The following is a 288358-nucleotide window of genomic DNA, read 5'->3' as shown; positions in this document are numbered from 1 at the left end:
TTGCATTCCTTTGACCACCTATTTGTGTTTTGTGACTAGGAAACAACAAAACACGTGCAAAGATTTGAATGCAAACCACCTGGTGGTGAGGATCAACCCCTTGCTCCCACAAAAACTATTGTATGTACTTTCTTTGACAGGTAGTGTTTGTGGTAATGAAAATTAATAATAATAATAATAATAATAATAATAATAATAATAGATGCAGAGGTTAAAGGGTTTTGCTTTAAAAATTTGAAGAGCTGTTTTTCAACAAGAAGATGAAAGCATATTTTGTCAGCCCAGCAGATTAGGATGAAATACTATCATAAATGCAAACATCCCAGTACATTGTAGCTCAAGGAATGTAGCCAATACATTAATTTATTACCTCAGGTCAAACTGTAAATGATCTTTTCATCTTTTAAATACAGAAAAATGTGAACAACCCAGTATATGAAATGGGTGAAACATCAGTGATGTTGCAGCCTGCTTTACCATTTCAGAAATCAATATTTGCATTAATTTCCTAGTTTTAATATGCACCTAGTAATCTGATGAGATGAAGGAGGTTCTCAGAGATAAAAACATGTGAGACAAATGCTAATAGGCCATAGGTTTCTGAGAACCTTGAGGGAGAAATATCCTTAACAGTACGCATGATCTGCTTTGTTATTAGCAGTTTGTAACTGAGTTGGTTGGCATATTCTCTCTCCTCCCTCTACCTCATTTAAACCATCTGACATGCACAAATCCATTTTGAAGATAGATAGATAGATCTCAGAATTTCCTTATTGCCCCTTATTAACCTTTAAAAAACATGCATTCAACTTGTCCTATCTAATACATAAATCCTCATCTATATATAATGGACCATTTTAATATAGTAACTAGTGATAAGACTGGGAAGATTTCCTGGGCTTTGTTTGCCATTTGTGGCTAAACAATCTTTCATAATAAATCCTTTCATAACTGCATAGAAGAGTTTGAGTTGCTGTTCCTGGATTCTCAGTGTGGAGTGATGTAGAGGAGAATTCTGACAAAGATACCTAAACAGTGTTCTAAATATTATCATCATCTCATCACAAAAATGTACACATGGGTAGATAGTAAGAACAATTTTCTTCATAAGGCTTTATGGAAATTTCTGGAGCAGTTAGAACTGCGAGTCAAAAAGCAGAATTTATGAGTGGTTATCACTGAAATCTAAGCTGCTTGTGATCAGTTGTACTCAAAAACTCTTTTACATGTAGCATATAGTCTTTTGCTACTAAGATAGCAGTAAAGCACCCAGATCCCTTAACCAATGAAGAAAATATGCAACACTCACACAACAAGGAACAAAAGAGTTTCTTGATGTGCTTTTCTGGAGAGCTTTATTTCTCCATGAAAATGTCTCTGTAGTAAAACCAGCCCTTTAGGCATTTAATAATTTTTTGTGGATGTCTAGTAAATGTCTGTGCCTCACACTGGGAGCCAAGTAATCTTACAGTAAATATCATGGCAATAAGATGATGAATCTTTGTGTCTTGATAAACTGATGTCTTGGATTACTTGATTAACACTTTGGAAAAACGTCATGCAAAAAGTCAAGGTGATGGGAATATTGACAAAATAAAGAAGGGTAGGTAAAGTGCACATCAACTTGTCCTCATTTGAAAATAGAAACTCTAAAGGGCACATTTGACACAATTATCTAGGCCTTGTAAAAATTTGTATGTAAGTACATACTTAGTGGAAAATGTGATTACACCTATTAATGATCGTTCATCCCAGTGGATTACTACATTTTTCTAAAATTGCATTGGAATAAATATTTCAATTACATATTTGGAGTAAATTGGAATAAATAACATTTATTCAGTGAAAAACAATTATCTAATAAAATAGAAGTATAAACTACACCAACTTAAGAGGAGAAAAAAAAAATCCTTTTTTGTAGATTGTCAGACTACAACTACAGGAAATGGAGTATGAATATTTTAAAAAGTGAATATCAGAATTTTTGAATCTTAATGAAAGCTGAACTGAATCTCAACTTTTGAAGCTCAAATATTAGCTATTTTATATTTTTATATTTATATATCAATAAACTATTTAAACATGTCCATAGTTTGAGAGACAGAAAAAATGTGTTTTCAAAATTCTAGTACTATTGCTGAACATCAAATATTTAATACATACCAGACAGTCATTGCTAATCAAATATATTTTTGTGTGCCCTACTTTTGTGACAGTCATGAAGTTTTCAGGATTGATGCCTAGCCAATTGATGTCTTAACTGATGAACAGAGTTCCTAAAGAGTGATGTAGTCTCCTACCAGTCATAATGAATAAATGAGGAAACTTTATAAAGTATTAAGCTTGAGTTACAAATGAAGTACTTTGGGCTATTCTCTCTGGGTCACAGGGAACTCTTTCAGAATGGTAAAGCAGCTGCACCAAAGATGGTGATTCCCACCCATTCTGGGGAATCTCAGAGGAAAGATCATTGAGGTCAGATAACATTGGTGTTCTCTAGTTAGCTGAAAAAGCTACTCAGCACCAGGAACACTGCAGGGCATTTCTGTTATCCTGGTTTTTCTGAGTTTTTTAAAGCCTTTTGAATTTTCATAAAATGGAGTCAGACCTTTTAGCTACTGCACAATATTAGGAGCAGTTTCTACCTTTTTCTCACAGATGTAACATAAACAAATCCTTTGTTTTTCATTCTCTGTCCTTTGTTTGCATATTTCTGACCTGAAAACAATTGTAACTGACGGCTGGTCTGGCCAGTTAGCTTGAGAGGTGAAAACTCCAAAAGCCAATCTTCAGCCAGACCCACAAATGTATAAAAAGTAAGAAATAAACAAGGAGGCTCGCTCTCCACCCTGACTCAGCTTGAGCTGGATCAGAGAAAGTCTCTGCCCTGCGAAATTTCTCATCTCTCGTGTGACTGCTTTGCGTATCCCAGTCACACATTTCAAGATGTCACGTCTTGACAATTATAGAAGATCTGACAAGTACTTACTAGCTGATGTTGCATATTACTTGCCTATAACAAGTGCAATTCAGCATTTTGATGCAGTTGTGATTCTAGAAGTCCTAAAAGGAAATAAGGTAAGATCAGGGTGTGTATCCATAAAGTAAAAACTTGTTCTATCAGGAATTAGGAATTCTACAATTAAGCAGTTCTACCAAGTGAAAAGTTCATCTTACTGAATGGTTTCAAAGTGGGCAGTTGCTGAATATTAGGCATAGTTCAAGACAGTCACAGAGATGCCAGGAAAACTGATATTGTTGAAGTATTAGAGCTAGACAATCATATTTCAAAAAGATGACTAAGACACGATTATGGGATGCCAATGAATCAAAAGTTAGCATTTCCTTGACACTGTCCTTGTGAATGCCTTTTTATGGCTCAGTGTCAGTTGCTTGACTGCTGTGTGATGCAATTTGCTCATCTGATCAACAGTTAATACAAGGTTGGATGTCACCATCAGACACCAAATGCTTTCAATGTGTAGGGTAAAACTTTAAAGCAGCTGTTAGCGAGCTGCTGGAGGCTATTTCATATAACCATTTACATTTAGCAAGCGGCTGAGAGGTAGGCAAATGACTCATTGCAAAGATGTTCTCAAGAGAAGTGTGACAATCATCTTTCCAGAAGACAAAGGTCACCTTTTGGTGTCAACAAATATTCTGTGTGACATCAAAGATCAGCTGAACAGGAGTGGGGAACAACACAGTCTTTCTGAAGGACTGTGATAGGCTGTCATGTGTGAAGACTGGACTAATTTCTTCCTGATAGTTACACTGATATGCCGTAGTATTTGGGAAACCTGCAGCCTCATTTCAAGTATTTTGGAGATATTGTGTGTGTGTAAAGCAATATTGTGCTGAATTTACTGCAAACTCAAAAAATTTCTTAAGAGGATGATTTACTTGAGAATATTTTTGAAGTGTTTCTGTAGAATTTTTTCCCAATCCAAATTAAATTAGTGGATCTTACTCACAGAGGTAAGGGATAGCTTACTATTAAAAAAACTGAGGCACACTTTGGATAATTTTGTTTCACAAGTTTGAAATGTATCATGCATAAAGGAAGGTTGCTGTTCCTCCAGTTAAACAAGCAAACAAACAAATAAACAAGAAATGTTATCTTTGGATTTTAATATTCTGTAGTTGTGCGTAGAATGTAAGGTCCTTTCCATTTCACTGCTCTTCAGTATAAAATCAACAATTTCTAAATGCAATGACTAAGCTGCAACTGCGTTAGCAATTAAACTATAATTATCCTAGTATTTGTGCAGTACCCTTTGGAATCAAAAATGAAAATTTACCATTTGACTGGCTACCTATATTATTTCTGAAATGATTGTTTAGAAGCTAAGCCATTGCTAATCTTCAAAACACTGCATAGTTCTGAAGTATTAAAACCTTTCAAAAAAAGTAATCCTGCCAATATTTGATTTCATTCCAGGATCAGTCAGTATGCACAAGCTCATTAGAAATAACCCCTCAGTAGAAAAAATTTTCATGTCTCTTCTTTTTTTTCATTACTTAGTGTAAGTTCTTCAAATGATAGTGATCATATTTTACACATATAGAGGAAGTGATGAGAATAGGTTTCTTAGCTGGATAAATGCACATTTATGCTTATATTGCCAAGCTTATGGTGTATGTGCTAGGAGCTGATCACTGATTCAAGTTAAGTGAACCAAATACAGGACGGGAGGGAGGACAAGGAGGGAGTGCTTTGTCACCTAGGGAACTGGGAATCCCTGATTTCCAGTAAGTTATTGCTAAAGTGGATGTCTAGAAGGTGAAGTAAAACTTTATCATGCATTATAAATTATTTGATTTTAGAAGTTACTCAGACATTTGAGTCATGATTTGAATTTGTGTTTAGAGCTATGTTGGTATTAAATTCCTTGTTCCTGTGAATGCCAAAGGGTCTGGAAGCCAAAGAAGATGAGCAGGATCAAGCAGAATGTGCATTGAAGGCTTTTAAAGCTGGAACACCAGGGGAGCACATAGACAAAGACAGTTAATGCTTTGAAAATCTTTTTACATAATATGAAATGCGAATGCTGGATACATAAAATGATGTCATATATAGTGTATAATGTATATAATGAAAGGCAGAGGTCCTTGTAATGTTACAGGGGCTTTTTTGTGTGTTGTTTTTTTATTTTCTTCCTTTGTTAAGAATTGATTAGGAGGACACCTAGAGAATAGTGAAAAGACAGTATGTTGGAAAAGAGAGGGAACAACATCCAGAGGGAAAAAGTGAAGGAATAAAAGAAAGAGTGACTACAAAGCAGTATGGAGCCAGCATCAAAAGATTTAGAAGGGTATGGGGCATAACTAAAGCACACAGCCCATCAGTAGGCAGTGTACAAAAGCCAGTCAAAGCTGATGACATTATCACTCATTAGCAGCCTTTGCAGCTGTAATATGCATCTTAATTTCTTCTCCCCAGAGACTTTTTTCTAGATGGCTTACTGGGTGCAAATGCATCACATTCAATCTAACATCTCCTGAGGGAATCTTTCCAGTGGTTTCTTGGGACAATAAAAATTTAAAGTGAGGTGTTACAATGATTAGTTGCCATTTCATATCTCCTGTCTCATTGTACCTTGGTTTTGTTTCTTATGGTTTGTAGAAGGGCTATTTGCAGTGCATAATGTTTGCAAATTTTGCCGTGTCTCTCTTCATACATTATTAAACAAAAAAAATTCTAATTGTATGGACATGTTTGTTTTGGAACTTATTTATTGAACATTTCTATATAAACCTATTAAACTATGAGTTATTCATGAACTATTTGTTTTGATTTTGCTTTGAAGTCCTGTGCCTTTGTAGCACAATTGCAGTGGATTGCAGTGGTATTATTATTGCTTACTCTTCTGTTCAGTGCAGGTTAAACAAAATTTCCTGCTAGCCATGCTGAGAATTGTGAACTAGGTACACAACAATTCCAAGGCTATATTTCTCTGACAAGTGAAATAAAATAACATATTTAGATACTCTTAACAATAGAAAAGGTTCTCAACTGTGTCAAATTGAATTCATAGCTTTTATTCAAATGAATGCATATAAGTATTCTTAGTGTTTATTCACGTTGAATAGTATTGATAGGTGTACTCTAAGGAGAAAACTGTTATAACTTACCCATGGATATAAATGCTGTATCTTGAGTAAAAGTAATGACTGTGGTTTCACTGTCCTGAGATTGTTGTCTCTGTTTGGAAAACACAGGGACCTATTCTCCTTCCAAAGGCTGCCCACCTTGCAATAGAGCATGGCAGTGGGGCAGAGGCTTTTTACAGACTGAGAGAAGATGGTAGCAGCCCAGTAAAGGTACTGGTTTACTAGTCCATAAGTCACATAAGTGTTTTTTTACTCTAATTCTGAAATTTTGCTGAGGAACAGGCCTGTCATATGTGATAAACGGTGAGAATTTTGCTGTCTTCCATTAATCTGCTTGGCTTTTTTTCTTCTTCTTCTTTTTTTTTTTTTTTTTTTTTTTTTTTTTTTTTTTTTTTTTTTTTTTCATCAGGGCAAGACTTAGATTTCTGTTAAAATTAAAGGGTTGTTCTTTATAAATATTTTTGTCTTAAATTTGGGAGTGAATTTAACATCCATTATGTCTATCTATATAGAAATTTCTTGACTGATATGTTTTGCAGAGAACAAAATGAACAGAGACTGAACAAAGAAGTCTTGTAACAGAAAAGAGGGGAACAGGTTTTTGGCTGACTACAACTAGAAATGAAACTTTCAAAAAAATTAAATCAACCAGATAAGAGCATAGATTTTCTTTTTGAAACTTTCTACATTGCTGAAAAATAACATTAAATAGTGATTCACAAAGAAAGACATAACAAGTGTATTGGCTGAATATAGAGACAATTTAGAAATAGGCACAAATATCCCATGGGAAAGACAATAAAGCATTTTAAAAAACTATCAAGAGAAATGATTAATTGTATATATTTTCTTAGCCATAACTGGAAATTACTTTTTAGCTACAGCCATTGTTGGCTTCAGTACAGATGAATGTATATCTTTGTCTGCAGTGCCAGAAGAGGTAGGGTATGTGATTTAATGGTACTTTCTAGCTTCAAAATCAATTCTGCTGTTGTAGGTTTTCCAGCAGGATCAACAGAGGGGAAAGAGAACAACCATCATGTGCATCCATGACAGCTACAGTAACTTTTATTGCTTATTTGGCAGCAAAAAGATTGCTCTAAAACCACTTCTCTCTTTTTCCTGATCCAGGAAGTCTCTATCTCCCAAACCAAGGGAGAATTTTTATGTATCTGTGGTTGATTTTATTTACAGAATAGGTAACAGAGAGCAGGCTATTCCAGCAAGACTTTTTATGATCAGCAACCTCTGGGTCTCTGAGAATATTTTTAGTGACATTCTGTCTGTATGATGTATCTTAATCTTTTCTGTTAATGCTTCTCTTTCACACGTGAAGCAGTGGTAATCTTTACATGAATAAAATGTATAAGAGGTTTGCCATAATTAGAATATCTGAAAGCTAGCTGCCATATAATTTTATTTTATTTGACTGAATTCATACATTTTTTGCAATCCAATTTCAATTTGCAGCAAATATACCAAATGACTGGCAGTCTTGAAAGAGGTGAAGACAATTTTTTTCAACATGAATGCTAGTAATATGAGAAATTGTGATTTATTTAAGAAACACGAACCTGCAAAAATCTCTTCATGTTATTCTGCTTCCATTTTGCTGTGCTATGAATGTGACAGTAAGTATTAGTACCTGGTGAGATAACGGTGCTGCTCTAAGAATCAATATATGAAAACTATGAGAGTTGATGGCTGATGCTACTGTCCATAGCAACTTTACCACTCAAAATGGATGTTTTAGTTATGCAGATTAGCTAAACATGTTCCAAGCAGCTGCTAAGGTCATTGGTCAATGCTCTGAGTGAAATCCAGCCATTTGTTAAGCTTCACCACGGACATTTCCACAATCATCTTTAACTGGAAGAACAAAAGGAGATTTAAACAAAGAAATTGAGCCAAGTCTCTGCTTCTGGGTGAATTTAATTTAAAATAATTATAAACTTATGTCTTAGCATTACAAATAATACTCCACCCATTTTGTTCTCTATATTTTCTTATGCCTTTGAATTTTTATATCATCAAATGTGAATTTTATGTCTTAATGAAGCATACTTCTGAAAATTGAAGTAACACGTAACCTGTTAACAGATTACACATAGAATTCTTTGCACTCCTATTAAAAGAAGGAAAGAACAGTTTCTCTGTTTACTGAATATTTGTCTCCAGAGGAAATTTGCAAAGTATTAACCATGTAATTTTTTAATTTCATGAATGCACTTCTTTTATCCACAGGTGGAGATTATGACTTTATGTTAAGATAGACAAGGTGAAGGACAGCTATTATAAAATCAGTTATTCTTATGCACTGCTTTGTATATCTTTGACTATCAGATATCTAATAATAAATGTATCATTGAAAATTGAACATAATTCCAATGAGAATTAGATTATAATCCTGAAAAGTGATTCTTAGCCTCATTTTTTAAATTTATTTTTGGTTTAGTGGAATGCACATTTAGATTACAATGGACAAGGAACAGAAACAAAGCTGGGAACAGCAATCAGAATGCAGTAGCCCCTGGTATGATTTTTACTGGTGCCACTTGGAAACTCTTTGGGGTTTTTACCTGCTAGTCAGTTCAATGTTGAAAATTTCTGAAAAAGAAATTTTTGTAGTTGAAAAACTTCTAGCCCCCCCCAAAATGTAAGACACTGATAATCAAATAGCAGGATTCAAAGTACCTGAACAAAAACCGTGCAGTGACCTTTCCAAGTACAGTAGGGCATATAAATGATAAGGAATATCAAAGCCAAAAAAAGAGTCATGTTTTCTTGCAAGTTCTCTGTTCCTAACCTTTACAACTCTCCCTTAAAATAAGGAAAGAAAGAGAAAACATCAAGATTGATGTTTTTGTGATGCTATATCTTTATGGCAAATCCATACCCAACCTGTCTTTAAAACAGCAGGAGTTTATTAACTGCTTTTGAAGCATAATAGGCTAACATAAATCACTGACTTAATTCTTTCATAGAATGTCTTTTAAAGTCTACTTTATAACAATATAAATCACTTTGGGACCATCAACAAGGCAATCAAAGGTATACAGTCTGACTGCAGTCATGCTTCTGGGGTAGTTGAACGCACTATCTCTTAATATCCAGGCAGAATATCCCCTCACTCTATTTCATGTTCATGCTGCAGTCTTGAGGTTCAAAAGCTAAAACAACAATGAATTAACCTAACCTGCTCTGCCATGTACTACTAGCACACAGTCCAAAGAATGGCTTTTGCCAAGGTTTACTTTTCACTTGCAGGCTCTATAAAGAAATTGTAGGCTATGTTCCCTGATTGCCAGGAAAATGAAAATTAATTCAGTAATGTAGTAAAAAACTGCTGTTGATATTATGGTAGCCACATCATTATATCTGTGGAAGTAACTGTTGTTGTTGTAATAAGAAGAATATCTAATAAACTCTAATGATAGTTATCCTTTGTTACACAGAGCAAAAACAGACTGTGATACATGGTTTCAACATGTAATGCACAGCATGTTTGTCTTAAAATATTAAAAAGTGGAAAGCTGGGACTTACTTTGAGACATATTTTTTTACAGATAAAAGCATATGTTAAAATAGTCTGTCATAGGATCAAGACAGAGATTAAGTCTTTTAAAAGGAAACTCCCCTTTAGGCCCAAGTCCATATTTCATTTTTTTCAAGGCCTGCTTCAGCTGCACTTTGATGAATTTCAGGTAATTTTCTCACTCCTTTGCTGCTTATTCTATTGAACAGATATCTAATTTCACCCCACTTCACTTTCCTGCTAGTAGCATTTTCCCTACTGCTTTACTAGTATCTGATTTGCAGCAGCAGCAATGGGAAGCTCTCTTCTGTGTCCACCTATTTTCTGTCTACTAAACATACAACTGGGACTCAACCAGGTCTTATCCTTTAACATCACCTCTTTTCCGTCCTAGCAGATTAAAAGCACGGGAAAATATTCCTCATTTCCTTAAGATCAGCATTTACTGATTTGTTGCTCCTTGCAGAAGAGGCTGTAAATTAACACCTCTTTCTTTTGTTTGTTTTACCAGCAGAAAAGAGAGCTGAAAAGATTTGAGTAAAGGTTTCTACCCATCTATTATCTATTGTACTTCAATTAGCTTGATGCTTCTATATTTTCCTATATATTCTGTAGAACAATAAATTTGTGAGGTTAGATAAGCTTGGAACCTTGAAAGGTGGCTGGTAAATCTAAGATTTCCTTATGAAACAAAATTTTAGCTATTAAGTAATTCAAGTTTTTTGACCCTGAAATCTTCTAGTGGATGATCATGATTTTAGAGCATGAAAACCAGTGTCCTACTGTCAAAATCTGTCTTGTTTTAATCTTTATTCTCTGGAAATTTTTGACAAGTTTGGCACATCACTGCAGCAGTTTGCCCTTCTGTATTCAGGAAATCAGACAGTGTACCGTAGTGCTGAACCTTGCAAAACCTGATACAATATTTTTTCCTGCTCCAGTGAAAGCTTCAAAGATTTTGGTGCTTTTCATGGACTATCTGCAGCACTTTCTTCAACTTGTCGAATTATCACTGGTCCTTGGCAGCCTAGAACCTTTTCTGAAGTTCCAGAGATGAGGTCTGGGCTCTGGCAAATGGGAAAAGCAGACTTTGGAATGGTTTAATGTGTCAGTAAGAAAGTGAAGAACACCAGAATTGGAGCAAGTTGGTCCAGTTTATGGAATGCCAGTAATTTCCTGTGAAACCATAATAAATTGACCAGGGTCATGCATAATAAAAATAATATTTTCTAAAATTATTTAGTCCTTCAATTGGTTCCATGAAATATGCATGACTAGTTTACTGAGTAGGTCATTGCCAAAAGATACAGCAATGCCTCAGAGGCCCTTAATGTTGATCAGAAGAGCCTCTTCAATGATCCTAAAATTTTACCCTTACCAGAAATAATGATGTTTTCCACTTGAATACATTAAAAAATTAGGTGTTTTGGTTTGTTTGTTTGTTTGTTTTTTGTGGGTTTTTTTTTGTGAGTTTTTTGGGGGTTTTTTTGTTTGTTTGTTTGTTTTTGTGGGTTTTTCGGTGTGTTTGGGGTTTTTTGTTTGTTTGTTTGTTTGTTTTGGTTTTTTTTTTTTTTGTGGTTTCTTTTGTGTGTGTATGTGTGTGTGTGTATCATGTTTTTGAGAGAACCCATAAAAACAGATAAGAACTGGATTTGTAGCTAGGGTTATATATATACAGAATATGCTAATTTTGTAATCTATACCCCAAAGAGCACCTCTGCATTTTTTAAATTGATTGTACTGTTTTTGCCTTAATCAGAATGAAACTTTAGTCTGAAACAAAGCTGATATGCTGAAAGAAAAGGATAGTTTTGTTATATGTGTTATCTTTCTGAGGAAACTGTATATTCATTTGCTTTCTGATTAATCAAATTAATTAAAACCAGCTTTTTTAAGTAGATAAAAGTTTTCTCTTCAGAAATAAAAAGTTTTGCAGAGTTTCCTTTTAATATAGCAAGGATGCATCCTCTGGTTGCCACGGAATTAGATTTTTATGCCTGAAATTATGCAGAAACTGATTTAAGGTGTGATGAAGCCTCTTCAAGTTACAGTTGTCTGGTGTACACTGTAGTAAATTTTGACCTTGTCAGGTGAAGACAGGTGAATTATGATCCAGCCTCTGTGAGAAATGATATGTCTACCATATTAGATTAATTTCCTGTAAACTTCACCATTTTGCATTCCCAAACCTTGTAAATGTCATCTTTATCCATCATCATTCAATATTTTGATATTGCTTATGAAGCAATTCTCATTTCATTTTCAGCTTTTCTAAAGAGTTCTATTGCACTGTTAAAATATGCCTTTTAAGTTCTGTATTTTTTATTAATTTTAGTCTAAGTCTGCAGAGCAGCCCTTAAAACATTAATTAATGTGGCTTAGTTTCACAGTAAGTTATTTGACAGAACTTCTCTTTGAGAAAAACTGGGTGATTTTTTTTCCTTTTTCTCATGTTTTCTGTAAAGAATAAAGGAAGGTCTATATTATTTTTGTAATTAAACTAAGGAATGAAGTGAGGAAATTCTAAGATTTAATCTCATATTCAATATTATTTCTAACTAGCTGTCTGTTGGCCCTTGACCTAATATGTAGCACTACTTTCCAATAAGAACTTAGATCTATGAGAGGAAAATAGAGTAACTTATGGAAATCTGAAAATCTAAAGATATAAATTAAAAATAAAAACTAAGACCTTAAAGGCAGGCCTATAAGTCTATACTCAAAGCCCCTCTTTTTCCTCTGTGAAAACTCTATGGAAAGTACTGATGAACAGGATTTACTCACCTGAAAAACTACATTGGCTTAGCCAATCAAAATCACAAGAGGAATATCCCATTTCATAGGGCTTATATGAAGTGGAAATTCTTGTCCATCTGCTTTAATCCTTCAGCTATTCACACCCTTTAGAAATTACTTTCCTAATGAGAAAGCAATGTTGCAGTTCAAGCTAATTTATATTACTAATTTATATAATTAAGCTGAATTCAGAAGGTGAATTTTATCCACTTTGTTCTTATTCTACTGTTAAATTATTTTTATTTATCTGTCATGGAATATCCATATAATACTTCCTTTGAGTTAATTATCTAAATGTTAGGAGTTTCCTTAGTTCAGTTTTCCTCTTCAGCTCCTCATAATTAAAGGCAGATTATGTAAAGGTGTTGCCCTTAAGTGAGATTGCTCTAAGGCTTATCTTGTTGATTGTATTAATCTCCAAATATACTGTACACTGACAGCTGATTTTCTGCTTCAATTTTTCAACAAAAATGTCATTTGGAATATATTGATCAAACTGTTTAACCTTGAAAATAAAATCTTAGTTCAATAGAAACAGTTCTGTCACACTTGAAAAGAAATCCCTCCTTGTTAGCTTCTTGTAAAGGATTTTCATTCAATTTTGATTAAAAATATATTTTAAAATGCATTTTTTCTAGGAGATATATTTCTAAGTTAATTTCTTTTTCAAGTCATGATTTTATCTTACTTTTGTGTTTTAAAATGTATTTTTGTCTTCCCAAGCCTTATGAATATGGGTCATATTCACCTCTTCTGTATTGTGTTAGCAGTGGCAAACACCTCTACTTATTTGAGATCCTCTATTTGGTTTCTTTAATGTACTCAAAAGTTTTTCCATTGCACTGCCAATCTGTTCTGTCATTTTCTTTTTCAGTTTCTTACACAGTATTTGACACAAGTATTTTGACTAAAATGCATATGATGTCTTTGTTCTCAACATTTTTGTGGCTGAAATTCTACATTTAAAGTAAAATTGTCATGAAAACTAAAAGAAAAAACACAAGAAACACAAAAAACAAGCCAAAAACAAACAAAAAAAACCACCAAAACCCCCAAATGGAAAAAGACTGAGAAGGAAAATGATAGATATGATAAAGACAACATTACTTTAAAATGTCCTTTCCCCCCCTCATTTTGTTCCTTCTATCACCTTTTTGATCATGACCATTTTTCTTCATTTCTAAATGGGTAGTTCTTATTTTCTGTGTGGATTTTTCCAGAAGAGGGAGCCATGTGCATATTCACTTAAAATGTATACTGCAAAATCATAGTCATTAAAGAATAAACAATATTTTAATGAGATTTATGAAACAGTTTTTCTCCAAACTAATGGTTGCTAGGTAACCTGTGGCCAACATATTGAAACCTAGCAGGAAGCATTGGGACAGTGTTCAAACAACCTTGTCAGGACACTGTAAACATCTGACGTTCATGGAACTCTTAGACCTCATTAGGATGTTGATATGTTGGGGAATATAGGATATTCAAGGAGTACATTTAATGACATTTCCATCTCTTAGATGTTGAGCTAACTTCATTATTTATTACTATGGACAAGGCTGTGCTTTAAACCACAAACATTTTTTAAGGTGAATATGGGTGACAAGAAGTGCTTTTGAAATAAAAAACTTTTAGCTGTACTCTATAGGCAAGATGGTCATATTGTAGTACAATGGCCTATGATTTACTACATTTTAGAGATAAACAGTATATTCAGGAATATGTTCATTTTTAAAGACTTTAGAACATAGTTCACTTCTCAGATGAGCAATTTAAGTTCAGAGGAGAGGAAAGGAAAAGTAATATAGAGGGCTCAACATAGAGGCTGATTACCACAGAGCTACTTCCTGTTTAAGCCTCTTGAAATGCAGAAATCTGGAGTTCTGTGTTTGGGAAAATAGCCTTTTGATAATGTTGAAGACCACGGTGGAATTGCTGTCACAGTTCATCCAGGCATCCTGATGGTTTCCTTTCTTCTGCAATCCTGACAAAAAACCCAGTGAGTGGGCAGAATCCCTGAAACTCAAGGACAAAGTCACAGTGTCGTACCAGTGGTTTGATAGTCCATGACAGGTGTATAAAACTACAGTTAAAGTTTGTGGGTGCCTTTATATATAACTGTATGTGTACAGCTCGCCCAACCAATTCCTATTCAGATGTGCATTCATGTTAAGGTTTACATCTGCACCAGTCTTGACAAAACTCTTTGAAAAGCTTTTCAATACATTTCAAAGACTACAATACCCTGATTTAAAATCACTGCTTTGGCTGGTAGATACTGGATAGAAGCAGGTAATGGGACCTGTGTGCAGACTCTTTGCTTGCTGAAGCACAGCTGGCTATGGCCACTCCAGGCTGAGACCCATGGCTGGGTCTGTAATGATATGCCAATACACTGGGCAAGGAGATTCAGCTGACTGCACAAGTCCTTTACATACAGATCATATCTCACATCAGAGCACATTTCCTTTTGAAAAAAACCCCTTTTCAAGCTGGACAGTGAAGTGGACTGATGTGGTTAAAGACAGTGGGGCAGCAGTACGTCTGTCATCTCTGAGCCTTATTGAGCAGGCTTGTTTCTTTAAACTCCTATCTGCAGTGGCAACCATGGTTCCAAACAATGCCAATGTGTATCAAAAAAAAGGTAAGCATGCTCTAAGTTCCCCTGATTTTCAGATTCAGAAGGTCAAGCCAACCCCTTTTGTCAGAGATGTTTTCTAAAAGAGAATGCTACTAAAGAGCCTATTTTGCTCTGTGGCCAGCTCAGAACTAAAAGTCCAGATGACAGCAACACAGAACAAAAGCTTCAAAGAATACTTTTTATTTTTTATTATTTTATGCATAATGTGGAAATAATTGTTCATCTGGAGCTGAGTGAAGTATGAAGTCTTCAAATGTCTACATTTGAAAATGACAACAGATTTCAAAGTCTATAAAATCTCTAGATATTATAAAATTACTTTTGACTTGCTAGCTATATCCTTTACTTAGCAGTAAATATATATATATATATATTATTATGACTTATGAAGTTGCAAGGGGGAAATCCATTTCCTGCTTCTTCTAGTTACGTTCAATCCTTTAGAAAATCTAAGAGTCTCTATCTAAAATGATTAAAAAATCAATACCAGACTTCTTTTTTGAGAATTGTGTTTTGATAACCTTTCTAGAGGTACTATTCTAGAAATCCTTCATCACTTGCCTGGCTGCATTATCGGTAATTGTCTTTTAATAGACTGAGACTAAATTATTAGAAAAGAATTGCATCACCAGGGAGTAAGGGTTGTCAGATACCAGTGAGATGTAATACATCAAATACTGTTGTATACAGCCTTATCTAATATGGTGTTTGTTGTTGATTTTTTGCAAATAGAACTTTTGACCGTTGTAACCTATTCTAGTTCAGAGCAGGTGAAATAATGAATGCAAACCTGCATGCAGCACCATAGAATTAATGAATCAATGAGAACAACAACATATTAGATAAATAGTTCCTGACCTGAAACACAGATACTACAAAGCTTCTTCTTAGCAGGACTTTTTTGTTGTTGTTGTTGTTGTTGTTGTTGTTTTTGTTTTGTTTTGTATTGTTTTGTTTTGTCTGCAACTAAAGACAGAGTTCTGTAGGAAAGTTTAGAGAGGTTTGCTTTGCCACCACAAGTTATTTACTGTGCTCCACCAGAGTACTCTGCTACTTCATTGAGAAAGCACATTAACCACGGTTAAATAAGACCTGGAAAAGTTCTTGAATGCCTAAGTTTTAATTCTGGCTAAGAAATTTACTTTGTAATTTAAAGGAAATATTTAACAGCTTTATGTATTGAGTGTCTTATCACCAAAATAAAAATATTAGCTGTTAACAGCCAAATATAGGTTGACAACATCTAATTAGACAGGGTATTTGGGTAGTGTTTTGGTATCCGCCAGCAAGTCTTGGTTTATGTAATTTATTTAAATCATTTAAATGATGATTTTTAATAATTGTCTCAGCAAATTATCAAAAATAAGAGCTGGTTGAAAATGCACCCTAAGTTTTCTGTCAGGAGAAGGTAACTCTGCATTACTGTACTTTGAAGACAGAAGTGATGTCATAGGTCAGGTGATTTTATGGGCAATAGGAAAAGAGCCTTCCTCCAAAGGTTAGTGCTGGCTGAGGCAATGGTCACCTATGCTTGAAGGGTGCTGGCAGAAACCTGAGCATGAGGGAGAGGAATCCCAGCCTACAAGGGTGGAATATGATTTACGTGCAGAGCTAATGCACTGAAGGGCAGATAGTGGGTGGCAGTGCAGAGTGGTTGCTCACACTGTGACCAGGAGTCTTCCTTTTCTTTATGGGCAGTGAGACTGAGAGTAAGAAAACATATGTGGTGGAGGAGCAAAAGTGTATAAGATCAAAGCAATTTCTTTAGTGAAAAAAGGAGAGAATGTTTGCTTCACAGTGTAGGGAATATGCTAGAAGTGGGATATTTATGCTACCTGGTAAGTAGCATGATCATTTGCTTTGCTGACACAAGAAGCTAAGCTTTCTTCCTACCGGCGTGTCTGCCGGCTTCAGGACAAATAGGAAATTTGTTCTACTTTATATGGGTACAGTGGAGGGAAAAGCCTCTGTAAAAACATCACCACTCCCCAGAACATCTATGCACAGGATAGAGTTTAGTTACACAAGTATACATCGGACCTCCAGCTAATTTGTTGTTGTTGTTGTTGTTTTGTTGTTTGGTTTTTTTGTTTGTTTGTTTTTTTTTAAAAATTTATTTATTGTGGTGCTCACCACTCTGTGCTTTACTGATTATACACTCCATAAAAATTTGTCCTTGATACTTACGAAAGAGATTGCATGAAAAAAATTTCTTGAATGGTCAACTTCTCTGTGGCATACACAGTGAAAAATACAAATGGTTGATTCTCTGTGATTTTATCTCAGTTTTGGAAATAAAGATCTCAGAAGATTGTCTGAATCTGGGTGAGAATAAATATATCTATCTATTTATATATAGATATATTTTTATATATTCTGATATTTTAGAGGAGAAAAATATGGCTCAATATGCTCAGTAATTTTTGCCAAGCATTGCAAATAAATTTAATGTTACTTTGTCTATTTGGGGGCTAATTTGCTTGTACCACCAAGTTCATTATTTAGAGAACTGAAAGGGAAAAGACATATTTTTGAGAGCTTCTTGAATATTTTCTTCTGTTTTAAAATAAGCTATTCACCCAATCCAGAATGAAATAACAGTTCTAGATATAGTTTTATTATTTCATTAAATGTTACAATTTATCCCCAAGTGCAGGGGAGTTAATATGGATTCTGCCATTAAAGTCAGTAGTTTTAAGGTCCTGTCTTTTAGACTCTTTGAGAAAAAAAGCCAAAAGTTGTGATGCTCTGAAGATTTTTTGAAAAGTGCAATTAATTCGACCAGAAGTACCTTTTATTAATATATTTTATATCTGTTTTCTATCACATTATTGGAATAGTAGTTCTTGAAAGGTATTAATGATAACCTGGGACCTGCTGAAATCAGTGGGAGTTCTGTGTTCATCTTAGGGCCAAGATTTCATCAACTTTGAAATTTGATAGATGTTGCTTTTCAAATACTTTAAAGAGAAAGAAAGCAAAACTGCAAACTGAATGATATAATTACATACTGCTTTAGGCCAGGTGAAAGCCACTTTGCAAAGTTTTTATACCAAAATAAAATTTTTACTGTTGATTTTGAAACAAGTTAAAAGATGTATACAGCGCTTGTATTTTTCTGTTTTCATCACTTATGACCCTGGAAAATCATGATGCAAAATATATTTTAAAGAATTCAGTAATTTGCTTCAATAAGTTGCAAATATCTCACAGGAGGAGGGAAAGGTTTGTATCAGAAGAAATAAAGTTATCAATTATCCATATTATCCACTGCAACTGTACAACATAATTTAGCTTGGAAACTAAAAAACCTAGTTCAGAACTCACAAACAAGTTTTGAATAACCTTCAAAAATCTATACTTTGCCTTTTTTCTAGACACTAGGTCCAAGAAAAATGAGAGAGGTTTATAATACAAGTTTGATTTATGTTTCCATTTATTTTACCAATGGAAAGGTGAGACTAAAGCTTAAAACAGAATCAAATTTATAGAATTAGGTTTGAGGTTTGTTCTGAAGCCAGCTACAATGGAAATTCTCTCCTCTAGATGTGACCTGCTGATCTGGTTGCTGAAACTTTCGTGAATATTCCACTATCAGCCCAGTTAAAAACTTCACCCTGAAAGAACTGTTTCTGAAGAAAACCACATTGGTTTTATGCATTTGGAATAGATGTGGTTTTAATAGACATCTGATGTTATCCAAAGATAGAAATAAATTGGTTGTTTTATCCAGTTCAAAGATATCCTGTGTATCATATGCACGGTGAGCTGCAGTGAAATATATTTCTTTTAATCACAATTTTATTGTTTCCTTGAAACCTTCAGGACTATAACTATAAGATGTGGGCTGAAATATTTACATGTTGGGAGGAAATATACACCTGAAGTTTGTAAAGTAAAAGACAATCAATTTTACTAAGTAGTAGAATTGATCATCAAACTTGCAACAAACAAACTGAAGAGTGAATTGTTTCTAGAAGAGTACCAAAACAGCTCTGAGCTTTCTAGACATGAGAAATATATGGGAAGTTTTATTTTCCTGGGTATTTGTTTCATATACTAATCACTTGCATGAGGTACATGCATCATTTCTATCTGAATATGATTGGGTGAATTTTGCAAAGAGTATTCTTTTTTCAAAAGAACTTACATACATGTGATTATTGTTTAAAAGAACTGCAAAACTGAGTTTAGATTTGGTACAAGAAAAACAATAAAATGAATATTAAATGTGTGGAAAGAAATTAAGTACAATTATATGGTCATTGGATTATTTTTTCCTGTACACTTGTGAAGATTAAAAACCGTGCCTATATGTATACATTTATTATTAATTTCTTTTTTATAAGACTGTACATAGAAATTAGTACTGAGACTATTATAAGAAAGCAAGAATGACATCACATTCACCTGCCAAAGAGAGGTTATTTGGATTCTGTGAGATAATGGAAAAGAAAGAAAATATAGGTAAAGAAGACAAGAGTGGAAATGTAGGGAAATCTTAAATTATTCAAGAGCCTAAAAATGAGGCAACTGTATCAATTTTATAAGGCTGTAACCTACAGGAAAATTAAAGTAAAGGATGTTGTGACCAAAACAGCAAAATTAAAAGCATTTTTGAGTGATCTCAATGAGAACAAGATGCATGTCACTGAAGTGAAGTGATGAGTAGCAATCTGTCAAGGTATGGGCGTTTACTGCACTGTAATCTATGAGAAGGAAGTAGTGAAAAGGCAAAAGTCAGATTTTTGTAACAGCTTGTTTGCTGGATGAATCTATAATTCTGGTTGCAAGGTGAGTGACTGAATAGAACTAGATTGACAAAGGAGTTAAGTTAAAAATCAGAAAAAAATTAAATTATGGACTTTATTTACATTGAGGTAGAAGTTTACTTTTCAGGGAGCCCCTGCAGAGCCTCCTCAACAAATAGGAAGTCTGGACAACCACCAACCATGTAAAGTTCAGCAGGGTCAAGTGTTGTATTCTGCAGCTGGGACAGGGCAACCCTGGGTGAGTTTTCAGATCAGGGAACGAGGGGCTGGAAAGTAGCGCCACGGAAAGCATCCTGGAGGTCCTGGTCAATGACAAGTTGAACATGAGCCAGCAGTGCCCTGGCAGCCAGAAGGGCCAACCCTGTCCTGGGGGGCATCAAGCACAGCATCACCAGCCGGGCAAGGGGGGGGATTGTCCCACTCTGCTCTGCTCTGCTCCGCTCCGCTCTGGGACAGGCTCTCCTTAAATTTTGTGTTCAGTTTTGGGTGTCACGATATAAAAAGATATTAAACTATTAGGGAGGTTTAGGGTAGGTATCAAGAAAATATTTTTCACACAGAGTATGACTGAGCACTGGAACTGGCTCCCCAAGGGGAGTGGTCACAGCACAAAATTTGGCAGAGTTCAAGAATCATTGGGACAACGCTCTCAGGCACACAGTTCTTGGGGTTGTCCTGTGCAGGGCCAGGAGTTGGACTCGCTGATCCTGATGGGTCCCTTCCATCTCCATATGTTCTCTGATTCTATGCTATTCTATGATTATGATGCAAAGCTATTGACAGTATGTGGAAATCTCTTTTAACAGATTCCTTAATCCAGTCATTTTCAAACTACTCATGATAGCATCTTAATTAGGATCCACCAAGATTTTATATCATCCAGTGCTTTGTGTATGAATCATAGAATTTTAGAACAACAGCTGGAGATTGCTGATACTTTAAAAAAATTCACAGAAAGATGCAATGAACAGACTTAAATGATTAGTTAAAAACGCCATAGGAAAGATTTTAGAAATGGAAAATATCCCAGAATCTGAGAAGAGCTATGAACCTTTTCCTCCTCATTGACACCTAAATGTTTGACAAGATAGTCAATGTCTGTTGTTATTTTCATTCAGAATTAATTTTCAATACAGAAATAATTAAAGAATTATTTCAAATAAATAATAAATAATTATTTTCAAAAGAAAAGCTAGGTGCTAAATAAAATTTTAAACTTTTTGAATTGCTTTCAATCTTCCTGCTAGTAAATGAAAAATGTAATAGTGATGCAGATACAGGATGAAATTTTGTTTAGCTGCCTTTGGTGCCATGGCAGTAGGTGGTAATTATCCCTTCAGCTGAGCTGCCAGAACACCATGTGGAAAAAAAAAATCAGACCTCTTGGAGTGCTGCTATTTCTGTCTTTTTAGGTTTAACAGTGCTGGATGTTTGACAAGATTTGGGATCTGGTAGATAGTGTATTTAGAGCAAAATTTGAGCAGGCTATGAAGAGATTACTGCATATTTCACAGCCTTATATTTTCCCAGGGGTTGCATTTATTTTAGCTATTATAATGCAGAAATTTACTTTAGAAAACAGATGATTGGAGAACAGTTTATATAACCAAATCTACATGAGTCATAAGGACAACCGGAGACTTTCTTTCTAAAGAACAGGGACCTGAAAGGATGTGTTATAATCCTATATGTAAATCTTGTATTGGCAACTGTCTGCATAGTGAAATTCTACATACCTGTGGATAAGTATTGCATTTTTATTTTCCAGAATTTTCATGCACAGTCTAGAATCATAGTTCTCTGAGATTTTCTTTCTATGGCATCTTCTTTCTGCTGAACTGGATTCAGGCATTTAATGAGGTCTTTCCCTTGAAATCAGGTCGCTGACAGTAACCACACAACACTATTACTTTTCCATCACGGCTTTGATCATGTTATTGCATTCTGTCTTTCTCCCTCACATCATGTTAAGGTTTGCCACATTTGCCACAGAAGAGAAAAGCTGGAGACTGCTGTACTGTTTATAAGCACAAACCAATATTTTGAATCATGATGCATTTGTTTAAACAGATAATTAAATTATTTCCATTTAAAATGATGCAACAAAGATTAGAAATACTGGTTAAATTAAGAATTTTTTATCAAAATATATGATTTTTAGAAGAGAATTCAGACACTAGAAGTCCCCCTAAATAGTTAAGGATGGCACTACCATATTGAGGGTGAAGGATGGTTTGCAGCCAGCCTATGGCAATAAAATAATTTATGCCGAGTTGTGCAGATTTGGGTGAGCTGAAATGTTGCTGCTGTTTCTGTTTCTATTTCTATTTCTATCTTTTCCTTTTGAGTGTTTTCTGTACAATGGAAAGCTGTTGTTGCATTGAGAGCAGAGTAACAGGATGTTAACACAGAAAGAAATGAAATGCTGGTGAAAAATATTTTCTGTAAATGATTAATGATTAAAATTTTTTTCTTGTAAGCTGAGATTTCAAAGTTCAGAGAGGTAAGTAGGGCCCTGTAAAGAAGGTAAAATTACACATGCACAAAGAAAAAAAAAAAAAAAAGATGATTATTGTGCAACATGTATGCTTAGAGAGATTATATAGCGAAGTCAAAAGAATTAAGACTTGTGATGCTGTCTGTGATTCATCGGATGTCTGCATTACATGCATAGGAAGGTGCAACCTATGGTCCAAGGAGCTTTGCTGTCATGTTCATGATTAATGATTGTGGTATTCATGCAGAATTGAGCAGCTCTCAGTTTCAAAGAGCTGTATCAATAAAACAGATGTTTAGTGAGAAAAAAACCAATAAAAATAAAAGCATTGACAATGAGGCTTGTTAAATTCTACAGTTTACTGAGGTTTTTTTAATCCATGTAATCCTTGAGAGGAGTTTTCCTGGGACTGAATATTCTTGAATTCTCAATTGGGTATGGTAGACTGTGTGTTTGTATTTAATTTTTCAGTTGCTGCCCCTCCTGTTTTGTGTGCTGTCTTAATTATCAGGGTGCCAAGACAAACATAGTCCTGGGGAATGCCATTTTAGAGAACTTTTGGCTGAAAACCCTTCACCTGTGGGCAAAATCACGTTTCTTTCTCAAACTCTCAGGTTCAAGGTAAGCCTCCTCCTCCTCTCCTATGATCAGACAAGGTAATTGTGCAGATAGCTGCAATTGCACTGATAGGTTTAAATTAAACATTACATGAGTGTGAATAATGATTTTTTGTGTGTGTGTCTTCTTGGCACAGACCATACATTTATCAGTGAATATACTAAATAAAATTACAAAACTTACAGAGAAAAAAAACCACATAAATATGCTATAATGACAGAAAGGCTCAGTAGTGGCACAGAAGCTCCTGTACTCAGATCACAGAAATGAAATATGATCTACCCTGCTGTCTCAATCACGTTCATTAAATCCATTAACAACTCCCAGCAACAACTATTAACGGTGGTCAGTATTTGTGCACAAATTATAACTGTAGCATTTCTCATGTGTATTTCTATAACTTTTGGGTAAAAATAGCTATTTTTGACATAATCGGTTAAAATTAACCAGAAGAAAATGAGAACATACAAAGGCCTTGAATAAAATTCTAGTATTAGGGACAAGAATCTGGTATTGATTTTTCAGGAAGAGGTATTTCACAATGAACGGGTTATCCCAGGTTCTAAGCTCCTATATCCTACTAACCAGGGAAAATGGGACTGAACAAGATTCCTGTCTATTTTGACAGGAATGTTTTAAATTTCACACCATTCTCGAGGGGCACCTCATGGTTTTTTATTGGCAATTTTCTTTGTGGCAATGCCAGTGAGAGATTACTTATGCAAAGTTTCCTATTTCAGTAAAGAAACTTAGTGTTTTGGCTTAATTGCACCTGCATACTTAATACCAAGTGGATACAAATCAATGTAATTTAATCCAGAACATAGCTAAGGAAGTATCATAGAAATTAAATTCAGACTGATTGAAATTTAAATGAAGAAAGATATCAAGGCTCTCCATTCATGGAGCACTGTTCTGAAGGTAGCTCAAAGCTTGTTGGGCTGAAAGGGTGAAAAAGTGATCAATTTAATGAGAGACAGGTTTCGTTAAAAGAAATGTCAAAAATATCTGTCAACCCTACTTTCCTCTTAAACCATTTGACAGATATTTATGCAATTTTGTGAATAATCTTTAACCATCAAAGAAAGTGGTTGCCATCCCTTTTCCCTCCAAGTTCTTGTGCTCACAGTAGCACAGAAGGTGATGTTGGGTATGGTGCTTATTTGCCCTTTGATAAAGGTTGGCTTGGACAGCCCAGATAGGATTGTTTGCCTTGGATATTTTGGAGAGAAAAGAACAAGGCCAGAGGGTGTGGAATCTAAAAAGCTGGAATAGGAAACAAATTAGTTTGGTTGCTGGAAGGGGCCGATCACTTCCTGAGTAGAACTGATGAGCTGCCAAGGACTGTCATAATGAAACATGCCAATGCCTCCTGGGGGACTGTGCTGCAGACTTCCCTCTCAACGCGCCTTCGAAGGAATTTTGAACAGTCTGATGCCAGACAAATTGTTTTTGCTCTGCTGTTCCCCTTTCATTGTAAATGCCAGAGTTATTTATTAGAAAAGGCCTAGGACTTTGATATCTTTCTAATGTAAACTGTGGTGGCTTATTCTGTTTGAGTCAAATTTTATGTATGCCTTGAATTAGCAAGACAGAGTGTGAGGCTTTAATTTTGTGCCCATTAATTAGTCAGACATTAAAAGGAGTTTAGGTAGAAAAGGCTTGATAGATACCACAAACACAGGAAAGATTTTTTTAGTTGCTTAAATAAAAAGTATTTTTTATTTAAAGACAACTAAATAATAAATTTGCATCAGAATGTCACTTTGGAAGAAATATTTTGGTTACTTAGTATTTTTTTGATTCATCTGTAAAGAAAAAATATTTATTGTTTTGCATGATTTGCGGGTGTGCAAATGAAATTTATCTAGTAGATTATTTTAGGTATACTATTAGTGAAAAGTTCTATGTATTCTGAAGTGGGTTTTTTTGTTATTTTCACCCCCACTTTTAAAAATTCCTGTAGATATGATAATTTCTGCTCTGGTAGTAGTTCATTTCTAGACTTTTTGTTTGCCCCCAGATTTTTTGTCAGTTTGTAGTAAATTGTTTTCAAGTTTGAAATTTTGAAAGTTTAATGTAGTTATCTTGACAATGAGTCTATAGAGATGATGATTTAGGTAGAAGATTAGCTTTAATTTGCTTTTACTGGTATTTAGAATAGTATTTTAGATAATAATAATCTGAAGTAATATAAACTGTTTCGTAAAATGTGGGAAATAATTTAATTGTATTTTGTACTTATCAAAGACTAGAAGATTAGAGATACTGTTAATTTTGGATTGTAAAACATTCAAAGTAAAGTAAATAGTGAAGAAGCTTTATGTAAAATGAAATAAATCCCTGGCCTTTTATTTGTCTCTTTCTTGTAGCCTGACCAGAAGCTTTGTGTAGTCAATAGAGACAGCATTGTAAAAGAATCAGTCATTTAAATACAGCTAGAGATGTCTTAAAAACATTCTTCAGTTGCAAATTAATTACTAATTCCACTATTACTAATCCATTACTAATTCTACTAATCCTACAGTAGTGAATCTATCATCCCATTACAAGCACAAACAGTTTAGTGTCTTTGCTGTTAATGTCTAACCTTAGGCCTGGATGATCTCATGAAAAAGAGAGAGTTTAGAGATGAAGCTGAATATTCCATATTTTATTACTTTTTTTTTTTTTTTAATGTAAAATGCTGTACTTCTCAAAACAGAATTAACTATAGGAAAAATAGAATTTCTGCTCCACTATCTGTCCAAGAAAAGCATTTTATTTATTGTCTAAGTCTAACCTGATTTATCTGAGGTTTAGACTATTCTCAATCTTTTTGTGTCACATTTACAAAACCCAAATTAATTCTGTAAGTTACCATAAACAATATCACAAACATTTTAAATTTTCATTACAATTTTTTTTTTTGAGTCGTTTTTTAGGAGGTTTTATTTAGTTTCAGAAAAAAACCCCTACACATCTCTGTTTCTTCTGCCTCCTCTGATATCCTTAAGGCTTTGGTATGACTCTCATGTTTCATCCCAATCTGAGGGCATTGCTATAGTTCCCTGTTGGAAGAAAAATCTGTAGAGTTTTCCAGCACTGAAGGCTCTTGAGAATTTCTTCTATTGCATGAGCACATCTATCTAGTGCCTCTTAGGTGTTGGGGGGGTCTACTGCTGAGTCTCCAAATGGATATCCAGGAGGGAGTGAGTTTCCCAAAGGTTCTGTACTGGATAAATCTGCCAACTTCATGCTGATGTTTCAGCAGGTCCCATGTGGCACTTGGTGCTTATAAGTGAGCAGCTGAAGTCAGCTTTTGTTTTGATTTATGCACCAGGGATCCAAAGTTTGCAATCCGTGATGATAACTATATTGTGGGTTTGCGTAATTAAAAGGCTTCTCTGTCTCCTCAGTGATGACTTCAGACACTTCCTTTCTTTATTTTCTGTTGTCTATCACCATAACCACAATTTCTCCCACTAACTGTAAAAAGTAATTTCTTTCACTTACACAGCCAGAAAATTTTATCCAGGAAGAATCAACATCCAGGGATGATGAAACAAAGCATTATAGTTGCATGATAAGAGCATAGAGTAAATTGGAACTTTGTTGATGCAATCTATCAAATATAGTTTTTATTTTCTTCCCTTTTTTTCCTAGTACACTGACTTTAATTTTGTTTTGTTTTCCTTGAATGATGTTGAATTTTTGTATACTGGGTTAACCCCAGCCAGCAACCAAGTTGCACACAGCCACTCACCCACTCCCTCACCAGCTGGATCAGGGAGAGAATCAGAAGGGAAAAAGGTGGAAAACCCATGGATTGAAATAAAAACAGTTAAATAGGGAAAGCAAAAGCCACACAAAAGTAAAGGAAACAAGAAATTAATTCACTGCTTCCCAGGGTCAGGCAGGTGTTCAGCTGTCTCCAAGAGAGCCCCATCATGTGCAATGGTGACTTGGGAAGTCAAATATCCCTGCCTTCCTCATTCTTTCCCCCCAGTTTGTACACTGGCATGATGCCATATGGTCTGGAATAGTTCTTTGGTCAAGGAGATCAGACAAAACTGTCCCAGTTGTGTCTCCTTCCAGCCTCCCATGAACCTGAAACTTCCTTACCAGTGTGATGGTACCAAAAGCAGAAAAGGCCTTGGCTCTGTGTAGGCCCTGATCAACAGTAACAAAAATATCTCTATATTATTAACACATTGTTCAACACAACACCAGCCACTGTGAAAAAAATTAACTCTATCCCAGCCCAAACTAGCATGTTGGCAAAGATAATTTAATTTCTCTAAATATAAGGAATATGCAGGAAGCTACATGTCATTTTCAAATAATATCTGGAAGACTAATACTCTACCATCTTTCAGGAAAAATGGAATTCAAACAAAGTTAGCTGAATTCTGGGCAGAAAGCAAGCTATTGAAATTTTGGGAAGAACAATTCCTTATCTTCTGAGAAGAAATAACATTTTTGCTGTGGGAAAGCAGAATGAGATAAACATGGTCTCAAAAATATAACATAAAGGAGCAGGATATGTAAAGGAAAAAATTTTCTCCCTTAAAGCATTCAAAAGATGCTCACTGCAGTAGCCTGAATTTACTGCAAAAGAATGAATGGATTAAGGAAAGAAGTTTTTTCTGTTTTCTTCTTTGTCCTTTAGGGTAAGTGAAAGTGGAATAGAAACAGTACAATATACTATGATTTGGGGTCTATGCCTAAATAAGACCAAAGGGGGAGGGGGAAATGTATATTATATAACTTCTTATATGAGCCATTTTTTTCTGACATGAAGTGTAGATTATTTATGAAGTGACATGTTTCTTTGAACTACTTAGCCAACAAACCTGTGGTCATTCCCCACGAGACTAGACGACCGCCGATGGCAAAAGTAAAAGAGTCTGCTCTCTTTCACGGGGTGGGATATTACATCTTTTATTCTCAAGTCCTGCTCTGCTTGCACGAGACCTTTCCGGATGGCTCGCCGGTGCCAAAGAGACCTGGCCCCTCCCCTGCTGTGGCTTTTTCCCCCAGGGGGCAGGGCCCAGAGGCAGGGCCCAGGGGCACCACCCAATCAGGGAGAAGTGGGAGGGGAACAGGGTTAGGTTACATTTCAGTGTGGGGAATGGGCACTGCTGGGCAGGGACAGATCATAGGACAGATACATAGAAAAAACATTACAAATCCAATGAAATATAAACCCAATTAATGCATCACAACACAAACCCTCAGTTTACAGCAATAAGCCAAATCGTCCACAGGACAACTGGCCTCCTGAGCTGGTAGATGGGGACAGGGAACAGAATAGCCCCCCTTCAATCGAGGGGGAAGAAGATAGTGATCTGCTGAGCTGCTTAGGTGCTCACAATTCCATGGGACTAGATGGACAAAAACTAGGATCCATCCTAGGGTGATGGGGAAACTGGCAGAAGAGCCTGCCAAGACTCTCTCCATTATTTATAACCAGTTGTGGCTCGCTGGGGAGGTCCCAGATGACTGGAAGCTGGCCAGTGTGACACCCATCCATAAGAAAGGCCAGAAGGAGGACCCAGAGAAACACAGACCTGTCAGCCTGACCTCAGTGCCCAGCAGTATTATGGAACAGATCATCTTGAGCATGATGGCATGTCACCTACATGACAGCCAGGGAATCAGACTCACCCAGCATGGATTTAGGAGGGGCAGGTCCTGCCTGACCAACCTGATCTCCTTTTATTAACAGGTGACCCACCTATGGATGTTATCCACCTGGATGTCAGTAAAGCATTTGACATTATCTCCCACAACATACTCCTGGAGAAGCTGGCAGCCCATGGCTTGGACAGGTGCATCCCTTGCTGGATTAGGAACTGGCTGGGTGACCAGGCCCAGAGAGTTGTGGTGGAAGGTGCTGCATCCAGCTGGCGGCTGGTCGCCAGTGGTGTTCCCCAGGGATGAGTGTTAGGCCCAGTTACCCTCTAGATGGCCATAGTACCATGGTCTGGTTGACAAGGTAGTGTTAGGTCATAGGTTGGACTCAGTGATGTCAAAGGTCTTTTCCAACCTAGCTGATTCTGTGATACTATGTTTTTTTTGTTCTATCTGATACCTCTGAATGAATATCTGCCAGCTATTTACAAGCTTTTGAGAGTTTACTTATGCACTTGATGATGATCAAAGGATGGATTTTTTAATGGTACTTAGGCTCATGAAGATGCAGATAAGCACCAGTGAGAATTAGATACTTAGGTACCTTTGAAAATTTCTTTTGATGACTGTTAAGAGCTAGAATTTCCCTTGAAATTCTTGTCATGTATACTTAATGCCTATCCATATTACTGAAAGGGACTGTGAACCAGGATTTATGTAATGATTTTTTTCAGCTAATTTTAAGCCTTTGAGAATCAATCAAAATTCGCTTTGATTGACTTTCCAAATGGACACTGAATCATTCTTTCATTAGCCTCTTATTTTAAGCTGAATAGCTAGATAACAGGAAAGGTATTCCATTCTTTTATTATCTTGTACAGAAGAGGAAAGGAAGTACAGTGCTGAGAAAAAAATGGCATGGAGAGGGAATAAAATTGTAACAAGGACATTTCTAATCCTGCTGTTCATCCTCTGTTGTAGGCAGAAAGCTAAAAACAGACTAGGGGGTTGTTATACTATGGGAAGAATATTATGCAAACATACACAAGAGAATTGCAACGTAACCAAAACCCGGAGTATTCTTTTCTTCCCTATATTTCCGTTCCCTGGTGCCCTTAGAGGAAGTGCCTGAGGCAGAAGGCTGAGCTGAGCATGCGTCTTTTCCATGTACCACAACTTTAGTCAGTGACAGAGCATCCAGGGCTGTGTTTGTGCTAATAGTCCATAGCAACTGAAATGTTCAGATCCTGTGGTAAAGACCTGCACTATCCATCATCTCAGTTACAGATGCTCATAAAGTGAGAATTTCCATGTGCTCCATAACTATCCCACTCTCCAAATGGATGCGCGCTATCCAAATTGCAAAATCACAGCTTCCAGGTCTCTTTGAGCTTTAGAGTATTATGAAGAATTTAACTCCACAAATAGAGTTTTTTCCTAACAGCTTGGTTCTCTAGGAATCTTGTTTTTTCCTCAGAGCTGCATGTTTGGACACCATGTCTTCCTCAGACCCAGTGGCTCCAGGGCTCTGTGGGATTTCTGAAACAAGTTTAAAATTAAAGTGCCTTCTAGGGGTGGGTTAAATTTTGATTTAGTTTTTAATAGCTTCTGTGATAGCAAGCATTAAAAACCTGGAAAATCAGATTAGGGATAGTCTTCCATTCCATTTCCTAAAATGCACAGAATTTGTACCTGCATGTGAGGCTGTGGTATCTATGCATTTTTGAACTATATAAATTTAAAAACCTTTCATTTTATCTTCACAGCAACTGCAGAAAACAGAGATAAAATATCTCTGCACTAAAAAAACCCTACCTTATTTGTTTCTGATTTTAGAATATTTTCTGCTCCACTTCAGTGAGTTCTATTGGAAGTTTGTCAGTCTTTTTGTTTTCAATTTTCTTGTATTATTATTTTTAATTCTTGTATCACTGCTAAGCACTTTTTCAGTGTAATGCATTTAAAAGCTTCTAGATTCTTTGTCTTTTCTGCAAAATGTTGACAATAGGTGCATAAAATAATGAACCAAGAAAAGGCTCTGTTCCTAAAAACAGGAACTTTTTTCCCTTGTGTGGAGTATTCAAGAACCTACAAGCATGCCTGGACACCTAGGAACGTCAGAGAAAATGAAACACACTTATCAATTCATTAACTTTTCAAGAAATTTTTAATTTCAAGCCATTTAAAATATTTCTTAACTTTTTTGCTCTCAATTTGACACGAGTCACATCTGTGACCACCCCATCTCTGCAGTGTTGTGCAGCATTCCAAATCCTTTCATTTCAGTTTCTGTAACTCTTATTGTAGAATGTACTGTACAATAGAGGTGTAAAGCACTCAAAATAGTTATGTTAATAATTGATTTTACTCCAGATCAAGCAGACAACAGTATCAATTACATGGAACTACCACTGCTGGTACTAGTTAATGAAGTGGAAGAACAAAATATTATTATGAGGCAATAGAACAACTATGTTAGAAAACACATTTATATTTACTTCTGTTGCTGATTTTCAGACTGTAGATAACAGATATTTTAATTCAGTTCTAACTACCTTTCAGCCCTTCACATTACTTGAGGGTCATAAAATGACATATGTATCAGTAATTTTCACCATATAAAAATTGAAAAAAAAAAACAACAACCCAGCAGCTGAAATGAGACAGAAAGAGTAAAAAAGAATAAAATAACAAACATTACTTTCCTCTCTGATCCTCTTTGAACTTTGGCATTCTTTTAGAATACTAATTTTTTTTTTTTCCCTCTGGGGACAGTACATGCAAAAACCATTGTATTCAAAATGCTTCTTAGTATTCCTCTCATTTTATTGGTTGTGTAGCATTAGGGTTCTTTGAGCTCAAAGGTGACTTCTTTTTTGGACAATGAAAATTTTAACATTAAACATATAATATATCTAAATTTATGCTTTCTTTTACTAAAGGAAATTCACTAATGAACTTGCATATGTGCTTTAATTTATTCATTTTACTGTACCATTTTCAGTAAATTTAAGAAGGTTTGAGAAGGCTATGGTTTAAGAAGGCTATGAGCCATAATAACTTTTTACATGATGTCACTTTTCACTCTGACAAAATCTCACAGAGACCTTTCGTCTATAATTCATGCTGTAATACCACAGGAGTGCAACATTTCCTCTCTCTATTCTTTTTCTCCCTGCAAGTAACATATACTTTTTCATGTTGTGGTTTTTTTTCTGAATGCTTTAATAAAATAATTATTTTTATATGTAGGTTAAATAGGCAAGCTTTCTTAGAGCATTTTACTCATGCTTGAAAATAGCATCCCAGCACTATCATCCAGACAGATTATAACAATGCAGGTTTTAATTCATTATAAAAGGTTAAAAGCCAACAAAAAAAGATTTCGGCTGCACATAAGTTGATCTATATGATCTTTTTATGATTGATATATGAGTTATATCTTTAGATGATTGATCAAGAAAACACTGCATTTCAGAAGGATCTAGAAGGGAGTGTAGTGAAAGTACAAAGGGGACTGCTTTTAATCTGAAGGAGTGTAGATTTAGATTAACTGTTATGAAGAAATTATTTCAGAGGCGTGAGACAATGGAACAGAGTGCCCCGGGACTCCTGATCCCTGGAGTGATTCAAGGCCGGGCTGGATAGAACTTAGTGCAAGGTGTCCTGTCCATGGCAGGGAAAGCTGGAATTAGATGGTTTTTAAGGTTCCTTCAAAGCCAATCAGTCTATGATTCTATGACCTTTTACAAATCTTTGAAGCTGGGAAACTGGGATAACTGGGAAACATGTTTTTTCAAGAAACAGGAAGATATTTTCAAATTGAGCAGTCAGAGAATTAATTTATGATACAGATTGTGACTTTGTTTTCTTGTCTGTATTTGTTTGGCTAAGATTTCTTTTTAGCATTCAAGCGCGGTATATGTCATCCAATCAGAAATATGCCACAGAAAGAATCTCATTAAAAAGAAAAACAACAAAAAACCCAGGAGACATCTGGGAAAAGCTGCTGTGTTGGTGAGAAAATAAGCTGCCTTTTCTATTTGTTTTATATTTTGTTGTTTGCCTTTTGTCTGTAGAGACCATTATCTTCACTTTTTAAATATAAATCCCTCTCTATTTGTAGAATGAAAATTCATTTATCACAGCTATATTTCACTGTATCTGTGGTGGTTTAACCCTGGCTGGATACCAGATTTCCACCACAGTTGCTGTGTCACTTGCCTCCTCAGCTGGACAGGAAGAGAAAATAGAATGAAGGACTTGTCAGTTCAGATAAGGATCACTCACCAGTTACCATCGTGGGCAACACAGGATTGACTTGGGGAAATGAACTGAATTTATTACCAATTAAATCAGAGTAGGGTAATTAGAAATAAAACCTAAATCTTTGAACATCTTCCTCCCACTTTTCCCTTCTTCACAGGCTTACTTTCTCTCCTGAATTCTCTAGCTCTTCCCCATTTCAGGGGCACATAAGGGTGGGGCATGGGGTTTTGGTCAGTTTATGACGTTGATTCTGCTGCTTCCTCCTTCTGAGTGTGAGGACTCCTCGCACTTCTGCTCCAGCATGGGGTCCTCCCACAGAGACAGTCCTCCATGAACTTCTCCAATGTGAGTCCATCCCATGGGGGATGTTTTCAGAGTGGGTCCCTTCCATGGGGTGCAGTCCTTCAGAAACAGGCTGTTCCAGTGTGGGTCCCCTGCAGGGTCACTAATTCTGCATGAGCTCCTCTCTCCACAGGTCCTGCCAGAAGCATGCTGCAGCACTGGCTTCCCACATGATCATAGCTTCCTTTGGGCATCCACCTGCTCCAGCATGGGGCCTCCACGGATTGCAGGTGGGTCTCTGCATCCCCATGGTCCTCGATGGGCTGCAGAGGCACAGCTGCCTCACCATGGTCCGCACTGTAGGCTGCAGGGGGATTGCAGCTACGGCACTTGGAACACCTTCTTCCCTCCTTTCTTCACGGACTTGGGTACTGCAGAGCTGTGGCTACCACATATTCTCACTCCTCTCTATGGCTGCTGATGCTGTTGTAGAATAATTTCTTTTCCCTTAAATACATTATCTCAGAGGTGCTACCACCTTCACTGATGGTCTTGCCTTGGTCAGCAGTGGGTTTGTCTGGGGGATAGCTGGCACTGCCCTCACTGGACGTACGGGAAGCTTCTGGTGTCTTCTCACAGATACCAGCTGTATAGTCTCCCTGCTACCAGAACCTGCCCATACAAACCCATTACACTATCAAAGAAACTCTGGATAGATTTTAATACAAAAATGTCAGGTTATTTTATGGTATACTGTTAGTTATAACACTAAAGAAATACTTCAGTGAATCCAACATTTAAAAAAGGATCATTTATTTCTCTGCTTCAGTTTGGGAGTTGGATCCAAAAATCTTTGTGGCAAGAGCTCAGCAGCCAAACAAAACAACTCACTAGCTAGTACTGTAGGAAAGCATATTAAAAAAAAAAAAAAAATCACAGTGGGACTAATAAATCTGTGTTGCAGGTAGTTAGTGGACTCAATTCATCCCTGATGTAACTTCATATTGGAGAATGAGACAAATTTGGCCTTTCTGTATTTGTGCTTTATGTGATTCATAAAACACAAAAAAATTATTGGTATAAGATAGTTATTTTTTTTCTCTATGAGTTCTAAAAACCAGAAGAAATGTGCTTTGTAAGCTATGAAGCATGTACTCAGTATTATTGTCATTTTGGGATCTCTATGTAATAGTTTTTAAGAAATATGTGAGAAAAAAATATCAGTAGATGCAACTCTAATAATCATGTATCCATAGCTTATCAGCTGCAGACTGGGGATTTTAACTTCAGGATACAACATGTTCCTTGTATGGTATCTTCAGTAAGAATAAAATGTGTGGTAGAAAGGTACCAGTCCTCTGATTTCTTGCTCCTTCTTGACACTCCACTTTCTGCTTCAGGACTTACCTGATATTAAGGTATAAGCCAGCATTTGAAATTGCTTCTCCAAAGGTTTAAATATATTTTGAAAACAAATTTCTTGTTTGTAACAGATTTTATAACTTTCAGGCAGATGATTTTGTAAATACGAGTATGCAATTCTTTGCAAATGAATTAAATTCAACTAATTTAATTTTCTTGGAAGTTAATGAAGATGATCAAATTATTTCAATAAATGCCAAATGGAATCTAAAGGAGAAATTCTTCTGTGGGTAAGCCAGGTTCTTAAAACAAAAAGTAATAGGGAAAAGCAATTCATAAAATAAGAAAGGTAGCCTTCTCATGGAAAATCTAGGGGAGGTATTTACATCCTTATAAAATCTGAGAATGAATTTGCGTTCAGTTATCACAGGCACATATTGAAAGTTCAAGATGTCAGCCTTTGTTGACATTCATGTTTCCTAGAATAACAATTACAATAATGTTCAAACATCACCTTAGAATTCCACTTTACATTTTTTAGATGACATGAAGAATTTTCAAAACTTTGACTTTGAAAGTATTACAAGATAAAACATGAGAATGACTAAGTCTTAGAGTGTGTGGGAGACTGGAGTGTTGGCATGAAAATTTATGTCCTTATACAATTTTCTTCAAAAAGTTAATTGCTTTTATCCTTTTGTAACAGCAAGGGGTTTCTACTGTACCATTTTAAACTGTGTGAGCTCAGTCTCTGTTAAGATGCTTTACTGCATCAGACATTGATTTAATGAACCAAAAAAAAATGGAGATATATGTGATTTTCAAGTAGCAAAATAGTGTATGATGTAATGCCCTAGAAATGGTGATTCAATAATTTGCTCTGTCTGGAGTGTGTTTTGGGAACATTACCTCTTATATAGGTGCTGTGGCTGATTTGAATACACACTTTATGCCAGTTGGTAAATGTTTCTTGTGCATACTACTCTATGGGCCTCTTTTTTCCATGTTAGCTGCCTCCTTGTCTGCTTTTCAATCCATGTCCCAGGAAGAGGAGTACCATATAGGTATACCATAATAGAAATATTCCTCTGGAGGTTGCTAATCATGACATGGGTGAAATCTGAACCTAATTTTTCTTAAAATGTTATGGACTACATTAATGAAAATGCAAATGTTTGTGCTTCTGGTAGACATAGCACTGCAAAATGAAGAAAAATTCATCCATCCGCTTTAATTTTTACAAACCCATTATTTGCCTCTGGTAATGGCTCATGTGATTTCATTCTACATTATAAGAGGGAATGGGGACACAAATATATTTCTCACACCATACATGAGACCACAATGATTGTAGTGTTCTATTTCTCACGGATGTTATGTTCTATTGCTGTGTTAAAACCATGCAGACATGAAAAGCATTGTATTTGTGTAACTATACAATTACAAACGGCGACTGAATAGCAACTAACTTATTTTCAAAACCAGGAAAGGACTAGGAAATGGAGAGACAGAAACATTGAGATAATAAAGTATGAATTCACCTTATTGTCACCAATAGTAGGAGTTTGGGACCTGCTAATGAAACACAAGATGAAAGGACATAATTTCTCTGTTGACAGATTAGTTCTCTTTTATTTCTGAATTGCTTTAATTTATTTTTTATTCAGAAGAAAACATTGTGTGGTGTGACTGTTTTAAGTTGTCTATATTTTCTGCAAACACAAGATTAACGTGCAAAAAAAATTTTCCTGCTTTGCAGTCCTAGGATGAAGTCCTTCATTTTAATTCTCCCTGTTAGTAATGCATTAAGTTCTCACTTATTTATTTGGTGCTATAGACTTTTTCAAAAAGGTCCCTATAGTAAGACATTTTTATCCCAATAAATGCTTTGTATTTCCATTGAATCTTTGTAGCACTTACATTTATGTATAGTTTCTGCATATGTTTCAGCACACATCTAAATAGTGGATTCAATCCTGCATCCTCACACCTTTTTCAGTGAATTTCCATGAGAAATACTTAATTTTCTATAATGAAAAAAAAATGTGCAAAACTGACAGCAAAAAAAGAGTCCTTCCTTTCTGGGACACTACCAGTCTTCCTAAACTTGAAGGACCCCATCCACGTCCTAGGTCAGGTGTCTACCCTCTTTTATTTCCTGATGCTGATGCAGTGACCTGGCACCACCATGTCCTTCTCTGCAGCTGTTTCCTTTTACATGTGGAAGTGGGGAGCTGGTTGCAGGCTTTTGATGTCTCTGCAAGCTGTCACAACAATTGGCTTTTCTGGCGCTGAGTATCAGCATTCCATTCTTAGCAGCTCTGCTGATTAATTTCCATGAAATATTAGCTACTTTTTCAAGATGTAACTCCTGAATATAACTGGAATGTAATTTACAGTGTTTGTAAAGAAGGTGTTTTAAATGACAAAACTGTCATTTATGTAAAACCAAAACTTCTAACTATGTTGTCTTACCAGTTACTCCAGTTAGTGAGATGTGTATTCTGAGGGATAGGATATGCCTAATATCATATATAATAAGTTCCAAGAACCATTCTATTGATATTTAATTAGGGAGATTTTGAGCCACTTACTCCTATATACTTCAAATATTTCCTTGAGTGGATTGAGTGAGATTGACCACTTCTGATTGTGGCCTCACATTATTGAAATTAAGCCCATAGTTTTAATTTAATTTTTGAAATATTAAAATTCTAACTAGCCTTAAGATGTAGATGTCTAACATTTTTTCTTTATTCTTCTCTATTTAATCAGAAGAATTATTTTTTTCAGCGTTCATGGTAACCTGCTAAATTTTCTATTCTTATATGTAGTTTTGTTTCTTGATCAATCTTAGTTTCCAATGATTTGCTTATTTGTGGTAACCTTTACAGAGGTATTTTTATGCACTTTGTAACATGGGATCTTCCTCTTCTCTTAAACTCAATATTTGTGAAAAATTCCTAAATTCCTTAATGAATGCCTTCAAAACATTCATATTCACAGACTTTTAAATATCATTGAAACTCTTTTGTGAATTAATAAAATATCTCATCTTCTTCCTTTTTTGAACATATGGAACATGAGTTGATATTTTTTCTTAGGACTCAGACTTCAAACACTGTGATCAAAACAAAGATTTTGTTCATTTTTTCATTTTCAAACAGGAAATTCCCTGGGCCTTTCTCTTCCAGCAAAAAACAGCAATACCAGAATTACAGGCAGGTTTTTTATTTGTTTATTTATTTATCTATTTTTAGCCTGGGTTTGAAGACTTTTCTCTGCAGTCAACATATTTTTTTTGAACCGCTGGGCTGCCCTTTCCAATTTTTAGATATATTCACTTCAAAGCTTTGCTGCTTAGTGTGTGAAATTCATCTATCTTCTGGCAAAATCTAGGCTTTCAATTTTGACAGTTTATTCAGTGTGTTTATTATTTTCTGTATGAAATAATTCACTTTACCCTTATGCATCGTATTTACTTTCCTTTTTTTTTATTTTTTTTTTATTTTTTATTATTAAGTCATTATTTAGTCCCCTCTTACATTCTGCATTAAAATATGTCTCCAAACTCTCAGAATTGTCTTCAGTCATGAAGATGCAGTTTATATGCAATATCCAGGATTTCTAGTAGAATACATTATTCTCCAACATTTGTATAGATTGGCTCTGTGGAGGGTCTTACATAGATTCAGATGTATTTCACAGAATCACAGAATGGGGGAGGTTTGAAGGGACCAAAGTGGTAATCTGGTTCAACCCCCATGTTCAAGAAGGGTCATCCTGGAGCACAGGGCACAGGATTGTGTTCAGATGGTTCTTGAATATCTCCAGTGAGGGAGACTGCCTCCCTCGGCAATCAATTCCCACACAGTAAAGAAGCTCTTCATCATGTTCAGGTAGAACTTCTTGTGCATCAGCTTCTTCTCATTGCCTTTTGTCACCACTGAGACTAGCCTTGCTCCATTCTCTTGGTGAGGTCCCCTCCCACCTATCTCCAGGCTGTACAGACCCGGCTCTATCAGCCTTTCTCATAAGTGAAATACTCCCATCCCTTAAATGTCTTTGTTGCTCTCCACTGGACCTGCTCCAGGAGCTCCATGTCTCTCTTGTCCTGAGGAGCCCAGAGCTGGACACAGCACTCCTGATGTGGCCCCACCAGGGCTGAGTAGAGGGGCAGGATCATCTCCCTCAGCCTGCTGGCAATGCTCTTCCTAATGCACCCCAGGACACCATCGGCCTTCTCATCCACATGGGCACATTGCTGGCTCATGGACAGCTTGTTGTCCACCAGGACCACCGAGGTCCTTCTCTGCAGAGCTGCTTTCCTGCAGATCAATCCCCAGCCTGTGCTGGTACAGGGGGCTATTCCTCCCCAGGTGCAGGACTCTGCTTTTGCCTTTGTTGAATTTCGGTGTTCCCAACTCTCCAAGGTCCTTCATAATCATGGCTAGAAAACTTATTTACAGCAGCTACAATAAGACACATTCCTTGAAATGAGATTTTAGAAACCACTTCAGAGAGTGAAAACCCTGGGACCTTACCGGTGGATGGTTACTGTTTTATTCAGTTCCATTTTTTAGACTGCACTGAGTTGCAAGAAAACTTCAGAAAAAGCTTTCCATGAACTCTCATGAATTTTCACCCTTCTGGTTAGCTTTATAGAAACAAGAAAAGCTTTATATTACCTTTTGGATGTGAAGTAATGAATTACCCTGTTTTGGGTCTGGTTTAGTTGTTGTGTTTATTTTTGATTTTGTTGGGTTGGTTTGTTTGTTTTTTAAGGGATTGGTTTTCTTTGAATACAGATATATAGGAAATGAATATAGGTCATCTAGGGAGTCCATGAAACTATACCAACATTTTCATTAAAGGGTATCAAATAAAGAAGACAATAAAACAAAATTTTGTTAAGTGAGAACTAATTTTTTATATGAGTGAGATCAGGTTGTGACCAACCCATGGAAATTGATTTTTTGGGAAAATGAAACTGAATATTAGACACAGTCTCAAGCTTAATACTGTGAAAATGTTATATCATAGAAATATTGTATATGTTTGTTTGTAATTCTCCTTTGCTTTATCAATACATTTAGTTCTTAGACATTTATTCTTCAGAGATTTGTAACTCTGAGACTAAAAGACCTGTTCTGATTAAACTGCCCTGAAATTATGGTCCTTACTTTCTGAAAATCTTATGAACTCTTTTTGCTTTCATTTACTTCTGTTGTCTTTTTAACTAGAGCAATACTAGCAATTTACTGTCTTGTGTTGTCCAGTGCAGAGACTAAGGTTAACACTTGGACTACAAATAAAAAAATGGTTATTTCTTTTATTTTTCAGTATCTTGTTCTCTCTCTCTCTCTCTCTTTTTTTTTTTTTTATTTTTTTTTTTTTTTTTTTTTCCTTTTTTTTTTTCTTGGTGGGGTGCATTTTAGATGATGTATTTACTCTACTGAATGCTGCAGAAGTCTGTCAAATCTGTATTGGAACCTACGTCTTCATCATCTCTCTTCTAAGTATTCTTATAATCACAAATGTAGTGGGGTTTCTGTTGCTCCAAAGATGAATAAATTAATCTCAAGTAGTCCATTATCAAAGTTGAAAAAAAAGCTAATTTTTTTACAAGTGTAAAATAATAATCCATATTCTGATTACTAGAAAACATTGATTAATTGCTATTAAATAAGCACTGTCTGAAAATTTATGACTATTCAAAGGTTTTAGGTGTGTTTAAGGAAAGAAATCACCATCATGTCCACATGCATATCTACTTCATATAACTCCTCATAATACAAAACTAAACTAAAATTAAAAAAATCTGGTAGTCGTTTCAAGTTTAATACTATTTTTCAGATTCCTTCAATACTCAGCAGTTCCGTCATGGGCCCAGGGGAACATGACTGCTGTTTTTACAGAGACAGCTGCTTTAGTATTTTGAGATAATTCATCGGAAAGCTTTCACTACAGGACAGGGAGTTTGAATTACAGCTGTAGTCAGTACCATGGAGTTAATAGATGTGATGATTTTGGTCAATAGTGTCCTGCTCCTATTGCCTTGTAAACCAAAGAGTGCATTTCTTTGGGTAGCATGAATTGAGATGGACTTTGAGTCCTAGACTGAGTAAGGCTGTGTATAAGGAGTCTACATGAACAGAGAAAACAAGATTTGAGTTCTTTCCAGTCAGCAAAGCTCAGAACATGTTCCAGGAACAATTCACGCCTCTGTTTGCCATCGTTCTTGCCTCTGCTTTACATACAGAAATCTCTGCTGAAAAATGGTTTTCTGAAAAAGCTGAGGTAAATTGCTTACAAAAGAATTTCTTCTTCTGATATTCTGACATTTTAAACCATAGTAGCTGGTGCAAATATAGTTTGTGTTAAGCACTAATAGCAATATATAAAGTCTATCTACCTGTAATATATTCTTTTTTTCCATTTATAGTCTCCCACTCTTGTCATCAGAAAAATATTGGTGAAAATACTATTCACTTTGTTACAGAAATATATTCTTTTTGTTGTTTGGTAAAAACATGCTTTAGGGTACATTTATGCACTGATGGTTGGCAACTAAGAAACTATAAGAAATATGTGTTAGTCATATAGTTCTTCAGCATTTTTTATTTCAATTTTCAACATCCACTTTTATCTTTATGAAAATACTTACCCAGAAAACGTAGAGGCTGGTTCCTTTCTTGTTCAGTACCGTACATCAATCAGTGTTCTGGCAGTAAGGGGTGACATGGCAGTGTGTGGAATAGACAGCTTTTCTTAAGTGACAAATACACAACACAACTGGAAAAATACTTTTTGCTAGGTTCTCTCTCATCTTGATTTTTATCAGAATATGAGCTTCCTTAGATGTTAAAAACCTTCAAGCCTCTCTCCCTCTTCTCCCCTCAGCTATGGTCTGTGCCCTGTTTGCCATCAAGTCACATCATCTGAATATCATGGTGGAAAGGAGTATGTGCTCTGCTAGGTGCATCACTATCTTGAAATACTAGTGCCTCCAAGAGAGCCTACTACTCTGACAAAAGAGAATAATTAGTTCTGAACTAGAAAATCAAACAGATGTGAGTGTAAAATACTTTTTTTTAACCTCAATTCCAGAGGCGGTATCTTTCCTTTTATGATTAGGAAACAGATGCATTCATTGTAGTAAGCAATAACTCTGCCTCTAAGAGTTATTGCAAAACATAATATATTTTTGTATTATGTATACCTGCATAAGGGTCTAGTTACATAGAAGATAATTATTAATTTGGGGGGTTTATGTCAGCAGCATTCATACACCTTCTGTAAATGATTTTCACTTAGACACTTCCTTTTCACTTATAAAGAAATATTAGTTACTGAATCCATGGATTTATTGATTACTCCTGGAGTATGTCAATAATGATTATTTTATATTTAACATGTTTTAAATTCCAAAATAAATAATGCAATTGCATTTTTTTCTCTGACAGGAATAATTAACTACCACTGCACAATATTTCCATTGCACATATCTGCCAGTGATTTAGATTGTTTGTGTACTCATGCTACAACTGTCAAGGGTGAAGAAGACATCTGTCATCTAATTTATTTTTCACTACATTATGTATATAAAGTAAATGCTGGTTATGCATTAATGTACATGAGATAGAACATTTCTTTGCATACTTTTTTCTGCTTCTAAACTGCCAGTTTTATAGCCTTATGTTTAGAAAATAAATGAATGCCTTCTATGCCTTCTGTTGCCTGTAGTACAAATTTCAGAGCTCTGTTAGAGGGAAAGAGCTAATAGAAGCATGTTCATTGAATCTACCATCTGATGGATAAATTTGTCTTATTTTAGTGAGTGTAGAATGAAAAAGATTTTTTTTTATTCACGTTTCACAAGGAAGTAGCTAATATGTCATCTTGTATTCAAGTCTGTAAATATTAATCCTAGCATTTCTGTCTGAACAGGTGCCCACCTCCTCAGGCATTGACTGGTTAAACACCGGTCTTTGAAAAATGAGTTGGTTTCCATAAGAATTATTTCCCTCAATAAAATTAGCGCACTATACGAATAAAATTCCCCTTACCTTTATGTTCTGGAAAGTTTCACAATACTTCAAGACAATACTTCAGACTGATTTTAACATGTTCCTCTCAATTTCAGTTTAGGTCTGCTGTCTGTTTTTGTCCTTGGCTTCATGAAAGAGAACATGTATACAGAAAGTCTTTGCTCCTTTTTCTTTGAGCCTTGAAAGTTACCTGCCTTCAATTGCTCTGTAAAAAAATTAGCAGTGAACTTTTAATGCCACAAGGATAATAGGAACATTCAGTGGTATTTACAGGACCTTTTGTTTCTTTTTATCTTAGTACATTTCTCATTATGCTTTTTATTTATATTTCAGAAGAGATCAAGAATTCCAATTAAGAATGGGCCCCTTCTGTATTAATGTTCTATTGAAAAAGGATTGTGCCATGCCCTGAAGAATCTGCAGTTTGATTTAATTCAAAAAACTGAATTAATTTAATAATTTGAAAGAATAGCTATTATAAAGTAAGTCTATTATATCAACCTGTGTGATTTTAGCTGTGGTGTTTACTGATTTACTTTGATATCCAGCTTTTAAAATCAGATGGCCAAGCTGTGAACTTCACTTTGGTCATTTTACCCACCTAACCTCCTCCCACTGAAACATTTAGTCCTTGAAGTTAGAGAAAAAAGCTTTAAAAAGGGAGCTTTCTAGGCTGCAATGAAGAATGGAAATAACATTTTGAAAATTATTTAATGAGTTTAGGGCCTTTTAAGTTTTGAATGTTTATGGCTTTCAGTAAAGTGAAAAATTCATAGCTCAAGTTGGTTAAGCAGAGTTATACAATATGGAGTAGCATAAATACAAGGGGGTTTGCATTTATATATCCAGGACAGTTGGAAAAGTGAGTCAGTTTAAATATGTAGAAGACTGGTATGTGCACCAAGAAAATATCCAGACTGTCATTACTTTTAAACATTATTCGTTTGTCATCACTAGGTCATTCTCTTTAAAAAGACTTTTTACTCAAGTCCTGCTCTTGCTTGTAGTCCTACAACTACAGTGTGAATCAAGAAAACCTCATTAACAAAAGGAAACCTACATAGGAACAGATTCAGTATGCAGAAATCTTAGTTTTATGGCAAAATAATTTGATAATTTCCCTGAAATTACTGGAGTCTTGTGTCAGTTTTTTTTCCTGATGCCCTAGGACACACAGTGAGCAGTGGAGCCAGAGCCATGTCTCAAAAGCGATACAGATGCCAAAACATCTTGTTGAAGCATCTGATGGTGAACTGTTCTGAATCTAAATATTCATAATTAATATTGTACTATTCACAGAAAATTAATATAAAATTCACAGTCACTGATAGTTTTTGGTGGGGTTTTTTCCCCTTTGGTCTGGATAGATGATGAATAGTACTATGGCCCTAACATAAACTGTGCTATTTCCGTTTAGCATACTGGTTTTTTGCAGATTGTATACTAAAAATTTCATACCACAATGTTATTATAATAGGACAGGTGATATTTTCAGGCTAATTGAATAAAAACAAATTATTTATTTGAATTTTTCTATTCACGTATTTATTTTCAAAACTCTGTTCATGACTAAAAACAGCATCACTGACATAATCACACAAGATAGTATTATTATTATTTGTATCTGTATTACCAAAACTTCAGTTATAGACCTCTGTGGGTCTAATTTTTCTGCAAGTTAGAAATTAAGTATATAACCAAGACAACACAAGTATAAAGATGGTCAGGAAAACACAAAGATTCAATTAAAGCCTGTAAATCAGCTTAAAGTGCAGTGCCTAAAGGACATTTTTGCCTTTCAACATTCTTTTTTATGTAACAACATTTAAATAAACCCTATTAACATTTTACAATACAAGTGACCTTCTTCCATAATAAGAAAAGAGACTTTCTGATAATGCTAAATATTTTCTTAATCTGAATATTAAGATGAATGTTGAACTGCCAAAAAACTATGGTAAGTCATGGAGATGTCTCCTACCAAGATGTTCCTAAACCAAATGGCAGAGTAGATATTACTCTGCAAATATCGGCCTCTCATTTTAAAGGATTTGACACTTCTACTTATCCAGTATAGACCATATGTGGCTTTTTTTTTTTTTTTTAAACCAATAATGTAGGCTACTATAATTTATAGATGGGTAATAAGGACAGACAAAACAGCATAATATTTTAGAAAGCGCAAAAGTGAATTTGCTGCATATATCATATACCTTAATTTATGTTTTGGGCTACTCAGCAACCTGGCTCTGTCTTTTTTGCTAAGAAATGAGATTCCAGTTCCCACCTGTTAGTCTTAAATGGGCTATTGAACACTTTTTGGTGGAATACAACCATAGAATTGCTATACAGTCAATATAGGTATTCAGTTATCCCCTACAATAGTATTTACTCCTCTTTTTCTCTTTGAGAGAGAAAAAAGTGGGGTACCAGTGAAAATTAAGAAGAAACAGATCAAGAAGTATTCACTAGAAAAAGAGGTTCAAAGTTGCAAAGTAGACTATAGAATTATTTTCTTTGGAACGACTTCTAAATTTTTGTTTGTTAAGCTCTTCTTTGTTTGTCTTAAGTCTTTGGAACTTAGTCATATAACCTGTTAGTCTGTGCTTAGCAACTTCACAAAATTTTACTGCATTTTTTTTTTTTTTTATTTTTAGGGATAGTTAATTTATATTTTGTTGAAAGTTGATAGCTTTTTCCTTTATCGCTAATTTTTGTCCTTTAGAACACACTCCAGTTCTATGTTTCTCCTTCCTCCTTTCTTAATCTAAGGTTTATATCTTCTAATTTATGGATCAAATACTGTTTTCCAGCCTACCGCTGTAAATCTTTCATGAGCTGGTCTGGATTTATGCTGAAGAAAAGGAGGGAAAATTGGCTCTTATGTGGTGTAATCTCTTTTCACTCTAGAATATTGTGTCTCCAAACATGGAGTAGATACAAAAACCCCTGGAGCTAATATAAACCTCTTGTCCATGGCAACTGTTTTCAGCCAGAATCTCTTGCTGAATTCTTTCTTCCTTGACTGGTGACTTTTGCCAGATCCACCTCTACTGTTTTTGTTTCAATCCTTCCTGGAAGGATTTATCTTCTTAATTCTTTTGTTGCATATCTTCTTGCTCTTGTCCATAGAGTGCATGTTTTCTGTCAGCGCACTGAATCAAAAAGTGGGACAATTAAACAATTACTCTGAGAGTCAAATGCATTTTTTCTCCTAATCATGAGGATGAGACATTAAGAATGCACCAATTGCAAAAAGAGGTAATGTAATTTTCAATACAATTAATAATTTAATTTATTTAATTATTTTAAAATTCCCGAACCTACCATTCTCACAGCAATGTTAAACTTGTATTTCTATTACAGCCAAGCTGCTTCTTTACTAATAGAAAAAAATGTTATACATGACATAGGACTCACAGAAAGTTTTATATCCAGTGAGATCAGCACAAAAAGGAACAGCTTTCTCCCTTCGAATAAATCTTGCAAGTTTCCATTAGTTATGTGCAAGCGTATTCACTCTGAACAGAATGTGCTGCTTCGTCCTTGGGGCCGTATTTCACAAAGACTAAGTTGTGCCTTGCTGGGTGTCTTGCCAGGTCTTTCTGTTGTAATGAATCTGAGGGCTGCTCTGTCACTCCCGCGCCCAAGAACCGGGTGAGGGAGTGGCAGTGCCCGAGTGCCAGCAGCTGTCACTGCCCTAGAAGCCCGTCTGTGCTTTCTGCAGCCTTGCAAATACCCCTAGCAGTAATTTTCCTCTCTTACCCCATCCTCACATAGTATGAAGAGATGAGAGAAGTGCTGTTTAGTGCAAACCTCTCCCGCTCACAGAAAATTGCATATTAGCCTATGAATTTGTAGTACTTCCACTGTCATTTGACACTGAAAGCAGCTCTCAGTGAATATTTACCTCAAACAAATCTGCAGGTCTTTCAAAAAGATATTTATTCTCAAATCCTTAAATTATATATTTTTTCAATATTATTTGGAGCCTTTCTTTAGTGCCATTTATCACATTTTATATTGAATTTCTATAGATAAATGGATTAAATTTTATATGTACTTCAATTCTGCTAGGATGTGGCTCGTTTTGTCGAGGGTCTTTTTTTTTTTTTTTTGCAAACAGATTCGGCACACTCAGCAGTCACTGAAATGCTTTACCTGTAATCAGAAATTCCCCACTAAGTCACTTGTCACAGTGGAGATGATAGAATCTCAGTTGAAACTGTTCATATTTGATCTATCTTGTAACTAGCTATACTGTCTAAATAGAACTTGAGATCTACATTTTGACATGGAGTCTCTTAATGCAGTTAAATTGCTCCAGTATCTAGGAAAGTAAACCCATGTCACATTTTATTTTAAGACTGCTGTACAGCTTTTCATTTGAACATTGATAAAAAGTAGCATATTTTTGGATGGAGTAGTTAATCTAGAAATACCATCAATTTGTACTAAATACTAGATGCCAGAATTCTTCACATCCTGTAAAGATCATGATTAAGTCTTATCTAATATACAATAAAAATGACCAAAGACTGTTTAATTTCTGAACTTTCCTTAAATAGCTTAAGACAATTAGTTCTCTGTTTTTGAAAGGAAACATTTTACATTTTAAATATAAAAAAAATCCCATAAAATACACTGCTTTTCTCATTAAACCTTTTGCATTCTGGGCTATAAGGAAGTTTCACGATGTCTAGTAAATCTCCTCCCTTTCTTTAATCTACCTTCTTATTTTGAAGAGAAGATAGTATTTTGCCTGTATCAAAATATTAAATTTGCAATTTTGCTTTCATATCAACGGATGTATGACTTGATCTCTGATTTAAACTGCTCGGGAAACAGGCAGTGTGGTGAAGGAGAGAAGTTCAAACACTGCCCTGGCAATGAGGATATTTTGGGTCCCAGTTTTGGTGCAAGACCTTTGGCTAGCTGGATAATTTTTTTAGTTTAAGAATTTTCTATTTCTAAAACAAGTAGAGTAGTGTTCACCTACACATTAAATAATTTTTCATTAAAAAAGCACTTTAAAAAGTGAAAATTATTCAGGAATTAAAGATAACCAAGGTGTCTTCTTAAGAGAAGATGTGACTTTATGGCAGTAAGGGACTTTCTTGTGCCGTGTTTTATTGCAAAATTGGAGAACAGTATAAAAAACATATTTTGATTTAACTCAAAAAGCAAGCACTTACTCTGTAATTCTCTGTCAAGGCTGGTATCACTGTAAATGCTGAGATTTCAATAACTATGTCAAAATTCTACCTCCAGGCAAACAGGAGAGAAAACTGTACTGATGTAATGATTTTTTTTCTTATTTTCTTGCTTATGTTTAAAGGGAAAATTACTTGTGCATTTATAATAGTGGGGGAGAAGGCTTACTTACCAACAGAAAAATTATCAGAGGAAAGAGGAATAGAAGCAGGTAGTTAATAACTTATCATGCTCTCTGATGTTATTGGAAGACAAGCTGTAAGAAATTACTGTAATTGTACAGAGGTGAATACTCTGCATACGAACAATGGTTACACAGAAGTCTGGAATGCACAAAATTACAAAGATGTCTAGTGAATTTTTAGGCCAACTAGAAAGTATAAAGTATTTGCTCTCTGAAAGTATAACTAATTTGTTATGTTTCAAGTTGTACAGGACTTTGACATAGCATGTTTTGGTATATCAGCAACAATAAAGCTGTTTATCTACATGCTTCTCTGTGTTATGTTTCTGCCACTCTGAAGTGGCTTCTCTCTCTGACATGGCAAACTAGGAGACCTAAGCCACCCAGGTTCTTCATCCTTAATTAATCATCGATTGCAATATTATTAGTGAAGGTGTGAAGGGAATTCAAAGGATGGTAAATTGTAAGGAGCTCATACACAATTACATGTCTGGATAAAAATTCTGACTCTGTCAAGTTAGATTGAGGTTTTTGTCTGGGAAAACATTGCTTCCACTATAAAACTGATTTCCAGTAAATAGGACAATTTACTAATATCACCAAACTGAAGGATATAGCCAGGAGCCTGAAAAGTTCTGTTTACCACATTTCAGCACTTTATCCTGAATTAATTTCTGCATTAGAAAATATGTATTTCTTGTTTTGCACTGACTGTGTTTGTCATTGACAGAGAAATTCATCTGCACTACCTGACCCCCCATGACCATCTGTCTGTTTTGGCTCGTCAGTGATGCCTGTAAGCACAGATCTGACCTCAGCCACTGGCACATTACAACCAAGGTCATCAAACCAGCTGGAAGCCTTGCAGGAGTCATGCTGGCTGCTGGAAAAGTTTTGAGAGGTCCTTTCCCAGCAGCTCTTCTGTCAGACCACAGGGGCAGCAGGACTGCATCACCAGCAAATTTGGGAAATCCTTTGAGTGACGAGAATCAAAGTCTAGATTTGTGGGGTTTTTGTTTTGTTTTTGTTTTTCACAGTAAAAAGTTTTTTGACTATCCATTAAGTTATGTCTTGAAGTTATTTTTCACAGTCAGACTATCCAGAACCTGGTATCTATACAAATAGCACCTTCTATGTGTTTAAAATGCACAGTTAATATGAATCAAATTTCCAAAGAAGTGATTCATGTTCTTATGTTTGTGCAATCCTTGCTGTCTTTAAATTATTTATGATTGTTTTAAAAGAACTTTTAACTGCAAAGATATGCTTATATGTATATAGAAAAATAATGCTGAGCCAAAACCTAAGTCAAAAGTTAACATTTTTTGTTCTAGTTGTTGTGAACTGAAAATATGATTATACTAATATACATAATCATGCTGCTTTATGTCACATATTCAGTAAAAACCTTTTTTTTTTTCCTACCAAGTGCAGCTTATAAATAAGGTATAAATTGTATAAATGGAGGCAATTATTTTAGCCTATATATTGTATTTAGCCTATAGCCTATATATTTGTGAATATGGTTTTAGAGAAAACTTTATCTGAACAATTAAAATATCTCTGAATTTATATGTGATTTTTTAATAATTTCTTTATCTTGAATCCTTTGTATCCTTGGAGTGATAATATATTCCCAATCCTCTGGACCAGGACCATTTAATTAAGAAATCACTCTAATGATCTCCTTGCTGACTACTTCTAAAGTATTTAATTAAGGATTCTGGTTTTATCCTTTTAAAAAGACCATCATTCCAAATCTGGCCCAATTTACTGTGTACTAGCAGTATTTTCAGGCTTAATGATACACCAAATATTTCATTATTGACCAGCCTGAGTCCTGAGTGATTTCCTGATGTCTTCTCAGCAGGAGCTGCTTAGACTTAGTATGTTTATTATTTTGGGTCTCCTGAGCAATTTTTTTCCCCAAAGGAACAAATTAATTCCTCAGTAGAATGGAAGATTTCTATCTTTTGGTAGTCCAATGAGAGAGAAAGAACTGGACTCAAACAATGCCCAAAGGGAAAAGAGCTTAAAAATAAGGGGAAGAAATTTTTAATGGAAACAGTGAAGCACACAATCTGTAGAATATTCCTAGCAGGAGGCAATTGAAAATCCATCTTTTCTAGTGAGATTTAAATCTAAATATTTGAATCTAAATCTATATTACTGCTGGTCTTTCTATGAGAACTAGTGCTATTTTTTAATTGTTTATGTCCTTGATGATTTAATTATTTTGGCTGTTTACAGGAAGGCTTTTCCATATTCATTTAGCTCTTTGTGATATCCATATCAATAAATATGATAAGTAGTCCTTTATATTCTGGACTTCTGTAGTAATGACTCAGGAAAAATATTTTTTATTTACAGAACCAGAAGAAACAGTAGAATTTTCCTTCATCTCTTTTTGTTTCCAGTTTCAAAAGAGTCATTCAGGAAGAACTGTGGATATTTCTGCTTACCTTCATTGCCTCTTTGCTTGTTTTTCTGCCATTGTCACAGTCATGAGGCAAGGGAACAAAACTTGCTGATCATTTTTAAAAGTAAGGCTTCTGTGGTGGATAATCTTAAACAGTCTCACTAGATCATGTGTATACCACAGATAATTTTTACAGAACTGAAGAATAGTTAAAGGACGAAAGATGAATAAGAAGCCTCCAGGATGATGCACTTTAGAGTGAAGCTGGAGCTCACTGTCGTTGTATCACTTAGCCTCAGCTGTGGCTGTTATCAGCCTCACTGTGCCCCTGCTCTCAGGGAACCCTGCAAACCCCCAGGCTCTTCTCTTTTTCCTAACACCCTGAGACAAAAGCAAAGATGAGTTTTATTCTTCTCCTTCTGGAGAGAGCTCAGAGTAGTGTGAATGTAGAATTCATAGGACTGACTTCCATACACAGGGGGCCAACCTGTCAGAGAGTGCATGAAGAATGAAGAAGTGAAGAGTGCAGAAGTCAAACTGGAATTTCTGAATGTACTAAATCTTCATCATCACTGAGAGAAAAATGTCCTGGACTTCAGGAAAACATATTATTTAAAAATTCTTTGTGGAATACAATCCTCAGAGTAAACTACACCACTAGTCTGCCTCACAGTGCAAAATACTTAGCTCTGCACTTTTGAACCAGGTCTAATAGCAATGGTCCTATTTTATGCTCCATAAAGCATGCTGCACTCTGGTAACCTCCTGCCTATACTGCCCTTAATTTTATGAAATATTTCCTTCTCTTTATCTCTGGTCCATCTTCTTCTCCCAGAATCTCTGGAAAGGCTGAAAACCACTTATTCCCCAGCCCTTTCAGCTGCAGGTTTCCCAGTAATGCAGGAAATCAATTAAGTGTTTAGGAAAATACATGAGGCTCTTTCAAATTCCCTGGGGCAAACGAGAAAGAATGAAGAGGATTAGAAATCCATTGAGGAAGCTAAGAGAAATGAATCCTTTATTTTGCCAAGGATACACTTCTGGATAACAAATACTGTTCTTGAATATTTTACCTTTTCTAAAGTGTTTTCTCTTAAGTCAGCAGACTCATCATTTGCTGTTGCCCCACATGTTTCATACCTCCTTTCAGCAGGACCTGCCGTCTTGACTCTCCAAAGCTTTTAGGAAATAAAAAAGGATGAGGATCTGGCTGCTCTCTGCCTGGGGTTGTAAGGTGTCTGCAGCACTCATGCCTAGAGGCAATATTTCCTCACAGCTGGAAGAGCACAACTAGAAGAAACAATCTAGTTCTGGTGGACATCTCATTGGTCTTTATTCTCTTATGGTGTGTGAATGTGTGCAAATTCAGTACAACAGATTTGGGAGAAAGCCTTATTACAAGCTGGCAAATGGTTATTTTGCATTCAGGAGCTTATTGAGCGGTTTCTCAGTAACATGTAGGAGCAGGATAACAAGGGAACAATTAGTATATTCTGTCTAAGATGGGCTCACAGCATTATTTTCAGCTAAGATATTGTTTTCTAGTTCACATGTGCTGTGCACATTTTTCAGGCAGGAGTAGTTTTTGGCCCTGGTGATGTCAGTGGACCAGCAAAAGTTTGGCTAAGCTGTTTTTCCACACTTAGAAAGACTTCAGAATTGTGAGATTCTCATTTCTGTGTTGCTTATGAAAGCAAAATAATGCCTCCAGTTAAATACAATCTTCTAAAAGAAACACGAGGAAATCCTCAACACAGTACCAAATAAGAGGAAACAAGGTACTTTTAATGTTGATCAGAAAATATTTCATTTCATATGAAGAGAAACTGATGCCTATTAAGTCTGACAAACTTCTTAAGTGTCTATTTTTGTTCCTGTTCATATTAGCACCGGTTTCACCCCCAGTACAAACAAAGACACAAAAAATTGTGCCTGCCTGGCATGTAGGATAAGCATCTATCAAGATATCTGCACCTACAAATAAATCCTCAATACAGCTGTAAAGTATCTAAGAAATAGAAGATTTAAAACTGGCTGTTTCTATCCTGAGTATTATTTGTGACATTTGATTGCCCACAGTACACAGGGAATTTAACCTTGCCCCTCTACACATCACAGGGAGCATTTAAGCTGCATTACCATTAATTTCATCACCCTAAAGTTTACCACTGGGAAAAGAAGGGCAAGAGGGGAAGGAAACCGAAGATCACAGTAATGATCCTTTGGTCATCCCCTCCATAGAAAACATCATCACAACAGGCATTGATTGACCCCCTCCTAGCTAGAGTCCACAGGAGATTGAATTCACTCAAAGCCTATGGTTGTTTAATGAAAGTATTACCTCTCCCCAAAGACGTTGCCTCCTGAAACAGGCTTTCTTTGATGGCTCTGGTCCCTCTCAAGTAGCCCTAATTTATAAGGAGGTTTAAGGAAGCAATAGAGGATAAAATTATAGACTGCCACTTTTGGTGTTGTCACCCCAAAATCTTTCAAGGCATTCAGTTCATGTACCAAAATTTCATCATGATTTTTCTCCTTCAAAATGTATTTCAATTGGGAGAAAAAGAAGGCAGTAACAAAAAGTGTTCTATTTAGGTACCAAACAGAAAATTATATACCTTAATTTTAAAAATGTATTTATGTTTTAGTATCCTTAATATTCCACGTTTTTTTTCTTCTGAATTGTGTACTGGATTCATACCTTATCATTCATTTTTCTGCCTAAAAAACAAATTTTTGAAAGTGAGGATATAACACCTGTGATTTTTTGCTGAGATATTTTCACTGATTTTTACATTCTAAAATGTAGATATGTCCATCTGATTTGGTGATGGAACCATGTGCCAGACAGTTTCCTCCAACTACATTTGTGGTAAACTATCACATTTCTGTTCGAGTAAAATATATTTTAAAGAAAGGAAATCAGTTTTCAAAGGAAGTTGTCAAGAAATGGAGAAATATTCTTTACCTCAGTAATTTTTTTTGAGAGTTGACCCACAACAAGCCACTCTCATAATGACAGATGTGTACCTTTATTTTTAATATAAATCTGCTTGGATTTAATGCCCAGACTTATAAAGCAGGCTTTTTTTTGCTATTAAAGTAATATATTTCTATTCTTTAAAAGGTTGGTGTTGTATTTTCTTGGATGTATTCCAATACTTTGATTAAATAATATCTCAGGCTTTTCTTTTGATGATTTGGTGGTTTGATGGTAAATTGGTTTGCCTCCTTAGTTATCTTCTTGCATTTGTACCTCAGTTAAGATTTTGGAATATTTGGTTCTCTTCAATCTGTCAATCTCCCTATTACACTGCAGATATCTCAATGAGCTGCAGTACTCTAATTTTATTTTCACTGGTGATCATGCAGATACATAATGCCCAATTATTTCAAAAACATCTTCCATTCACATTAGCTTCCTAGGCGTTTTGGTTGTCAGTCCTTATGGAAATGCTGCTACTTTCATATAAATTACTTGCTTTAGGCATACAAATTCAAAAATGCCAGTATTTCCTCCAAAAAACTCATCCGAAAAAGGAGCCTGATGTAGTGAGAGTTTAGTATGCCCTGGGGCATTTATTGACTTTAATGATGCTTTATACCACCCAAATACCTTCCTGTGTGGGAATCCATGAATCAAATTTGAAAATAGTCAGGATCTGTAATGAGAAAAAATGAGAAAAGAGAATTATGCTGAAAAAATCATCCTCAGGTGGGACTGTGGTTCTTTAGATTCAAGATTGCATTTTAATTTATTTAATTATTTTAATTTTTAAATTATCTTTTTATTTTAATATTTATTTAAATTTAAATTTTATTTACTTTTATTTTTTAAGATGTTATTTTACTTGTGTCTAAATAGTAAACAGTAGACCAATAAACTGTAGTAAGAAACAGTACAGTGGAATTGGAGGACAAATCCTATCCAAAAATTCTAAGGAGATATTTGATACTTGATACTCATACCATTGATTTAATTTTTTAAAAAGCATCTGTGTTAATATCTGTGCCAAATATTAAACAATTTCACTGTATTTTCATTCAGAGCTTGTCCATTGGAAACTTTTTTTTGAAAGAGGAAATCGATTTGAAGAGTACTTCATCTATTACTTTCATTTTCAATGCCTTTGGGAAAAGACCTTAGAAAAACAATCATAGATCACATGGAAACTTAAATCCATTTTTAATCATTTCAGAACATTTATAAAATCTAAATATGAAAATTGAACAAAAGGTTTCTGATACTGATTTTGAGCTGAAGTTACAGCAATCCATGGCCAAAGGCAAGAGAAAGATGGGGACTGAAATGATGCTATTTTGTCTGTCTTTCATTATGATTCCAAGGTCAGGAATGCTATGTGTACATGGGAGCATGAATCAGCAAGGTAGGAAATTGCTTTTCTTTCACAAGATTTCAGTAGTTGCTAACATTCATTAATTGCAAAAGAAACAAGATGAACTATGGCTTCCAGAGAAACTTCTAAAAGCCCAAAGGAACAGCTTTTTTGGGGACAATTCATGTATGTGAACTAAGTAAATCCAAAAGGGATTACTTTTCCTCTGTTCTACACTGGTTTTTTCTTCCCTCTTTATGAAAGTTTCTGAGGCAGGATACTCAGATTTGGAAAAAATGAAAATAAGAAAAGTTTCTAAAAAAGTCCCTGAAAACCAAGTAACTCAATATTTCTGTGTCAAATCTTAACTGGTGTTAAGAATTACTTGACTTAAAATTAATTATAAAAACTTAAAATGATTTTGCAATGGTTTTGTACACTTTTGATCTGTGGAAAAACTTTTGCTTTTTTTGCATGACCACTTCAATATGGAAGTGTTCTCTTCTGCTAGTCACAACTGTTACCCCAAATAATAAGATTCCACTAACAGAGCCTGCCTAATGAATAAGGTCTATTAGTCATCAGGTTCAGACAATACAAGGTGATGTATCTTATCATACTATTATGGTTTTTGACTGAACATCACAAAAGTGTGAGATCATTTCTGCAACACATCAGAAGCTATTGAGACAACAGAAGAATATCAAATTAATCTAGGGCTGGAATTAATATGGGAAATTCTGCTTTTCAGTATCAGTAGCAATTTCACATTAAAAGTCTGAAATATCTTTGTAATATTTCACAGTAAGTAACATTATTCTGCAATATGTTGCAACATATTGCAGCAACGTTGCTTTCACGTCTTTTGGTTTCTAAAAATAACCAAAACCATTTTAATTCCTCAGGTAGAAAGGCCTTAAGAATAGCAGCTTGTACTGAAGCTTCAGTCTTTTCTGTTTAAAAATATGTTTATATGTTAGAAGAGAGTGGAAATTTGTCACCAAAGCTGTCAGTATTTTTCTGTGCCATTTTGCAAACATTTACTCATGAGTTTATTTTTGGTATGCATGTATTTGCTGAAGGTCAAGTGCTCAAGAGCTTGAGCACATAAGAAATGTTGTTCCTGAACAGAATAACGGTTCAGTGATTTCCATATCCTGTTCTAGTGATGACCAGTGATAGATGTTTCACATCTACTTAACGGTGCAGTAATATATCATGCAGATATGATTGTCCTTATCCTAGACAACCCTGGTTGAAGAGCACTGAATTGCCAGAATTGCTAATACTAAACCTGTTACAGGCATTGCTGCTTAATGGTAAATCTTTTGTTTGTGAATCATTCTGCCTCTAATGTGTGAGTCCAGTTTTAGAAAACTGCTGTTTTCATCACAGTTTCACCAAAGATTTGGATGCCTGTGAAGTCAAATTCACTTTGGCAACAGGGGATGATCCTGGTCATTTGTGATTTCCAGTGTTGTTTCCAATCACGGATTTCCAGTGGTGTCAGTGGAAATGTATGCCCCATTTGAGAGAAGTATTGCAGTCCAGGTTAGATGGGGTTTTGAGCAACCTGGTTTAGTGGAAAGTGTCCCTGCCCATGGAAGGGGGGTTGTAACTAGATGATCTTAAGTGGTCACTTCTAACACAAAACTTTTTATAATTCTATGAAAATGAGGTGGTTTTTTGGGGGTTTTTTTGGTTTTTTTTTTTTTTTTTTTTTTTTTGGTTTTTTTTTTTTTGGTTTTTTTTTTTTGGTTTTTTGGTTTTTTTTCTAACATTTCTGTGTAATTGTGTCTTTATATGTGTTAAAAATGTTAGTTATCAACTTGACAGATTAACTCTCTTCTAAGCAATACAAATGAAAAAAAAAGTTTTTACTTAAATTACATAGCTGAAAATATTGCCATGTCTGTCTTTTTGCAGGGCCTGTTGAATTCTCTGAAAGTCCTAAGTGGAGAGAGGAGAGGTAAATGTGTAGGAGAGCAACAAATGACAACAAGGACTCAGAAGTAAATTGTTCGTCAGGTAATGAACTGCACATTTACTTGCTTGTTTGAGTCAAGCGTAGAATGTTTTACAAGGTCAGGCAAAATTTCCTTGCTGAAGTAAAAACTGTGCTGTGTAAAAATTGATTTTCTTTGGTATCAGGATTTGATCTAGATCTTTCCCAGAACTCTCTGCCCAACAGTTTTGAAATAAATGATACAACTAGTTTTCTGTTACTGACTTCTGGTATCTAGAATGCATTGCAAAAATTCCCCAAGCAAACAAACAAACAAATAAGGAACAATCTAAATCCAGTATTTTGTATGTATATTAATTTTGCAGATCTGTGAAATTAATTTCAAAGGGAGGTTTCACTGGTGTTTTTCTCTCTTTTTCTTCAATTTAACATGTCGGAATACATCTATTTCAATTCAATACATGCTCCTATATGTTTTTCTCAGTGTTGAAATCCACCTGAAATACAAAAGGGTTGAACATTCTTTTAATATAAATCATGATTAAACTCTTGTGGTATTTTAATTCAAATATTGAGAACTAAAAATCATGTCTTGTACAGCCATGACACACTGTTAAATGACTGTGGTTTGATTGATTTATATGTGAAGATCCCAGGAAAGTTGATGGGACACTACCCAAATATCAAGGATGGTCTGTGAGTCTAAATACAATTACATTTTATACAGTATGAAAACATGGGTACTGCAAAAATTTGTACTTTTATTTATTCCACTGCTTTCCTTGACATAGGTGCTGGTGGATCCCTCCATAATGGTGAAAAGATCACAGAATCACAGAATTTTTAGGTTGGAAGAGACCTGCAAGATCATTGAGTCCAACCCATCTCTAATACCTCAACTAGACCATGACACCAAGTGCCACATCCAGTCTTTTTTTAAACACATCTAGGGATGGTGACTCCACCACCTCCCTGGGCAAGCCATTCCAGTACTTTATCACTCTTTCAGTGAAAAACTTTTTCCTAATATCCAGCCTATATCTCCCTTGTCGCAGCTTGAGACTGTGTCCTCTTGTTCTGTCCGTTGTTGCCTGAAGAAAGAGACCAACCCCCAGCAGACCACAGCCACCCTTCAGGAAGTTGTAGAGAGTGATAAGATCACCTCTGAGTCTCCTTTTCTCCAGGCTAAACAACCCCAGCTCCCTCAGTCATTCTTCATGTGGCTTGTGTTCCAAGCCCCTCACCAGCCTCGTTGCCTCCTCTGGATGCGCTCAAGCATCTCAACGTCCTTCCTAAACTGAGGGGCCCAGAACTGGACACAGCACTCAAGGTGTGGCCTCACCAGAGTCAAGTACAGGGGAGGAATGACCTCCCTGCTCCTGCTGGCCGCACCAGTCCTGATACAGGCCAGGATGCCATTGGCCCTCTTGGCCACCTGGGCACACTGCTGGCTCAAGTTCAGCTGCTGTCACCAGCACCCCCAGGTCCCTTTCCTCCTGGGCACTGTCCAGCCACACCGTCCCCAGCCTATAACGCTGCAGGGGGTTATTGTGGCCAAAGTGCAGGACTCAGCAGCACTTGGACTTAAATCTCATCCTCTTGGACTCTGCCCATCTGTCCAACTGTTCCAAGTCTTTCTGCAAAGCCCTTTGTCCTTCCAACAGATTGACACATGCTCCCAGATTAGTGTCATCTGCAAATTTACTAATGAAAGACTCCGTACCTTCATCCATGTCATCAATAAAAATATTGAACAGAGCTGGCCCCAGCACAGACCCCTGAGGGGCACCACTGGTGCCTGGCCCCAGCTGGTTGCAGCACCGTTCACCACCCGGTGATGGCCCGGCCATCCAGCCAGTTCCTAACCCAGCAAAGAGTGCTCCTGTCCAAGCCACGAGCTGCCAGCTTATCCAGGAGTATGCTGTGGGAGACAGCGTCAAAGGCCTTGCTGAAGTCGAAATAGACAAAATCCACAGCCTTCCCTGCATCCACCAGGCGGGTCACCTGGTCATAAAAGGTGATCAGGTAGGTCAAAAATGACCTACCCCTCCTAAACCCATGCTGGCTGGGTCTGATACCCTGGCCATCCTGTAAGTTCTGTGTGATGGTGCTTAATATAAACTGTTCCATTATTTTGCCAGGTACTGAGGTCAGGCTGACTGGTCTATAATTACCAGGATCCTTCTTCACATCCTTTTTGTGAATGGGTATCACATTGGCCAGCTTCCAGTCGTCCAGAACCTCACCAGTGAGCCAAGACTGATGGTAGATGATGGAGAGTGGCTTAGCAAGCTCATCTGCCAGCTCCCTCATCACCCTGGGATGGATCCCATCTGGTCCCATAGATTTATGGATATCCAGGCATTTCAGCAGTTCTCTGACTGCCACCTCTTTGATAATGAGGGGACCATTCTGCTCCCTGACACCACCTACCAGCCCAGGAGGGCAGTTGTCTTGAAGGTAAGTCGTCTTCTCACTAAAAACTGAGGCAAAGTAGGCATTAAGCAATTCTGTCTTCTCCTCATCTGCAGATGTTAAGTTCCCTCCCTTGTCCAGTAAAGAACAAAGGTTGGTCTTACCCTTCCTTTTAGCATTAACATATTTGTAAAAACATTTTTTATTATCCTTTACAGAAGCTGCTATTCTAAGTTCAAACTGAGCTTTGGCCTCCCTAATTTTTTTCCTACATGCTTTAGCAGCTCCCTTAAATACTTCCTGAGAGGCCTGACCCCCCTTTCAAAGCTGATACATCCTCTTTTTATTCCTAAGTTCCTCCAAACCTCCTTGCTCATCCAGGCTGGACATTTACCCTGTTGACTTATCTTTCGGCACACAGGAACAGTCTGTTCCTGTGCCCTCAAGTTCTCTGTTTTGAGGCATGCCCAAAAATTGAGCTTTCCTCAACTCCTTTGTTTTTAAGGGCTGCTTCCCAAGGGATGCTGTGAATAAGTCTCCTAAACAGGCCAAAGTCTGCCCTCCGGAAGTCCAGTGCAAGAGTTTTACTGGTGCTCCTCCTGACTTCACCAAATATCGAGAACTCTATTATTTCATGATCACTCTGCCCCAAGCGACCTCGAACCACCACATCTCCCACCAGCCCATCTCTATTTGCAAGCAGCAGATCCAACATAGTCCCTCCCCTGGTGGGCTCACCCACCAGCTGAGACAAAAATTTGTCCTCCATACACTCTAAAAATTTTCTGGACTGCCTCTTTTCTGCTGTATTAAATTCCCAGCAGATGTCTGGCAGGTTGAAGTCACCTACAAGAACAAGGGATGATGATCCTGAAACATTACCTAGCTGCTTACAGAATAAGTTATCCACCTCTTCTTCCTGGTTGGGTGGACGATAACAGACTCCCAGCAGGATGTCAGCCTTGTTGGCTTTCCCCTTAATTCTTATCCATAGGCATTCAACTCCATTTCCTTAGTTTCAATTCCTGCAGTATCCAGAGTCTGCTTAATATAAACAGCCACCCCTCCACCTCTTCTTCCTTGCCTGTCTCTTCTGAAGAGCTTGTAGCCATTGAGTGCAGTGCTCCAGCTATTTGAGTCATCCCACCATGTTTCCGTAACGGCAACTACATCACAGCTTTGCTGTTGCACCATGGCCTCCAGCTCTTCCTCTTTGTTACCCATGCTGCGTGCATTGGTATACGGGCACCTCAGCTGGGCTACTGACTTTGGCCCTAACTCAGCCTTGCAACCCTTGGGCCTGCTTTCAGACAGTCCAGCTGCATCCCCTTCCCCCTTCAAACCTAGTTTAAAGCCCTCTCAACAAGTTCTGCCAGTTCATGAGCTAAGAATCTTTTGCCTTTAACAGAGAGATGTTAAAGGTCATCTGGTTCCAGCAGAGCAGGTGCTGTAAAAATTGCCCCATGATCGAGGAATCCAAAATTTTGGCGATGACACCAACCCTTAAGCCACTTGTTGATGGTGTGAGTTCTCGTGTTTCTTTCATCATTTTCCTCTGCCACCAAAGGGACTGAGCAGAACACTACCTGTGCTACTACCCTATCAATTACCTGACCCTGTGCCCTAAAGTCTCTTTTAATTGCCTTGACACTCCTCCTTTCAATCTCATCACTGCCAGCCTGGAGCATCAGCAATGGGTAATAATCAGAGAGCTGAATCAGCCCAGGAAGTCTCTCAGTGATATTTTGTACCCAAGCCCCAGGGAGGCAGCAGACCTCCCTGTGGGATGGGTCTGGTCAACATATGGGGCCCTCTGTTCCCCTCTGAAGGGAGTCACCTACTACGATTACCCTTCTTTTCTTCTTGATGTTAGAGGTGGTGATGCATCTTTCAGGTGAATCATAACTGGGGGACTCACTGGGCAGACAATTTTCTTCTAAACCATCTAGCTGGCCCTCTAGATCCAGGACCTCATATCTATTCTGAACTGGCACCTGGCTGAGGGATGGGGAGGAGTTTTTGTTATTATCTCCCTGAGCGGGGACCCATTTCCACTCCTCTTCATTTATCAGGTGCCCTTCTATTACCAGACTCACGGTCAGAGGCTCCCTTAAAGATGGAAGGGCAGAACTCCATCAGTCTATTTCCATATCACTTTCCCTGATACTTCGTAATCTTTCAACTTCCTCCCTAAGCTCAGCCACCAGCAAAAGGAGATCACTCACCTGCTCACACCGTAGGCAGGCCTCCTCCACAGCACCCCCTGAAGCCACCGAGAAGCTCAAACATTCTGGGCAGGAATGGGTCTGTACAGACGCATCCTTTTTGGAGGGCTCCACTTGGTCACATACACTTATACCAACCACAGTTTTCGACTGTGTAGGAACCATTACTAACAGACACCCCAAATGCAAACCAGGCAGCAGAAATACCTCAAACAATACAGGGGACACCTTACTAGCAAGAAAACTTGCAACCCTGCCTGCTTGCCCTGCCTGCGCGAACTGCCTTGTCTATGCCCCTATTTGCCCGCTCCTGTTTGCTGCGCTCCAGGTCGCCGCACTCCCCAGAGACCTCTTATAATCAGCCAGTCAGCATCAATGCAGGAAGCTCCACCCCTTGCTCCTCAATGACTCACAAATGATATTGTATCATCTGTTTGTGGGAAATGGAAAAAGAGGTAAAATATTTTAAAAAGTGGAACAGAATCAAGGTTGCATTCAGTAACAATATAAAACCAGCCCAAATCAGTCTATAATTAATTAGGTTGTTCTGCACTCTAATAATTTCTTAGAAAAGTATTGGCCTTGGTCAGTATTAACTTAAAGTGCATTAACTTCATACACTGATTTTAAATGAACTGTGGTGGGGTAGAGCAGAAATTAAATTGGTTTGCCACTGTGACATTGGGAGTCACAGCCTAGAGCCATATCAGCATTTAATCAGCTAAACTAACTCCAGTGCAGGTTAGGCAGCTCAGCTCTTTCACACTAATTCACAAAGCCTCTGTCTGGCTACTTAGATGTGCCAATAGTTACTTTTGGTCAGCAACATTAGTTAGTTCCCTAAAATCTAGATGTATGTAAACAGCATTTTTTAAAGACAGACATACTTATATATATATATATATATATATATATATATATATATATATATATACACATACTTATAACTCTTACACCTAAAGCCATTAAATCAATTTTTAAATGTGACTAGACACATTTTCCTTTGAAGAAGAGATCAGGTAGATCAAAAATATTTTTCATAGAGTACATAATTATGACAACTAAAAGTTTCTTTCCATAAAGGTGCTTTATAGTGCAGTCTTCAAATGAACCAGATGTCCATTTACACTAACAGGGAATTTGGCTCACATTGAAACTTCCAGTGACCTATTTTTCTGGTTCAAATAGGCCTCATTTACACCTTAAGGATTTGCTGGACATCATTGTTCTCCATGAAATCCCTAGCCAACAGATATTAAGAGAAGTTCAATAAATAATGCCCAAAGCAAGTAATTAAAAGAAACACAGAAAATGTTCAAACAGGATACCTGTCCTCTGTTTTTCTAAGGAAGGACAAGCTGTTAACAGTGAGAAAATTCCTTGATAAAGTCAATTGAGAATATTAACTTGAGAATTTCACCTCTACTACATCCACAATTTATACAACCATGTTGCTGAGTAGAAGGGTTAATGTTTTCCCTTGCCTTAGCCAGTTATAAAATCATGACAACAGATATACTAAAGAGGAGTAATATTTAATCCCCTGGCTTTGCATTTTTATGGACTTCTGAAGTGATATGAAAATCAGGTTACTTGCATTCTGTCCTGGACAGCCTGTGACAAGTCTCTTTTAGATGTGCATGTAGGTATGCAAGTAGGATGTGTCTACAAATAGCAGTACCTGCCACTGTAGGGTGTATTGGCAGCCTATCATTTTTGGGGATGAGTGAAGAGTTAGAGGACTTCTATGGATGCCAAGCTCTCCTTTAGTCCTGTATGCAAGTTTGCCATGCATAAAAATGGGTATTCATACATTTTTATTTCACAGTAGCAGAGATGGCAAGTTTTTGGCATCCATGTTTTTGTCCTCTGTAGGGTACTTTTGATTTTCTTGATGTTTCACCTCCCTGTAAAGTGCTGTTGTGACAGCTGACTTGCAGTGTTTTGACATTGTTCTTGGCAAATTTTCAGGTGTTTTCCCTAAAGCTTTGCAGTCTCATTTCCCCCAGTCCATCAGTCTTCTAATTCAAGACTGTCTGTATTTGGTTTTTTTCTTGTATTGTCAATTTTCACCTGATCTGTAGTTTGATGGCTATGAACTCCTCCTCTCTGATCAACCCCTTCATACCTATAACATATGTACACCTTTTCAATTTATCTTTTGCCTCCTTAAAATGTTTTTGTATGTAAATTATAATTCCACTGGGTCAAATGTGAATTGAGGGAAGCAGGATTGAATGAGACCGTACAATACAACACCATTTCAATACAGTGCAATGCAAGCAACTCAGAGTACAAGAAAATCCGTGCTGCAGCACAATATTTACAGCTCTAAATTTGACACTATGTATCTAAAGACACTAGCAATGTCTATTTATCAGAACTTAACCTCAGCTAAAAAGCCAGATTATGAAATACTCAATTTTCATTCATGTCTGCACTAATGAAATGGACTTTCAAAAGAGAGGCTTTCAAAGAACTGAGAAATCATACTTTAAAAACAAGTGAATAATTTTCAAGCAAAGGGATGAATAAAGTGTAGATACACTTTTACTGCTAACGCTTAATTAAAGGACAAATTTAACAGGACTGCCAATACAGCCCGTTAGGTATATTTTCTAAAATAAAATTGCAGAGAAGTATTTCACATTCCACTTCATGGCTTCAAATGACTTAATTGTACCCTTAGGTCTATAACCTTGTACTAAGAGTAACTAATGAATCATAAAAATCTCTTAAAACAAGTAATCATAGAAACTCATCATGTGATATGATTTTCAAAGCTTTCCTCCAGCTATTAATTGTTATGTAGTTCAACAATATATGTGATTTGTCATCACATTTAATTATATTAATTATATATAATTATTTTGACAAAAGACTCCATTTTCATTTCTAAGCAAAAAAAAAAACTTAATCTAAAAATTAAAATTGTAAGGTGAAAGACAATGACATCAAAGAAAAATAGAGAAAAGTTGAGAAAGAAAATGGTAAGGAAGAAGAGACAGGGGATAAATAAAAAAATTACAAGGATAGAGATCTTCTTTTTCTTTATTTTTATAGTTGCTTTCTTTGTTTAATCATATTTTATATGTAGATAACAACAATTCATAGAATCATAGAATAATTTAGGTTGGAAAATGCCTTTAAGATCGTACAGTCTAATTGTAAACGTGCCATTGCCACATCCATCACTAAAACACGTCCCTTAACTGTTAGTTGTTGGCATATCACATACCATTGCTCAAAGACATTCTGCTTCCTATGGACAGCCTTGATAATGCATCTTTATAGATGAAATCTAGGCTGAGTCAACTGAGAAGACTGTTGATGTTCAACTTCTCTGAATATAGGATATCCAGTTAGCATCAAAGAAAGGCAAAACATAATTTTATTATTACACAGATCAAAATTTTTTCTATTCTCAGGCATTTTCACTGCAGTTCCAGAGGAAATATGTCACTACAGATTTGTAAGCACTAGAGAGATGGATTTTGTCAAAGAATCATTTGAATACACTTTTAGCACCAATATTTACCAAGAAGTACCTCATTACTTGACAGAGTGTGTATAATGGAAATGGCTTACATGTTTGTGACTCAGGAAGATGAGTCATGCAGTAAGATGTTTATTGCTTTCAAGTAATGATGCAACACCAAATTGTTCTGGCATGTATCCTTTGGGTCTTCTGGCTAAAAATATGAATCTGAATGGGATTCCTGCTTTTCCCCACAACTCTTCAGTTTTTCCTTAGTCCACTATCAAAATTAGATTTTTAGATGGAAGTATGCGTGTATATATATTTTTTCTTCATTTTTATTTATAGCTTTTTAATTTTCAGCAAAATGATGCAGTTTAATGATACAACTGTTGGTAACAACTTTGTAACAGCAATTTTAACATTTACAGTCATGTAAACATACATAGCGTATGGTATGTTTTGAAACATATTTTTATGGTGTAAATAATATAGATTACAAATTGATACAAGTTAGTTGGATATGTTATCTCTTGAGGAGGAAGTGGTGCTTTTAGATTTGAAATTCAGGAAAAAGGTAAAGATTCTGTTATTGCAATGTGGTTATCTACACTGAGGTCTCCAAGACCTACCTCTTCATGAAGCTGGGTTTAGACAATGAGGTCATCTATAAGGAGTTACCCTGTTTCCTTGAAACTTGGAAGTCTGCTCTCTCAGTCCTGTTGATCTAGGCCTAGGACAGTATGAAACCTTATTTTTCATAATCTGCTTCTCTCCTTTCTGGATTTAATAAAGGGAGCCTGAAAACATGCCATGCCACTCAGCTATAAGCTGAAATCTTGCTAGAAATAGCAACAGGCATGGCTGCCTATTGTGCAGGCCTACTACACACCTTAACATTTGGCAGAGAGGGAAATAAGCTCCTAAAAAAAGCTCTTTGCAGTGTTCTTCAGAAGTGACTGCATCTCATGATGGCTTTTACATGGAGCCAGGTTTTGGCAGACATGCAGTAAGCAACATCCATCATTCATTAATGCCAGAAGTCAGGGCTATAGAGAATTTTAAAAATATCAGAAAGAAAGGGATAATCCAAGGAGAGAACCTCTAGTTCTGTGTCAAAAGCTTGTTCTACTGCTACACAACCTTGCCACTGTGGATGAATGAAAATATTGTAATCACATTTAAAAGCAGCATTTGCTGGTAACCAACAGAAAATGTTGAGAATGCAAGAACGTACATTTGACATGAAGTTGTGAGATGTCTGTGGCTGACTGGGAACTTGGAGCATTTTCTGGCAATTGGTAGGGAACATCTACTAAACCCATGCAGCCTGGGAGACTGGATCCCCTGAACTCCTGGGATGTTCAGCCTGTCTCAGTTGCAAACACCCAGAGGGAAGTAGTCCCTGATGCTTAAAAGCCACATTGTCACAGTGGGTTTCCCTAAGATAGTGTAATGCTGAAATCAGTCACAGAATAAAGCCTCCTTAATATCACGGCTGCAGGGAAAGTTTTCATGGGGAACTGACATGACTTACCTGTTTTCCTTGACACTACTGGCATTCCACTTTATGTAATTTTTGGTTATTTTCTCCGTATTCACAGAGCTAAAATTGAAGACAGAGCATCATAGGCTTGCAGCAGTTTGAAGATAAGAATAGCAACAATATTTGAAATTTCAGATTTTTTTCCCTGGCTCTTACCTGCATTTAAAGTTGGCAGAAGTTCTTATGTAAAAATTTGCTGCTGGCTTAATATGTACAGTACATGTGATCCTTCCATAACCACTGAGAGTGTTTTCCAGTCTTCACTTACAGTGACTCTATTAATCCAATCTGAAGCAAAAAAAGAATCAAGAATTACAAAATACCTTGATGTGGTATTAGAGATAAAATTGTCTCAGGACATCTCCTTGGAATGCTGAAATTCAGTGCTGAAGCCAATGGCAGTAGCTCCAAAAGGTTTTGAACAGAGCAGTGCTTTATCAGAGTTTTGTGAACAAGGGTGGAAGCCAACTTCGAGCCCTGACTGAAAGACCTAATAGATAATAATAAGAGAAAACATTAAAATTGATGAAGTCAGAAAATTATAGTGTTTATCTTCTCATAGGATGCTGCTGTAGTTGCTGTAGTTGCTGTAGTAAGTCTTAAAATATTGATTCATATTGTAATAATAATTCTATTTCTGTTAGATATTCATACTACCAAAGCTGAAATCATGTAGTGATTTTCCACCTGTGTTTGAGAAATTTAAACATGTCTTTGACAATTTGGAGGGAATTCATACCCTATTTTTTGGAGGGTTTTTTTGTTTGTTTGTTTTGTTTTCTGAAAAATTTCTTTCATTTTCTGCTCTTTTGTTGCTTAATAGAGGTGGTAAAATATTTATAACAACTGGTGAGATTGGTCTCAGAAAAGTAATGGATTTGTCATTAAGCACTATTCTGCTTCATGTTATTCTGCCCCTTTTTTTCACTAGTATTAGTGAAACTTAGTTGTGTTTAATGCTGTCATATTAATGGTTTAAAAATTCAGAAGGAAAATTGCTCAAAGAGAATTGAATTTATTTGGAGAGGCTTTAAGCTCAAGTGCTGGTATCTCTGTCCTTTTCCTGTTTCAACAATTGAGTTAAGAGCTGGAATACGCTAAGTGTCTCTGCTCTTTCAATACGTTAGCACTAAATATAAACTTACAAAGGTGTAAGACACCCATCTTCCTTCCATCTATGTTTTTAAAAGAATTGCCTCTCAAGCAGAAAGACACCTTCAAACATTACTGTTTGTCCTGACTGATAGTTCTGGAAAGATAGTACCTAATACTAATAATAAAGCTCTGCAACAACCCCTGACAACTAATAACTGTAGTGAGGATAATTCCTTTACACCAGCTACAGAAAGTTTTAATCCACTATATCCTAAAAAAATTTCTCTTGCTTTCAAGGGCCAGTACAGTATTCCGTTGGTGCAGATTTGCTAGCTGTATTTTCTCTCCTTCTTTAGGCCATGTATCAGGGAGCCTTCTACACTGAACTCTTGCCTATGTCTCTGTCCACTCCTGCCAGACAGTCAGCAGGGCCAGGGCTGGGAAAAAGACAATTCTGCATTCTTCTGGTCATGCCTCTGTAGGCAGCTTTTTTGTCCACGGCCACAAATGAGATCCATATCAAGGATACCTTCTTTTATAGCTTCTTGGGAAGTATGATGAACTGTGGTGGCAGTCAGGAACAAGTGACCAACACAATATTCTTTCCATATTGTTTTCTCTAAAATACTGCCTTTCTTTAGCAGGATTCATGTCAGATAGTTTTAGAGGTGGCTATGTAGGCTTTACTGTGACCAGCACCCACAACTGCCTCATGGATAGAGACCTGTTTGTGCTGCAAAGTGCTATGGTTATAGATTAGTTACACCTTCCTTTCAGTTTCCTAAAACCACCTCTCATTTCCCTTAACTTGTAGATATTAAGCCTTTTGTGCATCATCATCCCATGCTCAGCATATTTCCATTACTTTTCCCCTCACTAGTGCAGATGGCAGTGGCATAATATTTGTCCCGTGCTGGCACCCAGTGTCACTGGCAGGATTTTATAACATATGCTCAAGTTATATCACCAGATTTGCTGTTGTGGTTACTTTGAACTTGGTAAATCACAGTTAGTTCAGCTTTGTCTATCACACTTCAAAATGCTTCAGTAAATACAGAAACAGTCAGGCCTTTTGCTGCTGTATCTTGCATATCTCTCACTCTTACCCCACATGCCAATTGGTTTTTTTATTCAGCAGTTTTGGTGAATCATGCAAAACCTATTACCAAAAGCATCACACGTCAAGTCAGTTCTAGGGTGCTTACCTCTTTTCTCTAAGCTCATGCCAGTGTGTTACAGCTTTCAAGTTTCTGTGAAAAGGTGGATTTTCCTCAGTTATTCTGCTAATTTCTTTTGTAAATTTAATGAATATGTTTCTTCAATAGAAATAGATTAGCAAAAGTGTCTGTATAAGCGCTCAAAAAAGAGCATTTTTAAATGTGTAACAACTTACTTTTCTGTGTCTTCAAAACAGTATTGTGGGTGTTACCAACTTTTCTGATTGGAGTCAAGAGGAGAAGCCTTAAATCCAGCAGAAGAAACTCCCCTTTTGTCTCATACCGCAGTTAAATTACTCAGCAAACAAACACATTTATTTTCCTTTCCAGATAGTTGGTACATAAATACACAAGCCTTCCACCTACCCAGACAGAACCTTAATTACCACGCTTTTTGGAGTCCATCTGGTTGAGTGGCAGATGGCAAGCCATGCGTTTACTCTTTCAGATTGATATTGAGCACCCCCTGTCCCCCTGCCCTGAGGTTTGAGACCCTCAAGATTTAATCAAACTGCAATTTTTTTTTTTTTTTTTTTTTTTTTTTTTTTTTTTTTTTTTTTTTTTTTTTTGTGTGTGTGTGTGTGTGTGTGTGTGTGTTTATCAGTAGCTATAGCTGGAAAGTTAAGATTAAACAATTGCATTTGAATGTTGTATGCTTGGATAATCTTTTGTTATAAGGAAAGGAGAAGACTATCCCAAGGTCTGTCGGGATGAGAGTCACCACAAGTGAAGTCAGCAGAAGTGAGCAGTAACTAGGGGGAAGGTAATTCTGGCAGTGAGCAACTATGAACACTGACTCATTAACCCCCTGCTCAAAACAGACCCCACCTCTCTCAAACAGGGAGAAGAACTGTGCCCACAGACTAATTAACACGCAAAGTGAGAGATATAACTAGGAAAAAAAGGGTTTGAATACTAATTATTAGAAAAGTTATGCAATTTATAACCAATAAATGCTGATACCTTTGTAAAAATGTATAAATAGCGTAAAGTTTTGATGGTTGGTGAGCCAGCCCTTTGAGGGTTACTCTCTGCTCCCCACTTTGTGCAAACTAGAGTAAAATACAGAAATACTTCACCGTGCTGAGTGAATTGGTGCTGCGCACTGGGTAAAAATCTGTGTTCAGGACAACAAGATGAACATTGGATCCAACAGGATATTTATATATATATTTATATTATTATATAGTAATTTCAGCAGTCATTTCTTTTATACTCTCATTATGCTGTTGATATAAGTCCAAATTTCCTACTGACTTTTCGGGAAATTCTGTACTCAATCTGATTAAACAGTTAGATATGTTTATTTCCCCTTGATTTATCTATAAATTTAAGCAGAAAAATATTAATAAACAAATTAATATGGTGAAAACAAGTTATACTGATATATAAATATATAATTTAATTTACAGAATGAAAGCCATAATGGAAAATGCAAATAACAACACTGTTTACAAATCTCTATTCACTTTTTTATTATTACCATAAAATATGGTAATTGGGTATGTGTTTTCCTGAATGCATTTTTGGGAAAATGGGTTAATTAATATGCCAGAGTTTAATGTTTGACTTTTGTCTCTTCCCTAGAACTTACAATTAGAAAGTTTGAAAATGTTTTATTACAGCTTCTGCCTTCATATGTCATATATTTGTCATTCATGCACAGGTTTTTTAACTTGTAATATGACAAAGTCTTCAGGAATCTTCCTCATATTTTATGAAAGTTTGTACTATATTTTCCTTTCTCCTCTACTGCAACACTAATCTATGGAGTCATGTCAATATAAAAATACAGGTAATGTGCCTGGATGCTATATTTAATGAAGACATGAATCAGTAGAGATTAAAGCATTAAAATATGTACTTGTTGACTGCCAATGTGATTGAGTAAGATGCAATCAAATCCAAACTTTTTTTACTCTATCACTTTTAATATTAGATAAATTGAATCTTCCACTGGAAAGGAGCAATGGAAAAGGAATTTCATTTGGAGAATAAATACCTTTTTTTAACACTGAGACATGATTTAAATATACCTAGTTCTAAACACAGGCAGTGTTGAAGGGATTACAGATTTAACAAGAAGGAAGTCAAAACAGAAGGGGAAAGTCGTGGGTTTTTTTTACTGCAGGAGTAAAAATAATCTGTGATAAGGTCGCTGAATCCTTAGTAAATTTTATGGTTGCTAAAACAATTAATGTTCACTTTGTATTAGCAAGCTTATAAATATTCTGGTTGGTATATTTACTGGATTGCTCAATCTTCTTTCATTGGTGATTTAACTTTCATATAGAAAGTGCAAAATTTAAACAGTAAATTCCCTCTGGAATGTTTTTGATCCATGTGCATAATTGGACTCAGTTATGATACCTGACAGCATTCTGGAGGGTTCGCTGTTTAAAACACCAAAATTTTCTGGGATTTTTTTCCTTATATTTTTAAATATCTTCATGAGACAGGAGATTAGTAAACAAGATGAAGAAGTGTTATACTGAAATTAGCTATATAAGGCCCTAAGTGCTTTCTACTAGCTGTAGACTTACCTTGTACTTATATCTGCATTATTTTGAATATTGTCCAATAATCACTTGGGCACACCACTGCTGATGTCAAAGTTATTTCCCACCTATTACAACTGGGATGGAAGCCACCTGACAAGGCTCCAGCTACAGGTACACCCTTGAAATGAAGGTACAGGACCCACCAGAACATCTCTACACATGCATGAGGCCTATGAATGGCAAGTGACAATTTATAAGTGTCACATCTGGTTAAGACATGAAGTGGACTTGTGGGTTTGGAACCACGAGAGCAGCAAATCAAACCATGATCCCTCACTCTGTTCCATTGATAATGCAAAGGCTTCTATCCACCGCAGTATTAAAGCTAGCAGAGATTTTGTTGTTCCAAAGGACCTATGGAACCTTTAGAAAAGTCTTCACAAAAATGTTATGCAAAGAAAAGCAGTTATCCTCTTTTTAAAAATGCAGACTACCTGGATAATGCGCCATATCTGGGACAATAAAAATGAAAACCAGAACAAGTACAAAGAGTTAGATGTTTTTGCAGGCAAACATCTTCATAAAATGAAGATATATAGGAATATCCACAATATAAATCAACTGGCATAGACATTAAAATGTTTCAGATACCATGTCATATGACTTTAGGTATGGGGACTGTGCAGAGGAAGCAGTTATGAAGATTTATTTCTTTTCTACCTAATGTACTGTCCAAAAATCTGGCATTAGTTACATTTTATTGACAGAGAAAGCAGACAAAAGGAAAGAACAAATTCCTGTGACTGAACTTCAGGAGCTGAAAGGCTGCGTATATTTAGGTTTCATTGAAGCAGTGTTCTGAGTTGCCATGAATGTGTTTCACTGAACAACTTGGACAACAACTGATACTACAAAGAGCTTATACAGTGATGCTTCTTGTATATCAATCTATTATCAACTTCTCAATTTTTATGAACTGATTTACTGTGTTCAAACTTCTAAAACTTATGAATAGAATGGATACAAGAAGAACCATGCTGACAGAACTTCCTAATAGATTATAAAAATAGGGTAAATAGAGTACAATGTTGCCTAGTAAAATGATAACTGTCTCAGATTGGGTTAATTATCTATTTTTGTGGTACAAATAAATGGTCTTCAAGAAGCCTTTCTTGGGTTTCAAGGCTATATATGAAAATTCATGTTTTCTATCACTCTTGTATACAGTAATCAGTTGAAGAAGTTGTAGACTTGAAAATATGTCTATGGTATTCCTCATCTTTTTTGGAAATATTCAGCCAAACTTTAATGAATAACAAATGCTTACTTTGCAATTAAAGGTGATGTCATGTCATACCATAAAAGATGTAATTTAAAGACCAAGCAAGTCTCATTAGAAGGCGATAGAAAGACAAAGCTTCCAAACTTTGGTAACTTTCTACAAATGTGATAACCACTCATTATCATTCATAATTTTTCACTTGCAAGTAAGATTGAAGAGGAAATTTGGACAGAATGAGGTGTCACATCTTCAGGAAAAAAAATATTGGTCAGCATTTAGGAAATACATGTGGAAAGGTGGAAATGGAAGGAAAGATTATGTCAGATGCTAGCTGATCATTATTGGAATTTATGGAGCTAATCAGACCTCTGGATTACATACATATACAGAGGAGAAGAAGTACCCCTCACACATCACCTTGTTTCCTGACACACAGGTATCATTTTTGCTTTATCTGAAGCAAGTATTATGTGTCTATCTCTGCTGCCTGTCTTAAGGTCTTTGAATAAGGATGCTTGTCACAACAAAAGGAATGATCTGGCTTTCAGCAGGACATGAGAAATATATGGCCTGTAGGTTTCTTTTAAAAGAATTTTACTAGTTCTGGTTTTACAAGCAGAATGGGGCAAGAAATGTTTTGATAGAGCACAGAGAGGTCAGAAAAAGTTATTTCTTTACCTTAGAATCAGAGAAAATATTGAAAGCCAGATAACATGAGGAATATACAATATTTATATGGCACTATCATCTGAAGACATACATGTGAATGAACTCTGAACACCTTCAAATGCAGATAGTAAACAGTGAAGCAAGTGTACCCTGGGTATTTAAAAAAAAAAATACTGCAATCAAATCAACTAAGAAAATCAAATCTCTGGAAGAAAGATTATCTGCAAGTCTATGACTCCATATCAGATTTTGTGGCCTGTTTTGCAGGAAGGTTTTCTTCTAAAAATTGCTAAACACTCCACACATATCATTGGATTAACCTTCTGACTAATGAGATAGCCAAGCCCTAATCTAATTTGCAGATTTGGAAATGGAGAAGCTAACTGCTTCCCACAATATCACACAATAAGTCTTGTTAACAGTGTAAAGAATAGAGGCTACAACTTCTGGCTTACTTTCCCTGTTTTTTAAACTTCAAACTGTTAACTGTTAACTAAGAACTTCATCTTCTCACCTGTTTTCAAACAGCAAAAGGAAAGGAGAGTTACATGACTGGAATTGTTGTAGCAGCCCATACTAGCAAGTGATGGAATAGTCTGTGTGTATTCATGTTTAGTGAGCAGACTGGATTTCTGCTGCCAGATGTAAAATTGTATAGTATGAAACTCTTTTTCATTGACCTGTATTTCCTCATGCAGTATATGTCTGATATTAGAGTAATTAAATCTTGAGTGGACAAAGTGTAAGTATGAGAAATGCAGAATCACAGAATCCTAGAATAATTTGAGCTGGAAGGGAAATTTCAAGGTAATTTCACCCAATCTGCCTGGAATGAAGAGTGTAATCTTTAACTACATCAGGCTGCATTCAACCTGACTTTAAATATTTCCAGGGAGGGGGCATCTGTCCCCTGTCTCTGGACAACAATTCTATTTCTTCATCTCTCTCATTTTAAAAAAGTACATCCTCGTATCTAGTCTGAATCTACTCTCAATTAATTTAAACCATTATGCCATGTCTTATTGCAACAGACCCTAATGAATGTTTGTCTCCCTTAGGTATTAGAAGGCTGCAATAAGGTCTTGGAGCCTTTTCTTCTCCAGGCTAAACAACTCCAACTCTTACAGCCTGTCTTCATTGGAGAAATGTTCTAGTCCAGTAATCATCTTTGTGGCCCTCTTTGGGACCTCCTCCAACACATCCATGTCTTTGCTGTGCTGAGAACTCCAGAGCTGTCTTGCCTTTCCAATTTTAATTACAGTAACATGTTTAGGAAATGCCTATGTTAAAAAAAAAAAAAAAAAAAAAAAAAAAAAAAAAAAAAAGTAATATGGTTTCTAAAATTTCATACAACAAATATATCTGGTAAAGCATCTTCTCTTAAAGTCAAAACTTGTTCCAACAGGTTATTGTTGCCATAATAACACTGATCAAAACCTTACAACTCTGGCTCAAAGTTAGAAGAGAAGAGTGAGTAGCCCAACAACATGCTGGGTCATTTTGGTTTGAGTTGTGGAAAGGAAAAAAAATTTTCATTAGCATGAAATTATCCTTAATAATCTTGATAAGAGGTTTTCTGGCTATTGAAGAAACAGAGATAGAAAAATAATGAAGATGAGTAAATGGAGTTCAAGTGTTAAGGTTACAATAAAACATAAAGGTAATTTATCTAGTTTCAGGGTTAATTGTAAGGCTCCAGTACAGCTCTGAAGTTAATGGGCCAAATTATTTTTTAATGTGAGTAGAAAAAGTTTGAAAGAATATGAAACACAGTTGCCTTAACATCTCCTTGAGACTGGAGAGTAACTCCAAATATATTACATAGAAAAATATTGTGCATAAGTGATGTACAAGGAGGAAAAAAAACACTTGCCCTGGGAAAACTGAATTTCTTCTGCCCTTAGGCTGTAAATTCAGCAGTTTCCCAAACTGCCAATTGTCTTTTTACATGCTTTTGTCCCCAAAGGTCAAGCTTAGAGCTGTGGTGTTAAAATAGATAGTATTTTATTATGTACTGTGCTATTGACTGAGTGGTGAATGCATTCTTAGCATCACACAAACAAATAAGAGGACACAGAGCTTACCCCAAGGACCTTGAAATGTAGGTCAGACACAAATAAACCAGCTTAGGAACATTAAAAACTGACTGACAGCGTATACCCAAAGTGGTGAGAAAGTGTCAAAATCTTTACAGAGGTTAAAATAAAAATGTTTTTGCAGGGGGTGGTGGTGGTAATACATTAAGGAGTGATTTGAGGGAGATTGATGAACTAAATAATATAAAAGAGATAGTTGGTACCAGGTCTGCAGAGACCTGATTCACTTTACAGTAGCTGGGCCTATAAAGTGCCGTGAGTTTCAGGCATGGGGAATTAACAAGCAAGAGGGTGATGATGTAAAAGCTTTTGAAGGGACATTGTCGGAGAAGCAGAAAGGAAATCTGTGCTGTAGATAAAGTAGCAAAAGAATGATGATGAGGCAATTTTGAAGAAGTGGGATAATTAATAGTAAGGACATTCTAGAAATCTTAAAGTGCTATAAAATATGGCTGCAATACAAAGTATCACCTCTTGGCTCTCAGTTTTCTCTCAGAAAACATGCAACATAACAAACAGAGATGAAAGAGAATAAATGGCTAGCATTTTGATGGAAAAAATTAATTTCACCAATGTTTTATCTGTCTTGCCTTTTTAGGCACAATGAAGTTAAAAAGAATATTAAGTTTCTTACTGCCATGAAATTTTTAATCTTTTTTCTAGGCTATATTAGTACAAAACTGTTTTAAGCCCATTTACTAATCATTTATTAATAACTGTGTGATGTCCGTTAACCAGACCTTTTCAGAAATGCTTCTCTTCCCTGCCAGAAAAGATCGTGCTTTTACCTAAATAGCGTTCTTTTTTCAAGCTGTTTTAATTTAATCAGATAAATTTTTTATTCTCATTTAATTTTGAGGCACTAAAAATTCATCATTAGTAAAAGATTTGATAGCAAAGGATAACACAAAGGTACTGGTAGGTATTATTGAGAAATAGCTTGTTTAAAGAAATGAGATTACCCCCCTGCAGAAAATGGACGTATATCCACATGAAAACCAACCACTCAAGCAAAATTCAGACCTAACTAAAATTAAAATTAAGTGGAGAAAGTACAGCTATTTTGTAGCCATATTTTAAGAGAGAGCATAATTTCCTAACATGGGAAATTTACACCACTATCTCATTTATTTACAAACTCATCTCCTGAAAATCTCGGTGGAATGATCCACCAAAACCAAGTGTCATGGCATGCATGTTTCCTGAGGGAATGTGGCAGTGAGTCACACCTTCTGGAGACAGTGTTGACCCTGTTGGTGGTGATTAACTCCCAGACATGATGCACCACACCGCATTGTTGTCCTTATGCTGAACTCTCTATTATCCTTCTCCTTCTTTCATAAAATACTGATATTTTTAATGTGGCTGAAAATAATAAATTAATAGATATGTCTGCTTTGTGTTTCAGTGTATAAAAGCAGTCAGTATTAGTGAGGTGGATAACAGTCTGTGTCAGACTATAAAAACACTTTACTCTTCAGGTATGCTAGAGTATAGACAGTGTTGGGTAGTTGAGTGCCTTGGATCACCCATGTTTGATATGGAGTCTTCGTGACACTGATGGGAAGCACTGTATCAAATTCCTGGTTTTTACTGCCATCATTGCTGCCAAAAGAGCAAAGAGGATTCACCCCACCACTGGTGATTGGTGGGTTAGTCCCTTTTTCCTCTTGAATCACAAAACGGGTGAAGTAGCTGTTGTCCTGGCCTGTGTCAGCACGCTATAATGCAGTGTGCAGAGGTGTTTTGTAAGGCAGTTTCTTCTTTGCCAATGTCGCAGATTTCAGATTTCAGATTTACTTCACCACAGCTGCTGCCTCTCCTTCCTCAACCAAGATCAGCAGAAGCAGAAAAGAGGCCTGAACACAACTTTATTAACAGATGGTGCCTGCCACTGCATTGCCGTTACAGGCTGGAGAAAAAGAAAAGTTCTTTCTCTAAAAGAGACACAAGAAGCAGATTTTGTAGAACCCCAGGGGCAGTGCTGAATCTTTCCCTCTTACTGTGATAGAGACTGTAAAGTGAAGTGAGACACTGGAATTAGATCTTCTGCATGGCTTTATATTCCCCTCAGCTCTTTGACATGTGTGAAAAGCTCTCAGAACATTCTGTCCTTTGCCCTAATTATAGACTTATAGGGATAAGACCTGTTTTAAAATTGTTTGTTTGCAATAAAAATCTGAATGTTTTGCAGTCTTCCTGAACCAGTAAATAAGAGCTATGATATCCAACTCCTTTACATATTATCTCCTTCCCTCTGCACTCATTGCAATTTATGTTCCAGCTGTGGTTCATATTAAATCCCTATTAACAGTGCTTAGAGGTCTAGCAGCTGCTTAGATAAGAGGCTATTGGAGATTTTCTGTACAACTGGGGCTGTTATAAAAACACACTCTATGTGAGCTTTGACTGGAGCACTTCTAATTCTCAAGGCATTAATTGGACTCCAAAATGGCAAAAAGTGTCTGGAATCTCCTTCAAAATTAGTAGAGATGGACCACGGGACAGGTCTGACTATATATGTATATGTATATGTATATGTATATGTATATGTATATGTATATGTATATGTATAAAATTTAAATACATGGGAAATTGACTCACACATCATCAGCATCCTTTCTTGAGCACCTAAGAACACAACACAAAAAGAAAACCAAGTGTCAAAGATCAACATTCTGCTTTCACTTATGTAAATGAACCTTGACTGTCTTTTCTCAAGCACTGTGGGAAAAGATGCAGCTGGAATATAACATTTTTCAATTCCTTTGAATATTCTGTTAAATCTTGCATTAATACACTCCTAAGGAGAAAAAGCACATGGAGCAAGAATTTGAATAGGTAATTTTTAGGACCTTTTCCACTTTTTCTGTCTGATTTCTTATTCTAATTGCCTGCTGACTGTGTTGGGTTTGGTGTTTTTTTTTTTTTTTTTTTTTTTTTTTTTTTTTTTTAAATTATTATTATTATTGAAATACAAAAGACTGTGATGAGACCAACTCATCAGCCAAATAAAAAATTCTGATATCAATTTATGCCATTACAGTCTGTTCTCAAATGTGAAATTCTTTAGTAATAGCGAAATATAAACATATATATAAAAGAAACAATAATAAACACTCATGATGGTACCAACCAGAAATAAAGGGTGGAGACTGATGGGAACAGACAGACATGTCAGAAAAATGTTTTCTGAAATGACAAAATTGTGGCTTGACTGAGAAGATGGGGTATAAAGTGAATGAAAGTAAAGACTAACAAAGGTGTATTAAAAAGATTAAGGAGAAATTAGGATATTAAAAGACTAAAAAGCTTGATGAGCATGAGAGAAGCATGAAAGAAAATTGTCAGGTTTGGGAGAACACTGCAGAGATATTTTTGCTTGTGTTACCCAGCAGGAGGCAAAAATCAGTGCTAGGAATTGACTAGACCAATAAAGAACAAACATCCAAAACCTTGTTCAGAAACAGGTTTGAGATTTTTACACGTAAAGCAATCATTTTGAGAAATAACTAACCATATATATATGGAAGTCACATCGCAACAGGCCAATTGCCAGAGATTCTAGAAAACTCTGGGGCTTAGACATACACACACAGCAGGAAACTCTAAGCTGAATTTCTTTGATATGATGCTTAACGTGAAAGTTGGAAAAAATATGCCCAGTTAAAAACTTTTAGCCTGAATAATGTATTTTATTCTTTCTCTCAAATTTTATCACTTCTGACTTCTATTTTTCCTCATCAATATATTTAAGTATTTAAGTATTATGCTCATTAAAAGCACCTTCAAAAATATACCTCACATTGCCCTTCCCATGATCAAAACATATAGGATTACTCCCGTAGGACAATGCTAGCAGGGTCCTTAAGAAAGCTTAGAAGTCACACTAAACTGTGCAAAAGACATTTCCACCCCTTTTCTACAGTACTAGAGAATGACTTAACATTTTGACAATCTTATTTCAGAGGATATCCGACTGTATATAAGTGGGTGTTAGTGAAAACATAGTTCCTGGGAATGCTAACAGACAGTAAAGAATTGAGCGTATGTGATTCTCCAAAACTGAGCTTTTGTCCTCTCAATTTGAAGCCTGCCTCTTCCTAGATGCAACTTATATGGGCTAGTTTTAAATTTTGAACATGCCTGGGCTAAGCAGAATTGGCATATCTGGTTTCTTCCATTTAATACAGAGTAGTGAGGCAGGATGAATTAAGGACCCTAAATATGCATGCTGTTTCTGCACATATGCTGCTTAGAGCGTACAGAGACTGGGAAAACGGGGGGAAAGAAGAAAGAGGAGCTGCCACCAAAAGAAGAACTCCCCAAAAGATGCAGTCTTTGAAAGGTTGGAGAAAAGATCTCAGAAGTGGTGCAGATCCTGAAGATGAGGGAGATGCATGAAGGTGAATGCAGAGGATGCCCCAGGACCTTGGCTGGTGATGCCCAGGATTCATAACTGTGAGCAGTGTCCAAGGTCAAGCAAGTCAGGTGTTCATTCCTCACATATATTCCCTTCTAGACCCTTCACCATCCTTGTTGTCTTCCTTTGGATGCTCTCTAAAAGCTTTATATCTTATATTGTGGTGTTCAGAACTGCACACAGGACTTGAGGTGAGGCCACATCAGCGCGGAGAAGTTGTATTGCAGTAAAGCATAAAAATAAAATAGGTATAAGGCTGCAACAAACTAATAGTGTGGGGAAAAAACATTACAGAAATTCTTTTGACTCAAAATAAAAGTTTAATAGAAGTTAGCTATGGGCTGTATTAGCTATAATTACAGATGAGATGAAAAAAACACCAAACATCAAGGTTTTAGAACACTTGGATAGAATTTTTGCCAATGAAATATCACAAAAAATTAACAGCAAATATGTATGACAAAAGTCAGCTTGATGATAGTTGATAGTCCTAAATTGAACTAGGAAATTAAGTTGCCCTATGCAGGGAGTATGTCTTGATAATGCTAAGGAAATATTTCATCCCATGACCAAATCTGCTCAAAACTGGTATACAAGCAAGGAATGAAATTAGGCATCAATGACTACATTTCTGATTCTTTAGATTGCAACCTGACTTTGGCATGGACTTCGTTTTTTGTTTTGTTTTACTCTTGCAGAACACCATTAATGTCCATAGTAACTGGGAGCAATAATGATTTTTGAGGCATGCTGGAAAGAAAATGGAAATGGATGTTGAACAGGAAGGATGCAGAAAGAAAAGTTCAACCCCCGCACCCCCCTCCCCCTCCCAAAAAAACCCCAAAAACCAAACCAAAAAACAACAGAATTAATACATGAAAAATAAGGAAAAAAAGAGGAAAATTTAGAATGAAACAAAATGGGAATGGCTATTGTCCCAACAGCCTTCCCTATTATATAATAGTCAGCCAGTCATGTCATAATAACCCACAAAGTTATCCTGCCTCATATTGGAGGTCTTTGTTTTATAAATGTACAGAGTGGAATGACCACTGACATGAGAATAAATTGACCAGGGATTATGTGTGTATTCGTCTCTATATGTAGAAGGAGCAGCTTAGTAAAGTGTAAGGAAAAAAATAGATTTGAAAGAAATATTTATCAAACCTAATGGATTGATTCAATTTGAACTCCTCATTTTTTCAGTAAATTCCTTCTGATTCCAAATGTTATGTACCACGTTGCTAACGCTACGACAAACAATCAATTGATTTACATCAATATTAATATGTATTACTGAGTTAAGCATGGCTAATGAAACTTTGCTTATTATTACTACTGTTGTTCTCTAGACCTGTAACCCCTTCTAAGTTAATATATCAAGGTGCTGTACACTGAAGTTCTGCTTTCCCAATATGTTTACATCTTTATTTAACCTTGTGTCTGTGATTAATGGAATGTGCTGTTTCTGTTTTACTGTAATGGATGGCTATGTTGGAGCAATGCACAACTTAGTAATAACATCTCATTCCATAGAAGACATTATAACAAAAAATTGTAGATTAACCAGAGCTGACAAATGCATTTTTACCCGGTATTTATTTATCTCTTTCTCTTTGACATCTCTTTATAGCATAAGTGGCTTTCCCTGTAAAATCCCACTGGTAGCACTTCTTCTCAAAAGTTCACTTCTAACTACCTCCAGGGATTACATTATTCCAAGAACTGAGTTGCTGTATTCACAGACTGGATATGAAAGTGCAGATACAAATGTGCAATTCCTTCATTTAGAAGCCAATTGTGCGCTTCAGAGGAATAAGAAAAGTATGTCATATCCCTTGGTTACTAAAATGTTAAAACACTTTTTATCCTGAAATGAAAGAATTATTGAAATCCTTTTGCTGACATATATCAAACATTACAAAAAAGATAATGTGACTTACAATTTTTGCAATAGTGGGCTAATTAATGTAGTTACATGAATATAGAGAAGACCACAAGACTGAAGATTAAGATGCATCCTGAATTCACTTATGAATTTATCTGTTATTGCATTTATACTTAAAAGAGCAAACATATTAGAAAATATAATAGAAAATATTAGAAAAGTATTTATGACTATAAAAGGTATTTTTAACGTCCTAAAAGAAAATACTTCTAAGTCAAATACAAAATGCCTAGCTGATCCAAATTATAAAAAAAGTTAAATTCTTGTCATCCAAGCTCAAATGAATACCATATAACTGGAATAAATTCAGGAAAGAATTATCAGAAAGACGAGGATTTTCTTATGTAACTTAAATAAGTTTTTTTGTTTGTTGGTTTGGGTTTTTGTGTTTTTTGTTTGTTTTTGTTTTTGTTTTTGTTTTTTGTATATGATAATGCTTTGTTAGATTTTAACTAATATCTCATTCAGGAAAGACATATCTATTGACATATAATAGATGCTGCCTAAAAGGTATGGCAAACATGACTAAAGAATGACGATTTTAGTTTTCTAGTAACATAATGGGTTTCAATAATAGTAATAAGGCTTAATATAAAAAAAGGGAAGTATTTCCCCATGCAACCACAGGACGTAATTTGTAGTATTTCCCCAAAAGACTAGACGGCCGCCGATGGCAAAAGTAAAAGAGTCTGCTCTCTGGCTTGGATGGAATTTTACAGCTTTTATTCTGGAGTCCTGCTCTGCTTTGCTGGTCTTCCTTGATCGCTTGCCGGCGCCAGAGAGAGCTCATCCGTCCCCCACCAGGGCTTTTTCCCCCAGGGGCAGGGCCCAGAGGCACCACCCAATCAGGGAGAAGTGGGAGGGGAACAGGGCTGGGTTACATTTCAGCGTGGGAGATGGGCAGATCATAGGACAGATACATAGAAAAAACATTACAAATCCAATGAAATATAAACCCTATTAATGCATTAAAACAATAGTTAAACTGGGAGTCTGATTGTCAGAGGAACTGGGAAAAAAACCAACAAAACAACAAAAAAACCAAACAATACTACAAATGAGTTCAGAAATAGATTTGTCAAATTCTTGAAAAAAATAGATTCTTGGCAGCTATAAACAAAAAAGTCTTGGATGAAACCTTGGGAACGGGAAGTTCTTAAGATGGAGATTGGAAAGGAAAAGGAAATATCAAGGAGAACATTATCCCCTACGGAACTGACAACCCTATATGATTTTCTATATGATTAACCACTGTTATTAGTGTCTGTTACTTGTCTAGGGAAATCCTGACTGACCCTACATTGTCATTTTCCAGCCATTCCTCCCACTCTCTGTTTCACCTACTTTTTGTGTCTTCTTCTGCTTCAAATTTTGTCAGTAAATGATTTTTGCTTAGTTCCACAGTTGTTCTTGGAATTCATTCTACAATGACCACAGTATCTGTAGCCTCGAACATTTGTAGAGCATGATTTAATAGAGTATCCTACTTTAAAAAAAGCATAGCTTTTATGAAGAAAATCGAAGATCAAGGTCCTAAACAGGTTTTGGACATCTAAGGATATATCAATATATATAATAATGCATTCTTCACTTCTTTGTAGGAACAGATCCTGGCTTTGTGTCAAAGGAATAATGTGATTGTAAAAATCAGTTTTGATTGTGCTAATGCAAATCTACTTTTTCCCTCAGAATTTGATTGAAATTTAATGCTTTATGAGTGATGTATTTGTCCTTTTTATTATACTCAACACCATTCAGGAATGTAAGTGTTATTCTAAAAAACTCTGAATGAAAAATCTTTGATATTGATTATTATTTTAATTAATGCTGCAATTAACATCAAAATACTATGAAATTGCTTCAAGATTTTTGAAGATTTTTAAACAGTTTTGACTGTTATCTAAAGGTCACAATTATTTAGTTAGAAATCATCAACAATTTGATTATCATGTTAATAAGCTATATGGGAAGTTCTCTACAGGATTTTAAAAGCTGTCAATGATTGCATATATTTTTATGGCATTTAAAGTTTTCTTGTGAAAGAGATATAACATTAAGTTTTCTGCCTTTAAAATTAAATCAATTTGATTGGTACACTCTCATTAGTCTTGTCTCTATTCTAGCAAGCACTATATTTGATAATCCAATGGCCTCTAGAAATGTACACAATGCTCACTTCTGTTGTTGACACAGCATTTGGCAATGTTCTCTGGAGTGTGAAATTTCCTAATAGACCCTGCCAAAATATAAACTTGCTTAGATATTGTCACAAGTCTAAATGTAAGTAGAGGGTTTTTTGGCTATTGCTATTGATGTCCAAAATTTTCCTAGGTTTATTGCAAATAAAAGTATTTCAGAAAACCTCTAATGTACTCTGAGCTTCTGTTTTGTGGCAGCTGTGACAACCTCGGAAATAAGTCTTTCTTCTAGGGTTATAGCACCAAAATATGCCAACTATCAATTTGAAATCAAGGTGCATATAAAATTACTGCATCAACATTTGAGTCTTTAGATGCCTTCAGGTTTATTCAAAGTTGCATTTTGTATTTAATTCATTGCATTCTTCATAAATCATGTTAATGTACACCATTCTCTGGTGTTTTGTAAATTAACCATTGATGCAAAATGAACATATAGGAAAAAAGTTATTACTATCCTTTTCATGGGCAGAATCTGTGCAAACAGTTTTGTAAAGAGAGATAAATCATCAGTGGAAGGGAAGAGGTATGATTCTTTAAATAGTGCTTCAGAACAACTGAGAACTATCTTTGGTCAACAGTGATTTAGAGGCGTTTGCCTCATAGGTTTTTTTTTTTAAATTGACTGAATAGATGTTAAAAAAAACTATTCATCTCAGTTCTAGAGGCTGGCCTTTCTAAGGTGGGTCTGTGAAAGGCACACATGCTGTCTTTTCCTACATGTTTCTCTTTTAACTCTGATGGAGGTCAGTCATTCTTAACTATTGAGCTTTAGAAAAAAATTAAATATGAGTAGTCATTTGTTTGCCTAGTCTTACTGTTAGAGTGAATCCAACATCCTTTTTATTTTATCTGCTTAACAAATGTCTTCCCAATGCATTTGGGGGTAGCACAATTCTTGACATCCTTTTATGAATAAAATACCTGAGATTAACTTGTTTGTTCTTCCATCGGAAATATTCTGATTTCTTCTTTTCATTAAACAATAATGTACTATTCAGGCAAAGTTTAACTAACGCCTTACTTCCCTGAATTACTAATTATAGAAAGGCTCAACACTACACAGAAGCCTTTCCTTTTACTTCATGAATAAATGAACAAGCCCTTTCAGATAAACCCAAGCCTTGCACTTTGGTATAATGATTTCAGTGAATATACTATCACTACTGATGGCATAGATGATTACAAAGTTTTCTCTTCAAGATACATAAAAGAGTTTTGCTTCATGATCTATCAGCAGCTAGGATTTAAGGTCCCTTCCTGTATAGTTGCTTCATGCATTGCTGACTTTGAAGGTTTTTTTTCCTGTATGCTATTAAAAAGCAAATGTTGCTGTAATTTTATTAGTTTTTTTCTAAGTACATAAATTAGATACTATGTGAGGGAGAGAGGCTGTGTTTTCTGAGTTAAAATCTTTCACCTGGCATAAACAAATTACAATGTGACTCCTCCTGACTGGAGAGTCTAATAAAGGATTGTAGTATTCAAAAAACACTGCACCTGTTTTCAAATGAAGAAACACCTTGAGACATCTATAAGTTGGGGGAAGAGCATTCATATAATTCAAGTAAGAAATATAACTTCAAATGGTATCTTTGCATCACATAGTAAATCTAACGAAAGCATAAATAAATGTTGGAATTATTTTTTTCTTGTTAAAAGGATATAGGTAAATATGGATATTTCAGAGTGAGAATATTTTACATAAGTGAAGGAAGTAGCAATGTTAAGCAGCTGTTAACAATATAGATTTGCTCTAACTGATCTAAGTGTAATAAAAGGTAAAGTGATTACTTCCTCTATTTGCCAAAGGCCCCATTCTGTACAACACTGGAATCTGTTTAAGTGAAATTAACATCTCACAGTATGAAGACTGGCCTAATTCTTATCCTGAAGCTAAATACATCATGATATACACATCATGCCTTGCTTGAAAGAGAAGAAATCAGACCAAAACAAACTAAAATCCTCATTTAATACACCAAAAAGTAAAATAAGCAGAAAATACCAAGTCCTGATTCTATCAATACAGCTGGTATAGTCTTATTATTATAGGAAGGATGTAACTTGAAAATCCAAAATGCTCCATGACACGTAAGTTTTTCTGACTTGGTTACTGAGAAATTCAAGCAATACACAGGATCTGAGGAGATTCCAAGCTCTCAAATTAATTTCCAACTTGCTGTCTTTTTATTGAGATATATTACACTTCACACATAGTGCTGAAAACTCTAATTTGACAATGTACTGTGTACCCATCCCTTAGAAAAACGTGGGGTCATTGCTCTCTCTGATTCACCCTATGTGAACCAAATATTTACATAGGTTAATGATCCATGACTAGTTACTTCCTATAAGTGAGTTGTCTACAAAGTAGATTGTCCACACTTTTCCTCATCAACATTTGAGCTCAGTTTTGGGATGATATGTTTGTGTAAACTGACATCTAGATGTGAAGAATTCTTTTTATGGATGAACCGTAAAAGCATATAATTTGCTTCAGTTTCCCAAGAGGAGAGTGAGACAACAGGCAATGACCTCTGACACATAAGAGTGGAGTTCGGTTTTGTTCTTTCTTCCAGACCCAAGAAAGCTCAAGATATGTGACTCAGGTATTTTTCCTTGGCTTCGTCATTAATGATCACAGAATCACAGAATATTGTGGTAAGTGGTAAGGGACTCACTAAGGATCATCTGTGTGATGATGGGAAATGTAAGCTTTACTTTGAGGTTCAAAGTCTCTGAGATTTAATGTGAAGGAGGATAACTTTCCTGCTTAAAACAGCTGTTGTATGCAGCTGCTGAGGGTAAGCAGAGAAATCTGATTTCCCTTGCATCTGCTCCCAGGAATGTGTAGTGTAAGAGAAGGGAATGTAAGAACAGGTGACCTCACCCCTGATAAGTAGCAGCTGTGTTAATTAACCAACACAGCCTCACCCCTGATGAGTCACAGCTATTTCCAATAAGGATGAGTGAGATTAAAACAGGGGATTAGCTGGTAAGGGTTGGATATCATGGAGGAAAAACCTTGAAGAGAATGAGGTGTGATTCTAGGGAGTGAGACTCCCTGCTGTGAGGTCAGTCTGCAGTTGGAACCTGCAGTCACAGGTAAAAGGTAGAAGCCTGCATTCAGAGTAGTCAAACCAATACATGCAGTCATAGTTTAGCAGGAAATATCCAGCAGTCAGAGGCTGCAAGGGTAACCTACAGTCAGAGCTTGCTGCAGCCAGAGTCAGTGAATAGCTGGAGTTAAGATGACTAAGCCATGAAAAGGAATAAACCAGGACCTTTTTTAGACTGTGTTTAATAAAAAGTCTGTGCCTGGACTCATTTTTATCCTCTGATAAGAGAGCTGCTGCAACAGTGTGGTAGCTTCATAGAAGTATATTTAAACGTCCCCTCTTGGCTATTGTCTTTGCCCTTTAACCATCACACTGCATGGATGAGACAGCCATGGATATTTGGATTACCTCTACAGAGGTTTCTGTTTTCTCCTTCAGTGTGTTGGCACTCTTATTTTCTCAGTAGCAAGTGTTGCAATTATGGTGGGTGACTTGTTCTTGTAGGGTCAGACAAAGCTTCATCTCATTTTGACCTTTGATGAAATGAATCATGTCATACATTTCACACATGCCCTTTCCAGATATGTGATGGCAATCTATCTGACAGAGACATGGAGGAAAGGACAAGGCAAAATAATAACTGATGCTATCAGCAACAGCAGGAGCAGAAGATCAGTTTTTTTAGTTTTTCCAGCTACATTTTCTGAGACAGTAAACATGTATTGTTAGTATAATACATAAAACCTTTTTCTTCCTGCAGTAAGTTAAGCCACTAAAGGAAAAAAAATATTGTATGCCATGGTACACCTTTTCTCATTTTTCTCTCTCTGCTGTAACAAAGACTTTCGGTGGCTTTGTTTCTGGAAAATTCATCTGACTTCAATAAGGTAGCATAAATGTTTCTCAGCAATTATTTAGGAGCATATTGCTGAGTTCAACCCTGATGAACACAGCAGCTCTGAAGATCATGTTTTGTAGAAGGAGTTAAAAAAGCATAAGCATCACCTGGGCACAACACTTTCACTTTATAACAAAAATGAACATAGATCTGCAGACAATATGGATTCTTCTGAGGCACCCCTGCTGAAAGTTTGCCAATAATTTATCCAACAGTGAAGTAAATATCTTTTCCAATGGCTTAAACAAAAGGGAGCCAATTCAGTATAAAGCTTATTGATGCAAGTGAGCTTGGATGAGTCTTGGAAATTTCTTTTTTTTTTATTTTCAGAGATAAGCACAGTGTTTTGAACATGTAAAATACCCCCAACAAAGAAGCTGCCAGGTGTCTATTCAAATAGGTGTTTGTATCGATATGATTCCCGGTATGGTCTGTCTGCATGTTCACACAAAGTGCAGATATTTTTTCCATGGCAATGTGCTTGCATATCTGTGTATTTAAAATTATTCCTGTATTAGCATGGTTACAAAACTTCATGGTAGTTCTTGGGTCTGAGCTTGTACATAGCCACACCTCTGTCCTGTAGTGGGGTGAAAGCTGCTGTGCATTGGGCTTTCTCTTGCTGTGCAATAGATTTTTCCTTCTTGCTCCGTTTTATTATCTTCTTGATAATAAATCTAGACACCTGACCTAGTGGGCATAGAACAGTCTGTGTTTTTGTCCATTCTGTCTGGAGTTACTTTTTGTATTTAAGATGAGGTTTGCTTTTCAAAAACTTCCTTTTAGAGAAGGTGAAACTTTTTGGTTCAGTAATTGAAGTGGAGACACAGAATTCCTCTTTATGGAAGAAATTGAGGAAGATGAAAGCACACGGGATGTAGTTTAGATGCTACAGTCATGTGTGTCACAAGGTCTTTTATTGTCTTCATCAGTACCTGGTAAAAGTCCTCCTCTCTAGTTTTAAAACCATGGTCTTATTTAATACATAATAAAAGTGATATCTGGATGATGACTGTGTAGTTTGGAAATACAATACTATGTAAATTAATTAAATCTCCCTTTGAAGACTTCAGGGTTAGATAATTTTTTTTTCGTCAGTATCTTAAAAAAAATGCCTCTGTTTTATGTGACTAAATAATATAAAATTTTGAACAAAATAAAATAAAGAAATCCAAAACATAAATAAAATATATAGATTAACAAATAATAAAAATTTATTATGAGCATGGTATGCTCACTAAAATATTTCTGATTTTTTTCTGTGAAAAATATTCTCTTTTTTTAAATATAGTTAAATTTTATGTGAACTTGTCTAAACTGTATCTGATATGGTTATTTTTCAAATTTCATTAAGAGTCTTAGTGTTCCCACTCCTAATCTCAGATTGATAACAGTATTTCATCTGGAAAGGATTTTATACAACATTTCCTTGCCAAAACCAGGTGATTTATGTCATAAAAGAAGCCAAAGGAAAACTGACTCTATTACCTGCCTCTATTACTTACCTTACAAAATTCTGACTCTTTTACCTACCTTTACCAATTAAGACATATATCTGTGCAAACATTAAAAAGTTTACTTGGATACTGTCTCAGGGTTAAATAACTGTTGATTCAAAATTTTACCTCCTCACAAGCAACACAGGTTGTATTTGAACCAGCTTTGAACCAGTGAGGTAATTTTATTATTTTTAACTGCTTTAAATACATTTGTGGAGTTATTTTACAGGTTCAGTTGTCAGTGTTTCTATACCCAAATGCAGAATGGGAAGTGCTTTAAAAAGTGGCCAGTGTCTCACAGAAGGTATGTACCTTTATATGTGCAGAAACAAAAATATGAATAATGCACAAACACAGTATTATATTATTATAATTCTCATAGAGTCATTGAATCTTAAAGGTCGTTAAAAGTCATATCTTGAACACATCCAGGTATGGTGACCCTGGGCAGACCACTCCAGAGCTTCACTGCCCTTTCAGGGATAAATCCCTGCATGCTCATAACTAGATACATGAAATACATAAACATTGTCAACATAAACACTTCTATGAAAAAAAAAAAAAAAAGAAACTTACAATGTTGAAATAGGTACTGTGCTTAATTTTTTTTCTTTTACAAATTGCATACATTAGTTGGCTGCAGAGTGGGGTATTTAACCCATTTCAAGAAGCAATTGACAGGGGAAAAAAAAGGCTGTTTAGTTGTGGAATGGACACTCTAAGGATCAGAGCAAGAAACATACCTCTTTTCTCCTGGGGTACAAAAGGTTTTTCTCAGAACAGAGTATGCTAAAGGCATTGCTAAAACCAGAAGTATAAACTATAAATCCTGTGTGAAAGAACTGACCTCAATTCTGTCTCTTCAAAGTAGGAAATATCATGGGAATTGTGGGAGAGAAATAGGCTCATCTACAAACTGGTAAATGTGAAAGAATGAGATATGCAAGAGAGTAATAAGTTAGATGAAGCATTTCAGAGCTTTGAAATCTCAGAAGGATACACTTATATACTACAAATAATTTTCTAAATAAATACAGAAATACCAATATTTTCAGCTTTATTCTTCTAAAAAGATGTATTTTTATTGAAAAAAGAAATCTCCATAATATTTATTTGAGACAGTAACTTTTTGTTTGAGGTCAATATAATGTTTAAATTCCAATATGCTAAACTAATTCAAGAAAAAAAATAATTTCAAGGTATTTTGTGACACAGATCTGAAATATCTCACTGCAATTCTGATGTTCAGTGTGGAAAAGGCACAGCATCATATAATTAGTATCTTTTCGATATCTGAGAGATATTAACAAATCAATTATATTCTTACTCAATGTCTTTGTAGTGGATGGAACCTTTCTTTATGGGAAGCCATCATATTCTTCATGTAAGTAGCGATGTTTTTTCCTGTTAATAACAGAAATATACTTAACAGAACTTGCTGGGATTTTATGAGTTCAACACATGGGAACAACCTGGTTCTTTACCTTCAAGATCTCCTTCTTGAAGGATGTCCAGCATCTCTGGACATCTGCCAGCCATGAAGCCATTTTGCCTTTAGTGACTTTAAGGACTCTGTTAACAGGCTCCTAAACAAGCCAAAATCTGCCCTCTGAAGTCCAAGGTTCTGCTGAGCACCTCCTTAGTTCCATGACAGCCTCGAGGTTTCCAGCCTTCACATCCCTCATCAGTCATTCACTGTGCACAAACACCAGGTCAGTGGGTACCTTCTCTAGTGGGCTCCTTCACCAGCTGTGTCAGGCAGCTGTTAGCCACACACGCCAGGACCCTCCTAGGCTGTGTCCTCTGCTGTGTTGTATTTCCAGAAAACATCTGGTAAGCTGAAGTCCCCCCAAGGGCCAGAGAATGTGAGCCTTCTCCCAGCTGCTTATGAAATATTTCAGCTGCCTGTCTGTCCTGGCTGGGTAGTCTGTAACAGACTCCCACCAGGATACCTGCCTTCTTGGCCATTTGTAAGGCCTGTGACAACTGATGATTCTTTTCTTGTCCAAGCAAAGAGGCTTTGATATATTCTTTGATATAAAAAAGTCCCAACAACTGAGCAAGCATATGCAATTTGCAGGGTCTCTAAAGAAGAAAAAATGTTTGTGGTGTTTTTGGGGTATTTTTAGCTCTGCTTGAGCCACTGTTTACAAAGCCATCCTGAATATTTTGTTTTGTGGCACATCACCTAGAGTATATTAACGTTTTCTTACTTTCTCACTTTTTAAATCTTCTTCTTACCCAATGTGTGTATGTTACTATTTTTAAACCAAAATTACAGCACAAAGAAGACATCTGTGACAAATTCACCACAGCCTGATATCTATATAGTTTGTTTATTAATTAAGGCATTCCTTTAATTTGTGTACTTGTAGTGAAGTGGAGAGCATTTCACAAGAGACCCCTGAAATCCTTTGCAGAAATTTCAATGCAAACACATCCATAGTGCCAAAAGGGTTTTAAAACAGCACAGTTAATACAAAGGATAATGTGGAATATACAGCTTCCATTCCCAAGGAAATGACGTTACTTCTCTGTCCTCCATAGTAACATGTTCATTCCCAAAATTTTCTATGCTTTCTGCCCAAACATAACTATAGTGATCAGTAATAAGAGTAATTATGGTCTTTGACAGAAATAAGGAAACACAGTTCATAAAAATAGAAGATTTTATTCTGCACACAGCAATTACTCCTGTTGTCAGCAAGATGAAAATTTACTACCCTAAGAAGTCATAAAGACTCTGATGCATTCTAATATAACACTGTGTGAGCTGCATCTGAATGAGAATGCCCTCTCCAACAGTTTCACCCTCGCCCTGTACTACACTGTACAAGCTTACATCTCCGGCATACTGCATGATGTTTTTGTACAGTGCACAAGCAAGCTAAGTAGCACACCAGCACTATTTATGATTACTTCAAGGCTGGGAATATTTTCTACCTATTTTAATTGAGGGGGTGGTTCATTGTTTCAGACAATACATTAAGAAGTGTGTTTGGCATGACTGGTTTTCTCTAATGCCCATAGAGCCAACTGAGCAGTTAAATGTTTTGTCATGTCTTTTAAGGAGAATCTAGAAAATGTGAAAATGATGCTTGGTTGTTTCCCAGGCCCATGAATACTCTCTTTCTGAGGGTGTAGAATAGGTGAAATACATCATCGGTTAGAAGAAAAAGGACAACCTTATGCAGCACCAAGTCCAGGAATAATACAAATGATTGAAATTTCTGCAAAAGCTTAATGCAATGGCTGAAATACTTGGCAACAATGAAGAAGAAAATTTTGCACTTGCAGCTATATTCTCTAAGGGCTTGCAATCTTGCCGTGGAATTCGATCTTCATGGTGGTGAGTTCTGGTTTTGACTGGGATTGACTTAATTTTTATCACAGCAGGTACAAAGCTTTGGATTGTGTAGAAAACAGGGATGTATCCATCATTGTTGAACAGCTCTTGCACAAGTCCTCACCCCACCTTGCCAGAGAGGAGGCTGGGGGTGCACAAAGAGCTGTAAGGTGACAGAGTCAGGACAACCAATCCTCACTGACCTAGGGGATATTCTCTACTATATGGCATCATGCTCAGCATATAGAGATGGGGGAAAAAGGAGGAAGAAGGGACATCTGGAGGGATGGTTCTTGTCCTCCCAAGTCACCATTGATGGTGATGGAACCCTGCTCTACTGGAGATGGCTGAACAGCTGCCTGCCCATGGGAAGGGGTGAATTAATTCCTTGCTTTCTTTTGCTTGCATATGACTCTTTTATTTTATATATTAAACTGCCTTTATCTCAACCCGCAAGATTTCTCACTTCTACCCTTCTAATTCTCTCCTCTGTCCCACCTGAGGATATTGAATGAGGAGCTGTCTAGTGCCTTATTACTGGCTGGAGTTAAGCCATGACACGGGGTGAGATTAAAAATTATCTAACCCCATGATATCTATCACAAGGCAATGACAGCTGCATGAAGTTAACAAAACATCCTAATATTGAAGATTTGTAGCAAATTTGGACCAGGTGTCAGAAGTATCTTTATTAGCTATGGATGATACAGGTATTTACTGACAGTTTCTAGGTTTTAGTACTTTGGTCTCAGTCTGAAAAGTCTGTACACATGTGGACCAGCTTTTTAAAAAAATAAATAATTCCCTTTCCGAGCCCAGTATCCATCCTGTATCACCCTTCTGAAAGTTAATGTATATAGGGGAGTTCAGTTAACAGAATCATACAATATCCAGAGCTGGAAGAAACCCACAAGGATCATCCAAGTCAAGTTCTGGCCCTGGACAGGACAACTTGAAGAATGGCACCATGTACTTGAGAGTGTTCTACAAAAGTTTCTTGAGCTCCATTGGTTCCGTGACCACCTCCCTGGGGAGCCTGTTCCAGTGCCCAAATAAAAAATTACATTTAAATGTTCCCACACAGATATACAAAAAGTGATTCTTTGAACTTGAAGTGCAAATATCTATTTCCTTTATTTTGGTGTCAGATAGATACTATATTAAACATTCTTAGAATCCAGCTCTTCTGAAAGACTGAACAACAGAGATTATTGTTGAGTTCTTTAAATCATTTACATAAAGAAATTTCCTTACAGTATCCAAGAGATCAAGTCAGGGTATTCTGGTACAATGCTTCATCAAAGTGAATTGTAAATTAAACAAATAGAAACACTGTTGTTTTTTTTTTTTTCCCTGGCCTTTTACTTAGGAAATACATGTTTATTTGGTGCAGGCTTGTCTTTTACCCATTGATTGCTCGCCATTTCTTGTAAACATTATTTATTTTGTTGGGGTTTATAGTCAATACAGAACAAGGCAACCATAAATTCACTAAAATTAACAAGAAATAAATAAAGAAATTTATTTTAGAGATAAGGCTTTCTAAATCAGTAGTGGCATACAAAATAAGTGATAATAGAGTAGTATTTGGAATTAAGTTCTTGTTTAGTCAAGTTCCATGAAAATACCCTACATTCCACCAGCTACAGAGCTTCTTAAAGATCTCAGGCTGGCTGCCTTTTGAATTTCAGGACATATTCTAATATTTCTGTTAGAATCTGAATTATCAGATTGCTAACTTGTACAAAGATGTGTGGGAGTTTGAGGTGCAAGTTCTGCCTCATTAGAGATATTTCTATATATGAAGAAAAAAAAAAAAAAAGAAACTCTTCCTAGAGACATGAGGAGTTTTTCACTTTTACACTGATAGTGGTTGTTCACTCAGTAATACCTTCGCTGTCTTTCTTTGTTCTCTAGGCACTAGTTTCTGGAATACTTTGAATGTTTTTCTGATTATACCTTCAATTATTAGAGGTTTTTTGTTTTTTTGTTTGTTTGTTTTAATGTATTGCGTGTTGTATATTTACAGTTTATCACAAAAACAATATCCTTTTTCTGAGTGCATATTATTTTTACAGTATTCACCCTAATAATTTTTAATAGCAACCTCTGTGAAGTTTCTCATATTATCAGATTGATGCTGAAGTGTCTTTAATTTACTGCACTAAAATACTATAATAACATCACTTATTATCACCTTATACTTAGGTTTTACCTCAGTTTCCCAACAGTAAATCCAGGTTTTGAAATTTAGTAGCCAGTGAAGGCAGTACAACCTGAATCATGTATGCTTTAAAAACAGGTGATGAGTTCTTAATTAAAAATTATCACAGATGATGTATTAAACTTGTAGTCTCTAAACAATATTACTCAATTTATTTCCTGAACAAAGAAAGCTATGAAATAGTGAAAAAGACTTTAAAAGTTAAATCTCATATTTGAGCTCTAGATTATGTCAGGTGTTCTCAGGGTTGCATATCCAAAAATCCCCCATGTAGTACTGCCAGGGAGTACACATATTGGGTCCTATCATTGTATACAACTTGAACAAAGAGGTCTCATTAGCTATGACAATTTATATGTACTACATCTAACCTATTTTGACCATTTACCAAACATTAAATGTAGTAAAAGATATGTTAAATTTTATTGTATTTGTTCTCATTTTCGTAAAAGTACAAGGAATGTCCAATTTATAAATTTCTTTGCAATGTCTAAAAATTTATATTTGTCACAGAATGTCATATTTTCTTCCTATAATTATTATCTTAAACAATCAAGTTTTCTAAACATCTAGTTGCAGAAAACTAGTAAGATAATACACAATTTGCCATATTATCAGAAAAGTCCTCAGCAGCCAAAGGAAATATCTCATCTGTGAAAGCCAGTATTCTAAGCAAACACATAGATAGCAAACCTGCAAATCTATAGAAAATTATATTAACATATTATTCTACTTGCACAGTTTTACAGCTCTTCAAATCATATCACTATGGAGTACTGAAAAATTTCACAACAGCACTGAATTCCATTACAGAGCCTTCATTACTGGATTATTGGCCCATTAAAGCTATCAAAACATCATTCTTGAATAATCACCATAAGGATGAGCCTCTACCCTAAAACATAATGACGTGTATATGCTCTGCGGCAGTAATAAAATAACAAATTAATGTACACTAATATAACAAAGTACTAAGTGGAGTTGACAACAATCAGTAAAAAGGCTGGCATGCCTGTTTAGTATTCCCTAAAGTAATAAGAAGAGTAGGCGAAGAATTTGTTTTAAATATACTATATCTTAGAGAAGATATGAAGAAGCAAAAATGCATCCTACCATCTCTAATGTCTAGCCATGGAGGTACAATTGAGTTGTCTCTGTATATTTGTATAACAAAGCTGCTTATTCCATACTTTCAGGATTTTCCCCATTTATTAATAGAAATAACTGGAACACTCGCAGAATTGGTTCAACAAGAATTCTTAAAACAAGTTCTGTATTTTCCAAGAGAACAGAATCTACAGTGCCCTGAGTTCTGCATATTTTTGTATGTGTCTTCCAAAACACTTTCAATTTTAAGCTGAAAAGACTCCCTTGTGGGAATGAGAGAGTAGTTCATTTTCAGTCCTCAATCAGTTCTTGCAATTTCTTCCAAAACTGCCAACAGGGATGCCAATTAATTGGAGCTAAGATAGATTTTATGATGCACCTTGAGATCATTATTGTATTTCATACAGGTCATTGACCCACTGTTGGCTAGTAATACATTACTGATCAAGAAACTTCAAACTGTTATGATTCATCTACCAAGGTCCCTTTCCTTTTTTTTAAAGGGAATTAATAATTTTTCCTTCTTTTCAGATGAAAATTGAATTCTACTCTTGACGGTTTCACTTTAGCTTAAATGCAAGTTACTGAATTCTGTTCAGAGGCAATTGGGTAAAATATAATGACCTGTGGGAAGTGATCCAACTTTATAATCAGATTGACCCTCAAAGCCCTCAGGTCCATCAGTCTATGAAGTTTAGCTGAAGCATTCACAGTTTTTGAATCCGCACCATTGTACACTATGATAAACTTCTTAAAGGAGAGCTCTTCTCTCAGTTCTGAGACAGAAGGTATCCCAAAAAACCAGTTTATTACTCCCACTGTATTGATAGAAGTGCAATCACCCATCATTCTTGAACACACCACATTTTTACTATTTTCTTTTTTTTTCCTTTTAGTCCCTTTAGAATGAGGGAGAATGGACAGTTCAGGAGGGCTATTAATTCTTGATGTTTTTTCTCAAAGAAATAATTTGAACCTGGCAGGGCTGGTAAGTTCATCTGATGATATTTTAGACTTCCATACATGTTTATGCTTTCCATTTTCCTGGTTGTAGTATATTTTAGGACATCATAGAAGGAGAATTATTTTTCAGTTTGATGGGCACTGATACGTTGACTAAGTGGAAGCTGAAGTGTCTTCAGGGCTTTGAAATCCATAGACTGGCTCCCTGACCAAGCCTCTCCAGTTAGTGAAGAGTTTATGATTTCTTCTTAATGAAAAGAATAAATATGCACTAAATAATGCATTTATTTCTTTGCAATAAATTTACGTCTGGCTACAGTCTACTTGTCCTTTATTGTTTTTGAGGAAGAGAGCTATTAAGCAAAAAGGGTTTCCACAAAACTTGTTAAGAGTAAGACACTGTAGTTGAGACCACTCTCACAAAGTGTATGTCTGTGAGTAGAGTGAGTACAGGAAATAAAACTCCAAAACTCTTAAATAAAGACAGTTCTTACAATTTCAATGGCTGGAGATGGAAACTTGTAGTCAAGCAACTCTAGTTCTTTCTTGCTGTAAAATATTTGCCAATGAACTTTCTGACAGTATATTTTATTTAATCTAGTCAGGTGTGATACGGCTGCTGACTACAGCGTATGAGTTAAAGATGTAACAGATGGAGAGGATACACTAAACCTTCAAATTTTTTGCATATATAAGGCAGTAATACTCCATCTGGGACTTGCTCTGCCTTTGTGCTTCGTTGAACACCTCATCAGACTACAGCAGGCATCCCAGCTTTCCTGCTTTACAGAGAGACTGTCTCAAACTTCTAAATACCAGGACAAAACTTTTCAAGAAGCCTTTTCCTTGAATGTGTTTAATTGCCATGGGAATAGTTTAATATTCTTACTTTTACATTTTCAAGCCATACTGAAGAAAATGTTGATGTGCCAATTCAAGAAGGTTATAGGTGCATGTATAATTAGGAACATAAATGTTTAATGAAAAAAACCCAACTTACTGATGAGAAAAATGGATTTTTTTTTTTAATTATTTTAGAGACACGTAATTCTGGAAATCTTAACTATTAAAATGGCTAATCCCTACAGGAATAACTGCTTATAACTCCCTTTTGGCTGAAAATTATAAGTGGTAGGTAGTGAAAAATGCAAATATTACTCAAATGTTTTTAAACTTTGCAGTTGCTGCTGTTGACAGTTTGGTGTTATTTTTATGATTTCATTACTATTTTTTTAAATACTGTGAATAATTTGTCAGTTGGAATATTCTGGCCAGTTAAGAGGCACAATTGATACATTTTTGCAAATTAAACTTTTTACAGTTACCATTTCAGTCTGTATGTACAGTGACAGCAGATGGCAGTTATCCAGTGAAAAATACTGCATCTTTTAAATCAGCTCTTAAATACAGCAACGTTGTGGGAAAAAAATACTACAGAAAGGATATGGAACAGTAAGTATTTTCTCTTCATTAATTTGATTCATTGCATTGTTTATTTGTTACCAAAATATACTATAAAATATAAATGAATACTAATACTTGTCCATGTGAAGTAACTATAGCACAAGATATGATAGACGTAATTTTTCAAAGAGCATGAAGCTAAATTCAAGATACATTTAATTAAAAAGAGGTTATTCAGACTCAACAACACAGAAAATCAAATTATATCCAGTTGAATTCTAGGACAGTATTAGGTCACTTAAATCCTAAGCTGAATTCCAAATACAAAATATTCTGCCTCATCAATCACAGTGAGGGAGGGGAGTTGAAGACTATGCAGCAATGCTTGCTCATCTCAGCAAACAACTGACTGTAACATAAAGGCTGTTGCTTTCAGTGTGTGCAGTTGTAGGGGTGGAATGGGAAATCAAGAAATGCAAGTACCCTCTTTATCAAAGGTATTTGTAGAGGAGTACTGTCCCAAATTCTCTCAAGCAAGCTTTGGCTTAAGCTGTATCATTTCACATCATCTGACCTCCATCCTGTGGAGTCAGCAATACCTAGGGGGAAAAGAGGGAATCCTGCACACACTGACAGCACTGCAACTCGTCCAGAATGAATTTTAGGTTTGTGTGCTAGAATTTGGCTGGCCTACAACTAACTTTCTCCCTTTGCACAAATGCAGGCATCCAAGGGAATAATTGCATCTAAGGGATATGTCAGGAATAATGGAGCGAGAGAGCTCTCTTGCATTATATGGGCATGATGCCTCCAGCTATTGACATTTTGGAAACTTTTTCTGGCTTCTTACCAGGATCATTCTGCTCCAAGTGAGTAATACAGTTCAACGTCAGATACAGAAATTTGGCGTTGAATACATCCATGTACTTATTGAAGAATAACACCTTCTCTCTTTAATGTTAATTATCAAGTGAATAACCACTGAAATTCTTGCACAACACCCCAAACCATCTAGAGATTTTAGGCCATTTCTGCCTATGGCTTTTCTTTTATACAAGCTTTTCCAACAAGATGAAACAGCTTTTATAGTCCTCCTTTTATTAGAACTTTAACTGTAAAGAGAAACTTTTTTTAAAAAAGGTGAAAAGAATTAGAATGTGAAGGGTGAAAGGAGGAGACAGGGAAGCAGCTCTTACTCTCTTTGCCAGCCATGTCCTTAAATAGCAAGTAACTCTAAGTAACCTTTTAATTTAGGGTTGTTTTGATCCAGCAACCTTTACCTGGGCTGTAATAAACCCTGCAAGGATAACTTTGGATTTACTCTCAATCTATGATGGTCTGCAGAGGTACCACAGCCTGCTTCAACATGCCCTCTGAAGTATTATCCTCTAAATATTTCCAACTCTTTCCACAAAGGAGTCAATTCCTTCCTGCTTCTTTTAGAAAGTTGTGTTTGACAAAGTATGCAGCAATCAGGATATGACAGATGGAAGCCTTCTTGCTCTTCAGATTCATCCTGAAAAAGAATCACAATGTGTAAAATGAGAACAAACACATAAAAGAGCTGCTTCAGAATGAAAGATCACCAGTTTAAAGGAAAATTTTCAATTTTGCTTTTGAGTGCTGTAATTAATTACTACAGTAACAGATAAAAGACTTCCACACTTTCAGCTAAGTTTCATTCAGTATTTTCCAAAGTAGGAAGAAGGAGCTCCTTTGCAATCTGATCCTCTGACTTTATTCAGCCTTTGAAACAAGGGACTGTCATGCGCTTTGGCAGGAGCTGATATATTCACTGTTTCCTTGATCTTCATTATCACTGCATTAAGACATATTTAAGGGGATATCTGTGGTGGTTTGATACTGTCTGAATGCCAGGTGCCCACCAAAGCCACTGTATCACTCCCCTTCTCAAACTACATAGGGGAGAGGAAATATAATGAAAGGCTCATGAGGTGAGGTAAGGACAGGAGCCATGCATAGTCACAGAGCAGGCTGTTCCTGAAGAACTGTGCCCTGTGGGAAAGTGGCCCATACTGTTTGTTGAGTGTAGAAATATGCCTCTTGCTGCTGAGGACTCCAGGACGGTGTAGATGAATGTAGACGAGAGATCTCTGAAGTTGGGTTTTAGAAGAAGGGGTTTATTGTATAAGATGGGAGGCCTTGCTCAGAGCCGCCAGGCGCAGCTGTAGCATGGCCTTGGAAGGTGGGGGTAGTGAGAGATAAGGAAATTCCAAGAGCAAGATGCAAGAGGTAAACAAAGAGATAAGAGGAGAGAAGAAACGGAAGAGACAGAAGAAGAAGAGAAGAAGAAGAAGAAGAAGAAGAGAGGCCCACTCTCGCAGCCCCCTGATAAGGGGTCTCGAGGTGGGCTGTAACAGGGTTGTACCAATGGGGTTACAGATACTTGATACTTCAGGGGGGTGTTACAAGTGTGGGATAAATCATACATTGGGGGTTGTTTTCCTAGGCATCCAGCAGCTAGGACATCTCAAACATCAAAACTTACTTTCAATTCTATCTCAGTTACAGGTTTCACATTCTCAGATTCTAAGCAATCATATTTATAGGGCTTTCTGGCTTCATCCTTCCCAACAGTTGAGAATAAAGTTAAGCCTAGGAAGAAAGCAGTGGTTGGGGGAAGGTCTTTTAAGATTTTTTTTACTTCTCATTGTCCTGTTCTAATTTTGACTGATAAAAAGTTCCTCCAATTTCCCCCTAAGTCAAATCTGTTGTGCCTGTAATAGTGATCTGTGAGTGATCTCTCCCCATCCTTACCTCAACTCACAAGCTTTTTGTTATGTTTTCTCTCCCTCTGTCCAGTTTGATGAGGAGAGTTACAGTGGCCTTGGTGGGCAGCCACACTACAGATGGGGTCAAATGACCACAGCATGCAACATGTTTTTTTCAAATACTTGCAAATGACACCCCTCTCATAAAAGAACTTTTCACTTGCAAGGAAGTTTCCACTTAGCTGGTGCCACTATTCAATAATCTGCCACATGTGAGTGGGATGGATAAGACCTCTGGACTTAGCTATGGGCTGGACCCTTGAACAGACAGAAAATGCAGATGCATGGAAGCTGGATTACAGCTATCAACACATGACTGCACATTAGTTTATCAAAAAAAAAAAAAAAAAAAAAAAAAAAGGAGAAGAAGTGGCATGTTACAAAATAGAAATAAATCAAATAACTTCCAGACTCTAGTGTTTATGATAATATTAAAATTTCCAGACATCCTTCATAAGTTATTTTAGACAATTTTTTTTTTTTTTCCAAAGAAAACACCTGGAGAATTAAATATAATACTCTCTGTTTCAGATTTATCATGGAAGAGTATTAGAAATACTTTTTTCAATTCTTTTTCTAACCTGGGAAAACAGTAGCAGTAATTCCCCAGCCAATTGTTTTATGTTTTGTGCCCTTATTTATAGAATGTCAACTCTTGCCTTTGCATCTAATGAAAAGGTAAAGTGGCAATGCTGTAAGTGCTGGTACTGTGGGCATCAGACTTTATTACCCTGAAAGCCAGCTGAGCTTTTTGCTTTGTGGAAGAATTCTGTCAGGATCCCTAGGCAGTGATCTCTGATATTTTATATATTTTCTTGTATTTATGCAACTGTACTAATATACTAAGTCTTATTCCATATCAGCTTTTCTTCATGCACTAGAACATTTATACCTTGTGCCTTAACTAAGTTCTTTCCCTCTTTCCCATAGCCCCCACCTCCTAACTAGCTTACGATGCTTTTGGTGCATTGGACCTCAACACTACATTCTTCTTTCCTGGTTTGGAGTTAATTTAATTCGATCCCAAGCCCTCTCTTCTGCACACCAGGGTGAATACATAGTGTTACAGTGTGTTAATTTGGTTTATATTGTGTTTCATTTTTATATTGCACTTGTAATGTTTCCCCTGTTCCCCTTGGAAACTGTATCACATGGTTTGTCCCTGCTCGGCTGCGCCCATCCCTCACACTGGAATGTAACCCAACTCTGTTCCACTCCCACCTTGTCCCTGATTGGGCAGTGGCTTGTCCCTGCCTCTGGGCCCTGCCCCCCGGGGAAAAAGCCCTGGGAGTGAGAGGGGCTAGGTCTCTCTGGCACCGGCAGGGATGGGGGAGGAGCCAAAGGAGCTCTGGACCAAATAAAGCTGTAATTTCCCCCCCGGGACAAAGAGTAGGCTTTTTCCTTTTGCCATTGCCGGTCATCTGGGTCTCTCTAAAGAACCACCACAACATAGGATCTATAATCTTTACTAATGTTTTTCTGCTTTTCATGTCTGTGTTTAGTGTTTGAAAGATCTGAGAAATTTCACTGGTTTTCTCAAGTAAAGCTAATTTCCCCCTTCCCTTCTCTGAGGACTATCATCTACTTGCTGGATTTTAATACTGCCAGAGAAATCTGGAACCTGTGTCTCTTAAAGTTAGAGAGGGCACCATTACAACCAGTCTTTTTTCTGCAGTGCAGATCATGTGGATGTATTGTCTCAAAACAGACCCATTTGTTGCTCTGCCTCTTAAAACTTTTTCAGATTTTCAGTTTGTTACTCTCTTGATTAACATTGCTGGTCACTTGTAGCCGTGAGTCCCTTCCAAATCAGGATATCTCGTGATTCTATCACCTGCTTCCTGGTCAAAACCAAAATATCTGCTGCTCCTTATTAAGATCAGTACTTCCATAGGACTTTCTTCTCCTTGTAATACCCTAAAAATTCATATGTGCTTTTAGTTGCTCTTCCATTTATCTGCCATTTGACTTTGAGAGGTTCACTGGTGTTTATTAAGTGGAATTTATGATATTTTCTTTTCAATTTGTCACAATTCTAAGTATAATTTATTAAGAATTTATTTAAATAGACAATTTGGATCAGGAACCACACAATTAGGGTGATGACTCCCTTTTGCACTTGGATCCTTCCAAATTTTGTCTGAGGAAAGAAACTTTAATCACTCCTCATCTCTTGCATCAATTTCCTCATTCTTCATTACAGGTCCTGTATATTTTCTTTTGAAATTTTTGAATATTTAGGAGTCATAGAACAGTCTAATTCCGCTTCATTGTCCACATACATTGTCCACAATGTCCTCCATTGTTCATGCACAATTCTTCAGCCAGATTTTTTGAGCAAAGCTGAAAATGTGAAGAATCCTAAGTTTACCTGTATAAATTCAAGCCTCATTGCTGTTTGTTTAATACTCTTTTGTTTTCTTTCTGGAACATTGCATCTTTCCCTCTTTGCCACTAACTCTTTTCTCTTTATGCTGGGCTGACAGGTTTGACAAACTAAGAAAAGGTGCTTTTTGCAAGGGAATGCATAGAGTAGTGATAAGTGAATTAAGAATGACAAGCTGCTGTGAGCTACATGTGATTATTAGGATTACAGTTAACAAGCAGAGAAAAATCCAGGAAACATAATGAAACAAGAAGAGTTACGGAAACCAGCCTGCTAGTGTATAATGAGGGAAAAGATTATAACCCTCACCCATTTTATATTACTCTTTACACTAATGTAATTGATAGATTGCATCAAGGTAGGACATTCCACATGCTATAGATTTCAAGATAATATCTACTAATATTATTATATACAATACTAACCAATGCTTGGCAAAGCTTTACAAAAACCCCAATATAAATTAGTAAAATTCTCTAGCAATCCATATCAATTGCTACCCGCTTTTTAATCCTCTTGTTAATGGTTACATAATGTGTGTGGTACTATGTGGAACTGTTATCTTTGTTGTAATGTAAAGGTTGCTTTGCTTAATTTCAAAGGTAACAAGTGGAAAATAAAATAAGAATGTGTGTGTTTCGAGAAATAAAATAAATAAACAGCTAACACTATTTTTATTATTAAATTTCATCCATCTATATAAATAAGTTTGGCATGATCAGTGTAGAATCACATTTGAATATTCGTGTGTTTTTATCTTCTTAATGTTCTGATGATACCTTTTGATGACATTCTTACTGCTTGTAAGTAAAAGTGACTATTTCAGAATCATTCAGGCTGCAATGTACAGCACTGTAAAACAGCTAAAAGCAGTGATCAAAATAAAATGTGTTTTCTGTAAGAGAGATGTATTGTTTGCTTCTAAGTCAGAAGGCTACAAGGAGTGGCACAATAACACCCTAAGGGAAAAAGAACAATCTGATGATGGTGTCCTAACTTCATTTAAAATACATGAAGCATTAATATTATACAGCTGTTGAATCCAAGTGTTAGATTGTAACATCTGAAAAAAAGGTTCTTTTTAACTCTGTGAGCTAATATGTTGTTCATTTACCAGGATTTTAGTTAAATAATATTCAATTCAATTCTTAGAAATAAATAGAAGCCTGCTGCATAGCTCTGCACTAACCCTCTGGGTTATCTCATCTTTCACTCTTGCAGTTTATTTAAACACATTTCTTCAATTCCTCTATTCAACACTTGTAAAAGGGAGATGTTTGAATCTTCAGATTTTGATTCTTATTTCCCTAGATTTACTCAGCCCTCAGTACAGGATCAACTCCATCATCTTTTCTCACTTCAGAATATTTCTTATTTTTAAATTGTTTAAATTGGAATTTATTATTTGGAAAGTTTTCTGTAACTGGACCCTCACTATCCCTCATTTATGAGAATCTTGAACAATTCCCTGTGCCTGGATTTGTTACGATCTGTTTTTTCAGATCATAATATCTTGTAGTTGTATGGTTTCTTTCACATATATGGTATCAGTACTGGGGAACCAGCTGTACCAAGAATTTCTATGTTCTTCCATTTATCAAGATCTTCTCAAGACTTTTACTCTCCCCTGGAGGTTGAAATGCTTTCTACTCAAATTCTGCTTTCACAGAGTCCCTCAGGGGCTGGTCAAGGCTCTTTCACATCAGTTGAGGAGGAGAAATATACTCCTTTATTTCCTTTATTTGCAACTATGCTGAATACTGTTCTTTGAAAATGACCAGTTTCTCTTACATATTTCATTGGAAGCACCTCAGTGTTAAGTTTCAGGAACATAATTCATGTATTTCACTGTATTCAAATTAGAATCAGGGATAAAAAAACTGAAAAAACACATCCAAACTAGCTGCTTTGGATGATTAAATAAACCCCTCTGGCAATGAAAGAGAAATATATTGGGGAAATGATGTACTATATTATTAATGCTAAAAAAGAGATAAAATGTATATTGAAATCCACCATTCATTTCCTGAAAGATGTTATAAACTTTAACTAGCAGCTACATGCTAGAAAGGCAGAACATCTGTTTCATTTGTGAGAAAGATAGTCTCATGCTTTAGAGGAGGCTGTTAAAATAGAAATGGTTATTATTTCATCTCAGTTTCTGGAACTTCTACTAATTCCACAATGAAAACTCAGGGGAAAAAAAAAAAAAAATAAATCCTTTTACAGTAAAAAAGAAAAGCTAACATTGAATTTCCTGTTACCTGAGAAGTGATTCAGAGTTTTCAGTTACAAAGAAAAACCTTTACGTTTTCAACAAAAGAATCTTAGCAACAAATGAAGCATTTTTCTATGTGAGGAACAGTCAGATTGCAGACCTCTACCCTAGCACTCTGGCAAAAATACTTCCAGTAGTAGCTTAAGCCTAAATAGCCATAAAAGTTGAACAAGAGGTTTTCCTGGTCAGCCAGGAAAAATATTCCTTCGGTATTTCCTTCCTGTCACTATTCTACTGTTATTCACTGCAGTCAATTCCTTTTCATTCTTTGTATTCCCTTTCAGGCCTGCTACTGTGCAAAGAGAAATGGTATATTGAAGGAAGAGAATTTCAGTTGAACAAAGTTACTCAAAGCCAAGCAATATACAAATTCAAGAGAAACAAACTTTCAAAACAAAGACGAATATAAGTAATAATAATACAAGGGAAAACTAGCATTGAAAAAAGTGGCACATTTTACTAAATAGTGAGGGCCACATCAGAAAGCCCCTTATACAGCTAAAAGTAAAACTAAGAAAAATATATGAATATTGACTCCAATGACATTACAAAAATAAACACTAAAAACAAAAACAAAACCAAACAAACAAACAAACAAACAAACCACCTGGAAATACCTACCTGACAGATGAACATGATATCTAAGCTGGTAGACTGAGGACCATCAGAGCTTATCAAGCTTGATTTTTTGTCCCTGATTTTTTATCTTGGCTAATTAAACCATCTGGAAGCATGTGCTATACCAGCCATTAAAGAAGCCACACACACAAAAAAATTTTAATTGAGAGGTAGATGTTCAGATACCCTATAAGGTGTAAGTTGTTAGGAGTTTCTCCTGCGATTCAAATATTGACAACACATCTCCCTTTCCCTGTGGTTACAACACACAACATCTTCTCTTGCAGTGGACATATTAAGTCTGTTATATGCTTCTAAAATTCTGCATTTTCACAGCCATATATGTTCCCTATCTCACATATTAATAAGGCCTCTAATCTTAACATTGTCAAGAATGTTCATTTTCAAAGGGAAAAAGAAATACACATAGTTGAATCTTTTGGAATTCTTTGAATGTAGTTTTGTGAATTCCTGTGAGTATAGTTTAGGTAGAATTTAATTGTCTTGTCAAAGACTTGAAAAGTCTGAAAAATGAATTAAACATGAATGGAAAGGCCAAGTATCATTATGGATAAAAATCTACCTAGAGGACAAGAAAGAATAAATGTTTTATTGTGAGAAATGATTAATAGTTTTCTTTCATACAAGAACTGTCCCTGGAAAGCCAGTGAGGACTGAGACAACAAATGGGAAGATTATTTACGCTAATCAGGATCAGAAAGAGCTATGAAGAGCTCCAAAAAGCTATAACCAAATGGGACAATGGGCAACTTGACAAGCAGACAACTATGTGATATTATCAAAAGCTAGGTAAAGTGCATAAGAAAGAGAAATGCAAATCTTTCTCCTCAAAAATGCCAGTCATAAATTAAAAGTTGTGAATATCAAATTGGAAACAAGTCTATAAGTCAATAGTGAAATTTCATCTGGGCTTTTAGTGACTGTGCTGTTAAAAAGATGAAAGAAGCTCAAGAAGGGTGAAAATACTGAAGCTATAGGGGGAAAATAGGCTGAAAAGGTTAGGATTATTTGCTTTAGAAAAGAAATGAGTAAGAGAGAATATGAGGAAAATGTACAATATAATCTATGGTAGGTGAGGTGGAGTGAACATACTTATCTGTTTCATAACATGAGAACATGGAGACATTCAATTTTATTCAGAGGCAAAATCTTTTCACATACGGTGCAGTTAAACTGTGACAATTCTACTTTCAATAGCTTATTTAGGCTAAATTTAGTGAGATTCAAATGGGAATTATGTATTTATATGATGACCAAATCAGAGTTCTCCAAATTAGTGATAAATAAAACTTTGGATATTAAATTCTGCCTTTTATGTCTTTTATACTTAAATCTGTCTCTAAAAATTAGAAAGAAGCGGGTGACCTCTGTAGGGGGTCAGATTATGCCATACCTATGCCAACTGCAAAATACTTGACTCAGTCCCTCAAGCTTCATAGTTCTTCTCTTTTTAAACATAAATTACTGCATAAAATATCCATTCAGTTAACACAGTGTGACATTTATTTTTGTTATATGTTTCTGTGTAGTTTAATTGAATATGCAAATTCTAATGTACAATTACTTTAGTTTTTTACAACATTACATTATGGCTAAAATCAGCATGCAACTCAAAGTGAATTCAAAAACAAATAAGAAATGAAGGTAGTTACAAATGCAATCTGAAGTACATGGAGAACCACTTTATTTAGCTAGCAAAAATCTAATAGATGCCTGAGCGGGTTTCCCAAAGGAATAAACAAGCAATTAAAAAGTCAAAATCACAAAAATGTCAGTGGTTATTTTGGCTCTCTTCCCCATCAGGAGCACTCATTAAATAAACATGAGTCTTCGTTTTATATTTCTGTGTTTTTTTCTTTTCCTTCAGTGCTTATTTCTCCTTTGCCTTTGTGGATTTTTTTGCTTTTGCTTTGTTTGGTATGGCTTTTTTCTACATTTTATATTATAACCTGGATGTAAGGAATATAAATTCCAAACTAGTATTTCTAGTTGTTGGAATTATAGTTGCGTGAAAAAAGTCCCCTGAGCAGAAAAGTGTATAAAAATGTGCTTATTGTGAATCAAAGATTTTTTTTTTTTCCTCCACTAAGATCATATTAACAATAGGATAGGAATTTCAACTTGTACTCTGAAAAGAGTTTAGGAGCGGTTCTATTAATTTCACAAAGTATCAAGTTCTCAGTGCTGGTTTTTGTCATTTTCCCCACTTATTCTAAATAGTCCACTAATTTTTTTTTTCTTGAAATGATCCATTAAATAAAAGGAACCACAACATATGTCTTTGATTACACATATTATGGCATTAAATATTTTCTTCTTCGATTCTACATAAAAAGATTTATGTGAAAATGAACCATCGAGGAAGAAGGTCATACTTAGTTACATTAAAGAAAGTGTTATTTACTTGGTTTGGGTTACAAGAAAAAAAATTGGAAAGAATAATGGCTCACCTGCCTCATTGTATAAGCTGATTATGGATTTTGGAGAACTTCCCTCAGTGATTATTCATTACTATGTTCCTTTCATCTTTTTCTCAAACACTTGGTGCCAACTATTGGCAAAAAGAGGATAATGAAATGTATGAATGGCTAGATTTTATCAGCTGTAGCAAGGATTATTATGTTCCCTGTCATAAAATATTTGAAAATACTAATTTTAGTAGAAAATCACTGTATTTTTCAATGTGTAACCAGATCATATTTTTTCTGAAATCAGAGAACATTTTAGTCATTAATTATCACATCTAGCACATTTTTAAATACCCCATAAATCCTATAAATCTTACAGAAGGACACCTGGTGCCATTTAGGGTTCAGTTGAATATTTGGCAGGAAATATATATCAGTGATCTTCTTTTAAAAGCCATCCTGTCACTCTCCCAGCAATGTCCCTCTCAGCAATCAGTCTGAGTGTTGCCTTCTCTTTCCCTTTTAGTTTCATTAACTCCTGGCAGTAGCCAAACTTATTCATAAATGAAAATGAGACGAGAAGACCTTGATGAGGTTCATTATCTCTGAAAGTGATAATAATTATGTTATGATCAGAGGACAAGATGTTGATGCAGCAAATTTTGATAGGTGGAGCCTCAAGCATAAAATTATATACCCAGTTACAAATGTCCATGGTGATAGCTTGGAACAAAGCGGAGAGTGAATCTGTAAAGAAAAAATTGTGGTGAAAGAGTCCTGGTGGAAGCATAATGAGCAAAAACAGAGCACATAAAACAGTTTGCAAAGATTGTTGTTTTCTCTTTGTAGTGTCACTGGAAATTAAAAGAAAGGTTAAGTACAGTCAGAACTAAATATCCATTCAAAAAAAAAAAAAAGGTAAAAGCTAAAAATTATATGAGCTACAATGATCTCAGAGTACTTTATGATCCCTGAAAATGATATAGATTTCAGTCTCAGAAAAAAGAGTGCAGAAAAAAAGTTTTATTTTAGATAATTCTATTTTGACTTGTGACACTGTATGGACATTATAATAAAGCTGGTTAAATAGTTAAAAACCAGCAATACTTACTCCTGAGTCAGAAAGCTGTTATTAATCTGCCTCATCTTCTGCATAATCCTGTAGAAATGCTCTCATTGTTGTTAAGCACAGCAGCTAGAGTTATTTAAATCCCACTGAAGGTATTTGGGCCTACTTTCTTCTTGAAAGGAATATTATTCCTTGCCCTACCTTGTTGTCTAGGCTTCTTCAATAATTAATGCAGAAAAGAAAAAAAAAAATGGAGAACAAATAACATTTTCTGTATTGGAGTCCATCTTTGGAGAGAATTAATCAGTCTGTGGAGGCATATTATAATCCAACTACTATAAAATTAGCTTACGTGTCTGGTTTAGACAGCACATAACTTTTGTATACTTAAAATTAATTTGTGTCATTTTCACCCTTGAGCCTGAGCACATAGTTTGGACAAAGAGGTTTTGCCCATGTGATCAAAGCCAAAGAAATTTTAGGGATTTGGCTGATCCTTGCAAAGTGAAACATGCCATATTCATCTGCAGGACAGCACCATGAGCTTCACTGAGAACACGGGGATTATACAACCAAACCTTATGTGGCTTAGGAAGCACTAAATAAAAATCTAAGTGTTGCCCTGAGAATTTTAGCTTTCTGATTGTTTGCATTTTTGTAGTGGAGTCTCTCACAGTTTGTAACATAAACAAAGTGGTTGTTTTCGCATTCCTCTTTGGAGGAGGGAAAATTGATGGACTTCTAGTTTGACCAGTGGGGATTGGAGAGGTGGCAGCCTCATTCTCCAATCCCTGGTCATTGTCCAGGGTCTGTATAAATCAATGTCAAAAATAAACTTCCCTTCTTTTTGCTCTGACTACAGACTGGGTGGTTGTAGTTCTTTTCGCGTCCTCTAGCAACATCTAAGTTGGAGAAATCAGGGGAAAGTTATCGGTATTTCTTATCCCTTCTTTCATTGCTGGAACTATTTTAGTCTGTGGATTTATTCCTCACAAGCAAAATATTCCCAGTGGGCTTTCAAAGGGCTTCATGACTTAGACTCATTTCAGACGTAAATCTGTCAGAAAACTCAGGGGTTGAGTCTGGTTCTGGATTAGACACAGACTGAACTTTGGAAGGCAGTTCAGACCTGCAGTTTTTAAAGGAATTTGGACAAGAAGGGCTAAGTCTAAATGCATTAAAGAGCAGTATTAAAGAGTGACCCTGAAGCAGTTAATTCACAGGCTATGTAAACAAGATTAAAAGTATTTTGTGAGAAATACAGTTTGATTTCAATGTCATTCCTCTTCCTTTGGAGTTTACCCTTATTACATGTATTCAGATGTTAAATGGGAACCTGCAAGCTAGTTAAGCTGGAATTTTCATTGAAAATTTGATGCAGAGAATATAAATGCATTACTTGCCTTTAGCTTTCTTTAGATTATTCTATTGTCTACTATAGAAAGAAGTGTTAGCAGAGTAAATATATACTGTATTTCACTTGTGAGTGCTTTGTCAAAATGTCTGTCATTTATAGGAGAGCTCTTTTACTTACTTTAGTTGTTCAGAAATCTAATAATTTGGAGCCTAAAATATATACTGTAATTATTCTCTCTGCAAAAATGCAAACTGTTACGGGGTTTCTTTGCCTCCAATTGTATCTACCTTCTGTTGATGCTCCTTTTAAAGGGTTTCTTGCTAGGATATATGTCTTTCAAATGTCTTTTTGTAGATTAGGTGTTGAATGTACATTTTTGAAAATCCCATAGGGTTTAGAAAGGTGATAACACATTTTGTGTATATTTAGGAATGATTGGTGACAAATGGAAGTCGAGGCATTGGAAATCACTGTACTTAATGGATCAGGTTTTTAAAAAAAAATTGGTAAGCACAAGACTGAATATTTCTTGGCATGACTATCTTTTTTCCATAGTTAAGTGAGATTATTAAGGGGAGGAATTTGTTTGTTATGTTGTGTCTCCTCCATGCAAACTATATTAGATGCTAGGTTCAGCAATATTTTTTTAACTGGTAGTTTTTTAATATATTAAAAAAAAATCAGTTTGTTTGCAACCTGAAAATATAGATTTTTGATGGAAATTATGGCCTATAATGCAAAGGAAATGTGTGTGTTCCTCTACCAAGCTAGCAGTAAATGCATAGTATTTATGCAGCATTTTTCTTGTGAGCTTATTTGATGTTCTTTACTCAAACGATGGTGCCCTCTGTCTCCCTCCCTACTGACAATTTCTCCACTAATCCAGACAAAGTCACTTTACCTTTGAGACTGAAGGGTTAATCTTTTCTGTGTGGCCTTCATAATTGCTCTAGGAGTTATCAAAAGGATTTTGAATGAAATGTGGAAATGAAGTTAAAGCACAAGGGCATATTGCCTGATAAGGTAATGCTAAGAAGAAATATAGAATGGCTAGATTTATATTTGCCTGTGTTTAGTTTGAGGAGTCAGAACAAGACAGTTAATCTGTGATAATACTCTAACAGAAAATATATATTTAGGTGTCAGTGACTAGAACACACTAAATCTTCTGGCTTAAAAAAACCCCCAAAAAACAGCTTAGGAAAAAAAAAAATTACAAAAGTGTTATAATAGGGTAAAGAACTGAAAATAGAGGAACGGTAAACTGAGTCTCTTTATGGAGAGATATTTTAAAAATTATTGATGTTCAACAATCTGGCATCATTAGCTACCTCTCTACAAGATAAATTAACATGGCAAAATGTAAGAAGAAATCATTAGTAATCAAGAACAAGAATCACTTTTTTATGTCGAATATTCAAGGTCTGATCTTGTGTTACTCTGCATCTTGCCTAGTCATTCTCTAATGAGCAAAATCATATATAAGGTAGATATAAAACGCCATTTTACTGTGTGAAGCAATTTTTGTGCTGTGTAGGACCTTTGCGCTCTTCTGAGACTGAACAAAGCTAGGGCAGAAAAGAATGGGTGGAGAGATATGGAAGGGGAGACAGGGATGCCTGCTGAAAAAGCTCCCTCATTCAGTCTGAAGTCCACAAATACTCAGCATAATTCCTAGTCTGTATAGCTTTGGTTTTGTTGCTTATTTGGCCAGGTAGATAAAAAGTATAAAAGGAGTCCTTTGAAAATTCTGCCTGAAACAGGTAATGTGCTGTTAAGGCTAAGAGTTACCTCCTCAAATTTTTGACAGCTGCACAGCCCAGGAAGAATGAGAAGTATTAATAGTCACAAGGAGTACCTTGGTTGATGGGCAGTGTATGAAATATGCAGATGTTAAATAGATTACAACAATGATAAAAAAGGTAAACTCACTTTGCTAGAAAATCAATAGTGTCATCTTCTACTGCTTTAAGTTACCATGTATTTCTGCACTAAAATTAATAGATATATTAATGGAACAGGGAAAGGAACCCAGTAACTTTGACTTAGGCAAAACCATGAAAATTCCACAATGTTCCAAATGTCTTAAACGAGTTTCCTTTTGCAATACTTCTAATAAGTAGCATTTTGTGTCATATGATGTTTACTATCACAGATAAGCTGATCAGTCTAAAATCAGTGGTGTTACTTTTTGTCAGTAATATCACTGTCTTTGTCAGTCTAAACTTTTCTACAAGTTTTATTATAATTTTTCAGATAAAGAAACGTCCAGTTATCCAGTTATACATTATCCAGTATGGTCCTCAGAATTTTTGTTATCTAATAATTTCCTCCAAATTTTAGCATTAATCACTCTACCTTCGGAGGTGGCTTCTATCAATCTCCTCTGATGAAGTTTTAAAATCTTTTCCTCTTTTACTTCTGTTTCGTTCTGGCCTGGAGTATATTAAACAACTTTCCAGTTATGGCAACTTTGAGTGCAAAAAGTTTTTAATAATTTTGATTTGTTGCAGGAAGCAAAAAGGCTGGAATCTCAGCAGGATTAAATACATTCAGCTTTCCATAGTTCTATGAAATTAAATGGCAGTGTGCCAGTCTATATACTGTGAGCTTCGACACATAAATATGGAAACAAATTACTTTTCTTGCAAAAAGTAGCTGCAGCTTTTCTACATATTACTACTTTTTTTTTATTATTTTTACTTTTTTTCCTGGGGAAAGTAAACTCTTCCACATACTACTCTAAGGATCTGCAGTTGTGACAACAGGGACAAAAACAGTGCATTCCTCTTGGCAGGCAACAGAATGAAAACAAAGCCCATCTATAATTTAGAGCTACAGTATATCAAATAGAAATAAAATCATAGTAAAATAATAATGATGTGATTAATGAACCAGAAACTCTGATTGTTCTAGAAATATAGTAATAAAGTTAAGAATGTAATTCATTAGTGATATGAAATAGAAGAGTTTCCCAGCAGGAGCTGAAAAAGTCTCAAAGTAATTTCTTCATTAGAGTTTAATAGAAATTGAACATGAATTTGTGCATAATTAAGGTTGAATTAGCAGCCAAAGTGAGACAGCACACATAGCACCCTCAAATGATGAGAGTACTTTGCTTAAGAACAGTAAAGTCTGGACAAGTGAATCCCACTTTCAGGATACCCATTTACACTTTACTGCAGTGTATAATGAGGTTAGCGTGGTATTCAGGGTGCTTAATAAAATGTAAGTTCCCAATGGCCAAAGTCTTAATTTAAAAACTGTCCTGATTAAGCTACTATTCCCCTTTTTATTGTTATGACTGTAATCAGTGAAGACATGTGAATTGTTTGACACCTTGTAGAGCTGAAGATTACTTTAAGTGTTAATCAGAACTATTTTTTTATGCAGAAAATTGGCAATATTTGCTTTTTCAAGGACATAGGGTTATAACAGTGTATAACTGAAAGATCAGGAGTTGAGGACTGAGGACAGCATCTGCTTCTCTTCTTTGGGAAGCTTGAAGTCTGCTGCTTCTTGACTGCTCAGGCAGATGTGTTGAGTGCAGGTACATTTTGGGGGTTTTGCTTTTCATGTAACTTTCTGCAAGTTTATCTTTTGTTTCTCTTTTCAACTTCATAAGGCAATTCAACTGCTGTAATTCTGTACCACCATTTCCCACACTATGTACCTGTCAGGAGGACATTAATATGATGTCATGACAGATATTTGTCTCAGAAGTTCCTATAGGGTACTTGCTCGCTCTCTTCCTCAGGGAACTTCATGGACTTCCCAGAATGATATCAACCAAACTTTAATGCCATGTGTCCTAGGGTAACTTTATGATGCCTGTATCCCCAATCGTCTGTTCTGTTTGTGCTGTATATTGAGTCCTGTGCCTTTAAGACTGGTTCTAAGAGCAAGGAGAAGCGTGGAGTTTGTTTTGAGAAAACTGCCTGACTCCTCCACATTCTTCTGCGGACAGGGTGTTCAGCGGAGGCTTGGAGAGACTGCAGGACAGAGATCTTTTTTTTGCTTTTAGTTAGTTTCAGCTAGCTAGGGCAGAGAAGTTCCCTGGACTGTTTTTTTTCCTTTTTCTTGGAACTGTTTAAACCTGCTCTGGACTGAAAACCCAGGGGAGCACTGGGGGCTGCACCTGCTGCCCACCGGGGCCCGGACCTCGGCATTTTCCAGCAGCGCCGGAGAGATTGGGACTGAGGAGAGACTGAGAGAGAGAGCCGAGCTACACCCACGGCAAGGACTTTCTCAATTTGCCACCTCACTTCAGAAGGAGAGGTTTTATTGTTTCATATTATTCATTCTTTATACTTGTATGCACTTCATTTGTTTAGTAAAATAGTTTTTTCCACTTTTCTCCAAAGAGGTTTTTTTAACCGGACCGGTTAGAGGGAGGGGCCACTTGGGTTTGCTTCCTTAGAGGGATCCTATGCAGGGGGTTTCCCCCAAATTTGTCCCAAATCAGGACACCATGTTTTAACATCCAGCAGTATCCCATCCCTTTTATCTAGACCATATTCATTCTTTGCATTAAAAATGCATGTTACATTAAAAAGAAATATCTGAGTCACAAAATATGCATTCCAGGCACAAGCGTTTTAATAGATGATGGATTAATTAATTAGGTTGCTGATTAATTTCAATAAAGCAAAGAGTTTATCCTGAAAGGAATTGAATTTCCAAAGCTGAAGATGCACAAATGACTTGCTTGAGTGTTTACAGTGTTTGAAATATGAAGAAATGACAAGTATGGAATATGAAATGTGAGGATTGAACAGTTTGCATACTTTGTAAATACAAAGTAAAAAGCAACAGAAATATTCCCATTTTCTTACAGAAAACAAGGGAGTTGGAGAAAGATATGAAAGTACCTTTTTTGTGGGATCAATCTATATTAGTCCATAATGCAGACACTGCTCTGATTAAGTCTGGTATGAGAGATAGTTAATACTCATAACTCTGAATACAAAGCTTAAAACTAAATATTGCTGTATCTAAAGACAGTCCCTGGAATGGGGAGTACAATCTAACTGAAATAGAAATGCTTTTGTTTGGTATGAGGTGTCAAAAATCAATAGTCATGAGAGGTACTTCATAGACTGATTTCAGAGGTGGGAGGGAGATGTAGTTTTTTTCATTGAGAGTCTCTTATGTGTAGTGTACATCTCACCCAGAGGTACCTCAAAAACTACTCTCTTTTGTAATTTGAAATATCCTATTCCCTCTTTTGAACTGAAATAAATGAAAATTTTATAGGCTATGTATTCATTAATCTAAGTGAATTTAAGCATAGAAGTAGAAACTAGAAATATTTTATTCTTCTATTAATACTTATAATACTTATCATTTCTCATTTCTTCCCATGGAAACTAAAAGGTAAATTGATTACTCTAAACTATGACTTATTACCACTTCTAGCTCTTTCTACCAATGCTCTTAGAGGTTTCTGTAAAACATAAAATATATTTTTGTAACAGAGACATTCTTAAAATGTCTCTGATTCATCCACATATTTTTGTTACCTACATACATCCTAAATACAAAATGTGGTGTAGTAATTACAGTAAATAAAAGTAAAACCCTTTTTTTTTTTAAATGACTCTGTTTTTGCCATAGTGCTGCATTTAAGTTTTCTGTTAAATATTCATATGACCATAACATTGGCAACCCTCCAACTTTCTCCTCAGAACTTTAGATGCCTCTAGTGGGTGCTGTTCCATATTTGAGATTTTTTATTTTTTATTTAAAAAATAATATATATCTAGGGTTATAATTAGGGTAATATACTAAATTTCTATTTTTAAAATAAAGGCAAAATAACTTTTCAGAAAAATTATTATAGCAAGTTTTACTACTTCTCTTCATCAACCATTGAAATGTTTTTCTTCTCAAGCTACAATATAGTAATTATTCTTCTGAGACTTTTTTCATTACTATTATACCAAGGTGCCATTAAAATAGAAATTTAAAAATAACTTAATCTAATCATCATCACCCATTTTTACAGCAAAACAATAAATGAAAGGAACAAGAACATAATAGTTAAAACGATCATTTAAACGTAGTGAATATAAATGTTTAAGCAAAGACAAACAAATCAGGGTGGAGGTATTTTTAAAAAACACACCACAGCCCTACTACAGTGCCCCTTTTAAAAAGGAGATAAACATAATGTATCAATATTTTTTGTTGAAAAATATCATGTTCTTAAAGGTAAATCTTATATCTTAGGCTGCTTGTTGTTCTGTATGTAGTCCTGAAAATTCTTGGGAGAAAGAGATCCTTCCCACCACCCCCATTTTTCTAATAAAGATCTAAGAAATAATGTTTGAGGTAAATTTGCTCTTCCTACAGAGAGCAAGCAATATGTATGAATATATCACAAATAGTATCCATACAGCAGTGGATTGCTCCTTGAAACACTGGCCGTCTTTTTTCTTTTTTGTTTTTATTTATTCTTTGCCTTCACTGCCAGTGATTTAGCATTTAATGGGATAAAAAGGTGAAAGAAGGACAAGGGCCAGAATGGAAAGCATGATAGAATTTGTGTTTCTGCTTTGTGAACTATCTCTCTAACACTCTCAGTCTCTTCTGATTGAATCCCTGTCCTATCTTTCTAAAGACATTCATTAATGTAAGCCATTAACGTGAAATGCTTCCTCTGAGAAACAGAATGGGTTTGGAAAACGGTGGAAGTGCATCGATCCGAACATGAAAAAAATCAGATTACATAAAGGTTTAATCAGTCCCTAACATCACGTCCAACCACAGCAGAAAATGAATACTAACAGGAAAACAACCACCAGCAAGAGTGTGTTAAAGAGTTCTTACACTAGTGTTACTTCAGATTACAGAGATAAGAAATTCAGCCATCATCTGTTAGTCAGTATCATGTCACTTTATAACAGTGTGTTTTATGGCTTTAGAGGAACAGTTAGAAGGGAGATATTTGTGGAAATTGTGTTCAAATATCACCTGATTAATGGAAATGTTGGAAATGTCACTTCTTGAAAGGAACAGAGACCAAGTTCAGAGAGATAAAAGTACATAAACCCCTTAAAGTTTTTATTTTAAACACAATAAACTTACAGTCTGCACAGTACTTCTGAAAAGATGTGGAAGAAAAGGAGCCTTGATGTGTGTTTCAGCTAAGTACTGTGGTTTAGGGTGTAAACTAACATACTTGCAACACAAACAGCTGTGATTTCCTGGCTAACATTGCCCACTACTCCTTTCTGGCACAATTTGGGTTACTCAGCCACAAGCAAAATAAGCTGGTAAGCCAGTCTGAAAAAAGTTTCACTCCTGTCCATTTTATACCTCACCCGAGATTAAAAAATGGCTCCAGCCTTCCTCTGTTCTAGGGTGGTATTTTTCACGAGCCCTAAACTAATTTACAAGAATGTTAGATATATAAGCAAACTTGTCTGAAAAGATTTTTTTTTTCCTTGGAATAAATCTGTATTCTGTTGACACTGCAACCTGAAGTAATATTGTATGGATCAGCATTTTTAATGTATGCTAGTCTGTTCATAAAACCACTGTTGCCTGAGCTTACTTACTGTCACATTTTAATTCCCTAGTGACTATAACAAAAGAAAATTTGATATAAGCTGTTTTCAAAATTATATTTGGAAACAACCAATACCATTTACAATCCAATAGAAATGCAACTGTTTAATATATCACTACATTCTGCTCTGCTCCAGTCTGTCTGCTTGAATATAATATCCCAAGCATTTGTGACTCAACTTATGCTAAGCACATACACCTAAATCAGATTCCTGACTGTTTTTCTACCATTCTATGGCTTGAAATGAGATCCAGATGTTATTAAACTCTTATATTTTGTTGTCTATCCTATAAAAATACAATGTTTTCATATGATGTCAAAGATTCGAGACCCATTCAAAATTCTGGTCTTTTCTATCAGTTCATTAAGATGACATATTTGTTTTCAGAATCATCTACCTTCTAGGTGCCATCCTTAACATTGATTTAAAAACAGCTATAATTTTTGAAATATGGGTGAATTAAAAAAAAAAAAAAAATCTGACCTTGTTCTCTCCAGGTCCCGACTTGCCTTGTTATTACTGGCTCAATTCTTTGTCAATATTTTCCATGTATTCTCTGGGTTGCTTACACTGCTAAAGTGTTTAGAATATTTCCTACTTATGTTTTAAATTCTATCCAAACAAACAGCACTTTTTGTCCTTGGTTGAAACACTTACACAGTCCCCCTCTTTGAGAAATATTTGGCAGGATTTTTCTACCCATTAGGAACCAGCTTACTAAATGGAAAAGAAACTTCAAAGCACAGATTTTGATCTGACCAAAACAAAGAAAACACTAGGGACCAGATTGTATGAGCCGATGTCAGACTGCCTAAAATGCATATGTTAAATTTCAACCAGACACCAGGAATAATATTCAGGATAATTATAGAACTGAGAGAAGGATGGTCAACTTCTAGAAAACTGTGGAGAGACGGGAATGTAGCTCCTTTCTTGGAGCTCTAACCAAAGGCAGCAGTGAGCAATAGTTGTGAACCCAGGATTCAGTCAGAAGTCTCTGATTCTTGAGTGATGCAGTAGCACACTACCAATGCAATGGCTACAACCTCTCAGGAGGGTTAGGAGTTCAATCCTTTTTTGTCTCACCTCTGCAGCCAGGAATATAAGTGTTTACAGAATGCCTGGTGGGAAGGATAAGACCACACTGTAACAGTCCTGGATTCTTCTTCCTGTGTTTATGATTCTTAAGGTTTTGTTCCTCTTGCACTTCAATGAAAACTGTATTAATATGATAGTAGCTGTGATCAGTCAAGTCTGTGCATGCCTTTTGCCTTTCAAAATCCTGTGTCACAGCAGAAAAAAATATTCATTAATTAAGCAGCAAAGAGTAAATAATGAAACAAAAATGATTTCACTGTAAGATAGAAATAAGGGTCTAGATAATGGTTAAAAAATGAGTAAACTGGAGACCTTGTTTCACATGAACAATTATTTTATCCCAAGAGGAGAATACGGCACACAATTAATTCCATCTTAACATTGTGTTTAAATACCTATTTAAATTTTAAGTACATATTAAATGTTATATCTTTTAAGAATATTTCTGTTTCAAACTGTAGTTAAAAATTGTCTTTTTAAAATATGCTCTCAAAATGGACATAGCACAAAAGATACAGAGGTCAGTAAAAATCGAGAGAAATGAGACTGTGGGGTGAGGGCATGGAAATCATTCAACCGAACAGGTGGGCATTCAGAATAGCCCCCTTGCTGCTCCCATATTACTCCTTCATGATGTGACCAATTTTAAAAGCAATTATGTTACTTTCTGTTACTCTGACAAGGATTTTCCCAATTTATAACTAAGTTTGTTCATAACCACTTTACACTCACTTTTTCTTGCATCAATACTTGTCATTTACCTTGAGGAGCTTCCCCCCTCCCCACTATTTGTTTTGCTTTGATATGGACAGTTACCCTCCACAGCCTGCATTTTCTTGACTGAAACAAGTCCAGGTTAATCCTCCCCTCTTAAAATATGTTCCATTTATTGGCCAAAACAGAAGCAAATATTTTTCAATATTGACTCTCTGTGACCTTCAGCAGAAAAATTCACAAACCATAGAGGGAGTTCATGGAAATATTCAAGCTGTTCCTCACATTCTGTCTCTGAGAGCTAGCAGATCACTGCAATTTTCAGAATAGGTGGTATCTCAGAAACAAATCATCATTGGCTTTATTTAATAGGCAAGAACATCTTCCAAGTATCTTTATAGTTGCAATCAGAAATAACATTCTTGTTGGCAAAGCTAATTGTCATCCTGTCCCCATCCCCCTCGAATACATATTTCAAAGGAATTACTTCTGGTTTCTAGCCAACAGAATGGATTTTACAATTCATTACTGAAAAAAGAATGACATTGACTTTAACCTCCTAAATGTAATCCTTTTATGTCTTGCTGGCTTGCAATACAGCCATCTTGGTTTTAATGGCAGCTGTTTTCTTAGATTTACAGCTCAATTTTCACAAATGCATGAAATACTTATCACAGGTCTCAAATGACACGTGTTCAGGAATGTTACAATAATCAATAAAGGAATTTTTATAGTGTCGCTAAACATTTAATCAAGCTTTCAAGAGCCTTGTGCTGTTATGGTTTTCTCCTTCTGGCATTAACTGTATTAGATGGTCTGTAGAATCTGATTATTTGTCCTTTGTGGAACATTCACTTTTACTAATTGTCAAATAAAAGATATATCTTGCACAGAGCATTTATAGAGACAGATGCAGGATTACCAAGACATTGAGAACAGCTGTCTGTCTGCTACAGATTTAGGGGAAGTTTCAGAAGATCTTAGAATGTTTAAGGCTAAAAACTGATGAGAGTCTTCAAGCCTGACTTCCACAATGTCAACTACTTTCCAGAGAATACTGGAAACTTAGATGCTGCAAATCTTGCAAGAGTTTTTAAAATATTCTTAAATAATACTATTCCATGTGAGAATGGAAAACATCTTGAAACAAAGTATAGTGAGTTTATGTGAGAATGATAGGAAAAAGCAGCATAGAGGACTAACTCCAACCAGGCTTTTATCAATTACTGCTCTTAACTCTCTACCCAGCTTTGACTCTCTCTCGAGCTATGATTTGCATCTGGTTTTACATGACATAGGTTTGACCCCATACAATTACCAGCATATGAACAATATTTCTTGTCTGCCAAAGAATTGAACTTCCAATTTTTCTTCCTTTTTTTATTGTTAAAATCCAGATACATTACCTTCTCTTAGTTTGAATTGCATGTGCTAAATATTATATGCCTAGTAAGATGTCATTTGATTCTATTTAGCCATTACTGTTGTGTTTCTATGCTTTCATAAGTTTCATCTGTGCTATTTCTCCAGTCTTGACTTTCCAATTTTATTAGTTGTATTAAATTGTTTTTGTCACAATTAAAAGTTCATAACAAATGTTTTAAATCATATAGTAGATACAGTAAAGTGAAAAAGGTGTTTAACATTATTGTACACGCAGACAACTATGTACACATAGTTTTAATTTAATATATCAAAATTTGGGAAAATTGTTTTTACTTAGTGTACAATATGTTTTGCTATAACAAGAAGCATTGTGATTCCCACAGACTTATATTTGTGTACCTTATATTCCTTATATTCCTTAGACTTATATTTGTGTACCAAACTTGAGCTCACTTTTAAAACTCTGGAAATGGCCAGTAAAGTTCAGTCATTCTTGAAATAAATCTACTTTTGGTACTTTAACATTTCTCAAAAATTTACACAAAATGTGCTGTAAGATCTAAAATCCCAACATTCTCTATGTAGAGACCTTAGTGAATAATAATCAGTTAAGACTGAAAATGCTGTGCTGAGCTGCTTGTTCAGAAGAAAATGTTCTAGTCCCATCCCTGTGTTTCTTTTCCCCTGAGGCATACACACTTTGTAAGAAGGAGAACTATGATACACACTGTACATAATTTGAAACATGCTGTGTGTGAAACACAGCATCAATTTTTTTTCTGAAAATAAATTATTTGTGGCAATGACAGATAATGTCCTAAATTCCTATGGTAACACATTTTATTTATGCCAATGCCAATTACATGGCAAAGTCCAATGTGTTACATGAAAACCACCATTGCATAATATCCCAACATAAGGACAAGGGACAGCAAAAATAAATTGGTAACAATTAAAATTCAGTTGAGAGTAAAAAAACCCCAAGAATGCAAAGGAAATAGCAAAGACTTTTGGTGTAATATTTTTCTCCTTCCTAACATTAAATTCTCTAATGCTAGAATTTCATTATAGTGACCAACATTGGACATGAGTTGTTAGTATGGGACTCTTAGCTCTTAGGGAGTTTAATGCTGCTGTTCCTCCATGAATAAGAAACTGGACTGAAGGTGAAAAAAAGATCATGCAAACAAACAAGTTTTTCCTTCTCAGTTTTAATGTTCTCACACTGCTGCCACACCAGCAGCATGTTGCCACACCCTTGAGATATGTCAAATTTTCTACGTCTAGTAGGAAATTTTAAAAGAAATGTTTCAGTCTAAGTTCTTGTTCAGATTTTAGTACCAAATAGAATCAAGAACTTTCACATTCCTAAATTAGACACAGAAATGTCACCAAGAGCTTTTCTGTGTTTCCTGTCTTGAAAGGCTTAGCGGTCTGGGACCCCCAAAATTCTTTCTGAATGCCATGAGCAACCCTTTATCTAGAGATTCCAGGGAAAACCTATAATGACTTTTCAGAAGAATAAATCCATCAAATTAATACTTGGCTGAGGCTCAAACTTCTGTGGCTTGAGTACAAGCTTTTTGTGTATCTTAAAAATAAATGTCTCTTCTTCAAAAAAGGTTGCTGACATGCATGTCTATATCCTATCCAAATTATTATAAAAATAAAATTAAAAAAAAAAAATAAATAGCTAGTCATCCTTCATTTGTAATAAGGCTATAATGGTATTCCTAATATCTACCGTATTTAGTCACAAATAGCTGTATTCGAAATCTGTATATGTACAGGATTAGACAAAAATAATTCTGCTGAGTTGTTGAATTTTGTAGTTTTGCTTAGAGTAAGGAGGCATTTTAACTTGTCATATTAAAGCAGAAAACTTGGTACACCTGAAGAACGTACAACAGGCTAGAAGTGTGTAAGAAACTTGTGCAAGAGAGAGTGTGAAAACAGAACCAGATGCTTGTGTTACTGAACTTGCTCAGAAGTTCTTTAGGGAAAATGAGGTCTTAGTATTTCATATTTCAGAATCATGATGTAGTTTTAAAATGTCATATATACCCGATATCCAATAGCAGAGCTCTTTCCTGTTTTTATAGTTTGCAATCTTAGTAATGCTACTACTGTATTAACAACAGTGTGAACAATGACTGAGTCTAAAACTGAAGCAGAACTTAATCTCTGTGGAAACATGAGATTAAGTACTACAGTATCTTCTCCGTATCAATTAACCCGAATGGAAATACTTTGTATAAATTATTGCACAAAAAGAATAAAGCTAATTATGTGGCATCTCTTCCTAATTTTCAGACTGAGAGGTCTAACAAAACTTACTAGGATTTCTAAAAATTCTGTGCTTATGTGTCAGAAATATTACTCCAGAACTATAGCCTCAGTAACTGGTGAAACTAAGTGTAATAATGTCAGAAATATTATTCCAGAACTATAGCCTCAGTGACTGGTGAAACGAAGTGTAATAAGTCCTACAGTGTCTTTTGAATTTTTTTTTAATCAGAAGTATTTGAAAGTTTTTTATTAAGGAGACAAGTTGGAATTTAATGAAATTATACACCAGTAATAGTTTTGAAAGAAAGGCTAAGTGTAATGGAAGAAGACATATAATCCATGGTCAGTTTTTAAAGTAATAAAAGCAATTGGTTTCTCAGACTTGAAAGAAATAGCATATTTTGTGCTTGGTAATGCTTATTCTGGCAGTTGCTCCTGGCTATGTATCTCATGTAATTTTGAAAGGTACAAAGACATGAAAAACTTCTTACATGAAACAGAACTCATGGATATTAAGGTGACAGAGGGTGAAGTGAAGAGTGTAGGCTTTGAAGAGAGCAAGGCAATTTTCAAAGCAACTAACTTTATATTCTTTTTCTAGAGTTACTCTGTCAAAGATACTTAGCTCAGCTGTCATTTCTTCCTTACTAAAGCCATATGTTTCACAACTTAAATCGTCAGATCCATCTGTGTTATTGGTGGTGAATAGCAGTGGTTAACTGCATACTCTGCGTACAGATCATTCGGTTGTACCCAGACTCAGCTTTCATTTAAAAAAATCAGCAACCAAATCTGCACCTACAAGTCATAGACATTTTCAGATTTCTGACTAGGAACAGAGAGGAACAAGATCTCTTTTTTCTTGCCTGCATAATTTCTTCAAAGACATAATGGAGGGGGGAAAAAAAAAAAGAATTGTGATTTTTTTCATGTAATATCTAATATTTTGAAATTGAAAACAAGTATTTTTCAATGTTTACAGTGGCTTTAGAAGACCACACAGCTAGCATACAAGATATTACTCTATTCCATCATGCACAATAAAATTTTTTTATTGTAAAAATTAACTTTTATATACCAGTAAGTATTAAAATTTCAGTACAGTAACATCCACTGCCCCATATCACCACTTGAGACATATCCAGTAAGGAATTTCAGCAAATAAATATATATTATTTGATAAGATATGTTATGTGGATTACATTTTGCAGAAGCTGAGTCTTCTAACTTAGGAAATGGAGGGAAAGAAAGTGAAATCATTGCAGTGACAACATGGTTTCAAGTCAGCTATTTTTTTCTAGGAGCAATGTTTTCTAGGACTTTCAAACAGCTTTAACAGCACCATTAAAGAGTCTCAGAGTTGCATGCTCCTTTTAAAAATGCCACCCTTGCATAACTAGAAGCTTCATCAATATCACAATCCTTCTGTTTCTGGTATTATCCTATATATTGCAAGAGGTGTGGGTCTCAATCCAGCATACCAGTTATCACATTGTGGATTTCTTTTGAACAAAATAAACCCCACCCTTGTCTCATAGCACCTTTCTGAAATGCCAGCATTCTGGCAAAGAGCCAGAGATGATTTTTGAAAGTTGTCTTCTTTACTTTAGAGGATGACGGATTGCACCTTCATGGAGCATGTGCAACCAACCAGACCTTTCCTAATATGTAGGAGATGGAGAGGTCAGAGAGGTAAAATCTTTCTCCAGTTGCATGGTAAAGGGGACTTGCAACCCCATGGCTGCCCTTCAAACTTCTGAACTAAAACACAGTCTGTCAGTGACCTGTGGGAGGAGCGGCAGGAAGCAAAAATATTTGAATCAATGCCTTTCTTGATTACTTGGGTACTTTTCTTTCCCATAACCTCCTAAATCCAATTTAGGGCTGTAGAGGAAATAGTTCTGTTTTCATGTAAACACAGAACTCTGTTGAGTGGGAAGAATTTTTAGAGTTCTCAACCAGCCCAAGAACATGAACCATACTCTAGGCCACTACTTCTCAACTTTAGCCTGAACTAAGTAAAACACCTATCTTCTTCATATAGTTAATCATATCAAAATTATATAAAAGAATTGCTTTTAGTTCCATGAAATTGGTCCCAGAAAATAACACAAAACATCTTTGATTAGCACAACAGATTAAGGATAAAGGCAGACCGAGACACTTGTGCCCCAAAAAGTTCACCTTTCAGTGAACAAAAACAAATATTTCAGCTTTCTAGCTGCTAGTCAGTCTTGCACAAAGCTGTTTTCAATTGAGACATATCCACAGCAGCTGACATAAGGATGAATCTCAGAACTGGAAGAATAGAGAGCTTTATGGTAAACTTGAATAATAATGCTGATGAATGCCAACATAGGTTTCAAACCTACAGCCATCAAAGTCAGTAGTGAGCTGTCAGGTACTTGGTTGAACGCCAGTATGGAAAGACCTCAGCAGACTTCAGAAATGGGATAGGAAGGAATAAAATTATGCATATGAAATATAATATTGAAATCCTGAAAAAAATGAGAGCACATTGATGCAAACAAAAGTAGTAGTTGCATAATGGACTTCAGAAAGAGAGTCTGGAGTCTATACCTCTGAAATGTCCCATTTGAGATTATTGCATAAACTCATTCTCACCCTCCTAGTATGGGGAACATCTGCCTGTGTGCCAAAACAAAATAAAACATATCCCACCCCAAACAACATAATGTACAGAAAAGGAAAATATTGGTTCGTTCTTGTCTTTTATAGATAGGCAGTGTTCCACACTTGTATATATACATAATATGAATAAACCATTCAAATATTCACTTCCTCTGCTTTTTAAGTGCACTGCAAATCATCCACCACTCTGCTAGAAGATTAGAATACTTTGTCTCCTGAAATTATAATCAGAGAGATCCTGAAGTTATCTCTGCCTTCTTCTAGCTGCATATGCATTAACTTTGTCCTAGTGGTATCTTTAATTATGATTAAAGTGCTATAGAGAAGCTGGAAACTTTCTAAATATATTGCTGAAGGATTGCATCAAAGCTAATTATTCTCCTCCAACACAGGGTTTGATAAAAAGCTTGATCTTTTCTTTTTCTTTCTTAGATGTGCTTAATTTTTTCTCTTTTGTCAAGTATTTTGAGCTATCTCTTTCCCATGATAAATGGTAATCCTTTCAAAAAACAGCTAGGATCAGGCTGCATTGTCTGCAAGGGTAGGAAGGTTTGAAAAGGATTCCTCCTTTCAAGTGTCCATTCCCACTGCTCTGTTTCCTGCATTGCCAAGGTTGTTGACGATAGGGATCATTTCTACACGAGAGCTGAGGAAATCCTGACTCTCAAAGAACCCTCTTCTGAGAGATCAAAACCAGTTGTGCTTGTGATGGTTTTCCTTCTGAAGTATCTGATTCACTGAGTTGCTCATACAGTATTCCCAGTTGTATCAAATTTTAGTTAAAAAAACCTGCCTGGGTTTAAAAAGCAGCCTAGTATAGGCTATTTTAAAACAGCATTCTGTTGTTTTTGTTATGTTCTCTGTTTATTAGAAAGATTCCTAAACCATAACTAGGTAAACGAAGTGAATTCTAAGTATGGCCAACAATCATTAGGGGCAAATCCAGAAACTCTTCAGCACTCTCCATTCATATAGACAAAATGAAAATCTAGTTTTTATCTCTCAATCTTACTACACTCCTACTTCCTCTACTTTGATGTCAAGGTTCTATTTTTCTTTTCCAACAAAGGTGACAAGTTAATCATATCAAGAAAAAATAATGAACACATTTTCAGAAGGGCTAATTAATTTGGTCTGATAAATTTCTGGCAATTAATAATTTCAGTCTTGATTTTCCAAGGATCTGGGAACACATTTCAACTCTGAGTGATAACAGGCAACAAAGCCAAAGAATATCTGTAGGCCAGTCAGTCAGTTTATGAAGACATTTAGTATAGGCAAGTAGTCTGGTACAGGGAAATTTTAATCCCACTCAAAGGCAGAATGTAGAAATTCAAACTGCCTTTCTCTACTCAGCAGCCCTGCTTTGAGGCCATACTGAACACCATGGTATGCCTCGTGTATTCGAGAGTCAAAGCTGGCTGAGTTTTCAGATTTTCAGTTAGAGAATATGTCTATTATTAGAAATATTGAGAGTATATTACTATTCATTAAGCCAGGCAGCAGGATGACTTTCTAACAATTAGGAAAGATAGTATGCTTACTGCACTAATACCCCTGCTCCATATCTGTCAGGAATGATCTATCTCCACCACCTGAAATGTCACTCCAGAAGATCTTATGTCTTTAAAGTCATGTTCCTAAAACAAAGTTTTCAGCATTTCAATGACTCCTTTTCTCATTTTATTTTCTTTGCTTTTACCTCCTCATTTCCTTTCTGCCTGAATTAAGAAACATATTTGTAGCTCATCAAGAAACAAAAGGTATGCCGGAAATAACACATTTTACAGCAACTTTTGAATTTGCTAGAAATTAGTCATAGGCAGAACAGTCATTTCTGCTTACCACAGAAATTAGAAAAAGTTTTAAAATGTTGCTGACTGTGGACAATATTAAATGTTTTTTCAAAGTAGAAAAGGAAAAACGTGAAAAAGTTAAAATGAAGCACTAGATAATCTGTCCAAAATTAATTAAGCCCATTTTACTAACTGATATTTATGGTACAATAGGCAAAGCCCAGATATCACAGTAGAGGTTTCTCACAAACCCGTCTCTAAAGTGTTTCCAGGTGTTCCGAATGCATTGTTCTTCTGAGGGCACTTCTGCCCCTGCATTGCACAGCGTGCAGCCAACCCCAACCAAGAGTATTTCCCTGCAGTGTGTGATGAGCATGCTCATTGGGAAGGATAAGCTGTCTGAATGCTAATGTCGGGTAACAGATTTGGACTCTGAAGACTTCATGAACCTGTTTCTTAAGGAGGGTTTTCTGAAAAGAATAACATATGTAATGTACTTGTTAGAGTTGTGCACTTAACACACAGTACCTTATATTTGAAAAATAGGTGTTTTAAATATATGGCTTTGTTGGGGGGTTTGTTGGCTGGGGTTTTTAAGAGTGTATAGTAGGGAACTTACGGATAATTGTATTGTAAATATGTGTTTTACTGTGTCAATCCAAATTTCAATGAAATATAACTGGAATCTCTCATGAGAGAATCTCTCAGTGGTGCCCACTCGGAGCGTGTGGTGGGTTTATCTTGTTTGCCAGGTGCTCACCAAATCTGCTCTCTCACTCCCCTTTTCAGCTGGACAGGGGAGAGAAAATAGAATGAAAGGCTGGGTTGTGGGTTGAGATAAGGACAGGGAGAGGTCACTCAGCAATTAACATCATGGGCAAAGCAGATTCAGCTTAAGGAAATTAATTGAATTTATTACAAATAAATTAGAGTAGGATAATGAGAAATAAAACTAAATTTTAAAAACACATTCCCCCCTCTCTCTTTTCCTCCTGGCCTTTGCTCCTGAATTCTCTGACTTTTCTCCCTGCAGCAGCTCAGGGGAACAGGGAATGGGAGCTGCAGTCCGTTCATCACACAGTTTCTCTGCTGCTCTCCCCCTCAGTGCAGACTGCTCACACTCCTCCCCTGCTCCAGTCTGGGGTCCCTCCCACAGAAGACTGTTGTCCATGAACTTCTCCAATGTGAGTTCTTTTTGAAAACTTGTCATTTCTATCTTACTCTCTTAGTTTAGTTTAGTTGTTGTCAAACCAGCACTTAATATTTAAATAATGCAGCCTACAAATTGTCATGCTAAGTCTATCATCTGGACCTCATTTTATAATTTAAAAATCCTCCTGCCTATAAGCATCAGAAATAATTATACAGGTAGGACATTTTAGAATTAACATCTTTGGGGATGAACATCTTTATTTTCTTTACATCAAATAAACACAAATTATATGGTTATATTTGCTGGAAATCTGATGTGGAAATTGTGCCTAACCGGAAAAAATAACAGATGTTTTTAGCAAAAAAGCAGAAGATATCTCATTAGAAGCTGATAGCTACCAGTGTGGATGCTAGACAATTGAATAATGTTTCAATGTAGTAGTACATTTTTCACACATTTAATATTATTTAATATTGTATATTATAATTTCTAACGTTATCAACTTCCATGCAGAACTAATGGAATTTGCAGTTTGCAGTACTATAATTTTAGCATCTTATAATGCTAAAGTGATAAATCTCATCCCTGCTTCACATGTCATTGCCATTATATAAGCTAAATATAAGGAAGTTTGGAGAGAGAAAGTTGTTTTTGAAGGAGGGGTGGCTATTTGCATTGCTGGCTCATGACAACATTGCCCCTGTAGGGAGGAGTGACTTCTGGACAGCAGTTACAGATAAGTTGGGTGAAAAACTCATTCTGTTTTTATACTGACCACCTTGCTTAGTTTCAGTCTTTAAGCTTTCCTTGGTGGGATTAGCACCTGGAATTTTTCTTGGTCTCTTTAACATACTCCATGGCATGGTTATGAACAATTTTCTTTAAAATTGGTCTTTACAGTCTTGCTGTTCCACCCTTAAAGACAGTTCTTATTTCCCATTTTAAAATGTCATGGTCTGGGGGTTTGTTTAAGAGTATTAGACAATTTTTCATACTCATGAGGAATTTCTAGTGTTCTAGAATTTTGAATGTAAATCCCAATGTTTTACAAAGGAACTGAAGAAAGACATTTTTTTTGTAGAACCCTTTATCCATCTTAGCCTCGCAAGATACTTTTGTTTGAAAGGATGGTGACCTTCTATTGATATAGACACATTGTGTCTTTTATGGACAAATTCCACATCATCCCAGCTTTATGTGTATAATGTAAGAGTTATCATGCTCTGGGGACCTGGAAGTCCAGATAGCCATTCTCAGTCAGCCACCAGACTCCAGGCACACTTTATTCAAGGGCACAACAAATTAGAAAATGAGTCTTCTAGATGACAATTCATATGCAGAAGGGTGCTGGAGAAAATTGTGAATACAAGATACATGAATGATTAGTACTAATCTAGATTGATCTGATTTTGGATTAAAGACAGGATTAAGTAAAGAATAAACATATCATTAGTCTTAAACTGCTTCTATTCCACAGCTCAAACATTTGTCTAATTTATTGTGTAGGCGAACATGCTTATTTCATATCATCTCTGCTTGGTGTAATAGAATTTCACTTTTAAAAATAATAAATTTAGAAATTGTGTCTCTGAACATCTTTAAAAGTTGTTTATCCAATAGTCATGGATAAGAAATTCTGTCAGCATTGAGCTGTGTTTAATAAAATTGCTTCCATTTTATTTGAAGAAACTGTATATTGTTTTATTTTTTATCAAAGTTATGATACACAGAGCTTTCATAGTGGGAGTGTCAATAGCTAAACCTCTCACAAGAAAGGGCACTTTGATGGCGTTTCAGCTCTGGCCTTCCCATTTCCAATTTGAAATCCAAATCAGGAAAGAGGGAGAGGTTCCCTATGAGCAATTTGGATATTAGTTGAAGTTTCTTGTCACTGGCCATGAATACTGCTGATCATTCACATGCCAGGCACTGCATTACTTCAGGGCTTCAGGAAATGGAAGTAACTTGAGCTGAAGGGCACTAAGTACATTTTTAGTATCAATTCATTGTGTCAGTTTCTGTACAGCAAATTTAGGATAATCATATGTTACCTCAAATTAATTAATTAATTAATTAATTAATAATAGCAATATACTGCTTGAGAACACATTTCCAATAATATCTCCATCCTTACTCCCCTCACTGAGTTAGATGGCTTTTTTTTATGGACCTATAACCTAACTGGTCTATTTTAGTAAAGTTTCACAATAGACATGGATCCAGTTTTAGCTCTCTGGCACAGTAGCTGTAAACTGACATCCAAAATATTTTGAAGGGGCTTGTGCTGTCAAACATTCAATTCAGACAATTTTTTTTAATGGGAGCAGATGCAGAAGTTGTTTTCCTTCATGTAGCTATCACTTATTTTAGAACTCCTGATCAATCACTCAGGATTATTACTGTTTGCTTTCCTTGTTTAAACAGGGGGTTTGTAGCAGTGTATAAATTACTATGGTTACAGACTGCATGATGAAGAACGATAGATCATCCTTCACAGCAGAAAGATTTACTAATTTCTGATGTTCTGTTACTTTCATAGATCAGATTAATACAAAGAAATTCTGAAAAATATCAGCAAGATTATAAGGTACTGGAAGGGTTAAAATATTCTTAAAGGTATGAAAACTTTTAGCAGATGTGAAAATAAAGCCTAGACCTTTTTTTCTACCTCTCTTTTATGAAGGACTTTATGTTTAAAAAATAATTGCTTCCAGTATAGATTTATTTTTGCAAGAGATTTAGAAAACAAAGGTAAACTTGTGTGACCTTTCCCCAGAGTTCTGAAAATAGTAGTTTATCAATGAATTTATTCAATATTACTGGATGTGATTTTTGCCAACCAAGACAATGTATTAACAAAGCCCTGCTCATATGGCATATCACAAAAATAAATGAAACACTTATTGATCCATTTTTATGAATTCAAGAGAAGTTATATTAAAACAGGCTCACTTTATTGATGCATCTGTCTAACTAACAACTTTTACATGTTTTAAAAAACTCACACTACACCATTCTACAAGAGAGCTTACTATTTGAAACATCATTAAAGCACCAATCTTGGACTATGGATGAAGGAGGAAGGGCATTTAAAGTATATATTTATGATATTTGCAGCACATAGTTAGATAGTCTCTTCTCACATTTGATTTCTCTCTTCTACATTTGTTTACTCTAAGTAGACTTATTAATGACTGCCTTTCTTTGATTTCCATTTATATTAAATGAGTTTATCAAAAGAGTACAAATCCTGTGTGAATCCTTCTGTTCTGTGATCTTCCAGATCTCTCTTGAGACTGTTCTTTCAAAGACAGGTTTCAGTTCTGAAAGTTTTCCCTCACCCTACAGGCTTTAACATGTAAGCAAATGGTTTTTTCAAGGTTTGGCAATTAAACCAGCAAACCCAACTGATTGATCTCTTATATGTATATATTTTTAAATTATTTTTCTATCTATATATTAGTCTCATCATAACATAAAATTAACTTGCAAATAGAAGAATTGTGAGAAATTACCTCATATCTGACACCAATAATGCAAGCAGCCAATGTGAACAGAATATGATAGCAATTGCTGTAGGCAGGGGGTAGCTGATGGATAGGAGCTGCCTTTTCTGGCTGGATGTTTTATTATCTCTGAGTTCACAACTGAGAAAATGGCCTCTGCTACCCAGCCTGACACTGCAAACTAGGGAAAGCTAAGTCTCAGTGAGGGTCTGTTCTGCTCATCAGAGGCTCAGAAAAGATGGGGTCAGACTGCACAGTATGAACACAAGGCTTCCAGGTGACCTTTTCTTTCTCTTTTCCTCTTAATTATCACAAAATGTTATACCAATCTGTCACATCCCAATATTCTGGCTCCAGATGAACTGTTGTGTGGGAGCACATCCAGGAGGAGTCTAGGCTAGCCTGAGAGGAAAGGTTATGAGTTCCTTCATCAGTTCAACAGCTCAGGATTAGCTACCTCAACCATCTTTGCAAAGAGTGGACAGAGCCTGAGATGGGAGAAGGATGATCATAGAACAGCAGGTTGCTTTGAAACCTTTATAAATTTGGAAGTACGTGTTCTAGCTCAGCAATTAATTTTTATTTGCTATTATAATGGAAGTTTAACAATAATGATAAAATCTCAATTGTTTGTATAATAGTGTCTGGGGGTTTACAAGAAGTGTTCAGCATGATAGATAGTTAACATGAAACCAAGTGTATATCAGGTAAATCCCCAGTCCAAACTGCAATCCTAATCAGTGTTCTGGTATGTAAATTGGGGTTAAATATATAAATTATTTTCATTGTTGTTGCACAAACACAAATATTGGCAGATATTTTACTGAGATGACCTGAAGTTAATTCTTTTATAATTGCTGTTAAATTAAATAACACACTGAGAAAGCATCTAAATAATTTCTACTTGAGAAAATACGTTATTTGATCAAATAAGAAATTTTCATTCTGTTTTCTGTCCTTGTGTTTTAAGTAAATAAAAATAAATTGTGGAAGGGAATTCATTTTTAGAGAAGAAATTGAAACATTATTATTTGAAATGGTAGAATCAAACATTTTGAAGTTTTCATTATCCCCTGGACAATTTATTTATTTTTTTCTCAGCCAAAGGATGCTCTCAAAATTCATAAATGATTTGGTATATTTTTCTAAAAGGATTTTCTTTTTTTTTTTTTTGTAAGCTTTAGTCAAGTAGTCAGTAAGGTGTATATTGCACACATATTAAATGAAGAATAATGTCTCTATCCTCCTGTTGGATGAGAGGAAATCCAGCTTACATACAGTCACTTTCAGATGTGAAACTCAAGTGGCCATGTGTCCTTCAACTCTACCTGGCACGTAACAGTTGTAAGAGACTGAAATGTGATTCAAATGCAGCAGTCCCAAAGTGATTTCACCCTCCTGGAATACCACCTAGAAATACAGTTCTTTTGAGGTGTAACATCCCAAAATGTTCAGTGTGTGAGTTCAGCAATATTGTAGAAAGCAGTGAAGGCAAGGATGGTTCAGTGTTGCAGGAAATAATGATCAAAAGGTGAAAGAAAAAATGTGGAACCTCACAGTGCCTTCTAAAAACAGGGGTGAGGGAGACCCAACAGCCATGAGAATTATGTGCTCGGGGGCATTTGGATATCATGATGAGTTCCAGAAAGAGGTTTGCAGAAAACCAGAAGAGTTTCTTCGCCATTGTGTTAGCAGACCTTGTGACATAAACTCCATGAGAAGTAATGCACACCAGAAGCTGGATTTTATGTACAAATTTGAATCACAATTATTTGGGGATATACATATAAGACACACATTATTTATGGGAAGTAAACCAATATATATCAAGCCAAGCAGCCCCTGTGTGTTTTGGCAAATGTTTTTACATCATTATTTGTAGATTTTATTGTTTTTATTGAGACATAATAACAGCTAAATGCAAAACACTCTTTTCCATCTGATGGAAAGGAATGCAATATGAATGAGATACTGCAGACATTGGTTTTGAGCATCAGTTTTCTCTTACTTATGTGAGTCATGCAAAAATTAAGTCAGCTGAATATGCAAGTGTTCTGCTGTGCTCTGGTAGACTTGAGGCTACCAGATACCAGTCACCAGATACTAATACACGATAAAACATACTGAAAGATAAACTTACCTTTTCAGTTCAATTTTCATCAATGAAAATGACTGAGATAATTTTTTTTAAGGACTACCGAAATATAAAATCTAGCCTATAACATATTTCAAAGTTGAGGTTTGTATTCTCTTTTATTATTCTTCCACATTACCTATAAAAAACTTCCCATAAGTTTGGTGAGAAAACTTGTCCTAGTGGAGAATTCTATGTGAATTAAACCTTGTTTTCATTATTTTTAGCTTTTGTATCATATACTAATTAATAGTTTTGATTTTTCATTAAAATTCATACATTAAATCAATATAAATCAGATTATTTTAATGAAACTGTACATTAATTTAAAATGTGTGTATGGTGTTCAACTTAAAAATTAAGTCTAGCAATTTAAAGCACTACCATTTTAATTAAAATGACTGCTAACACATTGAAAAGTTGAACCTTGAAAGGTTTAATGCTGCTTGCAAGGTACCAACCTCCAAGCAAGTAAAGTAAGAATGATAAGAATAAGAAATGGGGAAAAATTAAGAATAGAAATCTACTCACTATTGTATAATAATATCACAATATTTTTCAAATAAAAAAGTATTCTTAACTCCTAAATCACAATAAGTTCAGGGAATTTCAAAATAATTTAGGTAGTGGGTTTTTTGTTTGTTCTTGGTTTTGTGGTTTTTTTTTTTTTTTTTTTTTTTTTTTTTTTGTTTTTTTTTTTTTTTTTTCCCCCTTATTCCCTTTCCAATGCAATGCCAGCCTGCAATGACAACTTCTGTAAAAAACTAGTTTTTATGTTTACTGGAAACCTGCGGGCGTGTAGAAGTCTAACACATCCCTCATTTTTATTATTCTTTCTTCAGAATATCCTGAGCTGAAGCAGTGAAGGTCATGGTCGTGCATTTGATCACACAGAGTGCTCTGTGTTTCTTCCATCAGATGGCAGGTCTGGGGTTTCGCTTTGTGTCTTAGGGTAGCTGCTGTGAAGAAGGACCTGAGGTTGACAGTCCCTTTTACCAGTAATCCATAAGCTTTGTAACTTCTGTATACTAAAAGTTTGACCTACATGTTATGAAATCATGATTTCTGGATGCTTATTAATTTCGACTCGGCCCTAGCAGATGGTTTACACATAAAATAATTCCTTTCCCTTTCACTCTTCAGCAGAATTAAGTAAAACAGTTAGCAATAGAATTCAAACACCTGGGAGCTTTTCCACCGCCCCTATTCTTCCTTCAGTACAATATTTCATTTCTACTGCAGTGGTGACAAAATGAATGGTTTTACAATTCAGGATTTTGCATGTGCTGCACAACATAAGGATCCATTCTTTCACAGGCTTAACGGTTTGATAGCAAACAATTTTTGAAAGCTTCCCAATTATTTAGGAAAATGATTTCTATTGACTTTTTAAAAAAAAATCTGTGGAAATTAAAATTAGTAAAACATGGACAAAAATTAATTTGTAATATTACTCCATCACAATAAAATAACTAGCAGTTATGGGAAGAATGAAATCCAACTAGAGCCACACAGCTTTTTTTGCATCTTCAATGTAGAACAACTTTACATATCTTTAAGATACAGAAAAGAATGCCAGGCAGGAACTGTGTACCTAAGTCAGCTTGTTCTCTCTGGTGCAGAGCTCTTGTGAAAAATTCATCGTTCTTAGAACAGACTTATTGTAGTTATTGCAATTCATTATTGCTGTTGTATCTCACCATAGTCAGATGTCAGTTTTCTTGTATGGGTTGGCATGTTTATAAATATAAAACTTCTTGTTTTAATAAAAACAAGATATCCCTTGCCTTTAGGATATAAAGACTGCAGCGGTGAAAGGACAATGCTCTGGGAAAGAGTTACCTTTGATCTAATGAATACAAAGGAAACATTTCTACCTCGGGAGGTGAATGTGTGGTCATTATCAGTCACATGAAATATTTTAGTTGCCCTCTGAAGCTGGGGCTTCTAGGCTCTCATAAATCAATGAGATGTTGATGGTCAAACAGACTTATTATATTCCTCGAGTCAAAAGCACTGTTTTTCCAGTCATTTTGACCCTGCACTTATCATCTAGTCCTGTTTTAAAATAAATCATAAGAGTTATTTTTCACTGCTGGCTGATTTCCAGCAAAGGAAAACTAGTACTTTTATGCAGTGAAAAATGAGAGCTTCCTAGTTTAAAACTAACCTGGTCCCCAGTGAAATTCTACTAGTTACCAGTCAGCAGGCCTTAGAAACTTAAATGACTTTGTGTGGGGATGAGCTCTTGTATATGTACAAATTAAGACATTTAAGACTGCCCTGCTACGAATAACCTCTCTTCACACTCTTCAAAGAGCTCTTACATCCGAAAGGTACCTGGGTGCTACTAGAGTTTTTCTGTTATAACTTCTTGCTGAGCTTTTTCTTGTTTCTTTCTTCACATTCCAATGAGATGTTAGGCTCTTGGGCAACTTGGAGATCTGATGAGTTTTATGCACACAGTCCCAGGGCAAACAAAGAAATAAATTACAAATGGTACAGAAATGAAAATAAAATAAAAGTTGGTCCCAATGCCACAAAAATGTCCAGTCTAGCCAAATAAAACAACAACAACAAACAAGCAAACAAACAAAAAATCCCAACAAAAAGACCTGTCCACAAGGAAATTCTTTACTGTAGCAGGAAAACTTAATGTGGCAAAAGTATCTGATTTTGGCTTAAAGAGGACGGTCTTCAGTTCTGATCTCTCTTAAGCTTCTAAAACTAAAGGTTGAAATAGTTCCTTCTCAGCTAACAAGAAATAGCTAAAATATTTATTTGGTAATTTTTGTTGTTTATTTTTTTGTTTATTTGTTTGTTTGTTTAACTTTGAGGAGTAGCAGCATTGGCCAGAATTAAGTCTTTCTCTCTTGGTGATGATTTGCAGTAGTATTATTGGGAAAAGTGAAAAATACCTAACCAAATCTGAGATAGTCTGGGGAAGCAGGATTTGGTTTTATTCAAATTGTATTAAAAAACTGTAGTTAGCTTCATTTTCATTATAGATATTCATCAAATTATACAGTTGGTTAGGAAATCCAACAAACGTGGTATCACAAATAAAATTCCCGCATTCAGTTCAGTGAACAACTTTGTCCTTTACTATGAAAGAAAATAGCTATTAAAAATGCACTGTGAATAAAGCCAGCTTCCAGGAGATGTAACAGAAGTTCTGTCTGCAAAACAGAATAAAGCATATGAAGAAAGCAAGTTGTCTTTGTTACAGAGACACGCACCCAGAATCTGCCTTTTCCTCCAGGGCCATGGCCAGTATTGCTGCCCAACATGACCTCTTCTCTGTAAGTGCAACTTGGTTTCTCCTGATGCACCATACACAGGCAACCTAAAAAGCACAAACAGGACTGTAAGGACATCATAAGGACTGATGACATGTACTCCCTGCATGAAACTGATGATGTTGTCAGGTGTGCAGGCTTTCTGAAGGACGAGAGTGGCAGCGTTGCCTTGCAGTGCCATAAGCATACCATGGCCTCAAAAAAAGCCAAGAACTGCTGCACATCAGACATCTACTGTCTCAGACTTCGGGGATGCTATGGCTGCTTGATTGCCTGGTCACTCAATTCCCACTTAATCTGGAACTTCTCTAAGAGCATTAGACATATCTTCATCTCCGTTAATAAAAATAATTTATAATCCAAATGATCTTTCCTCCTGTATATTTATAACTAAACTGTGTCAATCTCATCAGCATTAGAGCTTGTCTAGAATGTTGATTGACTCTTTCTAAGTCTGCTGCAGTTCAAAAAGCTCACTGCAGTTCAAAACCTCCAGAGTCTTTCTAGCTTCCCTGGGAATTAGGGTGTGGTCAGCTGGATGAGGTCCTTCCAAGCTATAACCTGAGATCATTGTATCTGCTAAAATTAAAACAGAAGAACATAAGTGATTTCTCTCTGCTGTGCACTACTCAACTGCTCCAAACATTGCATTCATTAAAAAAAAATTTCTCTGTCTTAACAAAGCTTTCATTAAAGGTTAGGTTTTCTGCAAAACCCACTTGAGTTGTGCTAAAAAAGAGCTACATAAGAAAACCGTGGTTTTTACTAAAGTATCAATAGAAATACAGTTTTCTGAGGAATGTTGGAATTGCTGACAGATTGTGGAGGTGGTAAGAATACCAGATGTAAAGGCTGGAGTAAAAGCGACATTCCTAATTTCGCTAAATAATAATCTCCTTGCAACCTTTAGCAAGTTATTTAGGATACATATTGCAAAAGCTCGTAAGGAATTCATGTGCCAAAATACATCTCATTTTCAGTGGGAATAAGTGTGTTAAATGCACCTGAGTCACTCACAGGTGTGCCATGTTCTCTGAAATTGCTTAGGGAAGTGAACCCCCACAGAATTAGAATGGCAATATTTTTTAAGAATTTATTTGTAGAATCGTGTTGAATGATACTAGCCTGCTTCACCAAGGTACAGAAAGACCTTGAATTTTACAGTGGCTAACAACTTACAAAAATATATGGATATACGAGCACAAATGCATTTTTCTGTGTGACCTAGAGGCATACCCTGCCTGGATTCTCTTGATCAGGATTAGAAAGCTCACCCTGCACAGCTGGAAATGCAGGAAGGCAATAGATCCCACCAATTCTGAAAATTGTGGCCAGGCCATTTAGGTTACTTGAGAGAGTGCTGACTTTTTGGAAAATTAGGACTATAAATGCAATTCAGGTGGCCCAGAGGATTCACTGAGGAAAGCGAACAGCCTTTGCCTTGTTTTGTTTACCTCAGAGAGCTCATTGTCTGGAAAAAAAGCTGATTCTATAATTCAGTTGATTATCCCACTGATAATGAGGACAGAAAATTGCTGAAGATTTCTTGTGTAGGACTATCCCTTCTGATTAGCTTTTAATACTCCTAACTCAAAAGCAGCTTTCTCAAGTCTAAGAGAAATCAGTATTTAATCACCTGGGACTACTAAGGAGAATGCAGCTCTCACGGGTTGACAGGGAAAGGTAACACAGAAACATTCTGAGGCTGGTGATAAAGTAGAAGTTACTTCATCTTGTTTTTTTGCCCTCTGAAGGAGCACAGATAAGCTCACTGCTACAAGAAATAGGAAATGCCCTCAGGCACTGAAGTTCTCAAGAGTGCATGTGTGTCTCTCTGCCTCTCTCTCACACCACCAAAGAGAGCCGCTCTTTAAAAATCGTGTTTCAGACAAATAACTGAACTCATCCTACAGAGCCAAGAGAGAAATGAATCTGCTCTAAATCCCAGGAATAATTGTTGAGGAGGATTTTCACACACACTGGTGCAGCAGTGAGGTATCAGAGGGCTGCACTGTGTGTTCCTAAGGATTACACCTATTTTTTTTTTGATTCACATTTAGAACAAAAACCCCAGACAGGATATACCATTTTCCTTTCCATCTTCTTTCTCTCCTCTCCTCTCCAAACCCCCACCATGTACATGTTCAAATATTTCCATGGCAGGCAAGTATTTTTTGGTCTAAGCCATTAGTCAGAAGAGTAGATGGAATGTTGTTAATTGTTTATTCTTTTGATGGTGATTCAGCAAATAGCAGTAAACAGAGGCTGACTAGAAAATTGGAGGTAAGCTGAGACCATGCTCTCAGTGTGTACATTTTTATTTTGATGATCCATTCCCTTGAACATTTGGCCTCCTTTTGGGCTTCCTTCACCTTCCCCAGCCTGGATGGTGCTCTTGGCCATGGACTGTGAACTAAGGACACTCCCTTCATGTGGACCTGAGTGAGCTTACCGAGGCATGACCTCTGAGGAAAGAGAAATACCTTTACTGAGGGCATCTGGCAGAGTCTGTCTATGAGCAACATATCCAGCTGTTCAGCACTATCTGTCAGGGCTTTAGGGCTTATCATAAAGCTGATTTTGGGAGACTTAGTGAAAATTAGTAAAGGCACCTGATGTGTCTGGAACTTTCAAGCATCTCCAGCATTAAATAGAGGCTGGTATTTAAGAGTTTGACTATGTACTGCTATAAATCCTTTGGATCTAATTTTGTGTATGTAATTTATGTTTTGAAGAGAACACAGGTGCTATTTGTGGCTTTGAATTCACAAATTAAAGTGCACCACAAGAGACATATATCCATGTAAATTGAAACTAATGAAGAGGCTGCTACAAAGCTTAGCAAAGCCAAGCCATGTACCTTTATATATCTCTGCAATAAAAGAATTACATAAAATTGAATTAAAGTATTAATGCAGTGTGCTACTGTATTAATGTACTGTAGCATGAAATGAACTTCATCCTTCTAGAAAAACAATTATTATTTAATGTAATTTCATATGTGTTAATACTGTTGAAACAAGGAACCATTGTCAATTTACAATTATCATCTCAGTGAGATAGATTTTCAGATACCCATAATTTACTTGGGCCTACTTTTTTTTCAACCTTGGACTGAAACTCTCAAAGCCAGATTTTCCTTTTTCTGCACAAGTACGCATTATTCTTCCACTTCCCCTCTCAAATATATAGAGTTGCACCCTGAAGTCACTGAGTATCATGCTTAGCATCAAGCCATGTGAAAGCATATCAGCTACGTGGTCTAATGCTCTGTCACAACTTACCAACATGAAGGAATGGCCTGAAGGTGTGCCTGGGGAGGGTGAGGTTGGATATTATAAAAAAAGGTTTGTCACCCAGAGGGTGGTTGGGCACTGGAACTGGCTCCCCAGGGAAGTGATCACAGCACCAGCCTGACAGAGACCAAGAAGTGCTCGGACAATGCTCACAGGCACAGGGTGTGACTCCTGGGGCTGTCCTGTGCAGGGCCAGGAGGTGGACTTGGTGATCCTTGTGGGACCCTTCCAACTCAGCATATTGTGTGATTCCGTGATATCTGGGGGGAAGAGGTTGCAAGCAGAAGAGGGAAGCCCCATATTGCTGACAGAGTTGTCAGTGCCCTACTGAGCTGTGAAGGGAGAAGGCTTCTGGCCACTCTCCATGTGGAAGTGCACTGAGCAAAGCAGATGCAGCTGTGGAGACCTGCTGGCAATGCTGACAGACAGGTGCCAGAGGCCTTCTCCCTGAAAGAGGGAGCACAGTTAAAGGTCAAACAGTGCACTGTAAACATCAGAGCCTTGCAGTGCATGGATTGAATCCACTTCACAAAAAGGGAGAGGTTTCTCTGTGGTCATAGCAGTGTCTTTTTAACACAGAAGGCTCAGAGGAACAGTAAAATGCTCCTCGCTGCAAAACCCTGTGCAAACTCTTAATTTGGAAAAGTCTGAGCAACTTCAGTACCTGTAGATTCTCCCAGATAAATACTTGCAGTATGTCTGCCGTACTGTAAGAAACCCTTGTGTTTTAAATTGATTTTTTTGTTTCAAAACAATCAAATATTTCTATTAAAAGGTGAATAAAAATCTTTAAAAGATGATTTAGGTAATGAAAATCAGTAGGCATGTGTAAGGAAGTGTTTTGGAGTATAGGAATGACTGATTAATGCAGGTCTTGGCCCATTTTAGCTCATTTAATCAATAATAACTCGAGGTCACTTCAATTTTATAGCAAATAATAAAAGGGGGGATCAAAAATACTAGAACTAAACCATTGTAAATTACATCAAAACAGTTAAGGGTTAAAAAACATCCCTATGAAAACAACAATATTTTTTTCTTGTAAGCCAGTTGGCTCTAAAACTCTTGGGTTGTTACTCTAAGCAAAGTATAGCCATTCATCACTTCATAGTCCTAAAAAGAAACTTGGAGGACATCAGTTAAATGAAATTTCAAATTATTTCCTTATTTTTAAACAGTCTTCAGATTACATAAATTAGTGCATTTTATCTTATACTTGCAATGGACATTATATGCAATATACATTTATTGCACCTCAGCAGTAAATCTGAAAAAAATGCTTACAAGGGGTATTTCAAAAAGTGGTGGCATCTCAGTTGTTTACAGTCCTGTAAATATCCTCCTAGGCATTTCAGCAGTAGCTGGTTCTCATATGTTCTACAGATGCCTGGTTTACATTCATTTCAGAAAGTTGTTTGAATGAAAATACTTTCCACCATACTGCTTGAAGGAAATAAAAAAACTTTAGTTGTCATTGTGATTAGATTCTATTTATGATGACTGAAAACAGAATGAAATGGGGTGATGAGGATCAACAACAGTTTCTAAAGTTTATAATTTTGCACTAATGTATATTTTTGAGATAAAAGAAATTAAGTTTATGACTACAAAGCACTTCTTCCTTTTCCTCAAATTTGAGCAAATCCATGGTGTAACAAAGCGAATTTTGTGATGACTTTTTAAACTAAACAAAAATATTTTTTTCCTCTTCTGAGGGTTAATATTCTATTTTATTAACCTTTCTACACATCTTTTTGTAGTTTTAGTATAAAGGGAAAAAGAAATCAGATAGATAAGACACAGCAGTGGATAGGAGATTATCAGTGGCCAATAGAATGGATAGTAAGCAGAAGGTACTCATACAGATGGGAGCTGTATCCAGTTAGCTGAAACTGATAGTGAAAGATTAATCCAGCTGAGGAAATTAGGTTTTGGTCAGTAGAAAGCAATTGAAATGTTATATATTATTGCCAGCAGTCTCACTGGCAAAACTGAAAAACAAGAACTCTTAGTGCAGGTCCTGAGAAATAATATTCTCCAGGTAGCAGAAGCATGGCAGAAGCATGGCAGCCATGGCAGAAACACATGTATGAAAAATTTTTCTTTGCTCAGAACTGACAGAAATAAAGACATTTCTGAAATGTCTTTATTCAGAAATAAAGACAGGTGGTTTTATTTTAAGGCTATGAAAGACTTCAGGAAATAAGAAAGATATGAGAGGCTCAAAGGACAATCTTCTGGAGTCAAAGTCATGGTAGGACACATGATAAAAGATGAATTACAAGCATGACACTGGGAAGCTTTGGGTCAGACAGATAAGCAGAGAGAGCTTCATGGTGTTTCCAGAGGGAAAAAATAACTCCACTAGTAATATATATACGAGAATCTCTATTATTAGATATCCACTGAGAAATAAAGGAAGATAATATTCACAGAATCATTTCATCCTGGACATGGCAGTTGAGAGATTAACTCAAAAAATAACATGCAGAAGAGGAAATATTTCAAACTTAATTTCAGTAAGTACTTAAATTACACATAGTGTTAAAAATGACCAGAGCCGCAAGATTGTAAATTAAATGGCAAATATGTAGAAATAACAAAGTACCTAATTTTGAAATGGCAGACTTAGGGAGGAAAAAAGCACAACAAAGAAAAAGAAAAAAAACAAAACCAGAAACAAGCTAGGGAAGATGAAGCAAACTGCTGAGGGACAGAAGAGTGACAGAAGCCAAGAATTAATTTCAGTTGAAGGTACTATAAATACTCAGGGTCTAAACCTCAGAAAAAGACAGAGCAATACTTGGAGAAAAATACCCTACTCTTACAGCATGAACACCTTGGGACAGATATATATATATATATATAGCATCTGAAAGGAGAGGGGAAATGGAGGGATGATCAGCCAAGTATGTCAGACTAGAAGGGAAGAAGCACAGAGAAGTATTAAAACAAGCTTGGTCTTTGGAATAGAACATGCAGTCGATTAAATTATTATATGTGAGAGAAGAGCTAGTGCATCATTACTAAGCTAATATTTATATTGAGTGTTTGCTACAGACAGTGTTGGCCATTTAGACATAGACAGGAACATGGAGATGGAGTTTTCTACTGCAAAGTGTATATAGCTAGTTTATCTGCCAGTTGAGAAGGCTGGATAATCCTAGCCCAGATTATGGGGATGTCTTAATATCCTTCCTTCCTTCCTTCCTTCCTTCCTTCCTTCCTTCCTTCCTTCCTTCCTTCCTTCCTTCCTTCCTTCCTTCCTTCCTTCCTTCCTTCCTTCCTTCCTTCCTTCCTTCCTTCCTTCCTTCCTTCCTTCCTTCCTTCCTTCCTTCCTTCCTTCCTTCCTTCCTTCCTTCCTTCCTTCCTTCCTTCCTTCCTTCCTTCCTTCCTTCCTTCCTTCCTTCCTTCCTTCCTTCCTTCCTTCCTTCCTTCCTTCCTTCCTTCCTTCCTTCCTTCCTTCCTTCCTTCCTTCCTTCCTTCCTTCCTTCCTTCCTTCCTTCCTTCCTTCCTTCCTTCCTTCCTTCCCTCCTTCCCTCCTTCCCTCCTTCCCTCCTTCCCTCCTTCCCTCCTTCCCTCCTTCCCTCCTTCCCTCCTTCCCTCCTTCCCTCCTTCCCTCCTTCCCTCCTTCCCTCCTTCCCTCCTTCCCTCCTTCCTTCCTTCCTCTAGTCTATTCATTTGAGGACAGTCACAGTCATGGAGAAAAGCAAAGGAAGAGAGAACCTATATTAACAGAGGGGAAAATGTCCTGGGGATTTCCCATCATGTATCCCCTCACAAAGAACTATGAAAAAGCTTAAAAAGATATAAAGAAGAATATAATGCAACCTGGATACAAATTAAAACCTGAAGACAATGCAGAATAATTCTAACAAATGAATAGCATGCCAGGCTAATTTAATAACTGCCTTTGATTTTTCCATAGTTAAATTAATTTGACTTAACAGACATAATTGATGGTGAAGAGAGAACAAAGAAATTGTAAGATGAATGAATGGAAACTCTCATCACAAAACATGATGAGAGTTTATTGTCTAAGAGATTTTAATGGAGTTTCTATAAGATAAATTTGGGACTCAATGTTTTTAAACTTTTTATTAAGGCCCTTAGTAAAAAAAAAATAAAATGTGAAGATGAAATCAAGAGGTATTACAAAATAACTAACTGCATTCAACATGAAGAAGGAAAGATCAAACAAACAAACACAAAAAGAGGCTTCTCTGTGAAGTGCACACAAGGCTGGTGAACACTTGTCTAACAAAGAATGCCAAAAATTCACAGAAATTCTCAGTCTCTCTCTTGACACCAAATCATAGTGCCTGTCCCAATTCAACAAGATGCTTGAGTCCCTTCCATATAATTAATGGCTACTTTGCCAACTTTTTCCTGGCTTCATTGCAATCCAATTCAAGCCATACTTAATCCAAAGGAGATGGTCCAGCTATGCTCTTGGCATTGCTATCTGGAGATTAAAAGTTTGTTACACGCTTCCAAAAAAATACCTTGCTGTATAGGTGACGACTCATTCACAAGTTCTGTATCTGACCTTCTTAACAACTTTTTGTCATTTTCCACAACCACAACATTAGATCAAAATTTCTGCATATACCAAGTTTAAAATATGAAAGAGGAATGCTCATTCTTATCAAGACATTTTCTCTCACTGACACCCAGTCGATGAGGAAATGTATTCATATTCAAAGCTACTCATGTCAGTCCTCACATAACCCTGAGGAACATTTTCTTCAGGGAGCACAAAGCGTGTGTGGCTGTTGCATTCTCTCTGCCAAACTCCCTGCTGCTTTCTCTTAAGTAGAATAGTTTTAGCAGTTACTCTGTCCTATGAAATTTACATTGCTTTTGCTACATAACCTTCTCCTGGCTGACAACTGTCTGACTGTTGTACTTTAGGGGATAGTGGGACAGGCCAACCCAATCAAATCATATGTAGAGCCAGAGTTCAAGGAGGTTTGGGGGTTGTTATCAGAAGAAATGTGCAGCCAAACTCAGTTCTATTCCTGTCAGTCAGATCTGCTCCTTTCCCAAATTAAAATGAAGTTTCTGGCAGAGATCACAAACGTGAGAGAATTATACTGGTAGAAAAGACAGTCTTCATGGGAAGATTTAATTAATTAACTACAATAACCAGGATTTTACCGGTTTAATTTTCTCTCCATTTTATTTTTCTTTTTGTGTTTGTGTAAAATCAATCAATTAATCTGGAGAGTTTATGCCTAGTTATGGCTATAGGTTAGTATAATGGGAGAATTACAAAAACAGCCATAAATTATATGTTGAGTAAGACATTAATTTATCCCAATGTAAATGGAACGGCACAAGAAAGTGAAGTGGTGAAAGGGCCATTCCAATTCTTAGATGTCCTGATGTCCTGAACCTGGGAGTACAACTCTCATCTAATTAAACAAACTTTACTCAGTGAATGAAAAGAATATGGAATTAGATCTTCATGTAAACTATGAAGTCCTTTAAGAGTCCTGAAATGCCAGGCACTGTTGCCAAAGGTGAGGCAGGTTAATGGAGGTGGAAACCTTCTGCTCTTCAGGACACCTCTGAAACTGCATGCTCTAAAATGTGTGCTTATTTAATGCTATCTATTTGTAAAATAATAGTAAGAAGGATAGGATTATTGAGAAATTCAAGTGAATCAGGGTTGTTGCATCTTGCTGTATGTTTCCATTAGAGCTTGTAAAAGAGTGGTTCTTTAGCCTGGTTTCTCACTTTCATTTCCAGTCTGGGCCCCACCCATATCAGAATTCAGGGAAAGTATGTTCATTAAAGAGTTAATATTAGTATTATTCTTTCCATTACCACCTTCCAACAATAATCGCAGAGTTGCAGAGAATGGATTTAAAACTAAAAAATGCGTGACTGTTCCCAAGATGTTGAGCTGGTACAGTGATAAAACCCAGCAGCTGAATACTCTTACTATTTACCCAAGATAATTATAAACAGCATTTCAGTGTTCTTAAATGAGCAACAAACACAGCAAGATTAAAAGCATGACTATATCTTCCATATCTCACCGTATGTTTGTTTTTTATGTTCCACATGAAATTTGTAATAATTGCACTCTTGAGAAAAGTATTCCACAGAAATTAAAGAATTTCCTGAACTCCTACATGCAGAGATGGTAACATAGAGACTGTTGCAAATTTATTAAGGCAACGTGGGAATAGCCAGAATTTCCACCTTATCAATCCTGCCTGAAGGGCAGAAGTAGTTGGGACGAAGCTGAAAATTTTCTGGCTCTTTCTGGCTGGATTTTTTGTTTGAAATATATTGTTTTATAAATCAGTAACAGTAAGCCCCGAAACTCTGGCAATGGTGAAAACATTATTCATCTTCCTCAGCTGGTTGTTCAGCCCACTGGCATACAATCTTACACTGAAAGTGATAGCCATGCCTAACAGGAATGGTTGATAACTTATCTGAAGGCTATATCTATTGGGTCTGTATTATTATATTCCAAGTAAAAGGAGTTTTTCAATTCACTGAAATAAAATGGAGATTTGGAACTGAGTGAGATTACTTGTGAGTAAGATAAAGTGACTTTAGGTTTTAAAGTTACATCAGAGATGTAGTAAATACATCTTTTATTATTAGATGCTGAAACTCATCCATGTGTATCAAGTCAGCACAAAGCTTTTATACTACTCCCTGTAGTTTAAAGATTCCACCACTGGAAAATGTTATAATAATTTTAAAAGGTAGATAGGTTATTATAATCTTAATATCCTTCCTTCAAAGGAGAAATCAGCTCTTCCCCCAAAAGGAGTCTTATCAACTCTAAAAAGAGAAGCTAGTGAGAATCTCTTACACCTATCTGTCAGCATGTGAAAGAAAATGTGAATTATTCTTCTGAAAATGCACTTCTATGTATATTTAGTTCAGTCAATATTAATTTAGTTGTGTTTCTCTTCATTGCTCTTACTTAATCTATTGCAGACAAAAAGGATTAGGAGAGAGAAAAACTTTCAGGATGGATATTACCCACAACATACAGCAAAAGGAGACCTATAGGTGCTGTTTTTCCATTCTTACCCCCACTTCTGAAAATATCTACCTTACTTTTCAAGCTCTTCAAAACAGAAAACTTTCTTTCCTAATGTGTTCAGGAAACACTTGACACCATTATATATACCAATATAAAAACATCCATCATATAGAGTTATTCCATGAATGTTGATTATTTCCTCTGACCAACCTGAAAAATTCTTCTAACTCCTTACACTTGTATCCATCTTCTTACATCTGTTCATTTGTATTTGACAAAGCTAAATGTGCTCTGCTCTTTTCATCTTTCCTTTAGCATCTCCTTGTAGTCTTTTATGTTCTTCCCTGTGCTCTCTTAGATGTGTCAACATTAGTGCTCGCAGAAAAAGCGAAGACTTCAGGATGATCTAATAGATAGTTCTAAATCAGGAATTGGTTTGACAAAGTAACACAAGCCTGCACAGCCTGGAACGCTTTGCCCAGTGAGGCAAATGGCAGAAATCATCTTAGGAGACAGCCAGGCAATTTTATGTTGAGAGAAAATTGAAGGAGACAGCGACATATCAGAGAGTAAAGGGAAAGATAAGCTTAAGAGGGACAGTCTCTCTGGGATAAGTTGGCTTTTCTTGTGTAAATAATTCTTACGCTTCCACAAGACATCTAACTTCAGCAGCTGATGCTCTATGTTACACTGAGGCAAAAAGTTTGCTAATAAAATCAAATTTGATTTCATTTAAAAGGAGCACAGAGCTGTTTCAGGAGTTCAGGGCAGGTTAAATGTGACACATCTGAGATTTAATATTTGAAAAACTAGCTTTTCTAGCTAGAGATTCTGCAGATTTAATGTGCTTGATAAATCACTGTCATTGCTACAATGGGACTGACATAGCAGGTATAGTAATAGAAGCCCAAAGGAAACACAGCATGGTGAAGATGAATGATATCAAACAATACCATTAATGGAAAGCAACTTGGACGGAAATTCCTTGAGCTGCTGTTTTTTATCACACCTTTTAAAATATAGCATTGATTCAACATTGATTGAAACGGATGTCTAAGTGCATGTATATACTGTAAAAATTTAGAAATATAAGAGTATAGCATGCATTATTGAAAGTGACTGTTTTGTTTGCCTGAAACAATGTAAAATATGTGAAAATAAAGTGCTAAAAGCTGGTTGAGTTTTAAGCCCTGTATAGATTCAGATATTTCCATAACACCTATCAAATTTCAAGCACAATAATGTAGAGTACAAGCAAAAACTAGGAAGAATATTATGGTATGGACTAAGGAACGAGTTTTTTGCAGCACTTTGGCATTTGACCAAATGACTGCATTTGTACTTGGGGAAAGTTTAGTCACCAGAAAACCATCAAAGGCATAATTTAGGGGAGGTATTTGCACCACTTTGAAAATTAAATTCTAAACCTAAAATCTTATAACCTTTGACCAGACATTATCATTGATGTTTCTAGCATAAAATGAGAAGCCACCTTGAATTTGCAAGATATGAGTAATAATTTTCTCAGCACAGTTGGCATTTTACAACACTCTAGCATGTCATACACAGAAAAACAATGATGCAGTCACTGATAAAGCAGCAAAGGTATGTGATCAAAAGTCCATCTTGGGAAGCATGGGGTGGGTGGGGGGAAGAACAGGCAGAGCAAAACTGAGAAAAATTCACTTGACAAGTGGCTTGAGATAAAAACAGCTTAATAAAGGAAAGGATAATGATAATAAAATAACAATAATAAAAGGCAATAAATAACAATGATAATAATAATAATAATAATAATAATAATAATAATAATAATAATAATAATAATAAATGCCCTAATAATAATCAACTAATAATAATAATAAAAATAATAAATGCCCTAATAATAAAAAGGCAATCACTCAGCTCCTTTCAGAAGTAGACCAGTGCCCAGTCAGTTTCTGGACAGCATCCACCTTGTAAAGTCTGCCCCACCACTTTTAATTATGTATATGATGTTGTATGGCATGGAACAACCCTTTGGTCAACTCAGGACAGCTGCTCTTATTGTCTCCTACTCCAGTCTCCTCCTTGTGGGGGGCAGAGTGACAGAGAGAGCCTTGACACTGTGCACGTCCTGTTCAGCAACAATTCCAACATCAGTGTGTGAACACCAGCATTGTAGTCACAAATCAAAACCAGAGGAGCGCAGTGATTGCTACAAAGAAAGTTAACTCCATTCCCACCAGACCAAGCCCAGTGAGTAAAGGCATTATGGACTGAAACTTAATTTTAGTCTTTGTCTCTGCCTGTCAGGGAATCATTTGTTATGAAGTATGATCCTGCTACCTTTTGAGTAAGCGGAAGTAGACCCTAGGTCACAGTAAAAGTAGAACTAGATATTTATTGTATCTTGGAAAATCTAGGTACAATATTCAAGCCATACCTGATTAAATACCTTTGAAGCTGAATAAAGTATGAAAGTTAATTAAACTGAAAGGGTGGGATTTATGGAACATGGTTGGTGTGGTCTTTAAGCTTCTCTGAAATCCAGTTTCAAGTCCAGGGATCTGGAAGTTCTTTGTCAAGATAATGTTTCATTTTGGCAATTCTATTTAAAACTAGAATGATTTTTTTATCTTCCTGCACACCTAAACCTCTGCAATATTGAAACAATAATATATGAGACTATCACCTAGCCATTCACTAGAGTATTTGTGTAAATGAAAACATAAACAATACCGCTCCCAAAGAGTGGTAGTTCACACCAGCGCTTGCTGTACTTCCTTGTACGGGAAACAGCTCAAGTGAAAAAAATAAACAAATCAAACCCCTACTACTATTTAATTTAGCATTCATTTTCATTTCACCAAAGTTTTGTCTGTCATATATAATAAGACTCCCTAAAGTGCGTGCTGTTTGCCTATACTTGAAATATGCTATCTTTTTTCCTGTGCCTGTAGACTTCATTTTTGGTGAGCATTTATTGCTAGTTTCAGTTGTCCAAGCAGCAGTGCCAGGGTCATTCCCATCCAGTTTCTTATCTCCTTTCCTTCCAGCAATTATTTTTTCTGAAGCCTCTGAAGGTCCTTGTTAGGAGTGAATAATCAGATGTTGTTTTAATTATATTAAATGCAAAATCTGTGCTTTCTGCCTTCTAACCTGTGTCAGCTGCACCACTTGAATTAAATATACACCTCCAAATAGATAAAGGATTAAAAAAACCTCACTGCAGTTTGAAAAAATTTGTGAAATTTGTGTCACAGCAAGAAAATTAAAGTTCTAGGGCTTTCCTTTCTTTGAATGACTGAGAGGAGTGAAAATTGCAGATAAACCTTTTTATTGGTGTAATGTTACTGGAGGAAATTTCTTTTGTAAGATTATGTCCTTCTGTGGCATTCCACCCAGCTACCTCCCCTAACACTTTTCCTAGAGGTGCTAAAAAACAATATATCCTTTCTCAGCTCACACACCCTTTCTAAACTTAAGTCAACACCAACCAAAATAAGTGAATAGTTAATACATATTCCATTCAAAACACCAAACATCATCAGGGCTGGTGGCAGAAAGAACTTAAGTTTGGACCTAATACTCAGTAATAAGTAGCAGCTTTAAAAAATATAATATAATTTTGGTTTTTGGAGAAAAAATTCTCTGAATATGTTAGATTCGTCATTGTTAAAAGCATGTGCAGCATAAATCTTGCATAGGCTCTTTAAGTGTGGTAAGCAATGCCAAACTGGGAAACAACTTTACCTAACGGAAATGTAAATAAAAAATAACTAATTGATCCAAGGGGATTCCCATGTCATCAAGTATGCAGTCAAGTTTATATGCAACAAACATCTTCCCAAAACTGAAAATAAGACTGGATCCACAGCAGAATTGCCTGCTTCTGTGCTACGTACATGTATAGTCAGCTTCTTTTTTTTTTTCACAATAGATGCAGTGGATTACTCATTTTCAATATTCATCATCAAAATGAATCAGAATCAACTCAAGAACATAGTTGGCTGCATTGACACTTAGATATTGACATAATCATTGTCTCCCAAAATTCACAAGGCTGATGTATACAGGCAAATAGAAGTAACTATTTTTGCACAGTCATCTACCATATTTTTCAATGATTAAAATTCATAACAGAATTTTAACATCACACTCTTTGCAAGATGCTTTTATATTTTATGTATGAAGCTATAATCATTGGCAATGTCAGTTGGCACTTGTCAGAAAAGCCATGCTCTTAGTAATAGCGTTTTTGTCTTTTGGGAAAGTTTCTGATTTTTTTTTTTCCCTTACTTGAAGGGATATTTGCAGAATAGAAGATTAAAAGGAGCATTTAAATCCTGAATCATAAGTATAGTACAGCTTATACAATTTATAGGTACTTTAATATTTTTCTTTTCCAGGAATTTCCAATTAGCGGGAACAGTCATCTCCTGTTAAACTTACTGATCATCTTCATTATGTTCTTCAATCAGGTAGTGATCTTTTTTATAAGATTAGGACCTGTATTTACAGGTAGGGTATTTCTACCCAAGGTAGAAACAGCCATGCGAAAGAAATGCTGATGGCATTCCCTATAGCAGGATAATGAAGGAAGTCAGGCATTATTTTAAAAATATCAGGGCACTCTAGCTCTTTAAGTGAGAATTGCATGATGGCTGTCACTATAAATACTGCTGTGATCTGGATAAATATTAAATAAATCATACAGTACTATGCATGGCTCCAGATTTGCTCCAGCCTTTATCACAAAAAAAGTACTCTCATTTGTGCCTGCATGCTCTACTCCTGACCAAGATCAGCTTTGCAAAATAGAATGTAAGTAAAGGTAGAGCTAGAAATATGGGACCTACTAGAAAATTCAGTGAGAAAGACTGGTATGGGAGAATGATATTTCTGATAATGTGCTCTTCCTTTTCCTGTCCCTAGGTTCATCCTGGAGATGGGAATTCTTTCTGGTGTGCTTCCAGGAGCAGTACCAATCCAGCTCCAGGTGGAGCAGACAGGCTCCAGAGCAAGCACCTCTCCCACTTGCTAAGTCCTGGTGATCTGCAGTGTCTCAGACCCTTCTTGGATCTCAGTCTAGGCTCACCCCAAATCTGCATTCCTGTACTCACAAAGATGTGAATCCAGGGGAAGCAGAAAAAAAAGAGAGGAGCACTTATCTCAGGTTTAGGATATGACTTCTGTGGGAGGCAGTATTCATTATGATTACTTCATGACAGAGTGGAAGGCACACAACACAGTGGAAGTCACAGACTTTTGCAAAGGCAAGATACAGCCTTTATGAAAGGTGGTTTCTCCTTGGCTTCTGTCAGCCCTCTAGCTCAGAAAGAACAAGGATGCCTTAGCTGCCAAGGCAGCAGGTTCTCCTATAAAAGAGGATGTTTTGTGCCTGGGTCCTTCTGAACTGGGACTTAAAACATTTTCAAAGCTTGAATTACATCTCAGAAGATATTTCTTCATTCAAGCAGATCACGAAAGGAAGCAGGAAAAAAGTACTTGGAAGAATTTTTTTTGGATGTCTGAACAGATGAAAGACCTACATACCAAGCAGACAACAGGATACATTAGACAACAGTCAGTGCACATCATCTTGAGAAGTGATGAAACTTCTAATAAAACAGCTTTCTCTGTACTTCTTGTTCTATCCATATTTTCAGAAGGTAAATTACACTATATTTTTTTCAGTCTGGTTCATTGTTTGATTTCTCACTTCTCTCAAGCTAGCTAGAGATTATTCAGGAGTATTTCCAGCGTGCCCACAACCTCCTGTTGACTCTCAATTGCATTATTTCTTCCTAATGACATTTACCTACACAGAAACTGATATAGTATTGGCTTTAAAGGCATTTTCCCCACTCTCTCTTCCTAAGATGAAAAGCTCAACTTTTAAGGAAGCTGGTTGACTAGTCTATGCTTGAAGGTGGAAAGTCCTTCCTACTGCACATTTCTACCTTGTTTAGTTCCCTCTAGCTGTCTGTCTCCACCTTGACCCCGCTATTAAATGAAAATGGCTAAATGCATAATGCAAATCATCAGATCACTGACAGGTTTTATATTTGTCATACAAGCATGACATTCAGTCATGACAATGCTCTTGGACTGGGATGATTTTAGAAAAAATGTTTGGAAACTTTGACCTATAGACTATAAAACTGCAAAGCACTGGCACTTGTTTGGTTTGCTTCGCATTGTAAAGCCCTTGTGGCAGCTTAGATGCTGTTAAATGATAGCACATAATCTCCTGGCTTTCTTCTGTCTTACACCGGAGCACTTACTTTTCATATAAATAATATAAACAAAAATAAAAATAAAAATTAGATATATTTCATCATTACTTTAACTTTGGAATTTCATATACTGCACAGTTTATAGAAAGGCATAAAATATTTACATTATATTTGGCATCTTCTGTGTCTGCCTATACCCAGACAACAGCTATTCCTATTTACTCTAGAGAAAATTCTAAAGAATTTTAAAAATATAAAAAATTCTTACCTTTCTTTCCCTTAAAAAATGAATGTGAGCTGTATTTCAATGTGTGTGAGAGAACAAAGATTGACTGCCCCCTCAAGGCATTTGGTAAGATAAGAAATAACCTTAAGGCAATATTGTGACTTTTGCAACTATTGCTGTTTTGGACATGTAGGGTAACGAAGTCCACTCCTTCAGTTTTAGCTGCCAGAGGCAATCTGCCCATAGAGGACAGAGCTTATGTTTCACATTTCTTGTCTTTTATGGATAATGGTAGAAGTAAGAATTATTTGACATATTAAGGGAAATCTTATACAAATCCCTATAGCTTCATAATTTTAAACTTTTTTTTTATTATTATTAGGCAAGAAATATTAATTTAATCACTTAAATATTGAGACATAAGGTTGTTTTCAAACTTGTTACAGAAAAGAAGATGCAGTGTCCTCAAATTCCACCACACCAAGTGGGTTATGGGGCAAATGAGGTGACCTCAGTAGTATCATGACTTCTGCAGATGTAAAACTGCCATTTAAAAAAAGAGAAAGCTTGACCAAGTAACTGACCTTTGGGAAAAGTATAAAAAATTACTCTCTTACTAGAGAAGTATTTCAAGGTTAGATCTCATACTCTCAAAGAAGGTCCTGCTGTAAGGCAATTATGAGCCTGGAACATAACCAAATGCAACACTGCATACAGTGTACATGGAAATTAAAATAGCTAGGATAAAAATTTGGGTTAATCTTATTACATTTATCTCAAAGATGAAGAGTCAAATAGTTTGAAATATAAAAGTACATGGGGATTGAAATAAAAATCTCTAATTATAAAGTATAAAAGTACTTTCTTATTCTGCTAGCAAATGCATTCCAATGCTTTAGCATTTTCAGCTGAACCCAAAATCATGAGGGAATTCATTGACAAGAATTATTTTCAGGGTTGAAAACACAGAGCAAAATTGTGCCTAGAGCACAACATTAACCATTATAGGCTCCCTGGGCAAACTATCTATGTATTTTTGAGACTATGAGGCGTACTGAAAGTGAGGTGGCATTGAATTCCTTCTCTGCATTACTGTGAGCCCTCTGTAGTGAGAAGCTGGCCCAATGTTTTCAGAGAATGTGTAATAAAAGAGCATAACTCTCTCCACAGGGCTTATTAGTTACTTGCCACTAGTTTCCTGTTTGAGAATCACAACACTGTGTAGTTCAGGTGTAGCCTGCTAATTACTTTTCTCTTTTACTCATTCTTCCAAGTCTTGAAATAAACCCAAATGAGATGAAGCAGGTCAATAAATTCCCAAATATTCACTGAAGCAGGAAATGTAATCTCATGGAATCCTGATTGCTCTAGAGACTTCTTAAAAAGAGTGGAGGTTGTGCATACCAGTTGAGACTCTAAGACACAAAGACAAAAGGAATTTGCTTGCATCTCACTCATCAGGATTTGATCCTCAGTTTTTATTGCTGATGTATAAATGTGACAATAGCAAGAATTATTTCTGCAGACACAGATAACCACTACAGCTTATATTCTAATAGATTCATATTATATTGCAGACAAGACACAAAATTCTAGTATTAGTTATGTCACAGCTTAATGAATTTGACATACAGCAAACATCCTTTCAGGAACAGCAAAAAAATTAAATGTCTTAAAAATACCAGCTACTTGTTTTGTCATGATAAGAAGACCAACTATGTTGCACTTTAAATTATTAGAAGTACTTGCTTAGGCAATGATGGTTTCAAATACTGAGTTTAAGGATTTTCTGGGTAAGAACAATAGTCCAGACTTGACTTAAGCTGTTGCCTGCTAAATTCAGCTACAAAGAGAGGAAACTTAATAAATTTAGTTTACACTAAAATAGAATTTCAGCATAACAACTCAAACAGGATATTATTCAGTTAGTGTCTCATGACAGGCATAATCAAGAAGCATGAGTCTCTACTCTTTCCAAAGACACCTAAATTTGCATCATACTTATGTGCATATTTGTCCATGCCTACACATGATGCAGGCATTTGTGTGACAGGTTGTCAGTCTGGAATAAATTGACTCACATAATCCCAGTACTGTATTTTGGAACCCAGGACCGCTAGGGATTAAAGAATAGAAGTCTGTGAGTGTGGAACTTCTCAATAGCTGCAGAGATGAGAGACTGGCTACAGCAGCCTCCATTTCTGCAAGGAGTCTGTCTGCCTCCCTGTCTAACACATTCCCAGGACTTAAACTGCCGTTCCTGCTTCAGCAGCCCTCAACAAGAACAAGTACACCCACTTCTGATTTTATTCTACTGTTTTTATACCATCCATCTTTTAGTCATCTTTTTCAACTGGAATTATTTTTACAGCCATCTCAAGGGTTCCCTTCCCTTCCCTTCCCTTCCCTTCCCTTCCCTTCCCTTCCCTTCCCTTCCCTTCCCTTCCCTTCCCTTCCCTTCCCTTCCCTTCCCTTCCCTTCCCTTCCCTTCCCTTCCCTTCCCTTCCCTTCCCTTCCCTTCCCTTCCCTTCCCTTCCCTTCCCTTCCCTTCCCTTCCCTTCCCTTCCCTTCCCTTCCCTTCCCTTCCCTTTCCTGAAACTTGCATAGCAGTAAAACACATTTAAGTTTCCAAGGGACACACACAAAAATAATAATGCAGTGCATTTTGGTGAACTTAGGATACAACATAATAATGTCTTAGTTCCTGCTATCAAAAAGAAAGTCAAACCCGTAAGTGGATAAAAATTCTCACAGTATCAAAATTTTGACATTTGGGGCACTATTTTTTGTCTGTTTGGTAGTGCAAAGCACTGGTTTCTCTTCACAGTGGTAAATTTAAAATTATCTCATTTGCTACTGTCTGTTTGAGCTTTTCATTTCTCACCTTTCATGTCAATCAGGGAATGTAGAAAGGGAAATAACTTCTTGGTGATTGGACACACATAGCTTTAATCATCTGTCAGCTCCTGTAAATCAGCAGAAAGAACAGTCAAAGACTTAGTTCAAAAACTATAACCAAAGTGTCTAAAGCTAGCCAGGTTTCTCTGACTACTTGATTTAATAAAAAAAAGAAAAAGAAAAGATTAAAAGGGAGAGTAAAATACACTGTGTATCCAAAAATGTTAAATATGTAAGGGACCGTTATAATGGTCCTAGATGTAAAAGAATATCTATAACCTAATTGTTAATTAGACTTTGGAGAACATAATGTGTGCAGAAATTTGATTAAATGGAGAATATAACAAATTATTTCCTCTACCGAGGGTTTTTAAATGTAGATACCATTAGTCCCATAAGCTGGATTCTCACACTGGATACCCTCACTGAGGCCACCTGAGGCCACCCATTTCTATCTTCCTACAACCAGTCTAGGACAAGAATTAAGAAAAACAGCTTTACAGTTTAAACAGAAACAGTGTTTCTGATAGGTGAGGCTTTCCATGTATTCATTACTGTTAAGTTCACAAATACATCTCTCTTTAAAACTTGGTCAGGAAACCAGATGAGGGAGTGGTCACCTGTCACACCTTGCTGCTGGCATCTCCTGGCTCCTCTTGGATTTTTCCATCTTGCTTGCTCCATCCTGACTGCAGAGCTCAGCCAGTGCTGGTCACAACAGGGCGAGTCAGGGAGAAGCTTTTCTCTGCTGCCAAGCTATTGACAGCAGTAGCTTATTTCATTTTGGCACTTCCTTCCCTTCTTAAGGCCTTTTTCATTCTCTTGCTTATGCAACATTTACTTCCTTTTCAGAAACTATAAATATTTGCTCATATTATTGTTTACATCAATTTTTGTGCCAAGTGTTTATAAAGTTAGATTTATTGCCTCTTTTTACTCTGTAAAATATCAGTGTCATTGTTTAAGGTTATTCATATAATTTTCCTAAGGGACCTATAATTTTTTAAAAGTTTTTTGTTCATGCCAGGAAATGAATTTCAAGACAAAATGAATCCTGACAATGCAATTAAACCTTTTTCTTTGATGGGTGAATCCCAAGGAATTTGATGAGAAGCAAATAAATGTAGTTATGAATTGTAGCTCCATTCTCTTTACAGAAGAAAAAGAATGCAAATTAAGAGGCAGATGCAGTCAGGAGGAAAACATCTCACAACATCATCAGAAGAGAAATTTTTCTTTATTCTTCAAGTACATTCATAGCTTTTCTCCCATTGCTTTACTGTTCCTCCATGGATGAGTGCAAACATTAGAACTGATTGAGGCATTGACAGAAGTAGTAATAAAATGCAATTCTGATAATATCAGTAATCGACAAAACAGAAAAATCATGGCAGTATGGTAAAGATAGGGCCAAGTGCTCTTGTGTGGAAGTTCCCAAGGTCTCTTACAAGTGATACATGTCTGTCAAACAAGCACAGAGACCTTCAGGATCCAGCAGAGTTTAATAAGACTTTAAGTTTAATGATTTCATGGGATGCAGACAAAGTGAAGCAGTGCAGTTTGCTCAGTCAGAATATTTACATGCTTAGAAAATAAGCATCTGCAAAGTTCTTATTTACTTTAAAAAGGTACAAAGGGTGAAATGAATGTCAGAATAGCAATCAGAATGGCAAATTCCAGATCAGTGGAACTTTATTGCAAACACCTAGTCATAAATATTTTCAAATGCATCACAATGTGCTCACACAGCTCATGCACTGATTTTTGCGCCACTCTGAGGAAAGAAGAAGAACACTGCAGCTATTTCCCCAGCAGCTGCATGCACTTACACACTGTATGTCACCAATCCTGCCCAAGTGCCACCACAAGAGTAGCAAGTAAAAATAAATGTTAAACAAAACATTTTGTGGGGAAAAAACTCTCTAGTCAATGGTGTTTCATTATATTATTTGGGAAACAACATTTATCAAGGCAAAGTAGAGAAGTTTTTGCTCTGCAGTGATCAGAGGGGAGAAATGTCAAAAGGCAAAAATTCCTGGTAACAGAGTTCTACCACCTCAATCTCTGCCGAACAATTATGCAGATTATTATTTTACAAACATATTGATAAAACAACAAATGCAGACACTATTCTAAATGCTATCAGCATGTGAAGAGATTTTTAGAATCAGATTTTATGACCCTTTAAACTGTTCAATTTTCTTTATTACATGATCAGCAATTTTGCTCAAAGTTAACACACAGAATGGAAGAAGGGAGATTATCCCCAACAGTAATAAGCATTTTATAAATGTGTAGCTTAACTAAGCAGAAAAGGTTATCAACAAGCATTTAAAGAAACATTAAAAACACATAAATAATTAAAATCTATTTACAATTTACAGCTAATTTCCTTGAAATATGTACACAAATTGTAATTCTGTCTAGCAGTCAAATGTTGCAATTGTGTTGTTTCCATAAAATATTTGTGTGTAATTGCAAATGGTGGATAATTTTATCAATCATTACAGCTTATTAGTCACAGTTTAATAACACTGCCACTGAATTCAGTAGATTTGATAGAATTCTGATATTGATTAGACTCTAGCAGTTAATAACATTTAATATGGAGTGGGTTCCATTTATTTGGTTTATCTTGTTTATTTTATTTCACTTTCTATTCTATTCTATTCTATTCTATTCTATTCTATTCTATTCTATTCTATTCTATTCTATTCTATTCTATTCTACTCATTTTCTGCTTTGTTTTACTGATTTAACTGATCAATAATCCCAAGTAGTTTTTGACATCTAAACCCTTCCATTTTCCTCGGCTATGGTACATCTTACCAGTTAAATGGGCAAACCACAACAGTGACTTGCACATTTCTCTGGGATAGGTGCTGCTACTTTTTCATTTTCTAGATGTTCACGGAAAGAGCTAACGTCTTTTATTCCTTTAGACACTTTCAGGGCCTACCTTTCCTCAAGTTACAGTATCAACGAAGTTTGTAGGATTCAATACGGGAAATGTTCCAAGGTTTTTAGTATTGTTTAATTATTTATTTCATAAAGATGAAATGACTGGAGTTTAGTAAGCACTTAAGTAAACTGCTCCATAGAGAATTTTTTATGATTTCTGAGAGCAAGCTCCCCCATTCTGAGCAGACACACTTGGCGCTGTCTCCAGAGACAGGACACAGTGCAGGTAAGAAGGGGCGAGGTGGGGGAAGACATGGCCACTCCTCCAGAAGCCCTCCAGACAGAGGAGCTGTGATAGTGGTGTGCAAAAGGGGTGTGCGCCACATACCCTCAGTGGTGATGCTCTCTCTCTTTCCCTTATCCCTCCTTGTGTCAGCTGGGCCTCGTCTGGTGGCTGCTCTTTGATCCCTGAGATGGGTCCAGATAATGGTGTCTACACCTGCTGCAGGCCAGGAAGCACTGGTGGGGAAAAGGAGCTGATACCACGTGGAGAGGATCTCCAGATCTGTGCCATATCCCTGCAGGAACTCATCAAGGGCTTTGACAGGAGTAAGGGGATATCCACCAGGGTGGTTCTGCAGAGAGCAGTACAACTGCAGGATGTCACCTACAGCTTCTCAGCAACTCAACTCACATTATTTTTATTTATTTATAATATTGGTTTTTTTCTCACAAGTTTTTCTTTCATTGCAAATACAAAGAGAATGCAGGGGTTTAATATTGAAGTTACAAGGACAGTAGCATTCTTTAAAGTTGTTAGCATTTTCTCTTAATCATTTTCCCTGTTAGCATAAAGGGAAAAGAGGGAAATGGATTCAGCCACTGTACTGCTCAACAATGTAACTACATCTCTCATCTTAGAGGCTTGCACCAGTACAGCATGCTTCATGAACAGTTACTTTGATGGACTGTGCCCCTGTGACATTGGATAAGAGCAGTAACGGCAGCCTGTAAGTCCATCAAAAGGATTCACATTGAAAAATCTGCAGAGCTTGTCAGAGGGTGACCTATGTGTGACAGCATGACCATTAATTTTCTCTTTTGTAATTTTTTTTTCCTCTTCATTAGGAGATTAGTCTTAATTAAACACTAGCTATTAGATCAAAGGGAGCTAGATCAAAGAAGGAAAAAGCCCAATACATTTATGCTAAAGTACTTGGCATGATACTTTCAGAAAAAGCATGTGAAGAGTGTTATCTGACCATACACTTGTAGCCAGAGCCTGAAAAATAGGAGCCTCGTCCTTATAGCTAGAGTCTGGCAGATTATCTGTTTGGGTTTTTCTAAGTCATACAAACACCCCTTCCAGGACTGCCTCAGATAAAGGTGTCCACTTACTGACAATCAACCTGGAAGTAGTGCCCAGCTTCAACAACATTTACAGAATAGTCTTGGCCATGGTACAAATAAGCATTACTAGTTTAGTAGGCAAGTGAATTTGAAGACGATTAAGTGGAAATCTGCTCAAAGTTTTAAGAAGGATTTGACAAGAGAAGCAATTTTCCTTTGAGCTTGTATTCAGCTTTGAATCTCACAAGAACAGAGTTTTCATTTCATAGGCAGTCACTCACTGCACACCCGAGCTTTAAAATTTCATGAATGCATCCTTTGCAGGAGACTGGCAATAGCTTGGATATATTAGTAAGTGCAATGATGTCAATCAAAAAAAGAAAAAAGAAGTGCAAGCAGTGTCTTTCATTTTTATGCTCATATTGATAGTTTCAAAGCTTCTGTGTTTTGAATTCTGGAACTGTTCTCTACTTTGAACAAATTACAACCATAAAAAAGAGGAAGCATATTAATTAATATAATTAGTATAATTAGGAAGATAATAGATCTATCTAATTATACAATAGTATATTAATTAATATACATATTTTAGGGAAACTACTTTCAAATCAAAAAAGCTGATGCTAATTTCAATTTAGCTACCCTAAAAGGTAGTCACAGTCACACATGTAACAAGTTCAGCTGCTGTTAGCATTCCCATTAACACATAGACTTGCACTGCTAGGCTTTACAAACATGCTGAGGGCAAGGCCAGGGGAAACCTCATGAATAAAGTACGGCTAAAGGAAATGGGCTCACCTGCTGGGAATAAAAGAACAGGAAGCTTTGCAGAGAGCAAGGAAGCCTAAGAGAGGTGGATGGTATGGATTCTATTAGCAATAGTGTTGTGTGACATCTATCCGCACTGTTGGAGAGGCTTTTCTGGAGGTCAGAGGCTGTCCAGGCACAGCTGAGGGACTTCAGTGGTGGGAAGGTACAGGTGTGCTGCTTTCTGAAAGCTGTTGGTATATGAACATGCATGTAAACATTTGTTATAAATTTACCAAAGCACTCCTTGCACATCCTGTTTACTCTGACCTTTTTGTGTTATGCTGGGAACTGACAGGACAAAATACAAGTCTCCTTGTCAGAATTGCTGTATAGGACATGTAAAGCCATTTCATGGGCTGTGTCCATCTGAGATTCCTGATTTTCTTGATCAGAGATAGCTGAAATTGAGTTGTTTCTATCCTCTCCTTGAAGTTAGGAGGACAAAGGCCATGCAGTTTTTAAAGGCTGAGTTTTATGAAGGTACTCTAAGAATGTGGAGCTACGATGAACATGTACTAACACAGGAGTCATTTAACATAGAGTTATCTGTCCCACTCTATCCTTGCTCAATGGATGATTTTCTTAGATTCCACAAAACTATATGGTCTCTTGTGTTCTCCTTGGACAGGATGAGCTCTAAGATACCTGGGTTTTAGGTACGTATCTTCTTTCTTCTGCTTCTTAAGAGTGCCTTAAATGTCAGCCTGTGCTGTCAGTACCGGCTCCCTTTGCCTCTCCTGAGTCTGCTGCCTGATGCTGTTCCAGCAGAGGAGTGCAGCACCCTTGGAGAGTGAGCCACATCCTTACTCCTGGCCTTGTGTCTGGCTGGGAGCAAAGCAGCCTGCACCTCCATCACAACACCTGTGACCTGCAACAGCATGCAGTATATAGATGCTTTTGGGTTTTTCTATTTTTGTTTGTATCAGCTGTGTTTATTTACATTCCAGTTACCTTTACCATATTCTGGACCTCACATCTGCCTACGAATACAGGAAAGTTACAAATTTTCCATGTTTTTATATTTCACGTTGCCTGATCTCTTTTCCTGTTATAGTCCTATGTCGAAACTAACAACTGCAATGGAAAGTATTGGAGACATAACTTGTAAATATAAAGTTGCTTTCTATTATGAGCTTGTAAGCTTAATTTAATTTCTATAACAGAAGCACTAAGTGCTCTTGTTCTTACCATGACACTTTTTATCAGGACTTTGAAGATGATACTGATAATTAGCAGAAATGTGTGCCTGCTGGTAGCACGCATGAAAAAGAGCTTAGCCCAGCAGTCTCCTAAACTAAGCAAATTAGAAACCAATCAATTATTCCTAAGTAGGTAGACAACTACTTTGCATAAGAAAAGATTAATGTAAAATGTAATTGTTGCTTTTATAAGCCAGGATTATTCATTATTTTGTATCTCATAAAGCTGTAATCCTAATTACATAGAAGGCTACCTGTCAGATCCAGAAGCCAAATCACTCATATGGTTGTTCTGTTAAAGTCAAATCACAGGCAGCATCCTCTCTGTACAGTTTGTGCTGAATGAGTTCTTCCCAGATTTCCTATAATCAGCACTGTGTAAAAACTTAATTTTGTGTCTCGTAAAAATAGTGCAGTTAGGTTCTTTGTGCATGTTTGAGCATTGAATAGCAGCAGCTCCTTACATCATACTTACATACATACATACATATCAGCCTTCTTGTTTTACTTATGTTATTTAGGAATAGACTTATCAGTTACTTACCTGAATACCGGATACTGTTGACTGCAACTAACCCATGGAAGTTTAAATAAAAGATTATCAACACATAGAATATTTGAATGTAAATAATATTTCTGGGGAGAATTAAACCTATTCTGTTATGAATAAATTCCATTATTTCTTCATGGCAAGTAGACTCCAGGAAATCTTGTATAGATATATTTTTTATTTAATTGCAGCTAGCATGTTATAATTGAGAGCTGGTGTGTATTAAGAGTATATTTTTTACCAGTAATTTATCTATAAATCCACTGACATAACAATATTATAAATCTAAGTATTGAGCAGTACTCTTGCTTTTAGACTTCTGACATTATGCTGCTTGCCTTGCCCCATCTGAAATTGTGCTGAAAGCTAGTCTGTTTCAGGACATTTTGTTATACATCTTCATTTATCTCTATTATCTTGCCTAGTTTTTTGTCTTTATTAATACATGACACACTACAGCACCTTTCAGTGCTGATTTATATTAGTGTCACAAAAATTGCAGCTTGCAAAAAGGAAATTCCTTCCCTCAGGAGGATGATAAATATCTACTTAAGTCTGTAATGACATTAAATGTTAATGTCTTCCTGAGATGAATCAGACAGAAGAGTTGTTTAAAGGAAGTGTGACCCAGAAAGAACAACGCAGTGAAAACAAAGTCTCTTAATGCACTTCTTAAGGTATCCCTCAGTGTGAATGACACTTGAAAGCATCAAGTCACTTCAGGAAGAAAAGTGATGATACTCGCTGTACTACTAGCAATAGAGACTCTCTTGAAGGAATAGTAAATTTGGAGGGATTTTTAATATACCTAAGACTTGGCAAGAAAGGAAGGCCGAAAGAACAATCATTAAATCCGGGGACTTTAAGGAAAGAGAGATTTAATATGGGATAGTGGACTCCTTGGCTTATGTCCTAGGGTAACTTTATGATGCTTGTATCCCCAATTGTCTATTCTGTTTGTGCTGTATATTGAGTTCTGTGCCTTTAAGACTAAGGGTGAGGAGAAGCACGGAGTTTGTTTTGAGAAAACTGCCTGATTCCTCCACATTCTTCTCTGGACGGGGTGTTCGGCAGAGGCTTGGAGAGACTGCAGGACAGAGATTTTTTTTTGCTTTTAGTTAGTTTCAGCTAGCTAGGGCAGAGAAGTTCCCTGGACTGTTTTTTTTCCTTTTCCTTAGAACTGTTTAAACCTGCTCTGGACAGAAAACCCAGGGGAGCACTGGGGGCTGCACCTGCGGCCCACCGGGGCCCGGACCTCGGCATTTTCCAGCAGCGCCGGAGAGACCGGGACTGAGGAGACGCTGAGAGAGAGCCGAGCTACACCCACGGCAAGGACTTTCTCAGTTTGCCATCTCACTTCAGAATGAGAGGTTTTATTGTTTAATATTATTCATTCTTTATACTGGTATGCGTTTCGTTTGTTAAGTAAAATAGTTTTTTCCACTTATCTCCAAAGAAGTTTTTTGCTGGACTGGTTGGAGGGAGGGGTCACTTGGGTTTGCCTCCCAGAGGGATCCTATACAGGGGTTTTCTCCCAAATTTGTCCCTAAACCAGGACAGCTTATTGTGCCATGCCTTGTAAGACTTTGTGCCTTGTTTGAAGAACTCTTAGTCATCAAAATGGTTTTTTTTCAGTTTTTCATGAAACTAAATTTTATAGTAAGCAGAGTCTCTAGAGGCCTTCAAAATGTCCTTGAATATGTAGGAAAAAAGGTGTAGATTATTTGTAGCTATATTATATTCATATTTCTCCTCGCAGGAGTCTCTGTGGGGACAGAGGTCTTAGGCCCTTAAGATATTTTGGTATTTAGCCATGTAGTCATTTAAGACTAATTTTCTTGACCGTCTTTAAGAATTACCTCACCTGGGAGCAGTTTAAAACATGAAAAAAACCCCGTCTCTAGATGCGTGGTGACTAGATTTTTCAGTGTTATCTGTCTGCCTTAATGTACTGGCATGAATGCTTTCACTGTTTTGATTCTGTGAACTAATGAACTAAAATTCTTCAGATTTGAAGACTAAAAGTCTTCAGATTTGCTGTAATGCTGTAATGTGTGTGCCTGTGGTTTAGACACTTTTTTTTTTCTTTTCCTCTTTTTTTAGGAAATTCCAATTAGGTAGCTCTTGCAGGAGAGCTGAGCTAAAGGTTTTGACAGATATGATTACAGAAGGGATATAGGTTGAAGTTGTACTATTACTAACGGTAATGTCTTGAGGCATTTAAAATGCTTATTTAAATTCCCAGAACTTATAAATAGAATTCCTAAATAACTGAGCTGTGAGGGTAAGTTTGAAATGAACCTACAATGGCTTCAGGACAGAGGCATCATTATTAAGCAATGAATTGTGACTATATTCTGCTCTCCCTGAATGAGAAGTCCTGGAGAAATGCTTACTCGGCTCTTTCTATATATTCTCTGTATTCAAGTTTTTATCACATTATATGTTAATCGAACATCTTAGGTGCAAGTAATTGCAGTGTTTGCATCAAAAATACTGTCTGCAAACTTTTATTTTTGCCAAGCTGTATCTGTTATTTTGTTGTGCTTTAAGCCAGTCCTCCAGAAACAAATGGGCCACTAACTGCAGGAAGGTCTCTGGACTGATGTGACTCTGTACAGCAGAGGCTCCTTTTTAGCTTTGTTTCCTCTTGGTATTTTATAATGTTCAAGCTGTGGTAAAGAAAGGTAATTTTAAAGTGCAAGGGGATTGGGCCAGCCCAGCCCTCTTCTGAGAATATCACCTTAGAAGGAGACTAGTAGGGAAGCTGGTAAGGAGAAGAGGTTGCTTGGGTCAGGCAGTCATGGGATATGTGTGTATGAGGGCAGGGAGCTTTGGCCTAGGGCTGGACGCCTCTGAGTTAATGAAATTCTCTGAGAAGTCACAGAACAATCCAGTCGAGCTCAGTGGCTCTTGCTGAGTGGCAAGAGAGAGATTCAAAAGCCTGGTGGAAACAGGGCATCTGAACAGCAATTATCTGATGAGGATTTTAAATGCCATCAGAGTTGGGACATCAACCTGCCATGGCTCTATCCAAGGTGGAGGTGGAGGAAATAATTGGTTAAACACAGCTGAGGATAGTGAGAAATTATAGAAAAGGAAGGGCTTAAGGCTGTTCAGCACCAGGTATGATTATTCCTAGGTTCAAATGTCTTGATTAGGGAAGACTTTATTGGCACAGATAGATGGCCACATCCAAACACAGAATTGAAGTGATTTATTACATATGCTGGAGTTTTGCCTCTTATGGGCAAAAACTGGTTACAAGCTTCCTCTAATTCTAGCACTAACTTCCACTAGCTTTGACCAATGAAAGTATTTTCAGATAAATTTATCTAAATAATTAGATAAATAAATAAAAAAAGAAAATATTTTCATTAGCAATGGAATCATTTAACAGAATGTTAAATTACTAAATGACTCCATTGCTAATGAAAACACATACATTACAAAACAAAACTGAACAGGACTCTATCAGCTTTTTAAACACAATGTAAACTTCCTGTTCTCTATTCTTAAAACCAAAGAATGAAACTCCTGCACCAAGTGCTACTGGAGGGGAAACAAACACTTATGGTAGTGTGTGCTCTACAGTCTAGATAAGCTCTTATTTTGCACTGTTTTTGCCTGAAGCGCTGCTTGGTAATGACTTACCTTGAGGTTTTTCTCTCTCTAGAGTAAGATTCCTGGAGCAAAAATATAACTATTAGAAGATAAAACAAAGCTTTCCAAGTTTGGAACTTCTAAGGCTTCTTCATTACCCTGTATACTTGTGATGCATTTTTAAAATGCAAGATAGAAAGGCTAAATAAAAACCAGAAAAATATTTCCCATTTCATTCAAGTACTTCTAGAGGGACCAGTACTGCCTAATGCTATTAAAGTTACTAATCTCAAAATATACAAACCTGTGTTAATGCACAGTAAAAATATTCCTGGAAAATACAGGATGATGCTTCTTTGGGCATCATACATTTATTGTGTGGCAAAAAGAAAGAAAGTTGTGCTTGCTTATTCATGTCACCTGTCTGGTGTATAGTAATATAGCTAACTGGAGTAAATGGAGGACATGGAGTTTAAATTTTTAGCATAGGTAACAAAATTAAAAACAACTCCATAAAGGTCTGTTCCTGTCTCAATATGACCATGTCAAAGAAACTCAGACTCAAGTTCCTTGACCTGTCTTTATGGATGATGAGGATTCAGTTTGCCACATGACAAATAAGCTCTGAACTTGCATAGCTCTTAGTGTATGTAGTATCCATATGTATCCATATGTATGGATACGTATATCCGTATGTATCCATACTTCAGAGAAAAATAGTGTTCCTGTTCATACATGGACTGAGCATAGGGAAATGTCTGCTCGTGGATTCGAGATACTCTAACAGGAAGTCGTCTCATTAAGAACTCCTAAGGAGGCATTCTTTTGTACGTGTGTGTGCATCTGGAAATGAAAGACATGGGGGTCAAAATCCTCTAGGACAGAAATATAGGGGAGTAAAAAAAATCTACAAAGCCACGACAAGAGTATAAAATCTTTAGCTATATTGTAATCTATATTACATTTTTCTCTTGAATATAGTTATTCAGTACTACCAGAGAGAGCAAAACCATACTGAGTTCTTCGTAAGTTACAAAGAATTGGAAGAATAAATCCCATAGTTTCTTACTTGCTCAATGGGCATCTTAAATCATTTAACAATGAGGTCCTGATTTCATGTGTGAATCTGCCTGATGAGAAACCCGCAATCATGTGGAGGTCATTTCTAGGTCCTTAACAGGACACCGAACCTTGTTAATGTCGCTTAACATCACTATGGAGAGAGATCTATTTGGCTTTTCTGAAGAGTACCTGTAGTTATATTTACTTCAAAAATTAATAGAGATTTATTTATTTATTTATTTAATTTGTTTGTTTATTTACATTTTCTTAGCAACTTCAATTGCAGGGTTTTGCTTCTATGAATCTCCTATACTTTGATATTCAGGCAGGCATTTCTTTTATTAAAAGTTTTTAGGTGTCCATTGCTGCAAATATGAACTAGTGAAAAATGTCTTTAAGTTTTTTAGTAACATACTCCTGATTACTTAGAATCTGAGTTTCTTTAAGACATTGCTTGCTTATCTCCACCTGTACCTTGAACTGCTCTGTCTTTGGATGTGTAGATCAGAACTACGTACAGAACTCAACAGGAATCCACAGAGATTTTGTATGGTTGTAGTGTTGTCCCCTGTTGTTACCCAAACCCCTCCACTGATGACACCAAACATCTTCTCTTTGGCTGTCAGTGCACACTGACAACTCTGCTAAAATATGTTCATTATGTCTTTTTCCTGAGTGTTAGCTGAACAAGGTATGATTTATTTATTTTTTTCTCTAGATGTATTCCCAAGTTTCTACTCATCGAAACATCCCAGTCTTACCCATCAAAGTTTTAGTGGACTTTTCTCCCTATCAGCCTAGTACTGTGAGATCATCTGTAACCAGGTTGCACTGCACTTGCATTTTCCACACATCACAGATAAAGATGTATTCAAGTGGTCCCAGCATCAGTTTTCAGGAAGGTTGTATTTCTGACTTTACTGCCATAAAAAGTGACCATTAAGCCCTATCCTTCTCTTAGTATCTTTAAATTGATTTTCAAGTCATGAGAAGGACATCTCTTCCCATTCCATACTAGGTTCATTAATAAATCCTTACCAAGGGATTTTTATCCTTGTGCTTTTCAGACACAATTTTATCCATCTACAAGCTTTGTGAACTTAAATTCTCCTTTATACAAGTCCTACGCCTTTTTCAGATAACTATGTTTATCCGTCCTCTCAGTAAGCTTACTCTTTATTGCCAACTCAACCATCCCATCAGGACTGGAAATTGTTCACTGGTCTGTAGCTTAGCTTTCCCTCTTTCCTTTTTATATGTGACAGCTGTGTTGGCAATCTGTCAGTCCTCTGACACAGAGGCAATCTGTAATGATAGGTGAAGGCACCTTGCTCAGCAGTTCTGCAATCTCACATGTGATCTCTTTCAGAGCTCTCTGATAAATGCCATTTAGTCTCAAGATCTAACCAGCACCTAACTTATCTATTTAAAACTATTATGCAGAATGTGCCAAACCATGTTGACCTAAATTTTCTGGCCTAGCTGGCGCAGAGAATTTGGCTTCTCTGTCAGAGTCTTTATCAATGGGTGTCCCTTCTTACATCTTTGTCATCAACTCTCTGACTAGTTCCCTGCTTTGGGTGTATTTTAACAAGTCTCTGCTACCATGATAAGCATCATTTTCTGATGATTTTTTTGAGCCTGTTATTTTACACTTGATCTGTGTGCTGCTGTGTTTTCATTTCTCTTTGAATTGCAGCACATATTTTACCTGTGCTTCTAATGAAGCACTGAACAGCCACCAGGCTGTTTGTAGGTGTCTTGCTTTTTGCCTATTGTTTGTTGTTGTTTGGGGGGAAAGGGGGGTAGGTTTGTTTGCATTATCTGCCTTTATTTCTAATATATTCCAACTTACTGCAGGTTTCACTTTGATTGTCCTGCCTTGCAACAACATTTACCCTACTGTACTGTGGTTGCCGTTACAGAGTAGCTATCCCATGAATACCTCTTATATGTTATGTCAGCACTCATGCACTACTCAAGCTGCTGCTTTTGATTTGGACACTATTTGAGATCTATTAGTCCCATAAGGCAGTCATGTGTCACTGGAATGCTTTACCGCATCACAAGCTGAAATATTTAGTCTCATTTGCATGAGGTCTTGAGATCTCTCACTACTACTTCCTGTCTGAAATTTGCAGTTTTTCTTCTTTCACTTTCCAGTCACTCTTGTCATCTTGATCAAACAGCAGTGTGTATTCTTTTTTTAGAATACAACTTCCAACCATGGAGACCTACTGCTCTGCTTCTTGTTTTTCTTGTAAGATGTCCATGCTGTTGCACTCTATGTAATCTTTCCCACACAGCCCCACTTTGTCACCTGCATATCCGGCTGTGCCATCCTTAAGCCATTATCCTGATAACTGTCCTACTGATTTATTCATACCAGGGCCGTTGTTCAATACCATACAATTTAATTTTTTGATCCCTTTCTCAAGAGAAAGTTGAGCACTTTCTAGCACTGACAAAAAACTCTTGCAGATTCTGTCCTGGCTTCCTTGCACTAGCACAAGCCACTCAACTGGAATCATAGCCAAGATGATCTTGCTTCCTGAATAACAGCTGAAGCACTTCTGAAAAGACTGCAACCCCCTTCACAGTCCACATCAGTCTATGAACCAGGTGTTTTGAGTTTCAGGTTTTACTCAGCTTCTAATATAAATATTGCTCTACAACCTTCTAGTGTTTTCACTAGGGTAATTAGTAGGTCTTGCTCTAGTTTTGTGTAAGATGTAAGCTGTCTTTCATCTTTCTTTTTTGTCCAAAAATGTTTTCCAGTTCTTAACATACCAGTATTTCTGGAGAAGAAATAAGTAAAAGCATTAGATGAAGAGAGTTTTGTAAAGTCTAGTCAATCTTATCCTCATATTTAAAGGCATTTTTTGTATTATGAATGAAGAAATTCCTAATACTATTGACAGTGAATTGGTACTTGGAAAAGTACCAGTTGGAAAACTACCAGTAGGGAGGAAAAAAAGTAGGACTGAGGTAGAGTATCTTGTGATGATTCTTGTTTCTTGAGCCACTGAGACTATACTATGTAGGTATATACAAAGATTTATGAGTAATTCACATAATATAAGATCCAAACAGCTAAAAAATGGCATTTGTAAATGGTATTACTAGTTCCTATATAAGCTTTTCACAAAGCTCAGTAGATACATAAAACAGGCAACTGCTCCAATTGACTCACCTGTACTGTGTTACAAGCATCATTCAGGATAATACCTTCCTCCTGTTGCTGCTTCAGAAAATAAGCATGTTTTGGGTTATGAAATACTGTTGCCCCCCACCCTCCCATTTTCTCACCACAGACTCAGCTAAAAAGGATCTGAGTTCTGACTGAAGTTAGCCTTCATGCCTTCAAGATTCCACAATGAATTCCGTTATGAATTGCATCCTTTGGCATAAGAGGGAGATGAACTTTTAATGTATGTATTCTACACACTGCTGAGTCAGGAAAATAACACCAGGATGAAAATGTGTAGAATATAATTTTATGTTAATGGCTCAGCATGTCAGAGGTGATCAGAGACTATACAAATACTCTGTTACAAAGCAAAGTGAGAGTAAGGTGTAGTCATTAAATGAGAGTTTCCATTAGGGCGTTTCTCTTAATAGTAGCTAAAGAACTGATGTTATTTTGTTCAGTTCAAAAAAACATCTCAAAACAAACTTGACATTAAAAACATACCCTTTGGATCCATGCAGTATAGTTAATAAGGAAGACTTAAACAGAAGCCCAATATATGGAAATTTATTTAAATTCTTCAGCACACTATATCATAACATTTTAGCACTTCCCAATGAGATATTTACTATATGTTTCTATAAATTACGCATTCATTGCATAAAACTCCATTCATTTCTCTATCAACATACCATATAAATTATCACAAAAACAGATGAAACAACAGAAGATTCTTGAATACATGTAACATTGGTGGGCTGAATATAGCAGTTATAGCTTATCTTCACGGTAAGCAGCTCTAAATGAATCCCGCTTGAATTCATTTAATTAAGAAGCTGAAAAGAAAGAAAACATGATTAAATGATGAAAAATGCATATAAAACATAGCACCAAAATTATTTGAAAATAATAATAAACAAGGACTTCAAAAATTTGTTTGAAAAGTCATTTGATATTTGTGTAACAATCTCTTTTTATATTCCATTTAGTGATTACTAAGCAAGCATGAAAGTTGTCAAATAAAACATAAGTGATTGAAACTTAAATTTGCCTATTTAAAAAAAAAAAATTAAAAAGCAAAACACTCTTTGAACATCTGTTCTCTTTAATCAAGTTTTGCATCTGCTCTTACTACTTGAAGTGAGAAATCGCTCCCAGGGGATGTTTCACGTTTATTTAAAACCATCTTCTTTTACTGCTGAAGTGGCCCCAGAGCTGGAAGAGTATAGCGCAATTGGCAAGGCTCTGTAGGGTTCCAGACTCCTAAATTCTTAGTATTTTAATATGTTAAGAAGTTTCCAACAATATTGCTGTTTCTTTATACCCGGAAGGAAACTCTGTATTTCTAAAATGTAGCTATATATTGTGTGTCACACCTTTCTAAGTACTTTACCAAGTCCCATAGACTGGGATATGGGAAGACAGAGAGAGACTTGTGCATGACTATGGACTAACTGTGCAAATACACAAGCAAGGAACTACTGAATGGAAGTACCGCCTCTTACTTTGCCTGGTAGGTCTTTCAACTCCTAGATATGCAGTGTGCACTAGGATACATGCTGTAGTAATTTCACCAGTTTTTCCATTCATGGCATTAATTAATCATTACAAAACATAAATATAAATGCCATAAGCTTAAAAGACTGTTTCAGTACAAAGATGTTCACTGCTGCAAAAAGCTGACAAGCTCGTTAGGCAAGACATACAAACCAAGGCAAAACAGATGGTAACTGGCTGGGTGCTGGAGGGTGAAGGGATTAACAACAGGGAAAAGCTAGCGAGAAGAACTTCATGAAGAGATGAACTGTAGAGGGCTGAAGAGAGAAATAAGAGAATGCTGGGCACATGTGACCAAAAACATAACCAAGGTCTAGACAGATGTGTAAGGCCATGTAGAGGAAAGGATCTGAGAGGAGAAGAGAGAGAACTAATAGAAAAAGTTTGGAGAGAAGAGTGGGAAGGGCTGAAGATTTCAATAATCAGAAAGGTAGCATTGATAGGCTTAAGAGGTGTAAAACACTCAATGCTGTAATAGCAAAAAAATACAGATACAGCAGTTGGATCACCATGCTACTACAGCTATTGATCCTTATTTTCTATCTATAAGGGAACTGGACCTTTAATAGCTAAGAGACATGATTCAGTGTTGCTATATTCTGTAAATTCTAAAATAAGTGTAAGAAAAAAAAATCAAGCAAAGAAGGAAAAAACCTAGGGCAGAAAGCTGAAATTCCATCTGCATATGATGACAAACTTTCTTATTTCAAGGGTGAGAGGGCAGTGGAACAGGCTATCCAGAAAGGGTGTGGAGGCTCCTTCTGTCAAAAAACTTGCCTGGAAAATGATCTTGTTCAACCTGCTATAACTGAACCTACTTTAGAGGAGTGATTCATCTCCAGAAGTTGCTTCAACCCCAACCATACTTTGACTCTAAGGAAAACTATAAAAAGCCAAAACAAAAAAAGGATTTTTTAATGAAAAAACCATAGAGTAGCCACAAAGAAGGAGAGGGGGGTGGTCAGTTTCTAAAAAATCAAGAGTAACAAACTGGACATCTGTTGGGATAGATCTGCAGCCAGCCAAAAGAAAACATGTTCCCTTTTGCAAAACAGGGTGAAACAGAACAGGAAAGCCTGCATAAACTGTACCTCTCTGGACATAAACTAGATGGGAATGGATAGAAATAGGTAAAAGTAAATGGCAAACTGTAAGACTTACAGGGAAGGCATACAAACAAAAAGAGGCATGTTTAATGGCGATAATCATGGAAGGACGGTCCTACTGGGAGAAGAGCATCCAAACTGCCGCAGTAAGAAGCACATCCTTCCTAAGAGACGTGCTATGGGTCCAGACATCTAGAATTCAGATTTCTCATTTTTTAAAGGATTAGAGACCAGCACTGATGTTGACACTTCCCATAGAGAAGAATATGGAGGTCTGTGAATTTTCACAAATTCAGCATGCTGTTAGATGGTTTAAATGAACAGAGGAAGATTGCATTGTGTTGCCTACCATTTCTGTGGGCAGCTTCTTTCCTGAACAACATACTGTTTATCCACATTAACAGTAGTAGTATAGAAAAAACTAAATGTAAGGGCTTTGTTTTGACAACTGTGTATTATTATTTTCCTGTCTTAAAAGAATACCGATTTCTGCTGTTTTAAAGAAAGTAGCCAATTTGGCTGGGCACTATAGATCAAATTGTGAATCCTGGTATTTATCAGAAGTAGATTTACCAATTCATAAATTTAAGGTGAATCAATTTAATTGTGCATGAAATATCTAAAAAGCTGTTACTAGTGTACTCATGTTTCTTAATAAATTTAATTTCATACGTCTGTAAATACTATTTGTATACGTACTAATATTTTTACAGTATATTTCCAAGAAATTACTATTCTATTTTATTCACTTGCATTTAGTTTCAATTTCAATATTATACAGGATTTCTTTACCAGAACTAATTTAATTACAACAAGGGTAGATGTGTATACAGTGAATGTAAGGATTTTTCAAGCTCTGGGACATCTTGCAATTTGTGTGTCCTGTTGCATTGACTGTCCTTCCCTGAGCAATAAATGAATACTTTATGTCTGACTTAACATTTATGTTTTTTTTTTTTATGAAAATAAGGCGTTTTTTATTTATCATGCTTTGCACAGCTTAGTTCATTTTCTCTGCTAGCCAATAAAGAATATGTATTTTACACTCCATCAATACATAGTTTAGAAGGCTGTTTATTTTTTATGGTTTAACTAAAAAAAAAATCACATTACTCTTGTAAATAATACTGAAATATAAGAGCTATGAAGGATAATTGGATAATGAAACATTATGAAACATTCAACATAAATGAAACATTCAACAGCAGGGCAGGTTCTAAAAAAATTCAAAAGCTACTTAATGAAAAATTATGAAAACAGAATTTTCAAGTGTTCATTTCATTGGAGATTAAAACAATAAATGACAAAACGTAGTCTTGAAAGAACATCTTAAGTGTTAAGAGTAATGAAACTTTGCTAGAAGTTTCATTCAGAAAAAAACCAGAAAAAACAATATAGGGCAGTTAATTAGTTGCAGCCAAAACTAAAAAAGAAAAATCCAAGATTTTTTTTTTTTTTTTTTAATATCAGTAAAGCATGGATAAAACTTTTCTGTGTCCTCTTGACGCACTGTGACAAATATTTATATGCCCAAAATTCCCAGTAATACAATATGTGCTTATGTACTGATATTTTCTGTTCTTAGCATCCTCTCTTGTTCTTTTTCATATTCTGTATGTTTTTGGGGCTGAAACTACCTAAGATGTGGTTTCCAGAGAGCCAAGCTTTCCTGACTAGCAAAGTAAACTTAGATTTCATGGGTTTTGCTTATAGTGATGAATAATCTCTGTGTCAGTCCCATGTGCATGAGTTGACAGATGAAATTTTGTGTTGATATAATGACACTGTATTGCTCAGTCACTGAGTTTCTGATATTTAATATATCATTTATTCACTTTAAATACTTGGGTGAGAAGGTTTCCAAAAAAACATTGTCTAAGATATATATCAACACTCTTGTCTTATCCAAAAAGAATTATAAATTCAAAATGCTCAACAGTATAAAATAAAATTATCTTTCAATAGTTAATGATATCAATTAAAGTGAAAGCTTTAGCAAAATGAAAAATTTCATCTTGTTCCCATAAAAAAGGTGGATTAGTACAGTCATGAAAAAGTCCTGCCACGGCAAAAATGGCTCTAGCAAAGCCATTTGCTGCATGTGAGCTCATCCATCATGATTGTGTTCGCTCAGTGAGTAACCTTCATGATGACCCCCACTTTGCATCACCTTTCCCGTTTCAATCCTATAATGGATAAGAATATTTTACCAGTATATTTGTTAATTTTTTTTTTTTTTGCCCAATCCCAGCCTTCAATTAGAAAATCCTGTAAAGAAAGAATCAAATCAGAACTGGAAATGTTTGAAGTGGATTGAAAAGAGTCTGTCAAAATTACTGTCCCTTCCTATATATGTGCCCTCTAAAGAGCACCTTACAGACCATAGTAGAAAAAGAAATAATGGTCTTTCTCCAGTTTTTGACTCTGGCATTATGTTTATCCACCTCTGTTTTGATTTTCCTTTACTACATGGAGGTCACTGCAGAAAAGAGGATGCACAGCAGGTTGTGTTATTGTTTCATTTTTTACCAATGCATGATGTTTCACAAAGGACTGACTTGGTTTTTCAGTGCCAGAGAGCAGAAAAAATTTAGGACATTTGGATTTTTTTCTTTTTTAAGTAGGATAGTGAAGTTGATGCTTGAGGTCATGCATATAGCATTAAAGCAATTTCAGTTTTCTTTAACTGTTGCTTTAGGCAGACCAATAAATGTTACTTTTTTCATGACAGATCATTAGTATGCATTGTTGTTAGTATTCTTAAAGGCAAAGCTTTACTAGCCTGAGGACAATTCGTCCCATAAAGACTGATAGTTTCAAGGTGAAATCTACCACCAGAGAAAGGAAAGGGCTAGACATATTTCACATCTTAAGATATAGTTGCACTGGGATCAATTGATGAGGCATGGAACTTCTTGGAAGATCTTAAGGAATTCAGACAAAAATATTAATGTATTTTGGCATATATGACTGAAGTTAAAATGCAGGATACTAAATTAAAAGGGGAAAGAGAAAATAACAGTTTATATACTTGGTCCTCCTTAGTGTTTTGCACATTCATTAGAATTTGTAAGAGCTATCCACAAAAAACAAAGAGGCTTCTCTAAAAAACACTACGGGATTCTGAAGATGACACATTGAGACCACTGAAATGTCAAAGAATCAATAGTATGTTTGTTTAAAATAACAGAAAATTGGGTCAGAGTGACCCAAGAGACCAACAGAAACATGAAAGATTTAAAACTGGAAAGGACTAGATAAGAAAATTACACGTGTGAAACTAGTAAATGAAATTTGATAATAGCACAGCAAAAGGATCAGCTCTAGGGATGGTTACCAATAATTCTGCATTGTGTGAGGATTTAAGATTGAATGATTAATTTATTACCATGAAACCTTGGAACAATCTAGGAAAGACCAACTAAGCCCAAAAGATCTTGCTTAATCGTGCAGAATCAGTAACATTATAAAAAACTCACAAGAAAACCACATATCCCTTAGCCAGCTATTAAATGTTTCCTATGTATTTAGGCATACACACTGTTCATTTCTTTATGAATTTACTTGATTTGTAAGTTGTGGTGTTGAGACTACTTAGCTTCTTAAGACTGAATTTGGTTTACGGATCTAATAAATTCTTCACAGTAACAACATGATGTGGCACTATTTTATTTTATCAGGATAGTGATGAATTATTTTTTTCAGCATTGTCATGGATTTATTTCTTTCTTAACCAGCTTTAGCATACTAAACAGGTACACAATTTTGATATACATCACCTATCAAACTAATTTATATATTTTTAATTAAACTTTTAATAGAATTCTAACCCCTAGCCCCAAATCTTTCTGTGCTTTAGTATTTCTTAGCTGAGATAACAAAAGGGAAGTATGAAATCTACATACACCTCCAACTTCTGTTAGACACTCCCATTAAAAGATATCTGATATTTCAATAAATTCTAGATTAACTGTGGGGAGAATAAAGTAAAAAAAAAAAAAAAATCCACTCCACCTAGTATTTACAGTGAAGAGATTAGCAAGAAAAGAGGGGAAAGCCCTACATTATTTAAATTAAAAATTCTCAAAGCTTATAATACCTGATACTACATGATATACTCAGTGATTAAGTTAGCACTAACACCAATGGTATCATGCCGGCATGCAAACTCACAGAGCACACTAATGCTCACAATGCTGTTCAGCACCAGACATCCTATGTACCAGACAGCAGCCAAAAGCCCCTATTGCAAACATTTACAAAAGCAATTCAAGGTCTGGCACAGATATATAAGCATGTTGTTAATAGGTGATACATAGGTGAACATTCTTAAGATGAACTAAAAATGAAAGTAATACAACTGCCAGGTTCTCTTTAGTAACTGATGAATTGCATGGAAAGGAATAGACCATCACCTTCTCCATTTAATAAACTTGTTATGAGAAGATGGAAGGAAGCTCAGACCACTCTTTGGCAATGCTTCTCAATGAGCTTTGAGCTGCAGATTAAGCTCATAAATCTGTCTTCTCTAAAGTTTAAGATTTAAGCAGTTAAGGAAGGTAAGAATACCTCACACTTAGGAAAACTGGATCCCTGCCTTTCACCCTAAATCAGTCAAGCTGGAAGTAATCTCTAGAGAGGATGCTGGGAGGCAGGACAGACTATGCCAAATGGCAAACTGTTAATTTCTGATGAAATATAATTAATATAATATAATATAATATAATATAATATAATATAATATCTGATGAAATTCTGCAGTATGATGCTACCGGGCCCTTTATAGACCTCTTTCTTTAGCAGAAATTACTAAAAAGCAGGAGCACACCTTGCAATGGGAGAAGTTTCCTTGTTCTCAGTATGATGTTATTAAATAATAAAATTAATCTGAAGCAACCTAAATGTCAATTAAACAGCCTAAAGAGACCAAGCTCTGTAAAAATGAGAATAGTTCTGAAGTCCTACAGCAAAAACTAATAGAAAAATTATAAGGTAATAACTGATATGTTACATCTAACTTGGCTTTGTATGGCTGAATCCTTTTTAGTGGAATATAACACAGAATACAAGACTGGGTCTTGTACTAATCATGTGGCCTAATCAGAGAAATCTACTTTTTCACTTGTCAGAAAAATTGCAGCTGTTTAACTGACAGGTGTATATATAATTTAGAAAAACTATAATCCTCTCTTCTATATGGTGTGGCTGACAAAAGAAAAGGGTACTTTTAGTGAAGTCAATCTCAGCACTGTACAGTGCTTTGTTGTTTTGTGCCCTGTTTTATGTACAGCTTAGTTATACAAAAATAAATAACTAATAAAGCCTTACAAAAACCCCCCATGTTTTCTTTTTACATTTTTCAGGGGCCACTGTATATGTCATGCATCTGTGCTCAAACCCTGTTAACTGGTCTGCTTTAACAGTCATGCTAACAGTAGCATTCCAGCCCTTTTTGCTATGCTTAAATTAATCACCATTCTTCTTCCTTCTACCACCTTCCATTGACTTCAGTGGTAAAAATTAAAGATTGTTTGACTGTAAGCAATTCTTAAACTTCTACAAAGCTTCAGTCCATAGGATGAAAATTTAAAGACAGATTACCTGTATGGGTAGCCGTGGTATTTGGAGCGAAATATCGACAGCAGGAAGCTGAAGAAAAAGACCACAAGACCAAGGCCTACCAGACATATTACTGCAAAGAAAACAACTTTGTTTATTAGCACATAAAAGATTTAAAACTGCAATCCCTACAAAGAATATTATTTATGTCAATCACTTATACTGAATTTTGACACAGTTAAATACAAAATGTTACTGCCTTGACTACTGAAGCCCACTATCTGCTGACAGGATTTCAAACAGATATGGAAATAATATTTATGGTTATTAGGAAAATATAACCTGTCAGGGCAAATGTATTTTCAAGAAAAAAAGTAGAAATTTAAAAGTCAAATGTATGTGGATGCAAACACCTTACTGCTGATAACAGATTTAATAACCTATTAAATTATACATATCAAATAATGTCATTTCAGGTATTTGCTTGTTCTTTTTGGGAAAAAAAAATACATTTAGAAAAATGTCCCTTGACTAATGGAATCATGCTCTCTCTAGCCAACCATCTATGGCTGAAGTAGCAGTAAAGGCACTTTACTGCTTAGTAACTACTTTATCTAGTTATTAGTGGCTAAAAATGTCACTGTTCTAAGTTCCAAGGCTGGCAGCCATATCACTTTTTACTCTTAGCTCACTAACAATATAAATCTTCAGGTTCTGAAGGTAATGATGCAGATCTTCTGATACCATCCAGGTGAATGTGCTTTGCATCTTTTCAGACAAAGAATGAACAAAGTAAATGCTTACATTAAAAAACAAAATTTGGAACATCTTTTAGCTCAAACCCCTCTTGATTGTGATATCCCACTCTACTGCATGGAAATAATTTTTTTTAAATGGTGGAAATGTTACAAATTGAGATGGAGCTCATCTACATCTAATGTTTTGATTCTAATGAGGTACTTTGATTTGAAAAACTCCTCATCTTATAGTATTCCTACTTTAGCCAACCCTTTGCTATTTAATTGCAATATTCATGCTTCAAAAGTGTGCTGCCTTTCAGCGAAGGATGAGAAAACATGAAGCCAAGGAAACTGACAATGATGCATTTTTTTATTAAAACTGACCATGGGGAAAGTGACACATGTCAACTGGAATATAAAATTTCTACAGTTATTTTGAGAAAACTACCCATGTACAGACCTAATAAACACACTTCATTACAAAGAAATCACCACTCACAGATATGATTTCCAAGCATGGATGAATAAATTGGAAGCATGAACAGTACAAGGCAGATACACATAATGGCCACAAAGAGCGAAGAGCCTGATTTTTTACTGCAGTCCACCGATATTTCACTGTGCCTGTGTTCACAGGCCCCGATCTAAGATCATATTCCAATTAAACTTATGTCACTGTATCTTTTGACACTGTATCCTTTGTTAAAGCTACTTACTGTAGAAGATATTAAGAATTAATGACACAGCTACAGCTCGCTGAAGGAGACCTTCAAATCACTACAGATTAGAGATCTGTAGCCATTCAACCAGCTACTATGAAGAGTTCTAGAATGTTTTTAAAGAAAATAGTTGACCAGCTCTATCTGCAATACTGTGTATTACAGGAAAAGTAAAGAACTAATCTTGAAAGAAAGAGGAGGCAGTGTAGGAAATCTCGTATCTTCCAAAGACTTCAATGGCTTATATGAGAAAAATAAGTAAGGGGATGCAAATGGTGCAAAGGCAGATGGGGATATTTGTTTCAACCTGTGACACTCAGTAAAATCTTATCTGACATAACAGTGACGGAGTTTGATTCTGGATAAAACACTTTCATATTGTGTGCTTATATGATTCATTGATAAAAAGAAAATCTCACCAATATTCTGAGTAACAACAAAATTCAGAAAAACATAAAAAGTGTACTTCAAGCTAAATATCTTTAGACATTACAGATTAGGATGTTCTGTATTACACCTACAGCTGGGTTTCTGCCTTCCTCTGGAGACACAATACTGGCAAAAGTACCAAAAATAAGAATTTTCACACTCTTTTGGATGTTGTCATCTTAAATGCATAACTTCATTTTGAAAACAATGTTTTGAAACTCTTGTTTTTTATATCACTGATTTCTGATATAATTCAAGAGCCAAAAAGCATATATACAATGTAGTAGAGGTACTGTGTCAAGCTGTACCTTGGCTGTGAATGCTTAAAGTATTTTTTACTGTTACTACTCCACATCAATGCAGTTTTATCAACAGAATTGTAATGCTCTCCTATTTTCCAAACAACTAAAGGTAAACATTGGTTTAAGGCAGAGACCTTCTGAAAACAATCAGATATTCACTTATAATTTTGCAGTGTCTTCTAATTGTCTAAGCATTACCTTAGCTATAAAGTACAACTTACTTCTTCTTTTTCCAACATCCCCTTTGGAGGTAGCAGCTTCATTCAGGAGCACCATTCCCATGGTGATAGCAGCATCTGTATTGCCATTGTCAAGGAAAGCAGCAGATGTGCTGATACCTCAGAAAGCCACAAAGTTACATCTATGAACTACAGCTTTCAAGTTCATAAAATGAAAGAAGGTATTTACATATAGCAACTGGATGTCACAATCTGTACCGTGCCGATACACCCACCTGTGGCAAAAATGTCTAAGATTTTTTTTTTTTTGTGCATTCTGGATTTTAAAAAAATGAAAGAAGGTTGAAGAAGCTTTAAAGGACAAGTCATCAAGTAGGACACAAATTCTGGACAATTATGGCAATAGCCATTCCCCAGTATTTTAAAATATTCTGTATATTGATAGCAAAGGATTTTTAAAAAATGAAAACTGTAAGATGCAGAAAGCAGTCACTGCAATTGCACACAATTCACTGGTTATTTGACACAACCTGAAGCAGTTGGACTGGTTTATCTTCCTCTGCATTTAGATAAGACATTAACTACCTCTTTAGTGTCATATTGCTTAACAGTTAAGCAGAGAAACATCTCAGAGGCAGAGTCCTCAGTCACTTTCAGTGTTTTGTTGTCTCATTATAACTGTTACAAATGTGAACAAGTACATAAGGATAAAACAATTTCACTAATCTAGCAAGCTCTTAAGCCATTCTCTTAATTGTTTATTTGAAACTGTATAAACAAAAAGGAATGGTTACCACCGTGCATCACATCTGTTCTGAAGCAGAGGCAAACCTGAAGCAGGTGTGAATCACCAGAGCCATAGGTCACAACAGCAGGAAACAAAAACTTCAAAACACTTCACAGATAGTCAAATAAGGTTGGAGTTTTCAATATTACTTAATCCAGGGCATGAGGACTACAAACTTCAAGAACAAGATGTTATTATTTATGCACACAATTCAAGAAGATGCTTCAAATGTGCTAGATGCATAAGTAATATCTGCATCTTGCGACATTACAATTGCACTGATCATAATATATTAACATTTTTCATTTTAGGAATGTTCAAAATTAGACTGAAACATTCAAAGACATCTGAAATGTTCATTGCAAAATTTTAATTAAGCTGAGCTTGAGCAAAAGGATTTAGAACTGTCAATGCTAACACAATTACACTTCATCAGAGATGAGCAGCTGGATTCAGGTTTGACTTCCAAATTTTATACATAGAAACTGAGAAAAGTCAAATGAAGAATAACAAGACTTTAAAAAATAAACACCAATGGTGAAAGATGGCAGAAGCAAATAGGCAACATGAAGGAAATATAATTTTTAACATCACCTCTTTGATGCAGACATCTACCTGCAGTCCTAAGTGAAGCTCTAATTAAAATCCCACTAGTAGCTCAAATTAAATTCCTCACACAAGTACAATCTGCAAGGCATAGAGCCGGTCTATGAATAATTGGTTACATTCAAGTCTTCTAAAAGCTTATGAGTGCACTTGACAAAATATTTTTAAAAAGGCAAAATATTGTGAAAAATATTAATTTTGGAATCCATAATAGAAACATTTCTTTCTAAAAACTTGACTTGATAAGATTCAGATTCACGAGCATATGAGACTGGGAATCTCCTGTTCTACTGCTATGCTTCCAGCAGGGATAAAGAACTGGGGAGAATGTAAATGAGAACCACGAAATTCTTTATTTTCAAAGTGTTACAAAAGCATGAAAATAAATTAATTAAGGCAGTTGTCACAAAAAGGGCTGAGAAAAAAATTTGCACATGTATTAAAGAAAAGCCCCTAAGGAAGCATTATCTAATAACTTGATTTTACGAATTCCTCACTTAGATTTATAGTAGTGATTTTCTCCTGAGTATAACAGTCACCGGGGAAAAAACCCCCTGTCCCAAGATGTAAAGGTAACTCATCAGATTCTCTAGGGGAAGAGCTCCTTTTTGCAAAGGTTTTTAAATGCCTTGTAAATTTTGTTGTTGTTGTTGGTTTGTGTGTTTTGTTTTTTTTTTTTTTTTTAATTTATTGCCTGATTATTTCATGCAGTATCAGTATATAATGTGGTTCTTTGCTATTTCCCTTACCTGGCTGCTTCTGAGAAACCAACCAACCAACCAATGCACTCAAAAGCCATTTGGGAGACATCCCTTCTGTAACATAGTTCTTATTCTCTTAGCAGACCGTGAGTTTAATTCACTTTTCTTACCATCAGGAACAGCTTTCTCACAAAAGTAAGTTGTTTGCTCTGCAGCTGAGAATTATAGATCTGTAAGCCCCCAAACTGTGCTGGGTTTTTTCCTGTCTCTTTTGGAGCTTCACATATTACCCCTAAAGTTGCCCTCACACTGTCACTATTTTTGCTTCAGTTGCTGCTTTAGTCACTATTGCTGAGCTTTCACTGGCTGCCTTTTACCTTCAATGGTATCAGCTTCATAGCCACACTGCAACACTGTGCACAGTACTTGCCTCAGCTCTCTGATGCTAAAATAAAAATTCAATCTGAGTTGTCATTTCGATACAAGAATTAGCTTTTTACCACAGAATACATAGCTTGTTACTATTTTTCACTCATTTCTAACATTCTTTCTTATGCTTTACACTACTTTGATATTCTGCAATATAAAGTAACAGTCCCGCTCTGAAAAGAATCTTTTACAGCATCGCAATTCTCTAACAGTGCTAAAAATTTTAGCAAGTGGTTAATTGGACAACTTTTCATCTGCAAAACATGATGCCTCAAAAGATGTACTTATTTTCCAATTCCTCTTTATCTGCCTCACTATGCATTATGAAACTATTTTGAAAAGATGGGGGAAATGTGGCACTCTGATAAGCCATGCAAGCAAAAATTTTAAATTCAGACGTTCATGTTTTCTGATAAATTTATTCCTCTATTGAAATTCTTTGTGTAAATCCTGTAATATACCTTCTCAAATTATTACACTTTTATATATGAAACTTCTGCTTTTCCATTTCCCAGCTGATACATGTTTTCATAAAAATTGAAAACATATTATTTACATAGGGCTATTGAAAAGGTTTTGAATTTTGATACAGGAAGAACAGGTTTTAAAGTAGGATGAAAAAGATAGTAATCATCACAATTTATAAACTTAGAAAATTATCAGAAGTAACAGAATAAAACATTCAGCCCTGAAAAAATCAAGATATTTTATCAGAAGCAGGGAAAAAAGCAGACCACCAAATCCAAAGCAAAACAAATCAAAAAAATTGGATCAATAAAATCCAAAATTATAGTTTTCCTAAAAAATGAAACTAGTTGCTAGTAAATTTGGGATACTTATTATAACCATACTTTAATAGAAAATTTAATCACAGAATGCCCAAAAGGAAGAAAACCTGATAATTCCAAAGTTTATTAATGCAATACATAATTTATATCTTTAAGTCACAAATTTATTCCTAACTAGTAGTTAGTGAGGAATGAAAGGAGAAAAAATAGCTTGACTAGCATTTGGTTATTTTTGTGAAAAACGTTTGGTGGTCTCATTCATATTCATTTGTATTTCTGCCAAGGGTGCAAAATCTGGCATTAGCTTTACAAACACATAAAGAAACAACTGCCTTTTAAAATGCAGATGACACAGTTGCTTAATAACACACGAGCAAGAAAAGCTAGAGAAGAAAGTATTTATCCACTTAAGCCTGTTCTCAGTTTACTCTTACCTAAAATGGGGATAATTATCACGCAACCTTTAAAAACTGCTGGTTCAATTTATCAGACATGGAATAAATAATAGCACGTACTTTTTTTGTCAAGGAGTGATATGGACAATAAGAAGAAAGATCTACCATGGTTTCATCTTCTCTCTCTCTCTCTTTTGTTTGTTTTGTTTTGTTTTAATTTTTGTTGGTTTGGTTTTTTGCTGGGGGGGTGATGATTAGAACATGAAAAATTCTTTGCTGGCCCCTTACAAGAAGGCCTATTATGCTGATAGAGATATGTATTTTAACCTTTTCCTACTGAGACAAACTTCTATTTTTAAGGTGCCAAATAGAGTATGTTTCACCTCACCGAAGAAGGATGATTCCTGAATCAGAAGTTGAAAAAGTGGAGAACAGTCTGAAAATTATTTATTTGAATATAGATTTATGGATGAATTGTACACAATCAAGCTGCATTTAAGTATTTTTAAATGGCCTGAAATCCAGGCGTAATGATACTAACAACAACCCTGAATATACTTTCTGTTTAAAACCTTCTGGCTTCAGCTACATGAATGGTTTTTCAAGAATTTTAGTAAATATTGCATATGTCTTGGCACCAGAGCTCTCCTCAACTCCTTGAAAATACATCTCACAACACTGAAGTAGCTCAAAGTTTGCATTTCAACCATTGAAATACCAACTATACTATACCACTTTCCTTTTTGATGCCTTTTCAGCATTTTAACAGAGCAGAGAATAGCTTTTATACTAATATAGAATTTCCTATAGTGAAAAAGTTTATTATTAATTTGACTAGTTTCAGCTTCGATTTATGAACCTCTCTTTCTAATCCACAAATAATCTGATGGAACCATTGCTCTTGTGGTGCACTTAGACATCTAAGGATGGAAAGGCCAGATAAAAGCTTCAGAATAAGAAAAAGATTCTGGAATCTGTCTTAATTCAGCTGGAAAATGGAGCAGAGAGATACCTGATTAAGTTTATATTAAATCACTAATCAAACATTCAGAGGTTTTCAGCATGATTTGCATCCTAATTATTCACATTTAGGAACAGCTAAAACTAATGCTGGGGAAATGATTTTTACATTTATTATTTATGACTTTTTTGGTTGTACAGATTACATCTGATGAAATTTCAGGTTTAGTGCTGTCCATCTTGCATATTTTTATAGTGTGGTTTACCCCATAATATCTTTTTTCTGGCTTTACTTATATTTTATAATCTTAATAATTTTCCTAAATTTTCAAATAAATATTCAAATGAGAAAAGTATAAACATCTCCAGAACAGGTAGATGTGTAAGAGTACTTTACTTTCATTAATGTTAAGCATAGCAGAGAAACAAATAAATGAGGGAATTTCTTAACAGTTTAATTTAACTTTGAAATACAGATACATTTCCTAAAACAAACTTCATTTGAGCTACTTTTTAAGTATTTATCAGGCTACATAATTTTCTCTCAGTATTCTAACATTATATTACAAACACCTACCTTATTTCAAGCACCTTGTTTCAAACACTAAACCTAGCATGTCTCATCTGTTTGTTAGCACACACTTGATACCTGCATGCAGACACAATCTCTCTTGCTTTCCCTAAAAACCTATAAATATTTTTGAGAACATCACACATCTTTTTTCATAAGTCATTATCAATATGAGTCTAGGCTGTTGTTTAACTTTCCATCATTGCTAGGATCTAGGCTATATAATTTATTTCTTAGCTGAATGCACTTGAGGACTACTCCATTTAGTACAAGGATGCAAAAGGTAAATCATTTAACTTTGGACTAGATTTCTGCATCTGCTAGCCATTCAAGCAAATATGTCTCTTAACCATTAAAATATCCATTACAATAGTTAACTGAAGCCTAAAGAAACCCTAAAAAATGTCTTCAGCCTGTGATCAGTGAATGCCTCTTGTTATATGGACTAGGCAAATAAAAATAGGCCAGTTGCCAGAGCAGCTGACAGCTAAAGTAGCTTTGCAGGGATCTGCACTTCCACTGGAAAATTTTAACCAGATATTGAAAATGGCTGAAAATCGCTGAAATTCAGAGTGGTAAATGCATGTAGAGAGCACACACCATATGTGAAGGTAGTTCACCAATTCCAGTGCACTATAATGAGCTGATGAAAGATTATGAATTATGTTTCATGTTGTGTTAACAAATGCCCAACTGTGAATTTAAGGTCACTGCATATCTCTCACATTTAAGAGATCTTAAAGTCTTTTCTAAAGGGTCATATTATGAATAGTTTTAAGGTCAAGCAGCAGGAGACTTAGGTAAATAAAACTGTCTTGATTTTTCTAGCTATGATCTTATGCTTCATTACATTTAGGAAGAATCAGACAGCTTCCAGAAGAATCAGCATCAATGCTAAGTTTAATAGTTATAATGAGAAAATATACCAGGTTAATCATAACTGCTAATTCCTACAATAATAATTTAGGTTTATCTCATGTATAAGAGATACAATAAATATATAAATAAATAGCTTGCTTAATAACTGAAACTCGTTTGATGATGAAAATATTTACTTTTAAATTTACTCCTTAAAGTAAGGATCCACTGATACTACAAAAGGGAAAAAACTACAACATATTACATTCAAATTTTATTTCTCCAGGGAATGACATAACAACTTGATGAAAATTCATTAGAAATATTAAGTAGTGTCTACAAAAGAGAGGAATAAAAGAATTTAAGAAATCTTTCAAATTCAACACAGCCTATCCAACATTATTATTCCTTATCTTTCTTGGTGTATTTTGACACCCAGAGCAATATTTACAGCTGAACACTGCACACTTCAATGCCTTTTTGGATAGAACAGCGTATACACTATCTGTATTCAACTGTAGTTAATTACAAAAGTAATACTGATTTTGCAGTTTACCGCACATCATTTCTCTTAGGCAATGACAGCTCTTTATTCAAGTTATCTCCCTTTTGCCTTTATGTCTTCTTAATAACTCTAGCAACAGTACTTCAATACCCTTGTCTTTAGTTTCTCTTTCTTTTCTCTCCAAGAATGTCAAACTACTCAGCATTTAAAAAATTTTATTAGTACCCAATAATTTCTGCTGACTTCTCTTATCTATGACCCAATTTCTGTCAGAAGGTTCCAAGAATAGAGACTACAAGTCTGGAACATCTTCTGAATGGGGAAAGAGAATTTTTCAACTTGGAAAGCAGAAAAGAATTTTTCAGCTTGGAAAGGAGAAAAGTCTTTGGCAAACTCTATAAAGCTGCAAATAAAAGGCAAAAAAAGAGAGAGAACGGACTACTTCCCATGACTTATATACTAACATCACAGAGTACATTCACTGTGCAAATTATAGGCTAAAAAAATCCTAAAGGAATAAATTCTGCATACTACATGAAGTTTACACTGAAAATTCATTTCTATAGAATATTATCCCATAATTAATTAAAAAAAGGATTAAAAGAAGTAAGAATTTATTAATTGATGACTAGAAGCTATAACATGCTTTATGGTCAATCTGGCTCAAAAATCCTGGAATCATCTAGTCCATCTGGTTATTTTGTTTCACAATTTTTCCCTATGTTCTTAAAAGTCATTGCTACACTAATACATGTGGATGTAAACTGATGATAACTTGAGAAGATGCTAAATGCTATTGCTAAATCAAAATGTGTTTAGATATTAGCTCTTTTTGCATGGTAGAACTGGATATCTAGCACACAATTAGACTGCCTTACCAGGATTGCGACTGTGAAAAAAGTTATTTCTCTGTGTAAACAATGTAGTCCTAGGGTCTTCAGAGACACCTGAACTCCTCAAAAGCAAAACCTTGAATTAGACTGCAAAAAACCTATCATGTTCATAGTTCCATGTATGTTACTCCTTTTATATAATTTATATATTAAAAAAAATCACTTAAAAATCTATTCTATGCTCTTATTTAAGTTGTGTCATCTGCCATATTTATTCTACAGCAGTTATACTTCTATTTCTCCAATGACTTTTTGATAGATTTTCTAGTTCATCAGAAAGTCTCTATACTGAAACAATTCTATAAACCGCCCCCCCCTCCAAGTATGATGTGTGTAAATTAGACCCAGTTGCTTGAAGCACTGATTATCAAGCTGATGTGGGGATATATATTACATGAAACTTCCTTCTCAATTGCATATAACAAGGTTTTGTTGTTTCTGGGGAGGATATAAAAATTGGCTAATTTCAAGGAAAACTGAAAGCAGATTGAAAAGATCAGCATATTTTTATGGATATAACCTCAAATTAAATTTATACCTAGCTCTTATTCTGTATTACTCTTTCTCTGGAAATAATGATAATTTTTTTTTTTTTCTTTTTAAAAAAAATCTTAACATGTTGATTTATGGCGAACAATGAGCTAAACAGTGGCATGAATAAAAGCAAACTTTGGCTTTTGTTTTATTCCTAGGCAATAAAAAGCTAAAACATAATAGAGCTCATACTTAGTGTTCTGTCATAGAGTGTTCTGTCACTTTCTAATGAAAGCTCCACTAAAGCTATTCCACCAATTCTATAAGGCTTGCAAAATAAATCCAAAGGGAAGCCAAAATGTTGTATCAGACAGGACGGTAATTCATACCAGAATGCACCATGAACTGCAGTTTGGAAGGTTCAGACTAGATAAAAAACAACTTCACATCTGAAACTGCCCAGAGAGATTTTGTGATCTCTATCCTTGAAGTTTTGAAAAAATTGCACCAGACAAAACCAAGAAAGACAAGCTCCAGTGTCAGTAATAACCGTTGATTAACAGGAAGACTTCTGTATGTGATCTTCTAAGATCCCTTTCATTCAACACTTTTATGATTGCCATGACTGTTTCCTGAAGTTAATTCTGCAGTACAAGAGAAAGGGGAGCCAAAGAACATAACTGAGTAAGATTCATCTTGTCAGCATAACACAAACAAAGTAATAGCCTGGAAGTCACAAAAGTATATAATATACAAGCATCATGATATTTTGGAGTTCTTTTCCAACCTTAATGATTCGTTGATATTCAACAATGTCTTTCCAGTGTTCTCTGCTACATGCTCACGAAGAACTGCAGCCCACAGGAAAGGCTCACAATAGAGAAGTCCATGGAGAACTTTCTCCCATAGGAGGAAGCAAGGGAAGAGTGTGATGAGTGCTCATCATGAGGAAGAAAGAGGCAGAGACAATTGTGATGTACTGTACACAACTTCCACTCTCCATCCCCTTGCACCGCTGTGGGAGACCACATAGATAAATCAGGAATAAAGTCAAGCCTAGGTAGAAGGGAGGGGTGGGGGGAAAGTTGTTTTAAGATTTAGTTTTTATTTCTTATTCCTGTTCTCTGGGTTGATTGGTAGTAACTTCAGTTAATTTCCCTGAGTCTGTCCCTGTCCTTACCTTGACTGTGGGCCTTTTGCTACATTTTCTTTCCCATGACCAGCTGAAGAGTGACTGAGTGGCTTTGGTGGGCCCCTGTCCAGCCAGGATCAGCCCACCACTAGTGGCAATGAAGTTCACCCCTATCACCAGTCCTTGGTGAGCATACTGTACATGTACATATACCAGGTATGTAATCAGTAACTTTGTAGAGATTTTATTGAACTTAATTTTGCTTTATAAAATTACTTCAACTGCGTCTTTGACATCTTCACAAGCCCTTCTTACCCAAGTCCTAATTATGTAGCTAGAGCATGGAAAACTAGATCTTTATATAGAAATCATCTAGCAGATGGGATAGATAGATACACTATCTGAACCAAAATACAGAAATGCAAAGGAAATTCATATTTTTTCATCTGAGGTATTAAAAATTCACTTTATGAAGAAACACAACATTGCACTTCAACATCTACCAAGAACTGACAACCTTACTACTACAAAGTAAAAAGAACCAAATGAAACATCTACGTTACCTGAATAATAATGTCCTGTTGTAAAATTCAATGCAACTTTTAAAGGATAAAAAGAATCTTTTTTTTTTCTATTTCTCATATTTTCAAACAATGTTTTCTGAATAAAAAAATAATGAAGAAGCAATTGAGCAGCTCATAGTTATTAGCAACATTGAAAGAATAAACGAATATTAATTTTCATGAGTAATGGTTAAATTCTGTCAATATTTCACGTGAAAGATTTCATCGTGACATTTGTGTATGACCAGAAACTCATCTCAACAGTACTGTGCCATAAAAGGAAACCCTAGAGAATTCTTTCTGCAATTGGCAATGAACAACATCACTGAAAGGATTCTTTCAGACAGCTGCATTAATGTAGCTAGCCAACTTCCTGGTTTAAAGACAGTATCTGCCAACAAAATTATATCACTTTCATGCCTGACTCAAAGAAAACGTCAACAATTTTTAAATTTATTTTTAATGTTTTCTGGTTTGGGGGTTCACTTTTCTCATTCTCAAGCAGTCAATGGCATTGTTTTAGGTAATACATTTTTTTAAATTGCGTCAGTTCACAAAAAGCAGAAAACCTAGAAAACATAAATTGCAGCTCTGTAAAGGAAAGCATAAAGATGATATCAGTAAGATGCATATTCTATCTAACAAGCAAGAAAGTTTTCATATGAAATGCAGTAGCTGTCTCCGTGTACTTTTTAAAAAATGTAGCATTTAAAGCAATAATCACTGAGTTTTGACTTGGTGGTTTTCAGGTGGAAACTCCACAGCCTCTCTGGGTAACCTGCTTCTATGTTTGTGCACCCTCACAGTAACAAACATCTTTTTGTCTTCAGAGTGCTTTTCCTGGTTTTCAGTTTTAGTCCACTGCCTCTTGTCCTCTCAAAAGGGCAGTACTGAGAAAGTCTGTCTCCTTCCTCTTCATGTCCTACAATCAGGTATCTATAAACATTGAAGAGATCTCCCTGAGAGTCTTCTGTTGAGTAAAAATGCTCCAGCTCCCTCAGCCTTTTCACACAACATAATCCCCTAATCATTTTTGTGGCTCTTTCCTGGACTCACTCAACTAAGTCTGCAACATTCCTGTACTGGGAGATCCAGAACTGGAAACAGCATTATAGTCCAATTGCAAATATTAGATTTGCTCTGCAAAATATGATCGTAACTTTGAAACTAAATTAATAATGGCTATTTATGAAGCATATAAGGTTTCACAGGTAGCAAAGTGGATGCCAGGCAAATTATCCTAATGAAGGTGTAATGACAATGTTGTCTCTGGATAGGAAATGCAAAAGATGAAGGTAGACAGGGAAGCTACAGGAAGGGCAGGTTCTAAGGCAACATAACTTCAGAGAGAGAACAAGAGAGCAGCCACAATCCTAAAACTGGGATCCAGCTATTACTGTAGATTAGGAAATATTATTTTCTTTTGCTTGTTCCCCTTAGAGAAAGGTATTTGTGACGCAACTACTAAACTTTAGAATTGGTTAATGGTGATTAGAATTCTCATTCAATGAATAAAGATGACAAGAATCAGGGTTTAAAAAACCCCGAGAGAATAGGAGGTTTTTTTACAGTTTATTAAAACTTTCACAAAATTACCCAACCCCCCCTCCAGAAAACTCCAACTTAACTTTCTCTGACTCAGTAAGACTGAAAGAGTAAAAGTAGGTCTCAAATAGGTCCAAGGACTATTGTAGGACAAATCACCTTCATGCACAGTTGGTAAATTTGTGTATGCCTATCTTGTAAGTAAAAAGAAATAAAATTATTTTTTAATTGAATTTTTAACTATTAAAAAAAAGATTAAAACCAGAAGAAAATTAGTTTTTTGCCACTGGAAAGGTACCACTGAAAAGAAAAAAAAATTAAGAACAGTAACCAGTTGCAAGACTAACAAAGGAGGTAACAAGGTGCACATAGGTGAAAAGCAATGCCAGTGTTACTTGGCAGTAAATAACAAAAACAATGAATATTTGATATTTGATATGAACATACAATAAGTAAGCCAAAATACAATACCTGCTTAAATGGTCAATGATGTTCACTGGCAGAGCAATTTTATTTAACAGCACACTGTGCCTCATCTTAGTTTTTTAATATTTATCACCAGTTTCAAGGATACTCAGCAGAAGAATAATATGTGACTCTGCCACAAACTGAGCCTGGCTGCTTCCATGTATGTAACTCTGTAAAATAAAAACGAAAAACATTCCTCTTTAAGAAATCCATTGAAAATGGCACAAACAGATATGTGAGAATAAAACCTGTTTTGCAGAAAAATGCAGGTAGCAACAGCTAGACGTTAATATCACAGTTTGTGTATGTAGGTTTAGTAAAAAGAATGTTAAAAATTTAGGCAAAGCACATATTGTTTCAAACACAAAAGCTTTATGCTGGGATCTTTTTCACGCTGCTGCTACTGTGGAATAAAGAACATGCATTTATTTTGCTCAGGTGGTAATTTTTCAGAAGGAAAGTGGTAAAATCAAGGGCATGCCACAGCATGGTTTTTACAAAAGTGAAAACTAAAGCCTGCCTAAAACAAGTTACTCTGCTTTAGTCTTTCTCAGATTGAGTGAAGTTTCTTCATACAAAGCCTATTTCGTCTTTCTCCAGTAAGGTACAATTGTGTCCATCAAAGTTCCTAATGCATAAACCATCTTATTTATATGGAAATGTTGTAAATAAATGTTAATACTGAAACTAGGCCTAACACAGTCTACTGCCTTCTATTCCAAAGAACTATTGTTAATGGGCTCCCTTTGTACATTTATTTTAAGAACCTGTAGCGTATTAGAGAAAAACTGCTAGTATTTATTGTTAACTATCTATGACAGCAATAAATGAAGCAAATATCTGAAGGACTGTCAACATACACAAAATGAGGGAGATTGTCTTCCTCTCCTATATCAATTACAAATACTGAGTACAGTTTGTCATAGCATGCTATGTGAAAAGAAATACATTATTTGTATATATTCCTCTTAGGCATAGATAGAATTTTCATCTAAACTAAATGGAAAGAAAAATAATCACTAGTAGGGTGAAGAAACAGAAAACCTTTTGCCCTCAGTCTGCAGGTTTTTTTTGTTGTTGTTGTTGGTTTTTTTTTAGTTTGTTTATTTAACTAATAGGTTTTGCTTTAATTCAGTTTATTCAGAATAATTCTGGCTTAATACCACCCTTGTCATGATTCAGAACAACTCAAATTTGAAATAACTGGATGCTTCAGCATACAAAAGAATACCTTCACCTACACGAGTTAAAATCTGATTGGTGCTGTATCAGATAATGTAATTTATATTTATACAGTAGGTTGTTATCTATTGTTTTCAAGATTCAATCATATTATGCTCATTCAAATAACCAATTCAAACCTAAACCAGGCAAGACCTTCATGTACCTCAAGTTTCCATCTCTTTCTTTCTTTAACAAGATAAAAATCACTGATCTCATAAGAATATCTCACTGAAGTCTGATATGACAATGGGCCAAACTATATTTCTTGATATTTTGTTTTGCATAACTTCTTATAAATTTCACTAAGGCTACATATACATATATGCACCCCACGCCCCCCAACACACATAAATATATATACATGCCAAATGTACATAACAGAAAGGAAGGAAATAAGAATAATAAAAATTAAAGACAAAGTTAAAATGCTTGATAGATTGTGTATTCTGGTTCAGCTGTGACCACTGTCCTGTGAATGAGTGACTTTCTGTCATTATTTCAACATAACATTGTTTAGTTTTCCTCCAAACAGAAATGAATAGTCACTTCAAAAAATTTTATGCTACTGCTTCTGATGACAAAACCTGTTCCATGCTGGAGAAGAATCACATTTTAAGTGCTGGTCTTCTTCGCCTCTCATAGTAACTTTATTTAAAAACATCACTCAAGCTTGTGTGACTTCTGGGAATAAAAAATAACTACAAAGAATTTTATTACTGAAATAGGACAGTTTCATAACGATGTAGCTGTCAAACCTGTACAGTAACGATGGTTTTAAAAATGCCAGCAAATATTCTCTCAACTCTGAAAATTTCAAATATTATTTTTCAGAAGCTATTCACACTTGAAAAATTGACTAAAAAATTACCTAAAGGATCTTAATTATCTAAAAAAATATCATCTAAGGATTGTAGGAAACCCATTTTGCAATACTGTCTGTGTACACTACTTGCAATGCAAAGCTGAAACACCACAAAGAAAATACTAAAAGCTTAAAAAAACCCATTACATAGTTACTGCTTTTAAAATCATATTCTGATTCTAAAAAAAAGAAAAAGAATCAGAAGAAATTCTGATTTTAAAAACTTCATGGCAAGTTTTTGCATGTTACTGAATTGGTATAGTGATTTAATATAATGCATTCGCACGCTTGGTATCACAATAATATAAGGTACAGCTGTGGAAAGACATTCTCAGAAATCTTTCACTAGAAAAACAGAATCACAGAATGGTGTGTGTTGGAAGGGACCTTTAGAGGTCATCTAGTTCAATCCCCCTGCAGTGAGTAGGACCATAAACTATATTAGTCCAACCTGACTGAATTTTGTCAGGGATCACTTGAATGTTTTTCATCTATAACCTCTTTGGACAACCTCTGCCAGTGTCTCACTACCCTCATGATAAAACAATTTCTTCCTTGTATCTCATCTAAATCTACCCTCTTTTAGTTTAAAACTATTATTCTTTGTCCTACTGCAACAGGTCTAAAACATCTGTCCCCATATTTCTTATAAGATCCCTTTAAGTATTGAAAGGCTGTAATGAGGTCTCCTCAGAGCCTTCTCTTCTGATTCATTGTCAATCACTGTGATAAAATCCTAATAAACAAGAAAGAATTAAGAGCAGAATATCTTTCCCTGACTGTTGGTTAAATTAACAGAGCAATTAGTTTTATTACATGATGCAAAATACACATATTTATATCATTATTAGAACAGTCTCTGAAAAGATAAAAGTCCTTAGGAAACAAAATCATGAAAACAAAGATAAATTCACAATCAGTTTAATTAGGTGAGAGATAAGAGTCATAGCTGTCATCTGATACTCCGTATAAAGAAAAAAACATCAACTAGATATAGTGTATTTGCAAATGTGATACTTGAATGATCCAAACAAAAATAAAACCTGACAAAAAGCTATAATATGAATTTCTCGCTAAATGTCTCAGGTATTTCTTTAAATGTGAGTTGCTAAAGGCAAAGCCTTGCTTACAATGAAGTGGATGTTTTTTGATTTAGTTCTGGAAATCTTAAAAAGCTAGTAGGAGACAGTTGTTACATTTCCAGAGACAAGTCAGAAATGGATAAAAGCAAAGGGAGAGGCCACCTTGAACACAAAAGCCAAGTTTCATCTTTGAGAGGGCAAGAGACTTCAGGTCAACAGAGAGAGTTGAAGTAATTGAAAGAAATAATTGAAAGTCACTCTGTTAAAGTATTAAATAAGGCAGATATTTACTGTACAGTACTGATGCTTTGAGAGGTTACCTAGAACAAAGGCTAGACAGTGTTAAAGGAATAAAGAAGGTGTTTATTAAAAAACCCGTCAAAGGATACACCTTAGGCAGTACAAGAGCCCTCCCATAGCTGCACCCAAGGTAGACAACAGGTCACTCATTTTTACACTTTTATAAGTTTGGGTCTATTTACATATTGGGGTCAACTGTCCAATTACAGCTGCAGGTTATGAAGTCCCATTCTCTATGAAGTCTCCAATTCTAGATTGCTCTCCTCAGTTCACTCTTGTTTATACGTTTTGAGCCTAAAGTTCCAAAACTGTCCTTGCTTCTCAGGCTGGAAAAGGATTGTTTTGTCTAACTACACTGTGATGAAACTTTATATGAAGTTCAGAGTTATATACTAATGCAGTACAGAGTCTGGAAAATATGAAAGCTAAAACTTAAGGCCATCTATATTGCCTTGGGGAAAAAAAAAAAAAAAGGACAGACCATAATTTTAACTACCAATTTTGTTCTACTACAAATGTTTTTTGGTAGATTATTCTTAAAAGTTACCTAGCAATAGATCTGTGTGTGATCAATAGGGTCCTCAAATTGCTTCCTCAAGACATTGTTCTCCAAGTACTCAAAACAGTAGCATGGCACATATCCTCTATAGCTATGGGTCAACATCAATGCTTGAAGTACAGAAAGTGACAGACTATTCTAGGAATGAAGATTAACCAAAATAATTTACATTTGAAAATGTATTGTGAATCATCTGAATTCATGACAGTACCTCATTCCATTTCTTTTGAGGATTAGATATTAACCACTTCACAAAAGAATTACAGGATGTGCTTTTCCCTCACGGAACCTTCAGACCTAATTTCTAAGACAAAAAACACAGTAGAAGTTTTCAGAACAGTATTTAATGTAAAAAAATATGGCAAACAGCTTTTCTTGAAGAGCAAATGGTGAGAACTGTATGGCATTTGTCTTTTTGTCCTTCCCTACAGGCACATGAAAATACTTTGAGGCCACTTGAAGTTGGATTAGATGTGTATTGATACATATTTATGCAAATGGACGCCCCCCCCACCAGTTCTGTACACTGCAATGGCCACTGACTCATCAAGTTTTGAAATTCATGGCCATCTGTGGCTCATGCTTACCTAAAATAGAATGTATTTAAGGAAACATTTTTATAGGACTATTGAATTAGCTACTTATCAATTCTCAAACTAAAGAAAGGAACTGGTCACCTGTGAGGTTTCTTTATTTTCATATTACTACTTTCCTTCTATAAGAAGATTGCTGAATGACCCACATGCAAGGCACACATACTCATGAAATTTTATTTGAAGCTACAAACCATTAAACACTGAGAAGTACGTTGGTTTTGCCATCTTTTCTGCTTTTTGACACTGAATCCACTTAATATTTGGAAACTCTGTGAAGCCTATCTGGCTGCAAATGCTTTAGGCAAATGCTTTAAATAAATTCATTAATAAACTCAGATTTTCTCTTTCATTTTAAAGGCAGCAAGAGGGAGGGCCAGCTAAGATAAAGTTTGCAAATATAAAGTCTGTGAAAGAGAGCAACCACAGATTGAGCAGAAAACTGGACAGCCACACAAGTAACACCGCCACACAACAGACAACAGCAAATATCATGCTGGTAGGACTAATAGGGGAACCAGAGCCTGAGGAACTCACACTCTGAATAACCAGTCCTTTTCCAACTCCAACATTCTCCAATCTCAGGTCTTATTTCAAAGAAGCTATTTGAATTTTGAACTGGAATAATCATGTCCCTAAATCAGGCCATTTTCTTTGGCAGTGACGAACAATTGTTCAATGCATGCATATTTTTAAAAAACTGTGTTGAATGTTTATCTACTATTCATAAACTCATTAAATATTTAGTGTTATTGAACTGCAGATGGTACACACACACATACATATACATATAAAATCCCACACCAGAATATTCAAGGACAACAACAATGTAATATCCTTTAAAATTTCCCTAAATGCAGCATATGCGTACGATTTCTCTTCAAGAGTGATAGTCGTCATGGTTCAGTAATATACTTAAGTATAATCTATGCTCTTTTATTCCTTTCTGCTAATACAGTGTAAATAGATCAGAAACAAAGTAAGGAGAAATAAGGCCTCTGCAAGTCATGTGCTAATTCTTAAAGCAAGAAGAATTTTTGGACTACCCAAAATTAAAACATGATTTCAGCTGCTTTCTTAAAACAAACATCACAATGTTTATTTTCCATTAGTATGTACAGGAAGGATTCTAGGGCAAAGGGAGCTGATTAAACTGAGCTGGATTTAGTAATAGCCTGAAATACAAAGCTGCTTCAGGAAGTGTAATTTTGGATAACTGAGAAATAAATCATCCTAAGTTTACGAGATATGACATACATCTAATTAAAAAGTGTATTGAAAACTGATCAAAAGCAGACAACTTTGCTAATAACTATTCTTGAAAAAGATGAGCTGAATTTGGATTGTATATTGAAGAAATCCCTAGATGGAGACTGTGTCCTGAAGGACACAACAGGCCAAGTTCAAGCTAATATATATGTAGAAAGCAATGAAGCAACAGAATAGTTAACCATCCCAAAGAGAGCGTTATGAATTCCACACCATTAGGATAAGCACCATTAATTGGTCTTCTTTTACTACATTAACATTCAGGGTGAAATTCATCAGAGAAAGGAACATTACAGAGGGCCATGGATTACTTAATTATGATTGAGTCTTCGGAATGGAATATTTTAATTAAAGACTACCAATTTTGCCAAGAACATGCATTAGATATAAGCAGTTGTTATCTCCTCTTAATTTAGAGGAAAAAGAATTATGTGCATTCTCTATGAATTCAGATTTTACATATTTTCCAAGTCCAGGAATGGCAGGACTTTCAGCCATATTTAAATATTTTAAAAGCAAAGGTTCTAAAACACTGCCTCACAATACTATTTCAAGACCTTTTCCATTTAAGTATGAATGCAGAAAAGGTTTAAAAATTTTATGGAGGACAAATGATTCATTCAGTAAATGAAACTCTTTGAATCCAAACATCAAGGTATATAAATAAATGTTGTATAGTGCGATTTCATGATCATACCTGCATTTTTCCAGATAGGTTTTCTTTTAAGCAAACTATGCAACACTTCAAAAGCAGCTTAAACTACCCAGCAAGATTAGGAATAAAAATCTTACACAGCTCAAAAGCCCAAGATTTCTGGATATGTTACTAAAGCTACCTATTTTACTATTAAGCTTTCTAAAACCAACCCAGCACAGTTTCACACCGCTTCACTTGAAGTATGCACACCAAATATACTTCTTTAATTCCTACAGGGTAGTATTTGTTCAGTTCATACAGGCAAATCAGACTTCTAACTTACAAAACCAGTAAGGGACTTCCTACGAAGTTATTGGCCAAGTCAGGTCTGTGAAAATCTCAGAATAGAAGCCTCATCTAATTCCCTGCTTTTGTTCCATCACAGAAGATACTATTATCTGCTGGGGATAGCACATGTTCGGTGTCCTATTTCCCCTGTAACAGCCAACCCCTGAGAGCTCTTCTTGTGCCCAGTGAGGTAAAAAACCTTGAGATGGTACTGGTTGCACAAGGTACTCACATGTGTGAGAATGCCTACCAACCGGGAACATCTATTAACATATGGACGTGATTAGCCAAATTAACAATAAGCCTTTTATTCGGACAGAGGGATGTAATATGGGTATGAGTTTATTTTAGAGAACTTAAACGAAGCTGAATCTCAGTAAATAATGAATCCCATCTCAAAAACTAAAGAAAGACAAGAAGCCTTAAAGTTAGTTAATTTACTAAAAGAAACCTCTGACAAGTCTAATCACATATTAGTATTTAAGAGTTAGGAAAATGTCCAAGTATTTAATAAGGCAATTTCTTTTATTGTAGATAACCAAATATAAAAGGGTCATCTGCAAATGATGTTTAATGGCTTCAAAAATTAATGTAGTATTAAACACAAGATAAATCTAAACTCACTTACTGTTAACAGAAATCCTGAATAAATTAATTTGCATTTCTAGCAAAATAAAGACCACATATGACAGTAAGAAACATAGTCAGCTATTTGAGACAATATATTTTCTAGGAATTTTCATTTTATTTAACAATAAACAGAAACAAATTTTAATTTAACACTAACCCACCTGAAATAAACATTTTCTTTTGAACAGTTACTAGCTTTATGAACACTTCTAACTCAAATATAAGCCAACAGTTCACCAGTCTGGTGAAAATTTCATGTATTATAATCCTAGCAATCAATCCCTCTAAGCAATGTCTCTACATGAAATGCCATCTAGCTCAGATATAGACCAGCAAGACCAGGATTAACAAAACAACCAAACTGCATACACCAGAACATATATACTTCCATATACACTTATATACTTCCAGTAATTTTATTCAGTTTACTCAAGCAACTTACTCTAAAAATTAATAGGGTATATAGAAAATCAATGCTGAAGCCTAAATAAAACTCCATGTGTTTATTATTTTTTCATCATCCTTGGTGTAACAGTTAGTGCAAGTGCTCAGACTCGCTTACTAAATATGACCATAAATCATATCAGATACTTTTGACAAGTGGGTTTACTAGCTATGGATGAAATCAACCCTTTTAAAGAAATATTTAAAGTTGGTGGTTTTTTAAGAATCTATGTAATACAGACACACAAAACAAAATCATACAGACTCTTTGATTCCCTCATATCTAAATTCAATGAATATGAGTTAGATTTTCCAGGCCTGAGCTCATTCCTGTGTTCAACATTGATCAAACCAAAAACTGAGTTGGGACAGCAACGACTTTTCATAGGACTGGCTGGATGAAACAGCCTGTGCTGGCTGCATTCCACAAAGTCCATCTGGCACCAAGCACAGAATATGATCTGAGTTTCCAGCCCTAGAACAATAGTGGAGAAATGCTGCCTTACTTTTGAAGACAAGCAGGCTGTATAGGGTAGTTGGTACAATTTAAAACAGCATACAAATCCCAGTTTATGCTTCTGTTTTGGTTGTTCCTATACAGCTTTAACAGCTATACTGCATTATTTAAGGTTTCTAGAAGTACTATCAAAGGAGTCCACTAGTAACCTGCTGAATTAGAATTAATTCTGAGGAACTTCTTCCATATTTATTAACCACAAAATAATAAGAGAACAAAAGGTACAGAAAGCCTTCAAAGAATCATACTTTGTGGATTTCAGAAAAAAACCCAGAACTTAAACCTCTCATTAGGAATAAAATAGTGCTACCCTTTCAACCTTAATTCCCATGTTACATAATGGATGGAACAAATGCCACAAATTTCTTCCCTCTAGAAGTGCAGTATGACACACAGTACCCAGGTCAGAGACTTCAATAGAGATGAAGATTTCCAGGATCTCTGAAACAGCATGTTTGTAGATTGGGGAAATTTGAGTGACTCAGCTTAGCCTACTTGCTAAAGGAAATATTTCTTTTTGCAATTGTAATGCCTTAACGACTGCTTTTTTATTAATATAAGAAAAATGGCAAAAAAATCTCAGAGAATAGTGATACTCCTGCACATTTCATTAGACCTGGACAACCAAACAGTGATTCTACTGAAAGAAAAGCTGTGATTAAAGTTCAACTATTAACAGTTGTTCAGGAGTATGGACTGCTTCTGTAACACATAGAAGCCAAACCACAATACTTCTAATTCGGAAACAAAAGAAACTGAGATGTTTATCATGAATAGCATTTCTCTAAAAACACAAACATTGGTAATAACAACTATTTTCTGAACTCACAAATATCTCTTTTTGCTCTCTGATGCTGAGCACAATATGGGATAAATCTCATTAGTCTCAGAAAAAAAAAAAGAAAAAAAGAAAAAAAAAGTTAAAAGCAAGGTAGGCACCTAGATTCTGTCATACAGCTATTCCACAGAGTGGAAGTGTGATGATATTCACAAAATTGGTGTTCTGACAAAGAATGGTCATGGCAAAACATGATAGTATAGTAGAATGGAAGGCCTCCTTACAAACTATAGAGATGGAAGAGCAGAAAGAGACATTCAGCTAAGCTCACATTGTTGGTGTTATTTAAATTATGGTTTAGTGTGGTGGTTCTTTAGAGAGACCCAGACAACCGCCAATGGCAAAAGGAAAAAGCCTGCTCTTTGTCCGGGGGGAGGAAATTATAGCTTTATTTGGTCCAGAGCTATCTCAGCTCCTTTCCCGTCCTCACCGGTGCCAGAGAGAGTCCAGCCCCACCCCATCCCGGGGCTTTTTCCTCGGGGGGCAGGGCCCAGAGGCAGGGACAAGCCACTGCCCAATCAGGGACAAGGTGGGAGTGGAACAGAGTTGGGTTACATTCCAGTGTGAGGGATGGGCACTGCTGAGCAGGGACAGACCACGTGATACAGTTTCCAAGGAGAACAGGGAAGAAAACACAACACCAATATAAAAATGAAATGCAATATAAACTAAATTAACACACTGTAACAGTTTAGAATCTATGACTAGTGAAAAAAAAAAAAAAAATGTATCTTTCTATTCTCCTGGGTGTGCAGTAATATTTTCTTTTGACAAAGAAATTACAGCCATTTTGGATAATGCCTTCAGCATAATCCCATACATATTTTTATAATATTTATGACTCAAAAGATGTTTTTAATTTCCTAGTCAGGAAGTACAATATTTCCTCTTTTGAAATTTGAAAGTGTTATTTCAATTGGATTTCCAGCTGTGAGGCATATAAGGCAGCTTCACTGAAATACTGAAATGCTGCAAGCAGAAATGAAGACAGACTACTACCACACTAGTTCCAAAATATCCCGAAACCAAAGGGCTGTGAAAAACACAAACTAAAAGAAGTTTACTTTGTAACTGAAGCAAGAACAGGTGTAAATGCCAAATTACCTTAAAGCTACAATCCAATTAACAACAATAGAGGAGTTGGGAGAAGTGAATGAGTCTGTTGTTCTGATAAAGAGCAAAACATTTGCACTAACATCTGATGATAAGGAAGTAACATAACTACTACTTCTCAGCTGTGGGTGCAACTTAACTGTGGCAGCAATTGTAAAAGAATGTGATCAGGGCAATTTGCTCACTGAAATTAAAAACAAAAAACCAAACAAACAACCCAAACAAACCAAAAAAGCCAACAACAACAAAAAACCACAAACAAACAAAACAAAGAAGCCAAAAAACCCCAAACAAAACAACAAAAACCCCCAAGCTGGGATAATACAGCTAAACTTAAAAAGGATAGTAATTTCATTTATGACCCCTTCAATAGTAAAGCCACAGTTTCTGTTTTGTGTCAGGATTAAGTTACATGGAGCTGTACTCTATGTCCTGGAGAATAAAGCATAGGCTCAATGTAAAGATGTGTTTGCAAGAAAACCTTTTATGCGGCGACTTTTTTGTATGAAAATTTTGTAAGCATAAGTAGTCTTGTTGAAGATATGCTATTAAGAGAAATGTATCAAGTTACAAACCCCCTAACTAGTAAGGCCTCTTGTCAATGTTCCCCTTTTGATCATTCCAAACCAAAGATCGCCTTAAAGGAGTTAACCCTAATTCCTGGCCTCTCTCTTGCTCTCCTCTCTTTTCTATTTCTTTCTAATCTCTCTACCTCCCATTTTACTGGTAAATAAAATTCCTATTATTGACTTTGGCATATGGTGCCATTTGCACGTTAATTCTGGTAGAGGCACCTCTCAACAACTGCATGCTAACAGCTTGTTATCTTCTTCCCAGTATATCTAATTTGCTTTGTTTTTGCTAATTAACACTTCAGATCATAAAGCAACAATTATTTGGAGAAAATAACTAAAAAAATGCAGGAAAACATTTATTTTACCTAAATAAAAAGGGTCAAAACCAAATTCCTAAGAAGTTTTGCTGCACTTGATTTTAAAATTTCTATCAGTATCCTAGAATAAGCTTTTATTAACTGGAACTGTACAGCTGAGTTATTATAAATAAAAGTTCAGTGTTGCCCAGAACAATTTTTTGCATGGCATATTAGGTCTAGTTAGCAAATGGGAAGAAGTACTGCTGACATAACATAGCAACTGAGTAAAACGAAGCCTTTAGTAGGACAAATTGAGAACACAGGAATCGCTTCATGTTTCGAATACAAATTTTGAAAGCAAGCACACCTGACAAATAGGAATTTATTTCACAATAACATACTCTTTGAATCCATAATTTATGAAGGCAGATATAAGAGTCACTTATTTAAAGTCATTGCTTAATGCACTGGCAGATGCTTGCTAATTATTAGAATAAAGTGTGAGAACCTTTTTTTCAAATATGTGCATGCCATTAAGCATGTAGTACTTCAGCAACTATCGCATTTGTGATGATGTCTTTTATGAAGTTTTCTTTATGATGTCAAGCAATCACTGAATGTAACGTAAACACTAGTAACTAAAAATGTCATGATACAAACTCTCAGACCTATTTGCTGTATTATCCTTAGCAAGTATTCCACCCTGAAATTAATACAAATCAAATACTGCTGTCAGCAAGACAAGCTGCATTTCAAGTTTCTTCCATTTGCTGTTGCAAGAAAAACACTCAGTCAAGCACTACAGAGTTCCAAGATGGCAAAAAGCAACATAAGTTTTACAGACATTCAGAATTATCATTACATTCAAGCTTATACTGAAAAAATTTAAATGCTAGCTTTACTAAAAAAGCAATATTAATACACTAATACATAGAAGAGGAGAAAAAACCACATTTGAACAGTGAATATCCATGTATTTGGGACAAGGAAAACTAAGAATTATTTAATGTGGAATAAAAAAATCTCTTAAGATATTTTAAGGGCTTGTTCATGTTAGACTTTGATACTTGGATTACAGTTTGCAAGGAAGTTAAGGATATTACAAGTACTTCATTGTGAAATTGCAGTATGCTTCCAGCTCAGAAAGGTGAAAATAAGCTTAGTCACATTCTACAAATATCAGAGTCAGAGTTATTTACTGTTCAATTACTGTGCCTCAATTCATAAAATAACAAAGTTGTACTTTTCAACACAATAAATCTTTTGGAATAAATAAACAGATGACTGTGAACAAGTAAGTTTTCAGGCCAAAGGCAAAGATTATATAACGAATTTCATTAACAAAGACTGAAATGCAAAGCAGTAGTTTGAGACCAAAAACAATACCTCATGATAAATTATTCTCTTTCTTTGCAGTAAGAGAAGGTACTTGGCTTCAATAGATCATGGCTTGAAGTAAGAACTACTAATCCAGACAAAATTGTTGAAAACCAAAATATATAAGATGGCTCATTTATAAGAACAGCATATTAATTAACCAGAAAAAGGCAAAATACTGATGTCAAAAAAAAGGTTTCAACAGACACCTCTTTAGTTTACACAAGGTATGAAGCTCTAGTTAAAACAGCTCAAGGTGACTTTGACCTAAGCACATTCCCAATCCCATATATTTGTAAGAAGAGCAAAGAAGTTTCTTTGTACCTGAAATAATTTGGATGAAATAAAGATTCAAAAGAAGTCAATAAGCACTTTGCTATTGATTTCAATGAGCCAATATTTCATTCTGATGGTTTATTGCTGATAGAATTTCAGAACATTAATATTTAGAAAGATATATAATATCGAGTAAGCCACTTAATTGCATAGAACAAACTATAAAGTAAAACCATTTACTCTCTATTAAAGAATTTCAATATAACATTTATTTCTACATAACATTTAGCTGCAGAAGGCTAAACTGGCTGCCACAAAAAAAAGAAAAAAAAAATCAAGCTTTCAATATAGAAGAATAGGTTCTGCAAATAACCTTAGGCAAGAGATTCAGCAGCCACATTTTTGGTGGTTAGAAATGCCTCTCACAAGTCCCTTCTAAATTGACCTGGAGATTAATTATTTATTGAACCAAAATATGACTTACACTGAGTGACTGAAGAAGAAAAAACATGTAAGAGAAGTTTAGTGACATTCTGTTAATGTTCCACATTCAATCTGGTATCATGCAGCAGTTGAAGTTTCTCTGAGGTGAGGTTTTTTACTCTGCTTGTAGGAGAATTCTATGAGAATGCCTTTTTTTTTTTTCCTTAACACGAGTGAATATAACTTGCTTACTCCAAAAGTCAACTAACAGATGGAGCTCTGACTTTTATGGCAGTGTCCACCTCAACAAGCGAACAGTGATACCTAGAAGCTTCTGTATGTAATGCCCATACACACCCTTCTCAAAGATTATGAAGGGAAGGTCTGATCACACATCAGGAAGCAAACAGTCACAGTTCTCTAAGTACTACTACTAACTCTCAACTCCTGCTAGTAGGAGGCAAGTTTCTGCCAATTCCATCTAAGCATCTTTTACATGTCCTAAAACTCCTTCAAGTGGTATGGAATGTCACATCTGCCTTGATAAAGTACTCCAAAATATAAGCTATTTTCAGCACTAGAAAAGTACATCTTTATGTCTTTCCTTGAGCTGTTTAAGAGCCCCGATTGGTGAACATCTCTTCTGCTTTTAAGAATCTGTCTCCAGTGATCTATATTCCCTCTAAAGTTAATCTTAACAGCTGGCATGCATTACAACTGCATGTATTAGCATGACCGTGTATTGCTCCCTACCAGTTCACATCTCTCCTTCCTCTTTAGACCTTGCTAACTCCAAAGAACGTGAATTAGTATATACACGATGTAAATGATTTAGGATGTCCTTTAAAGTAGGTAAGCTGGCTAACAAAGAGCTAAAAGCAGCTTCAAATATGGGTCCCAATTGCTTAGCTATCTTAAAGACACAGTAACTTTTTGAAAGTTAGTCTGTGATACCATAAGTAAAACATTACCATTAAGCCTGTGCTGCTGTCAGAGGACATTGACTAAAACTTCTTTCATTCCCTATGTACCTGGAACTTTGAAGACAGTCTTTCACACTTCAGAAGCTTCCTCAAAGAATACTGTTCCTTATCATTATATGAACTAAATAATTGAAAGAAAAGTTGGATGGCAAATGAAGTATTTTTCATCTCATGTTTGCATTTTCATTTCTTTCACTTGTCCTTACTTTATTTTTACATTTTGGAACCTTCTAGAACTACAAAATCTACTAAGATTCAATTGGTTAATGTATGAAGAGAAATATGAAAATACATATTTGAAAATAGTACCAGTTTAGGCATAGGGTTTCAGCATTATATATTTTTATCTTTTTTAGTGCAATTAACCACTCCATCAGGAACAGGAAAACTGAAAAAGAATGCACTTAACCACTGCTTCAACCATTTTTGCTTTCCTGAAGGCAGCTAGATTGGCAGGAGAAGAGATAAGGTAACTAAGAACAACAAAGCAAAAATAACCCCAAATTTAGCCTCATTCTGTAAGATGAATACTATAGCCCAACCTTTCATGTAGCATAAAATATGTATTATCAACCATGTACCTTGCTAAAACCAGTAATACTCCAACAGAAGTTTCCAGCTTGCAAAGTTCTTAGCACAACATCCAAAGTTGATCTAAAGGCCATTGTATGAAATAATTTGCAATCTTATTGTCAAAAACAACTTGTTTGTTATCAGCCTCTGGAGTGATGCTAACAGGGAAAACAGACAACTTTATAAGATTTTGGATACACAGAAAACCGAACTATCTTCAGTAACAAAAATTCCAACCATCACAAAATATGGTCAATTTTGTGACACTAACAAGGTCTAGATTTCAGCAGAGCCACAATTCTGCCACCACAGAATTCTGCAGGCACTTAACATATTTGCTGATTTTTTTATTTTCTAAGAATAACTTACTAGATCTTAAGTTATTTTCATACACTTGAAATATTTGAGATTGCCGGTAAAACCGTAAGTCCTGTCAATCTTTTTTATTTGCTAACGTATACATCAGATCAGAATTTCATTTAAGTAAAATAAAAATATTGCTTCAGAATATCCAAATGCAATAATTATTTGTAAGACTACCTATATCTTTTAGTAGAGGTAACACATCATTCTTGTAGAAATTCTCAAATAATAAGGAAGCATTGCTAACAATGACCAATGACCCAATGGAAATGAAAAGATGGTCTTCAAAGCGCTCTACAGTCCATCAACAGGGGTTAACCCTTGATTAATTTCAGTGTCAATACTAACAATATTGAAGTGGGCCACCTGAAGGTTTATCACAATTTTACTACCATGCAAATACTTTTGAATGCACTGATATTTTGTGCATTAGCTAGCCCATAGAAAAATAAATAAAATATTTAAGAATTAAAAGTAACAAGCCCATGAAGAGCTGCTCAAACCAATTCTCAAGGACAGGGCTTGAATGTCTAATAATAATAATAAAAAAAAATCCTACAATGGTAATCACAAGTAGCATGTAATAATATATAAATATTACACAACATACTAGTTTTTAGTCTGTATTTCACATTCCAGAGCTAAACTTTGAAGTTCCAACTGTTTGGTAATTCAACACACGGCAGAAACAAACACATATTTAATGTCAATTTACTAAAGACGAGGTTAGAAGTGTGTCTGAAAATTACTTTTTTTCCCCCAGAAATGCTCATAAAAATCTCTGAAAGACACCAGAGTGTTATTTCGTACTGTATCAGTGCTGACAGAAACATTCAGAATTTATTTTACCAGTCTGACATATTTATCATTACATTTATATCAAAACTGTATTAAAAAGTGAATTTCAGTACATCCAATGAGAAATTGGCTACACTACAAAAGCACTGATAATAGTGTTATCTCTTCTGTTCCAGCAAATATAACCTCAAAGAGGAAGCTTCCCTCTATTGACAATTCAAAGCCTTCTTGAGTATTCACATTATGACTCTGACACTTGCATGACTGATAAGAGACAAAGTCAGAAAAAGTTTGAAGGTCATTCTTTTGTCTCCCTTGAAACCAGTATTTTTAATATCATCTAGCAAGCCTTTTCTGGGAAACTCTTTGGAAATGCACTCTTTTTGGGTAGATATTAAAATGCAACTACTGCACGATGGAAAGTATTCTATTCACTTCTTTTTTTAACTTGCCATATTAAAATTAAAACTTCAGGAATAATAGAACTGACCTTTAAAATTAAAAGAAGCAGCATTGTGATTAGGAAATAAACCTATACAAACAAAATATTTTCTAGTTATGTTAAAAGATTAGAATTTTAAAATGTTATGTCTAGGATCTAAGTAGCAACTTGAATATGTATTTTCACTCAAATTTCGAAAGAGTTTTAGAGAATTATAAAAATATTAAAGGACTGAAATTTGTGTTGGAAAGCCAGAGGAAACAGGATAAAAAAATATTTCTATGGTGTGACCTGTTAAATAGAGAAAATTGCATTCACAGCATGTTTAAAAAGCAAATTATCCTCACAGTATATTAAAAATGAATAAATGAGAAAGGGGCCAGAGTTCAACCATTGTAACACTTCAAAAAAATGACAGATAATCCACACTGAAATGCTTTTACATACAAAGGACACAACATATTTTTAAATTATTATCACATATAAAGAGCATTTAAGTTAGTTTTATAGTTGCTCAGTTGAGAAATTAAATTTGATAATAAAACAAAAAATTTATCAAACCTGTTTCTAAAAAACCTAAAGTAAGTCAAGATGTTAAATAGAAATATTGATTAAAATTATTGTAAATTTGAGTTAGCTATTAATTACACATAGATACCCTCCCAATTCCCCACCATATAATTTAGACTCTCTTCTCAACACCAAAATGACTTTACAAATTTGGAACAAGGAAGTTTAGCCCTTGGTATACTCATTTAATTTTGGTAATTTCCTCATTTCCAGCATTAAGAATATCTTAAATGGCAGTATTGGACAAGACCAGATAGTATTTACTAAGTCCTTATGACACTGATTGTAGTGTTCTCTGTCTATAAACTAATAAAACATCAATAATAGACCTACTCTGAATTTTCTTTTTTCCAATGACTCTGGTATTTAGCCACACAGAAAACTATGGAAAAATTACTACTTTCATACATGTAAGAGGGATTACTCTGGTTAATATGAACTATGGATTTTTTTTCCCCCCCTTTGGAATGTTTTTTAGAACACTTACTATTAAAAAAAAAAAAAATCATAAACCAAAGTCTTCTTTCATTCCATCGACCCATATTAGAAATGTGAGAAACTGGTAAATGAAGACACTTTCTCTTTTTAAATAGTACTGCTACTTTTATATTATGTAGAGTATTTTGCCACACAAAGTGGCTCCAAGACCTGTAAACACAAAGGAGATTATTTCATGCTTTTGTTTACTGCTCAGAAGCTAGACTTGCAAGACCGCCAGTAAAGAACTCGTTAATTTGCACTATACCTAAAGTTAAAGCACCGCAGCCTTTAACAGCTTAGGATTTAATATTAATGATAGACTTCTATGGTGAACAGTTAAAAATGCCTCTTTTTGCAGTACAAACATATATAGAAGAACTACAGTCTATTTAAAATAAATATGAAAGTTTGATTCTCTGAGTGCTGAATACTGAGAGTAGGTGATGCCATAAAATCTGCTCCTCAACCCACTTTTCTAGATCATGTTAGCTTGACACAAGATGCCTTTAAAATCTTTAAAGAGCAGATCAATCACAGTGTTATGAACAAACAAATTCTCATAAGATGGGCTATAAGGCTGCAATGGTTTTTTAAGTGACAGACAGACGTGTGTGCATCTAAAGGCTAGTGCAAAACAAAAATAATTCCTAGTTGTAAAGCTTGTGCAAAGCCTACACCTTCTGTGAACTTGCATCTCAACAGTGTGGACAAAGTTAGAATGCTGACCAGAAATTAGGGGAGAAGTTAAATTATGTTCTCCTCATACTCCAAAAATAAGGACAAAGCAGTTCAAAAACAGTAATTCCCTTACAAACATTTTGGTGACTTTTGAGGAACACTGCTTGCCACTTACATAGCAAGGCAATTGACTTAGATGTCTGCTTCTAAATATAAGCATTGATAATGCAACAGTCATGTAAGCGTTCTTGAGCAAGATCTAATTGGAACTCTATTGGAGTGAGATTTAATCGGAATATAAATCAAACTTTTCACACAATAGTTCAGAATAGAATCCCAATAGATTAGCTTGAATGTGTCCTTTGGACATAACAGAAAAGCAGAAAACTTTAATACTAAAGCTGTATGGTATTTCTGATAACATGAGCTTTGTAGAATCTGTAAAATAGTTTTCAGATTTCCAGGATACTTCACAGGGACTACTGAGAAGACAAGAGTATATATGCATACATTCAAATTTATTTATAATTACAATCAGTCCAACAACAGAAGCACACCAACCAATGAACATTAGATAAAGAAATTATTAATCTGAGAAATGCAAAAAAGCCAAGAAATTAGGTTCTTAATTTATTGAAAGATTCTCATTGTTTGTTCTAAAGCTAGAAAAGAATTGCTTTCTGCTACTCAAGCATTATTGTGCCAAAAGAAAAATGAATACACACATGTTCCTCCTTGATTTTCACAGTTGCTTTGAATAGGTCTACTGTTATAAAAGTCACGAACACCACCAACTCCTCCTCTGCTCCAACCAAAGACAAACACAGTTGAACCCAACAGTCAAGTCCTGGCCTTTACCAGAGCACCTACTTTCACATTCTGTTCATGTGTATAACCCTGCCAAGTAACAGCTCATTCTATTTTAATTTTAGTATAGGAATAGGTTTTGCCTATCTGAGCACACCTGCCAAAGTCAGAACTGATTCCTCAGCTACCAGGGTTCAGACTCTGTTTAATTTTAATGTAGTTTAGATGCCAGGAAGTGAGGGGAAAAGAAAGGCAACTACCAAGAACGGGACTCTTAAGTCTCAAACTCAATGGAACAACTAAGAGTAGTTGCAGGATCATTAACCTTGAGAATATTTATAATGCTTCAAAAGAATATGTAAGGAAAATAATGAAAGCAGGTATGGGTGTCTATCCCTGACTATAACATATATCTACATGATTTGTGTGGCAACATCTATAAATAAAAATATCTTAAAAGTCTTATGACTGATTAAAAGAACAGAAAAATAAAAAACATAAACTACCACTTAATACGCAGGAACTCAGAAATATTTAGTATCTGATAGGTGAGGTATATAGTACCACCCTACTTGCCTTTGAAAGCACAGAAAAACAGATCGTATGTACAATAAAACCTATTAGTGTTTTTACCTTTTAATTTAGTCCTTATGTCTTCTACTGTATCTTCCTTCAGGAACAGTCAGTTAACATGAAAGGTTACCCAAAGAAAGGAATTAATGCTGGCACCAGAGCTAGACAAAAAGAATGTCAGAATAATTTTTGTTTCCATGAAAACATACAAAAAGTATTTTGTATTTAATAAAATATCTAGTAGCAAATAATTATTGCCTTACAGAAAAAAAAAAAATAAACCAACCCAAAAGGTCCTTATGTTCAATTAAAAAAAAAAAAAAAAGGGCAATAAAAAGGTAACTTTCTGAACCAGTGATTATGGGAGAATGAGTCCATGAAGGACTACCTGAAGTATGCTGCTTCATTTACGTAACACACTCAAATGCATGTTGCTTCTCCTGACACAGTTTACAGGCATAGGAGAAGCGATCTGTTACATTGAAATGACAGTACTAGAGCTAACTAGCAAAGCTACATGGAAAGGTAAGAGCTCACCACCATAAAAACACACCAGCTCTAGAAGGCTCCGCAGGATGGAAAATATTTTGAGACATTCCTAGTAGTTCACAAGAATTCCCAACTACTGAAGTTTTACTTCAGGAAAAATAACATTTGCATCCTTGTACTATAGAGTATGCTTCTACCGAGAATAGATAAGATTCACAAAATAATCCATCAAGAGTGAAAGAGTGAAAGACTGTGTTGCACAAAATGGAAAATATGTTCATTTCCTCTCCTCCACCTTCACCAGTCTCCAAGCTGTAGGATTTTAGAAGAAAATTATTTAATAGGTACAAGAAGAACATCTCCATGGCTCTACTAAGAGAACAGTATCTATAAAAAGAAAAATCTCAGACTTCTCCAGGCATAATATTCTCTTGTTTTCAGTGTGGATGTTGTAGTGATATCAGTGTCACTTAAGCAAAAGTATGCCGTCAGAGACTCTGAAAAGCCGTACCACTGATTTAAGTCCAAATTTTATTAAAGTCAATGTTAAATTCTAATTAAGAACTAAATCAGCTTTCCTGAAGAGGATTTGAAAGGACAAGAAAAATTTACTTTGTTCCTGATGGAAATTAAAAACCAGATAAAAATAAATTAAAAGGTAAAATTAAAACAATTCAGTGGATGGTTGAATAGTGGAATTGGTTGGGAAATATCTAACCATAGAGACATTCAAAATTTTCTTAGACAAAGCCCTGAGCAACCTTTAAGCAAGCAGCTGAATGACGCAATCTTCAAAGTCACGTTCTAGTTAAAATTAGTATATGGTGAGAGCCTTATCTATTAAACATCTCCACAACCAGTAAGGTCCAGGAAGACAGAAAAAACTAGGTTCCTGCCTGGCATTTTAGCTGGGTTTATAAAAATGGCTCTTGTTCTATTAGTAGCAGAAGAACATGAACCAGTTATTCCCATGTGCTATTCTGGCTTTCTCCCTTAAAGTATATTTTACTGTATTGCATTATTGTTCTATCTTCAGATACCTCAAAAACTCATGTATTTGAAGCCTCCCTGATTTCTGACATAAGAGCTCTCCTGCAGAAAATAGTTCTTCCAAATGAAAGTAAATGGCTTCTAGGAGCCCACTTATTCATCGCAAAAGGAAGGCAAAGATTGGGGGCAAGGGGTGTTTATTGAGGTAGTTGGAAGTGGTATTAGTCTATTCAAATTTCTGTTGTTACAAGAAACAAAATCTTGTAGGTTTTTTTAATTTTTATTTTATTGAATGTTATCATGATAAGACTACTTACTGCGTGATTACTTGTCTGACATCTGGGTTTACTTCACGAGAACATGTTCCATCTTTACTCAGACAAAATAACAGCAATAGAACAGCACTATGTGAACTTCTACAGCATGTATGTGTCCAGAACTGACCACTTAAGAACAAAGAGGTTCTAATTCTTCATCTCAGCAACACTTCTGCCCTGACCATCTTCCCACCTCTTCTCACAATAAAAAAAAGTACCTAATATCACGTAGTATTTCCCTTTTCTAATGTCAAGGTAGAAATGCAGCTTATACAGAATGCCAGATACAATCACCCTTGCAATCTCAAAAGCCTTACACTGCCAATAGGTAACTTTTTGACTAAATCATGTCAGAAGCTTAATTTAAAAGCTTTAGAAACCGTTTACTTCTTGTAGGTTCTGAACAGACTCATTGCTTTGATAACCACAGGAAAGCTATTTCATTAAAAACAGTCAAAAAGGAATGTACTACTCATTTCAATCCAGTGTACCATTATAAGTAATTTGCTATGCCAGTAAAATATTAAAATGTATTTTCAACAGTACTATGGCTGTGATTAGTGACAACAGATGCACCAAAACACTGCTGAGGTAAAAGCCAGGCAATCTGGATACCTTATGTTATGTACTGACAATAACCTGTATGAACCTTCTTTTAATCTAAAAGGGTGACAAACATAGCAATGTAAAGTGACTTTTGTATGTATTGCACTGCTACCATCTGACTTCAGAAAAGTTAGGCATTACAAAGACAGTCTTGGCAAACTGTACCTCAAATATACTTCCAGATACACTGAAGGCCAAAAGACAATGAATTTACTGTGACTTACTGAGCTTGTAAAGGTGAGTTGTTCTTTAAAAATTTTTCAAGAACCAATTCCATATATTTTAATAATATTTCTATCAGAAACAACAGAAGAATTAAACTTGGTAAGTGACATTTTACCCTGCTTAGCAGTAGAGGACTAGTGCAAATTAAGAATCCCAATATTCGTAGCATAAATTTTTCAGAGTACCTTTGTTTTGTATTGACAAATGAAAAAATTACATCAGCACTGAAATATATTTTCCATTTAACTTCAGAGATTACTACATAACTGTATCAGCAAGAAAAGTGAGTAAAGATCAGTTATAACACTACAAAAGGTAAGTAGGGGGAAAAAAACCTAGGATTAATAAGCTCTACAGTTAAACAAATATTTATATTTAATGCAATATTAAAAGGTGTTCAATCTAAAAAGGTCTTTTAATACACAAACTGCTTCCTAAGGACACAACTTGTGAAGGAATTGTAACAACCTTTTAAATATAAGACAATAAAAAAATCCAATTAATATAGTGGCAAGTAGTACCATTGTCCATTTCACAAAGCATCAATTTATGCAGGAAAACCACCTAATATCTGAAAATAAAATACCGTATTTTCCTCTTCACACAAACTTTTCTAACTTCTAATGGTTTCTTTTAAGAGAAGGAAAGAAAATTATGAGCATTGGAAACCACGTTAATTAAGCATTTTAGATCAAGCTTGGCCTTTTTCCTGTTCTTATTTAGAGCAAACTTCCAACCATTTTAAAGATGTAATCTTGAGCATATTGCACAACAAAAATTGTTATATTTGTATGCTCTCCTAACCATTGCTGCTATTTGTTTAAAAGCTGATGAAAATCTAGTGAGAATTCTTTGCTATTAGGTCAATTAAATAGCAGCAGAACTACCTCTACAGAAGGCTCAAACCCATGTAATTGCTTTCTCCATTTCTTCTTCTCTCACCACCAGCTCTATACAGATCAAGCTCTGAATAAAAATCAGAAGTCTCAAAGACTTTACACATAGACACCAACAGAATGTTTAATTACCACTCGGTCCCAGCAAAACAGGTTCAGATTTTAGCGTAACACAGACAGTAAGGGCACAATCCTAGCAAAATTGCTTGGCAAAAGATGGAGAAATTCTAGAAATGCCAAGATAGAAGACTGGCACAGTTTCATAAACTGAAACCAGAACTGAAATAGCAAACAATGTCACTGTGTGATTCAGCTTTCTACATAAAAATTGATGCTGTTCCATGTGGACCCAAATCCTGAAATTAGTTGATAGCAGTAGGAAATAAAGGAACTACCTACAACAACACAGACCATCAGCTTTATAGAACAGACACAGAAGTATAGAAATACAAAAATATGGTTTCAAAGCTTCAAAGTCATGCAGTTAAAGTAGCTTAGGTAATCATAAACACAATGCGAAAGTCTAAAGTTTTAAGAACTGGTGATGTTATGTGCATAAGATACAGGCAAGAGTTAGTAGTATTGTCTAGGCAAAGGAAACAGATGTCCTTTCATCTTTTGAAAAACCCCCAGGAATATAAGAACAAATTAAGTGCCATCTAAAATTACAGCAAGAACAAAGCATATAATAGGAGATATTTGAGGCAAAGAACAGTTTATGAAGACAGAGTATTAGCATTTTCAAGGTCTTCTACCATATCAGGCTAGTATAGAACTGAACCACTAACTTCTGTGAAATAAGAAAAACTAAGAATACACAATTTTGAACCGAAGAATGAAACTATTCAGCTTGGTGAGCTATTCTGTGTGTCCTCTTGAAACCAGAAATTGTTGTGGTAAGACTGTCAACAAAGTTTCAGAGAATTATATACAAGTAATCTGTGCAAAAAACTGCCACGCATATTTGGAAGGCTAGACATTGGAAGGCAAGTGATGAGTTAAATTTCATCCAGATGTAAAGACAGCAGTTGCTGACAATTCATGAAGTGTTGCAGTGAATTATCATGGTTGACTAAATCTCACAGAATGTTAGATAAGCACATTTATTGCTTCAAATTCACAAAAACACAGATAAGTGTTAGAAAAATGAAACAGGAAAATGTTCAAGTGTTATTTGAAGGAAAAAAAAAGACCCCAAACCACAATGTAAAATAGGTAAAGATTTACAGCCTATTTATTAAGCTTCTAACACTTCAAAAGTTAGAACTTTAAATGACAACTATACTGGTCAGTGATAGCTCAATTAAAGAAGGATCTTGGTAATCCTGCATTTATGTTTCTTTTAATTCTTAAAATCTAACTGGTTTTATTTACTGTCACAGACAAAGCTCCAAAGAAGTCACATGAACAAGAAGAGACAGGTGAACCACAGGCACAAATAACTTACCTGAAGTAATAAAATGCATCAAAGTCAGAAAGCTGACCAGTACAATGGACTAGTATCTAGAATTTAAAACCATCTTTAGCATTATTTCCATTACTTAGTTGTGTGTACTAACACCCCCAAAGTAACAGCACTTCAGACATGCAGGATGAGTTCACACTGAAAACGCAGACAAGCCAGCACAAATTCAAGAATATTTCAAAATTATTAAATGCAGGGTATACTTCCAAAACAGGGGTTTAAGACAGGCAATGTGTGCAAAATTGGATAAGGTAAAAACTAATTTGTCACAGACAGTGCTTTTCATATAGAGTACTTCTTTCTGTCACTCCATAGAAAAGTGTCATAAATTTAATACTTCAAGGCAGTAATGAGAACTTCCAAATTTTCATAAGCAGCATTTTATTGAGATCATTTATGTATCATCAAATCTATTTCTGAATAACAAGGTTCACAGATGAAATCCTGTCATATTATGAAATCAATATTCTGCTTCATTCCTGATAAAACACAGATCAGTAATTAATTTCAAACCATCCTTTTTTGCTACTCCAATGAAGATATAACACAAAGAGAACTTAAAATAAGTCTTTTCTTTAAGATTTAATAGAGTTTCCTTTAACTAGTAATGGACAAAACTGGAAATACCTCAATGGGGCATGAGTTATAAAAAAAAACCCATAAAACTTCCTGGTCATTGCAAGTTTTGTAGATTCTATCTCAAGAGATTGCTTTAAAAGTGGTAAATAATAAGGAGTGATTAGGAACTAATCAAGGCCATTTTTACTTTCCTTATAGGCAAAGAGAGCTTATTCTTCTGAGATCTGATGAACATTTGCTGAATTGTGAGCATGAAGAAGCAAATAAGGTAATCCTTTAAAGGCAGAAGTAGCAGGACATAAAAGTAATTTTGGCAATAGTCAGTGCTAACTACTTACCAAATCTGATAAAGAGTTTAAATTGAAGGAGCTCAGAGATACAGGAAAAAGCTTTATAGAAAGTTTAGTGAGTTACAGACATGACAGAAAATGGCACAGAGCACGTGAACATACTTGGCATCTCTTCTAACTAAAATGATTGAGAGAGTTACAAACCTCAAAGTGTTGCATAAAAAAAGGTTTGTGTAGCCTAAAAAGATGAAACAAAAAAATTGTTTTCCACTGCATAAGGAAGCATATCCCTAACTAGAAGAACAGTATCTGCATTTATCTTTGGGCAGCGGGAATTGTGTGGTATGGAACAATTTTTCACACATCAACTGCAGCTAGGAGCTGCAGAGAGAAGAGTTTAAACAACATAACCATCCATTTCATTACTCAAATCAGAGATCGTGACACCTTCTAAAGATCTGAAATTCCAAAATAGACTCTGCTTGCAATGGGATTTAAGACTCTGACAGGTTTTCATACAGACCTATGGAACTGCAATTATTTGCAACTATAGGCTCACTGTAACAAGTGATTGTCTACATATTGTTTCCCCCTCAAAATAAAAGAACCAACTCACCACTTGTCCATTCTGAGGATTTTTATGTGCATATGGTGGTCCACGGATGTGATTCCACATCTGACCAGACGTCATAGCAAATACAACACACTAGGAAAAAAAAAAAAAAAAGAAAAACAATTTATTCATTAATTTACAGTGAGGGACTGAACAGGAAACCATTCTGCTGGTTATTCTTGCTTTAGATATGTAAGTTTTTTCACTAACCAGACACAGCATCTACCTCTATTTGAATTTCAGGAGAGTATCTTCAAATGCATTGCTTTCATAAAACTCTTAATGACTTCTACCATTCTGAAAATGAGGTAGCTCATGCCAGATTTTCCAAATCTCACTTGAAATAATCCTAAATTTATGCGCCACATTTACACATCTACATGACAAGTATCTGCAGCAGTAGAAGGCATTAATTGCAAATGTTCTGGAAACTAGTACCCAAGATTTATACAACCTTCCATGAAAATATTTCTGCCTTCAAGTCCTGCACAAATATTTAGCTTACTATTTTTGCTTTCACATGTCTGAAATTATATATAAAGTAATGGAAAATATTCAGTTATTAAAAAAACCCACAAAAACCTGTCCCTTTTTATGACATTCTCATGATATGTCCTATATAACTATGATTCATTTCAGCTATGACACACACAAAAAAAAAAACAACAAAAAAAACCCACACCCACAACCCCAAGTGAAGTTAGGTGACAACTGTAAAAACACAACTTAATTCTTGTAGAAGATCATATTGTAGAATATACATGACAAACACCAGTCACACCAAGAGTCATTATTACTATTTTAAAGAGGTAATCAAAAATACTATGTTTTCCAAGTGAGAGAAACATCATCTAAATATGTCTTTTGTTTTATCAGTAGATAATCCCTACAAAAGCTACATTTTAAGAACAGTTACGTACATGCTCATTTTTACTGTACATCAATATTCACAATAGCATCATAAAGTCATAGAGATATAGGAAGATGGATCATGAATGTAAAAATTCATACCGCAGTGACTAACTAAACCAGGGTTTACTAAAACCCTTCAGAGTGTTTTCTTTAAAGAACAGTTAGTAGCATGTTTGTGAAGTAAATATAAGCTAGTGTAGCTCTGTATCCCTGTAAATGCAGCATTATCACTGCTAGAAATTTGAACAAGGCCTTACTACTGAATCTTCTCAACCTTTATTCAAATCTGTCTTGGCCTTCCTGGCTTTGGGTTTTGTTTTCATTTGGTGTTTTTTTTGTTTTTTTTTTTTTTTTTCCCCCTCCTGTTGTTGTTTAGTAGTTGTTGCAATTGGGGCGGGGGGGGGGGGGGGGGGGGCACGCAGATTATCTGCCTAGCCAAAACAGCCATTTTTTCCCAAGACCAGGTGATCACACCTAGTTTATGTTACATTGGCATATTATTTTTTCCCCCTATTCTGTTTGGGTGAAATAGATAGGACCAACATATTGATGCAGTACAGCCCTGATGAGATGACAGCAGGGACAGCCAAAGTGTAAACATAGGCTACAATGTGTCAGTATGGAATTACAAGAAAGGAAGCACAGGATTACACTGGAGATCCCAAGCCTATAAATATTACAATAGTGAATAGAGAAACTTGGACATGGGAGCTCATCAAAAACAGTTTTAGCTAACAAGAAAATAAAGGACAAGTATCCAACATATTTAAGATCACCTCAATTTACCCTCTAAATTCTCATGTAAAATTTTGTTGCAGATTGCTGAATCAGTTCAAAGCACAGAATAGCCCCAAATGGACCCCAAACCAAGGGGGAAAAAAGCAGCAGCATAACATTCCTCCCAGCAAAGACCACGGTATGCTGACAACTCACCATACCCTCACATCACCCCAAAGCAAAAGAATGATCTCCAGATCCAGAGAGAAGCAGTGGAAGAGTATCCATGAGAGAAAGTTTAAGAAACCAAGAAGTGCAAGCAAAATTATTTAACTGTGGTGTTATTTTTGACACTTCTCTCGTAACAGAAAGGAAAGGTAATTACACCATATTTGGAAATGTATAACTTTCTTGTAGTGTTACAATTTTAATTACAATAAGAACAGGTCCTTAATTTTAATATAAAATGTGTTTCATTTTACTTTTAACAGAATTTGGAACGTTACAGTGTAATAATTAACATGGCAGATGAAGACATACTGGTAGTGATTGCTAGCAAATTAATTGTGTTTTAATTAATAATATGCAACAAAATGAAAAGAGTATACAGTGTCATCACTGAGAGACAAGTAACAATTATTTCTGTACCCTGCAGACTGTTTCAGCAGAGAAATTTATACTGCAATTTAGTGATTAATCACATAATAGATAGCTTATGTGAAAACACAAAAGTTTAGAAATTAATAATATGGGTAACAAAAGTGAGGTGAAAGATATTTAGAAAGGCAAAAAATTAACTGAAAAGTCAAACATTGAAAGATAACAGATGCACAGAATACACAAACTGTGCCTCTCTGAAAGTGTGTTTTCCCTGAGAAGTAATTTCTCTCATTTCTAAATTACTGTTTGTAATTTATATTCTTTAGGGCCAAATTTGCTTCCATACGGAAAGGTCAAAAAGACTCTACCCCATTTTATATATAGTCATATATTTTATAAATGATAAATCTTTCAAAACACTGAAGATCTTTAATGCTTTAAACACCACACTAAGACAGTATAATATCTAACAAAAACGTAACTAGGAGACAAAATAGTGGGGAGAAGAAAATGTCAAGTATAAACATAACTGAAAAGCAAAGACTCAACAATATGGTTATTTAACCTGAAGGCATCTTCCATATTCTTTCAGTTCAGACTGTTAGTGACCAAAAAACCTAATCTGATCTACCACACACTGGATCTGCCATGATTTCCTTCTACCATGTTCCTTTTTAGGGTGGTTTTTCAGAATTACTTTTTCAGCAGGCAAAATACATTTTCCAGGTTCTCCCTGGCCCTTTTCCAATCCTCATCTATTTTAAATATCCTAAGAACAGAGCATTTTCATCATATTCCTTATGCAAGAAATTAGTATGCTACATACAGTGCTTGACATTAAAGCTCATTTCGTTGTGCTCTATGTTCTCCAATTACATCATCTGTGTAAAAAACCAACACAGGAAACCACAGGCTTCTACTGTTTGTAAAATATGGACTATTACTTGTAAAACAGATGCATGCATCTATAATTCACGCTCATAGGCAATGCTTACCATTCCAAATAGCATAGTTTCCATAGGTTCTCATACTTTAGGATCCAAAGGTTTCCAAACTAACCATTACCATGAGTTGGTTTTTCCCAGTTAGAAACTGCCAAATTAATTCCTACAAATGATCAACCTGTTAATGAGTTCGTATTTCCTCTCATATACAGAGAAATTACACCTTTCTGCAGTTTTCTTGGATCTTGTCAAAGTTCAAAGGACAAAAAGGAGAAAAGAAAAAAAATTCAAGTTGAGCACTTATCTCTGATCACAATGCCATTTTTCCATAGCAGAGTCTGTATTTCAGCAGTTCTACAGAAAGGAATACTACAGACACACGTTTCATCCATCTGCTTCTTTCTTTCTCCTTGCTGGACTCCAAGAACAGCACTAACTGCTGCATGCCACCTAGTTTATCAATGGAGTTCAGGGTTTTTTTCTGGCTTTAAGCTATTTTAAGAGATTCCAGATTTAGGCAGCTTATTCTGCACCTAAATGATAAAAGCACATAGATGATTTGTCTCTGTAGCCAAATACTGGTGTATTGGCTGGTGTAGTAGAAAGGAAAAGAACAGTGATTTGCTACAACACAGCATGGTTCTAAGACCAAATGCCCACAGGGTTTCTTCAGTGGCAATTCAGCCCACCCCTACTACCAGTCCTAGGTGAGTACACTCTATGAGCAGATGGATCTGCTACAGGAACTTGTTAAAAAATTACAAGTGATGCTTCCCTGATGGCTTCCATCCTTAGTTTCACAAAGGGGGAGACTTCTTTAAGCTCATCTGTGTGTAAATCATGAGGGTCCTAACAAGAGGCACAAGATAAATTAAGCACCAAGAGTCCCAGCAGAACACTGAACTACAGCGAGACAACTTCACGGGCACATAAGCAGAATTTCTCAACTGTCCTTGGTAACTTTGCAATTTATTTATATGGGTTTAATACCCCTTCTCAAAGGCCTAAGTTTTGTTTAACACTGTCTACTAGTTCATTAAACTAAACTACTAGAGACTTAAAGTCACTTATTCATTTTGAAGAGAAGCTTCCTATATTCCTGTACCTTCCTATACAAAGGCAATAATTACATTTCTTTGCAAGCTGAGACCCAAGAATATGGAAAACACTTTGTAATGTAAGACAAAAATTGAAATTTTCGATTTATTTATGAATATAGTTAAATTCCAGCATAGGTTCAATAAAAAGTGGACAACTGACAACTAGTTCTACAGTTTATTTCTATACTGTTCTGTATATGTAAATTCTAACCATTTCAGAATTATTGTTTTAAAGAAACGTAATTCTTTCTTACCCAGTTTAGCCTTGTCTTTGCACTCAATGAAGGCTCTCATGCTATGAGATCTGTACTCTATTTCTAAATCCAGTTATCAGACTCTCCAATATGAGATATACAATTAAAGGGCAGAGTACAACACAAAAACAATGATAATGGATTTCTGTATCTTTAAATGTGCATCTCTAAAACCTCTAATTATAGGAAGGAAATTAACAATTAAAATTTATTAATGTTCTTTTGAGATGCCTACCTAGTCACACAGAGAAACCTTCTGTGTATTTTTGAATAAAGCACAATTTTTTTATCCTCATTTCCAGAAAGGAGTGAAAAAGTCACTAGTAACCATAAGACCCTCCCTGCTCCTTTGAACCAAAACCTATTGATGAATGTACTAAGTGGTGCAAGTGCTGGGGAGTGTATCTGCACAGTACACATTTCTCATGCCCATTAACTGTTATGAGAACAGTAAACACACACTGTCTCCTCATTCAAGTGACTTGTCATATTTTGCCCAACAGAGTTCAGGCAAATGCCTTCTAATCTGATTTTGTCTTCCCAAATTCCACACGTATATAGGCAAATCTGAAACATATACATAAAGTAAACCTGTAAATTACATGCAGAAAACAGGCTGGTAAAGAAAACACTGTCAAAAGACAGTCTAGCCAACAGAACCTCTCAGCACACCTACTGTTGTCTAAAATGAAGCAATTCCTTATCTAAACAGTTAGAACCTTGCCTAGTTTATACCATCTGACCTTTTCTTCTCTCTGCTTAAGAAATAAATCCTGAAGAGTCTGAACTGTTTCTTGTCATCAGCATAAAAGGACAGGAGTCTGCAAATATCTAAGGATTTAAGTCCCTCATCTTTGTGTTGGCATGTCAGAGGGAAAAATATCCATAGATGAAGAGCAGAATTTGAATTAAAGCCCAAGATAATCTAGGGGATAAATTTTATATGATTTCAAAAGACATCTTTTGGGATATTATGTACTGGGACTCAGTCATCCTGGGTAATGTTGCAAGTGAAAATGCTTAAGGCATACAAGATACTACCAGAACCTGCAGTGCTTCCACAAATATTGCTGTTGCACAATCTAATACTGAGGGAAATCCAATTCAGCGGTCTTGTGTGAGCTGGCATTGGAATCCACATGCAAGATAAAACCTGTGGTCTTGCTTCTGCAAGTCTACCAAAACTATTTTATGTACCATTAAAAATTGTATTCTTAAATATTCTTTTAAAACACTATTGGAAATACTGACTGTGAGACAACATTTAAATATCAATGGAGTTATCAAATTAACATTTCTCAGTCAAAACAGCACACAGATTCCTCATGCTGAGAACTTTCTTCTAATTTTTAGTAACAGACCAATCAAGCAGAGGGACACCATCTATTTTTCACTCAAAGTATTAAACTATTTTTTCCTTTTTTATAAGATTTGGGAACATAAAAACTGTTCAGAGCAAACTGAGAAGCTCTAAAAATAAGAAAAAGAAAACAAGACAGTTATTTGTTTGCAAGGGTACAGTTTTCACTCACTGAATGCCATAATCTCTATGGAAAAGTTTCAGTTGAAATTCAAAAATGTTAGTATGTTTAATGAATACTAACTACCTACCAGTACACCCCAAAAGCATTTAAACCCCAAACTTACAGTTTTTAGAAAAGTGCTTTTGTGCTTTCTCAGCTCTACACCATCAGAAAAAACAACTGCCAATAAGGAACAAAATAATTGTCAATACTTCTGTTGAAAAAGTGGGCTTTCTGTAGCTTTTATTTTATTACTGTTCTAGTGTTAAAACCCATGCTTCTGATGCCATGTCCCTGAAAATTAAGCCCTTGATGTTGCTCCTCAGATTTTTCTTCTCCTGTCAGTCACAATGATGTTGGAGAGATGAGTGCTTGTTGATATACTGTAACATCTACCACTTCTGAATAATATTTCCTGTTTAAAACTGAGACAGCTGACTAAGTTGCACATCCCACAATTCATCAGTCTACTCAGTTATTTGAAAACCACCATGTAAATAAACACACTGCAATACACAATTAAGCAAATTAAAGCCTCATTCATTATTTAAGGTTTTGAGGATTTAGTTAACTAATACTTCAGACTTCGCTAGATTTAGTCTTTCCTCAGAGCTAAGACTAAGAACATTCTATTCTCATTTCAGTTAACAGTAGAATGTTAAGGTCAGTACTACTGAAACCAGTTTTGGAAACAACTCCTTTTTCTTTGTTTCTCAGATCCTTTATCAGTGTCTTAAAAATATATAAGCCTTTGTTTTTTTCTCAACCTTTCACTACTCTAAAGTAGTCTGATACAGTCCATCACTCTAAAGTGATATATACATCAATATCTATGCTAAACCAATTGATCAACAGTTTGTATTTTATCAAAAAAGAGCAAGTTGAACCACAGCCAGAAATATCAGTAACAATTATTGGAAATATTTTCATATTAAAGTTCAAATACAAAACTGCAGCTATCAGAGAATTTGCTCATTTTCAGTGAGTCACCCATAGTAACTGATACTCCCTTCTTATAAGAATTAGACCCAAAATCTGGATTATGAATCTTTTTGTGACAGTATCATTCTGAACAATGTACTAATGCAATAGTTTTTAATTTACCATGTAAATAATGATAACATATATGCTAAGGTAAGAATCAATAAAAAGCTTATTAGTAAGGAAAAATCTACATACCAGAGCTGCCATGGCCCAGCCAGTTTTGTTGTAGATGAACTCTAGATTATTTCTTCGCAGATATAACAAACCACCAACAAGAGATACCAGAAGAGCCAGTGCAATTGTACCAGAATAGTTAGGAGGCCTGAACACTCTAATCTGGAAGGAAAAATGCAAATACAGATGGTAATAAATGCTTACATACAGATCGTCTTCCATGTCCTGAAATCTGGTTTCAGTCAGCAAGACCACTCCCTAAATATACTTGAATGAGGAAAAAATAGTACTTTCTTTAATAAGTACTTTATTTTCTTTAACTATGAAAAAAGTTTATAATTAACTTTTAACCTTGCAACTCTGAAACATTATTTCTTCAACAGATTTGCTGGTTGTGTCTGAACTAAAAGCAGCTACCTTCGAATCTAAGTGTTTTGTAAAGCACATTTTATTTATTAACAGCTAATTATTACTGCTTGTTTTTATCCAGTATTAGACTACATAAAACTTAACAAAGCAAGAATAGAATATAATCTGCAGACTGCAGAAGTTCTCACAAGTACCAAAACCGTTTTTTTTTTTAATGTGTTGCGTAACCCTCACTTTACAAGAAGTTATTAAGGAAAGATGAAATTTATCATCAACCTGCCACAAACCACAAAGATACATTTGCCTTCAACTTTTAAAACTGTTGAAAGACTTACATGAACATCTGTTCTGTCAGCTATCCATTTAGCTAGCTGTTCAGCTGCAAATCCGATTCTCTGCAGGTCAAATGTGTCAGCTCTCTTGGGTTTACCCTTCGGAGGAAAATGCATGAAAGTTGGAGCAGAGTTCATATTCAGCTACAAAACCAGGAAAAACAGCAGGAAGAATATTAGTAACTTTATCCTCAAAATATAACACCCCAATATCCTTAATAACACAAATTTAATTAGCATAAAAATATCACTTGCCTCCAATACATTACATTTTTTGAAACACCCTCATATACAGTCCTCCAAAAAGAGTGCTCAGAAAATTCCTTCCAGTAGATTCTTCAGGATGTTTAATTATTAAGGGTGTTTCACCCACAAACCTTTCTATATAAGAGTATCTTACGCTTTAAAGTTCTCACACACACTGTAAGAACTTTCCTGGAACAGATAAAACAGATACCCTGCACCCAACCAATCTATTAAAGTATATTAAGTTATAATTCAAAGGAAACAAAGTAAGTTGACATTGTTTGGCTAACAGAGACTAACCACTACTGACTAGGCTTTTTTTTTAATCCAAAAAACCCCTAGTTTTAACTATGTAACTTGCACTAGAAATTACTGATAATTCACACATTAATTCCCTGGAAATATTCACAATATATTTAAAAAAAAAAAAACCTCAAAAGTGATAAACAAATAGATCAAACATATACATTTGCTACTTGAAATTTTGACTTCAGCTTTGCAAGGTGGTATAGGAAAATGTAATTTCACTGTATGAAATTCCTCTGTATTCAGGTCATCTCATAAATCATGCAATAAGGCACTTGAAAAAATGAAAATAAACAAAATCAGGGGTAATATTTAAAGTTTAGTTTAGTTCCTGAAAAATGAATTTCACACATTAGCAAAACTTTATACTGAATCAAGTAGAGAACTGAATTTATCAATAGAAATTAGCAACTATTAAAATATTTTCCATCTAAGCAAAAAAAACCCCAAACAAACAACAAAAAAACCCAACCCCAACAACAACAAAACCCCACAAAAAGCAAGGCCCTCTTCTTCACTGAAATGATCTGGAAATAAAAAAATATTCCAAGAAAGGCTGAAATACATTTTGTGAAATAGTTAAATAAAATATAAGATACAGAAATATTCAGATATTTTACAGAGCTTGGAGGCAACTGATCTGGAACTGCTTTATCATTTCTCTATAAACATGGCAAAAGCCGCAAAAACCAAAACCATGTTACTTTTTGGGGCTTTTTGCGATGGCATCAGCATTACATGATTTTGCACACATAAATGTAAAGTCAGAACTGCATTTCTCTCAAATCCACTTTAAAATATTCATTAGTATAACTTATTCTTAATGCTCTGCCTCTTAAATAAACCCTTACATCTTTATGCTTAACTTTGTCTAAATGTAAACATGATTTTAAATGCATACCATTTAAAATAAATGAATTTGTGCCCTGTTACACAAGAAATAAGTTGAACTAGATGCTTCTAACATGTGTTGATTGGCTTAAGGCAAGATCAAACAAAATATTTTGTACTATTATAACCATGCAAGTTACAAGATATATAAAGTTCTACAGTCTATATAGTCTCTAGGTTATAAAGCCTTTAATGTTTATAGCAAAAAACCCCTTTAATTTTTAAAGCAAAATCTTAAGCTACTAACATTTGTACACAACGCATTCTAATATTTCAACTGGAAGCAAAAATATTTATTAAATATTAAGTATAAATACTTCAACTTTTTAAAATAAGTATTCTAAAAAGACATATTAATCTTTTCCCCTGAAGATTTTAAGTCACACACTTTACCAAAAAGTATTTAAAACATACAAATAACTTCAAAGTTTTTCACTCCTACTAATCTGCATTTTTAACTTCAATCAATGGATAAATATCAAAGATAAGCATGTTAGTATTTAGTATTCACTTTCAAGGGAAGCCTTTTTTCTTGATTTCTCAATTTCAGAGAAGACCTTAAAACTGTTCTCCAACTTTCACTCTTCATAGCCAACAAATAAAATGTAAACCAGACTTTTCTCTTTTCCCTGAAGAACTTCCAGAATAAATACTACTGAAGCTGAAGAATATTGCATTACATAAAAGCAATTAAAAGGCTCTTTTATAAAGAGGTGTATTTTTTCTTTCCCCTAAAGAGAAAAGAAAGGAAATCTTTAAATTAAAATATTTCTTACAATGCGTTTAATTCTAAAAAAATGGCCTAAACAATTGCTTAGAAAAAAAGTTGCATATATTTATACATAATGCAATCTATAAACAAAGATTATAAACTACACTTGGAAAATAGTAGAAGTGGTTATTAGTAGAGCCGGTCTCCACTGATGACACAGAAACTGCTGTGTTTTTAACCAGGAGGAAATGATATACAAAACAAGGGTACACACCTACATACGGAAAATAATTTATCTTGTATTATTGGACAAATTGAATTTAGCTCTAAAAATTAACAATGCTCTACAGTATTCAACATTTACCTGCTGAAAAACATCTGCCCCTTCGTCATAATCCACTATTGTGAAAAACAGCTTGTTTGAAAAAGCAGATGAATAACGCCATGAATTAGCCAGCACTTGATATTCCTCATTAGCTTGCCTGTTAAAGAAAAGAAACAAATGTATATCCATATGCCATTCACTTGCACAAAATATCCTATAATCAGCTGCAATGGTTACATGAATTACATTTGCAGTATCATTCTTAACATCCATACTATCAATTAAAAAGTTTCAGCTTGTTATGCAACCTTTTGCTTTGAATTTGTCATCTCCAAAATTAGAAATGTATTAAGTTAAACTATACAAGAGAAATCCCAAGATGACATTAAGAACAAAGTAATGTTTTCCATATTTAAGTCTCAGTAAATAGGACTGGTCTGAGTGGCAAGTATCAAATAAATCTGCTAACAAACTCATGCAAGGGTATACTTATGTGGCTCTTGAGTGTGCTATCAGGACATACTTGCTAGAAACAGCTACGCATAAGGAATTTTGAAACTAGGGGACAAATAACACACAACTGTGAAATGTATATTCCTAAAATAGCAGAGCCATAGAAGGAGAGCCAAACAAACTGCTAAGCACTGGGGAAATGATCCTAACAGAATAAAAAGAGGGCTTGTAAACAGCATAATAAACTCCAGATTATTTATTTTCAAGTTTTTTTAAATGTGGTAATTTTATACACCATATAATCTTTTCTATCAGCACTAGAAGGTGATTTGCTACTAAATATCTTCCTAAATAAAACAACAAAAACCAACCAACCCACCAAGAAAACCAAAGAGAGCACAAACGAAAGCAAACATCTTTGCCCTGACTTCACTAAGAGGAAGGGAAAGACAAAGGGAAGGAATTCCAGGAGGATAATACTAGCAGAGACATCCTCTAAACACACATTGCCATAAAACCACAGGTCATTCCACAGGACAAATCTATACCAACAAAAAAATTAGCAAAACAACAACAACAACAAAAAAAACCCACAAAAACAAACAAACAGAAAACCACAACAACAAAAACAAAACACCCAAAAAAACCCCACGAAGGAATGCTTGCAGTACTTTCTGATATAGACAGACCCCTTCGCTAATTTCCATATTACTGTTTAATTACATCCACTGTAGGATCCAAACCAGGATTTTACCACTTGACAACTCATCTGTGCATATGGTAACATACAGATGTAGTATAAATAAACGTGCTCCACAGCTTTACTCAAAACAGTGTTTCTAGAAAAACAGTTCTATGTGTTTCATGGTGCAGAACACTGTTTAAAAGTTGTAAATGCAAATATCTGTTCGCTGCAAGAGAAAACTCTGCACTAAACATATGAGAGAAAATAAGGGGAAGAGCATTACAGGATCACAGATATCCTAAGACCATCCCCATTTCTCTGTAACTGAGATCAAGCTTAGACATGAAATATATTACATACAAACACCAGCACAGTTGTGTAGTATTAAGAAATCTACTGTACATGGGAAAAAAAAATCATAAAACACTGAATTAAAATGAAAATTGGTGATATCTTACTCCTACAAAGAATTAAATAACATGAAACACAGAAAAACTCAACTTTTACCCTTATTACCTGACTTGGTAAAATTTACTACTTAACAAGCTTTACTCAATGGGCAGGTTTCAACTAAAAAAAAAGAAAAGAAGCAATTTAGGCATTAGAGTGGTTACGTCTAGAAACAGATATTATCACTAAGTATAGTCATTGTCATCCTGAAGAGGGCAGTCAGACAACATCAAAGGAATGTTGTAAAATCTTAAGCAATATCTAGTGCACTCTTCTTTAAACCTGCTGTATTTAAGCTAAGCCAGTTTTATTTTAAGAACAACATGAAAATCAGTTCATCTTGATGCCACAATTCTCTTTTATCTACCTTTCACTTGTGATGAAACCGTATTTCTGGGAAATTCAGATACTCCATTTATGGCCCCACTACTTGAGAGGACTCGTTCCCATTGATCTCCATGTATTTTGCATCTTAAAACTATTTTGAGTAAATGGGTAAAATTTAAAGTTACTTAAAGAAAAGTATTATTTTGTTGTTTTTTTGTAATAGACTCAAAGGACAGTTTCATCCTCACACTGAAAACAGCAAACCATTCTATGATGCATCTTCACAGAAGCTCTTGAAGGGTGTGGAGAAGAATGAAACGAGGAGCAGCAGGAATACAAAGTTAAAGTATTACCACACACAGAACTAAAAATCATCCTAACACCATTATATCATTTCCAACTGATAAATTTCTGATAGAATAACATTAGTAACTTTTTGCAGCACTGGTTAATTCCTTCAGACAGAGTAACAGTAAAAAGCGTAAGCACTCGACTGAAAAAAATCCTGTCTTCAATTATCAGCTTGACAATAACAACTGCCAAGTTTTTATCTACCTATCTAGAATTAGTTTGTACCCATTCTATCAGCTTGTTTCTAGGAAGTAATGTTAATTATACAAAATTACTAGAATAACTGTGAAAAATCTATAAAGGCATAAAAGCAAAGAACTACACTTAGTCTGAACTCAACAGAATATATTGTTAGCACTTCTCATTTGCTTGACAGGATTTTTTGATAGATGGAGAAGATTTGAATGCTATTGTTGCTATAGTCAGCTCTTTAGAATTTCATCATAATAACAACACAGGAACTAGCAACAGCAATATTGACAAGCTGCCAGAAAATAGTGGCCAGATCAAAAGAGAATGCTACTATTAGATTTACTCAGAAAATTCAATATACTGGAAAATAAGCTGCTAAGCAAATGCTCTACAGAAATTTTTCCATTACACAAGAGGGGCTCATGAAATCTTAAAAATTTTATTTTAAAAGATTAATTATGTGTGTCTATAGCTGTTAATCAGATTTATATAACTTGAGCTACATTTAATGAGATTAATTTTATTCTATTGGTATGACATTACAGTAAGGAAAACACAAATGGAATATTAGGAAAAGAATACAAGGGTGCAGAATTATTTGAGGAAGAAAGCAATAAAGCATTATTTTCTGGCACATTATGTGCAATACTTAAAAATGTAGAGCTGGCACAGAATGTACTACCAGGTTACTTAAACATTCTTATCCATCTGTTTAAAGTAAACTGTGATCAGTGCTGCAACTTACTTCCAATACAACTTTTGGCTTTTATTTGGAATTGTGGTCCCCAAAACTAAAGGAACAATGGGCTAAATGCATATTTTGACTTCTCCGTGTCAAGAAGACAATAAATTCAGAATGCTTATTTGATTTTGTTTAGGATGATTCATAACATCCTGATGAAAAGCATTTGAAAAATCTACAAATGTGTCCAGAAAACTCACTAAATGCAACAGAGACAATAAACATTGAAAAAACACACAAGGTTTGCAATCCAGCTATCTACAAACGCAGAAAGCAAGCAAAAATCCATGCTATTCTATTTATACCATCCCATGAAATTTTCAATATTCTACAGATGGAAAGAAGTTATGAGGTCCCCTTTTGCAGAAATTACAAAGTAAAACAAAAAATATTGTGATCTCAGGAAGAATAAGGCATCCCTTACAATCCAAAGTATAAAATTACTGTCATGTTAAGCAGGACTTGTCAATACTCCTATCAAGGTCCTAAAGTGCACAGAAAAAGCAATTGTAGAACTTTCAACAGCTTGCTCCAAATTTCCTATTCCTTCATTGAACAAAAGTTCAAACGGTAATTCCCTCTCACTACATTTAAGAGACCGATCAATGATTTTCTCACTATCTGCTCTTTATCAGCCAGCAAAAAACTGAAAGACATTGGATCCTGTTTCTTCTTTCTGATGATGCTCCTTGACTGTCCTAACTCTTTTTGCTGTTGACCTACTCTTGCATCAGCTACTTGAAAACATCTATCTTCCGAGATTTTTTTTTTAAGCTGGGAAACCAACAAAATTTCTCTTTTTTCAGAATTAAAAAACCTCCTCTTAGAGGTCTCATTGATAGGGTAGGTGTTAATAAAAGTATTTATAATCTCTTCCCATGTATTCTGCCATTTCCTTCTATGCACAGAGTCAACAGAAGTCACATTCACAGCTCTTTGCAAAACAACATACTACAACATTAAGCTGAAAACTTAAAAATACACTATGTTGAAGTATAAGTTACCATATAGATAATCCTCCAAGAAGGAATAGCTTCAAGGAGAGTTAACTTTGAGCTCATTCTGCAGTATTCTGCATTATCTCAGCATGCTTTCTGCAGTAACTACAAGCTTGTTCCAAAGGTGTTATTAATAATTTCTAACAGAGTTCAGTCTTAGTTGCAGCAGCCCTCTTATTAGAGGGTAGAATGAGCTGAGGCACGGACTTCTTGTTTATCACAGCATAAAAAGGGTCCTGTTTTATTCCTTTTCATGGCTTAGTCATCTTAACACCAACTCTTCACTGACTCTGGCTGCAGCAAGTTCCTACTGTAGGTTTCCCTTCCAGCCTCTGACTGCTGGTTATTTCCTGCTAAACTATGACTGCATGTATTGGTTTGCAGACTCCAACTGCAGGCTTTTACCTAGCTAGACTGTGACTGCAGGTTCCAACAACAGGCTCTAAGTGCAGACCCAGACTGACCGTGCAGCAGTGATTCTCTCTCCCCAAGATCCTGCTCCATGATTGTCACCTTTATGCTCCTCGAGGTTCCTCCTCCATAATAATCCTCCCCTTACCCCCATACCTCCTCTTTTATCTCACTCATCCTTATTGGATATAGCTGTGACTCATCAGGGGCCAGGCTGTATTGGGTAATTAACACAGCTGTTACTCATCAGAGGTGAGGTGACCTGTCTTCCCTTCTTGACAAGTCTTGTCACTCAAATTAAACTAAAGCAATCTTTAGAAAACATGTGCCACACCTGAAAACTGGACCTATCTCCCTGATGTTTATGTATATTTTTTTCTATATGTCTTACACATATAAATATATACACACACAACTTCAGCTAATCAGTGTTTGTTTCAATATAACAAAACTTCTGACACTTTTAAAAATGCAATAGTCTCATCAACATAGGGTTGAAGAAAATTACTGGCTACCCAAACTACTCTGCATTACCAACCACTTCTATCTTTTTTCTCCATAAATTCTCTTTGCACAGTCTTTACAAAACTGTACTTTTCAAGAATCTGAAAGCAGGTTTATTACTGCCACTGTAAAATACTAATGAACAATACAGTTTTCAGCTTGCAGAATTTGTCTTCATGAGCAGTTATCAGCAATTTTTATAGTCTTTCTCTGTTGCATTTCCCCATTTTTTCTCCTGATCATTTATGATGGTAATTTTAGGCTTCAAACTTGATTTGCAATGATTCAAACAGGCTTGGTTACCTCTTTAAAAAACATTTGGGAATTCACAGGCATAAGTAAGAATAGTAGAAATTATGCAGAACAAAAGCTTGTTTGTTTCAAGTAGCTGTTAATTCAGAGAGATATATATGTCTAATTTACATATTTTAACCATTATCTTGTAACAAACTAGTGGCACAGGTCAAAGTATAGAGCCTGCCCACTGAAACTCAGCATCTTTAGCCTCAAAGATGCAGAGGAGCAGTCAGCATCAGCATGCTTGAGGTAAAGCCCTTTTGCAGCCGAAAATCAAAACACTAATAATCAGTGAGGCGGGGGGCGGGGGCGTGTCACTGAATTCTGTCTGGTAAAAAGGTGCTGATCATTTTAGAAAAATGTAGTGATACTAAAATGGGGGAACACATTCTGAGATGCAAGAACATGAAAGGCAGAGAAGCTGGCAGCAAATTTTCACCCAAAAAAGGATTCTAGTCCACTAGTTACCATTTCCCTGTATGCAATACAAAGTACAGACTGAGAAACAGTCCCTTTATTTTGTGATGATATTCTTGTCAGAGTGAACATGTTTTTTTCTCCTTATATACATAAGTAACTTTTTTCAGTAGTGTGGCTGATCTGGTTAAAAGAGATTAACCATCTAGTTGAGTGAAGACCTAAGGACAAAGGCAAAATGAAGATAGTCTTATATCCTGAGGAGTCACTATTTAGAGTGAGATTATTTCTGACTGCTCATCCAAACTGATTCATCATCATAGTGCATCAAAGGGCCTTTTAATATCTGTTTGTCTTGTTTTTGAAAGAGTTGTCTATCAAGGAAAGCTAGAGCCTCCCTTGGAATGGAGAATGTAAACCATCTTCCCTCCAAATTATTGTAATCTTGCAATTAGGGGCTTTCAGGCAAAGATATGGGAATAGGAGTAACAATTCTTTACTAGGAATATTTAAAATAATGAAAATACAAATGTAGTAGTACAAAAAAACAAGCAAGGAAGCAAAAAAAAAAATTCTGGAAAGAACACTGACAGAGTCAGGGATACAACCTGACACCCTGCTGCTCAGGGTGTTGGAGGCAGTCCAAATACTCTTCTGGGGTAACAGATGTGGCTCTATGGAGTAGAGATGGTCCTGTAGGAAGTTCAGTGGTGGCAAGAGGGGTCTGGTCTTCCTCCAGGAATCCAGTCGAAAAAATGGATACCTTGTGTCCTTCAGACTCAAGTTTTTATCTAGCAGGGAACAGCTGGCTCCTCCCCCTCTGTGTGGAGCATCTCACAATGGGATGATGGAATGTGTCATGTCATTGGTGGGCCCTAATGGCCCATTATCAGAAGATGTCCCCCTGGAGGATGGAGGGGTGGTGAAAGAGATAAGAAACACTGCCCCACCTGGTTTTAATGGCTGGGTCATTATCGGAAGGCATCCACCCCCCTACCCCCTGGAGTTACAAGAGAAGGAAAAAACATCTCCCAAAAAACAGATTTTAACAGATGAAATAGAATACACATTTTTAGGTTACATAACCCAAGACACTGCTTTTCCAGTGCGCTGTTGAAGAATATATTCACCAAGAATAGCAGTAACATGTAAATCAATTAAAACTAAGTTTAATTTCCGGGAACCAAAACAGTTTAATCAAACACGTTTCCAAACATGCACGGAAAAAACCTCATCCTAAGCCATTAGAAACACATTTCACCCCCATTCAAGAGCATATTGAATATCTGATCAGTTATTCTTACTTCATTTCCCAACACCAGCTATGTCATATTGAACACAAATAACTGGGACAACAGGAAAACTGACATTTATGTTACCACTAACACAGTTGTGATGGCATCAGATGGCTTTCAATACTCTTTTAGATCATAAAATTGTAACTTCTTTGTCCACAAAGCTAGATGAAAGAGTTTTACTTCAAATTCTGCTCTGGAATAAAGACAACATTTATTTGAAAAGAACTCTAGAAGGATGACTAGAGGCTCTACTAATACGTATACATATCTGCTGGTTTTCAGAGGCCTTCATGTGTTAGGACGAGATTGATTCAGACATGATTGACTGAAAGGGTATTTTTTATATTCAAAGGCTTTATCTAGAATCCCAAAGACTTCTTTGTATGCAGCATTTTAACACTAAGTTGAAATGATTTCCATACACTTTCACAAATCATGTGCTTTGTGTGAATCATGTTTTAACATCCTCCTTGCCACACAGAGAAAACCCTTAGATTGTCTGAGACAAATTAGGTCATCTTTCTGCATATATCATAGAAAGATAAAATAAAGAAGTGTCAGATCTAGACACCAAAAGGAAAAAACCTTTTCAAAACTTTTTTTTTTTAAAGTCTTGTGGTATATAGACCAACCACACTCAATTTATAGAGGGGAAAAAAGTTCTCATTCTTGCAACAAAGTTACTCAAAGATTTCAGACTAAGTGCTTTTTCATATTTGAAATATGACATTGATTTTCTTTTTCTATACAATTATTCCAAAAATATTTTGACAAGTAGCAGTTAACTTAAATCTTGAACAAGAGCCTCTTCACAGAACATTACGGATTAAGTTAAAAAATCGATTTTTCCCTTAGGCAAAGTGGCTAGTGAATAGCTAACAATCAAGTAATGCATGTGTTTCAGTTCTATATATCCTTTCAGTGCTCCTGTCCATTAATTAGCCATTGATTTGAAAACGTCAATTTTCCTGGTAACGGTTTTATGTGCAGTATGATCAACCTCATTAAATTCTTTTTATTTCACATGAACAACTGGATCGCAACTTCACATTTATTTAAACAAACCCAACTGAAAGTAGTATGCTGATTTTTCATTCATTTTATGCCTAAAAAATTTCAGTTGCTTCTGTACAAAATATCTAGTCTGGTGTTTCCTAAAATGAAGTTTATAAGCTCTTTTTCACTGCAGTAAACAATATACAGTTGCAAGCAAAATTAACTTCCTTAATAACAGCAATATTTATGTTGTTTAACACACCCTACAAAAGACCTGTACATAGAACAGGAAAAGAATTTGCCATGGCCATTATAATGACAATGACCCTTATAAAGCTGATCTTGGTGAATCTCCTGGAGCTTTACCCACTGGGTAAATAAACAATGATATAAAACTTTCAACTCCTGTGTCATCTCCTGAAGCTGAACTCTGGCAACATAAAGGAGAAACAACAGCAAAGAAAGTGCTGAACTAAAAATTCATTTCACTTTAGAGTGTTGGACAACTTCTGTTGTTCAGCCTAATCCTTCAGCTTCACAGTTCACATACAGAAAGTGAAGTGGAAAGACAATTTATATACTCTCCCTCAAAACTGACGAACTGACTTCAATGACAGAAAATTAATCTATAAAAACAGAAAATCTAATAAAAAACATATACAAGTACGGATACCCAAATTAAAGTTTCAGTTGTGAATATCACATTCCAACACATCAGAAATCTAACACGCTGCTACATTTACCAACTTTGTATATGGTTTAAATAAGCATATTTAAAACATAAAATTGTATTACCTCATACACAGCCTACATTTTTCATAGTCCTACAAAATATTTTGCTGCCTATTTAAATAGTGTTTAGAGCTCCCTGCCCAATAATCCCATTTATTGCTAAACATAGTAATTTCTAATGCATATTTTGGCTGAAGAAGGTTTTATTAGCACAGTTTCTGGTTTAGTGAGGTAATTAAGTGCATGACTACCTTTCAGTGCCTTGGCCCTATTTCCCTATCATTAGTCATTTGTGGATTAATTTATGGCACTAGGAACTTGCAGAGAGAGATTTTGAATTTAGAAGACTAGAGAGACCAGAGACACTCTAATACATATTCAGAATGGAGCTACCAGAACACATCAAATTGCATTGGACAGTATTCCACAATACCTATGACCTCATGTAAAAATGTGCTTGCATGTAAGAGCCGCCCAAAGCTGTGAAATTAGACGATAAATCACATCTGCGTGAGCACCTTGAGCATCTCTTTACTGAAGAAATCATTGAAGTGTCATATTATTAAAGAGTAATGAATCACTTTTGTCACAAAATGTCTTTGGAAAGATATGGTTAACTGATAATAAAATAAAGCTGATCTCTTGAAGAGAAGGTCTTCCTCAGTTGCGTACATTTTATTCAACTGTAATTTAACAAAAAAAAAAAACCCTGGAAGAATTCTAAAATGTGACATATAGATTAAATGTGATTGAAAAGATACTGTAACAAGCACACGAACCTGCTGACTAGTGAGCATCTATCCCATGCAAAGAACAACCCTACTCAGCATATTGCACACTGATTCCAACGCTCACTTTGCAAACTGAGGTAAGGAAGATGAGAAAGGTCAGTAACGTACAAATTACCTGCAAACAGAGCACTGCCGCTGTGGCTGGAGAGCAGTGAACATCACTACCACAGAGTAGTTACGAGGTGGAGCCTTCACAAATCTTCGGAATTTATCTCCATTCATGCGGATGACTGAACGCCTTGAGCTCCACTCCATCAACTGTTCCACTTTCTCAGCCAAAAGATTCTGTAATTGAGGACAAGCATAAGGAAGGTTTAAGACTTAGTGCTTTGTACCTATATTCTGTCTTTGTACCAAACTCCAAACTCCTCTGGACTCAAGATGGAAGTTATATACAGCTGTATGTAGCAAAGTTTAGCTTATAGCATAATTTAATCTTTCATGTACTCAATGAGATTTTAAGTATTTAAAAGAATAGCTCAATGTGGTCTTAAACAGAAAGAATACATAAAATCAAACAGGTTGCTGCCAAAGGCAAAGCAGTAGAGTAAGGATCACTGCCTAAGTAAAAGTTACCAGTACAGCAATCATTTAACTTCCATTTAAAAAACTGAAGTTTTAGAGAATGCAGCCTTATATTTATTCGATTTAGTGAAAAACACAGAAAAATACTGTCAGTCACTTGAGTATAAAGATGAAAGAAAAATGTACCTACAAAGAGAGAGAAATAGTTACTATGTTTATAATTTCCTACAAATGTATCATACTGAATTTAAATTCATGTAAGTTTTATATTTTGCTATAGACAGGACTGCACTGTCATATAAACTCATCTAGGTACACTCCATTATGAGATCAACATTTTAAGCTGATCTCAAGACTGAAAAGCACAAAATATTTTGATTGAACTACCACTGTATAAGAAAAATCTACTTCTGTATTGTCTTTTGCTTGAAAGCATTCCATCACATGAATTATTTAAATGCAAGCTAGGAGACATACTAAAAGACAGCCCTCTTTAGCTAACTATTCCTATGAAAATCTATTTAGGGGTGGGTTTTTTTGTTTGTTTGTTTGTTTTTAATCAAGTAAGCTTGATTCCACATATACTCAGCAATAAGTGTTTAGTTTCCTAAGTTACCTAGGTTCAGCAAGGTTGTACTGATCATGCTCTAGGTGGATTGCTACATAGAGTGTATCAGGATTAATGCATCTATCTTGGTTTAAGTCTTCAGCTTCCTGCTCACTGGCCCTGTAGAAGCTGCTTATATCAAATAAAAACTAAAAAAGGAGTGGAGAAAACTGGAATATTACAATTCAGATGCTGAGTGCTGAGAGAAAGTGAGAAGGACAGAGAAGGGGGAAGACAGGAACAGAAAGTGAGAAAGGCAAACCAAACAAAGAGGAAACTAACTTCAGAAAACTTGAAGACCCAAGACTTCTGTTAAAATACACTTAAATTAGTGAAAGCATTTACAAATTGATCAGGCTCCACTGTGGAGGGGTAGAACAAGCTAGCTTAAAGAACATATTGAAACAGGGACACTCTCAGAAAAGACAGCATGACGACAGGAGAGGCAAGGATAAAAGCCAAGCACTCTGCAAGAACTGAGCAAGGAGACAAGGTGGCCTTCCTGAGAGTTTTTTTTAATTGAATGAAGTAGAAAAATTAGGCCATCTAGTAACATTTTGACAAATCAGTAATGCTATGAATGAGAATAGCTACATGATGGGAAGGAAGGAATGAACTGCAAGGATAAAGAAAAATATTTTGTCGGTCAGAACTTACACCTTTGAAATTATCAGAGCCCCTTAGGAGCTGTGCCCCTTAGGCATAGGTCATCAGAAGGCTTGAGTCCAAAAGAAGCTTTGATGAGTGAGGATCATGAACAGTTCTGAAATACCTGCATTTACTTGACCCTATAAAAAAACATCCTTTAGGTTTTTGTTCCTGTTTTAGCTGGTATTTGCAATCATGAATGTGAAGCAGAGATTACAACTCTGTTTATCATGAGAATATCAATGATTCAGTTAAAAGTATAATTTTTCTTCTTCTAAAAGACATATGTTTCCGCTGGTTTTGATTCTAGAAGATATTATGTAAGATCTTTTCTTTAAAAGGAACCATAAAGCAAATTACATAAAAAGGAAGCCCATATATTTGTAAGATTTCCTCTAATTAGCAGTGCCAGGATTAAATCTTTGTTCATTTCAAAAGATTCACTTGTTTTGCATCAGGCATTCCAGCCAGTATTGCACAATAAAATACAAGGAACTAAAAAGGATGGGAACTAGTATATCCAAAATCTTTAATAATTCAAGCAAAGTGATAAATCAAAGAGAAATAATAAAAAGACATCACTTTTATACTTTGACCCAATCTCTTTAAACTACTTTGTGCCACCGTCACTGCAGAAAATGGAGTGAGGGAAGAAGAAAGAAGAAGCAGGAGACAACGCCCCAAATCCTCTATCTTGCTCCCATTCACTTCCATACTAAAAACCCAAACCTACTATTTTCTCACCCTATGATAAACTAAACTACTATCTTTCACACTCTTGTGGCTTGCAATCCTTCCCGCAGTGCACGAAGCCTTTCCCATGGACTGAGATCAAAGCCAGTGTCCCTCTGTGCTCTGGGCCAGGGTCCCAGACCCCCCTGTCCAGGTCTCTGACCCTCCAGGGCAGCCAAAGGAATGCCCTGGACTCCAACACCAACTGTCTAATTCAGCTTTGGATCAAAAAGGCACCCACTTAACTGACACTATACTCAGAAAATTGGTCAGTGTGTTAACAGGCAGGGGGCAGAGGAAAGTGTTTAAAGTATTCTGAAGCCAGCAGACCAGTCTTAAGGATTTCATAATTCAGAATCTAATTTGAATATTTTTGTAAGAATTATTTTTCTAAGATAAGAGTAGAAAACAGGAAAACATACTGTTGAATAAAAGCATGAGCTCTACCTTAGTCAAAAATTTTCTTCTGTGCAAAAGAAGAGCATTGAAAAGTGAAGAAAATTTGACAGAAAAACATGTAGAACCAAAAGACAAAATTTTTCCTATTACCCTAATAAAGATAATCTACTAATATCCTAGAAAGCACTGCTAGTAAAGCCAATGGTCTATTCCAATTTGTTCTTGCTGTGAAGATACTGAAACTGAACATGTTTTCCTCACCCTTTAGAGTCCAACTATATAATCCATACATACAACTGTCACCAAAGTGAATTTCCATTAGGATTCTAGACACCTACACAAATTTTATTAACTTGCTTCTTTCCACCCCCTGGGAGAAGTCTTCTGCCACAGAAAATCTGAAAGTAAGAGAGAATCCCTAAATTTAACAAAACATATCTTGTGATGACAGAAACACAACTGTTACTCAAATCCAAAAACCAAGGGACACTACTTTATTTTCACTCCAGTTTTCTAATTTTCTGCTCCTTTGCACAGTCTATGTAAAGACCCTACATATGTTTAAAACTATTTGTTTACAGAATTCCTCAGAGCACTTATCAGATTTATGATGATAACTGAATTAATTGATATACTAGGGGAAAAAAAAAACCCACAACCAAAAAAACCACCCAAAAATGAACAAACAACCCAAAGCCTAAGTATGAGAAAGGAAATTCCTCCTATATAAAGAAAACTGGGTTTGATGTTGCAAATAACTGATGCCCCAAGCAGAATATATAGAACATGTATGATCTATGGATGGAAGCAAAATGAATGCTAATTTCTGTACACAAACAGAACTATAACATTACTTGTTGCTCCTACACTATTTTGTAACAAGTGAAAATATATGGCACATCAACGTTTTTAGAAAACTAAATAACCCTTAAAAATCTAACTAAGAAAATTCAAAATCCAGGAATTTTCTTACACAACAAGTAAAGCTGTTCATTTTTTAGAAAATGGGATTACTTCATAAAGCGATCATCTACAAAAATTGTCTTTGCTCCTGAAATAGCGACAGTCATTGGCATCTTTTCTTCAATCCTGTTAAGCAGATGAGCACTGAAATAAAAGCTGCTTGGGAAAACAATTCTAAAAAATTCTTCTTTTATCCCTAAGGCTAGTAAAATATTTTTCCATTTGCAGTTGTCCCTATTAAAGAGTCACAAAGAAAGCAAAATAAAAAAAAGTAAATTTCATCTATTATAGATCTTGGTTTCCAGTGATGTGATGAAACAACCAAGCTACCTGTCAAAAAGCAAAGTGACAAGTTATGAAACTAAAGACAGTGGTAGGCCAAGCCTCTGGCATCTGCACCTGAAGCAATTCCCTATTAGGGACTGCTTCCCAGTGATTCCCCACATTGCCTTCTGCTTCATAACCCAATAGAGCTTGACATCTACAAGACTTCCCTTTCATACTCTGTGACTAGCAGATTAGCTACTGAAACTCAGTTTTATATATTCACTCTCCCAAGACACAGTGCCTACAAGACAAAATATAAACAACACGAATCACCTTGTACACACATGTGTTGCCTCACTTGACTGTTAATCTTTCTTGGCCAGATTTTCTAAATTTCTTTTGGCTCAAAAAAAAACCTGTTGTGGGCAGAGGGTACCAAATAACAAAATACCACACATTTTCCCAAGTGCTGCTTGCTCTGTCTGTCCAGTGTATGTCCCTGATATTTTCAAGATTTCTTCTTTAGACTTCCTTTCATTTACTTTGCCTTCCATTAGAATAACCAGACACAGGTAACTTAAGGCATAAGGGGCTACTGGAAAAAAGCAAAGATCTAAGTCCCAGCGATATTACTCAATAATTCAGTGTTCAAACTAAACTCCTTCCATTTGAAACACATCAGCTCTAACACTTCACATCTTTCAGGTTTCAGAAGAGATTTCAGGCCTTTCTGATGTAAATAGGGTCCCAAATACTGCTCAGCATGTAAATCTGGAAGACTAAGACCTCAGCTCTAGAAAGATTGGGTCAAAAGCAGCAACATAAGATACCTGTACTAGGAAAAGCATAAACTAGCCAGAGACTCAATCTAATTATAAGACTGAAGCATTGGTTATTACTGAGCCATTCCTCTTTCCTGATTAAAAAATCAAATTCACTCCAGCACCTCAAATTTCAGTTTCTGTAGTGAAAGAAATAAAGTATTGAGTTTCTAATTAACAATTTAATACTACATTTGCTACTGGAGATGAGTTAACTACAGATTTGGTTAAGTATTTCTGAAATTATGTTGCAAATTAAAAAAAAAAAAAAAAAAAAAAGGCTTGACTTCCATGTTTCCTTTATGTTTAGTTTACCAACACTAGCTAAAACAGATTGAAAAACCATCCTTGATGAAAATTCTGCTTTGTTCAGTCAGGTGCATCAAATCCCCAAGAAATGCTAGCTCTGTACACAATTATTTCAGGACAACACTCATTTTAAAAAAAAAAAAAAAAAAAAAAAATCAACCAAACAAAAAGAAACCACAAAACAAGGTTGCCCTGATACAGCATGTAAAGTATCTCATAAATCTAGCTAAAACATGTAGCTTAAATTCCAATTTTTTTTTAACAGTCTCCATTTTAGTCTTTAATTACACTAATAACAGTAGAGAAACTAATTGCACTAATAAACACATTTCAGCAGTACACTGCAAGAACAGTTAACTTCGCTAAAAATGTGTCTGATAAACAGATATGCAATTACTGACCCCATTAAATTGGTGGCAGAAAGAGGACAGAATCAACATTCAAACTTCTTACGGGCATTCAATCCTCTGTTAGCCCTTAGTCACCAGACACCTGCATAAAAATATCATTTATGCTACCAACATTATCAGTATCCTTGAACATATAAAAATATTTTTATCATTTTTAAAACTCAACATGCAATGGCATATATTTAGATAATTTTATATAATATTTCCTACACACTAAAAAGGGAGAAAATAGAAGCCTACTTTCCTGTGTAAGTCTTCTAAACAAGATTTCAAATAGCTTATGGACTTGAAAGTACTAAGAAAGGTAATTTCTTTGATCTGTATATATCTTCATTCTTCTTGCTAATATTTTCTAGGCTATTCTAAAACCTGGGGGAAAAAATGAAATATATTTCACTTTTGTAAAAATTTATTCCTCTTCAAATTACGGCAAGCAGCACCAGTAGCTTTATCAAAAATACTTAGTCCCTAATTTGAACTTGTCTTTGAACAGGAATAGAAACCATGGGTCATGACAAGGTTGAAAACTGTAATTTCTTGATTCACAACCCTAGACCTAATGGATAACTCCAGGATTAAGCATCTGAATACTCCAGTGAGCAACACATTGTTCTGCAGCCATACACTCATAAACTAATGTATTCTCTGACTTCCTTCTGCAAGGAAGGAGGAGCATGAGTTAATGAAAATACTATTAACCATTAAGATAGACAGAAATCTATTTGGATACTTTTTTCCCTCACAGATTATTTATTTATTTACAAAAAAGCCTTTGCCCGAACATAATTGAGAAGCCATGTAAGCTGGCATAATATGACTGATTTAATATGCTCCATTGACTTGAAGCCATTTAGCTGTGACTGAGGATTTGCTTTTTGGAATGAGATGCTGATTTTCATCTTTATGTAAAATGCCTACATTTTGTGGCATTATACCAAAAATGTCCTTTTAAGGTTGAGTAGATAAATGAACAGAGAACCAAAACTACTGCATTTTGGGTTGGGGTTTGTGGGGTTTTTTTGTTTGTTTGTTTGTTTGTGGTTTGGTGGGGTTTTGTTTGGGGTTTGGTGGTTGGGGTTTTTTTTTGTTATTGTTGGGGGGTTTTGGTTTTGTTTTTTTTTAGCCCATAAATTGTTCCATTAGCAGTTTCAGAAAAATCTGGCTGATTTCCTACTACATTAAGCTGTCATTTTCTGAACATTATAAAAGTATTAACATATTTTTTTTCACTGTGTAAAATGCTACACTGAAAATAACCTACATAATGCTTTAAATGGATGTATTTTGTCCAGTTGATTTTACAAAGATTGTCAATTTTCATTTCGTACAATCAAAAATTGACAATTGATTTCAAAATACAAGAAATTCACCCTGTTTGTATGTAATACTTTTCAAAATTTTCACAATTTGTCACAAACTTTACAGTAACTTACATTCATTAAAAAAAGTAAAGTTCATCTGATTTAAATAAAGCCTATAAGATCAACAACAGGAATTACAGAGTAAGACTCTAGTACTGTAAACAGGAGCACAACTTATTTCAGGAAAGATAATACCTACTGTATTACATTAAATAAACACAAGTTAAACCATTTAAGTTTTACAGAAATAAGCCTAGGTAAGATGTCTTATACAACTATAGGCTTTTCCCCTATTATTTTATTTTACTTTTTTTTCTTTATAACCATGGAAGTAATTAATTATACAATAATATCAAAAGGTTGAATTACGAATTAGAGAAAAGATTCTACAACAAAAGCACCAGCTAAACCTCAAAGTATATTTTGCTTAGGTCACCTCTACACTGGAAGGATATTAGTCTCAGGAGAGCATAATATAGGACATCCAGGATGATTCCAAAAGTACTTGTTATACACAAAGGCTAAAAAAGCTCCATTTGATCTCAGTGGAAAACAATTCAGGGTGACCTAGCAAGAATATTGCAGAAGTTCTTGATTAAAGATGGGAAAACTTTGGCTAAATATTAAAATTATGCACAAAAAGTTAAAAACTAATTCTGCACATATATTTAAACTCATTAAGATTAAACTCCTAATTCTAAATTACTATTTTTTTTTTCCAATATTCAGAACTTTCAGATTCCTGGGAATTTGATTTAGCCATACCTTTCAGAGTGCTAAGTTTATGATTTTTAAGCAGATAATTTAAATTAACGCTATGCACTATTATTATTTCACAAATTAAAATTCTGTCTAAATCCAGGAAAAAAATCTCAAAGCTGCAGATTATCAAGATGTTTAATATCAACTTATTTGGCCTGCTATTTTCAAATATTTCTGATTTTTAGGTAAAATTAAACTTAGCTAAGCCAGCCTTTTAAACTAGTTGCTACTTATATTGCCATTCTGAGGTTTTGGACCCCAGGGAGGTTTTTTTGTTAAGTTCAGCTTTATGCAAGAGTGATCTCAGAGCATTCAGCAACCTGGTTCAGTTTACAGTGTAGAATTATGAATTAACTACTGAAAGCCATTGTGTAACTAATATATACTTTATGTACCTTTCCCTTGCTACAAATATTGACTGCTCAACACATTGTTAACATCGTGTTTATGTTTAAAAATAAGTAACTCTTCCCTTCACTTCTTCAGTGTTTGCTGAAATCAGCAGGCAGCCTTATTTAACCTAGATTGTTTGAAGAAATTGTATTTCTCTACTAAAAGTAAAGGTTTGACACTACAGGAAGACACAAGATATTTCTCCTCCTTTTTCTTTATTCTAAAACTAGAGTCCACAGTGTCTTTAAAACACTTTTTTTTAAAAAAAAAAAAAAAATGAAGTCTTGCTTCTACTCCCAAACACTGTATGTGAAGTTGAACATTCTACATACAGTGCTATATACCCAGCTGTTCCTTCTCAACTTTACTGCAAAATATTTTTGCCAGCTGAATCTCTTTAACTATTAAAAAAGGAAGTGTTCTACAGTAAGCCATAAGAACCTGGTAATGCAGGATCAGGTTGCTCATATACTAATTTTGTACATACCAGAGCACGTAGCTAATGAGGACACGCTACCCTGGGAAAAATTCAAATAACTTATGCAGTATGTTCCCTAGGGAAAACAAACGAACAAAATAAAAAAACCACAAATTTTAAAAGAGATAAAAACAAATAAAATAAAACCCCAAAACAAGTAACAACAAAATCCAAACAAAATATCCAGCCACCCCTAACCTCTGGGGCTACTCCTGACAATGTCCAGTCATCTTCACGGTACAGAAGAGTTCACTGATGTTCAGATGGAATGTCTGGTGTTTCATTTTGTGCCCACTGCCCCCAGTCCTGTCACTGGGCACCAACAATTCTGTCTATCATCTTTACACTTTACCCCTAAGGTATTTATTTATGTCAATATAACTCCTCCTGAATCTTTGTTTTTCTAGGATGAACATTCCCAACTCTCTCAGCCCTTCCTCAGAACATCTTCAGTATCACAACATTAGGTGGAAAGCATGATATTTAAAGGATGTGCATGAACAGACACCACTTTACTAAGAGTGGTTCCATCCTATTTCTTGTTTATTTCATGAATGTAAAGCAAGTTCTACTTTACAGAACAAGTAGCATCTAGAGAAAAGGTGACTTGGACAGACACCAACAAAACACCATTGTTCCTTTGTTCAAAGTGTATCTGTTCCCCGTTTCATGATAAAGTAATTCACAAACTGAATTGCTGTTGAAATACTGCCAATCATCTTTCCTTTTCTATTCCTTACTGCCAGTTTCTCTGCATATTTGTGGAATGACAAGATTTTATCTTGAAAGCTGATAAAGTAATGACAACAGTAATTACACAAAGAGGTAATTCACCTCAGAAATTTGAGATTGCTTTGACTTTGGTGGAACGCTACCAATAAATCACAGTTTGAAAGAGGTCAAAAAGCCAAAAAAGCAACAAAAGCTCAGGGTATTACTGGATTTTCTCCCTGAAAAATTAAAAAAATTAAAGAGAATCTGGATTGTTTTTGCTCTCTGTAAACAGCCATGCTAGAGAGTAATTTTAAAAAGCCATTGATAACTCAGCTTTCTTCTCTGTGGAATCACCACATGGAGACTAATTCCTCAAAGCCCTTAAGCACTGTGCTACACTGAAGAATTACCCAGACAACCAAACTATGGCTAATGCTACAAAAAAAAAAAAAGAAAAAAAAAAAAGAAAAAAAAGAAGAAGAAGAAGAAGAAGAAGCTTTCTTCAATTTTTTATGTTATTCCAAACACCAGGTTAAAATATTTCCCATCCCTGGAACTACAGAATAGATGACTAAATTGCCATATCAAAAAGAAATTCTATTTAAAACAACTTATGAAAGGCTAGCTAGGGAAAGCATCAAGAATTTAAAGTGAATTAGTTATAAAGGAAGACTAGGAAGGGGCAGTAGCACCTACTGCTGAAAGAAAGACAGTTAAGGACAAATCAATTCAACAACCATTTAAAATGTAAAATGCAGAGTAAATACAGAAGAAATGAGAGAAGATTTGGTTCCATGAGTGAAAACATACCAGAATGAAGGAGCAAAAATTCAATTGTTCCAAGGCACATAAGCACTGTTCAGTAATCAGAAATACAACTGCTTGAACAGGAAAACAAGACCTCAATCAAGCCTACTGAAATAATTTTGACAGAATTTCCTTAAGAAAAACACCTGTTTTTTTTAAATTTTTTTTTAATTGTTCCAACAAGGAATACAAGAGTACCTCAACTTTCTTTGTTATTATATAACAGACATTTAAAATTAGGGTATATAACATGAAAGAATTTTAGAGAAAGCTAAGTGACCTTTAACAAAATCAACCCATAAGCAGAGTTCTCCATCCAAGCAAAGAACAACTACTTAACTCCTTACAGGGAATACATAAAGCATTTATTTAAAAAATTATTCTGAGTATGACTACTCTTGCTTTTTCATCTTCCAAAACATTAAAAAAAATCCCACAAACAAACAAAACCAAAAGCACCAACCAAAAAACCAAACCAAAACAAACACAGAAAACAACAAAAATGCAACACATAGGCAGAGGTCATGAATTTGTCTTTTTGGTATTACTGAGAGAATTCTCATGTACTTATTTCTTATAGGCACCTCAATGTGAATACAAAAGGGTATCTTGCTGATTAGTATACTAGAAAGCTAAAAAAATAATTAAAATTCTCACTTACCTCTTCATAGCAAGTGATTTAAGAGTAATGTCAGGGGAAAGATGAGGTGATGATAAGTAATGAACACTTTCTATCTTGTGGCAAGGCAGTTAAGTACTTTCTGAAATAAGATATCTAACTATGCACAAACTAGTCAGTGTAAAATTTAAGAATTAAAAAAATTATAACTGAAAATTGCAGACAAAATAATTAATCTTTAGAGTAGAAAAAGTTGTTACTACCAAAGGCACTGAAACATTTTATAACTACCTACAATAGATAAAAGTTTTACATCTTCCTTAAAATTCCATATACTATGTTTTACCCATTAACCCAAGTACCCATAGGATTAAACCTCCTACAGTAGAAAATAAATAAATATTATGCAAAATATCATTACTATTCTCACTAAACAAAAATGGTAACTCCAGACTTGGCTGATGTAAGACCTATCAGGTTTAAAAACAACTGCAGGTTTAAAACAATGCAAATCAAACAACAACAACAAAATAAAAACTCACCACCCAAACAAACAAACAAAAAACCACCAAAACCAAACCAAAACAAAGCAAAGCAAAACAAAAATAAACCCCAAAATCTTACATTATTCTTGTGCTAAGGAGGAACATAATTTTAAGACCTAAACAAGTCAAGAAATAAGCTTCAATTCTGTAACAGACCAAGTAAATATCTATTATTATTCTGAGTCTAAAGTTAAGGTAAACAAAAAGAATAGTTGCACTTTTGAAGTGTAGGGTGCTTAAGGACAGAGGAAAAAAGAGAGAAAAAAGAGAAAAAAAATAATTTGGCATTTAGTTTCCTGTGGTTGATTTTAAGGAGCCTGTTGATATAGAATAAAGAAAAATATTAAAGGAGGATGGAAGCATGACTATAAAATTTGATATTCCACAGATCTATACTAGAGCTTTGCTTTGAAAATAGAAGAATAAATCAGAGAAGCAGTTTCCCTATTTTTTCCCAGCTGGAAAGGAGACACTTCTAATTTTCCCAAGAATAACTTTTCCTGATTACCTAAATGCACAAAGATATAATCTGAAGTCCTCTTTGGATGCAAAGTCCTTTATTGTAAGAACATAACAGACACAGTACCAGCTCAAGGCCACAAGCCAGCCTAGTCCACGTGTGTTGCTTCGTGTTATTTGTTTTCATACTGTATTTTATGTTACTTATTTTTATATTGGGTTTTGTGTTACAATGGTTTGTTCTGTACTCCCCTGTTCTCCTGGAAAGTGTTATATTCCAAGGTTTGTCCCTACCTTCCCTGTCACTCCTCCCAGTCCCCTCCTGCAGGCCCTGTCTATCCTGGGCTGGGCCGTTCCTCCCAGCTTCTGGGGAGTTCGGGTAAGGACATCAATGACAGGGCAAGAGCAGAGGAGGTTCCTCCCTCCCTTTATGTTCCCATTGGTTTCTTTAAATGTCCCTCCAACCCTGTTCCACTCCCACCTTATCCCTCACTGGGTGTTGGTTTGTCTCCTCCCTTAGCCCCTCCCCTGTACATAAGCCTGGAACATGAGGCTGGGCCAGGACTTGGCCTGAGCAGCAGAACTGAGACAGGCGTCCGACCAGGATGGGATAAAGACCTTGGACTTTGCCCTCTGACCAAGTCTGACTCCTTTCCTCCGCCATCCACGTGGTCTCTCCTGTGATAAGGAGAAAAGCCCCTTCACTGCTCCCCTGGTTTCCAGGACCCAAGGGAGTTTTCCTGTCTTGTTGCAGTCTCGAGCTAGCTTGGGCAAAACGGAGCCAGCGGCTCTGACAGAGACAAGTGACACACGTGCAACAGTGGCTTCCGACAGAACACTGCAGATACTAAGCAAACAGATATACTAGTATATACCTTCCCAGCCCTCACCATTTGCATCTCAGGGACATCCTGAGGTTGAAAACACTATATTTCAGATAACACTGAAAAACTACCAAAGTCAAAGGCTACATAACCTTTAAAAGGCAAACAATTCATATGTGAATAAAATTTATACACTGTCTTGTCCTGTCTTGGTTTGAAGCTAGCTGGAAAAGATTCAACATATCCGATATTTAAATATTCTAGTTTTGATATCTGCATTCTTTAAGGTCAATATTAGACACTAGTTAAGGATGTCAGCCTCCAGCACCACCCCCCCCCAACCCCACCCTGCCTTTAAACTCCCATTCAACCTAGATTTTGAAGTCAGTTTGGCAAATAAAATGTGCACCTCAAAAATGCTTACTTATAGTCTGGGGAATCAACAGAAATAGTTTCTCTACAAAAATTTTTCCTTTTTGAGTGTGAAGGTCTTCAGTACTGCACTTTCTCCCATAGAACTCTAAGACAGCCACTTCCCCAGTTCCCTTACAAATGCTACAACAGTTGCCATAATAAAGAACTAATGACATTTGCCAGATAGAAGACAGGATATGCTGCCACTATTATTTTTAACAGTAGCACAATGGTCTATGCTGAAACAGGTGCTAGTAGAAGGAAAACCCAGGAAAACTGAAACAGTAACTGGCCCAAAAGCAGAGAATGGTTCTGATCTGTTCACTTCTCAATTTAACAAGACAAAATAATTTATAGAGATAACCTCAGAAGCAAGTTAACTAGTGAAAGATCAAGTGAGAAAAAATCTTTGATAAGCTTACTCCCTCCCTGCTCCCTGAAGCAGAGTAAGAGGGTGGATCTTCTGATAGATAAAGAATAATTGCAATAGAGAGGAAGATTAGATAACCCTGAAACCAATTATAAGTGATAAGTAAGTGCAAAGTATGTCAATATGCTTAGGAACAAAACTGGTGAATATTCAGGGGACATGCAAGAACAAACAGTAAATCACCTCATTACAAGGAAAAATGCCCATCTGGAATATTGACATTGGTTGCACCACTTTAAATATAGTCTGTCTAGGAGATTTTCATCACAGAAATTTCTTGCAGTCTTAAAAACATGCCAGAGGAAAAGCAGATAGTACTTATCAGCTCATTCCAGTTTTCATCTGGCACAATTTACACTCCATGTTGTTCAAGGGACTCAAGGTTTCACAGGGTTTCACAGAACTGGACATTAAAAAAAAAAAAAACCAAACGTTGTCTACAGAACTGTACTATTCATTCTGTCAAAATTCCCTTTTCCCTGCATTATATATGTGCATGTCTAAAATTCTCAATTTACACAATGAGTTTGTTCCCTCTATATTTAGAAGAAAACAGTTATGAAAAACTCTCATTCTGACAAAGCCTAGAGATGAGTAAAGTAATAGTAATTACTTTCAGGTTCAAGAAATCCACTGCAGACATTTCAACTCCTCTGTGAATGTTTTCAGTGAAATAATACACCAGTGACCACAGGGAGGAGAAAGCATCACCAGAAATTAGATGCAATTACTGCCCTAATCCCTCCAGACACAAAGACTGAGAATACACTTTATCTCCATTTGACAGAAACCTATCCTTTTACAAGAACACAACATGATTTGCTATAAAGTTTTAGGTCTGAATCACATTTAAAAATAAGTATGAAGCATTACTTTCCAATTTACTTTGCCAGTACACAAGTCCTTATCTCCCACTCCAAGAATGTAGCTAAACTGAATTGAATTCACTCTGCAAAACAATGTATATAGGACACAATAAATACAAAAAAAACAAAACAAAACAAAAACAAAAACACACACACACCAAAAAAACCAACACACACACAAAAAAACCAAAACCCACAACAAAACCCAAAAAGAACCCCAAAACCACACCAAACCAAAAAAACCCCAGAGTGAAATATTCTGCACTATGTATACACATGGAGTTACATACGCAGGACTGAAACTGGATGCTTATTAACCATTAACACAAATGGGTTGTTTTATACACATGTTCCAACTTGACTGAAATTATCTGATTGCCTAAGTGACTTACTATTAGTCTGCTCACTGGCTTTGGCCAAATATCCAGTAATTTATTTTTGGCGTACAAGGTTAGAAGAGACCATATTTTTCTGAAAAAGTACTGCCTTGTCAAAAACTATGTAAATGGATGGTTTAAAAGACAAGTAAGAGTGCAGAAATGCAAGTATTTAAAGATTTCCTAATGTAGAACAGACATGGCCTATAAGCCAGATGGCTTTTTACCAGCTGCTTGTAAAAGGGGCTGGGAGAAATAATCTCTAGCATGACTAAGTCAATTGGCAGATACAGTGTTCTGTCTTCAGGACAAAATACAAGAAGTTGTAACACTAAAGTAAAGCTTCATATTTACACAAAATCAAATACTCTATTTGAGACATATTAACAGTTCCCATTTAGAACAGAGTTAACCAACCAGTTAACCAATGAGAAAAATTTACGCTCCTGGTACTTCTAAAAGGCATTTAAACAGACCATCAGGGAGAAATAGCAAGATGCAAATAAAACAGTTTTCAGACAATTAAAACTCAAAATGTCAATGAATACAAGAAGTTTCAGAAAGGGTATATTTTAAAAACATTAATGCAAAAAGCTATGTACCACAGGCAAGCCAATGCTTTCAGAGACACTGCAGATTTTAAAGGAAAATTATCCTGGAGATAATTCAACTTCTCAATAAACTGTAGAAGCCCTTTAGAGCAAGCTCCACTATCTGCTGATCTTTCCTCACAGTCCATGCTACAGCTCCTTTTTCACTTTATCCCTTTTTCATCACCCATTGTCGTGAAACTACCCACTTTTCCCATGGAAATTGGTGAAGAGAAAGAGAGGTAAGTACTATTGACTCACTGATGGCAGATTGGGCCACCAGAACTCTTAGAGGAGAATGAGAATGGAAAAGAAATTGCATGTCTTCTCCTAGGAAGATTTCCAGGACATATTCTAAAAAGAACACAGGATCAACACTGACAGGGTGAAGAAAGCAGACCTGAAAAATGGTTGAGGGGTATAAGGACATAGGATGCAAGCTTCTGCCATATGTACAGCAAATGGCTAAACAGTATACTCTGTATGTGCTACAAAGCTGAAATAAGCTAGAAGTTACTTTCAAGGTGTTAAACAAAAGCCTGTAATAGAATGGATGATAACTGTACTGAACTCACAACTGAATACCCCTTTTGAACTGCAGAACAATATATTTCCTTGACATTACACTGACATAAAATTTATAGTCCAAATTACATTGTTCAGCATTCACGTATAATATTATAGTTCCATTTACACTGAACTAGTTTTGCAAAGGAATTATTCTTTTGGTACTGTTGTTATTTATGTAATCAGAGCGCTAAGAAATCCTAATCAAGGAGCAGAACTTAATTGTGTGTTACTGGAGAAGCACATTAGAGACAGTTCTTGTCCCCAAGAGTTTGGAAGCTACAAGTCAAAGAAGACAAAACAAATGTCATTTGCTTATTTATATATTTCTACACACAGAATACAAGAGACTAATGAAGATCATGGATTAACACGGTCCACAGTTGCTTTGCCATATTTTTTGTCTAACCACTGTCAAGATTTTAGACCCTTAACAGCAAAATGGACTCAGAGAGGGATTTAAAAATAAAAATAGTTTTTGCAGTGCTTTGTGATCTGTTTTTTCAAGAGAAAGATATTAATAAACTTAACCCAAAGATACTTGGTTTTGATATTTAAATGAATGGACAACAAAGAAGATGCAGGGTATTGAAGAGCAGGAAGTTGGTAAAAAATCGCTTGAGCACAAAAAGGGTAAAGTAAAATACCTTTTGTAACTTTTGTTTACTATTCATAGTTGCAGAAGTAAATGATATATCACATATATTGATGGACTAGGGCTAGGGAAAAAAAACCAGAAGACAAATTTGGTACGTAAAACACTGTCATTTTTGCAAGTTTTCAAAGCAGCCATTGCTTAATATTCATTAGCTGTAGAGAATCTTTATTTTATCCCTGAAGCCCTAATTATTGTGAACCCACACTGTCATCTACATTTTTTTGCAAGACTGCATCCTCTCCCTTTTCAGAAAACTTAATTAAATCTTTAATAAGCCAGTATAAATGTAAAGGATGTGGAAAACAAAATATCACCTTATGCATATTTATTAAATTTCTGCAAACCCTAAAGCCTTTCTCCCCAAATTAATGGTATGGAAAAAATTCATTCCAGTTTACCTACCAATTTTTTTTTCTTGCAATAATTCCATCTGTTAGTTCTCATGGCAGGGACCTTGGTACTAAAGAGCATCTGAATATAGTCTGTAGAACTTGGTATCAACCCCAGAGCTGATCACTTCCTCTGGTAATTCATTAAAATAATACTGTTTTAATCATTGTGCAAAATTAAGCATGAAATCTACCCACCTTCAGCAAGTGGACAGCCTTATTTTCCTATTCTTGCTCAAACTGTAGCATTTAATGCAGCTTAAGTTCACTGAGAAAGTTACCAATGACATTCTAGCAGTGTTACCAGTACATAAATATGAACTCTGGTGTTGAAACTGGTGATAGTATACTATAATTTCTAGAAATACTTAATCCAGTAGAGTTACTTCAGGTAACTCATTAGACTTCTTTGACAACCAAAGATCGTACCATAGATATGACAGATCACTGAACTGAATACGAATGGCTGCATGCACGTAAACAATGTTATCCTAAGAACAAATATTACTTTCAAATAATATTAGCATATTTAAGTAATCCAGGGGACAGAGGAGGAGGGAAGAGCAGAAGGGACAAAACAATGTTCAAATGTTCCAAATAATAGAAAAACTGCACTAGTTTTGGAGAAATTACATGAGCTTAAAAAAAAAAAAAAAAAAATTCTTAATTCCAACTTTGAGGCTTGTGATGAAAACCTTATAAATTAATTGACTAGACATCTGCACACTGTTGATTTCCTCAGGTTGTGGAAAATTTAACAGCTATGAAACAATGACTTGCATTATTCATCTGGTCTAACTTTGAGATCTACAAATGGCATTTATAATGTCAGCACCAAATTTCAGTGCTGAGCACCCTGACAAAACATTTGGCTAATATTCTAAAAAACTGTATCCAACCACCTTTCAAATACCCAAAGCCCAATGATTAATAAGACAGTGGAACTAGTCTATCACCCCGCAGTGCGTGTTTCTACACCAGTGATGTAAGGAATGGTTATCATTACCTATTGATGGTCTATCCCAAGCCAGTATGATAAGCATATGAAATAATATAATCAGCTAATTACTTAATTTCTTTGTTTAAAAATTGCCCTCTCTTCAGCAGCTTAGAACTGGTATTCGTTTTCAAATAGCTGCCATTCTTCCCTCACCACAGCATTCTACAGTCTTGTAGAAGTGACCTTCACACTTTGTTCCCAAGCACACAGAGCAATCAGGTCAGTGAGTACAACATAGAGAAATACTGCATCATTAGTTTTTAATCACAGGAAATAACCCATGTCATGCATAAACCTTCTTGCCTCCAAATGACTGATGGAAGATGACCAATGTATTAGACTGAAAAAAGACTTCTAGAATCACCTCACACAAAACAGTCATGTGAAATGAGCATCTCATATTAGTTACTTCAAGATCTAATGACTATTCACTGCAGCACCCTTCCTTTTACCAAGACGTAATGTAGTTCTGATTAAAATAACTTTTTAAAGTATACATTTTTGATGCTTATTGTTTTTACAATTTTACATGTTGTAGAGGTCACCCCATTCAACATTAACCTCAAATCATGGTTGACAGGAGTTTCCATGGGCTGCTGAGAGCATTGTCCAGTAGTTTTTAAAGTCTGCAAGGATGGAGATTCTGCAACTTCTATAGACATCCTCTTCATTATTAATTTTTTTTTCCCTCTCATTTCCACTGAAAATTTCCTTCACCTTGCACCTTCTGCTCTCTTTGTCATTTCACTATGCAAACTACTAAATTATAAATAACACATCCCCTCCTTGTGTTTCTTGGAAAAGAACTTAAGAAATAAATTAATAGCTCTGACCTTTCACCAAATCAGAAACTGTATGATTTGCAGTGTCAGTTATCCACAGAAGGGAAGAATCCCTGCCCAAAGCATGTACAATATAAAACTTCTACGATCTGAAAAACTGATTTAGTCTGATACGCACTATCAGCTATTTGCGTGCACAGAAAGAATCAAACACAATTATTATAAAAGTAATATACATGTCCAGTTCTGCAAATTTAAATCTCTTCTAAGTCAAATGGATAATGTCCAATCCAAAGGCCAAACGATGAAGATTTACTCAGAGTCAATGTTACTTAATTACTCAGTCCCAGAAAGCTAAAACTGCATTCAGTCTAAGACCATCATCAATAAAAGGTCCAGATAACAACACAATTATCATTAAAGTATAAGCTTCAGTAAGAGAATGGGCTCTTCAGCATCTGCAGTAGAGAGGCCAATATTTGGTACAATCTTAGTGGAGTACATAGTGAGAAAAGGAGAACGTTACTCTTAAGAATGCTGACCCACTGTGAAGAATGTTTCCATACTACACTGATTAAGATGTAAGCAAAGCGCCTCAACAGAGATGGTGAAATCATCATTGCAATTCAATTTGTACATGGCAAAATATAGGTCTGATTATACAATAAGTTTAAATATAACTGGTTTGGCAGTTTCACTTCATTCACTATTCGCTAAGAAAAAAATCTACTTCAGGCCAGAAGAGGTTCTTGTATACGAAGCAAGGTAGCTGTAAAGTCTTTTGAATGTTAACTCTATTCCTCTATCCAGTAAATGCAGAAGTGTGTCAAGTGAACAACACTACTCTAGATAGTAAGAAAGATGAAAAGCACTCACTTTCTTTGACAGCAAAATACTTGGCAAAGATGAAGATAAATAAAATGACAAGGCACGAGCCATAAAGACTTGTCAATCTTCTCCTGATGCAGTTGTAAATATAGATGTAGATTCCTTACCAGCATCATTCTGTAAAGCATGGAAAGAGAGGTGCAAGACCTAGGATTGATGATATACCATGACTGAGTATTCCTCATGGAGACATCCATTAGTGGAAAACATTAGGCTCAAGAAAACCAGAGCTGAAAACAGTAGAAGCTTGGAAGATTACACGTTAGTGAGGAAATAACGCTTCCCCTCTCTGGGTATCTGTCTGCAAATGTTAGAAGGAGAAATACCAGATTAGGTGAACTCAGACAGAGTGAGTTAAGCCCTTTTTATTCATATTACATTGAGATCCTAGATGATTTGATGTTATAAAATATTCAAAGCACAAAGTTTTTTTAAACCACTGCTCAGAAAGGAATTAAAAAAGAAAAGATGTTTTCTGATTATCACGATACAGTACTCGGTTTCCTGTTCTGGGAACAGATATCATCTGAACCATTTTCATGCAACAGAACACAGCAATAGGACAAAAATTACTTCTATGAGGGCTCCTGTCAATAGATGGATAACACGAGAGGCAACGATTAGAGCTTAATGAATGAGAATCATCCCTTTTATAGATTAGAACAGAGAGTGACCATGGTGAGATCAGAATCCACTACTAACCTCTTCTATTTCAGGGAATTGCAATAAGGACTGAAGCAGGAAAAATAAAAGCATTTACAAGAGATCGTATTTGTTTTGATAGCATTTCACACCATGTCATCCCATTTTTCTTCTCCTAGTGTAGCAAAGTACGAAGAGTTTATAGAGCTAATTCATGCAGCCTAGTTTGAATTTTCAGGGAAGAAATGCAAACTCAAAAGCTGAAAGTCACAATGAAGACCTCCAAGCAAGGAACTTATTAAATCTCAAAGACAAAAGGAGGCCACAGAGGAAAAGCATCATGCTGAGTCTCGGAGAACTACTACACTTTATGCCCTGATTAGAAAAGTCAGGTCCAACAGAAAACCAATCTGTGTTGAATATCTAAAACTGAATGTCATTTAGTTTCTTATTGTTAGAAATAGTAATTGGGGTATCTGAAGGATTTACCCTCATTGTTACTTATTGTTACTTTGCAGTGTTTGGAAACATGAGGAAAGCACATGTCACTTAAGTATAACCTAACAATCACATGTCACTTAAGTATAACCTAACAGCATCAGTAGGAATTTCCACAGAGAAAACCTGAATCACATGAATAGCAATTGAGCACTCCCTTCTGCAGTGTGAGCTGCAAGATAATTTTCTAAAACAATGATTTATCAGCCAGGAAATGAATGAATGATTGATTCAAGGGCAAGTTTAAAAAGTTAAAAGCTGAAAAACAAATAATAATAAAAAGGGAATTCTTAAATTTCTATCTACACTTGCAAGAGGTAGAGAAGGAAGGAAAGCTGACATGAGGCAGATAACTGAATTAAGAACAAATACAGCATTCAGTCAGCTCAGCAACGGGGAGGAACTCAAATAGTGGCTGAAACAGGCTGATGGCAATTAGGAAGAAGAAGGAAATAGTATGATCTAGTCTTTCTTGAATGCTGTCAACTGAGCCCATTTGGGTTCTGACAGGATATATTTGTATAAATACCAGCAATAAACGTGCACGTGGTCCCTGATTTTAGAATAAATCATACAAATCAGAAGGTAAGAGAAAAGATGACCAAATAATGAAATCAAACCCTTGATTCCTTTCTACATATGTATCCAGATATCATAGTGATTACAAGTGTCCCTTCCTCTCCCACTCCAAAGAAATCCAGAGGGTTTTATGGGAAAGAACAAAAGAAACATTTCTAAACAATACAGATCTCTTCAGAGACATCAAAATTTCACTCAACCTACTTTTGCATTTCATTCACCTCCCTCCTTAGAGGAAAGCAAAATGTAACACTCTATCTTAGAACAACAGTTATAAAACAGATTGCGTGAATACTTATAAAATCCATCCGTACATACCAAGAAGAACAGAATGTCAAAAAGAAGGGAAAATTTAAAAATACCGACATTCTTGAGAAGAATGTTGTGAATATTGTTCAAAAGATGAAACTAAAGGCTATAAGGAAAAAATACCTAGACTATCACAGAAGTGTGACAAACACTAAATGATAACAAAAAACACACTAAAGAAAACCATCATATGAAGAAAAAGTAGAAACACTGGGAGTTACAACATGAATAAACAGACTGGAAGAAAAATGCATTATTACACTGAAGGCAAGAGACATACAAACTAATACAGGAAGTGAATGTAGGCAGTCTGAAACTTGACTTTGAACAGACTAGAGAACAATTTTTGGCAGAAAATACACATATAACTTTCCCCAGAGCAGCCACAAATGTTCCAGAATGAAGTCTGCTCTCTGAGCTACTCCTAGAGAAAACAGAAAAAGCTAAGTTAATATCAAAAACTAAAACTAAAACTTTAAAAAAGAAAAAAAAAAAGTAACTAAATCATAAGAATCAATCCACACACAAAGAAAAAAACCCCACCATCTGTGATACAGGAAGGAAATAAGGAGACTTTTAGGTTAAACAGAATATGAATGCAGTCACAAGAAGAAAAAAAATAACTTTTTCTGTAGCAACTCAAGTTTGCAGCTGGTGAATCTGCATTTTATAAAAACCCAGAGGATTTCGAAAACAAGTTATACCTTGAAAAACAAAAGAAAAAACAGGTGGAAAAGGCAATGAAAAACTGTATTAGAAGATGACTACAAATGTCAAAAATCTGCAGAATCTCTATCAGAGGAAGGATATGAGATTATAAGAGACAGACCTACTATCATGCTTTTTCTTTATGAGCATTATGGCTAGAGCTGCATAAAATTAGAAAAATACACACCCTTACATCCACACTTTTTCAAGACCATATAATGCAGGCATTGTCAAAGTTTCAAAGACACCAGGGGAACTGGGGGTTTTTTGACCATGTGCAACCATAAATATTTGATGGACTCCTATTATACATTCAGTTTGTTCTGTTTTCAGAAAATATCATAACGTACAGAACCAAATTTCATAAATCCTTTTAGGTCTAACGGACTTTTGCAGATTGACAAAACCTATCATGAGCACTTACAGCACTTTTTTCCAAAATTAAATTTACTAAATTTGACATATTATTTGCAACCAAGAAAGGCACAGAGCACACAAAGACCACTACTTTTTCCAAGAAGAATTAAAAAGAATTTGTGTTACCATACCTCAAAAATAACAACAACAAAAAAAGAGAGAGGGAAAAAAAAAAAAAGCAATGTACACACCTTTCTTTGTTATGAAATGGAAAAAGCAAGAAAAAAGGGAAGTACCAACATTGACACTTTATAAAATGGACAAGCAACCAAAGAAGTTCCACAGGAAACCAGTTACATATCTAACAATTGAATTCGAATACCTGAAGTCTGCAGATTACTTTAACATTAGGAGCAGTCCTATCAATGCTTCTCTCTCAAGCTTAAAACGTAAGATAGCAAATTTCTTTCTTTTACAAGGATTTCAGAAAGTAGTACCTTGTTTCATTGCTTCACATGAAATTAGTGAAAGCCCACTTTGGTTTCAAGGTCTTCCAGGATTTCTTCAGAAATTAACTGAATTTTTTTTCCTCCAAATATCAGTCAATCTGCCTCTCTAAAGAGAGGTACGATTTTAGGTCATTAAAAGTAATTATCAAAGACAATTAAAAATATATATAGAGCATTTTACATGGTTAACAGTAGCAACATGATCCAATCAATTTAATGAACAACCTACTATCAGACCAGAAAGTGAAGGGTCCAAAGCAAAGCATGGAAATTAATAAAAATCCTACTTTATAGTAAGGAAAATTCACATTTTCTCTTCTTGCCAAAATCACAAACTGTAACACAGAAATATTCATATGACACAACTATTTCATCAGAAAAATTTGGATGCAAGTTCAAACTGTTGATTCTTCCTTTTTTCTTTTCAGGATGTGCAAAACAATCCTTTTCCTTCTTTTTCTTATGATAAAACATTTCAGAAAAGAGATTTTACAAGCAATTTTAAAAAGCTAGAAAAGTAGGCAGTAGAGAAAGTCTTGAAGGTATCACAATTAATTGAGTGTAAGCTTCACTTTTAAAAATTAGGTAATTTGTATATTACAGCCACTACATCTATTTTAACATATGTTTCAGAGTACTCTATCTCCTAATAACTTTCTTCAAACTTTTCATCACGATTCACAGTCATTGAGAGAGATATCTTCATCTACCCTCATGTTATTTCACTGTCACTATATTGATAATGATTATTCATAAATTCTTTCTTATTTCAGACATTCACTCTCCATAGTTTTATTTTACTGTGCCATCCATTCATTGATCACTCTATTGTCAAGAGTTTCCTAGCAAATTCTGTTTCTCAGGAGGCAAAAACACACAAATGAATAAGATAGAACAACTAAGTTTAGCATTCTTCCTCATGCCTAGCACCTCAGCATTTCCAAGCAAGAAAACCTTTTACCTCTCTCAGCCATCCACATGAGGTTCTGGCACACTTGCCATTTACCCATACATTAAGAAACAGAAGTATCAGTTTCCTGAGCAGGAATTCCTTTGATCAGAATACTACCTTCCCAGCAAGTAGTTCATTAGAAGAGAAAAGACATAGCATGGTGCTAAGTTAATGAATGGATTCAGTGGTTCAACTGGAGGTAGACAATCTCTACTGGCAGATAAAGCACTTAACCTTTTAATATAAACAAGCAGTCAGGAAGCTTTAATGCAAAACCTAATGGTTTAAATATGTGAAGAAGCTGCTGTTTAAACACCAATACTCTGCACTGTTTTCCATGTTGAATATTAAAAATTCAGGTACCTTACAGTGAATAATTCAATAACTCATATTGAGGAAATCTGAGGTGGAATTATTGTCTACATTAGAAAAATAAAAATTATGGTGTGCTAACCAAAATTACATTTCATTCTCGTAAAAACATTTTCATATTATCATGAAGTCTAAATTTTTTGCCTTTTGAAATTAGCTTCTAAAATCCACATGAAATCAAATTTCTAATTTTATGCATTTTTCATTCTTAGAAAAAACAACTGTAGTTCTAATGGTAGAAACCAGCTAAAAATGTCTTTTTAAGCTCATAATTTTTAAAATTTTTTGTAGAGTCAAGATTCCGTGGAAAGACTTGAGTAAAAACTTATTTCTTCCAGAACATTTTTACAATCAAAACAGTTCATTAGATTCAGGAAAAGTTCCATTTTCACTTGGGAGAAGTACAGACATCAAATTACTTTTGAAAACAAAGCTGCTGCATCAGCTAATGAACTCGTAATTTTCTCCCTCACAGCCAAGCAAGCATGAGTTCTGCCTGACAGCACAATGCATTCATTGCTCAAAAAACCTGATGTTGCTATAACTGAACAGCTTCAGCTAGATTTTTGAATCACTTAAGACAAATACACTGACACAACCATATCACTTTAATATGGTGGGACAAAAAAAAAAAAAAAAAGGCAATGGAAGATTAAAGTTCTATTTTCTGTAATTCTACATGTCATCTGAATGTCCAATACATACTTGAATTCACAACCTATCCAACATTACACACTTGAGGCCCTTGTAAAATGAACACACCTAAGGTGTCATCACATCTATCCTAAGTTTATGAAGGGGACAAGGAGGGAAATATTCAGTTCTTACACAGGTGGGACCATCTTCATCAGTACTGTTACTGAAGGCCCTACAGTGGCTAAAGCTCCAACACTAACGTAACTGAATTCTAGACTGGGGTGACTTTATGCTTCATTACTTTCTAGTGTAGCTCACTTGCTAATATGTTTTCTACAGTATAAAAATTTTTGCATAAAAATTTATCAGCTTTATTGCCTCTCCTCTCATTTATTATTTCATTAAAGCAAAGTCAAATAACGTGGTATTTGACCACCTATAGATTAAATAATTATAGTCTTTTGCTATACTCTCTTTTGCTTATTATCTGTAGAAGGAATGACATACTTAGATTAATCCATCCACACAGAGCATGAATTTGGATCTAAGCAAACAGAAACAGAAACCAGAGTGGGTAATTCTAACGTTGAACAAGCTTTTCCTGTCTGCCACCAGGTACTTACAAACCATACTTAGATTTTGCATAATCTTCCCTTGCTTGGATATTACATTCTTGAAATATCCAAATGGCCATGAATACTGAAAGAAAAGTGCAGATTTTTTGCAGAATCTTTATGTTCCCAACAAGACATCTACTACGTTTAAGTATTCCAGGGCTGGCTCTTTGAGCACTGGACACAGTGCATTCTATACTTAGTTCCTTCAGCCACCTCTGCTGTCACAGAAAGTTACAACTGAGAAGGTGATAGCTGCTTAAACGGAGAAAGCAAGTGTGCAGAGGTTATCCTGAGAAGCCCTCACTACTTTAAAGTAACCTTGATTTCTTTCACTGCCCTCGCAACTGGTTTGGCAGGCAGCACTCATGTCCAGATGGCAGACGAGTAAACCTACTTGAACAGATTGTATTACAATGTTTTACACTGAACAGTTATTGGATTAAATGTATAAATAGCTGTGGGAACCCAGGACTTTCCTCTTTCAAATGATCATCATTCAGCTAGAAAATTATCTTCCCTCTTGTCATTCCTCTGTGGCCTGGTGAATTCTGCAACATTCTCCAAATCTCTGCATTGGTCTAAGAGGACAGTTCAGAGTGCAAACAATGCTCTAGAAGGGGAAAACAACTGACAGACTTCAGAGCAGGAACTCTTTGAATTAATACAATAATGAAGATCATCTTAAGAGGATCCAAGCACCCAAAGAAACAGACAGACAAGTGTTCAGGATACTTTATGTGAAGCAGCATAAAATTTCCAGAAATCAAATTCATATCAACTGCTCCCACTGTATCAGTTTCCCAGACATGCTTTAACCGTAATTCTACTCTAGAAAAGGCTGAGATGTCACATTTAATTGAAAATTTAACTCCTACTGTGAATGTTACAAGTTCACAGCACACGATGACTTAAGGAAGGTTAGTTTCTGTGCACAGAATGGGCTAAAATACAAGATGTCAAATCAGATAAGGACTGTCCTTCTTTATGTACTAAAGCAGAACTTCAGGTAACTATTACTTTTAAAGAAATTGCATTATGTTAGTAGTATCATGAACCAATGTGCAGTTATTATGAGGGCATTTTAGTTTAAAATTTTACTCTGAAAGCTACATTCTCCATGAAGTCTGGCTAAAGCACTTTGACCATTTACAGCACATAGAGTTACAGGACAAAAACCAACAGATGCTGGTTGGTATATATACACCAAGGCAAACCTTGGTGCATATATATAGGGAAAAGCAGGGCAAACCAATTTGTGTACATATGTGTTTGTATATACAGGAACACACCCTCACATCTCCATTGACTGATTTATTCAGCTTATAGCAAAGAAAAAAATGAAAAAGCTTACAATCCATTTGAAGTGGAAAATTATTAGCAATGCCCCTGACAGACTACAGGGAGAAGAGAAATTTTCAGATTCCTTGAAGTTGCAAAATAGAGCCTAAGGGTAACAAGGAAATTAAGTAAAAGAATGTCAAAGAAGCCAGGAGATTCTAAATGTAGCTGGAACCAGTGGATAAACAGATAATGAGGAACTTAAGTGGTTTTGTGGCAGTTATGTAACAAGAAAAAACAGCACATGCCCTAAGAGACGTTCAAGGCAAGGTCACTTACAATCTGGGGGGGCTCTCTCTCACCTTTAGATGATCATCTAAGACCATAAAAAGACTCCTAGTAAGGGGCAGAGACATGTAAATTAATTCCAGGAAAAGTGATGTTTATGTATTAGCTTGGAAGTATGCTGTTGTGACTGTGCATTGTCAGGATGAAATAAATACCCTGTTGTAAAATTTCATAATACACATTCAATAAGAGGAAAAATCCTTCGAATGTATGTAGCACTATAATAATGAACGCCTGCTTTATAATACTTTAAATTGTGTTAGAAAGATTATTCACTGGCTGATTTCGGTATCACCCAAAACCAAAAAAACCATAAAGGAAATAAAAAAATAACTGTAATATCTAGAGTCTGTCTAGCCTATATCAATAACTTTATCTTTTCTTCTAAACAAATAGCCCACTAAAGAGGTTAGTGCACTGCTATCAGTAGAGATTTGAATCAAATTTAGACCAGAGCTTCCATTCATACCTAGCTTAGAAGAAAAAGTATGTTACAACAGAACAAAAATATTTATGCAATAACTTCAGCATTAATGCACCATTCCTGTCCTTTTCGTAACAAGCCCTGTCTCGTCTACTCAATGTACCGTCACACTAACTGTCCACCAGCTGTGGACAAGGAAGAGGCTTAACAGTCTTACATCTTCAATTTTGGACTGAACTTCTAGGGACTGGCATTCTTAAAATTCGTATGAAATTCCTGCCATTCACTTTCCATTTCAGTTGGAAGCTTTAGTAGAAATCAGACATAGACCAGAAAAACGGAAAATTGTTTCCACTGAAATGTTTTGGAGATGGGTCATCAGCTATCAAGAGTATGAACCATGACTAAGTTATTTTGAAGTGTGATGCAAAAATAATATAGAATCCAGATAACTTTACACTACTAGTTTCTACCCTCTAACAGATTTCAGAAAGATTTAAGGACCCTTACTTCTGGGTACATTTGATCATTGAAATTGGCTTCACAGTTTTTATTTTCCCATACATATTTTTTCTATCCTTTAGCCCAATGATAAAAAAAAAATCCTGCTTTATCAAAGAAGTTAATTTCAGCAAGTTCCCTTTATTTTACAAAACACAAGAAAAACAGGAAACAATGTTCAAGAAACATGTGATGGTGTCCTAGGGTGACTTTGTGATGCTTGTATCCCCAATTGTCTGTTCTGTTTGTGCTGTATATTGAGTTCTGTGCCTTTAAGACTGGCTCTGAGAACGGGGAGAAGCGCAGAGTTTGAGAAAACTGCCTGATTCCTCCACACTCTTCTCCAGACTGGGTGCTCGGCAGAGGCTTAGAGAGACTGCAGGCCAGAGACCTTTTTGCTTTTAGCTAGTTTTAGCTAGGTAGGGCAGAGAAGTTCCCTGGACTGTTTTCTTCTTTTTTTCTTGGGACTGTTTAAACCTGCTCTGGACTGAAAAACCCACCTGCACCTGCGGCCCACAGGGGCCTGGACCTTGGCATTTTCCAGCAATGCCGAAGGAATTGGGACTGATGACAGACTGAGAGAGAGCCAAGCTACACCCACTGCAAGAACTTTGTCAATTTGCCATCGCACTCCAGAACGAGAGGTCTTATTGTTTCATATTATTCATTCTTTGTACTTGTGGGCCCTTTGTTAGTTTTTTCCACTTTTCTCTGAGGAAGTTCTTTCCTGGATCGGTTGCAGGGCAGGAGCCGTTTGGTTTTGCTCCCCAGAGGAACCCCATTCAGGGGTTTTCTCCCGAATTTGCCCTAAACCAGGACAGATGGGATTTCCATCTAAGTCACAAGAATGTATAATATTACACCAGACAGGAGGTTTGCACAGGGCTAACTTGTTTTTCACTGACAAGATCTGAGGATAGAAGCTAACCAAGTTCATCAACCATAGGCATCTGCAACGCAGTAATTCTACTTCACATCCAACTTTTAAGTTGCACAGACATAGAAGTAATGGAGGATAAAGCATTCTCAATGATCTCTAGGCCTCTGAAAATGCTCTACAGTTAAACATGCGAGACATGGCCATGAAATCAAGTTATAGCCCCACTTAAGAGTCAGATAAAGAAGGTGACAAGTGTATTAGTTCTCCCAGGCATCATCTGAAAATACCCAATCTGAAAACATTCTGGTAAAAGGCATCACAAAGGATTAATTTGAAAACAAAAACCACTTACTGCTGTGTGAGTTTGTGCACTCTTCTAAATTTCACTGTTTGACTTAAGTAGGGGGAAGTGTATCCAACGTCAACTTCACCCATGTGGGAGTATTCAGGTCCCATACCTCAGAAACCCCTGAAACCTATCCAGTAAACCATAATAAATAAGCATGCTTGGACCACCTCACATGATCTGAACAGAAACCAGAGTATATACCACCTTAAGTACATCACCATGTGAAAAACACTACTCTAATCAAGTTGTTATTATTATTATTTTGCTTTTTAAACTGTTATTATTTTTAAGGACCATGTACATAATCCTCAAAGAAGAATCAGAACACAGTTATCATCACAACCTTCTCCTCCTGTAGCTGAAGGCTACACAATACTTTACCAGCACATATTCTGAATAGCACAGCTTTTAAAGGTTTGACTTTAGCATCCAAATTGTAAGATTTCAGAATTTTAAGACTTCAGAAACATTCTTTTACGTTTTGTATTCCCTAGTTCAAGATCACCGACTACACAGAGTGCTGGTACTGTGACCTATGATGAGGTGCTCTACTCCTGTTAATTAAATTGCTCTACAATTCCCTCACCTAATTGCAGCTTGAATTCCTCTCTTTGGAAAGACACCTAGATACAGCTATTTTATTCCTTCACTGTATGTAGCCCTAGCCCTGCAACTCCTAGGGTATTTAGAAGAGCACTACCTGTGTCATTCAAACCAGAAACAGATACTCTACTCATATTCAAATACCATTTTTATCCTGTTATATAACCTTGAAAAAACGAAGTAGAGAAAGGAAATGTATCTCAAAAAATTCTGTCTGCCCAGCTTTCTCATTCCCTCACTCCCTACATTGATCTCCCATGCAGAATCTGAACCTCTAGCTACGTCTTTTACAGAAAGGCAAAGATTCACACTAAAATACTTTAATAGGATTAAAAATAAAAATTATTTTAAGTTTGAAAATTTTAGTGTATCAGTACCCCCGTGAATCTAGTAATTAGGGATAAAATGCAATTTATTTTTCACTGCAGTTTACTACCAAAAATACAAGAGGGTCATATGGACTTGATAAGTAAGAGAAGTAAAAAGAACAAAATGTTTTAAGTAACAAATTGAACCATTGAAGCAAAGACAAAGCAGCTACAATTACCAAGTAAAGTTTAAGCAAACAAAAATACCTCTCCTATTTTATTGTTAAAATAACCATATTCCTCAGCATAGTGCAGAAAAACCACTGCAATATAACAATTCATTATCCTAAACAGACTCTTGCAGGACTGCAAAATTTTGAGTTAAAGGCCTAAGTTTAGATTCAGAATGCACCCCAGACATTGACAAAATCTGAGAAATGAAATGTGTGAAAAAGCCTGAATGTGTATGTATGTAAAATAGGAAAACAGGAAAATGTAAAGGGAATTAGCTAATTAATTACCTCAACAACTGCCAATTATTTTTTATGAAAAACAGGCTAAGCATCAAAAGACTTCAGAAAACAATCAAGCTGACAAATTTCTAGCATAAATTAAAAAAAAACCAACCACCTAGAAATGAACCTTAAACTATAAAAAGGAATTTTACAGTATTATCTAAACTTTTGATTGACAAGCTCAAAAACCTACATTGAAGAGATATTTACATGGTTCAGGCATGAATATATACACAGCAAAATCTCAAAAAGCTAAATAGAAATGCCAATATCCAAGATTCAGTAGACTGTCATAATCAGCCTTTTTAAGGCAAATGGATAATAACAAAAGCAGCTAAACATGCTAATTTTGTAATAGTACAAAACACAGCAATAGTGATTTGAAACTATAAAAAAGCCAAAGTAAAAGAAGAGTAGAAAATGTTTTCTATCATTTAAGCATCAGATGCTACAGCCTATAACCTTGAGCAGCTCTGTGAGCTCAAAATGTCATTCCAGAGAGACTGCATAACTGCAATTACCACTTATGTTATTAGCTTGATATACAAAATGTTCTATGCAACACAGCCAAACTCTGTTAAGCTTAATGACCAGTTCATCTGATACTCAAAAATTAGTCGCTTTAGATTCAGCAGCAAAGAATGAGAAAAAAATTAATGGAATGGCACAGTTAGGCTAAGGATTGCAGCTGCTTAAGAAGAGATTGTGAAGTTGGGGTATTCCAGAATGGTACGATCAGATACAATCATCAGAAGTAAGTAAAATCCTAATAGCAAATCCTATTAAGTGGGAGAACAGTTTGTCAAGAGAAATGCTTCAAGTCCTGTCACTACTTTAGCACTCAGGAAGAAGAGTGTTTTCATGAAAAAGCCTACAATGGCAAGGGTACACATCTTTTTTCCATGTCACGGGACTATTTTCTGTAACCAAACTATTGCCAGGCCTTTTTTTTAATTTTGTCAGAGGCACTGTCCACTCAATGCATGTATCTATTTGTTTATCTACCTTATTATGAAGGACTTGTGATAATCACACATAAAAATATGAGTTTCCTTGTCTGAAATGCAGCTTTCAAGTTCACTATAAAATATCTTTCCATCTGGTTAATGGCAATTCCTCATTATTGAAAGTTGTAACAACAACAAAAAAACCCAGCTATTACATTTTATATATACAAACAACAAAGAAGATATTATTTATTTTTTATAAAACCTCATAGCATTAGATAAAAAGAATACATTAGTTTTTCTGTAATTTTAGCTGCTCTCATATTTATTAGAGTAAGAGAGCGAGACCTAAACCAAATACCAGGTCCTTCTTCAGTTCTGACCATTCTTAGCCAATAAAATGTGACCTTGGAAACACTTTCAAAAATTAAGAAAATAAATCTGAAGACCCAAACCAATATCCAAACAACCCAGTGTTTTCCCACTCTAATTTTACTGACTGATTTTTCTAGAGCATGTAGAACTCAAGCAGATACAATCTCTATTTTCCATGTGGTTGCACAGGATGTGCTGTATAAATGGTTATAGAACAGAACAGGGGAAGAGATCAATTATGTCACTGATCCATCTTATGACAGCAAGGATGCCAAACAGACATCTGGGACAGAAAAGTTTCAGTAATCCAATCACAAAATGCTGCTATAAGTCTGCTATAAGCATTCTTTATTTTACTTATTATATGCAGTCACTGAAGTTGTCTGTACAGATTGGTTAAAACCAGAACTGCTAGTCAATTTTGCCAAGTTTGTGCAAAATTTTAGTAAATTAGAAATAAAGGAGAGAGGGATATACATGTTTTATGGGGTTGTAAAAAAAACAGCAGAAAAAAAGGAATTCTTGTAGACTTTTTTTTTGGGTTTTTTTTTTTGTTTTTTTTCCCCCTCTATCCTGTTCCCATTCTTTTTAGGACAGAGTAGAGAAAAACAGTTAGAATTGCATTTAATGAATTTTACATTTCCAGGCATGGTTTAGAACTGTTATTTCACTTCAAACCAAGAACATGTATTTTAAAGCTTTAAGCATTGTTTGACCAAACCTCTCTCTACTGTAAAGATAGTTAAAATGTCCAATTACACAAATGCACATAAAATCTCCATTTAAAATACATCTTCAAAATGGCTTGAAGGCAAATCTACAGTCAGGCCTGTGTTTCCCTCCACAGATTCAACATTTGCTGCATCTTGATTTTTAATAAAGTTTTTAAAGAGGAGTCTGTAATTGGTATAACTGCCAAACGCTGTCATGCATCCTGTGTCAAAAGCAAAAACATGCAGTGCTCCAGAGTCTGGAGATGAAACCCAGAATTTTCACAATTATAAGACCAAGAAGGCTTTATATTCAAGTTTAATGTCAAACAGAATTTCAGCAGATCAAGAGAAGAAACTTAAGTTTTAATTATCACTGTTTTTTTAATAGTATCAGAGATCCTGAAAAAGAATTTATTTCTTAAACTATAAGTGAAATTGAATATATGTTAAACATTCCCCATTCACCACAAATCTTTTTTCCTCTTTTCTTTTTCTCCGCTCAGTCTACCATGTTTCCTAATATTATTTCAATTAAATACACATGCAGAACATTGATCAGAAGAAAAGAATGTTACAGATCATTGAAAACAGCACCAGGAGATAGAATAAGAAACTAAGTAGTATTTTTTACTTCACTTTCAAGGTACTGTTCAGCACCAGAATTAAAATCATAGAAGCAGGCTTTTCAAATCTGGTTAGCTTCTAAGTGTGACCTATGGGGGAAAGTTGCAGTTCATCTCAATTTCAAATTAGTCATTCATAGAATCACAGAATGTGTAGGTTGGAAGAAACCTTCAAGACATGGAGTCCAACCCATGCCCTAACACCTCAACTAGAATATGGCATCGAGTTCTATACACGTCCAGGGATGGTGACTCCACCACCTCTCCAGGCAGACTATTCCAGTACTTTATGACTCTTTCTGTGAAAAACTTTTTCCTAATGTCCAACCTATATTTCCCTTGACAGAGCCTGAGACTCTCGTTCTGTCAGTTGCTGCCTGGAGAAAGAGACCAACCCCCAGCTGTCTAAAACCACCCATCAGGAAGTTGTAGAGAGTGATAAGAAAACATTCCAATGTTTTCTAATTCTCTCCTCATTTGTGAAGGCTGTCATGAATGTCCACAATATGGAAAAGGTATAGCAAGATGAAAACAAAGAAATAGGAATATCTGTGTGTTTATAAATTCATTAAGTAATTCTAAAAATAGCTTTGGTGAAACCAGATAACTAATAATCTACTAATTCAAATCTATTTTCAAATAGTTCTTCAAGTTCTTGCAGATTTAATCAAATTTTAAAACAACCTTAGCACTTCTCAGCACTCTTAGCACTTGACAGAGAAGACAGTTTCTTTAGTTATCATTAAGAATATTTTACTGTATAGGACAATGTATTTTAGCAATTTAAGAACTTGCATATTTTCTAAATACAGCTTTAATGTAGTATTTCACTGTCAACACAGAAATTTATAACAATATTTTCCAGTTTCCCTGGTTATTTTTTCTGCTAGCACCAAGTCCTTCAGAAACATCTAATATCTTAACTCGGTCCCCTCTTGTTACCCTGGTTTTTCTGAGTTTCTTTATTAGCCTTCTGATTTTCATAAATGGAGTCAGATCTTTTAGTTACTGTAGAATATTAGAGCAGTTTTCTACCTTTCCCACAGATGTAATATAAACAAATCCTATGTTTTTCATTCTCTGTCCTTTGTTTGCATATTTCTAACCTGAAAACAATTGTAACTGACAATTGGTCTGGCCACTGAGGCTGAGGGGTGGAAACCCCAAAAAGCCAATCTTCTGCTAGACCCACAAATGTATAAAAAGTAAAAATAAACAAAGGGGCTCCTCTTCTTCTCTCCGCTCTCTCAGCTGGGAGCTGGGATCGGAAGGACCTCTGCGAAAATCTCTTGTCTGCGTGTGACTGCTTTGTGTGTCTCGGTGACATCCTCTTCCTGCAAAGTCATCTCCACCTCTTCCAGGTTCATGCAACTGATCCAGACACCTCCAATCATTCAGACTTTATGCGTACTCTTCTATGTAGTCAACACTTAAAAAGATAAATTAATGAAAAAAATAAAATCATGGTCCTCACCAAGAATACTCTCCTTCCTTAAGATTTAATTCCAACATCTCAAGTTCTTCTAATTTTGAAGCACTTTTCAAGTAATCAGGGTTGGTTTTTTTGTTTGTATGTTTGGGGGGTTTTTGTTAATTTTGGAAAGCAGTTTCTTCTCTCTAGTCCTTTACCTCTCTTTCTGGACAATGATGTCAATAAAGGCACACACAAAGCACAGAGAAAAGAGGAAACTGAGATGTGAGTTGGTTTTATCTCATGAGATACACATTTCAACCCTACTATATTAGCTTTTTTCTTGCAGAGTTCACTTTGAAACAATCACTATGTGTTCAACCATTTTTCCAACTTCCAAAGAAAAAGGTGTGTCAATCTTACCAATCTTTGTATAGAAAATCTTCGGTTCACTTTACACATTGAACTTCCACAGCCTTTACCTGTTACAACTGTGCTTCTGTGGTGTGAACAGGAATGTCCCACGGCACAAGATGCAGCAATCTTTCAATTCACATAATTTTCCTCAGAACAGTTTTAAAATGTTATTTCCAAATTGTAAGTGCAAATATTTTCCTCATTATGTATAATGGGTAAACTACTACAGCTTCTACCATGAAGGTTATAGGGCAAGAAGAATCAGACTTTAGCTCTAACATACACAACACAGACACATACAATGGATAAAATGCTGAAAAAAAACCAAGTCACACTGTAATTTAAGCTTGCATTTAAAGTGAAGCAAGCACTTACAATATTGCATTAGTTTCTGTAAAGATATAGTTATAGATACACTATGTCTACATAAAGCCAAGGGTTTGTCAGCATGAGCAGTTCACTGTGTTAAAATCAAAATATTAAACAGGAATGAAAAATGGAAGCAAAGAGATCCAGAAGACAGGGATGTGTTAGTTTAAATCAGTTAAAAAGGAAAATACTAAATAACTAGTTTAACAGATGAGAAATATCTGCTTGAACTGTAATACTATACAGGTGGACAAACAAACAAGCATTTCCATCCTTTTATGTACCACCTCCACAGCAGGACTGGGAAACTTTCTAAAAAGTAGTTGTACATATCCATTTTAATTTGCTATTACTTACTTGTTAGGGAAAGGATTTCACTTAAAGGAAAGATCATTTCAGCTATCTTGGTAGCACAGCTGGCACTCCACATGAAAGTGTCAACAAAAGTCGCAGTGCTAGCACATCACAGCAAGAGAGAATCAAGTGTCAAACATTAAATGCATTTTATTAAGAAAACCTAATAAGTTAAAGTTTTGAAAAGAAGGTAATTATAGCAGCAGAAGGGCAACAAATTTACTGCTTACTCACTCCAGAAAGAGTGGAAAAGACAATTAATTCCTAGAGTGAAGGTGTTCATTTTTCACTCTGATGCCCAAGGGATTTATTTCAATTATCAGATTACTTACCTTGGTAAGACCACAGTCAGACCATTATTTAAATATTTAAGTAAGAATTTTACATACTAACTTTGGCCTTGTAAAATCATAGAATATTGTGAGTTGGAAGGGACATCATGGTTTGCAAGGGACATTGAGTCCAACTCCCAGCTCCACACAAGGCAATCTAAAAGTCAAACCATATGCACAAAAACATTGTCCATACGTCTCCTGAACACCAACAGGCTTGGAGCAATGACCACTTTGCTGGGTACCTTGTTGTGCACCCAACCACTCTCTCAGTTAGGATCTCTTTCCTAGTATCACATCTGAACTCCCCCTGAAGTAGATTTAAGCCATTCCTTCCACTGTGGTCACTAGACACCAGTGGGAAGACATCCCTGTTGTTTTACATCTTTGGTCTACAAGCCCTAATAAACTACAAAGTTCTTTAAAGAAAAACAAAACAAGCAAAACCCAAAAATTTTTACCATCCTTCTCTTTGTCTGAGCTGTTAGTTCAGAGAAAGATTCAGCTACAAAAACTATTCCTTCCTTCTCCACCACCAAAAAATACAAGTCCTCCCCACACCACTAAAATATAGTAATTAAAAAACAAACAAACAAACAAACAAACACAACAACAACAACAAAAAGCGCCAAAATTTACAAAACTCTACCGTATGGTTAAAAGCTGACCCCTCCCACAAACGAAGTTACAGTGAAACTGTAAAGAGACATTACTGAGTAGGCTAGCACTTGGTAGGCAAAAGCCTGGCCTGGAATCTAGGGCAACCTACGAAAAGAAGTGTAGCCAGCTCTAGTAGCATCGAAATCTGGAAAGGGCAAGTATGCACACTACACATTTTTGCATATTTCCCTATTCCCATATAAATACAAAAGTTGGTGAAGACAAGCTGTTAATATGAATATGAATTAAAACTGCTCCTTCCTCCACATCTCTCTTACCCAGAGGATACCTCGAAGAAAGTACCATCACCTATACCTGCACCCACACACAAACACTTGCTGCCATAGCTTTAAAGCTAGTTATTAACTCTGGGCATTTCGCTCAGCTGGCACCACAAACACGGGGTTTAACTTCGATCTCCCGGGGGCTCCCCGCCCCGTTTATCTGCCAGGCCCCCCTGGCCCACCGCAGACGACAGCCCAGCGCTGCCCGGCGCAGGACGGCGGCCTGTGCCCCTCTTTGCTCAGAACCTGTGATTTCAAGGCCCACGACCGCGCACGGCACGGGTCTGTGCAGGGACAGCACGCTGGGGACCGCGATCCCGGCGCGGCGCTCCTGCTGCCCTGGAGACGCCGCCGCCGCCGGCCATCACCTCCCGAGCAGGGCAGGGCAGCGGCTGCTCGGCGCCTCCCGCCACACCGGCGCCCCGCTCGGGGCTGGGGAGGGAGAGGGACCGGCGGAGCGTGAGGGAGGCCGGGCGGGGGTCGCCAGGCGGACGGGGACACGGGGACTCCAGAGAGGGACGCAGCGCGACAGGGCACCCCCGGCCGGGCGCGATGGCGAAAGAAGCGAACGTCTCTACCTCCTTCTTCTTCTGTCCTCCCCCGAGCTGTCCGCAGAGGAGGAGCAGGAGCAGCAGCAGCAAAGGGAGGCAGCCTCCGGCCGACAGGTGCGGCGGCAGCCGCCGCGCTACCCCGGCACCCAGCGCCATGTTCCGCCCCCGCCGGAGGCACCTGCCGCACCGCCACGCTGAGCCGGCCCGCGCCCGGCCAATCGCAGCGCCCCGCGGCGCGGTGCCGCCTGGGAAATGTAGTTCTGTGGGGGCTGCCGGGGAGGGTCGTGTTCGGCTCTGCGTGGGTGCCGCGGGCATCGCTGGCGCCCGGTCGGGCCCGGGGGCTTCTGCTCAGCCTGGGGGGGGGTCTGCCCGGCCCGGGGGGCTCTGCCAGCCCGAGGGGTTCTGCCCGGCCCGGGGGGTTCTGCCAGCCCGAGGGGTTCTGCCCGGCCCGGGGGGTTCTGCCAGCCCGAGAGGTTCTGCCCGGCCCGGGGGGTTCTGCCAGCCCGGGCTCACTGCTGCTTCCCTGCTGCTCCCAGCTCCCGGCTGCCTGCAACCCACAGTGCGAGCCTGAATCGAGAGTTTAAAACCAGACAATACAAAACACCAAAACAACCCACCAAAACCCGACCCAAACTACAAAAACTTCTTTCTTACGCGTTTATGCGCACACACTTTTCAGATCGCATTATGCACACGCAAACCCATCTTTTCAGAAAATAATATTAATGCAATATGCTGATACAATTAATTCAAATTTAATTCCCAGAGTATTAACTGTGCAGCTCTAAATTGATGTTCTGATTCATGATACAGTCCTCAAATCAGTGATTGTGTGTTTCTTAAAAGTGCACACTGCAGTGCACAGGATAGGTAATGTTAAATTAATGAGTACGTACTTTTTTTTCCCCTAGAATTCCAAGTACACTCTTTATGCTACATTAGTTACTTACACACAGCTGTGCTGAAGACTCAGAAAGCAGAACTATTCATTTATTTGGAGATCTTGCTGTGTCAGTAGAAATTTTTATGCATTTTATAATAAAACACCACAATGAAATAGAAAGCTGAGGCCTCAAGAACATATATAAAGGCATCTCCTTTTTTGGGGCAGAGAATTTTTAGGTGGTATTATCATAATATCAGATGCTACCCTGATGACACACCTGCCGTCTGAGGACCAAGCAGTTAAAACATTAAAAAGGCCATTTGTTTCTCTTCGGTTATATTTTCAACATGTCTTTCACAAGTTACACCTATCCCTAGGAATAGTGGAATGTATTCAAATAATCTAACAAACACTTAATAAGTTCAAGAAATTCAGGCCATTTGTTGTCCACATCCATCAGACATGCATAGTCAGATTCTGACTATTGTTGGGCAATAACCATAAAATGGTATACAACCATGACATTGGATTACAGAGACATCTGCTCTAAGGAGACAGGATATATGTATTGATCAGAACAACGTGATTCTAAAAACACTTTTTTTCCCCCTTGTCTTTATTTAGGTAGGAGATAAAAATTCAATGGAAACTTTGCACTGGAACAAGAGAGGTGTAAGTTTATTAGTGTGCTAAAAAAGAATATTTCATTAGAAAAATCTCAGGACACTCTTGCTAAATCCAAAAGGTGATTTCACTGGGACCTTGTTTGAAAAACTCTTGGTACCCTCCTGAGCCTAATAAACCCTGGACCTTTCACATTGCCACCGTATGAAAAGAGTATTAAAACTACTGAGAACATGGAAATGTCTGGGTGCTCTTCATTCCTTGAAGACTACAAAACTCATTTGACACAACTCAACTCTGTCAAATTTCTAACATTTATTTTTAATCAATAATCTCAATTTCCAATCACCTGAAGTTTATACCTTAAGCAGGAAACAGCAACATGGACAGTTTTGCTTTTTTTCTTATCTGTTCAGAGTTTCATGTAGACCAGAACTGTCATAGCCAAGTTTTTGGGTTCTTTTTCTTTTTTTTTTTTTTTTTTAATCTAGCTTGCTAGTTAATTGATGCAGTAACTAGGATGTACTTGAATACAAAAAGTGATCCAAGGCACCTGTTACTGCAAAGTGTTTTCCCACATATATAATACTCTGAGGCTATCTGGAGTCTGTGCTGGCAGAACGAGCCTCACAGATTCTGTGTGCAGCCACAGCTGCTGCACCGTGGCGTGTATGAACATGCACCTGGTAAGGGAGGCCTTAAATGGAAGGAAGGCATCGCTTTATTCTTTCCTCTAGGAATGGCAGAGGAGGGAGTATAAGCCTGGAAAGAAGCGCAGCGCTAGAGAAGATGAGATTAATCTGACTGGTTTACATTTGCTGTGTTACTGTTCTTGAGAGTTAGCTCTGTTAACAGAGTAATGAAGAGAAGGGGCAGTCTTACCTTAGAAAGTAGGTAAGATTTTTGGGTGCTGAAATGCAAATGAAATGCAAATGTCCTGACAACAACGGAATTACATTTTGGGTAAAAGTCTTCTAAAGGCTTAATAAAGAAAAAAATGTGACCTATGCATATCTTGTGAACTTAAATTTTCCTGTGAGATGTGTAAAATAAAATTGTTTAAAAGCCTCCTGTGCAATGGAAGACTGCTTTCCTTAGTATCACATGAGGCCTCCTAAGACCTGATAGAATAACCAGAGAAGAGCTGTGGGAATCGCCTAAGGGGGTTATCAGAGCAAAAACAAAAGCAGCATGAGGCTCAGGCAGCAGAGACAGGATGGGTGCAGGAGCAGGCAATGGAGTGAGGGTACCTAAAACAACAGCAAATGAAAAGAAGGTGCAGTAGTAAGCAGGTGCCTGATATGTGGCTCTGGAGACAAGGAGTGTTGTGAAGCTGGGCTGGGGAGAATGAAATGAGAACCAGCTAATACGAATGTGACAAGTCGACAGATCCCTAACTCAGATCACACCTTGAAATCCAGAAATATTTTAAAAATTTTAAAGACTGAAGATAGCTGCATGAAAGGGAAACATTAGCCTAGCACTTCCCTAGGAGGAAAAAAAAAAAAAAAAAAAAAAAGTGAACTGTTTAAAAGCATTTCAGAAATGCTTTAAAAGTTAGTTATTCCTATCTTGTGTGCATATTTTTTGTCTTTTCTTTTAGTAAGAATATTTAGTTATTGATTCATGAGTGAAGAGAATCAGCTCTCACAGAACAAAGTTTAATATAAAGATCCAAAAGTTTATAAGTGGAACTCAAGTCAGCATTTTTTTTCTTTTAAAATATTCTCCTTAAATTTAGATCTGGCCTTTTTTATAGCCAATCAAGTCCTGACAGAAGACTTAAAGGAATTAGAGTTAGCCATATTCAGATATATATTAAAAAAAAAGTTACTGCTCTGATTGTCAGCTATCATAATTTTCCAGATTTAATTGGAAAAAATTTCCAAATCCCTACAAATATTTTGTGCGGCAGTACAGCATTACAAGCTGCAAAATGACAAACTTATTCAGGTGTTTTGATTTTTATGAAGCCCATCTATGTAATATTTACTTACAGTAGCAGCCTGGCCTAATGAGAGAAATGACACGTGAAGCTTATATGCTGCAGCTTCATGGAAAGAGGAATTGCAATTGTCAAGTGCAAGTTAACATTTAACTGACATGAAATTATACAGTTTGATCATTTTACTGAACTATGATAAACCATATTTGCTCTGGGAATGCTTATGTGTTTCCTTAAAACAAATGATGCTAAAATATTTTTATGCTTTTCATTAAAACTGCAAGGATATTAGAAAAGAAAACAGATTAATTTCATTGTGACCTGGAATCAAAATAAATAATGTGACAGACCTTTCTGCAAGAAATTCAGACTTCTGTTCTCATTCCTGCATCTGAAATTTGTAGAGATAATAGGCTTACAAAGTGATTCAAGTTAGTATAATCCTACTCTTAAGGAGATAGGTGTGGTGTGTAGGTGATGATACAGACAAAGTGTCAAAGGTGGTAGTAAGGGCTCCTTCAAGAGAATATATTGCAAACTTCTGGACAAACACAGCTTTTTAAGGAAAACCTTTTATAACTTTTATACAGTCATTTAACAGTCACAAGTCAGAAGTTACAAACTTTAATGTTGAAAAATGGCTTTACTCTTACAATAAAATTTAAAGATGTCCTCTTTTGGCTTTCAGCCGTCAACCTTCAGAGAGCTCTTTTTCATTCAGGCCCCATTGATCTCTCCCTACCCAATGAGCCACATCACATTCAAGTCAGGTCTGAAGGGTGGTGTACTGAGTTATATATTCTCTTTCTGCTCTTGAAGATGAAGCGTGCAAAACAAAACTCAAGAGTTGCTGAGAGAAGCTGCCTCCCAGAGAGGCAAGTTGCCATTAATCAATTGCTGTGGTTAATAGGACTATTACTTCTCACAGATGCTCTTTTCAAGGTACTGAGGCTCTAGGGTTTTGGCATTGCACAGATCTTGATGCGTGCCATTGGAAAAAAAAAAACCTGCTCATGCATCTGGTTGGCAGTAGTGTAGCAATTGCTGATTTCTGTTCTGAACTTTGTTTACTCTCAATAAATAAGATAAAATTGCCTAGCTACCTGTCAGCCATCCCAGTTTGTCAGTTTATGGAGTGACCTATTTCACCCCTCTTTTTTTTGTTTGTTTGTTTGTTTTGTTTTTGTTTTTTGGGGGGTGTGCAGGGAGAGAGAAGAAAAATAAGGAAAGAGAGAAAAAAAGAAAAACAAGGAAGGAAGGAAGGAAGGAAGGAAGGAAGGAAGGAAGGAAGGAAGGAAGGAAGGAAGGAAGGAAGGGAGGGAACAGTTTCCCAGGATGGTAATACTGAAAAATACCATCCTAAATTGAAACGAGACTAAGAATTTTTTTCATAATGTTTTGTTTCTGAACAAGACACACCAATGTCTTCCTGAAGAATACAGCTATAGTACTTGCAACAAAGCACCATTATGTTTGCTTTTGCAAATAAATTTAATAGCATGTGCCCCTCATATAAAAGATAAGTACTATGAAACCAGATTGACTAGAAAAGCTCATACTAACTTCAGTATTTTTCATTACATTTAGTTTTAGTAAACTTCTTATTTGTGTATGCAGTTCTACTGATGTAAATATTTCTATCATCTTATTTCACTGACTTTAACAAAGATTCCAAGAAATATTATACAAAGAATTAGTATATGTATATGGAACTGAATATTCAACATGAAATAATTTACATCTACACCAACACACCATATATTTGATTTTTTGTTTGGTTGCAAACTTTCCTTTTGCTTTATTCATAAATGAATTTCATAATATTATGATAAATGCATTGCATGTTATCTTGGATAAACAGACACATACAGAATAGAATAATCTATATATTCAGGGAAACTAAAATAGCAATCTAAGCATAACCAAGAATTTTCTTAGTATATATATTATATTTAAAGACTTCAATCTTTACATGGATGTATATTTAATGTACCTATTGTGTCATGCTTGTTTTACCATTTTCAGAGCAAATGAAAAAAATTTGTACTCTTTATTAAGCGCTTTAATGGGAATCTTAGATTGAATCATCTCTCCCAATTAGGGTGTATTCAAAAATATGAAATGCAAGTGTTCTTTAGCTCTGTATTAATATGGTGGCTTAATCACAATTTAGGGTTTATAAGCATGAAAAGGATAGAATATCTTGAAAAATTAATCCCAGCAGTCGAATTAACCTAATCATCACAAATTATATTCTCCATCAGTACTATATTTTCTAGTACACATAGAAATATAAGAAGTGTAATTTATAGCTAGTCCAACAGACAATTTGCATTCTGTGTTACTGTACTGTTACTACCTCAAGTACCTTTTTGGACAGTTTTGGAGAGCCAAACTTAGGAGAGCCAAATCAGCATTGTAATGGAAGAATATGGATATGTCTAGGCTGAAAATATAAAATATTTTAAACTTTGGGTGGGTTGACCTTGGCTGGATGCCACTGTCATTGCCCTCCACAACTATAGCAAGTGACTTATGGGTCAAGATAAGAGCAGGAAAAGTTCATTCACTAGTTACTGTCATAGGCAAAACAGACTAGACAGGAAAACTAGTTCAATTTATTACCAATCAAATCAGAATACGGTAACGAGAAATAGAACCAACTCTTAAAAATATTTCCCTGCCATCCCTCCCTTCCTCCTGGGCTCAACTTCACTCCTGAATTCTCTGCCTCTTCCCTCCAGTGTCACAGGGGGACAGGGAATGGGGGCTGCAGTCAAATCATTCCATGTTGTTTCTGCTGCTCCTTTCTTCCCAGGGAGAGGACCTCTCACACTATTCCCCTGTTTCAGCATGGGGACCTTCTCATAGGAGACCATCTTCCACCTAATTCTCCAGCCTGAATCCTTTCCACAGGCTGCAGCTGTTCACAAACTGCTCCAGTGTGGGTGCCTCCCATGTGGTCACAAGTTCCTGCCAGCAATCCTGCTCAACTACATGCTCCTTTTCCCGTGGGTCCATAGGTCCTGCCAGGATCTTGCTTTTTTGGGCATCCAACTGCTCTAGCAGGGGGTCCTCCAGAGGCTGCAGGTGGATCTCTGCCCCACCATGGATTTCCATGGGCTGGAGGGGCACAGCTGCCTCACCATGGTTTATCTGTTCCCAGATGAAAAGATAAATCAGAAAAAAAGAGTCATAATTGTTTTGAAAGCCGTTTATATATCAGCTTACACAAAATGTCTTCAATCTGTGTTAGGTTCTATGGGGACAATCTTTCAGCTAATTTTTTAATACATATCCATATAAATGTAAGTACCCAGAGCAAAGAGATTCAGCTCTGGATTAGGAAATGCAAATCAGCTTCAGGAATACCAGCAGCAAAGCTAACAAGAGATTAGCATAGAAGCTGGAAAGCTAACAGGGGATTACCTTTTAGAAGAGCTTACTTGTTTATCATCATGAACAAAAAATGTAACAGAAAAGATGAGAACAAGAGTGACTATGAAGAAAAACATCCAGAGTTAAATTACTAAACTGTTCCTGCAGTGAATACATGGCACTTGTATTTCTAAGCACAGGCCTGAACATACACTTCACACTACACCTTCTACCTCCAAGCAGGTGCAAGTCAAGGGTACTTTTTAAAGCAAGGTACTTTAAATTAATTTCAAAGCCTCACCCATATTATTCAGCAGCTGAATTTCAAGCATGATTCTGTCCAGAGATAGGTGGGCTCCCATTGTAAACAGGTGAAATGGATTTGCCTTAGAAAATATAAGGACAGTAGGGCAGAGGCCTTGTCTGCTTGGCTGATACTACTGTTTCCAACACACGCACACAAACAGACACACACATATATGAGTTCAAACCTAAATGACACATCAGTCAAAAGAAGGATGTACTGTTGAGAGGGACGAAGTACAAGAAGTTAGAAGCTTTGTAGAAATAGCAGACCATATAAATAAAAAGCTAAAGCAGCAGTGTCCTAGGGAATACTGGAAATTGTATTAGTGCAACTAAAAGTTGTCCTGAAATGTGGAAAACGGCACCCAATTTATTTTGTCCACAGAATAGCAGAACTGCATTGGTTATTTCACAATACTTAGCCTTATTTAGTTATGTTTATACTATAATTATGTCTCACTTAAAAAGCCCCAAGCTCAATATGCTGAATGCTACTATCTGTCTGCATGGCAAGTTTGAAAAGACTGAAAAAGCTGGATTCAGTTCACATGGGGTCTCATATGAAATCATTATCAAGGTTTTTCTTGCAAGTTGGATGCTTCAGCTCTGTGTTCAGCTTCAATGGGAGCAAGCATTTGCTTTTCATTACCTCTGTTCCATAGACTGGGCAACAGATTTCTTCCTGAAAAGAAGTTTGGAATTCATTGGTTTTGAGAATATGAGACATACCCAACCTAACCCTCATATTCTTACCTGCTCTGGTTTTATATTAAGTTATTAGTTTGATCTGCTTTTTAAAATTTTAACCATGAATAATTACATGGTGTTGATTCTGGAAGTAACAGGAAAATTCTAACACATAAGGGATCTGAAATTCTTTCATAACCAACAAGAAAACTGCAGTCCCTTAGAAAGTTAAAGATTGCAAGAAATACCTCCATATGCTAAAAAAATGAATTGTAAACCCTTCTCTTTGTGAAGTTGGGAGTATAGCTAAAACATAATAAAAAAAATATGAATGTTCTAATTATTTACAGCCTGTCCCTACCATAGTGGATATACATGGAACTTTGTACATATTCATTTCTGTCAAAACCAACTATTTTGTTCTTACCTGTATGAGGGGTTAATTTACTTGATATGTGTAATGAAAGGCACTTAAGCATTTAAATTTCAAGGTCTCGATCCCAGTCTTGTCTTTAAATTGCAGACAAAGCAAGTAGAGCACCATGCTGTATTCCATTTAGTAAAATTCATGTCTACATCTCTGATCATCTGGACTAAATCCACACAAAAGCATTTGCTCTTCACAAATATTTCAATGAATCATACCTGTTACAGATGAATTAACAGCAGCATGAAAGGATATTGAAGTTAATCTGTGAGTCTAGTTCTCCAAAGACCTTTAAACCAATTTAAAGGCAAAGAGTGAAAGGCAAATCATTTACCATTCCTATTTAGTAGACTGTTGTTACATTGAAACTGGACAGGTGTAAATTAAAATTATCCACAAAAAATTACTTGAGATGCTAGATTAATTAAATTTTCCAATTTAATTATGCTGAAATAATATTTGTGACATGAATATTGCAGAATATTTCACTTTTAAAGTGGTAAGTCGGTCTCAACCATTGATTCTTGAAACCCTACCATTATTATGCATGCCTTA

At 35.7% G+C, this 288358-nt stretch overlaps 1 protein-coding gene across 5 annotated transcripts; it reads right to left on the bottom strand.

Moving 5' to 3' along the window:
* Positions 1-173674: 173674 nt before the first annotated feature.
* TUSC3 (tumor suppressor candidate 3) lies at positions 173675-279727 on the bottom strand. Of its 5 annotated transcripts, XM_040064567.2 has the most exons (10): positions 279578-279727; positions 241641-241810; positions 231921-232038; positions 229405-229545; positions 228722-228862; positions 221496-221585; positions 195496-195559; positions 183757-183831; positions 181388-181478; positions 173675-173959 (listed from the first exon to the last, which is right to left on the bottom strand). In XM_040064567.2, the coding sequence occupies exons 1-10, from the start codon at positions 279704-279706 to the stop codon at positions 173944-173946; spliced, it is 1035 nt and encodes a 344-aa protein (XP_039920501.1). In that variant the 5' UTR covers positions 279707-279727; the 3' UTR covers positions 173675-173943. The 5 variants fall into 5 exon arrangements, with proteins under 5 accessions (XP_039920501.1, XP_058276622.1, XP_058276623.1 ...); XM_058420639.1 differs by lacking the exons at positions 241641-241810; positions 279578-279727 and adding an exon at positions 238317-238466; XM_058420640.1 differs by lacking the exons at positions 241641-241810; positions 279578-279727 and adding an exon at positions 236544-236625.
* Positions 279728-288358: the final 8631 nt, after the last annotated feature.

This window comes from Hirundo rustica, chromosome 5, assembly GCF_015227805.2.
Source record: "Hirundo rustica isolate bHirRus1 chromosome 5, bHirRus1.pri.v3, whole genome shotgun sequence".
NCBI classification, from domain to species: Eukaryota; Metazoa; Chordata; class Aves; order Passeriformes; family Hirundinidae; genus Hirundo; species Hirundo rustica.
This window is presented reverse-complemented; position numbering and strand designations above follow the sequence as displayed.

Coding starts and splice junctions, on each gene's coding strand:
- TUSC3 (XM_040064567.2), bottom strand. CDS start 279,706: ATGGCGCTGGGTGCCGGGGTAGCGCGGCGGCTGCCGCCGCACCTGTCG. Junction 241,811..279,577: donor GAGGACAGAAGAAGAAGGAG/GTAGAGACGTTC, acceptor CCTCAATTACAG/AATCTTTTGGCTGAGAAAGT. Junction 228,863..229,404: donor CTGACAGAACAGATGTTCAT/GTAAGTCTTTCA, acceptor TTTTCCTTCCAG/ATTAGAGTGTTCAGGCCTCC.